This window comes from Dermacentor andersoni, chromosome 3, assembly GCF_023375885.2.
Source record: "Dermacentor andersoni chromosome 3, qqDerAnde1_hic_scaffold, whole genome shotgun sequence".
Taxonomy (NCBI): domain Eukaryota; kingdom Metazoa; phylum Arthropoda; class Arachnida; order Ixodida; family Ixodidae; genus Dermacentor; species Dermacentor andersoni.
Genome location: NC_092816.1, coordinates 79,030,138 through 79,318,495, shown reverse-complemented (window position 1 = coordinate 79,318,495; position 288,358 = coordinate 79,030,138). Strand labels below are relative to the sequence as shown.

General features: G+C 45.0%; 3 protein-coding genes, 5 long non-coding RNA genes and 1 pseudogene across 12 annotated transcripts; 4 read left to right on the top strand and 5 right to left on the bottom strand.

The window, feature by feature from the left end:
* Window positions 1–3,403: 3,403 nt before the first annotated feature.
* LOC126542811 (uncharacterized) lies at window positions 3,404–12,409 on the top strand. The gene is made up of 3 exons (XR_011893013.1): window positions 3,404–3,513; window positions 6,018–6,093; window positions 12,173–12,409. It is a non-coding gene; the product is annotated as an uncharacterized lncRNA (long non-coding RNA).
* A 78,074-nt stretch (window positions 12,410–90,483) lies between these two features.
* LOC129387688 (uncharacterized) lies at window positions 90,484–95,729 on the top strand. The gene is made up of 3 exons (XR_008614870.1): window positions 90,484–90,682; window positions 92,838–92,895; window positions 95,491–95,729. It is a non-coding gene; the product is annotated as an uncharacterized lncRNA (long non-coding RNA).
* Window positions 95,730–98,559: 2,830 nt separating this feature from the next.
* Window positions 98,560–107,150, bottom strand: LOC126542819 (uncharacterized). The gene is made up of 3 exons (XR_007601853.3): window positions 107,020–107,150; window positions 103,167–103,254; window positions 98,560–98,741 (listed from the first exon to the last, which is right to left on the bottom strand). It is a non-coding gene; the product is annotated as an uncharacterized lncRNA (long non-coding RNA).
* A 7,647-nt stretch (window positions 107,151–114,797) lies between these two features.
* Window positions 114,798–156,277, top strand: LOC140216364 (uncharacterized). The gene is made up of 3 exons (XR_011893012.1): window positions 114,798–114,947; window positions 154,159–154,415; window positions 156,042–156,277. It is a non-coding gene; the product is annotated as an uncharacterized lncRNA (long non-coding RNA).
* On the bottom strand, window positions 127,772–136,926 carry LOC126544293 (uncharacterized). Its single transcript, XM_050191558.3, has 4 exons — window positions 136,687–136,926; window positions 132,906–132,976; window positions 131,310–131,399; window positions 127,772–128,708 (listed from the first exon to the last, which is right to left on the bottom strand). Exons 1-4 carry the CDS (start codon window positions 136,727–136,729, stop codon window positions 128,568–128,570), a joined length of 345 nt encoding a protein of 114 aa, XP_050047515.1. The 5' UTR covers window positions 136,730–136,926; the 3' UTR covers window positions 127,772–128,567.
* LOC126543190 (uncharacterized) lies at window positions 150,870–151,736 on the bottom strand (annotated as a pseudogene).
* Window positions 156,278–161,106: 4,829 nt separating the features above from the next.
* On the top strand, window positions 161,107–200,586 carry LOC140216737 (uncharacterized). The gene is made up of 3 exons (XR_011893405.1): window positions 161,107–161,416; window positions 200,096–200,221; window positions 200,341–200,586. It is a non-coding gene; the product is annotated as an uncharacterized lncRNA (long non-coding RNA).
* LOC126544303 (uncharacterized) lies at window positions 176,181–218,423 on the bottom strand. 2 transcript variants are annotated; one of them, XM_050191567.2, is made up of 18 exons: window positions 218,228–218,423; window positions 215,703–215,788; window positions 215,551–215,615; window positions 211,343–211,435; window positions 205,777–205,839; window positions 203,600–203,732; window positions 202,458–202,519; window positions 201,227–201,304; window positions 197,896–197,980; window positions 197,743–197,804; window positions 196,305–196,379; window positions 196,141–196,210; window positions 193,860–193,909; window positions 192,688–192,750; window positions 190,285–190,363; window positions 186,599–186,672; window positions 178,224–178,301; window positions 176,181–176,471 (listed from the first exon to the last, which is right to left on the bottom strand). In XM_050191567.2, the coding sequence occupies exons 2-18, from the start codon at window positions 215,728–215,730 to the stop codon at window positions 176,355–176,357; spliced, it is 1,275 nt and encodes a 424-aa protein (XP_050047524.1). In that variant the 5' UTR covers window positions 215,731–215,788; window positions 218,228–218,423; the 3' UTR covers window positions 176,181–176,354. The 2 variants fall into 2 exon arrangements, with proteins under 2 accessions (XP_050047524.1, XP_054917373.1); XM_055061398.1 differs by having other exon boundaries at window positions 218,254–218,423.
* A 6,137-nt stretch (window positions 218,424–224,560) lies between these two features.
* LOC126542826 (uncharacterized) lies at window positions 224,561–284,648 on the bottom strand. Of its 4 annotated transcripts, none has more exons than XM_050189937.3 (18): window positions 284,504–284,642; window positions 273,401–273,477; window positions 273,178–273,242; window positions 264,845–264,937; window positions 260,866–260,928; window positions 256,692–256,821; window positions 255,818–255,879; window positions 253,670–253,747; window positions 249,439–249,523; window positions 249,281–249,342; window positions 240,411–240,491; window positions 237,868–237,937; window positions 237,658–237,710; window positions 234,867–234,941; window positions 231,555–231,633; window positions 227,844–227,917; window positions 226,441–226,518; window positions 224,561–224,694 (listed from the first exon to the last, which is right to left on the bottom strand). In XM_050189937.3, the coding sequence occupies exons 2-18, from the start codon at window positions 273,426–273,428 to the stop codon at window positions 224,578–224,580; spliced, it is 1,293 nt and encodes a 430-aa protein (XP_050045894.2). In that variant the 5' UTR covers window positions 273,429–273,477; window positions 284,504–284,642; the 3' UTR covers window positions 224,561–224,577. The 4 variants fall into 4 exon arrangements, with proteins under 4 accessions (XP_050045894.2, XP_054917382.1, XP_054917384.1 ...); XM_055061407.1 differs by lacking the exon at window positions 284,504–284,642 and adding an exon at window positions 279,705–279,782; XM_055061409.2 differs by lacking the exon at window positions 226,441–226,518 and having other exon boundaries at window positions 284,504–284,647.
* Window positions 284,649–288,358: the final 3,710 nt, after the last annotated feature.

Here is a 288,358-nt window from a genome sequence, read left to right as displayed (position 1 = left end):
TACTTTTATCATATCGAAAAAATACACTCTAAAGCTTTCTTTGAAAGACTAAAAAATTATGGGGTTTTACGTGCCAAAATTACTTTCTGATTATGAGGCACGCCTTACTGGGGGACTCAGGAAATTTCGACCACCTGGGGTTCTTTAACGTGCACCTAAACCTAAGTACACGGGTGTTTTCGCATTTCGCCCCCATCGAAATGCGGCCGCCGTGATTCTTTGAAAGACTGCTCACATGCAAATTATGCATCCACTTTCGAAGATTTTTAAACAGGCCTTACTAATTTTACCGACAATGATGTGAACACACTTCGGCGTCGTTTGAAATGTATGTGTCATTATTGTATAGATAAGTTTGTGCAGAGCAAACATCAACTAGTTTGTAGACAGACGCAGTGGATGATGTGGGAAATAATCCACCTCAAGCTAAAGATAAGAGGGTTAAAAAACGGCGCATGCATATCGGTCATCTAAATGAGCTGAATGAAAACCTTGTTAATGCGGCACACTCTTTGAAAGAACACTACTTTATTACAGTGCTGCCGAATTTTACCGAACATTTTAGTCTGCTGCGATCTAACCGCTGTGTTGCCAGAGACGCTCCTTTGACAGTCTACATCGACACAGATGTCCTGAGAGCACATATCCGACACCTGACTCGGATTTCTTCCCACCATCTTGCTTGCCTACCAGCAAAAAGGCCACATTCAACTTTTGCCAACAGTATTGTCAGACATCAGTCCTACTCGCCATCATAATTTAGGCCTGCTACACGATTATCCGACCTGTTGTGGTGTCTGCACCGGCCGCAAGTACAGTTGACAATTCCAGGCATCAGAAACAAAGCCTTTGCAATATTTGAAACAAGCAACTTTGGAACACATTCAAAACATGCACAGATTCCGGCAACATGTCTACACAGATGGTTCGGTGAAACTCAACAGCTCTGCTGCTGCAGTCTTCATCCCGGCAAAATCTGAAGAAATCAAATCTAAAACTTCATGTGTGACCACATCGATGGGCGCAGAACTCGCGGCACTCCGTGCTGCACTTGATTTAATTAAGCAGGAACCACTGCAGCAATGGATTATCTTTAGTGACTCGAAAGCAGCCCTTCAGTGCATACAAAGCTCTATGCGCCACGGACCCAATGAACAGCTGGCCGCAGAAATTCGACACATATATCACGACAGCCATGATAAGGGACACAACATAATCTTTCAATGACTTCCAGGACATTGTAACATCAGTAGGAACGACCACGCCAACGAAGCCGCCCGATCAGCGCATGAAAGAGGTCAACCAGTCTTCATTCCGCTTTCGCGAACAGACGCTGCGGCTGGGTTGCGATTGATGTCCCGTGATTGTACTTTGCCCCTGTGGGACTCAAACGTTTTCACTATGTGTCGTTTGCGTTCCTTGTCTCCGGACCTACGGATGCACCTCCCACCTCGGTTACCACGAAGTGAACGGACCATGCTGTATCGTCTGTGCTAGGCGTTGCCTTTACGAACTCATATGCTTTCCTTATTGGAATGGCCAACAGCCCCACGTGCGACACATGCAACAGCGAAGAGAGGCTCACACACATCATCTGTGTCCGCCCGCGATATAGTGCCCAGAGACAAGTGATGTGCAGAGTACTGGACCAGTTTCAGAATAGTCCACTATCAGAACTGAAAGCTTTACGGTTGTGCTTTGAAAGAACATCCGCCTTGAAGGCCCTACTCGCGTTTTTAAGGTTCCTGCGCTCTACGTGGCTTAACGATAGACTTTAAGAACGGCGCCCTCTACCGCTATATAGTGTGCGCGTTTTGTTAGTGCTCGTCTTGCTTTCTCTCTATCTCCCCATTCCACTGCCTTTCTCTTTTTAGCTCCCGTAACCCTTCCCCCCGTGCAGGGTAGCCAACCAGAACTACTTCTGGTTAACCTCCCTGCCTTTATCTGTATTCTCTCTCTCTCTCTCTCTCTCTCTCTCTCTCTCTCTCTCTCCTAACCGCTATCTCGCGTCTCTCTTAAAAAACTTCTGCGACCGCTCGTTTTTAACCCGGCTTTATGGGCACAAGAGCCTGATGCTCTGCATATGAGACCATACACCCATGCCTGGAATACCCGCATTAAACGCTTACAGGTCTCAATCGTGCAAGCGAACGCTTTCAGATGCTTGGCACGAGAGTTGCCTCACATGGCAACAGTTTACTTGTAAAACACAGAAGAAACACTCGTCTAGCTCAAAATAAAATAAATTTGGGCGCCTTCAAATAATCCTGTACAATCGCGCCATTGTTCTTTCGAATTTCCATGGCTGAACCGAAGTTCTAAAGTCCCAGCGGTGAAAAAACAGCTGCGGTTGGGAAGAGGTATCGCGTAGAAGCTCTTTTTTAGCGTCGAATCATGCAAACGCTGTTGTGTATGGTGGCCAGCAGGTCGCCGCAGGCGGCGTTAGGGAGGTCACGCTTGGTGAAGTTTCCTGTTCCGGCGTGTGAAAGTGCGTGAGGTCACCCAATACAAAATACAACAATTGCACTTTGACCGCACTATGACGTCAGTGGCGACTGCACCTAAAGCGGTTACAGAGCCTATCTTGCAGTTAAGGCTTTCCAGCTGCGTTGGCCTTTTTGGTTTCCAAGCCGGAACAACAGAGAACACAGATGTGCAATTAGCAAAGAAGAGGAAGCCATTAAAATCTCCTGATGACTACTATAGATTGTAAAGAAAGGCGCCTTTGATTATACGATTTGTGGCTATATTGCTTGAGTGCTAATCACATTAGAGCCAAAAGTCATCGTGAGATGAGCTCTGTCAATAGCTTTTCACAGCAGGGAGGTTGAGCTTAGTCTGATAAAATGTAGTTTTCTTTCTCCTCGAGGACAGCACTCCCTTGCACGCTGCGTCACTGCTCTTCTGGTGAATTTGAAAATTTGTTCTCGCTTATGCTATTGACATTAGCAATGCGACAAGTCATCTCTGAACTCGGAGCGCTAGAGTTCAAACGTAGACGCTGTGCCTTTTTCACAATAATGAAAGTTCTCCTACTTTGTAAATACCAACTGCATTTGCCGTGTATTTAGTATATCAAATATTCAGAACATTGCTTCCTATCTTTTAATATGTCTGCGTACTTTATCAGAGAGAAGGTGTAGCCGGTGAGCAAAAGGGGCAAAAAATTAATTAAAGGGCACACATCTCAGGTGGTCGGTAGCATTCTTTCTGTGCTCCAATTTTTTAAACTCTACTGAGTTTTTTCAAGGATGTTGAACCCACTGCGCAAATTTCACTGACGCCGATCCAGCTGCGGGTGAAGGACCTTCGCAGCAACCGCAAGTAGCAGCAGCCATAGGTTATAGTGGTCACGTGATTGGCACTCAAGATGCCTCCAGTCGTTCGCTATAAAATAGGACGACTGCCTGGCTCCCATCACACTTCCCAAGGAGACCGGTGGCTTCTGAGCAGAATGACTTTATACAAGGTTCTGCGTTTGGCCGTCTTTGCTCTTGGTGTGCTGCACGCCATGTAAGTACTATCTTCCCAAAATTATATAGCTATGGACCCGTTAAATGCAATATCGAAAAACAAAAATATTTCAAAGAAGCTTTTATGCTAATGAAAAAGCGCTCATCTTTCCAACCCCATAGCATGAAATACCGTTAAATATTTCACAAAGCAAACTGAAATCGCTTGCCTTTAGACAAATACCCCACCATATAATATCATTTCTCTGAACGAAGGAAACATCCTTGTGTTGGACAAACGCTATGCAAGCACCTATGCGTATTTCGTGCACGTGCGCACAACTTGCATGACGTACTGAAACAAAATATTGCTCTCGCTTTTATTAGTTGCTTCATATGTCCACGCACAGCAGGCCACGCTCACCAATATTTAGAACGAAATATCCTTTGTGAGCAACAATACTTTCCTGTCATTATGCTATACCTTGCTCTAGCTACGAGAATGGGACTTGAATGGGAATATAAAGGCAAAGTAACTATTAGTGGAGGAGATATGCCCATCAGTCAGGCGGTGAATATAATCACTTGTGCCGTAATTTGGGGCCGACAGTTTACCTTACAGCGAAGAGAATCCGTCGAGGCAACTTGAGGTTCAAGTATACTGATGCTTTTCTGTGAGTATGAAACTAGGCTCTGTGATCAGCAATAAAAATATGCATTCTTTCGGGCAAACTAAGAAAACCGTGAAATAGTACAGCTTTCTTCCACCCAGCATATAAAATTGAGGCAATAAGCAGTAGTGCCGCAAATTTTTTATATTTGTGCCAACTAAGAATTCCATGACTATTCTGAGACAAAGGCGGTCATCGCTGACATGAGAAACAGAAAAAAGGCCTTTAGGCGAAAGCCTTAGATGGCTGAAGGGTCGAACAAAAATGGGGCTCAATACCTCGAGCTTTGGTGGAAGCCGCCCCCATGATCTTAGGTAAATTAAGGCGCCTTCAATTAGGATGTAGATAATTAAGGCACTCGAATCCGCCACCTCTGGTGTTACTTAAGGTTAAGGTAATTAAGGTGCTACCATGCCATATGAGCGACCATGTGTTGGTGGCACGAAAGATCATGGGTTCAAGTGCCTTGATTTACTCTACCCTAATTAAGGTAGAGTTAATAAGAGCACTCAAATCCACAAGCCTAAGTGTTAATTAAGACGAAGTTAATTAAGCAGCAGTTAATATATAATTAAATAAAGCACTTGAACCAACGACCTTTGGTAGGAGAAGAACCCTCGACTTTTGCTTGGATCTAACCTACGACATTTGCTGCTAATAACAGCAAAATAATTAACGTACACCTAATTTGTATATAGGTAATTAAGGCTCTCAAACTCACGAACTTTGGTGTCACCTAAGGTTAAGTATTTAAGGTGTGATCATCACATGGTGCAACCAACAAAGGTCGGGACTCGAATGCCTTAATTAACTCTTAGTTAATAAGATAGTGTTCATTATAGTGATCGGAAAAAACCACTATGAGTATAATTGAGGCTCAGGTAATTGAGATAACCTTAATTGAGGTACTCTAACTCACAACTTTTGGTGGGAGTCAGACCCTCGACCGTTGGTGGTAGTCGAACCCACAACTTACGGCGTTAATTACGGCGAAGTTAATTAAGGAGCACTTAATCAGGGTAGACTTAAATAAGGCACCCCAACCCACCAGCTTTGGAGGCAGAGAACAAGTAGTAGGAACAATGCGTTCGAACGAGAATGCCAAGGATTTTCATTAATGTCTCGTGAGTACACAGGCTTTCGCCTTCATCCTCTCTAGCGTATGCGAAAATGGCTGTCAACTTCTTGCATTACGTGCACAGCTGTTTACTGTATTGCGTTGCCTCGCCTTTAGCATCGATGCTTTAAATTGATATCGAGTTCATTATTACGCCACACATAAATAAATAACTAAACATGTTACACTCCTGTAACATGTGAAGGCGAAAGCCTGCTGCGAACATGGTAATGCATTAAGTTACACGGTCGTAGGGGTCACTCTTCTAGCAAGGCATAACAAGCCACAGTGTGAAGTAAACGTATGGCGCTATAGGTCGGCCTCCTCAACGCCACATACGAGCACCTAATACACTAACTGACGGTTGTTTCGTTCTTTGTTTCGTTCTCTTTTTCTTAGCGTCTTTATTTCTCTACTTCGTTTCCTCCTTTCTTTTTCTCTTTGTTGTTTTTCTTGGAACTTTCGTTCCATCTTTATTTCATTCGTTCCTTCCTTCGTTCTTCCGTTCGTTCGTTCTTTCTTTCCTTCGCTGCTTCATTCATATTCACCTATCGCATCTTTGCTTGCTTATGCGGGTAGGTGCAATCCCTGATGATGATATTTTTTGCAGCACTGATTTTTTGTGTCGCATAGACATAGGTATGAGCCATTGCAACGACCCACTTGAAGCTTTCTCTTCGATAATTATTTTCGGGTGTAGATGCTACTATATTGTTTCAGGCTCAGCGGTGATAGTTATTCTTTGTTAGATGCTAATAACCATAATATCTTTTTCAGGAATATTTGCGTTTGTAGATCGGCTGAGCAACCCACACCACCTGTGAACATTCAAGTGGAGATGTGTAATGGCACAGTAAGTATCCACACTTTCGGCATTACACCCACAGCTTTCACGCACCTTTAATTCACTTTTGCTCGCTGCCATTATATTCGGCATAAGTCATAACACGCCAGCGCAAACGTTTTCACACGCTGGCGAACATCAACTGTGTTTTGAAACTGTTCTGCCGGCGTGCTACGCACCAAAAAGGATTGTTTACTTTCCTAAGTTCAGCGTTGTAATGTCTCTTCTTTCCGCAGTATTTACGTCTCGATTTTTTTCGCTGGTGTATTGAAGTTTCCGTTAGTTACCCTTGAAGCAGTGCTTCATTATTTAGCATGGCTGCTGCGTTATTATAGAGTAAGTTGTTTTGGGCTCATTCCAAAAGCCGTTTCTGTTGGCTATGGTGTATACCACTGCAGGTGCCCGCTGTCCATAGCAGCTATAGACGGGAATGAGAAAAAAATCTCCGACTCCTGCCCTGATTGAATCGGGGCCCGTATCGTCGGAGTCAGCAAGTCTACGGCTGAGCTACACGAGTGCTTGCTAGAATGCGGCAGCAAAATGCTCTATAAACGCGTCCTAGCGCGCGAGGGGACACGCGATGTAGTATGTGCGCCACGTAGCGTCGATACGTGCACATTTGCATTACAGTCGCACGTTATTCCACCCCGTAAAGCGCCATGTAGCATATGCACAGGTAGCGGTAAAAGGCAGTGAGAGAAGGTTTCAGGAAGGAAAAAAATACGCAGATCCCCCGCACTGTGGGAATCGATGCAAGGGAAGCTTTGTCTCCTGGTTGCGTTCAATTGACGCTATTTGGCGGTGATATATTGACGGTGTATGACAGCCCTGAGGGGATGTTAAATGTCACCTTGGCTGTTCCACTTGTGTTTGTTGTCACTGCTCCACTCGACGCTGTATGCGAGCCTTCGTCTCCTCGGCACTAAGTGCACGCTTCGGCTCCAATACGGGTTGTAGCTTTGTAGCTCACAAAAGTACCTCCTCTCTCTCTCTATTCTCTCGTTAACATATTTCGCACCTCCTCCCTCTACTGTCGTTGCTGTTGCAGGAGAGTACGGAGACAAGCGTGCCAGCTCCTGCACTGCGTTTGTGAAAGTTCACGCCTATTACGGCGTCAAGAAGGCATTGTGCGCATGATATGCGGCGTAAATGCTGCCGCGAGCTTTTCGGGTCGTCTTTCCTTCCTGCCAATCTCCTGTCATGTACTACAGCGATAGCGTTAAGGGCCCCGTGTTGCAGAAAATCTGGTGTCAACGCCGGGGGAGTCGCTTGGCGAATAATCATTCTGAACCACAACCGCGCGGGCCATCCACGTGGCGCATACCTTGCTTAAATTATTTACAAAGTTAGTCCTCGGAATTTTGATAATGACAGCTGATAACCAAATGTCATGAAACAGAAAACCGGCAGCGCATGCCTTTGATGTCTTTGTAACATCGCCACCTCTAGCCACGCCCCAACGCGGGCCGCGTTAGTGGCGTGCGTCTTTACTACGTCCCTAATGGCTGGCGTTATCCGCATGCACTACCACAGCAGCAGCAGCAGCGCAAACTTCAAGAAAGAGGCAAGGAAAGCTTCGGTATCAAAACTCAGTGCCCATCCACTCTGTCAAGAAGCATGAAGCTGTGTATTTGGACCCTTTAATGACATAGTGCACCTCCACCGCAGCTCGGGCCGCGTTTGAATATCAAGTGGATCGGCACACGTATGGGGAACGCTAAACGCCTGTGTCACCTCCGCCGCAGGTCGGCTTGGCATTCCACTATCTTGGGGATTTTTTTCTACACGCGGACAGCATAGTGCGGAATGTAGCCCTTAACATCTACGCTGTAAACGAAGTTTACGGATATGTATACAAAAATTCTAGAAAAAGTACATATTGTGTACATAATCAAATTAAGCTGGCCTCATCGCCATCATTAGCATCTTGCCTTGCGATGTTAGATTCGCTTTGTGTAGCGTCTATACGTGCGCCCTTTTCCGTGTAGTTGCATATTATTAAATCAAGTGGCACGCCCCATAGCAGTGGCATAAGTAGCGGTACAAGGTACATAGAAAAGTCATAAGGAAAAGGTGTTATGGAGATATGTAAATATTGATTTAATTTAGAACATGTATTTAACGCCTGATTAGCTCAAGCAGGCTAGGTGACACTTGCCGCAGTCTCGTTTCAAAGGGAATGCCATTTAATTAACATCATGATCATTAACCTCGTGTCTTGACAGTTGACATTTGATGTGACATCCACGCCGCGTAGCGTTGACACGTACAAACTTTGCATAGCAGTTCTGTTATATTTCCCTACATGTAAGAGTCGCATGTGGCAATCACATTCTGTACGTAGCTGAGCCTAATTAACTCAAGCAGGCTAGGTGGCGTTCACAAATGATTTCGAACAGGATGATCGTAAACCATCGTCCTCATCATACTCAGCAACAACAGCAAAGTGGGGTGTCACGTGTCAAGGGATGTGACATGTGCGCCACATAGTCTGGATACCTCTGTTTACCCTTCGTTACACGTTATGGCGCCTCCTCGCAAGGTACCAACTGCTATTAACAAAACTTGTTACCATAACTAGTTGGTTCATGACTTAAAATCAAATGTTACGGCACTAAGCAGACGAGCACAAAGTGAGACAGAAACATGTGCGGGCGCCCGTACACATGTCGTTTGTTTCTCACTTAATGCTCGTCTGCTAAGCGCCGTAATTTTTGTTTTTAAGTTATCAACAGTGAATTGTAGAGCTACGCTCGCGGATGCAACCAGGCAACATCGGGCTGAGCACGCCGCTGTGCAGAGAGCAATTCTAAGAAGCCACATCATTATCCACCGCTCGCCGTCGATGCCGTGCGCATAGTTCAGAACTTTGGCTTCACGGCGAAGCCAAACGACGAGGCTTCGCCGTGAAGACCCTCTAGTGCGTGGTGCCGACAACAGAGCTCCTATGGAGCCGCTCCTCCAGCTTACGCTCTGTGGTGCGTGTGCCGCGTAGGCCTGTGACTTCTCCTTTATTTGATATTGTTACTGTCCATGTGGGCTGAAGAAGAAACAACTACTGTTTCCTTTTTAAAGGTTATATGTAGTAGCCCGTAATGGTCCTACGCGCTACTTGCACAAACTGCTCGGAAATTCGATGTCTTCTGAGACCGCGTGGTATTTTCATCCTTTGAGATTTGACTGGGCGTAGGTTTCGGTGAAAATTGACAATGTCCTGTTGGTCATAGAGTTATCACTACAACAACCTCCACCCTAATTGTTCCAGTTCATATTTTCTTATATGTATTGTGCTCGAACCAGTTTGACTGTAGCAATTTGTAGTCTGTTCTGTGTCGATAGTGTTTGTAAAACTAGCGGCTGTTGTTCAGATACTTCTTTATTAAAGTGCAGTTGTACTTTATACGTCTTTGAATGAGTCATAGTAACGGGTATTACAGAGTTGGTTAACGACTGTCGAGTATTATTCGTAATAAGGTGTTATAACGAAGTCGCCAGTGTTTATTCAATGTCCTCTCATGTTTGCGGCATCTTGATTCAAGCAAATTGGAAATGCTGAATAGGTTCTACTCATATCTAAGTGAATATTCAAAAAACATGCTTTTTTCTCAGCTCTTCATTAGATTATGCCTTCTAAACGCCGGCTGTTTTGATATCACATATTATATGTTGCTGCTTGCATTTTTTTGGATATCTAAGATTGGCACCATTGCTAGAGAGGAGAGAAGGAGTGCCAGTAGCATCAAACAGATCGAATGACCAGCCGCTTGATGCATCACTAAGATTTCCAGCTTCAACCAGTTTGCATGAATGGACTAATCCTTGATGGAATGTTTATACGCGTGAACCAGAAAAGAGGAAGTTGTACAGCTCCTTTTTATGAAACTGGAGTAGTGCTTCCATTGAGACTCCGCTAATGAATCTTAAAGATAAAATGCATTCCCTTAATACGGAACAGTAACGTTCATCATGTGCTCTACTTCCGGGAAAATTAAGCTCAAGGGTAAAACATGCTGTTTCGAATGCTTTGATTGCCAATATCAGACAATAGGTTAACATATGTGGTTTAGGATCTTTCGCTTACAAAGTTTATATTTCCTCCCAGCCTCTAACTAGAGCTAACAGCTCAGGACGTAATTACAAAACCAAAGAAATTCATGTTGTTATAAAAGAAATTGCGTGGACGCCATCCACAATTTTTGTCAACGCAATCGAATTATCGAACGCTCCAAGGAAGTTCTAACACTTGATAAAGGAATGGTGCGCTTGTCAAGATAAATTTGTTGTGCGGTGTTTAGCTAAAATTGCGGTGTTCTGCTTACCAAACCCAGGATCTGATTATGAGGCACGCCGTATTGAGGGACTATGGAATAATTTTGACAACGTGGGGTTCTTTAACGTTCACCTAAATCTAAGTACACGGATGTTTTCACATTTAATCCTCATCAACATGCGGCTGCCATGGTCCGGGTTTGGTCCCGTGATCACGTGCTTAGTTTAGTAGCCCAACACCATAGCCACTAAGCAACCACGGTGGGTAGTAAGTTTAGTTATGCAGAGGTTGTTTCATCGCGCAGTGCCATAGAGAACCAATCGCTTAACCAGCACGTCTCTTCCGGCGCTTATTTGAACAGCGCATGTATTTCAAAGGGCTCTAAAGGTTGGCGTTTGCCTAAACGTGTTCTTTGCATGCACGTGCCCTTTGCATTGGCGCGTTGGTTACGACAACTAACCATCGACAGGCGAGAAGAGGCAGAGGAGCCAAATAAAGTACAGGCGGGCAGGTATCGCGTTTATTGAATGCGAATCGAATACGAATGGTGTGTAACGATTGTCGAATAGTCAAATACAGAAGCGCTAATGTGTTTCAGGCGGAATACTTATTTCTTGATACGTAGGTACCAAGCGCAAACTGAATTGTGGTAATATACAGCTATCGCAGCCGATGACTCTGGTTTGAACGTAAGATCACTCTTTGTCACTAAAAACACTGCACAAATACCCTCTCAAATTCTTTAGAGATTGGTTGGAAACAAGTTTTCGAAGAAATAATGGCGGCTGTATAGAATGAAGCATGCCAAAAAACTTCATAGATAGTTGCAGAAAATCATCAGAAGTTGTATAATAATGTCTCAAGGACTTGTCTGTCGTAAACACATGTAGAGGGACCGTTACAAGGAAAACATCACCGGCCGTTGCGTAGGATGGCAAAAACGCTATACTACAGGCTACAAGTAAAGCTCACAGGTTGTCATGTAGAATGCTGCGCAAAACAGAACACAAAACTTGCAATATACATACTTTATCTACATGCCTCCCAATATTTTGGTGGTTGCCTCACGTCTCATAATTTGCAATAGCTTGTTTAGCAAACGAAAACCAGCAATGATGCAAAAATACCAAATAGTTATTTTTCGAATGCCAGTAAGAATAGTCAGCATGTAATAGCCAACTGGTATTTCAAACTTCGAATACTCGCCCACCCCCTGAAAAGAAGGTGCTCTCTAAAAATATAGCCATTTTAGGAAAGGAACAACTCCACAGCTGATCGACAACTTTGATATTTTTCTCCAGCATGAGCGCATTGTGCGAGTATTTCTGTGCTGCCAAAGCCAATGTTGCGAACATTAAAAAAGAACAACAGCTATGATATAGGTAGAGAAATGCTAGCCGCTGCTACCAAGGCAGCAATAGAGCCCGTTTTTTCGAGAACCGGCCACTAAGGTTGGCCTGTCAGTTATGCTTGTGGTAACTTTATCAGTTCCCTTTAACCGGAATTCAAAAAAAAATAGTGGCGAAGTTAAGCAACGATTTTCTTTTTGCATTCCTTTTATGCCAAACCAACCAATCATTATTGTGTTGCACAAATTGAGCGACAATACTGCGTAATCAATTGCTGTTTACCGAATGTCTACATTATTTGCAGTCAATATTATTATGCCGCCAAAATTACCATTAAAACCTGATTGCACCGTTCATTTATTCTCGCTAACATCACTTTGACGACAATCACGGGATCTAATGCTAATCGTTGCGAATGATTTGTTTACCGCAGCTTTCACTAAGTGAACGAAATGGTTTGTATTTTCAGTGTGAAGCGTCACGGAACGGCACATGTCCAGGCAACTGCACTTGCGTATGGTTAGCAGGTGAGCCAAAAGGTGTCTGCGTGTATATAGTTGACCCTGAAATATGGTGACTCAATCCTTCCATTGTGGAGACCTAGAAGAGAAATGCCTTGGCACTTCATTATAGAAGAATATTACAATGGAAATTCCCAGCAGCAGAATGACTGTACGAATAAATGTTTCACTACACAAAAAATAAACCTAGCACTGTGCGGGTCTTTTCAATTTATTAGAGGACGGACTCAAGTTACGCACCAACACACCTTGGCACAACAAATCTTTCATAGACAGGCATCCCGGAGACGTACAAAGGTGCTGATAAGCGCTGCGACTTTGTCTCCCTAGTATGCCCGAGTTCATCATCATCACCATCATCATCATTAGCCTGGTTACGCCCACTGCAGGGCAAAGGCCTCTCCCATACTTCTCCAACTACCCCAGTCATGTACTAATTGTGGCCATGTTGTCCCTGAAAACTTCTTAATCTCATCCGCCCACCTGGGTCTCTGGATACCTCCGCCAATCAAGGTCTCTGAATACCTCCTGTAAACACGCTGTGTATAGCATTGGAGAGATCATATCTCCCTGCCTGACGCCTTTCTTTATTGGGATTTTGTTGCTTTCTTTATGGAGGACTACTGTGGCTGTGGAGCCGCTATAAATAGTTCCTCACGGGTACACTAATATTCACACTCGAAGCCACACAAGGAATTTGGCAATCGCTTTCATTTACATCACGTGTTACACCTGCACTCTCGTATAACAGCTGAATTGCACATATCCTTCAACAGGGTACACGCATGCGTCATATCTAACTTCAGCAATGGTTTCAAAAATATGTTGGAGAACTACGGGAGGGCTCTGTTATCGCGAGAAAATCTACCTTTCCGTTGCGAACATAGCTTGTCTACACGCGCAGGTCGCCCATTAAGGCATCCGCCGTCTATCGTTCATAACAAGAGCCGCAAGATGCCTCTAGCAGCGCATCTCTGTGCACGCGAATAATGTTGGCCATGGTAATGAAAGCTTCCACTCCGCTGTGCATTAAGCACGTGTGGCTGGACTGCCTTTTCGAGTGGAGTGAAATGGTTTGCAAGTTCAGCGAAGAGCAAACACGCATGATTACACAAGCAGGAGAAATGCCTCCAGAGCAGTGCGTGTGCTGCAGCAAATTGATGATGGCCTTATCTGGTAAAGAAACGTGATTTTGGAATCATGCGCCGCAGCCGACAGTGGTTAAGGATTTTTAACCTGTTGATGATTATTTCTTTATTTAGGCAAACTTTTCGGCTGCTTGGTTGCACACGTGTATAAATATTGCATGCTTACCAATCAGTTGCTACTTGGAAGTAACCGCTTGTGCCGTCTCCTTTTCGTCACCATGTTACCTCGCACACCATACAGGCTAATTAAGGAACATCAACTAGCTCAGGTAGCGACCGTGCTAAGTTTTCAGCCAGTTCCCTACTGACCAGTGCATAGATAAAGCAGCTGAGCAAGAAAGCTTTAGCATGCTCACAGTGCGTACCCTCACAAGGCTCTAGTGAGCTGCGACAGGCAGATCGCGGTAATTGCTTCGCCTAGCAGTTGATTGAACGGAGGGCGAACGATGCGGGTACTTTGTTTCGTCGTGTCTGCTGCCGCATGCAGCCCGTGTCACTGGAGACCTTCTGAACCTCGCACGAGCGGTGCATGTATCGTCAATCGGAGGGCAATAATCAGTAAAATTTTGCACCCAAAAGAGTGTAAAAAGGCTTATATAGGTGCTTAGACCCTTGCTTACATCCTTTCACACCTTTTCGTCATTGATTTGCAATACTACACCCTTTCGATAAGCTGCTTACATCGTTAGCACCTAGAAATTGTAACCAATTGTGTTTCTTTATGCTTAAGAAGGGTGCAAGTGACATCACATATCCAAGGAAACTGATTTTAGGTTTTATAGAATTTTTAACAATAGCCCGTTGCAGATAACGCACTTCCTTTCCTTGAGATGGCTTCTTCTGGGAGGCAGAGACTACTTACACGAGAAATCAAAATATATGGTCAACTAATTAGGAAAAATCCTCCAGTTCCCTTTCGAATTAGCTATCTTACGCTACATATTGCAATTTAGGTTTGTAGCCGGCGAGCTTGCAAGAGAACAGACTTGTGTGCTAGTTGGCACGGCGTGACTTCAAGCAAGGTAAATCTGATAACGACTGGTCCTCCAGCTGCACACTGCTTGCGTTGTGGCAGTAAACCCTTGTTGGACAAACCATAAGTGATATTAGAAGTCCAGATCTAGTGACTAGGTAGACCATCGGGGATTCCAAATGATTAGGAACGATAACTCTAAGTTGCTCATCTGTCTTGCTGCCAAAAAAAAAGAAATCCTGTTCCTATCGCGGTAGCGGCTTATGGCCAATCATTTTGCCGAAAAGAAATCTATGTTGCAACGGTCGCCTTGTTTTGCTTCCTGTTGTACTACGGTGCATATGGGGTACCCATGCGCAATAAAAGTTCAGTTGTCAGTAGCGTTGTGTCTTCGTTGTCTTCTGTTGTTCTACGTCACATGTTGAGCCTTGGCTGAAGTTATCAAGCATACAAGGCGCATTCACAAGTATGGAATTTCCAGAATGACGCCACTTTGGAGATATGTGCCCCCAAACTTGCCCTAAATATTCAGTGCAGCATTTACTTATCAAAACCACAAAATCAACTGCAATGCCCACGTATTTTGTTCCCCACTTTGGCAAACAATATCTCGAAACTGATGTGATCTTGGAAATTAGTTTCAAGTGGATACGTCTTGGAAGCTCACCCGTTACAATTCCTAAATTACCATATGTGCCGTAACACAATTATTGAGAAGTTCATTGTTAAACATTTGCTAATTATTCGAATAGGCGTTTAAATTTTTCGTACTAGTAAGGTCTGCCTCTTCTAATAATTAGGCTTCAATAATCGAACATGAAATTTTATGTTGGGCCAACATAAAGTTAGGGGTGGGCCAACCTGAGACTTAAGGATGTGCCAATTGAGATATGGTGGTGGGAGAAGTGGAATATTAGGCATAAACAACTTGCATTTGTGGGCCGGCCAACTGGAAATTTTGGAGGGGACCAAACTCAATTTGGGGGTGGGGTGACTGAAATTTGGAAATCGGTCAACTCTAAATAAGTTGGCAGTGCAACTTGGAATATGGGGGTTGGCCAACTTGAAATTTGGGGATGGGATGACCAAAATTTGAGAGTGGGTCAACTTCGAATTTGGGGGCAGGCCAAATTGAATTTTGAGGGTGAACCAACTTAATATTGTCAGTTGGCTGATACAAATTTATGGCTGCATCAACTGATATTTGGCAGTGGGACAACTTGAAATTTGGTGGTGAGTCAGCTTGAAGTATGTGGGTGGGCCAACTTCAAGTTTGGAGGTCGGCCAACTTGAAATTTGGTTGTGGGTGAACGGAAATTTGGAGTGGGCAAACTGAAATTTAGCAATATGATTTTGCATACTCAAACTCCAGTAGAGGTTCTGCATGCTTCATCTCTCAAAATAGAATAAAAATTGTTTTGCTACTTTTGCTCGCCTGTTAATGAACTTCTGTTGAGATATTATGGTTGGTCTTCTAGATCATTTACAATTTACGCAGTTTGGTTCACCCGCCGTGGTTGCTCAGTGGCTATGGTTTTAGGCTGCTGAGCACGAGGTCGTGGGATCGAATGCCGGCCACGGCGGCCGCATTTCAATGGGGGCGAAATGCGAAAACACTCGTGCACTTATATTTAGGTACACGTTAAAAAAACCCAGGTGGTCGAAATTTCCGAAGTCCTCCACTACGGCGTGCCTCATAATCAGAAAGTGGTTTTGGCACGTAAAACCCCATAATTAAATTTTTTTAGTTTCTTTCAAAGAAAAGAGACCCGAAGTTACGTCTGTTTATGGGGCACGCAAATTCATACCGAAACGACGCTAACCAAAACTTGTTTCGCACCTGTCGGCCGCTGCGGAAGGCAATCACTCTGGTATAGTTGTCGCGTGTTCCAGAAAAGTGGAAAACATGCAGCAAGCTTCCTGGAATGGCTGCTATTGCAGCTGCCAATAGGTAAGGAATTACCTTTACCTTGCTTGGCAGCAGCTTTATCCGCAAGCTTTTTTGCTGAATAATTAGGCAAATATCTCTTCCAACTTTTGTAAGGAACAACTCAGAATATCAGGTTTGGTGTTTCTGCCAAACTTCAATAAGCGGAAAGCAGCTGTAACTCCCAAAAATTTGTTTGTATGATCTTTAAAGGAAAGTGCATGTCCCGCCCTGCATAAGCAGATAACACTCGGCTTAGAATGAATGCCGCTCGTAAGTAGCATATGAAACTGTGAGTTTGTTTCCAGCAGCTGCTGCTGCATAAAGCCAGTTTCATTCAGAACAGCAAGCAGTGCATCACCCACGACGCTCACGGCTGCCGACTGCTGTACGCCCTCCCCCACCACCGTGTCCCTCTACGGCCAGATTGTTGATACGCACATTTCATTTCTTCTGCTAAGTGGCATATAATTAGTGTCCTTGCATCTGCAGTTTGAAGCAGGGATCTTACTTGGTAATGTCTAATATGGTATTACAGTGTCCGCGACATAACTGCACCTTCATGACCGGAGTGCGCAAAACGTGGTTTGCGAGTGTCTCTGCGTCGTCTGCTCATGCTGTTCATGTACTCAGAAATCAGTGCTGGCAGCTATTGACTGTGCGAAGGCTCATTTCAATCCAATCCAACCATATTTAGGTCCATAATGCGCAAAAACACGGTCACAACGAGTGGAACATTGCTGGAGCGAATTTCCGGCGTTCGTTTGGTTCAGAAAGCGTACTGGTATGTTCTGCTTGGCATGCTACCTTTGTTACCGGACTGCCCCTCCGTAAGCAAAGTAATCTCGTTGGTGCGTTGTTTGCTACCCGTCCACGTTCTACAGATCTAACGGCCGTACAATATTGACACGTGTACTTGTCTTTTCCGGCTGGCCGCTTTTCACCGCCTAACAAATTTTTTTCGCACAGCGTAGGACGCCCCTGCATGCATCGGAAGTTTCTGGAATGTTAGCGATAGTTACATCCGCTGTCTGTCACCGAACGTTGTGTAATCTGTTTGCATGTATGCGCGACGCGAATAGTGTATAACGTTGTGGAAAACACACGGGTCCCAGCGATTACTCTGCAACATTCGACGACTGATGTACAAAAGCCTAGGTGATCAGACCTAAGTGACCCGCTGATCAGATTTTCGGCGATCGCCGAGCGTGTTCGCCGCTATTGTTGTTCCTTGAGTGGAGCCTGCTTTTGAGGGCACAAGTTTGCCCAATAAAACGCTAGTTTCATTAATCAAAGTTTTGTTGCCTTCTTAATCGTCACTGCTACGTGACATCTGGTGGAGGTGCTTTACATTCATGCACCGGACGCCCTCGACAAGCTGCAATCCAAGCCCGGACCCCAAAGACAACATCAACGTCGTCCCGTAACATCGAGCAAGCCGCCGGCTGCAGCAGCTGCCCCCTGAACACGGGCTTCTACCAGAGACGACCAAAATGATTGTCCAGAGACGACCAAGAAGAAAGCCCCGATGGCAGCCGCAGTGGCCCCAATAGTTCTGCAGCAGCCCAGGGAGCCACCGGCGTTCTGCGGTTCCACATTTAAGGACCCGGAAAGCTGCCTGGAGACGTATGAGAGGGTGGCTACGTTTAACAGCTGGAACAGTGACCTCAAGCTGCGACATGGCTATTTCGATCCCAATGGAAGATGCGGCCAGTATATGGTTCGAGAACCAAGAAGCCACCTTAACGACGTGGGACCTGTTTCAAACCGGCTTCCTGCAAACATTCATAAACGTCGTGCGTAAAGAGCGGGCCCAAGCGCTACTGGAAACCCGAGTACAGCTTCCCCATGAGACCATAGCGATCTTCACGTAGGAGATGGGCCGTCTTTTCTGGCACGCCAACCCAGAAATGTTGGAGGAGGAAAACGTCCGCTTCCTGATGCGGGGCGTGAAGCAAGACCTTTTCGCCGGACTGATTCACAACCCGCCGAAGACCATAGCTGACTTTTCTGCAGAGGCATTGACGATCGAGAAAACTCTGGAAATTCGCCCCCGGCAATATAACCGCCAGGTGCTCACGCCGCAGTACGCCATCAAAGGACTGGGTTCCGAGCACCTTCAAGAGACATCAGAACCATTGTGCGCACAGAGCTGCGCAAGGTATTGCCTTCGTTGCAGCCTCAAGTGGCCTCGATCCCCGACATCGTGAAAGATCAGGTTGAGCGATCGCTTGGAGTTCCTGAGGTGGAACCTCAACTACCGCAACCTCAGCCAGAAGCGATGATCTGCGCCGCCGTTGCACGCCATCAAAGTCGCCGTCCGCGACCGCGCCAGGGCCTTGTAACGCCGCGATTCCGTCCTCCGCCGCCGCCACCACCCTTCGCCCAGTGCACCTACGCGAGGAAGACGGACATTTCGCGAGCCCCCGACCCCCGCCCGCTCTTCTATCACTCCGGAGAAGCCGGCCATGTGTACCGCCGGTACCCATACCGCGACATGGGACTGAGAGGGTTCGCCGTCAACGCGCTGCCTCCATAGCATGGGGAGCGCCCACGTGACATCGACGATTACCTAGGCCCCATTCAGTGCCGCTTTCGACAACCGTCCCGTTCCCCGTCACCAGGCGGCTACCTGTCGCCGCGACGACGACCACACACTGGTCCAGCGCGGCATCCGTCCAGCAGCCCATATCCGGAAAACCAAAAGCAGCAACGGATGGAGGTGCGGATGCTGTTAGTCGAAATGACGAAGATCCTCCGCCGGCGACAAAGACGCCGAAAAGACTATCTCGACGAAATAACAACAATGACACACCGCTGTTCCGACGAAGTCTGGCAGCAAAGAATACGCCGATGAAAGATAACCTGACGACGCGACGTTCCAGTCACAGGTCAACGCGATGCAGCCGCAATCCAATATAAAGACCTAACTGTAACGCAAGACAAAGAAACACCAACCTCGACGTGCTTCTCGACGCCCACGCAGTCACCGCCTTAGTAGACACAGGAGCGGTTTCCTCCGCCATCGTAGCCCAGTTGAATAAATTAAGACTTCATGGGAAGGCCCTCAAATTCGGACAGCTGGAGGACACCTCATAACGCCGACTGGAATCGGCAAGGCAGAAATTACCGTTCATGACCGGAATTACCCTGCCACCTTCGTTATCCACCACCAGTGTTCACGAGACGTCTGTCTCGGCATGGACTTCCTCAACCCACACGGCGCAGTCATCGACCTGAAGTCAACATCGATAACGCTGTCAGAAGATGAAGCGTCACCGCTGCAGAGCTCTCTTGGTCACCAAGCCTTGAGTGCGTTCGAGGACCGAGTGAGCATCCCACTGCGCTCAAGCATTATCATTTCTGTCGGCACCGAAACGCCCGCTCACGTAGAAGGCGCCATAGAGGGGTACCAACATCTGCTACTCGACCGTGAAATTTGTGTGGCAAGAGGGATCACTGCACGGCATGGAGGAAAAAGGAAGGCGTTGCTGACAAATTTCAGCCAGAATTTCAAGCACATCAACAAAGGCACGACAGTCGCGTCATCATCATCCCCATCAGCCTTGTTACGCCCACTGCAGGGCAAAGGCCTCTCCTATACTTCTACAACAACCCCGGTCATGTACTAATCGTGGCCATGTCGTCCCTGCAAACTTCTAAATCTCATCCGCCCACCTAACTTTCTGCCGCCCCCTGCTACGCTTCCCTTCCCTTGGAATGCAGTCCGTAACCATTAATGACCATCGGTTATGTTCCCTCCTCATTACATGTCCTGCCCATGCCCATTTCTTTTTCTTGATTTCAACTAAGATGTCATTAACTCGCGTTTTTTCCCTCACCCAATCTGCTCTTTTGTTATCCCTTACGTTACACCTATCATTATTCTTTCCATAGCTCGTTGCGTCGTCCTCAATTTAAGCAGACCCTTTCCGTAAGCCTCCAGGTTGCTGCCCCGTAGGTGAGCACTGGTAAGACACAGCTATTGTACACTTTTCTCTTGAGGGATAATGGCAACCTGCTGTTTATGATCTTAGAATGCCTGCCAAACGCACACCAGCCCATTCTCATTCTTCTGATTATTTCCGTCTCATGATCCGGATCCGCGGTCACTACCTGCCCTAAGTAGATGTATTCCCTTACCACTTCCAGTGCCTCGTTACCTATTGTAAATTGCTGTTCTCTTCCGAGACTCTTAAATATTACTTTAGTTTTCTGCAGATTAATTTTTAGACCCACTCTTCTCTTTTGCCCCTCCAGGTCAGTAAGCATGCATTGCAATTGGTCCCATGAGTTACTAAGCAAGGTAATATCAGCCAATCGCAAGTTACTAAGGTATTCCCCATTAACTCTTACCCAAGTTCTTCCCAATCCAGGTCTCAGAATACCTCCTGTAAGCACGCTGTGAATAGCATTGCAGAGATCGTATCTCCCTGCCTGACGCCTTCTTTTATTGGGATTTTGTTGCTTTCTTTATGGAGAACTACGGTGGCTGTGGAGCCGCTGTAGATATCTTTCAGTAGTTTTACATACGGCTCGTCTACACCCTGATTACGTAATGCCTCCATGACTGCTGAGGTTTCGACACAGTCAAACGCTTTCTCGTAATCAATGAAAGCTATAAATAAGGGTTGGTTACATTCCGCACATTTCTCTATCACCTGATTGATAGTGTGAATATGGGGCGCTATAACGTAAAACTATTCCAAACTTTTCTATTCCAATTCTGCTATCAGCCCTCCACGATTGGTCAAAAACTTTTTTCGACCACCCCCATTTCACCTGTCTGTCACGCGACGTCACGAATACCGCGATACCTCCCCATTTGATATGATGTGTACACACTGATCATGCATGATTTGACATAAAAAAGAAAAACAGTTATTTCTGATTCGACCCCTTTTCGCCTTTAGCCCTCGGCGATTGGTAAAAAGTTTTCGGGCTGCACCCACTTCATCTGCCTGTCACGTGACGTCACAAAACCGCAAGAACTCACCGCGTCAAAGTGACGTGTGCGCGATAAAGATGCATTAATATGCCGAACAAAACTGAAATTTCTTCTTAATAGCCGCAGGCTGCCCCGTCCGAAAGGAATAGAAGATGGCTACCGTCGATCGCTCAGACGCTGGCTACTCGCACCTGCCGGAGAGCATGGGTGTATTTGCGTAGAATAAAACTTCTTGCGTGGCCGTGTAACGTTTTCGAGCACTTTCGGCACGTTTACCCCCTCATTCTGCCAACTCTTCGTTGCTGAGGGTCCGTTTTAGCGTCATTCTAGAGCTTCCGTTGCATGCCGCCGCGATTTTCGACCAGCCACCGCAAGCTAAGTAAGGGAAAGCCGACCAATCGTAGACGCCGGCACCACCCTCTTCATCCGGTTATCGACTTTCAGTGCAGTGGCTCGGCCCCATCGAATCTCTCTCCACTTGAGCGTTCTCCTCGCCTCTTGTCAGCCAATTAGATACGACAAGCCGCTCAGTGTAGGCAATGTTATTCGTTTTTCAAGCAAACAAAAGTGACCTCCTATGAACGAGGAGAGTGTTTGATTGGTCAGTTCAGACAACCCTGTGGGTGACCGCCCGGTGCTTCCGTTGGTGGTTACGCAAATTTGACGTCAGGAGATTGGAATAGAAACATATTGGAATAGTTTTACGTTATAGGGCCCATGGTCTATTGTTGAGTAGCCTTTATGGAATCCTGCCTGATCCTTTGCTTGACAGAAGTCTAAGGAATACCTTAGACTTCGAATTAGACTTAGAATTTGCGATTACCTTAGTAAATATTTTTTAGGCAATGGACAGTAAGCTGATCGGTCTATAATTTTTCAAGTCTATGGCGTCCCCTTTCTTATGTATTAGGATTATGTTAGCGTTCTTCCAAGATTGCGGTACGCTCGATATCATGAGGCATTGCGTACACAGGGTGGCCAGTTTCTCTCAAACAATCTGCCCACGATCCTTCAACAAATCTGCTGTTACCTGATTCTCCCCAGCTGCCTTCTCCCTTTGCATAGCTCCCAAGGCTTTCTTTACTTCTTCCGGTGTTACTTGTGGGATTTCGAATTCCTCTAGACTATTCTCTCTTCTGTTATCGTTGTGGGTGCCACTGGTACTGTATAAATATCTATAGAACTCTTCAGCCACTTGAACTATCTCATCCATATTAGTAATGATATTGCCGGCTTTGTCTCTTAACGCATACATCTGATTCTTGCCAATTGCTAGTTTCTTTTTCACTGTTTTTAGGCTTCATCCGTTCCTGAGAGCATTTCAATTCTATCCCTATTATACTTCCTTATGTCAGCTGTCTTAGGCTTGTTAAATAACTTCGAAAGTTCTGCCAGTTCTATTCTAGCTGTTGGTTTAGAGGCTTTCATACATTGGCGTTTCTTGATCAGGTCTTTCGTCTCCTGAGATAGCTTACTGGTATCCTGTCTAACGGAGTTATTACCGACTTCTATAGCACACTCCTTAATCATGCCCTCAAGAATGTCGTTCATTGCTTCAACACTAAGGTCCTCTTTCTGAGTTAAAGCCGAATACCTGTTCTGTAGTTTGATCTCGAATTGCTCTATTTTCCCTCTTACCACTAACTCATCGATCGGCTTCTTATGTACCAGTTTCTTCTGTTACCTCCTCAGGTTTAGGCTAATTCGAGTTCTTACCATCCTATGGTCACTGCAGCGCACCTTGCTGAGCACGTCCACATCTTGGATGATGCCAGGGTTAGCGCAGAGTATGAGGTCTATTTCATATCCAGTTTAGCCGTTCGGGCTCCTCCACGTCCACTTTCGGCTATCTCGCTTGCGGAAGAAGGTATTCATTATCGGCATATTGTTCTGTTCCGCAAAGTCTACTAATAGCTCTCCCCTGCTATTCCTAGTGCCTATTCCATATTCCCCCACTGACTTGTCTCCAGCCTGCTTCTTGCCTCCCTTGGCATTGAAGTCACCCATCAGTATAGTGTATTTTGTTTTCGCTTTACCCATCGCCGATTCCACGTCTTCATAGAAGCTTCCGACTTCCTGGTCATCATGACTGGATGTAGGGCCGTACACCTGTACGACCTTCATATTGTACCTCTTATTAAGTTTCACAACAAGACCTGCCACCCTCTCGTTAATGCTATAGAATTGCTGTATGTTACCAGCTAAATTGCTATTAATCAGGAATCCGACTCCTAGTTCTCGTCTCTCCGATAAGCCCCGGTAGCACAGGACGTGCCACTTTTTAGCACGGTATATGCTTCTTTGGGCCTCCTAACTTCACTGAGCCCTATTATATCTCATTTACTGCCCTCTAATTCCTCCAATAGCACTTCTAGATTCGCCTCACTAGATAATGTTCTAGCGTTAAACGTTGCCAGGTTCAAATTCCAATGTCGACCGTCGCGTACATCGAGGAAATTGTAGAAACAAGCAATGCGTTTGTCCTCTCGGATTCTGCCCCATCCACCCTGACGACCATAGTTCCCGAGCCAGACTTCGACATAAATCCGAATCTCCCCATGAGTAAGCAGCAACAGATAAGAAGTCTTCTCTGATGATGCAAAGAGTCTTTTTCGACGGCATCGAAGATTCGACAAACACCAGTCACCAAGCATCGCATCATAAGTGAAGAGTGCGCTCGACCACTTCACCAGAGCCCTTACCGAGTTTCTGCGCAAGAACGTGACGCTATTAGGCAACAAGTCGATGAAATGCTGCGTGGTGACATCATTCAGCCGTCGAAAAGCCCATGGGCATCTGCATCTCCTGTAGTCTTGGTGAATAACAAGGTCGTAACCCTACGTTTCTATTTCGATTATTGTCTACTGAACAAGATCACGAAGAAGGACCTGTACCCCCTCCCACGGATAGCCGACGCATTGGATCGGCTCCTCAACGCTAAATACTTCTGATTGATTGACCTCAAGTCTCGCTACTCGCAAATAGAAGTCAACGAGAGAGATCGCGAAAAGGCCGCGTTCATCACGCCAGACAGCGTCTACGAGTTCATGGTAATGCCATTCGAACTGTGCTCGGCGACTGCAGCGTTTCAGCGCGTCATGGACACGTTGTTAGCAGGATTGAAGTGGCGGCCGTGTCTTAATTACTTGGGTGACGTCTCTTCGCGATAAATTTAGACGATCACCTTAGGCGGCTTGCGACAGTATTACAGGCCATCAAATCATCAGGGCTCACTCTGAAGCCCTAAAAGTGCCATTTCGCGTACGATGAGCTTCTGTTCCTAGGCCACGTGATCAGCAAATCAAGGCTCCGCCCCGACCCGCTGCAAACAGCTTCAATCTTTTAAGCAATTTTGTAGCTATATAAGCTTCATACTCTCTATTCTATTTTTTAAATTAAGTCATACTTAGCTTCCGCAGGTATTTTTCAGGCACTGCTCGTGCACTCCATGTGAGGAGCGCTTTTTTTTCTTTGTTGCGAAAGCAACCTTGCTTGGATTCTACAGGTTATTGCAATAGTGCTGGATAGTGGCCACCTTATCTGCATTCCAAATGTTTGCTGTTAATGCTGAATCACTACGTTATACTTACTTGATTGCTTAAGCATAGCAACCACTTTATTCTGTGCTGCCACAAACCAATAATATGCTTCATGAACAGCAAGCTTTCTTTCTTGTCAATGCAGGACAAAAGGCTTCTGCTCATGCCGTGCATTGTATTCGGGCTACAATCTCGAAGAGACCAAGTTCTCCACCTCTGCATAGACAAAAAGGCTGTTCGTGGTTAAAAAGGCAGATGGAGGAGTCGTGGCAATCATGAGGGCGTTTTTTTTATGTTGAACACAGTGTATGGGCCTAAAACTTGCAACACCAGTGCAATCCCCTTGGAGCGAATAATCAGGATGCCACCAGTACTGAATTCCAACTCCAATACCATTTCCCGAACTTAGCCGAGAAATGCATTGTCGTTTCGGTTACTTCTGTGCCTAAATGCATAAAACGACGTTTTTCGAAGAAAGTAAGTGGAATGACCGCGCCTTTAAACGGCATGTATGACAGCACAGATCTCGTAAATAGTGTCATCCACACAATTTTCTTCTTGAGCATATTTTATTTGACTTGCAGTCTGACACTCTAGAATGTGCACATTAGAATATGTGCCATTAGGTGATTAAATAAATACTTGAGCAATGTACTTTCGCTAATAAGTTCATTATGCAATTCAAATTTTTCTGCATGTCCGCCTGTTTGAGTATACCAGCTCATTGACTAGAATTCTGCTATCTGCAACAGGCAATTCTTAAATATTTTAAAAATATTCGCTGAAACAGCCACTATAATATAGAACAACAAAAATATTCAGTTTCAGTTTCAGTTTATTTCTTCATTAACTGGATACATGCTGACATACGTATAAAAAGGAGGCACCAGAGCATGTGAGCGAAAGGGGACCTCCTGTCAGAGAATATATGCATTTGGGCGAATATACAGCATAAAACAGCAATATAGTAGCGACTAAGTTGAAGATTATGTAAAGCAAATGCACTAAAAACTGCATATAATATGAAGTCCATAACTAGTCGGAGAATTAAAACACTAACGTCAATCGCAACAGAACAAACCAAAAATATTTATAAAGGCTACAAAGGAAAGAACACTAGAAAAAAGGGAAAACGTAAAACAAATGGGCAGAAGCGAAGTCAATAGCTTAGATATGTGCCTTATTTTGGCTATCTAGTAGAAAAGTTGATGTTTTCTTCAAGAAACCTTAAGTCAAAAAGCGCTTGACATCTAATCGGAGGCTGTTCCAAGTAGATAATGCTGGTAAATAAATATGCGGATTGTCTTCCATAATTAGTATGTATTAGTGGCAATGAGAATTTGATGTTAGCTGCTAGTATTGTGTGGTTTAAGTGAACCAAGGTAGCCTCAGAAGATATATTTACTGGGGGAGGATTACGAGTTATGTTAAAAAACATTACGGTTAATTTATGTTTACCAAGATTAGTTGCTGAAAGCATTCTGCGGTTGTAAAGTATATCAGAAGCACTGCAGTAGAATGAGCTGAACGACAATATCCACATGGCTTTCGAGTGCTGTAGTGGTGCAACATGTGTTAGGTATGTGTTACCCCACGCTGTAATACAATAATTGAGATGGCTGTCAATAAAAGAATAATACAAGGTTAGCCATGTTCGGTAAAATAATACCTAGCATTAGGGAAAATTGTAATACCGGGAGAAAGTTTATGCTTCAAATAGCCGATATGCCTTGTAAATTTTGAGTCAAGAACCATACCAAGAAATGAGCATTTAATAACTGCAATGATGTTAAGATAGTTTAGGTAGACAGTGGGAACAAATTCTGGTGTCCTATGATTCGAATGAAAAAGCACAAAATACGTTTTGGTAGGATTCATTCTTAGCGGGTTAAGGGGGCACTACGTTAAAATATTTTTCAGGTCAGTGTTTAGCTTAGTAGTCAGAGAAATTAGAGAATGATCGGTTGCAAGTAGTGTGGTGTTGTCAATGTAAAGGAAGGCCTTATAATACTGCCATCAATTGTAATCTACTGTTGAAAATAATTATTGGGTTTTACGTGCCAAAACCATTTTTTGGTCATGAGGCACACCGTAGTGAAGTACTCCAGTAATTTTGACCACCTGGGGTTCTTTAACGTGCACCTGAATCTAAGTACACAGTTGTTTTCGCCTCCATAAAAGTGCGGCCGCCGTGGCCGGGATCTGATCCCGCAACCTCATGCTGAGCAACCTAATACCATAGCCACTGAGCAACCACGGTGGGTGCAAACTACTGTTTACTGCTTTGGCACTTTGCAAATGAGGTTTGCATTTTATACAAACTGTGATACATAGCGCAAGAATGACACGGGGACGAACAGGAACACGCGCTTGTCCCGTGTTGCTGCTTGTCCCCGTGTCATTCTTGTGCTATGTATCCCAGCTTGTATGTATCCCACCAACACGCCCAAACTTCTTCCCTGCTAAATTGCATTTTAAGTCTCTCCTGGTATGAAATACAATAAAATTTATTCATATTTTGCTTTCAAATCATAAAAAATGTCTCATTTGCATAATTCACAAGCTAGTGACGCTTTGCATATTTGTTTACAAATGCAGCAGTGGTTTTCTTTTGCATGCGTCGGGTGATGCAGAATACATTATAGCTATATATTAAAAACCACATTCTTGGATCCTGACGACCAACAGTGTGATACTTTTATGTGTATGAATGTATACACCGGGTTTCCAGTTTATTGGATTAAGATTTCCAGAAAACCCAAGCGCTCTAGAGAAATTGTAGCTACTGCATAGTAGCCGTAGTCGTGGGTACTTACAACCAGTATTGTTGTCGTCAGGAAATATTCATTAATTAATTGCTTTTATTTAGTGAACTTTTTAAATATTGCTTGAATCGCAGACCTATCAATTACAAGGTTCTAGAGCACCTCAAGTGACCTCCGAATCAAGCATTTGTCTCGTGCTCGCCTTTGCCTCATTTGTTTTTCCCAGAAAAAAACAGAAGCGTGCCACACATCCAAAACACGAAATATATACGTGCTCGCGCGCCGCTACTCAAGCGCTCCCAAGCGATCAGCCTCGCATGCACCGATCAACTCGCGGCCGCAGCACTATACAGGGCTTCACTATATGTCATAGTCGCAGCATCTTGAAAACACGCCACTGACGCATTGGTCAGCGTAGCGGAGCCGTAGGGGGGGGGGGGGGGGGGGGAGCGGGATTTCGAAGCCGGGAAACCGTGACAGCGCAGATGGGACTTATTTTGCGCACTAATATTCTGTAGATAAGGCACACCGTGAACGTATCCTGGCGCTGGTGGCGGCGCACGGCGACAAGAGTAAGGCAGCCAAGCCGTTCTGGATATGGCATTGTGGAGGATGCCGTAGTTAGTGAACAATAGTTAGAACGTACGAAGTGCTTTGAGAGACGGGTAGCTTCACGAGAACGCGACACAGGACTGCGACGGTAGTTCAAGAAGTGGAAACATATGTTCTGACATTATTTGCTGCTAACCCTCATGGTTGTGTGCGCAGCACCAGTGCCGGGGCCGATACTTCAAGGTCATTAGCGTGGAGGATATTAAAAAGAAAGGCCACATGCACGCGTACCATTTACATCTTCATCACAATCTTGAAGACCAACATTTTTAAAACAGACTTCACTTTTGCCAATTGTATTTTCACGAAATGTGAAGAATAACCAGACTTTCTCACTCACGTGCTTGGGGTGGATGAGGCTAATTTCTCCAGAAACGGACAAGTTAATCTTCACAACACGTACTACTGGAGTGATAGCAATCCCTACTGGCTGGCACAAACACGACACCAATACCAGGGGTCGTTTAATGTGTGGTGTGGTATTCTTGGTGGCAACATCATCGGACCCATCTTTTTGACAGCACACTAACGAAGCAACGCTACGTCAACGACATCCCCGAGGACCCCGTGAACTACGTCTGTTAAAACGTTCCACTTGCGAACCTTCAGAACATCTTGTTTCGACACGATGGTGCTCCTACATAGTAATAGTCACTCACGAACGTGGCTCCAAGATTTTTTCTGGGCAGAGGATTGGCCGGCATGCACCTGTGCCCTGGCTTGCAAGGTCGCCGGACATGACACCACTGGACTTCTTCTGTGGAGCTACGGGAAAGATCGCGTGTATAGTAGCGAAACTACCACAATGGACGCCTTAAGGCAAATATAAGCAAACACTGCCGCGTAATTCCAACTTCGATGGTCAATGCTGCAACAGCACAAGTGTTGGAAAGACGCAAGTACTGTATTGCTTCAGATGTTCACCTGTTAGAGCACGAGCTGCAAGTGGCAGTGGAAAATAACCTCTCAAAACTGGTGTAAAGCATGACTGTTTAACGCACCTTCATGATGTCACCCTATCCTAACACGAACAAAGCTCGCGGCAAAAATAGACATAGGCAAGATACTGCTCTGTCTTGCCGCTTTTCCGGAATTCAAGTGACGGAAAGGGTAAATGGCTAAATCATTTACACCTTTGGATGTTTCTTTGTGGGCGGATGAGATGCCTTAAGTACTTTTGGTTTGTTTTTATTGAAATAAACTCCTGAGTAGCTATTTCAGCCCTTCTGAGAGCTGTATTTTTTTTTACTTTTTTTTCGCGCTCTATTGCGCACTGTTTGTTTTAACATCAGTTGAATTTACCAAGACTTATTACCACGAATTACAACGACGCGCTATGCAGTTCTCTATCTTCATAGCGCACTCACTAGGCCATGGACGAGGATCACCTCGAGGGAATCCACGGAGACCCACGAGCCGATAGGGACACATCCTCTAGACCCGACCAGCCTCTCCTGAAGGGCCTGCCACAAGTCCCTTTTAATGGACCTCGACTCCTGGAAGGACGGTGGACTGCGGCGCCTGAATAATTCTGTTTGTTCGGTGGCGCGCGTGACGTATGAAGTGCCATTCAGCGATGGTCATTGTACGGCGTCCGCATAAGTCATTCGGACTGACTGTCGCTCTTGTGGTACCTCGTAGCCTTAGGAGCTAGGATGGCTTGCCAAAGGTCATCCCGCACTGCCTCCGCCACAGAAATTCACGCTCTCGGTGCGTCGACTACCTGCGATTTCTGGAACTTTTCTCTCACCACAGCCCAGATCAATTCGCACAGGTCCTCGAGGTGGTTTCCCAAAGACATGTTAGGGGTGCTGCTCGAAAGTTCCGTCAAGTTGCGGTAGTACATTCGGGCACGCTGTCGAAGGGCCCTTTCCATTGCTGCAGCTTAAGCAAGGAAATTCGCAAGTGTAGTGGGTGGATTCCGAAGAAGCCAGGCGAAGATCTCTTGCTTCACACCTCACATCAGATATAGAACCTACTTGTCTTCGGCCATTGAGGCATCCGAACGTCTAAAGAGCCGAACCATGTCTTCAGTGTGCTTGTTGACGCTCTTTTTCAAAGCCTGGAATCTTGTTTATATTGCCAAATCAGCTCTATCCTTGCTGTCCGTTTTGGAGTATGTGACGCTTAGCTACAGTCAAAATCCTTCCCGCGAAGTTAATGCCCCTTCATGGTTATGAAACCACGTCCTCGCAGCCTTGGAGCATGAAGTACACGTTGCGCAGCTTTCCTTCTTTGTTCCATCTATATCAAGGGACACTAAATCGAAACAATAAATGTGTTTAGAATTATACAGTATAATTTGAAAACTCCGTTGCCGCTAATCTGGTAATGATGGGTAGATTATTAAAAGAGAATATCAAAACCGAAGTATATTTTTCTAAATGTCGCGCAGAGACATACACGCTGTACTTCATTATGGCGTCGCAAATTCCCATATAATTTACGGCCTTTTGTTGGCGTGGGTGCAGTAAGAATTATCAAGACTTACTGTGTTCTGTCTTTATGTTATCTAGAACACAATGTATTTTATCTTTACCGCTAAATACTTTCCTAGGTGGTAGCAGACGCAGTGAAAATCCAACGCTTCACGGCAGACTGCTGCAGGTACTACAACGCGGTGGCGCCATCTGTCTTTCCTTTATACCCCTTTTCTGGCCTGCAAGGCATTGTCTCCCGGAAAGAGTGCTGTCTTTTACATTATGGCAGGTTGACTGACTAATGCAGAAGAAATGGCTATTATATTTAGGGTCCCTGTAAGGGCATCTTCCTCCACGGTCTCTTCAGTTATATAAAACTTCAGTTATAGCACACCCAAGTTCGGCATGTTCGCTTCACTAGAGTCCTCCATCAGCGCAAGCTCAAAATATGTACGAAGCGCAACGAGCTGTCTAGTAATTTTATAACCCATATCAATGTACTTAATTTGAAAAATAATGTTGGTGGTCCCCCTATTGGAGCATTTTTTGATGAGCTTGCATCGCACACGAAGCGCAATTCCTTCCTCTTTCCACTCCATTGCATCCAGAAATGCCTGTAGAACTACACCGTCACATTTCACGTGCTCTTTTGATGCTGACCATATAACCAGACTATTGCAAGCCTAAGCTTCTCTAACTTCCTCTCCTGTAAGCTCACCCTAGCTTGACGGAGATGTTTTCTGACTAATAAAATTATCAAAGTACTATGATAGCACTCATTAAAGGCCCATGGCCTTCAGTGTTAAAACAGAGTGTTAGTAGGTGTGACGTAAAAGTGACCAGAAGTTCGAAGATCGTTAAAGATAATTCAGAGGTGCTGTGCACACCTAAATTTCGCATAACTCTTGTAAGCAAAATAAGGCACAATTCTACGCATCTGTTTCTCACGTTGTTCAAATGCAACAGCTTGATGATATTTCTGTTCTCTTAAAGATTATGCAAAATGCAGGGCTTGAAATTAATATGTGTGAAACCCGCCGTGCAACTACTGTGCGCGACTTCTCCTAACACAGCAACTTCTCAAAACAGAATACAAGCCAGGAACAGGTAGGATCAAAGCTCTCACAAGAACCACAGCCTGCAGCAAAAGTACTTATGCTGAACAAGCAGTACAGCTTATCACCATTGCAGACGATGACTTAGGGTGCGATCTTGCACGCGTTCCACATAGAACCGAGTTCTTTACGTCGCGAAATAGGTGGTCCGGTCCATTGCATTCGTCCGATAGCCGACGACACGGAATGATTGACAGCAGATATCACGGCACAATTGACGTCATGGCATTTTCACGGTTCAAATTGACCAATGGCGTGTGGCTCGGTGGAACGGACCGCCTCCGTTCTATTTTGGAAAGCGTACAAGATCGCACTATCAGCATCCAAAGGTTGGCTGGCTTGTGATAGGACCGTTATTGTGGCTATATCCGCAATGTCATCAACAAGCGCGTGGTCAATGTGTTTGCTAAAGTGGGGTACCAGGACGTGTAAATGATACATACAATTGGGGACGAGTTAATAATTTCATTTCGATGGCTGTGTCTATACAATCAGCTACTTGATACCCAATCAACATTCGCATTGGGAGTTATGTTGAGCTATACAACCAAGGAGCAATTATTGCCCAACACATTCAAGGCACTAGCTAGCTAACTCCAGCTACTGATTGGTGTGCTGATCTACAGAGCACAAACCGTTGACATTGCATAATTTGGTCCATAAATAATGATTGTTGCATGTTGCGTACGAAAGACCCTTTCAGTTGCCATACAGCATTGTTTCTGTGCTTCAAACAATAATAATATTTTCAGCGACTTTCAGTATAGTAACATATCAATAATCAAGCTATTATAGCGCTAGGACTATGTTCTCCTGACTAATATGTTAAATATCCAGCCTAAGTAAGGTTGACACAACATTGAGCTGTAATGTTCCATGAATATTCATAGCGAAGTCATAAGGCAACAGCAACCGTGGCCACCTATAGCCTTCGCCAAAAGCTACAGCTTACCACGACAAGAGTAAAAAGCACAATTTTTGAAGCCCGGCGCAGAGATCTATACTTTCACGCTATGTGCAGTGCTCAGCGATTGAAATGCGATACCCGGAGTAGCGTATGGCTGCCGGCAGTCATTCGCCACCGCTGCGCGCGCACTGAGCTGGTGCATTGCGGTATTGGACAAAATTTGACAGTCATTTCCGTATCCTTGAGTGAGTTGAATGCGAAAGCCACCTTACTCCACCTTAATATACCTTGATCCAAATCGGTTTACCTTTATCCACACTCATTACCTTCATTTCATTTATAATCTGCCTTAATACACGTTAATTCATATTAGTCCACCCTAATCCACCTTAGTCTACTTTATTCCGCATCATTCGATCTTAATCCACATTAAATGGCCTTTCAATACTTTATTCTACTTTAATCTTCTTTATTCTACCTCCATCCACTTTAATCCACCTTAAACCACCCTTAAGTCACTTTCATTCAATTCACTTCACCTTAATTCACTTTATTCAACTATAAGTCACCTCACTTTAATTTGCTCTAAACTTTATCTTGACATACAAATGTACGAGATGCTGTTGGTTTTTCTTTCCACTCGTTGCGGACAACGCCGACTTTTCCGCCTCTTGATTCACAAAATGCGTTCGCATTAAAAGAGAACCTTTGTTATAAATTGAGGCTAAATACGATCCAAAGCAATCACCCAGTGCTCTCCGATAAGGCAAAAGCGCTGAACACCGTCCGTTCCGAGCATTTCATTTCAATTGTTCAGCACTTTACACGCTACAAAGAATGTGACACTCGTAACACTATCAAGACATAAACAAAAAACGCGTCGTGGTTTATCTCTGTCCCAGCCCCGATGCCACATATTCAAGAACATGAAAAGAGCAGAAACTGTTTTCTGAGATAGTACTGGACCAATTTCAATGAAATTGGTTGTACTTGAGGGAAGAAGTTAAATTATAGTTACTGTTGGAAGCGAAATTTTGATTGAAGGCTAGAATTTCTTTTAAACGAATTTTCAAAAATGACTTAGGTTCAAAAAATTACGCGCATGAAGTTTATCAGTTTGTACCTTTGCACCTAGAACAGATATTGCATTTCTGTAAACTGCATCCGGTATATCATCCAGAAGGGTGAAATAGGATATACCCGTATTGATTTAACGTGAATAATAATAACATGATAGTGTCACACATTTTGCAAGAGATTTGCAGAAGTCATATTCACAGATTAATGGTACATTCGGAACCCATGTATAGTACTTAAATTTTGTGTGCTTTAGATGTACCGTTATATGAAATTTTTAGAATTGTGATATAACTTTTCACTGCTGAATTACAGTTGTCAACGAAAGCTTTGTTTTCTGAAAAGTGGCTATATTTAACAAGTTTTATAAAAAAATTTATGGCATAAATTTAAAAGTCCTTAATCGATCGATATCTGGCTAGCAACACTCACTTGATTTTAACCCTTTCTTTAAAATTCGACAAATCTCATTGAACTCGGTGCATTGGTTGCCGAGTGAAACAATTGTTCCTTTCCCTTGTATTTAGATAGGAGCCCCGTGCTAAAGCTTCTTCTTAAAGGGACACCAATCACAAACACTTAGTCAAGCTAAAGTAATAGATTAATGCTCGAGAATCTCAAAGGGGTCTATATCATTGCGAACAGAGCCTTAATAATTGAGAAATCCAGGTAAATGCAGGACATGATTAGAGACACCCCTGGGACATTCAAGCACTTGCCCGATGACGAAAGCACTTTTCAGTTAAGTTTTGTCACTAGTACTCACTTACTCGTTGCAAAAAAACATCCTTCTATTGTATTATAGGATAAAATAAAATGCTACTTGTTCAGTTCCATTTCATGTTTAGAAAAACGAAATTGAAATTACCGTTGACAACGACACGGGTGGTCGAAAAGTTTCGTTTTCAGTCGACTCTGCGCCACCCACGCTTTCGCGTTTCAGTACTTTCCTGATCGCGTAATGCTGCGCTGGTTCTGCTGGCTAGCGAAACTCGCACAAACTGCAAGTGGCAGATAATTCAACATCTCTGTGATGTCGCGCGATGCCCGAATGGTCTACGCTACTTGACCAAAAAGCAGGTGCAGCGGCGAACCCACCGCTCCGTCTTAGCTCACTGCTGCCGTCTGTCGGGCGCCGTTTTACACAGCGATGGAAGCAAAAGGCGGTGATGGCGTATGCAACGTCACCACTCCCCCGGTTGGGTGGCTTGAGATATGAATTTTGAAAAAGGTATTCGGACACTTCCGATGCAATTTTCTCGTAAACTAAGTATTTTCTTGATAGGAAACAAGCATTGCGAGGTTTTTGGAAAGGTATTTAGACACTCCACGTCGACTTAGTATTTGCCTATAAAAGTTATTTCACTCACTCACTTAGTATTTCACTTTAGTGTCCCTTTAAGGCTGGCTTGATACACCGCTACCTAAGCAGGCTACCCGCGACGACTTCCACATTTATAAATCACGTTTTACTGCTACAGTTCACAGATAGTTTGAGAAACAAGACAACGCTTGCCTTGATATCGCTGGTCGATAGGTTCACCTTGTCGCTGATCAGGAGGCGTGTAGAAATTGCCGACTTCAGTGCGCCCAGCGTAACAACTTGTATATTGTATGACCGTTTGACCTGTAGAACGTGCATGAGTACTTAAAGAACGCACCTAAGGCATTACTGCGCTTACGGAGGTTGTAGTCCAGCGACAGGGGCAGCATGCGAAGCCGAACAATGCAGTACGCTCGCTGAACCAAACGTACGCGGGACATTCGTTCCGCCAAAGTTCCACTGCGTTGTGACCATGTTTTTGCGGATCATGTACATAAACAAGATTGGATTGGATTGAAATGAGCCTTCGCGCAATCAATGGCGGCCAGCACTGATTTCTGAGTGCGCGAACAGCATGAGCAGCCGACGCCGAGACACTCGCAAACCACGTTTTGGCCACTCGAGTCCTGAAGGTGCAGTTCTGTCGTGCCTCTGGAATCCCATATACGACCGTGATAAGTAGGAGCACTGCTTGAAACTGCAGATATAAGGACACTCATTATCTGACCCTTAGCAGAAGAAATTAAGAGAATGTATCAACAATGTGGCCATAGAAGAAGACGGTGGTGGGGGAGGGCGTACAGGGGTCGGCAGCCTTAAGCGTCCTGGGTGATACATTGCTTGTGGTTCTGTTATGAAACTTGCTTCATGCTACAGCAGCTAGGGGAAACAAACTCGCAGGTTCTTATGCTACTCTTGAGCGGCGTTCACTCTAAGCCGGTGGTGACCTGTACATGCATCGCGGGACATGCGTTTTTCTTTTACAATCATGGAAAAAAAAGGTTGAGCAGTTTCCGCTGCTTTCCACTTATTGAAATTTTACAGAAAGATTGAGCCTGATATTCCGAGTTTATCATTATAAAAGCTGGGAGTGTTGTTTGCGCAGTTTTTCTGGAAGAAAATTGCGGATAAAGCTGCTCCCAAGCAAGTGCTTGCATAAGCCCGTTTCGCCACCTAACGGCATGCGCGAACGCCGCCTTCCAGGGCGGTTGCTGCATGTTTCCTACTTTTCTGGAACACGCGACAACTCTACCAGAGTGATTGCTTTCCGCAGCGGCCGACAGACTGGCGAAACAGGTTTACCTGTGCGTCGTTTCTGTACAAGTTTGCGTTCCCCATACAAAGAGGTAACATCGGGGCTTCTTCTTTCCAATCAAGCTAATTAACTTTGTAAATTGTTACACTAAACGATCAGGAATGTCAAACGTATTATCTCAAGAGAATTTTATTAACAGACGAGGAACAATAGCAAAATTATTTTTTTTTCGCTATTTTGCGAGAAAAAGCATACAGAAACTCCACTGAAGTTGTTTGAGTATGCGTAAACATACCGCAGAATTTCAGTTTGCCCATTCCAAAATTTCAGTTCACTTACCCCAACTTTCAGTTCGCCCACCCCCAAAATTTAAGTTGGCTGACTTCCAAATTTGATGTTGGCCCACTCAAGTTTTTCAAATTGGCTCACCCCCAAATTTCAGGTTGTCCCACGCCTAAATTTCCGTCGCTCCAACCACAAATTTGGATGGGCCCACCCACAAATTTAAGTTGGCTGACTATAAAAGTTTAATTTGGCCCGCCCCGAAAGTTCAAGTTGACGCATTACCAAGTTTCGCTCAGCCCATCCGCGAATTTCAAGTTGGCCCACTCCCAAATTTCGGGCGGTTGATCCCTAAATTTCAGGCTGGTCGACCCCCAATTTTAGTTTTGCTCATTCTCATATTTCAAGTTACCCAGTCCCCAAATTTAGAGTTGACCGACTTACAAATTTCAGTCAGCCCACCCTCAAATTCAAGTTGGCCCACTCACAAATTTAAGTTGGCAATGCCTAACATTCAAGTTGACCCACCACCGAATTTCAATTGGCACAAACCCAGCTTTCAGGTTCGTCCACCCCTAAATTCAAGTTGACCCACCATAAAACTTCAAGTTGATTATTCAAGCCTAATTATTCGAAGAGGAGGACATTACTAGCATGAGAAATCGAAACACCTTTGCAAATAATTAGCGAAAATTGAGTAATCAACTTCTGAATTAATTGTTTTACGGCACATATTGTACGTAACTTAGGAATTGTAGCGGGTGAGCTTCTAAGACTTAAAATAGTTTTTAGGTCGAAACCAGTTTTGAGATATTATTTGCCAAAGTGTGTAATGAAATACGTGGGCATTGCAGTTACTTTTGTAGTTCAGTGCATAAAGAGCGTTTTGTTACAAAAGTAAGTGGAACAGGTAATATTTAGGGAAAGTTTGAAGGCGAACAACTCCAAAGTGGCGTCATGATGGAAATGCATTACAAATGAATACGCTTCGCATAATTGATAACCTTAGGCAAAGCGCAAAATAGGACGTAGAACAACAGAAGGGAATGGAGACACAACGCTACTGAAAACTGAATTTTTATTGCACATGGGCACCCAATATACACAATAGCACAACAGGAAGCAAAACAAGGCTAATGTCGCAGCATAGATTTCTTTTTGGCAAAATGATGCACCATAGCCGCTACCACGGTAGGAACAAGATCTCTTTTTTTTTTGCAGCGAAACAGATGGACAACTTACAGAGGTATCAGTTCCTATCATTTCGAATGCCCCGATGATCTCACTAGTCACTACATCTGGGTTTCTAGATATCACTTGTGGTTTGTCCAACACGGCACAACGCAATTAGTGTGCAGCTAGACGGCCAGTCGTTGCCAGATTTACCATGCACGAAGTTATGCCGTACCAACTGGCACGCCAGTGTGTTCTCTTGCAAGTTCACCGGCTGTGTGCCGCAAAGCAATTATAGCGAAAAAAATCAGCCGTAAAGTAATTAATTCTAAAGATAATTGGTGAATTTTTGATAATTCGTTGACCATATATTTCGAGTGCACATGTGAGTAATCTCTGCCAGCCAGAACAAGCACGCTCAGGAACTAGAAGTGGGGTATCTGCAAAAGGTTATTTACAAAAATTCCATAAAACTTAAATACGGTCACTCTGGATATGTGATGTCACTTGCACCCTTCTTAAACATAAAGAAACACAATTGGTTGTATTGAAGGTTGCTTACGATGTAAGCAGTTTTTCGAATGGGTGTAGTATTGCAAAATAATGGCGAAAGAGTGTGAAAAGGTGTGAGCAAGGGTATAAGCACCTACATAACACTTTTTCCACTCTTTCGGGTGCAAAGTTTTACTGTGTATTGATTTCCTATCGATGGTAACCGCGCCGTTCGCGCGCGCGTAGATTGAGTGCATGCGGCAGCAAAAACGACGAAACGAAGTACGCGCATCGTGCACCTTCCGCTCAATCAACTTGTAGGCAGGGCAATTACCACGATCTGCCTGCCGCGGCTGACTACAGCGTTGTGAGGGCACGCACTCTAAGCACCCTACAGTTTTCCTGCTCAGCTGCTTTGTGTATGCGCTGGTCTGTACGGAACTGGGTCTGTAGGGACTGTAGGGAGCTTAGCACGGTGGTTGACAGAGCTGGTTGGTGATCCATAGTAAGCCTGTTGAGTGGGAGGTAACACGGCGACGGAAACGAGACGACACAAGCGCTTATTTCCAAGTGACAACTGATTGGTAGGCATGCAGTGTTTATACACCTGTGCAAAAGATCAGACAAAAAGGTTTGCATAAATACAAAAATCGACAGCAGCTTAAAACACCTTATCAGTCACTGTCACTTGCTGCACACGCTTCCCATTTCCAAAAACAAAGTTTCTTTATCAGACGGGGCTACCAACTGTTGGCTGAAACCTGCGCGCTATTCACTCAGCATTTCTGCTGCTTGTGTAAGCACACGTGTTTGCTCTTCGCTGAACTTTCCAACCACTTCACTCCACTCGAAAAGGCAGTGCAGCCACACATTTTGAATGCACAGCGGGATGGAAAGCTTTCTTTCCATAGCGAACATTATCCGCCTGCTCACAGATTCGCTGCTCGATGCATCTTGCGGCTCTTATTATGAGCGATAGACGGCAGACGCCTTAATGGGCGACCCGCGCGTGTACGCAAGTTATGTGCGCAACGGAAAGGAAGCTTTTCTCGGTATCACAGCCCCCCCCCCCCCCCCGTAGTTCTCCAACATATTTTTGAAACCATTGCTGGAGTTAGCAATGACACAAGCATTTACCCTGTCCAATTATATCTGCAATTCAGCAGTTATACGGCACTGCAGGCGTAACCTGTGACGTAAATGACAGCGATGGCCAAATTCCTTATGTGGCCTCGAGTGTGAATGTCAGTGTAAACGTGAGGAACTCAAGCATATTAGGGAGAAAAACTGCACCACTTATCTACACTTTTGGGTAGATAAGTGGTGTATAGATAAATGCTTGGCTACTAAATGAAACGTTTGCTGCGGCAAGGTTCCGTGGTGCATCATTGAGCCCGTCCTGTAATAAAGTGAAAGTACTCACTAAGTTCGTTTTTTTGTGCAGTAAAATGTTTATTCGTAAATTCATTCTGCTGCTGGGAAATTCAATTATAATATTATTTTATCATCAAGTGCGAAGGCATTTCTCTTCTATGGCTACGTAGTGGGCAAAACTGGGACGCTATATTGCACCGTCACCCAAATCCCAACAGGTACCTCTTTTAGCACCAGCCACCGATACGCAGATGCAGTCGCCTGAACACGTGCCGTTCTTTGACGCTTCACACTGAAAACGTAAACCATTTCGTTAAATTTGGTACAGCTGTAGTAAACAAGTCACTCGTAACGGTCAGCTTAGGTCACGTGATTATCGTGAAAGTTTTGTTAGCGACAATAAATGAACTGTGCCTGAGACAACCCAACCATAAATAAACATACCCAAAATAAAACACAAAAACAACAATTCCTTTGTTATGTTTGGCAATCTCATTTTAACGTTCATTTTGGACTGAACAATATTCAGTCAAAGTAATGTAGAACGTCGTTAAACAGCAATTGTTTAAGCAGAAATGCGCTTAGCATGTACAATAACATGATTGGTTGGTTCGTCATAAAGATAATTTCTTTTTCAATTCAGGTTACCGGGAACTGATAAATTTATTACAAGTATAACCGACCGGCCAACCTTAGTGGCATCACGATACGCGTCACTGTTGGTGCCTCTCCTCTCTTTTTGGGTTTTCTGGCCAGTTATGCACGTTCTCGAAGAAAATGGTTTCCCTTGGGGCCTTGGTAGCAGCCACTAGCATTTCTCTACCCTATTCATAGCTGTTGTTCTTTTTTTACGTGTGTGTTCATAGCATTTGTGAGCCGTGACTCTGCGTACCGTTTCTTTGGCAGCACAGAAATGCCCGCACAATGCGCTCACGCTGGAGACAAATATCAAAGTTATAGGTGAGCTGTGGAGTTGCTGCTTTCCTAAAATGGCTATATTTTTTTAGAAAACATCCTTATTTCAGGGGTGGCGAATATCCGAAATTTGGGATACCACTTGGTTATTACAACCTGATTATATGTATTGACATTCGAAAAATCTCTATTCGGTATTTTGGCATCATTACTGTTTTTCGTTTGCTAAACAAGCTATTGCAAATTATGAGACGTGAGACAACGACCAAAACCTTCGAAGGCATGCAGAAGTATGCAGATTGCATGTTTTCCGTTCTGTTTCGCGGTGGTACTCTACATGACAACCTGGGAGCTTTACTGGCAGCCTGTAGTACAGTGTCTTCGCCATCCTACCCTATACGACCAGCGATATTTACCAATCAAAGGGTCCTTTACCACTGTTTACGTCAGACAAGCACTTGAGATTTTATTATACAACTTCAGAGAGTTTTTCTGCAACGATTTATGAAGTGCTTTTTGTCAGGTTTCATTCTATATAGCAGCCATTATTTCTTTGAAAGCTTATTTGCAACCAGGTTCTAAAACTTTTGAGAGGCTATTTGTGCAGTTTTTTAGTGAGAAAGAGGGGTCTTAAATTCAAACCGGAGTCATCGGGTGTCACACCTGCATTTTTGCACTTTTCATTATGCGTTTTGTACCTGTGTATCAAGAAACATATATTCCCGCTGAAATACATTCGCGCTTCTGTATTCGACTGTTATGAAATCGTTACGTACTATTCGTACTCGATTTGCATTCAATAACCGTGATACCCGCCCACCTGAACTTTATTTGGCTCCTGCGCCCATTTTCGCTGTCGATGGTTACTTGTCGTAACCAAGGCGCCTATGCAAAGGGCACGTGCATACACATTAGGGGCAGGTTTTGGCAAAGCCAGCTTTGAAAGCCCTGTGAGACCCACCTGCTCTCTAAATACCTACCGCAGGAGACGTGCTCGTTAAGAGATCAGTTCTCTGCGGGATTAGGCAACGAAACAAACTCTTCCTAATTAAACTTACTACTCACCGTAGTTGCTTAGTGGCTATGGTGTTTGGCTGCTAAGCACGTTATCGCGGGATAAAATGCCGGCCACGGCGGCCGCATTTTGATGAGGGTGAAATGCCAAAGCACCCGTGTACTTAGATTTAGGTGCGCCTTAAAAATCTCAGGTTGTCAAAATAATTCCATAGTCCCACATTACGGCGTTCCTCGTAATCAGATCGTGGTTTCGGCACGCAAAACACGACAATTTTTACTAAACTTACCACAATATCTATATTTTTACGAGCACACCATTCCTTTATTAAACGACAAAACTTCCTTGGAGCGTTCGATAATTCGATTGCATTGACAATAATCGTGTATGGTGTCAAAACAATTTCTTGTACAACAACGTGAATTTCTTTAGGTTTGCAATTACGTCCTGTGCTGCTAGCTCTAGTCAGAGGCTGTGTGTTAATACAAACTTTGTAAGAGAAGGCTTTTTAACCAAACATTTTAGCCTATTGTCTGTTGTTGGTAATAAAGTATCAGAGTTTTCAAACGAGGATATTTTGGACACTTGAATCTAATTTCCCCGGAAATTGAACACATGCTAAGCGATGCTGCTCCGTGTCAAGGGAATCGCTATTATCTTCAATAGTCATTTCCGGACTCTCCATAAAAGTGCTACTTCAGTTTGATAAAAAGAACCTGTACAACTTCCACTTTCTTGCTTCACGCGTCGAATACTCAATCGACGATCACTCCGTGCATGTGAAATGCTTGGAGCTAGAAATCTCAATGAAGCATCAAGCAGCTGGTAATTATATCTGTTTGTTGTTACTGACACTCCTTGTTATCTCCTCCCTAGCAAGAATACCACTCCTAAATATTTTAAAGATGCAAGCATCAATATATAACAATATGTTATATCAGAAAAGCCGATGTTTAGAAAGCACAATCTAATGAAGAGCTTTAGAAAACAGTACATTTACTGAGTATTCACTGAGGTATCAGTAGTATTCAGCATTTGCAATCTGCTTGATTCAAAATGCAACCATCATGAGAGGATGTTGAATAAACAACACTGTTCACTTCTTACGCTGTTTACACATTACTACCAATAATACTCGACAGTCCTTCATCAACTCTGCAATAAGTGTAAATATGAACAATTCTAAGACGCATGAAGTACAACTGTATCTTAATAAAGAAGAATCTGTACAATAACTGCTCTTTCTACAGACGCTGTGGGCTACAACTTGGGACATTCAAACTGGTTCGAGCACAATATCTTTAATAAAATGTTAACGGGACGAATTAGGGGGAATGGTGTATAGTGACGACTTTTCGACCAACGGGACATTGTCAATTTTCTCCGAAGCGTATGTATAGTCAACCTCGAACGATTCGGAACCACGCGGCCTCAGAAGACATTCAAGTTCCGAGCAGTTCGCGCAAGTTGCCCGTAAAACCAAACGTACAATGTAGTGCATAGAACCTCTTAAAGAAACAATATTCGTTACTGCTTCAGGTCACTTGGACAGAAAAAATATAAGACAAAAGAAAAAGTAACAGGCCTGGGCGGCACACGCCGCACAGTCACAGCGTAAGCTGAAGGAGTGGCTCCATAGGAGCTTTGTTTTCGGCACCACGCACTACAGGGTCTTGAAGGCGAAGTCTCATCACGTCGTTTTCACGAGAACGATCTCAAGTTCTGAACTATCCACCGGAGCCGACCGCGAGCTGCTGATTATGCGGCGGCTTCACCTGTGCTCTGCGCAGCGCTCTGCTCAGCCCGATATTTCCTGGTTGCAACCGCGAGCGTAGCTCTACGATCCGCTTCTTCAGCAGCGGTTAATAACTTAAAAACAAAAGTTATGGCACTATGCATACGAGCATTAAGGGAGAAACAAACGACATACACGGGCGCCCGCACATGTCGCTTGTGTCTCACTTTGTCCTCGTCTGCTTAGTGCCGCAACATTTGGTGTTAGGTCATGAACCAACTAGCTATGACAACAAGTTTTGCTAATACCTGTTGGTACCTTGCGAGGAGGCACCATAACGTGTTACGAAGAGTAAACAAAAGTATCCAGACTACGTGGCGCACATGTGTCCTCCCTTGACATATGGCACCCCACGTTGCTGTTGCTGAGTATGATGAGAACAGTGGTTTATGATCATCCCTTTCGAGATGTTTTGTGACAGTCACCTAGCCCGCTAGAGTTAATTAGGCTCCTCTACGTGCAGAATGTGACTGCTACGTGCGACTCTTACATGTAGGGACCCCTGGTGGAATATAACGGGACTGCAATGCAAAGTTTGTACGTGTCAAGGCTACGCGGCGTGGATGTCACATCAAATGTCAACTGTCACGATACGAGGCTAATCATGATGACGTTAATTGAATGGCATTGCCTTTGAAACGGGACGGCGGCAAGTGTCACCTAACCTGCTTTAATTAATCAGGCGTTCCATACAAGTTTTACATTACATCAATATTTACATACTTCCATGACCTCCTTTTCCTCCTGACTTGTCTATCTACCTTGTAGCGCTACCTATGCAACTGCTACAGGGGGTGCCACTTGATTTGATAATATGCAACTACAAGGCAAAGGCGCTTATATGGGCGCTACGCAGAGTGCATCTCACATCGCAATGCAAGTACCACAATACGATGCTAATGATGATGATGAGGCCAGCTTGATTTATTCACGTACACGATATGTATTTCGTCGACAACCCTTGGATATATCTCCTTAAACTTCGTTTGCAGTGAAGCTGTTATGGGTTGCATTCCCCACTATCGTGTCGGCGTGTAGATAAAAATCCCTAAAATGTTGCAGTGCCCGGCCGACCTGTGGAGGAGGTGACGCAGGCGTTAAGCGCTCCCCATACGTCGGCCGATCACGAAGCCAGTAAAATGCAGGGCCGACCCGCGGCGGTGGTGCAGTTCGCCATTGAGGAGCCCACTTACACAGCTTCATCCTTTTTCACAGAGTGGATGGGCACTGAGTTTCTTTTTTCTTTCTGAAACCTTCTTTAACTGCCGTGTAACGCTACCTGTGTATATGCTGCATGGTGTTCAGCATGATGGAATAATATGCAACTGCAATGCCAGATGTGCTCTTATCGACACTACGCGGCGCGCATGCCACATCGCGTGTCTCCTCGCGTGCTATGACGCGTTTATGGGGCATTTTTCCGCCGCATGCTATAAAGCACTGGTGTAGGTCAGTCGTAGACTAGCTGACTCCCGCGCTACGGGCCCGCATTCAATCGCGGTGGGAATTGATATTTCTTTTCTCATTCCAGCCGATAGCTGCTATAGACACCGGACACAGGCGGCGGACGACACCGTCGCCAACTGAAACGGCTTTTGGAATGAGCCCAAAACAACTTACCCTGTAATAACGGAGCAGCAATGAAAAATAATGAAGTACTGCCTCAAAGGTAACTGAAACTTCACAATAACTGCGAAAAAAATGAGGCCTAACACAAGGCAAAGCAGAGATATCACAACGGTGGACTAAGGAAGTGATATAATAGTTTCTTGGAGCGTAACACGCATCCAAAAGAACAATTTCAAACAACAGTTGATGTTCGCCAGTGGCCATCAGTATGAAAAAAATGTACGCTGACCGTTATATGACATACGCGGAATGCAATCGCAGCCAGTAAATTTGAATAAAAGGTGCCTAAAAGCTTTAGGTGTAATGCCGAAAGTGTGAATACTTACTGTTTCTGGACACTCCTTCACTTGAAGGTTGTCATCTTCTCTAGATTGCACAGATGATCTACAGACGCACATGTTTCTGAAAAAAGGTCTTATGGTTACCGACATCAGACAAAGAATAACGATTACTGCTGAGTCTGGAACAATACAGTGGCATCTGCACCCAAAAATAGTTACTAAAGAAAAAGCCTTAAGTGGCTCGTTGCAACAGCTCATACCTCAAAAAAGCGGTGTCTAGTCCATGAGACGAAAAAAAAAATCAGCGACGCAAAAACTATCATCTTCAGCGATGGCTTATACCAGCGTAAGCAGGCAAATATGCAATAGCTGAATATTAATGAACCAACGAAAGGAAGAATGAACGAAGGACAGAATAAAGAGCGATATGACCAAAAAAATAACAAAGAGAGAAAGAATGGAAGAACGAAATAAATAAAGAAGGAAAGACGGAAAGAAAGAGAGAACGAAAGAAAGAACGAAATAACCTTTCGGTAGTGCTTTAGGTGCTCGTATGTGGCGTTCAGGAGGCCGACCTATAGCGCCATACGTTTACTTCACATTGCGGCTCGTTATGCCTTGCTAGAAGAGTGACCACTACCACCGTGTAACTTAATGCATTACTACCACGCGTGCAGAAGTTTTAGCCTTCACGTGTTAAAGGAGTGTGACATATTTAATTAGTTATTTATCTTTGGCGTAATAATTAACTCACTATCAATTTAAAGCACCATTGCTAAAGGCAACACAACTCGTTATATTAAACAGCTGTGCACGTACTGCAAATAGTTGACAGCTACTTTAGTATGCGCTATGCAGGATGAAGGCGAAGCGTGCGCACTCGCGAGACATTAATCAAAATGCTTGTCATTCTCGCTCGAACACATTGTTCCTACTACTTGTTCTCTGCCTCCAAAAGTCGCGTGTTCGGGTGCCCTAATTAAACTGCCCTAATAAGGTGTGTCCTAATTGACTTCGCCGTAATTAACACCGAAGCTGGTCGGTTCCAGTACCTGAATTAACGGTTTTTTATTTACCTGAGCCTTAATTAACACTCATACTCGTGGGTCCGAGCGCGTAAATGAAGTCTATCTTAGTTATGGTAGAGTTTATTAAGGCACTCGAACCCACGAGCTTTGTTTGTGGCACTACACCTGCGCCAACACATGGTGGCACCATGTCGCATGGTGGCACCTTAATTGACTTCACCTTAGGGGACACCAAAAGTCGTGAGCTCGAGAGCCTTAATTAGGGATATTCAAATTACGAGTACGTTAATTATTTTTCTGTAGTTATCAGCAAATGTCTTAGGTCCGGTCCCCCCAAAGGTCCAGGGTTCGACTCCTACCAAAGGTCATGTGTTTGAGGCGTTAATTTATTTCAATATAAACTGCGCCTTCATTAAGTTCGCCCTAATTAGCGCGGAAGCTCGTGGGTTTGAGTGCCCTTATTAACTCTATCTTAATTAAGGTTGAGTAAGCTAAGGCACTCGAACTCACACCAACACATGGTGGCACCATGTGGCATGGTTGCACTTCAGTTAACTTCATCGTACGTAACACCAAAGGTCGCGGATTAGTGTACCCTAATTAACTACATCGTAATTAAAGGTGCCTTAATTTGCCGTAATTAATACCAAGGATCGTAGCTTCGACTTCCACTAAAGCCGTAATTAATACCAAAGATTATACGTTTGACTTGTACCAAAGGTCGGGGTTTCGACCTCCCATTTCTGTTCAACCCATCTGCCATCCAAGGCTTTCACCTAAAGGCCTTTTTTCTGTTTCTCGTATCAGCGATGACCGCGGAGGCCTCGGAGGAGTCATGCGATTCTTTGTTGGCACCAATATAAAAAATTAGCCGCACTACTGCTTATCACCTCAATCTTTTATGCTGGGCGGCAAAAAGCAGCACTATTTCACGCTTCTCTTACCTTGTCCGCAAGAATGCTTAGTTTCATTATTAATCACAATAGAAGCGCATCACTATACTTAAACCGCAAATTTCATTGACTGATTCTTTTCGGTGTAGTCTGTCTCCCCAAATTACAACTCATGTGCTGAAACGCCCCGTCTTAGTGACGGGCCTATCTGCTCCTCTAACAGTTACATTACCTTTACATTCCCATTGAAGCCCCATTCTCGTAGCCATAGCAAGAGATATCACAATGAGAGGAAGGCATTGTTGCTCACAAAGAATATTTCGTTCTAAATATTGGTCAGCTTGGCCATCTTTGTGGGGAGATATGAAGTCACTAACAAAAGCGAGAGCAACATTTAGTTTAACTGCGCCAAGCATGTGCTGCACACACGCACGAAATATCTATAGCTGCTTGCGTAGCACTTGTGCAACACAAGGATTTTTCCTTTGTTTAGTGAAATGATATAACAGTGGGGAATTTGTCTTAGGACAAGTGATTTCAGTTTGTGAAATATTCAACGGTATTTCATCCTACGGCGTTGGAAACATGAGCGCTCTTTCATTAGCATAAGAACTTCTTGGATATATTTTTGTTTTCCGCTATTGTGTTTTACAGGTCCATAGATACAGAATTTTGTGAAGATGGTACTTATACGGCGTGAAGGGCAACAAGAGTAAAGACGGCCAAACGCAGAACCTTGTATGAAGTCATTCTTCTTAGAAGCCACCGGTCTCCTTGGCAAGCGTGATGGGAGCTAGGCAGCCGTTCACTTTTACAGAAAGTGACTGGAGGCATCTCGGGTGCCAACCACGTGACCACTATAGCCTACGTCTGCTGCTACTTCCGGTTGCTGCGAAATTCCTTCATCCGCAGCTGCATCGGCGTCAGTGAAATTCGCGCAGTGGGTTTAAAACCCTTAAATAGCCAAGCAGTGTGTAAATAATTTGAGCTCTCCAACAATGCTACCGGCCTCCTGAGAGATGTGATTTTTAATTTATTTGTTGTCCCTTTTGCTGATAGGCTACCTCTTCTCTCTGATTAATACGTATATATATTAAAGGGTAGGAAGCAATATCCTGAATGTTTGATTTACTAACTACACGGCAAATGTAATTGGCATTTACAGTGCAAGAGAACTTCCGCTATTCTGGAAAAGGCAAATAGTCTAGGCTTGAACTCTGGCGCTCGGAGTTCAGGGGTGACTTGTCGCATTACTAATGTCAATAACGTAAGTGAAAACAAAATGTCAGATTGGTTAGAAGAACTGTGACGCCGCGCGCAAGAGAGCGATGTCCTCGAGGAGACAAAGGAAACGTATTTCGCATGCGCATGGTCTCATTTATGGATTAACTGATAAATTAAAAGATGCCTTAAAGATACAAAAAGACAGCATTGAATTTTAGAGGTTTACCCTGTCCTGTGTAGCCAGCTTTAGGCGCTAGCTCGGCTGAGAATTCTTCCTACACTTAACCGCAAAAACTCGACCTGACCGATGTGAAAAATTATTCATTGAGCGCCTCTAACCGTGACTGTTGACTCTAATGTGATTAGTATTCAAACAATATGGGCACACACTGTAGAGTCAAAGGCGCATTTCTTTACAATCTACAGTAGCAATTAAAAGAGTTTGTTGGCTTCAAGTTTTTACTGATTGCACATAAGTGGTATCTGTTCTTCCGGCTTGGAAGCCGATAACGCCCACGCAGGTGGCAGGCCCCAACTGCAAGGTATGCTCTGTAACCACTTTAGGTGCAGTCGCAACTGACGTCATAGTGGGGTCCAAGTGCAATGGTTGTATATTGTATTAAGTGACCTCGCGCACTTTCACACGCCGAAATAGGAAGCTTGATTGAGAGCAACCTCCCTACCGCCACCTGGGACGTCCTGCTGGCCACCACACACAACAGCGTCGGCACCTTTCGACTCCAAAAAGAGCTTCTACGAAATATATCTTCCCAACTGCATTCGCTTTTCCCTCATCGGGACTTTAGAGTTACGGTTCAGCACATTGAAATTCTAATGAATTTGGGGCGGAATTGCATAGGAATATTTCAGGCGCACAAATTTATTTTAATTATCAGCTAGACGAGTGTTCATGGTTATATTGCGCTCAGTTTTATACGGACGATATTAAGGAAGGACAGGACGTGGACGAACGTACCGCAACAAGAACCTCGACCTGATGGACGGACGTAGCGACCAAGAACCTCGACCATTGTGCTACGTCCGTCCACGTCCTGTCCTTCCTTAATATCGTCCGTGTAAAACTGAGCGCAATATAACCATGAACGTTCACCGACTAGCCCCCTTCATTGCTTTAGACGAGTGTTTTTCTCAGTTTGTCAAGTAAACTGTTGCCGTACGATGCGACCCCCGTACCAAGCATCTGAAGGTGTTGACTTGCACCGTACAAATGTGTAAGCATTTTATGTAGGCATTCCAAACGTAGGGTGCAGCGTCTAGTGGGTAGAGCATCAGGCTTTTCTGCTGAGAAAACCGGGTTCGAAACGAGCCAATGCACAAGTTTTTTAAGAGACACAGGCAATAGCGGCTAGATGGCAGCAGACTAAAATGCGGATAGCAAGCTAAGACTCTTAATAGCAATAAATAATTGCCTACGCCATCAACGAAATAACACGCGTCAATCCGAAACAGGCTTGCGCTGAATCTCAACGCCTGTCCCACCAACGGGTTGCATTAAATGGGCTTTTGCTGGATTATACTTAGTGGTTCGTGAACAGAAAGCGCTTCAGGATTATGGTTCTCAAGCACAAATTCAGCGCAGACAGGTCACAATTCTGAACGAAGTGGCTCACGAAGAAGCATGTGAGAAGGATAATATAGATTCTGCGCGGCAGTTTTTATGACGTAAAACGTAGAGAAGCTCCCATTAACATGCTCTACAAGGTCAGGTTTCATTGGCGCTCGTAATGTTACTTGTAGAATACGGAACGTTAGTTATTCTGTTGTTTATTGTAAATATAAATTCTTACATCTCGTGAATCGAGCAAGCGTGTACCTCAGTAATTTCGTGATTTGCTCCATAATTGGTAGCAAAAGATACATTCCTTATGCGGACAACCTTGGACAAAATAGGGCTTGGTAAGGGCGTCTATGTACCAATGTGTAATAAAATTTACAGGCGTTAACTGCGCTGAAGCTCGCTTTGAGGTCGCGTCTGCAAATGTTATACCTCAATTTTATCTCTATCACTTCACCATATTTGTTTACAAAACTGCTGAGTTGAAAGAGCTGCTTTTGTTTTATGCTCAAAAAGGACAATTACCTGGCAGCACACATGAAGTATGTGCCTTTTACATGTATAATTAGCGAATAAAATTCAGAGGCGCATTTGCGGATCAAGATCGTTTTGACAGAACTAGAGCTACAGTGGCTGATGAACTGATTGTTCTTAAGTATATACTGGAGGTCACTCATTTTTGTCACATCCCCTCTATGTGCCATTAAATATCTGGACTGAATTTTAGTACACACAGACAGCAGGTTGCCCTAGTCAGACAGTTCAATGAACTGCCTTATGCAGCTTCAAATGAGCGCTGGCATTTGTGTACGCCAATTCACGTCGATGTTAGGGATTTCTCTAGGGGCCACTGCTCTTAGGCCCATGGGAAAATAATCCACACAATAAAAAAGGTTCAATAGGCATAGGCACACGTGGCGCTATCGTTCTAATGTACATGTCACACGTATTTGTTTAGGCAAATTGATTACATTATACATTTACATAAGCAACTATCATAGCGTTATCAAGCGATATTTTCTAACACCTCGGAAGGCACTTAACACCCTTTAAGGGGCCTAAGCCTCAGCCACGAGCTACTTGACGGTTGCCGCACGCGTTTTATAGAAGTTGATGTTTGCTTTGCAAGGAAACACCAGTGCAGGATATTCTTTGCAAGCATGATTTTGTTTCCATGCAGTTCATCACACTAAAACACCAACGAAGCGACCATTGTTTCCCTTTCATCATATGTGCACTCACCACTGAAAAAAGTGTTCTACTGCAACATGCGATCATTTTCATTTCTTACTCTGTGGCCACAGTGTTTTTCCTCTGCCCTCAGCAGAGTGGTTTTAGCGCACTTGCTGCAAAAAATTAAGCTGAAGTACTCTGTCGTCCCGTGTATGCCTGGCACAATTAAACAAATCAATGCTTTAATATTACACACACAGAAACGCCCACACAATCCTGAAGGCGGCGACCAAGTCTGCAATCACCAGAGCATCTTCTGCGCTTCTGAAGCTACCCTGACTATGCCTGAAAATTAGCGAATCAGTGTCACGCGAAAAACTTTGGGCAATGCTTTTTCCCAGTATCCTAGATCCCGTTCACATTCGGACCTGCTTGAATCAGTCAAACTAGGTGGTGGTGTAATAATTACACGAACGTTCAAAAGAGGTACTTCTTATTTTTTATTTTTTGAACACTGCAAACCTTGCGCAAGTCCAAGCAGGGTGCGTAATAAGATAATGCAAGCAAATATAAACATAGTTAAGTTTAAAAGTATGAAAGTGTTACGTAAGGCAATAATGAATCCTTCCAACCAGTTAGAGTACGAGGGAAAAATGTAAACTTGAATAAACCTGCTGCTGCAAAATACGGTGTCAGTGAATTAGGATGATGTTGGCGAGTATGTTTTGACGTTGAAAACGATAGATAGGGTGATAGGTTAATTGCTAGGACCAGATTCTAAAACAAGAAAATAAATCGCAAACGTGGTGTTTTCGTTATTTGTTCGAGACATGGAATGCCATTGGCCTGCATCATTTCAGAAGGGGAGTCATACGGAGAACAGTGCGAGCAAATCAACCTTATAGTTTATCTCTGTACCTTTTCTAGATGGGTAATATTGTGTTTAGTTAGCGGGTGTCAGACGACGCATGCATACTCAAGCTTCGGTCTAATTATTGTGTTGCATGCAAGTAATTTTACACTCAGCGGTGAATTTTTATGCTTATGACTTAAAGATATAGTTTACGTATAAAAGGCAGAACAGCAAATGTTATCTGTATGTAAATTGAAGGATCAGGTATTATTAAGTGTAACACCTAAGTTCTTGTATTGAGTCTTTTCCAGCAGTGGTGACCAACCTAGCTAGTCCGTAAAAGAGAGTGGAGTTTCTTGGCGAGAGAAGTGCAGAAAGACGATGTTATCAGTATTAAGCAGCATATCCCAAGTTTCACCCAATTCAAAAATGTTTGCAAGAGCGGAGTTAAGATGGTTCTGGTCGTTAGTTGAAGTCATTTCTTGAAAAACCACGAAATCATCTTCAAACAACCTGATTTGCACGTTAGGATCAACTGCAGTGTTATTATACCGTAAAACCAATGATGGTCCTAGCAGACAACATTGAGGGACACCGAAGCCGAGCGGATTACAGCCTGACTAGCGCTCAATAACTGCTACAAATCAGTAGTGATTCGCTGAATATTTAGCTATGTCCGTGATCAAAATTTCCTAAAGTCCAACATATCTGAGGTTTTGTATTAGTGTGTTAGGTGGAATTCTACCAAAAGCTTTGCTGAAATCTAGAAGTATGGCGTCAGTCTGGCCGCTCTTATGAAGGCATGAAGCGCGACAGTAACTATTCGTGTAACTATGGAGTATAACCCATGTTGGGATTTATAGATGACTGAGTGTTCATGTATAAATTCATTTATCTTATTGACAATAACATGCTCTAGTAGTTTACAGCATGATGATATCAGCGATAAAGGATGGCTATATTGTAATATGGCCCGATACCTTTTTTGTGTGCAGGCGCATGTCTGGATGTCTTCGAGTCATCCGGTAATGTTACATTAAATAATGAAATACGATAACTAATAACAATAAACTATGAAATGAACTCCCCTTGTCACTTCAGATATGCGTTAGGAATGTTGTCCCAAAAACATGATAATTTAGTCCTTATATCTAGTGGCGTAGAAACTATGCCAGGGTATGAAATAAAATTCACATCAAAAGGATGAAGTATTCTTTTACTTGATCGACGAATGCCAGAGTTAGAAAACACGCTGTGAAAGTATTCATTGAAATGACATGCAGTATCACCATGATCGATGGCTATAGAACCATTATTAGAAATTTGTCACACAGGTTTCTTTTTTTTCTCTTACATATTTTCAAAACTCTTTCCGCTCCACTGAAATGAAATTCGACAGCACTGCAATAAATTAATGTTCTTTCGAAGAGTGTACCGCATGTACAAGGTTTTCTTTTAGTTCATTTAGATCAGCGATCTGCATGCGCCATTCCTATAACCTTTTTATGTTTCACTTCAGGTGGATTATTTGATGCGTCATCCACGGCGTCTAACTACAAACGAGTTTGCTCGGCGCAAACTTATCTATGCAATGATGACACCTATATTTTGAACGACGCCAAAGTGTGTTCATACCATTGTCTGTAAAATCAGTAAGGCCTGTTTCCAAATTTTCTATAACGGATGCATCATTTGTACGTGAGCAGTATTTGAAAAAAAACTTTACAGGGTTTTTTCTATTTGATAAAACTAGAGCAACGGATAAGCATACTCTGACAAGCAAATGATGAGAAATCCCTTGCACAACTTTAATAGTGTATCGAAATAGTACCCTAGGTAAAAATACGAAAGCCACTATAGATTTGGAATTTCCTTGCACTGCTGTTGGTTTCTGAGCTATTTGGACAAGTTCATAGGTTAACATTATGTTAAATGTAGTGTTTATATGATTGATGTTGTGGGGAAGGGATTCAAAGCACTCCCAATTAGCCCCTGGCAAGTTAAGGCCCCGTATTAGTAGCACTTTCTTTCTGTGCAATTCACACATGTGCTTTTCAAACTTGACTAAATACTCAGAATCGCCATTAGGAGGTCTGTAAATGGCACACAGTAAAAGGTTATGGCCCCAGCACGGGATTTTTGTACATAAACATTCAAGGCCGGGAATGTCTGTCAGGAGAATAGCATCTGTGTGGTCTTTAACAGGGACTGCCACGCCACCTCCCCTGAAAGGCCGATCCTTACGGAAAACGTGACAACGGTGTGGGAAACCATCCTCGCCGCCTATTTCAGTGCGCAGCCACGTCTCAGTTATGATGACTATGTGTAGGTCGTTTTCTAGAAGAGAAACTTCAAGAGGTTCTGCTGTGTCGATTACGCCACGAGCATTTAAGTTGAATACACGCAAGCTCTTGTCACATTCTTTGGAAGGGTGTCATGTCTCAAGGGTGTCATGTCTCAAGCTCCTGGGAGTGTTGGTTCACCATCTTGACGTGCATGTTTTTTGCCTCATCCCAGAACAAATACATTTATCAGCCTTTAGTTTGTCATGACGTAAGTGCACTTTCTTAGCCTGGAGTTTCTCGGCTTTAGCATTCTCCCTCAGAGCTTCCGCTTTTTCAGCGTTGCGTGCGAGTAGTCATAGTTAAGAGTCATGCCTTATCCTTTAAGCTTGCTGCATTTTGCGAATCTGAGCTTCTCGTTAAAATTTGGCAGATAGATGATAACCGGGCGCTTGTTGCCTTGACGGCTAAGCCTGTGAATGCGGCCGATATATTCGCACAGTACATGCGATTTATCCTACATTAATTTTGTAAGAGCCTATCCCATGACAAGCAATTCTGTGTTTTGGGGGGGGCATTCAGCAATACCAGGAATAATTAAGTTTGATCGCCTAATTCTTTCCTGCAAACAAAGTGTCCTTGTTACGATGCCAATAACCTGCTGTATACACTTTAGGGTAGTTTGAACCTTATCATCTTGGGCCAAAGAAGGCCTAGACAGCCTTTTGTCAATTTGAGTGAGCATCTGTTGAAGGACACTTATCAATGTTTTGACGTTATATAGTTCGACTTTCATTCCTGAAATATCGTTGCGGATTACAGTTTCACTCTTAAGCAACTGTTCAAACATTCGTTTATGTATGGGACCTGGATTGGTCGTCGGAGACTCGGCTGTTCTGTCGGCGCGGTGGTGAAGCGGAGGGGCTTTTATACCTGCATGGTGACGTCACGACTTATATCCGCGTCTGCGCGTGCGCGGCCTCCGTACTTCACGGCGAGGCAAAGCTACGGTGAAGTGGTGCCGGCGCTCGCGACGACGTCGTCGCTCCGCGAGGTCTTGCTGCGCACCTCCGCCGGCCTGACCACCAGCCTAAAGAACATAGTTGTTAAAATGAAGCGCTTCCCCGATATTTTCATATATTTGAAGGTCATCATTACTCCGAAGGCTTCCGCTAAGTGGCCGCCATGCGATTAGGTATAGTTTCCTCTTGTTTTCAGTTTTCTTTATATTTCCTTAAATTTATCTTACATGAAATCAGTAGAAAAATTCAGATCAGTTTCAGTTTATGTACTTCTTTAATAAGTAGATATACATGCTTGCACAAGTATACAGAAGGAGGTCGAAGAGCATGCGGCTGAAAGGGGACCTCCTGTCGGAAAGTATATACATTAGAGCAAATACGCAGCATAAAACAGGGAATGTTCTACCACATGAATTCTTTAAAACGGTATAATAGTAGCCGAAATAGAAGCAAAGAATATGTGGTATGAGGAGGGGATCTACTCTTCCTGCATAGGGGCACTTCTGCTTTGCACGGCCAGCACACGATGGACCTATCTCTCTTGCCTACTCCCATATAGGGGACGCGGGCTCACCTCTTCCTCTTTTGCCAAACACCGGCCACACCTCTCTTCTTTTTTTATGTCAGGACAATGACTTAATGCACTTTCAGCGTCGCCATTTGTTGGGCGTGTTGGTAAACTGACTTGGAAAGCATATTCGGTGCCAGCGAACAAGGACAGAAGTGAGACGACACCGCAATGCGCTAGCTTCAACAACTTTATTATCAGGAAACAACCACCTGTTTGACCTATGCACCGTAGCGCCACATCATCCAAATTTTAACTATCCAAAAAAGCCGTCTTCTTATCTAACAAGTGCACCGAAGTGGCACTAACACACGTATCGCTATTCCAACAGACAGGATAAGCCTCAATAATCTCTCGCACATCTTTATCTTTGTGCTTCGGAAGAACATGGCAGGACCCATACACCGGCGCAGAGGCGCATTCCTGACGGGGAATTCCTGACAGGATGTTTCACATCCAACGCGAAGGTTTGTGAGTGGTAGCGCTGGCTAACACTCCTAGGGTTAGTTCTAGTACTAACACATAAATACCTCAGAAAGTGGATGGGAAGACAGCGTCGCCGTAGCTCAATTGATAGAGCATCGCAAGCGTAATGCGAAGACGTGGGATCGTTCCCCACCTGCGTAAAATTGTTTTTCATCCGCTTTCAATTCCATTAATCTATTATTTCTTTATTTCGATTAGTAAGCACAAGTAATTTCCGCTGTGTTGTCCTTGGTTTCTTTGTTGGCTCGTTATGATCTGATTAATAAAAATCGGGCCCCCTCTGTTAACCCCCTTTCTTCTCGTTCATTACATAACTAGGTTCTCGAATCCGGCAACATTGTTGCATTCAGGTAGCACGTGTCGGTTTATTCACCAATTGACTTCACCCAAAAAGATCACGTACTCGGGACGCGTGCGGCAGAAAGGATGTTCCACATCCGCCGCGAAGGTTTGTGAGTGGTGGCACTGGCTAACACTCCTAGGGTGAGTTCTAGTAGAAACACATAAATACCTCACAAAGTAGATGGGAAGACGGCGTGGCAGTAGCTCAATTGGTGGAGCATCGCACGCGTAATGCGAAGACGTGGATCGTTCCCCACCTGCGCCAAGGTGTTTTTTCGCCTACTTTCAATTCCATTATTATAACTTTTCTTCCAATTAGTAAGTACAAGTAACTTACCCTATGTTGTCCTTGGTGTCATTGTTTGTTGGCTCCTAATGATATGATTAATAAACATCGGGCCCCTAAGTTAACCACCTTTCTTCACGGCCAAAAAAGCACACATACACACACACAGAGTTGCTTCACATTCATAAGTATGAAAGATTGTGTGCTCTGGCTCAAGACTGAGCCACTGGAAAAATCTGCGTAATAGCGACATTCCAATGAATAGCTATCGTGGCCAGTACTTCAACAATGCCAGAGACATGGCTAGAGCATACTAAACTATAAACATGGCAGGGAAATATAAGGGCCTGTAGGTGCACATATAGAACTCACTGGCCATGCATGCACAATGCTGCGATCACTCCTTCAACCAAGTAGATGCTTGGAGTGTAGATTGTTGTGTGCAGGCACTCAAATTTTTTAGACCTTGTTAGAAGTTGCATGTGTTCTCTTCCGCGTCACCAAATCCCTGAAACTAGTTCTGGAACTGCTTCGAACAACACAGAAAGCCTTGTTTTCCTAAACGTTTGCCCAATACAAGTTTATTTCTACATAATGACTCGTGAACAGAAATGGTTTCGAACTTCGGGCACATAGACGATTACAAAATGGTGCATTCTAGGCTCATTGGCATTCAATTTTAAGAACGGTACAAGCGCAGGGATAACAAGACCAAAAGAATGCACAAACGCACGTGTGCTTGGCATTTATAAGTATGAAGATAATCCTTGCACCCCGGCTCAAGACTGAGACACTGTCAAAACCTGTGTCGGGGCACAATCAATCTCAATAGAGCTGCCAATCCTGAATATTTTTTTTCGTGGTAGCTTTGTTGAGTAATGTTTACGAGCTGTTTCCAAGACCATGCAGTGTTGCTTCAGAAACCTGGTCCAGGCCTTTCCACAGTTCTTGCCTTCCTTAACACATCATACACCTACTCGGCTCTCTCCGCCCAAACCACAAAATTCTTGAGCATAGGTCAAAGCCATGGAGTCTCCATGAGCGCTATCCCCCCTTTATGAGAAATTCTTTTTTGTCGGCTCTCAAGGAGACCTCTTGACTAAAGTGCAGAGCTCATCGACAGGCCAGAGACTTATCCGAAATGTACAAAGTTGAACTTTTCTCGACATCTTCTGCTTGGGTCACAGACCTATGCGAGATAGTAATCTGGGTTCGTCTAGCCACGTCACGGCAGTCGTAATTTAAACAAGCCTGTCATTGGTGGCTGCAGCCATTCCACATTACATCACTTAGCTACATTCCAAAAAGGAAATAACTACGATTGTTTCCTGATGGACAGTGTCTATGGCATGGCTAAAATGTGGAGTTTGTTGCTTCATCTTTAAAAATCACCCCCGACCTTACTTTCAAAGAATGCTAGAATCACATCTATTTTCAAAGCATTTCAACGGACCTTGAATCCCTTTTCCATGTTCAAAGGTTTTAAATGTTTTTCTAGATGGTCAGCGAATCATGATTTGAGGCTGCAGTGCACATGTAATGTTCTTAGCGTGCACACGGTATTCTTGTTTGTAATGGACATGCGAAAGACAGCTCGAAAAAGATGCAATATTGGGGGCGTGCGAATAGGGGCTTTTGAGAGACATCGAATACATTTCGAACAGTTTTCGAACGATGAATAACCGTTATCGCAATTATTCTAAATTTATGTTCCCATCCCAGCATTTTTAGGTTTGGCAAGTTTCTCTCATAGGAAGTTATGAAGCTTTGTTTATTTATAGCACAAGCGGAGTCTTAGGAGCGAACAAGTAGTTTCTTTGCATGCACAGTGGTCTTCGCAGAGTGCAAATGATCGCTATACAGCCTCTAAAGTACAAGAACCTAAGTGACGCACCCTGCTACACTACGCAAATTCTCACGTTTTATGTCTATATTAGGCCCGCTTATATGAAACATTACCGTACGTTTGCTGCAATGTTACGTGTATGTGCGTGAATTTACGTTTTTAAATATAGGAAAGGTATTAAAAGAACTTTCGCAGTTACTAATAATGACCACAGAATTGAATAGGGAACTATTTCATTCCTTATTCAAAACTTTCAAGTATACGCACGTCCCTATGCAACATTGCGAGATCCAAATATTGGTTTCGACACTTGCATACACACAACGTGCTCCGCCTGCCAACAGAATATAACATATTTACCACGCCATCTTCTGGCAAATCTTTATACTTTGTTTCGTGTATATGGCTTTTTTCTCAGAAGAGGCAAATTTGTCAAGAAGCAAAAGGAAGCATCTAGTTTTCACACATAACATGCTCATCAATTCGTGCCAATGGTGTCGATTGGAATGCACAGAGTATTCGGGGACACCAGCAAGAAACAAGCGATTTAAGTCCTTGAGTATGCATGGCGTTCACATCTCCCAATATGCATCGAGAAAAGCGCCTCAAGATTTTCGATGTTCATATCAATTTCCACTGGATAAAGAGAAAGAGTGCCCGAAATTTGCGTGCACTTCAACGGCGCTATAAGCGTGTCCACATATAACTTTTAAGCTCTTCTTCGTGTTCCCTCGCCGATAAGAAATATCTTCATAGTGCAGAAATAACTTCTGAATCTATATATATATATATATAGGTAAATGAGGCCGAAAGGGCCGGAACCAAAACTTCACCGGCAGCGCTTATACGCGGCTCACTTCCGAGCACACGCAAATTGCACGTACACATGACAGTACACGTACACTTTGTAAAAGCAAGAACCCTGTGCCTCAAATGGTTTGCAGGTTTTCGCCGTCATCAAGGCGCATCGTAGGCCCCAAAATAGCTCCCACGAAGCAAGAGACAAATAGCAGATGACGAATAACATCGATGGCACAAAATAAAGCTCATCGTTACAGATCGTATCATCTCTTCCTAAACACAAGCCAGCTCTGCACAACGCACAAACATATACATACAAACATACACTCCAATATCAGGAGCTGAAATGTCTCGCAACAACCGCAAGACGTACACAATAAACGGGCCGCAGGTCCTTGTCTGTATAAACGTTCGCACACGTTCACACAGCCAGCCTTTACCTTGAGCAGTTGCGCTCTAGCGCGACTAGGCAAGCCTCGACCGCGAACACGGGGCGGGAACGTTCCATTTGCGACGCTCTGGTCATGCTGATGCTTGAGAAGGCGGCTACGAATCAGCAGACGAGCGTCATCGATCTTACACATAAACTCAAAGCGCACACTGTTGTTATGAGCACAAGTGGAAGCCAGTCGATCAGCTTCCTCCTTTCGTGTGAAGGCATCCACTGAATAAAAATTTAGAGCGCTAAAAATACACAGTAAGTAGCGAAAGAAACACACGCCACACGTGCTTTAAGTGTTTATTGGGACGCATTACCAACTATTCCAACTATACACCCTTTTGCAAGGTATCCATTGAGCAACGATAGATACCTCACGTGATAAAATTTTGTGTGAGAAGTCACTAATGCTACGCCCAACTGGACAGTAAATCTTACTGCGTTGTATAATCGGCTAAGGGCAGCGCGCCAGTCCGTAAAGATGGCAATCTTCGATGCGGTTAGCTTATCTTGCACGTATTTCGCTGCTAGCTCCGCAGTTTTTGGGGGGGCTGGATAGGGCATATGAAGCATACGTCATACTTGAGTCGGAGGGCAGAGAAAGGCTGCAGAGGCGCCTTGACCGTCGCTGTGTACAGATGCATCTGTATATACTAGAAGACAATCTGGAAACTTTTCGAACATGTGCGACTGAAAAAATTGGAATGTTGCCGAAACAGGTATATCATTGTAAACAGGTATATAAAACAGGTATATCATGCATTATGGTCCACATCATTCCGGAGAGTACAGATGACTGGTACACCTTGAGAGCCGTTGTTTTGTCGCAGCCAGCACCTCTAGCAGTCGAGGCAGCTAAATACTTAAGGAGGGCTTGCGATTTGTGTCGTACGTATTGAACAGCAGGACGCCTAGAGATGCCATCACCCACAATTAAGCCTAAATAACGGTGTAGTTGCACCCAGCTTATTGGAGTTTTTACAAGGTAAAGTCGGCTCACTGTTAGACGAGCGCAGTGTTTAAGGTGATATACAATTGCAGCTGACTTAGTAGGTGATATATTCAGACCAAGTTCACGCAACCACTCTGTAGCCACTTGGAAGTGCGGCAAGTATCGTTTTAAAAAGAAGCCACGATAAAACGATGCCCTGTGGGACCCCGCACTTTACACTGAAACACGCACAGCTGTAGTGATTTATTTTCATTCATTTGCGCTGTGCAACGAACTCAGGTCTTTCTCCTTTTGGTAAATACAATCGGTTCCCTTCTTCTTGGCGACCTCATTTGCAAGCCTAGAGCCACAGTAAATATATTTTCCTTGAGGGATGTATAATCTGGCTAATATTTTCTATGTTATCTTGCAAAATAAATGACTTTTTTTACTGTTGTAGGAGAACGTTGTATCGTACATGAAACACAATCTACTACTCAGGATACATTGTAATTATTTAGACCAAATTTATGTAAAGTACTACTCCTTATGGTTTAGTGCACTTCAACCGTTCCAAAGATAGGCAATCCATTACGTACTTTAAGAATGCAAATGGCACTCAGAATAAAACTTGTAAGTCCTATTAAAGGCCAACTACAACAAATTTTTTTTTTTGGCTAAGTGGCCTATAAATAAGTAGTATACAGGGTGTTCAAGCAAGTTTTCGCCGAGCTTGTGGATATACATTATGAAATATACGAGAACTCTACGAATGGCATTCTGTCAGGAATGACGTACTGCACAAGGAGGGCACTTTTTCACCGTTGAACTAGCGATAATCAAACAAGAAAAATTCACGAACTTCCAGATTACTAAATTTAGGGAGCGAGGGATAATTGTGTTCTGAAACGCTCAATGCAGTTGTTCGTAGTGTGCTATGTCTCGCGTAATTATTTTACAGCGCAGCAGCTAAGTACTGGTTCCCCCAGGATCCTGTCCTTGTGTAGACACAAAACTCCCCCTGCCTGGGCTGATTCTGAAGATTGTGCAATCCAGGGCCGACCCGCGGCGCAGGTCAAAAAGGCGTTAAGCCCTCTCCATACGTACGCCGATCCCGAAGCTAATGCAATGCCGGCCCGACCCGCGGCGAAGGTGCAGTTTCCCATTAGGGGGCCCATATACACAGTCTCGCTCGTCATCCTTCTTCACAGAGCGGAAGGGCACTGTGTTTTTCTTGCATTGTAAAGAAAACATGCGAAATATGCAAATAGCCGCAAGACTGCGCGTCCGCGCGCCTCGGCACCAGCGAGCGGTACCAGGCGTTACTCGGAGGAAAGAACCTTTGCGATCGTTTCGTCGCGTATTCGCTCTTATTTCAAAACTTCAACGTTGGCGCGGAGGTTACGGTATATATACATTACCTAAAACCAGTCCTTTTTACGAGGCTGGAAATTGTATTGCAGTTGCCCTTTAAGTATTCTATTCTCACGTCTTCCATGATTGAGCCACAACTTCATTCGTATTTCCCTGTATGAGGACGATGCTAATGTGCATCTTTTACAGGGATGAGACTAACGCTATTGGGTTGTATTGGGCACGGCGGACTCAGCTTAGCCATGACGCTAACCAGGACTCTGTTCTGGGCACTGCAGGGCATTTTCGACTTCGGCGCATCAACAGCAACGAGCAGCTACACGTGCTGGGAAAATTATGGTATTGTCAGCGTTTACCAACTTCGTCCGGACTGCTCCACCGGCCAGAATCCACAATGGTCACACCCTGGTGACCTGGCTCTGCTAGCGATGCCACTTGGCAATGGCGGCGTGACGTCATCTGCGAACACCGCTATTAAAGAAGCACTTCACCGATTAGTCTTCTGTCGGCACGGCGGACGCGGCTTGGCCATAGCGCTAACCAGGTCTCTGTTGTGCGTACTGCCACTCAGTTCTCACAGTAGTTCATTACGAAACGACCGTCGTGCATTATGGTCCTGCCGTGCCCAAGGAAGTGCCTTGACCTCGCCTATGAATGTCTTCTTTTCTGCAAGTTGCTTCTCTGGGGTGACATTAAAATAAATCTAGGTTCCACACAGAAAGAAATGTTTGAAGAGTAGTTTGAGGGTCAAACTGTAATCCGTATGGATGTTTCAGAAATAGAAGTCCAACGATATAACGTCAAAACACTGATAAGTGTCCTTCAACAGATGTTCACTCAAGCTGTGAAAGGCTTCTGGGCCTTCTCTGGCTGAAGATAAAGTTCAAGCTGCCCTAAAGTCGAACACGTTATTGGCTTCTAAACAAGGTAACTTACTGATCTGGAAGAGAGAGGTTGTCAAACTTAATTAATCATGGTATTTCTGAAGGCCTCGAGGATACAGAAGCGCTTCTCAAGGGAAAGGTTCTGACAGAATTAATGTACGATAAATTGCGTGTACTGCGCGAATCTATCGGCCGCATCGATAGGCTTGGCCGTCAAGCCAACAAACATCCGGTCATCATCTATCTGCCAAATTAATAACGAGAAGAAGCTCAGATTCCAAAACTACAGCCAGCTTAAAGGATCAGACATGTCTATTCGATATGACTACTCGCACGCGACGCTGACGAAACGGAAGCTTTCGTGGGAAAATGCGAACCGAGAAACTGCAGGGTAAGAAAGTACACTTAATAAATGGTGGATAAAGATATTTCTTCTGGGATGGCAGCAAAAACATGCCCGTCCACGTAGTGGACCAACGCTCCCAGGAGCGTCAGGCATCACATTGTCCCAACGAATGTGACAAGCTCTTCCGTATAATGTTGATTACGCTCGTAGTGTAATCAACAAAACAAAACCTTTTCATATTTCCTTACCAGAAAAAGACCCACACATAGCCATCACAACTGAGACGTGGTTGCGGACTGAAATGGGCGATGAGGATGTCTTCCCACACTGCTATCAAGTTTTTCGTAAGCATCGTCCTCCCTGGGGACGTGGCGTGGAAGTCCTTATTAAAGACCACATAGATGCTGTTCTCTTGAAAGGTAATCCCGGCCTCGAATGTTTATGCATAAAAATCACTTGCTGGTGCCATACCCTTTTACTGTTTCTCATTTACAGCCCTCCTAATGCCGATTCTGAATATTTAGTCAAGCTGAAAAAGAATATGTCCATATTCCAGAGAAAGAAACTGCTACTAATAGGGGACCTTATCTTGACAGGGGGTAATTGACAGCGCGTTGAAACACTTCCTCACAAAAGCAATCCCTTAAACAGTATTCCTAACACAATGTTAACGCATGACCTAATCCAAATAGTTCAGGGACCAACACTAGTGCAAGTAAATTCCCAATCTATACGATATTTCGTATTTTTACCTAGGGTATTGCTTGTATACACTATTCAAGTTGCGGAAGGGAATTCTGATCACTTGCTTGTCAGGGTTTGCTTCTCCGTTGCTACTTTTATCAAATCGAAAAACCCTGTAAAGCGTTCTTTAAAAAAGTGCTCACGTGCAAATTATGCATTTATTATAGAACACTTGGAAACAGGCCTTAGTGATTTAAAAGACAATGATGTGAACACTCTTCAGAGTCGTTTCAAATATATGTGTCATTATTGTATAGATAAGTTTGTGCCGAGCAAATGTAAACTAGTTTGTTGACAGACGCGATGGATGATGCGTGAAATAATCCGGCTGAAGCGAAAGATAAAAGCTGTAAAGAAATGGCGCATGCATATCGGTTATCTAAACGAACTAAACGAAAACATTGCACATGCGGTACACTCTTCGAAAGAACACTACTTCATTATAGTGCTGCCGAATTTCATTCTGGAGGAGCCAAAAGGGTTTTGGAATTATGTAAGCCAAAGAAAGAAACCAGTGTCGCAAATTCCGATTAATGGATCTAAGGTTACCGATCATGCATTGCATGTAATTGGAATCACTACTTTCACAGCGTGTTTTCTAACTACGGTATTTATCCGTCTAGTGACAGAGTACTTCATTCTTTGGATGCGAATTTTATTTTTTACGCTGGCGAAGTTTCTGTGCTACTAAATTTAAAGACTAAATCATCATGTGGTCCTGGCAACATTCCTAACGTGTTTCTGAAGCGATATGCGGAGTTCATTTCATAGTTTATTATTATTTATCGCATTTTATTGCTTCATGAAAAATCACCGGATGACTGGAAGACACCCAGAGTTGTGCCTGTACATAAGAAAGGAGATCGAGCTATTTTACAAAATTACCGTTCCATATCGCTTACACCATCATGTTGTAAAGTAATCAAGCATATCATTGCCATTCAGATAAATTAATTTACAAATGAATACTCAGTCCTCTCCAAATACCAACATTGGTTTAGAAAGGGCTACTCAACAATTACAGATTGAGTTACTCTAATACTCACTTGCTTCATGCCTTGATAAGAGCGACCAGATTGCCGTAATAAATCAGACATATTGGACTTACAGAAATCTTGATAACATGGATAACAAACCATTTAACAAATCACTACCAATTCGTAGCAGGTTATGAACCCTAGTCAGGCTGTCTTCCAGTCGGCTCCGGGTTCCCTCAAGGGAGTGTGCCAGGACCATCATTGTATTTACTGTGTAATAACGATATAATCACTGTTTTCATCCTAACGTCCAGATCAGGTTGTTTGCAGATGATTGCGTGATTTTTCATGAACTTATATCAACTAGCTATCAGAACCATCTTAACTCCGCTCGTGCTGACATTTTTGAATTGTGGGAAACAAGGCATATGCTGCCTAATATTGATAAAACCGTCTTTCTTTGCTCCTCTCGCCAAAAATCTCCGCTCTCTTTTACGTACTGGCCAGCTTCATCACCACTGCAGGAAGTGACTCAACACAAGTACTTAAGTGTTACACTTACTAATACTTTTTCTTGCAATTTACATATAGATAACATTTAAATGAGACACCCACGCAAACGTAGCTAAGTGCTACAAAGGAAACCCATACGGGTTCGTCGAAAGAAAAACTTCGCAGTTGGAGAAAAATTCGCCCTGGTCCGGGACCCGAACCCGGGACCACCGCCTTTCGGGGCAGCCGCTTTACCATCTGAGCTAACCAGGCGGCTAGCAGATCACTGCCATTACCTTACCTTACCTGAAGGTAAGGTAAGTGGCTCCTGGAGAAATCCCTAACATCGACCTGAATTCGTCTGCACGAATGTCAGCCCCCTTCTTAAGCTGCATAACGCAGTTAGTTTCATTGAACCGTCTATATACGGCTACCCTCTCTCTGTGGATACTAAGATTTAGTCCAGTTCCCTTCAATTACCTCAAAAGTAGAAGATATTTAACGACACAGAGAGTGGATGTGACAAAAATGAGTGAAAACGAACTTGATACGCAAATGTGACCATGGATTTTATTCGCTGATAATTTATACAAAAGGCGCATATTTCATGTGGTGCTGCCAAATAATTGTCGCCCTTTTTAGGCATATAACAAAAGCAGCTCTTTCAGTTCACCTGTTATGCAAAAAATATGGTGAAGTGACAGAGCTACAACTGAGGTACGATATTTCCTTAAGCGATCTAAAAGCGAGCTTCAGCACGGTTAACGCTTGTATTGTTTATCACATATTTGTACATAAAGCGCACTTATCAAGCCATATTTCGTCCAAGGTTTCCGCGGAAGTAATGTATCTTCTCTTACAAATTGTGGAGCAAATCACGAAATTACAGAAACAGACACCTGCTTCAATCACGGAATGTACCATTTTATAATTACAATAAACAACAGAACAACTAACACTCCGTATTCCAAAAATATAAAACTACGAGCCACATTGAATCTTGATGTTGAACAGCACATTAATGACAGCTGCCCTACCCTTTACGTCATAAATATTGCCGCGCAGAAACTATACTAACCATCTCACATGCTTCTCCATGACCCACTTCGTGCAGAATTTCGACCCATGGTTGTGCTGAATACATGCACTTAGGCAACAAGAAAAGGAAAACCAAATAATGTCAATTTAAAGGCAATACGTGCGAAACCCACAAACTTGTATATGACGAAAACCGTTGCTGGAGGCTCCTGATTCATTTTGACTATCTGAGCTTCTTGGGCGTGCAACCTACATCGAGGTACATGAGTATTCTTGGATTTCGCGCCCATCTATATGTGGCTACCGCCGCCGGGGTCGAACTCACAACCACGATTTCAGCATCGCAACACCAAAGCAACGCAATTGCTGTGGTGTACTCAAATTCTAAACGACCCAGTGGTTAACGGCACGTTATACAAGTTTCCATATAAAGGGTAAGTAGGGCATTCGAGGAGATGAACAAGTTCTTCAGACAAAAGAACAAAACTTTAGCTAAAGAGGCACTTCAAGAAATTGTATTGTTAGATGAACGAAGGCGAAAAATTTCGCGTATGCCCTGAAAATAATAAAGACAGTTGCCCAGTAATAGCCTCACACATATACTTTCGTCCAAATAGCTCGATGGTGCAGAGCAGAAAAAAGGCGTTATTGATTTTGACCTCAGGTAGGTAATTCACATATAGCTTCAAATATACATAACTTACCGATGGTGGATTTAAACAAAATACTTGTGAAGAAACGCTGCAGCGTATATCAGGTGCTTAGGTTCTGCCACAATAATAAAAAGAAAACTTGGGCGAGTTCGTGGTGTTTCAGGTTGTTAGCTTAAATATTTGTCCGTTTGCCATTGTTACTTTTCAAATCCTGCCGTAATACAGGATGCTGCGAAGCCCGATACGTCATCGTTACTCAGGAGCCGCATTATCCATGAGGAAAGGCGTGCGGTGACAATATGATTGAACTCTGCACGCTAAACTTATCAGATAAACCATACTGACTAAACATTTACCTAAGCATGCATGCTGCACACACGTGAAATTTGAGTCCATCTTTGAGCAAGGATTTAGGAGCAAATTAACGATAATATATTTATGCGACACTCTTTTAGCCTGACTCGTTACTCGTGAAAATGACATGGGCCGTAAACGATTTCGAAATATCGTCCAGAAGCAGTTGTCGTTACTTCGAGAACCTTAGTTCGCAAGCGCTTTCTGTTCACGAATCACTAAGTATAATCAATCACCAGGCGATTTAATGAAAACGCGTGGTTGGACTGGCTCTGAGATTCACCACAGCCGTGCTTCGAAGCGACGCGTCTTATTTGGTTGATGTTGTAGGCGATTATTTATTGCCATTAGGAGTCTTAGCTTGCTACCCACATTTTCGTCTGCTGCGATCTAACCACTATTCCGCGTCTCTCTTAAAAAACGTGTGCGATCGCTCGTTTCGAACCCGGCTTTCTCAGCACAAGAGCCTGATGCTCTACCCATTAGACCATGCACCCACGTCTGGAATAGCCACATAAAACACTTACAGGTTCAAATCGTTCAAGCGAACGCTTTCATTTGCTTGGCACGAGAGTAGCGTCGCATGGCAACAGTTTGCTTGTAAAACATAGAAGAAAAACTGGTCTAGCTAAAAATACAATAAATTTGGGCGCCTTAAAAATAATCCTCTGCAATTACGCCATTGTTTTTTCGAATTTCCATGTGCTGAACCGAAATTCTAAAGTCCAAGCTGGGGAAGAACGGCTGCGGCTGGGAAGAGGTATTTAGTAGAAGCTCTTTTTTTTGGCGTCGAAACATGCAGACGCTGTTCTGTATGGTGGCCAGCAGGTCGTCGTAGGCGGCGTTAGGGAGGTTACGCTTAGTGAAGCTTTCTGTTTCGGCGTGTGAAAGTGCGTGAGGTCACACAGCACAAAAAAAAACAATAATTGCACTTTGACCACACTATAACGACAGTTGCGACTGCACCGAAAGCGGTTAGAGAGCCTATCTTGCAGTTAGGGCTTGCCCCCTGCGTGCGCCTTCTTGGTTTCCAAGTCGGAAGAACGGGCACCGCATATGTACAATTAGCAAAGAAGTTGAAGCCATTAAAATCTCTTGATGACTACTATAGGTTGTAAAGAAACGTGCCTTTGATTCTACCGTGTGTGGCCATATTGCTTGAGTGCTAAGCCCAATATAGTCAACAGCCGTCGTGAGATGGGCTATATCGGTACTTTTTCACAGCAGTGAGGTTGAGCTTAGTGTGCTAAAATGTAGACGGACTTCTTAGCTGAGCTAGTACCTAAAGCTGCTACACGACATGGGTTAAACCTATTAAATTCAATGCTGTCCTTTTAGATTTTTTAAGGTATCTTTTAAAGATTTTCCAGTTAATACATGACAGAGACCATGGCGATGCGAAAATGGTAATTAAACTGTCTTCTCGAGTACACGTTTTTTTGTTCTCCTCGAGGACAGCGCGTTGTTTTGTTTTCACTTACGTTGTTGACATTACTAAGGCGACAATTTATCCCTGAACTCGGAGCGCTGGAGTTCAAACGTAGGCTCTCTGTCTTTCCCGCAATAGCGGAAGTTCTCAAGCACTGTAAATGCCAATTGCATTTGCCGTGTATTTAGTAAATCAAGCCTTCAGGATAATGCTTCCTACCTTTTAATGTATATGCGTACTTTATCAGAGAGAAAGGGTAGCCCGTGAGGGAAAGGGACAAAAATAAATTAAAAAGCACACCTCTCATGTGGCCGGTGGAATAGTTACAGAACGCAATTTGTTTAAATGCTGCTTCGTTTGCTTAAGGTTTTTGAACCCACTGCGTAAACTTCACTGACATCGATGCAGCTGCCGATGAAGGAGCTTCGAAGCAACCGGAAGTAGCAGCAGCCGTAGGTTATAGTGGTCAGGTGATTGGCACCGAGCTGCCTCCAGTCACGGGCTATAAAACAGGACGGCTGCCTGGCTCCCATCACGCTTCCCAAGGATACCGGTGGCTTCTGAGAAGAATGACTTCACACAAGGCTCTGCGTTTGGCCTTCTTTGCTCTTCTTGTGCTGCATGCCATGTAAGTACCACCTTCTCAAAATTCTACAGATATGTACCCGTGAATTACAAAAGCGCAAAACAAAAATATTTCGAAGAAGTATTTATGCTAATGAAAGAGCGCTTCTGTTTCCAATTCCGTAGAATGAAATACCGTTCAATATGTCACAAAGCAAACTGAAATCACTTGTCCTAAAACAAGTGCCCCACGGTAATATCATTTCCCTAAACGAAGGAGATATCCTTGTGTTGAACAAGCGCGACGCTCACAGCAATGCATATTTCGTGAGCGTGCGCACAACTTGCATGGCATATTTAAACTAAATATTGCTCTCGCTTTTGTTAGGGACTTCATATGTCCACACGCAGCTGGCCAAGGTGACCAATATTTAAAATGAAATATCCTTTGTGAGCAACAACACCTTACTCTCATTATGCTATTTCTTGCTCTAGCTACGGCAATGGGGCTTGAATGGAATATAAAGGTAAAGTAACTGTTAGAGGAGGATATACGCCCGTCCCTCAGGCGGGGCGTTTCACCGCTGGTGCCGTAATTTGGGGCAGACAGCTTACCTTGCACTGAAGGAAATCAGCTGAAGAAACTTAACGTTTAAGTATACTGATGCTTTTCGGTGAGTCCTAAACTGGTCTCTGTGATAAATAAAGAAGATATGCATCTTTTCAGACAAAGTAAGAAAAGGGTGAAATAATACTGCTTTCTGCCACCCAGCATATACAATTGAGGCGATAAGCAGTAGTGCGGTTAATTTTTATTATTTGTGCCAACTAAGAATCGCATGACTTTCCAGAGACCACCGTGGTCGTCGCTTACATGAGAAACAGAAAAAAGGCCTTTACGCGAAAGCCTTAGATGGCTCATGGGTCGAAAATTTGACTGCCCAGAAAATTTAGTGGCTCCAAAATTCTATAACACAAAAATTGGGAGTCTAACCCACGAGGTCTGGTGGGAATCGAATCCAAGATCTTTGGTGTTAATTACGCCAAATTAAGGCACTTTCAATTACCATGTAGGTAATTAAGGCACACGAATCCACGACCTTTGGTGTTACTTAAGGTGAATTTAGGGTGCCACCATGCCATATAGTGCCACAATGTGTTGGCGCCACCACAGTGCCACCAAGAAAGGTCGTGGGACCTAGTGCCCTAATTTACTCCGCCTTAATTAAGAGATATCTAATAAGGGCACTCTAACCCACGAGTTTTGGTGTTAAGGCGAAGTTAACTAAGGCGCAGTGAAGACAGCATTAAAGAAGGCATTCCAACTCACAACCTTTGGTAGGAGTCGAACATTCGACCCATGGTGAGATCGAACCTACAAAATTTGCTGCTAATTACTGCAAAATAACTAACATAGAGCTACTGTCAATATTGTTATATAAAGCTCTCAAACCCAGGATCTTTAGTGTTATCTAAGGTGCAGTTAATTAAGGTGCCCCCTTGCCACATGATGCCACTATGTAATGCCACTATGTGATGGTGCACTACAGTGGCACCAACAAAGTTCGTGGGTTTGAGTGCCCTAATAAAAACTTCCTTAATTAGGATAGAGTTAATTAACGTACTGGGTCTCACACCTATGGACGTTAATTAGGGCACAGGCAACTAAGATAACGTCTACTCAGGTACTCGAATTCACGACCATTGCTGGGAGTCAAATCCTCAACCCTTCATGGTAGTCCAACACACGACCTTTGGTGTTAATTAGGGCGAAGTTAAATAAAGCACACTTAATTGTGGTGTACTTATTTAGGCACCCGAACCAACGACCTTTGGATGCAGAGAATAAATAGTAGGAAATAACAACGCGTTGTTATTTGTTAATCAATGCCCAGCAATTTGATTAATCTCTCGATAGTGCGCAGGCTTTTGCCTTCATCCTCTTTAGCGTATGCTAAAGTGATAGTGAACTTCTTGCAGTACGTGTACAGCTGTTTACTATAGCGTGTTGTCTTGCCTTTAACATAGATGCTTTAAACTGGTACCGATTTCATTATAACGCCACAGATAAACAAATAATGAAGCATGGTATACTCCTGCTGCACACGTCGTAATGCATTAGGTTACATGATCGGAGGGGTCACTATTCTTGCAAGGCTTAATGAACTGCAGTGTAAAGTAAACGTATGGCGCTATAGGTCCGCTGCCTTAATGCCACATTAGAACACCTAATGCACTACCTGAATGTTCTTTCGTTCTTTCTTTCGTTCTCTCTTTCATTCCGCCTTTCGTTCCTTATTTCGTTTTTTTCTCTCTGTGTTCTTTTTCTTGGTTCTTACGTTGGTTGTTTATTTCTTTGGTTCTTTATTCTTTATTTGGATCTTTCCTTCTTTCGATGGATGGATGAAAAACTTTATTATCCTTCTTTCGATGCTTGATTAATATTAAGCTATTGCATTTTTGTTTGCTCACGCGGGCATGAGTCATTCCTGATGGTGGTATTTTTTTCATCACTTATCTTTTGTGTCACATGAAATAAACACCGCTTTTTTCAGGTATGAGTCATTGCAACGAGCCACTTATTTATTTATTTATTTATTTATTTATTTATTTATTTATTTATACAATACTGCGGACAAGTCCAAAGTCCAAGAATTCCACTTAAGGCTTTCTCCTTAATAAATATTTTTAGGCGTATATGCCACTGAATTCGTTGAGACTCAGCAGTGACCGGTATTCTTTGTGTGATGTCGGTAACCATAAGACCTTTTTTCAGAAACATGTGCGTCTGTAGATCGGCTTTGCAATCTAGAAAAGATGACAACCTTCAAGTGAAGGAATGCCCAGAAACAGTAAGTATTTACACTTTCGGCATTACACCTGCAGGTTTTATGCAACTTTTATTCACATTTACTGGCTGCGATTGCATCCCGCATATGTCATAGCAGAGTCAGTACAAGTTTTTTTCATACTGATGGCCACTGGTGAACATCAACTGTTGTTTGAAACTGTTTTTCTGCATGCGTATTACACGCCAAAAAGGATTATTTCATTTGCTTAGTCCAGCGTTGTGATATCTCTGCTTTGCCTAATGTTCACGTTTCAATTTTTGTGCTGGTTTTCTGAAGTTTCAATTCTTTATCTTTGAGGCAGTACTTCATTATTTTTCATGGCTGCTGCGTTATACAGGGTAAGTTGTTTTGGGCTCATTCCAAAAGCCGTTTCAGTTGGTGATTGTGCCCGCCGTCGACGTTCTCCGGTGTCCATAGCATCTATCGGCGGGAATCAGAAAAAATATATCCAATTCCCACCGTGTTTAAATCCGGGCCCGTAGCACGGGAGGCAGTTAGTCTACGACTGAGCTACACCAGTCCTTGGTAGCATGCGGCGGAAAAGTGCCCTATAAACGCGTCTTTGCGTGCGAGGAGACACGCGATGTGGCATGCACGCCGCATAGGGTAGATACGTGTACATTTTGCATTGCAACCGCATACTATTCCACCACGTTGAACGCCGTGTAGCATATGCACAGTTGGTAGCAAAAGGCCGTTAGAGAAGCTTTACGGAAGAAAAAACTCAGTGCCCTTCCGCTCAGTGAAGAAGGGGGAAGCTGTGTATGTGGGCCCCTTAATGGCGAACAGCACCTCCTACGCGGGTCGGCCCGGCATTTCACTATCTTCGGGATCGGCCCCCGTGCTTAACGCCTGCTCCACCTCGGCCGCGGGTCGGCCCGTTATTGCACTATTTTCGGGATTTTTTCTACACGCGTACTCCACAGCAGGGAAGTAGCCCTTAACACCTTTTCTGTAAACGAAGTTTAAGGATGCGTATGCAGTAATGCTTGAAAAATACATATTGTTTAGATGAATAAATCAAGCTGGTCTCATCATCATCATTTGCATCGTATCGTGGCACTTGCACTGCGATGTGAGATGGACTCCGCGTGGCGTCCATACGAGCGCCGTTTGCCTTGTAGTTGCACATTATTAAACCTATCGGCACGCCCCGCAGCAGTGGTATAGGTAGTGGCACAAGGCACATAGACAAGTCTTCAGGAAAAAGAGGTTAGAGAGGTGTGTAAATATTACTGTAATGTAAAATATGTATGGAACACTTGATTAGCTCAACTAGAATAAGTGACTCTTGTGGCTGTTGCATTTCAAATACAATGCCATTAATTAGCCTCGTATAATGCCAGGTGATATGTGATGTGACATACGCGCAGCGTAGCCTCGACACGTACAAATTTTGCATTGCGGTTCCGTTACATTTCACCAGGCGTCCCAGCATGTAGCAGTCGCATGGCGCAGTCGCATGGAGCATTTGCATACTACACGAAATTAACTCAATCAGGTTACGTGAATGTTTGTCACCATCCCATTCCGAATGGAATGATCATGCCCATCGTTATCGCCATTATCGACAACAGCAACGTGCCGTAGCACGAGTCAAGGGATGTGAAATGTGCGCCACGTAGTATGGATACGTCTGTTTATTCTTCGGTACATGTTATGGCAACTCCTCGCAAGGTAGAAATCACTTCTAACAAAACTTGTTACTATAGCTAGTTGGTTCATGACCTAAAATCAACAGTTATGGCGGTAATCAGACGAGGACAAAGGGAGACACAAACAACATGTGCGGGCGCCGGTATTGGTGATTCTTTTCTCACTTAATGCTCGTATGCTTAGTGCAGTGACTTTTGTTTATATGTTATCAGCCGCTGCTGAAGAAGCGAATCGTAGAGCTAAGCGCGCTGCTGCAACCAGGCAACATCGGGCAGAGCAAGCCACTCTGCAGAGAGCAGGACAAGCCGCAGCATAATCCGCAGCTCGCGGTCGACGCCATGTCTACGGTTCAGAACTTCAAATCGCTCTCGTGAAAACGACGGGACGAGATTTCACCGTGAAGACCCTGTAGTGCGTGGTGCCGAAAACAGAGCTCCTATGGAGCCGCTACTTCAGCTTACGCTGTGACTGTGCTGCGTGTGCCGCACAGGCCTGGGACTTTTTCTTTTACGTGATAATTTTACTTTCCAAATGTTCTAAAGTAGTAACAGATACTGTTTTTTCATGTACTACAGTATACGTTTGGTTTTACGGGCTACTTGTACAAACTGCTCGGAAATTGTGTCTTCGGAGACCACGTGGATCCTAATCTTTAGAGGTTCACTGTACATAAGCTTCGGTCGAAATTGACAATGTCCTGATCGTCAAATGGTCCTCACTGTAATTCCCTCATCTTAATTCATCCTGCTCACATTTTATTAAAGATATGTACTGCTCGAACCAGTTTGAATGTATCAAATTGTTGTCCGTTCAGTGTCCATAGTGTCTGTAAATAGAGCGGCTGTTGTATGAATTCTTATTTATTAAGGTGCAGTTGTACTTCATGCGTCGTAGAATGAGTCATAGTAACACTCACTGCAGAGTTCATGAACGGCGGTCGAGTATTACTGGTAGTAAGGTGTTATAACGAAGTCAACAATGTTGTTTATTCAACATCCTCTCATGATGGCTGCATATTGAATCAAGCACAGTGCAAATGCTGAATACTACTGGTACCTCAGTGAATATTCAATAAACGCAGTTTTTTGAGAAGCTCTTCATTAGATTGTGCTTTCTAAACATCGGTTGTTCTGATATCACATATTATTATATATTGCTGCTTGCATTTTGGTGACAATGCTAGAGAGGGAGTGTCAGTACCATCAAACAGATCGAAAGACCAGCCACTTGATGCTCCACTAAGATTTTCAGCTTAACCATTTCCCATGCACGGACTGATCGTGGGTGGAATGTTCGTAGGCACGAACCAGAAAAACGGAAAATGTACAGGCTCCTTTTATTAAAGTGAAGTAGCACTTCCATCGAGAGTCCAGCAATGAATATTAAAGATAAAGTGAATTCCCTTAAAACGGAACAGTAATCTTTATGATGTGCTCGATTTCCGTGGAAATTAAGCTCAAGGGTACAAAATATGCTCTTTTCAAAACTCTGATACTTTATTACCAACAACAGACAATAGATTAACATGTCTGGTTAAAAAAGCTTTCTCTTACAAAGTTTATATTTGCACGCAGGTTCTGACTAGAGCTAGCAGCACAGGACGTAATTGAAAAGCAAAAGAATTTCATGTCGTTTTAAAATAAACTGTACTGACACCATCCACGATTATTCTCAAAGCAATCGAATTATCGAATGCACGAAGGCAGTTCTATCGGTTAATAAAGGAATGGTGCGCTTGTCAAGGTACATTTGTTGCGATAAGTTCAGTTAAAATTGGGGGGTTTTACGTCGCACGTGCCCTTTGCATTGGCGCCTTTTACTACCATTAAACACCGACTGCGAGAACGGGCGAAGGAGGCAAATAAAGTACAGGTGGGCGCGTATCAAGTTTATTGAATGTGAATCGGATACGAATAGTACGTATCGATTGCCGAACAATCAAATACAGAAGCGCAAACGTACTTCAGCCGACATAATTATTTCTTGATACTTAGCTACCAAGCGCATAATGAATAGTGCAAAAATGCAGCTGTCACACCCGATGATTTCTGTTTGAATGAAAAATCCCTCTTTGTCACTGAAAAAACTGCCCAAATAACCTCTAAAATTCTTTAGAACCTGGTTGCAAACAAGGTTTCCAACAAATAATAGGTGCTGTATTGAATGGAGCCCGACAAAAAGAAACTTCATAAATACTTGCAGAAGAACACTCAGAAGTATAATAAAATCTCAAGCACTTGTCTGTCGTAAACACAGGCAAAGGGCACGTTGCTAGGAAAACATCGTCGGTCGTAGCGTAAGATGGCAAACACACTATATTACAGGCTGCAAGTAAAGCTCACAGGTTGTCACGTAGACTAGCGCCGCGAAAGGGAACAGAAAACTTGCAATCTACATACTTTTTCGGCATACCTTCGAAAATTTTGCCCATTGCCTCACTTCTCGTAATTTCCAACAGCTTGATTAGCAAACGAAAGACAGTAATGATGTCAAAATACCGAATAGTTGTCTTTCGAATGTCAGTACGAATAGCCAGCATGTAATACCCGCTGGTATTTCAAACTTCGATCATTCGCCCACCCCTGAAATAAAGGTGTCAACTAAAAAATATTGCCATTTTAGGAAAGTGACAACTCCACAGATCATCGACAACTTTGATATTTGTCTCGAGCGCGAGCGCATTGTGCGGGTATTTCTGAGCTTCCAAAGAAACGATCAGCGAAGTCACAGCTGACCAATGCTGTCAACACACACAAAAAAGGACAGCCAAGACTAGGGTAGAGAAATGCTAGCTGCTAACCTAGATGCTAGATGCTAACCAAGGCACCAACAAAGCCCGCTTTTTCGACAACGTGCAGAACTGGCGAAAAAACCCCAAAAGAGAGGAGAGGCGCCAGCAGTGATGCGTATCTTGATGCCACTAAGGCTGGCTGGTCAGTTATGCTTGTGGCAACTTTATCAGTTATATTTAACCGAAAGTAAAAAAAAAAACATAGTGACTAACTTCAGCAGCAATTTTTTTTTGCATTCTCTTTATACTAAACCAATCAATCAATATCAATCAATGCTGCTGTCCATGTTGAGCGACATTTCTGCTTAAACAAATGCTGTTTACCGACGTTCTACATTATTTGGACTGAATATTGTTATGCCGCCAAAATGAACGTTAAAACGAGATTGCAAAACATAACGAAGGAATTTCTTTTATTGTGTTATCTAGGGCATGGTTGGAATGCCTCAGGCACAGTTCATTTATTCTCGCTAACAATACTTTCGCGATAATCACGTGACCTAATACTGACCGTTACGAGTGACTTGTTTACCACAGCTGCAACAAATTTGACGAAATGGTTTACGTTTTCAGTGTGAAGCGTCAAAGAACGGCACATGTTCAGGCGACTGCATCTGCGTATGGGTGGATGGTGCTGAAAGAGGTACCTGCTGGGATTTGGGCGACGGTGTAATCTAGCGTCTCAGTTATGCCCACTCCGGAGCCACAGAAGCGAAAGGCCTTCGTACTTCATGATAAAACAATATTATAATTGAATTCCCTAGCAGCAGAATGAATTTACGAATAAACATTTTACTGCATAGAACAACCAACTTAGCACTGTGCAAGTCTGTCTTCACTTTATTACAGGACGGGCTCAATTATGCACCACGGAATCTTGCCGCAGCAAGCTTTTCATTTCGTAGACAAGCATTCCGGAGACGTACAAAGGTGTAGATAAGCGCGGCGTTATTTCTCCCTAATATGCCCGAGTTCCTCACGTTTACACTAATATTCACACTCGAAGCCACATTTGGCAATCGGTATCATTTACGTCACGGGTTACGCCTGCAGTGACGTACAACTGCTGAATTGCATATATCATTGGACAGGGCACACGCTTGTGTCATAGCTGACTTCAGCAATGATTTCAGACGGCAGACGCGCATTAAGGTGTTTGCCCTCCATCGTTCATAACAAGAGCCGCAAGATTCCTTAATTAGAGCATGCGTGAGCACGCGAATAATGTTCGCTATAGAAATAAAGGTTTCGATCCCGCTCCTCATTTCAGCACGTGTGGCTGTACTGGCTTTTCGAGTGGAGCGAAGTGGTTTGCAAGCTCAGCGAATAGCAAACACGCGTGATTACACAAGCAGCACAAATGGCTGGAGAGCAATGCGTGTTTATCAGCAAAGTGATGGTTGCCTTCCCTGATAAAGAAACGTGATTTTTCTAAGAGGGAAGCATGCGCACCAGGCAACAGTGATTGATAAGGTGTTTTCAAGCTGCTGTTGATTGTTTTTATGCGTTGCATATTGCAATCACTCAATCACCTTTAGCGCAACCACGTGACGTGACGTCATGACAGCCGGAGGAAAAGCTGGGCCCCAACTCGCGCGGCCGCACGTGGCCGCAGCCACCACCTGACTCCCGCTCCTCCCGCTAGGGGCGCTGCGCTATGATTGACGTCACGGCATATGTATAAAAGAGCTGCGCTCCTTCGCCGGGACAGTCTTACGGCCAGATGCCGCCCGCGGGTAAAGCAGTTCGACAGAGCGCAAAGCGAAAGCTTCAGCAGGCCACGGAGACAGAAGAAGAACGGGAACAGCACTTCTCGCCTCACTACTGGTACTTGCACACAGAATGACCAAGAATTAAAATAGCTAAACCAAGTATTACCGAGTAAATCCAAGTATAACCAAGTATTGCCGAGAAAATCGAGTGCCGCCAAGCAATACCTTGCCCTCAAAAAAAAAGACCGCGCAATATGCAACGCATTCTTGGCTTAACCAAGCTAAGCCTGGCCATTTTTTGTTTATGTAAACCATTTCGTTTGGTCTGTTGCACACGTGTATAAATATGGCATGCGTACCAATCAGTTGTCACTTGGAAGTCACAGCTTATGTCGTCTCGTTTTCGTCACCGTATTGCCGGTCACACTGTACGGGCTCATTACGGATCACCAGGTTTCTCGGCCAGCCAGCTTGTGATGTTTACTCCCAGTCCCGCTCAGACCAGCGCATGCATAAAGCAGCTCAGCAGGAATGCTACAGGGTGCGTACAGTTCGTGGCCGCAGAACGCTCGTGTCTGCAGCGACAGGCAGATGGCGGTAACGGCCTGCCTACGACTTGATTGAGCCAGGAGTGGATCATGCGCGTACTTCGTTTCGTCGTTTTCGCATTCGGATGCACTGCGTGACTCTGGAGACCTTCTAAATATACGCGCCCGCGAGCGGCACTTGTGTACCGTCGATAGCACGCCAATACGATGGCGCCAAGGGCGGGATTGGGCATCGATCGCCCGTATTATTGATATTGCAGTAATTATAACTAAGATTGACGTCACGCAAGGAGACGCAATATCTCGTTTGCTATTGGCTGCATTGTTAGCAATAGCAAGTTCGTTTCTTTAGGCCAAGCAGTCATAAGACACCGGGACTGTTTCAACAGGATGTGCCTGCATCTACGATGTGTGCTGCAAATCATTAGCCGAGCTACAGCAGACCGGTTTATACCAGTTGTTCATTCATGATGATAACAATTTTTACAAATCACTTGGTGGCAGGCAGCTTCACTCTAGTCCTCGAGCTGGTTTATCGGAATAGGTGGACATTCATTTCATCCGCAACCGAAATGAATTACAAAAAAAAATACAATTCAATTATTAAGCTATAATAGTAATATTTTTCGCTCTACTTGCAACTTTGGCAGTGTAGCCGGTGTTCGCAAAATCTATCCATATTGAACAAATTTTGAGAATGACGCCAGTTTTAAGATATTCACTCTCAGACAACAGTACAAATGGAGCCAAGGGGCTCAGTTTTGTTAATCACGATTATATAAAGCCAACAGTCATTGTATATGATATGGAGGGCTGTGCTAACATGTGCCAAACATTATTTGTTCTTTTGTGTTACGTCATAGGCAAGCAGGCTATATATATAGTTTGTTGTCTCTGAAATAAAGGTTGTTGTGCGTTTGCTCTTGGGTCGTCTCCGTCACTCTGTCAGCCGCTACAACAGTATCAAGGAAAGCATTGTTGAAATAGTGGAGGTATGGGTTATTCCCTAAATCCCCATTTCCCATGTACTTTTCTTGGCTTCAATGGCTGTTACCTCTATAGCATCTTGGTTAACAAAATCGAGCCCCTCGGTTCCCTTTCTTCTTTCGTTCATTCATAAGGAGGATCCGAATCTAGCAGCCTCAATGTCATTAGGTAGCTTACCAGGGTTTATTAGCCACGTACCTACTCTCCAAAGTTTACTTGTTACATGACGCCATGGTGCAAAAAAAAAGCATGTTCCACATCCAGCCATCTTGGCTCTGAGTGGCACTGGCCATTACTCCTAGGACTATCTCTAGTAAAAACAAATACCCAGTTATGTGGACTGTTTGACAGCCGTCACCGTAGCACAATTAGTAGTGCAACACCAGCTTAATGTGGAGCTTGTGAATTCGGTCTGCACCGGCGACAAGTTATCTCTTCGTCCTCCCCCCATTTTCATTTCCATCTGCTTTATAATTTTTTACATTTCAATTTCAGTCACGGCTAACTACTAATGCATTAGTAGGATTCAATGACTGTTGCCTTGATATGATCACTCTCCAACAGTGCGACGAAAGATATTAGCGTTCCATTTACTTTTGTGCTTGGATGCATAAAACGGCGTAAGTTTGATCGAAAGACTGACGCCTCATAGCTCGAAACTGGTGTCACGACCAGTATTAATTCGTTCCAACAGGATATCATTTGAAATCTGTATATATTTAAGTGTCGTGTTTGTTGACCGCCCGCTAGAATTTACCTGCGTGTGAGTGGGCAAAATAAGCCTCCTTTGTAACTTCTACCTATCACCCCAGGCTAGTAGCACCGGCTTGGCTGATCTAACTTTCACTCTCAACAAACTATTACTGCGCTTATATTCCTTCCTTCTATTCGGTGATTTTAATAACTTATATACTGACTGGTAATTCAGCCACCCAGTAAAAACTCAACTGAGGGTTCTAGTTTCCTCAACGTCTATATCGACTTCAAGTATATAGGGTTCGTCGAACTGCTGACTCGTTCCTCAGCCCATGTACCGACATCTTAAAATTCATTTTGACCATTTCTTCTGATCTCCTTTGTATCAGCCTGCCCAAAATGAGCACTGTCGTATTTGGAGCATCAATCCCACTACGAGTGAAAAATATTTTTCAGTTTATTACAACTACCACGAAAACTTGTTTTGCATCATCTAATAATAAATGGGGAAGCTTTCCGTTTGGCCAGATAGCAAGCTTTTTTCGCCTATCTTCATGAAAATTCGTCGTCTACAAAGTCACTTAAGTGATGAATAAAGAGTGTTTTCTATAATTCTGTCCCCTGTGGTTCATTTACCGCCTCAGCCACCTTCACAGCAAAAATAAACGATTTATTTTTTTCTGCGAAAGCAGTCTTGTCGGCTGAGAACTGGTCCACTTCTTTATGCTGACTGTGAGTTCATCAACGCTATTGTGCACGTTAAAGACAAGTTTTTCCGCAACATTTTGCCTCTCTGTAGAAGACAACCGGCCACAATATTGGTGGTAGAATGCGATACAATATTAGGTCGCGCGATGAGAATAGTATGCCCCTTTCCCAACAAGAAATAGTGCAACATCCTGAACAATGGTCTTGCTTTGTAGTTCTCAGTTACCACTTCTACTCAATGCCCTGGTATAGCAAACTGCCATTTCCCTGTATGGGAAGGATACTTGTGAATGCTGCGGGGGTCGCTCGGCTGACAAACAATCTGTAAGCTGCTTTTCTGCCGATGTGGGTTAAATCAACGCAAAATGTTTGTAAAATAACATGGCCTATTCTTCTGGGGCAGATTGGGTTAATAATTCTTCAATCCCTCACTCACTCTATCTATTTACTGCTGAAATCGCTTCGCAGTGATTCTAGAGATATGCTCTGGTATTCGAATGGAAACTACACAAGGTATTGCCTTTTCACAAGACAGGACAAGTCAGGTAACCTTCATGACTATCTCAAGACCAGTTTTGCCGATATGTGTATCGTGTAATGCGGTTGAACAAGTCGTACAATATTATTTAGTAACCTTCACGAGTCAAATGAGCAGTCTCACTCAAAATATGCTGCAATAACAGTATACGTAAGCTTGCAAATTTTTTTTTTTACGCGAACATACTAATTTCTTCGTGTGGCGAGATACTAGCTTCCATTACCGGAATGTATTCCCGAAATATCATCAGAAGGTGACTGATTGTATTTGTAGTCTCAATATGATGAAAACTATCGCAACTTCAAATGGTACAAAAGCTATTTCCCTCACAAGAACTAAAAATAACAAGGCAAGGTATTGGTATATAAGGATAAGAAACCGACATATACTTTTTTTTAATTTCCTAATATACAACAGGCTGAGTTAGACGCGCGAAATCTCAACGCGAAAAATATAACGCCCATTTAACCACCGTTTAATTTGGTGTTCCAATTTTTATTCCTTTGGAAACAAGCATGTAACTGAAACCAACGCGCGTGTCTGCCTCTTCATCTAACATACTAGACCTGATTCTCACTACGAACCCAGACGCAGTTTCCCCATTTCTTTACTTAAAAGGATTCAGTGGTCACCTTACACTCACTTTTCATATCAACACACGGGTTTCCTTTAAGAAAACTACGACGGTCAGCCGCGATTACAGCAAAGCCGACTTGGCTTCCATTACCGCTGAAATGGAAAATTTCCCAGCTTGTTACATCGCTAATTGCAATCAGCGCTGTATTGGAGAAAGCTGGTGCGTTTTCAAAAATAAATTGTTGTCACTCATCGAACGTTTCGTACCGACCGCTTCAATCCTTCTTCCTGGCCTGACTTGTAAACCTAGAGCCTATGTAAAAATAGTTTCCTATAGGGATGTATATGGAGGCTTAAAATTGCTGTATTGTCTTGTAACATAAATGACTTTTTGGGCTGTTTTAGGATGAATTTGTGTGATGCGCGAAACGCAACCTACTAATCATCATACCTTGCATTTATTTATTCATAATTGATCAAAGTACTACTCCCAGGGTATCCTGCGCTTGAATCATCCCGAAGATAGCCAAGCCATCATGTAATTTAAGATTGGAAATGGCGCATAAAATTGTATTTTTAAGTCCTATTCAAGGAAAACTGCAACGAAATTTTCCTTTGGGTATGTTGGCTATAAATAAGTAGCATACAGAGTATCCCAGCTAACACTAGCCAAGCTCCTAAACATGAAATATAGATTACACCTGGACGCAACCAATGGTATTCTTTCCGGAGTGACACAATGCACCAGGAAGATGTTTTTCATAATACAACTATCCCTAATTAGATTATATTAGTTAGTGAACTTTTTAATTACTGAATTGAGGGCACGAGTTCTGATAGAAAAGCATTCATTGTGTTTTGTTGAAACACCCGATGCAGCTGTTTTCTGTGTGTTATGTCGCGCTTAATTATTTTTTCGGCGTTATAAAGAAAACGCTTGAAACTTCAAAATAGCCGCAAGGTTGCGCGTCCACATGCAGCGACACCAGTGGTCCCAGGCGTTATTTCAAAGAATTAACTCTGCCCAGTGCTTTGTACTCCTCCTCAATGCAGCTGCGAACTGTATTGGCTTCGTGCTTCATACGGAAAAGGCAGGTTGCAGTTCGCGGTGACCAACGCCAATACCGATGCTTCGCCACTTTCACTTTGCCGCCCAATGAGGCATTGAGCAGAGGTAATTCTTCTTCCTAATAAAGTCTGGGTGTTTTTCTCAGTTTCCGTACCGGTAACGTCAAATTTTGCGATCGTTTCGTCACGTAGTCACTCCTATTTCAATACATCAACGTTGGCAACGAGGTTGCTGTATATATACACTACCGGAAACCACGCTTATTAAGCGGCCTGAAATTTTATTGCAGTTGCACTTTAAGTATCCCATTCTTGAGATTCACGACTGAGCTTTGACTTCATTCTGCTTCGTATCTATAAGCAACGGCACCGGTGCGCATTTTTTGCAATGATGAAGCAATTTGTCATGCGGTTTCATTCGTCAGAGAGTAGTTCTTTTCAACATTGGGGGTAAGCACGTCGCACCTGAACGGCATGTAGTAATCTCTGGAAAAGGCTTGCCCAAAGTTTTCCGGGTGCCACTTATATTATTGGCTAATCTTCAGACATAAACTGGCTAGCTTCAGAGGCACGGAATATGATCTGGTTATTGCTGATTTAGTGGCTACCTTCGTAACATTGCGTGCCACTCTCTGTGTGCAAAAATGAGGGAGTTCGTTAGCTTGTGCCAAGACTACAAAGAACCGCAGAATACTTTCACTTAATTTTTTGCAAGAAATCCTCTTTGCCAACTCAGGGGAGGGCAAAGCAGTAACGCTGATGCCACAGCAGTAAGAACTGAAAATTACCGTATCTTGTGGTCATCCGCTTTTTTCAGTGGAGATAACACATATAATGAAACTGAAACAAAAGTTGATTTGTTGATGTTATAAGCTGGGGAGCTGAATAGAAACAAATACATGCTTAGTTGACGGAAGAATTTCCTACACTGGTATTTTCGTGTAGAGCAAACATGAATTTCTAAACACTTGTGCGGCCATCATCAAAAAGCTCATGCGTGAGCCTTAGGCCAATTACAGGGTGTCAAGTGCCTTCCAAGGTGTGGTAAACATTCGCTTAGACGCGCTTTCATGGTTCATTATGTAAATGTACGCGATAATCATCTTTATGCCAGAAAACAGGTGAGACATTTTCCTTAGAACGTTAGCGCCACGTTTGCCTGTGCCAATTTACACTTTTTTTATTGGATGGGTTATTTTTCCTCAACACAAGAGCAGTGGTTCCTAAAGAGAGCCCTAACATAGACATGAATTCGTCTACACAAATGCCATTGGTCTTCTTAAGCTAGATAACGCAGCTGGTTACATTGAACTGCCTGACTAGGGCACGCGGCTCTCTGGGGGGGACTAGAATAAAGCCCAGTTCCTCTAAATTAACTGAAAAGTTGGAGAAATGTACGTGCACACTGAGTGGATGTCGCAAAACGTCTATCCTGCGGTAAATTGTTCAGAACAGACGGTTAGTCACCCAATAGCTATAGTTCAATCAAAACGAACTTGATTTCAAGTACACCCACACATTTTGTTCATTGAGGATACATATAAAGGGTGCATACTTAATCTGTACAGCCACATAATTGTCTCCCTTTTTTAAGCATAAAACAAAAGCAGCTCTTTCATTGACCCTGCATTGGCAACAAAGCGGGTAAACCGATATAGCTACAATTGAGGTCTGACATTTGCTTATGTGATCTAAAAGCGAGCTGCAGCGCAAATAAGGTTTGCGATGTTTATCACATATTTGTGTACAAGGTGCACTTACCAAGCCATATTTTGTTCCTGGTGGTCGGCATAAGGAATGCATATTTTTTACAAAATACTTATGCAGCAAATAATGAAATTACTGAAGTACAGGGTTGCCCGATTGAGACGATTTAACATTTTATTACTACCATAAACAGAATAACTAACGATCTTTATTCCACACATTGAAACCACGAGCCCCTTTCAACCTTTATGTTGCAGAGCATGTTAATGAAAGCGGCACTACCTTTTACGTCGTAAACACTGCTGCGAAGAAACTATATTATCCATCTCACATGCTTCTTCATGAGCCCCCTTGTGCAAAATTATGACTCATGTCTCTGTTGAATACGTCAATTTAGGCACAAAAGAAGGAAAGCATATTAATTTGTATTCAATTGCAATAAATTCGACAACCACGATTTATAGATGAGACAAACTGACGGGTAACGCCAGAATAATTTTGAACATCTGAGGTTCGTTAAGGTCCATCTACATCGAAGTACGAGAGCGTTCTTGCGTTTTTCACTCATGGAAAGTTGCCCGCCGCAGCTGAGGTCGAACCCACGACCTCGCGTTCCCCAGCGCAATGCTAAAGCCACTAAACTACCGCGGTCTATTTGTATTGCAAACGGCCGAGGGCTTAAGGACACGCTGCATAAAGGGTTACAGTACAAGCGGTAACTGGGTTTTGGAGCACATACAGAGCACAGACAGAACATTAAACTTATTGCTAAAATGGCACTTTAAAGAAACTGTAAAGTGAGGTTAACTAATTCGGAAAATGTTTTGTATGTTCATTAAGAAAAGAAAGACAGTTTTGACACTAATAGCCTGACATACATACTTTTCTCCAAATAGCCTGGTTTTGCGTAGCCGAAATGAAGCGTTAAGTTTAATCATCAGGTAGGTAATTCATATGACGCTTCCAGTATGCATTACTTAACGATGGTGCATTTAAAACAAAATACTTCTGAAGAAATACTGCACCGTATGTCAGGTGTTTACGTTCTGCATAATACTAGAAGGGAAACATCGGCGAGTTCGCGGTTATTCACGTTGTTAGCCTAACTCCTTGTCGGTTTAGCGCTGTTGCTTGTCGAATCCTGCCATGATACAGGATATCGTGAAGTCCGATATGCCACCGTTACTCAATCACGAACAGCGTTATGGATGAAGAAAGGCCTGCGGCGACAATAGGATTGAGCTTTCTGCAGGCTAGATGTATCAAATAAGCCGTACTGACTGAATATTTTACTAAGCATACTGGCTACACAGACGTGGCATTTGAGTCCATGTTTGAGCAATGTTTTAGAAGTGAATAGCGAGAATATATTTATGCGATTCTCTTTCAGCCCGACTCGTTGCTCCTCAATATGACATTGGCCGCAAACGACTTCCAAATAACGTCAAGAAGCTGCTGTCATTACTATGAGAACCACAGTATCAAGCGCTTTCTGTTCATGAATCACTAAGTATAATCCATCACCAGCCGATTTAATGCAAACGCGTAGTGGGACTGGCGTTGAGATTGAGCACATCACAACCGTGCTTCGGAGTGACGCGCCTTATTTCGTTGATGGTGTAGGCGATTATTTATTACTATTAGCAGCCTTAGCTTGTTTCCCATATTTTAGTCTACTGCGATCGAGCCGCTATTGCATGTGTGTCATAAAAAATAGCTTTTGCGATGGCTCGTTTCGTCTCCGGTTTTCTCAGCACAAAAGCCCGATGCCCTACCCGTTAGACCATGCACCCACGCCTGGAATACCCAGATAAAGCGCTTACTCGTTTCGATCGTGCAAGCGAACGCTTTCAGATGCTTGGCTCGTGAGTCGCGTCGCATGGCAACAGTTTATTTGTAAAACTAAGAATAAAGGCTCGTCCAGCTGATAATTAAAATAAAGTTGTGCATATTAAAAAAATGCCAGTGCGCCGTAGGTCACTCGAATTACGATCTGCTGAACCGCAATTCTAAAGTTCCAGTGGGGGAAAAACGACTGCGGTTGGGAAGAGGTATTTCGTAGAAGCTCTTTTGCGGCGTCGAGAGGCGCAGACGCTGTTATCTGAGGTGGCCAGCAGGACGTCTCAGGTGGTGGTAGGGAGGTCGCGCTTAAGGAAACATCCTGTTTCGGCGTGTGAAAGTGCGCGAGATCACCCAATACAATATACAACCTTTGTGCTTTCACTCCACTAAGACGTCAGTTCAGGCGACACATAAACCGGTTGCAGAGCCTATGTAACAGTTCGAACATGCCACCTGACTGGGCCTTCTCGGCTTCCAAGCTGGAAGAACCGACACCACATATATGCAATTAGTAACTAACCTGAAGCCATGAAACTGTCCTAATGACTACTGTAGATATTAAATAAAGGTACCTTTGACTCTACCATGTATGGCTATGTTGCTTGAGTGCTAATCACATTAAGGGCGACAGACATAATGAGGCGGGTTCTATCGGTATTTTTTTCAGCTGTGGGGTCAAATTTTATATGTTAAAATATCGGAGGAATTCTAAGCCGAGCTAGCGCCTAAAACGGTATACACAGCACGCGTTAAACCTTTAAATTGAATGATGTGCTTCTAGTTTCTTTAAAGGGATACTCAACAAAACTTTTGCCGACGAGATTTTCAGCCCAAATGAAAGCTTGGGTGCAGAAATTGGTTGACACAACCTTATTTTCAGGCACAAGCTAGCGGGAAATAACTAATTTCATGCATTTTTTTCACAAAATCTCGCGTCTAGCGGCCGCGCCGTGAACTAGAGGAACTGACGTTTCCGTCAAGTTGTCTGGGCTGGATACAGGCGACCAAGCCATCGCGCGCGTCTCTCCACCCCCATGGGCAGCAGTGAACGACGTCTCAACAGCGCAGTTGCTTTCGGCCGCACACTCGTTTTCACAGGCGGAGCTTGTACCCGAGTCTTCGACATTACCCTTCATGTTGTGTGCTGCTTTGTTATGGGATTAGTCAAGCACCTGGCACAACGCAGGAGAATGCCTCTACGCTGCTGCGCGCAAGGATATGGCCAAAGCACCGTTGGGTGAGACAAGCCGTGTCATACACCTTTCCGGCAGAGAAGAAGCTTCGAAGGATACGGATTCACGCTGCGCGCTCATCGCAGCCATCATGGGTGCCGTGAAAGCGTGACTTTCGGTTCTCCGAACACATGGTGTACAGTGACTATCTACGAGCCCTGCTTCGCTGCAGAGCTGCGGCATGTCAGAGAAAGGGCTGTGCCTAAAACCTGGCGCTGTCCGCCCCACCCCCCCACCCATTTTCTCCAGAAAGTGGATAGTAGGAAAGAACGGAGCAAGCGCAGGTGCATTCCAGAAAAAAAGACGATATAGTTTTGGTTGTTTTGTTCTTTATTGCACAAAGGAAAAACGAAGACAAGGTTGGCGGACGATGTGCAAAGGTATCGTGCCCTCATTGAGGTAACAACAACAACAACTTCGCACTGCTGCTCTCTCGAGCGGCGTTCACTGTGACATCTAGCAGGGTCCTCCAATACTTTTCATCTGGTCATGAAGTAACGTTATGGGAGAGTTTCACATAGCATCCACTGTGGACGCAATATAGCGGTGGCGCAAGTATAAGCTCGACTGGGGTAGACGGCTGAACATACACCACGGGCGTTCCATGCGTACTCTCGCTATTGTGCAATTGTCGACTGCCTTTTTCGGCGTGTGAGTATTGTCGATACAACGTGCGAATCACCTGCCTGGTTCTGTACAGTGTTCCGCAACTTAAGCGCAAACAATTTCGAAATACTTACGACGCCTTGTTTCATTTCCAGCTTCAACTACTTTCAACTGCGTTTGTGTACTTTTAACATCCTTAATATTATGCCTAAGGGCAAGCTTTCGAATTAAAAAAAAAAACTGCGTTCCGAACAGCGGCCTAATTCATTATTCGAATTGTGCACCTGGACTATTCCATCGTTAAAAACCGACTACAGAGCAAGTGGACGTCGCACGTTTACGTAATTGTGCCACTCGTGCACTAGCTTTCACTAGCACCTTGCATAGTTGCGCGCTCACGAAACAATGAGAGACGGACGTCAGGCTGACCACCTCTGTTGCAGCTGCTTCTGCGAGTCGGTACGCATGACGTCACGGTGGTGGGCGTGCAGCTGCCGCGCGCTCACAATCGTCCAAAATACAGCCATCCCTTAACATATCCGTAACATAAACACTGCGTATCGGAGCAGTAACGTCTGCCAAGTCGAACTTTTTCATATATTTTTGTTCAGTGTCCGTTTAAGGGATTTGTTAAAAATTTATGAGTCCCTGCAGGTGCAAGGCCAGGTGATACCGAAATTATAATCAAAGCTGTCTGCTCGAGACCACCATTTCTTTGTCTCCTCGAGGCCAACGCTGCGTTGCGCGCCGCGTCGCTGGCGAATCTATCAATTTGTTTTTGCTTACGCTATTGACATTAGTAAGGCGACAAGGTGGAAACTCCGAACTCGAAGCGTGAGCGTTCAAGCCGAGGCTCTGCGCCTTTTCCACCAATAACAGAAATTCTTCTACATTGTGAACAACGATAGCATTTGTCATCTCTTCCATAAATTCAACATTCAGGATATTCCTTCATCCGTCTTCAAGTGGATCCGCACTTTATCAGAGAGAAAGGGTAGCCAGTGAGCGAAAGGGACGAAAAGTAAAGAAAAAAAGGCGCTATACAGGTGGCCTGTGGCATTGTTACAAAGCTCAAGTTGCTTTAACGCTAGTTAGTTTGAATGAGGATTTTTAACCCAAACCGCGAATTTCAGTGACGCAAATGCAGCTGGGGTTGAAAGAATTTCACAGCAACCTGCAGTAGGAGCAGACGTCAGATATAGAGGTCACGTGGTTGGCACTCGAGATGCGGCCAGTCACGGGCTATAAAACAGGCTGGCTGCCTAGGCCGCATAAATCTGCCTAAGGCGATTGGTGCATTCTCAGAAGAATGGCTTCATACAATGCTCTGCGTTTGGCCATCTTTGCTCTTGTTGTGTTGCTAGCCATGTGAGTACCATCTACCCAAAATTCGGTATCTATGGACCCGTGAAATACAATGGCGGAAAACAAAGATATTTCAAAGAAGTCTTTATGCTAATGAAAGAGCGCTCATGTTTCCTATTCTGTATATATAGGATGAAATACCGTTAAATATTTCACAAGGAAAACTGAGATCGCTCGCCCTTAAACAAATGCCCCGCTGTAATATGATTTCCCTAAACTAAGGAAACATTCATGTCTTTGAGAAACACTACGCAAGCAGCTGTACTAATTTCGTCCAGATATGCGCAACCTTAATTGAGTTCTTACACTAAATAGTGCTGTCACATTTAATTCGGGATTTCATATGCCCACGCACAGCTGGCCAGGCTGGACGACATTTCCAACGAAATATCGTTTGTGAGCAACGCCACCTTCTTGCCATTATGTTATCTGTCGCTTGAGCTATGAGGTCAGGCCTTGATTGGAAATGTAAATGCAATGTACCTGTTTGGCAGGAGATGCGGCCATCACTTAGGACTGGCGTGTTACGATTTGTGCCGTAATTTCGGGCCGCCTGAATATTCATCCCGAGGTTTAAGAATACGATTTGCTTCAGTGAGTCCTCAACTGGACTGCGTGATCATTAATTAATATCTGCATTCTAGCGGGCAAACTAAGATAAAAGCTGAATTATCGCTGCCATATAGAGCCCAGCAATTTAAAGTGGGGCGATAAGCACCAAATGGGCATGCCTGTCAGTAAGTCAAGTGACTAAATTCTGGCAAAGTTACCTACCTTGACTTCCATGTCCGCTCAAGAATAAAAGAAGGCCTTCGGCATTCACAAAAACATCATAAACCGTCCAGTTTTCTTTATTATTATGGACAAGTATTATTTGCCTCAGGTCGGCACTGTGTGGGTGTCTGCTTAACTTGCTATCTCTTTAACATCCAAAACGCGCAAAGCTGCGAAACAACTCTGCGCTGTAGCTGCCGCAGTGCGTCTGCAAAGTGATAGGTGAGCCACACGATGCCATCGGTGATTTCCCGTACCCCTGTGTAGAGTGGGAGTAAAAGAGCTGGTGCAGTCACATTGATGCCATAATTCTGCTGTTCCGTCTCAACACGGCCAAGGGCATCAATTATACGTGTGCCACTAGCAACCTGCCTACCCCATTCATCAGCGCCTATCCAGAATTCGACGCAGCGATGACGCCGACTGTTGACGGGTCAACAAAAGACATATCTACCTGAAACTGACAACCGGAATCAGCGACGAAAAGTACCAGCGTCGAATGCTACCGTGGTAGCGGCTTGGACCTCGGATTCCCAAACTGCTTCGCGCTTGCGCCATATGCGGTGGCGAAAGTGCAACATAGTAGACTGAGTACGGCGGAACGGTGCGATATAATGGGCGGCATTTCGCGACTGATTCGACGATTCTGAGTGGCTGCAATAGTCATCAGAGTTGCTAGTCTTGTCGCCAAGGGAAGAGGACGGTTTTAAAAGCAAATCTAGTTGAGTACGTTAGCAAGTGTACGGATTGTGTGGCCCGGTTAAAAGAGACGACAATTCTAGAAAACAGCAGTGACAAGACCGCCTACATCAGTTCAGAAGCCTGCCCGAATAGGAAATTCGGTAGCAAGTGCTTTAGCACTCCTTCCCTTGCTCTCTTGGATGCTGAATATGATCTCCTGGATGCAGCTATGGGCGGTTCTGATTGCAAAAAAAAGAAAAAGGGAAAATAATTGTTTGCGGTTTGTTACGCTTGGTTACGTGTATTGTGCTTAGGTTGTTGGCACGCTATCACCCTTAACAAGTTTTTCACCTTCATTTTTCTTGCTTCACTCTGGCGTCTATGAAGTGTGCTATCCTTGCCAATAAAACCAGTTGTTAGCTAGCGCTTGTGTGTACGTATGTCCCTTCTTGTGGCTGTTACCCATATGTTTCAAGATGAACCAACTCGCCCGAAAAGAAGCATTGACCTTTACTACAGCAGCGTTCTTTTGTATTCAGCATTGATGCTTTTCACTGATAGCATGTTCATAATCACGTCACAGATCATCAAATAAATATTTTATGTCGAATATGTTCCGAAATTGTGGCACAATGTGCGGTGATGGTCATTCGTTGTCCGGTGTCAATAATACGATCCCTTTCACAAATATGTGTGCCTGTAGATCGGCTGTGCAATCGAGAATAAATGGCAACGCTGAAGTGGAGGAGTGTCCGCAGAAAGTAAGTATTGGCCTTTTCTACATTACACCTGCAGGGGGGCTTTTACGCGCTTTTTATGCACTTTAACTGGCTGTGGTCGCCTTCGGCATTATGTCGTAGTACGGTCACTGCACATTGTTTCCCACTAATAAACCGCAAGGCTACTGGCGATCAACTCGTTTTTCCAAATGTTTTCCTCTATGCGTCTTACTCCCTGAAAACAATTATTAACCCTCGAGGCCGTAGTTATCATTTGTCGTGGCTGCTGCATTATTGGTTTTGTTAGTTGATTTTTTTTTTTTTTTTTTGCTGTCCAAATGGCATGAAGCACTAACGCATACCACTTTTATAAAATTTATGCACCACAGAATTCACACGGTTTTACCGGATGCTGGAACAGACTGCTCGGAAATTAAGTGTTTTATAAGATCACGTACGTGGTTCGAAATTTTTTGCGATTGATTTTACATATGCTTCGGGGAAAATTGAGCAAGCCTTGTATGTCACTACAACCCCCTCCCTACTCATTCGTCCAGTTCACCATTTTGCTGAAGATTTTGTGCTTGAACCACTTTGCATGCACAAATTTTTAGTCCGGGGAATGTTCTCAGTGTCTGTAAGAAGATTGGTGGGTATTCAGGTTCTTCTTCATTACGGTGCAGCTTTACTCTGGTTGTCTTTCAGTGAGCCATACTAACACTTATTGCAGAGTTTATTTACTATTGTCCAGTCTTATCGGTAGTAAAGTGTTCTTACAAGGACAACAATCTCGTATATTGAGCATCCTCTCGTGATGGCTGCATTCTGAATTGGGCACAATTCAAGTGATGAGTAGTTCTGATATATCCATGAATATTCAATAAACGTATTTTTCCATGAGCCATTCATTACATTCCGCTCTCTAAACATAGGCGTGTTTATATCACTTACTATTATATATTATTGCTTTGATTTTTCAGGTATAATAGAGTGGTCCCACTGCTAGAGAGTGGATGACAAGACGTGTCAGTAATATGAAACAGATCAAATGACTAACATAAGCTCCTGCTTCGCTAAATTTTCCAGGTTCAACCAGTTCACACACACCGATTGATGGTCGGCGGAATTTTCACACGCGTGAACAAGAAAATTGACAGTTGCACAGTTTTTCCTTATTAGAGTGCAGTAGTACTTCCATCGAGAGTCCTGAAATGACTCTTCAAGATACAATGAACTCTCGCAAATGAAACAACGACGAACAAAGGAAATAAGTTCCATTTATCAGGTGCTCAATTTCCCGCGAGATTGAGCTCAAGGGTATAAAATAAGCTGTCTTGAAAAGGGCTGACGTTGTATTGCCAACCGCTAGCACATAATAGGTTTGTCAGATTTGATGACAAAGCTCTCTCTTACGAAGTTTATATTTGCAGGCGGCTTCTGACTAGAGACAGCAGCACAAGACCTAATTACGAAAAAAAAAATTTTTTATGAAAATAAATTGTGCTGAAATCATCGACGATGATCTGGAATGCAAACTAATAGTCGCTTCCTTCAAGAAAGCTTTTCACCTTATTAAAGGAATGGTGCAGCTGACAATATCTATTTGTCGCTATAAGTTTGTCTATGTAGAGGTTGTTTCATTGCGTGATTCCGTAGAAAACCGATCATCTAACTAGCCCATCTCTCGGGACAGTAAAAGTGGACGGCACGTGGGTCTCAAAGAGCTCTCAAAGTTGGCGTTCACCACAACGTGCCATACAACGCGAATGCGGGTGCGCTTTCCATTGGCGCTTTTGTTTCTACCACCAAGCACCGAAACGGCGCCTCTTCCCCGTCACAATCACAAACTTTCTCCCTGACCGACCGCGAAAGCGGGCGAAAGAGCCAAAAAGCAGAGGTGGGTGAATGGGATACGAATCGAATATGAATCGAAAGAAACAAATATTGAATAGCCAGACGCATAGCACATACGTATTTCCAGCAGGGTATTCATTTCTATATTATTAGGCTTGTACTAAGTAGTGCAAGAAACGCTAACTCACAGCTCACCAAGGCTGCCAACATAAAAAAACAAACCGCACCAGCCGTGATTAAGGTAGAGAAATGCTAGCCATTGCTACCAAGAGGCCAATAAAACCAGCTTTGTCAACAACTTGCGGAACTGGCGAGAAAAACCGAAACAGGCGGAGAGGCGCCAACATTAAGGCGTATCATGATGGCAATGAAGTTGGCCACTCTGCTGAGCTTTGCGTAAAATTATTAGTTTTCATCATCCACAATTAGGACAAAATGGGCTTCTACTTGAGGACATTTTTTTTTTTTTTTGCATTGCCTTAGTGCAAGAAATACCAACCATAAGACTATCATTCCATTTAGGCGGCAGTTCTGTTAAAATAATTTCTGTTTAGACATGTCCTAGATTATCTGGATACTATAACATTATGCCGTCATATTAACAATAAAATGAGATCGCAAAACGTACCAAAAGGTTGTTTCTTATTGTAACAGCTAGTACATAGGTAACTTATTTTTACCTAACATAACTTTGACCATAATTATGCCATGTTTTAAATATTAGGAATTATTTGTTTAGCACAGCTGTGATTACGAAGTAAACGAAATGGTTTGCATTTTCAGTGTGAAGCGTCATCGAACGGCTCATGTACAGACGGCTGCATATGCGTATGGACGCCCGGTGCACCAAATGGTCTCTGCTTGAAGTTTGGCGACGAAGTAATATAGGGTCTAAATTTGCCAATAATGAGCCCTAGAAGAGAGAATGTCTTCGCAACTCAAATAAGAAGATATTTAGATTGAAATTTACAACAGCAGAATCTCTTGACCAATAAATATTTTACTACAGATGACAACCTAAACCTGGCACTGGAGTTTGTCTCTTTATTGCAGGGCATACTTACATTACGCACCACCGAAACTTGCTGCAGGATATATTTCATTTCATAAACAAGCATTCAGGAGACGTACAAAGATGTAGATGAACGCTGTAATTTCTTGTTTCGTTTTTTTTTTTTTTTGCTTTAAGTGTACATGAGTTTTCTTTTTTCCTAAGGTTCACACGTGGCGTAACGTCTTATGAAACTAAATATAAGCATGCCTAATTTTCTTTGTCCCAGGGCACGTCGATAAAAGAGGGCGGGAATTCGCTGCAGAAATAGCAGCAGTGCCTTTTGGACACTGGACGACGTATTCGTACGGTTTGCCCCTAGCACTAGTGATGGCTGGTGTAAGGGTAGCGCCGGCCTGAAGTCTCCGGTGACAGAACTCCTCAACCGAAGAAAGATTGTGGGGAAGGAAGCAGGTACGCAAGTCTTATGGGCATGGGTGCCACGCCGGAGGAGGAATTTTTGCGCAATGAAAATAGAGGGGTGGTCTGAGGGTTTGGAACTAGGAGGAGTTAAGGGTGTCGAGAAAAAGTGAGCAATGCGGTCCGCAAGGTCGTTATTGTGGTCGCGACCATACGCCTGCACCCAATGGACAGTAATGTTCGCGAATGTAGTATTATGCCAGAGTTCATCACATTTACACTTACATTCAGACTCGAAGACGCCTGAGGAATTCCGCAACCGCTGTCACTTACGTCACGTGGTATGCCCAGGGGGCTGCCTTAGTGCTTAACTGCATATACCATTCAACAGGGTGCACGCGTCATAACTTCATCAAAGGTTTCAAAAATATGCTGGAGAACTAGCGGAGGGCCCTGCAAGAACGAGAAAGCTTTCCTTGCCGTTGCGCACCTAATTTGCGCACTCGCGCAGGCGCGCTTTAAGGCATCTAAATTGTCGCTCATAACAAGAGGCGCAAGACGACTTGATGAGCGCGTGCCTAAGCACGAAAACAATATGCGATGGAAAGAAACGGTTTCGATTCGTCCTTTCCTATGCAGAGGTAGATTCTCACTCTACATTGCATACGTGTGGCTGTACCACCTCTTTCACCAGAGCGAAGTGATTTGCAAGTATAGGAACGAGCAGACGTGCGTGCATTGAGAAGCAGCACCAATGGCCAGAGAACGCGCACGTGTCAGCAAACAGTTGGTAGCCCTATCGGATAAAAAATTAAGATTTTGTTTGAATAAGGAGGCATGCGCAGAGGGCGACAATAGTTGATAAGAAACATTTAGCTGTTGTCAGATGCTTTCTTTTTGTATGTAAACGTTTTCGCCTGAAGCAATATTTATACTGGCGTACATACACGTCTATATAAGTAATACATATGTAGCACTAAATTACCACTTGAAAGTCAGCGCTTGTCCCATCTCGTTTTATTCTTCGTGTTTACGCTTACGTTTTCGTTTACGTTTACGTTTACGTGGTCTTGCCTCTCACACTCCACAGGCTCTTTATGCATGACCAACTCGCCCACTCAGCCAACTTTACTGCCAGTTCCGCTCAGACCAGTACGTACATTAAACAGCTCAGCAGGAACGCTAGTTTGCTTACAAAGTACGCACAACGCTCATGCTAGCAGCGCAAGGCAGATCGTGGTAGAGCTTCAGGTTGTGCGGTATTCGGGTAAACGTAAGCGGACTGGGCGTTTTACTGGATGAGCGGAGGCGCAAACGTGAACGACCTGCACGGTGCAGCAACCGCGTGGCGCAGAGCTCAATCGGACGCACCGCTGGGCAGTATCGAAGATAAACATACCTTAGCTAGTATCTTAGATACCTTTAGGCTATCTCGTATCTGTGTCATGATACGTCTTTCAAGAGGTGTATCAATATCTGCATTTCCGATACATGAAAGAATATATCGTGCAGCTAAAGATACAAGATACTGCTATTGCGGCATCACCGTGCGGAACTGTAAACGTTCACTGAACTCCGCTTCTCAAGCTGATGCTGCTGCCACTAAGACACCTGAATTTCCACAGGCACTGACTGAATTTTCTATTGTCTGATCTAACAGGTAAGCTGACAATACTTCATGCTTAAATCTAATAGCTATAACTGGTGCCGCCTGTATCGTGCTTGTATGTTTGTACGTATTCGCTGTGATTGTATGTACGGAACGGCCTTTCTATTTAACTTAGATATATATTTTTCTTTTTTTAATCTCACCCTTAAATTTCCTTCTGTTTCAAATCATCAGATAATGGGAGCTATAGGTGGCAGTAGTGTGAATAGCGGCGATATCCTGTGACGATTTATGCCACTACAATACGTGTGAAACGTTTTTGGATTGCACAAGTTATCTCGTAGAAGAAAAACCGTAAAATGGCACATTAATGAATATGTTGCTAACGAAAGCTTTACGCAGTCAGACAAGTAGAATATCAAACGTCATTGCAACTTTATGTGCGGTCTGTATTTATGATGCATAAAAAATATCACTGCCAGCGTTCTTGCTGCTGTGCACCTGTGCGGTGATCAGGTATTGCGTAAAAGGGAATACGTTTACCGACAAGATAAAACACAGTAGTATTTGCGTCATAGTGCAGAGGTTTCTTATTGAAGTTCTTATAGTTAGATGGCAACCCTCTAGCTGTTCTGCAAGCAGAACAGCGACTCCCATCAATTAGAAAGCGACAAGCAAAAACCACCGACAGTTTGTAGGATCGACGATTTTGAAAGATTGCAACTGCTCAGTTGTCTTCGCTTCCTACGAAGCAGCTATAGTATTTATGCGTATGTCATACGCATTAGGAGGTTGCTTTTGTGATGACAAATAAATGGACTTGAAACGCACGTACAGAAATCAAACAGACAGGCAAAGCATTTATTTTCCCGTAACGCACTGCGCTGTCACTCTCGCTGGTGTAATATTACCGTGGTATCAATAAGGATCGTCGTAGGAGAGGCAGATGCCAGAACTTTTGGTTCCTACAAACCCACAGAAACAGCCATCAGGACATTTTTTTTCCCGCGTGCACTGAAATCACAAAAGAACAACGGGAAAGGCAAACTTGTGTTGGTTACAGAGTGAGCCAAAACACAGAAAGAGAGTAAACATTCTATGAGGCACTCGGAAATCATCTTCACTTCAGTGGATGCTGCACGGTTGCACCGTTTCAGGCAGCAAATCGTGCTTTTCATGCAACAGTCTGAAGTGTTCAGCATTTTTATCTTGTTTTACCACAGACGCCACAAGATAAATCTTCCTATCCACAGCAAGGAAACGCCCATATCCTAAAATTTTACAGGTTCTACTGATCACTGAAAAAATACACCCTACAGCAGCGAAAGCTCGTAAGCGGCGCTACACAGGCGACGTTTCAAGACAGGTTCTTGTGTAGACATCGCACACGCAAGGGAAAATCTTGGGGCGAATAAAAGACAAAGCCGTTTGTACACATCACACTATCTCTGGACACCGCACACTCATGAAAGGGAATAAGGTGTCAGTACGACTCAGGAGATCTCGAACAATGACATGGCCATAGAAACGAAAATGCGGGACGCGATCACAGTCACAAAGCTGCGCAAGTATTTCACTGCTACGCCTCATCACGACACAAGTCAGAGAGTCCCAGTGACTGCGCGAGCACAAATTCACCGGGAGAGTTTGGACGGCCAAGGCGACGGGGGAGCTACCGAGAAACGCGGCTTTGGACAGTGCATTGGCCCGTTGTCGACGTTGTCCTCAACGCCAAGCTTAGTTGCTGTGACCAGGACGCTTATACAGTGCCGAGCAGCACTAATTCGGGGGACTTGGGATAAAGAATTACGAAGCGCCAAACGTGTGTTGGCGCTGTCACCTGAAAAGCTGCACGTAGGATGCATGAAAGCGCAGCCGCCGGTGTAGAGCTGGGGTAGCCTGCGGTATGCCCCTTATTTAAGACTTTCGAGCGAGCTTGCATGCTCGTTCTGTTACGTACACATGATATACGTATCGATTTCCATGGGCAAAATTCCACGACGGTGTCACACGCGTTTGAATATTGAGGTTCACGTCTCGTCCGGGGAGAAAAGTAGAAATACCAGCGCCGCGCGATTTCTTGACAGAACTTGTATTCGGTGCATTGTGTAGGATCCACTGCGTTTGCATTTCACTCACCCTCTGTTATTTGCGGTACACTTGCCAGACTGATTCCACAAGACAGGTGAGGTAATATGAGGGCTGCAAATAGCAACCATTTCAGTAAATGCAACGTTGTTGCGTTTCCCACTTCTTGGCTTACAGTCGAGATATCCGGTCGCTTCTTCTGTTCAGTGGGAATTAGTCCAAAATATTGCGAGGGACCACACCATCAATGGCATCATGCAGCTTAGAGGGTGACCAGAATGCAATGTAGCTATGGCTGGGGGCTGGTGTCAAAAGTTTCGCGGCTGCGTTCTCTCTATAAAGCATGACGTACTCCCCGGCCGTGAATAATTAGAGGCCTGTGCTGGGTAGTATCGTAGATAGGTGTATCTTAGATGCTATCTTACATGCTCTTTGGGTATCTTGTATCTGCATCATGATAGGTCTGGCAAGACGTGTATCAGTACCTGTATTTGCGATACATGACAGAATGCATCGATTATCTTAAGAATCAAGAAACTGCTATCGCAACATCACCGTGCGAAACTATAAACTTTGGCTGAACTCCGTTTCTCGAGCTGCTGCTGCTGCTACTAACCCACCTGAATGAATGAATAATTCGCTAACAAATGCTTTACACCAGCAGGTGAGTCGAATATAAGAAAGGTCATTGTAGCTTTATGTGCTCTCTGTATACGCGATGCGACACAAGGAATGTCGCCTCCAGCGTTGTTGCTGCTGTACAACTTCTTCGTCATCTTCTCTTCTTCGTCGTCGTCGTTATCGCCAGGACGACTCTGTTCCGACTTTTCAATGAACGCGCTTATCAATATAGACAACTTGGGTATTTTGGTATGTGATGCCTTTTGTTTTGCCGAGTAGACAACATCCGGCATTGGGTAGGTGCCCCGAATAGGCAAATTGCTGTAGCTGCTGTATGACCAATTGTAGAGAAGTTGCGCCGCTGAGTATGTCCCACTGGCTATGCGCCCATTCTAGGCCACGCACACCGAATGGAGATGCCACTTTTACAGAAGGGTTATGAAGCATGAAACAATCCGAAAATACAATCGGAACATTTTCAAGAAAGCAAAAATGCCATACGTAACATTTTTCGTCGGGACTGCTTTTAATACAGTGGCACACATTTCAGACCGACTCGAGATGCAAATTTGGCAAAGCTAGGCTCAATTCTCTTTTTATTTCTTTTTTTATAAACGTTTCAGCCTCTCTTATTTAGCGAATGGCTGCCCTCTGCCACACTGCAGGAAAGACGAGACTGGGGATTGCGTTGCAGGCTATTGATTCCTATTTAATAACTGCATCGTTTACGGGGTCCTCAGCCTACCCTCGGGCTTGGTGAAAAAGCATAGTCCGCAGACAACATGTGCTGCTGTGAAAATTTCAACCAAATATTGCAGTCGTGCGCGGTGCGTGTAGCTCTCAAGCAGAGCGTGAAGTCGCTTTTTTATACGAAACACTCTCTTTTCAAGCGAAGCCTTTTCTACACCAGCTCCGAAGCTGCCGGCGGCTTGCATATGCCAGAATATGGAAGATTCCCATTAACGGCTGATATTGGCCGATAAGTAACATCAATCAAGGGGGATTGTAAATCCCAGATAGAGCGCGAAAAATGCACATACACATAAAGAAGACACGACAGACGTGGACGAGCGCTACTACCAACTGTTTATTCCAATCGACTCACCCTCCGCTTTTATAAAGTGAGCCGCGCACAAATGTCACGCCCCTTTAGCAATGCTAAGGTAGTAAAAAACAAAACCTAAAAGGTGAATAATACTGCTGCCTGCTTCAGATAGGAGAACTTAAGAAATACAGTTTGGCTCTTTGCGAAACAATGGATGCTTCGCCTACACAGATAGGCGGATTCCTGTGGATATGGAGTTCTTCTAAAGCAACTCGAGCCGTGTGGTTTGAAGACTTGCCTAAGATAGTGGTCTCAGAAAAAAGCGCCTCGCAAGCACGCGATGATATGCGCAGCCAATTGTGCATATTTGTCCTCTTCTTTCTCAACTTTTAGCGCATGCTCCCTGAGCCGGTCTTTGATTCACCATTTGGTTTGGCCGATGTACACATTTACACACTTCAAGGGAACTGAATATACCCCTCCTGTCACGTACACCATGTGGCGGTATTCATGTCTGGGTTTGCAACCTCACTTGCTGTCAACGCAAATCCGAGGACAGAGCCCGGAGAGCTTACACGAAATCACCACTGCTTACCACCTCCGGACAAACGGCCTTACCGAATGCCCGAACAGAACACTTTCCGTCATGTCTTCTTATGCACGTTTCCCCCTTAGCTTCGCGACCGGGATGTCGTTCTGCTGTATGTCGATTTTGCTACTAACTCTTGCCACCATGGCACCCTCGTGGCATCCTTTTTCCGCTCTTGGCCCTGTACTACCCTACGCACCACAGTCGCCCAGTGCTTATGCTTGCGTTGAAATTTCTCTGGCTGCCCAGGCCATCAGACTGCACGTGACCCCCCGCAGCCTATCGGGCTCAATAAATCCTTTTATGACAGGCGCCACAGGGACATTGAAATTTCACTGGTTCCCTAGCGCTCCGGTGGCAATCACCTCGTCGTGCTGGCCTATCAGACAGATTCTGGCACAACATGTGTCGCAATGACTCTCGACGTTAATTTTGTTAACATTGAAAAAGTATAGCCCCACATCATATTGCCACTGCCAAAACGCGTCATATATGAGACCTGTATGTAGCCCGGCTCCTCATTAAAACGCACATTGCAATTTGCGAATTTTGCTCAGTGAGTGAGTGAGTGCTTGGAATGTATTAATTTCGAACGAATTCTTAATGTGGCACAAGTTTATAGGTAACAATCCTCCTAGTTCACGACGATATATTTGGCAGTCCAGTTACATTCGTGACACAATGGCTAAAACGATGTTACGTACATGGAACAACACTGTATTTATCCCGCCATTTCGACGGTGCGTATCTCAAAAGCGGAGCCATCATTAGAATTTGTTCTAACTGGATATCACTTGCTAACTCAACGGCTAAAATTCGTGAACTGCAATATGTACCTTAATGTAGTAATCGGCGATCTTTTCTGTTGATGAGTCACCTATTCATTTCGATTTCATGCGGCAGAATTTTCCACCTCTTTGGGCAATCCAGTTTAAGGATTAGGCCTGTGCTATCCTCCACATAACATCTTTCTAAATTTTGCATATTCTAAAGGGGAAAAGTGTGATTTAATGTGTCGGCAGCAATGGCAATGTTCCAGTGCGTTCGCAAGTTTACATGCTTCAGGTTTAGGCCGTGATTCCAAAGATTCACTTACCACTTGCCCGCATTTATATGGAGGCGCTGTGGTCTCGCTTCCATTAAAATTGGTGGGAAAAGCGGTTGGTTTGCCAAAGCATATAAACCTAGGAGTGTAAAAAAGAACCGTTGTGATATCGTAGAAATATTTACTGAAGCCTAAACTGTATTTTGCGATTACAGTTTTAACCAACTAGGCATTTAACAAAGTCACGCTACACATTGTATTCTCCGCTAGGTCATGGAGAGACACACTTTGGCGGAAGCTGAGAAATGACTATTGCAGCGAATCGATCTAGTCCTTACCCGCCGTGGTTTCTTAGTGGCTATGGTGTTGGGCTGCTAAGCACAAGATCGCGGGGTGGAATCTCGGCTACGGCGGCCGCATTTCGATGGGGGCGAAAACACCCGTGTACTTAGATTTAGGTCCACTTTAAAGAAGGCGAGGTGGTCCAAATTTCCGGAGTCCCCCCCTACGGCGCGCCTCATAATCAGATCATGGTTTTTTCACGTAAAACCCCATGATTTGTTTTTTTCTTGATCTCGTCGTTGTCATCGAATGCAAAGTCTACACAGGGGGTTCGCGTAACTTGAACGAAGGATTTACAAAAAAGTGGTTAACCGCAATTGAATGAAACCAACGGCATAAGTTTGCTGTCATAAAGCGCTCCTTAGAGTATTTTTATAATTGCCTCTTAATCAGTTGATTAACTAAGATCAATTATGACAATTTTTTTAATATTCACTTGCGGGTCAAGTGCGTTCCGTTAGGTTGTAGAGGGTATTCAGGAACCACCGATCAAATTTTTTATGGCAACGTACATGCTGGGCGGTGATTTTTTTTTTCTGCGTTTAGAGAAAGCCCGCTCAATATGAAATAAAACCACGGGACTGTCCTCATGCGCTATCATATTGCAGCGCTCTCAACCTTGTTTCGTTGAGAGCGCTTCCCAAAGGTACATATCTAGACACCCAAGCTGGCGTCAAAGAGGTGCATTGAAGAGGGGCACGCGCCTACTCGCGCAATTCCAGTTACCCAAGTGAACATCAGATCGGTTTGTGGAGACCACCACATACACAGTCCTCCAAGTAGGCGTCAAAGGGTTTCCTTAAACAAAGCTACCTTCACAGTCTCGCATCTACAGTCACCATGTCGATCGGCGTGAAAAAGTTTGTTAAAGTGCCGCCCATCTGTGCAAATTCCCACATAAAAGGCACCTAGGTTGGTCCGACTGTTGTATTCGAGCTCTGTTCCCACAGCACAACAGCTGGATACACTACACACTTGACCACAGACTACTCAGTGACCGAAGTTAGGCAGAAAAACGGTTAGGTACTGTAGGAACAACACGCCAGGATGACACGTCTGCCGAAATGCCGAAATCTCCGTACAGAGTCGTTGTCTCCACTCTGTACGGAGATTTCGCCTGCAGTGTCCAAATAATTCTTATCGCGATGAAAAATTTCACCGGCCTTCCATTACTGTCAAAAGGGGTGCAAGCGAAGCTCGGGATCCGCGGCTATTTGTTGTCGTAACGCCTCGGCTTCGCGCTTCCTCACGCCGACGTCGGCACGTCGACGACGAGCCCTTTCTCCAGCGAGTTCCAACGGCATTCATGAAAGGCCTCCAATCTTTCGGCCGAAAGCACGACGCGCGGCCACTCCCACTGCCGTTCCTTTAACGCAGCCTGCTCTTCGGCAGAGCTGCAGCCATGGCGTAGAGGTAGAGCATCCGCTTCGCGTGCAAGAGGACCGTCGTTCAAATCCCGGTGCGGCGCAATTTTCCAAAGGATAAAAAAAATCCGCGTGTTGATAAAATTTCATAAACATGCCTGAAGTGCGGCCTGATCCCGGTGACCAGAATCGGTAACGCACTCCCTCACCAGAGCAGGATTGGCCCGTACTTGGCCACAACCTCCTATATGAATACAACAATCAAACCCGGGCCCTCAGTCTCCAGCAGCTGTGAAGCAACTGACCATGACGGCGGTCAGACCTGTGACGCAACAGAGGGTGCTAAGAATCTCTGGATCCGAACAGGCCGCAATTGGAATCTGAACCTGGCACCGTTTAACGTTAGGCAGTGCTATTGGAGGAATTAGCGGGCAGCCAATGGGATGTCATCATCACCAGCCTGGTTACGTCCACTGCAGGGCAAAGGCCTCTCCCATACTTCTCCAGCTACCCGGTCATGTACTCATTGTGGCCATGTTGTCTCTTCAAACTTCTTACTCTTATCCGCCCACCAAACTTTCTGCCGCCCCTTGCTACGCTTCCCTTCCCTTGGAATCCAGTCCGTAACCCTTAATGACCATCGGTTATCCTCCCTCCGCATTATATGTCCTGCCCATGCCCATTTCTTTTTCTTGATTTGAACTAAGATGTCATTAACTCGCGGTTGTTCCCTAACCCAATCTGCTTCTTTCTTATCCCTTAATGTTACATCTATCATTCTTCTTTCCATAGCTCGTTATCAGATAGCTCGGATATTCATTCCATAGCTCGGATATAATAGGGGTCAGTTAAGTTAGGAGGACAAAAGAAGCATACACAGTGCTAAAAAGCGGGCAGGTCCTGCGCTACCGGGGCTTAGCGGAGAGACGACAACTAGGAGTCGTATTCCTGATTAATAAGGATATATAGCTGGAAACATACAGGAATTCTATATCATTAACGAAAGGGTGGCAGGTCTTGTCATGAAACTAATAAGAGGTACAAATTGAAGGTCATGCAGATCTACGCGCCTACATCCAGTTATGATGACCAGCAAGTCGAAAGCTTCTATGAAGACGTGGAATCGGCGATGGGTAAAGTCAAAACAAAATACACCATACTGATGAGCGACTTCAATGCCAGGGTAGGCAAGAAGCAGGCTGGAAACAAGTCAGTGGGGGAATATGCCATAGGTTATAGGAATAGCAGGGGCGAACTATTAGTAGAGGTTACAGAAGGGAATAATTTGCGGATAATGAATACCTTCTTCCGCAAGCGGGATAGCCGAAAGTGTACGTGGAGGAGCCCGAATGGTGAGGCTAGAAATGAAATAGACTTCCTACTCTGCGCTAACCCTGGCATCATACGAGATGTGAATATGGTCGGCAAGGTGTTCTGCCGTGACCATAGGATGGCATAATCTCGAATCAGTGTAGACTTGAGGAGGGAACGGCAGAAACTGGTACATCAGGAGCCGATTCATGAGTTAGCAGTAAGACGGAAAATTGAGGAATTCCAGTTCAAGCTACATATCAGGCATTCGGCTTTAACTCAGGAGGAGGACCTTAGTGTTGAAGCAATGAACGACAATTTTAGGAGCATAATTAAGCAGTTTTGCAATAGAAGTCGGTGGTAAATTCGTTAGACAGGATACCGGTAACCTATCGCAGGAGACGAAAGATCTGATTAAGAAACGCCAATGTATGAAAGCCTCTAACCCTACAGCTAGAATAGAACTGGCAGAACTTTCCAAGTTAATCAACAAGCGTAAGGTAACTGACATAAGGAAGTATAATATGGATAGAATTGAGCATGCCCTCAGAGACGGAGGAAACCTAAAAGCAGTGAATAAGAAACTAGGAATAAGCAAGAATCAGATGCATGCGTTAAGAGACAAAGCCGGCAATATCATTAGTAATATGGATAAGATAGTTCAAGAGGTAAGGGAATACATCTACTTAGGGTAGGTAGTGACCGCGGATCCGGATCATGAGACTGAAATAATCAGAAGAATAAGAACAGGCTATAAGTACCCTGCACATTTTCCTTTGAAACTTGAAGCACGAAACAGGCCTTATTTGCTTTGGGCATCGTATATAAAGTCGCCAGTAAACAGTCTTGGGTCTCCGAACGTATGACGAGTTGCGGCGACTACTTACATTCCCTGCAGAGTTATCGTGCCTATCAGAACATATCGGGCGCTGTATAACGCAGACATCTAACACAACTACTTTTTAAGTGTAGTCTCCTTTTCGACGCAACCTAAGAAAGTCGGTGAAGTTATATAGCTGGGAACGAGCAAAGGCTCCGTCAAATATGAAAAATGCATTCATCGGCAGCGCTGCAGGTGGTCTCCAGCACTTGATGGTTCACGAAGCATACGCGTGCAAGTGCTCACAATATTGCGTAAAAATGTATTTCGTCTTTCTTTCAGTTCCCAGTCATTATGCTTACAGGCTGATATTAAAGTCACTCGAGGTTTAGCGTCCAAGTGCTGGTTTGGCAAACAATGACATTGAGGAAACGCCACTTTATTTACAAGCCACCTGCACCCAGCTAGCACAAAAGCGATAGAGTTCTGTTTCCATACCGATTCGCCAAGACGAAATGAAGGTCTGAAAGACGCGCTATAAAATCCATCCAGTCCGTTTGGAATGTGATAAACATCAGTATAGCTTTGCTAATGTCCGGAGGATATGACTATTTCAAGAAGTTCTAGAATCCTGGTTAAAGTAGGCTAGAAAAATCCTCTCTTGAAAAGCGGATTTCGCAAGACTATTACAAGCTTTTAAATATGCGGATAGAATCCCACTACAATGGATTTTGATAGCCGTTTCCTTTTTTGTTTGTTTCCCTCCCCCTGTATTCTTTCCTTCCTTACGCTGTTCCCTGCGGCGTTTCGCCAGCCGACGGCCTGCAGGTTAGCGCACTACACGAAACACATAAAACAACAAGACTTTTTTTATTACATAAAAAACGACCACTGCACAAGAAGGGTAGTGATACGGGTTTGTTGGTGCATTTTGTATGTGAAGTTCACAGCGTGCTAAAATTAATCACAGATGCACGGGATCTGGTGGGTGTTGCATGCACGTGAACCTACAGGAAGCCAGACAATAAGCATAAACAGCTGTATTTCATAAGACACTTGGAAACCATCTTTGCAATCTAGTAAACAGTGTCAAAGGAAGGTACTCATCAGTTAATTAAAATGCACAAATAGTTTACAATTCACTAAGTAGTACAAAACACTTCAGCAAATAAATTAAAATGTGAAAATAAAAATTACATAAAGAAAAAATACACACGTGTTGCTTACGAATAAGTTGACATTTCGAACACAAGAACATTATTGCACAGAGCAGTTCGAAATCGGGTACTAATATAAGCAAGAAATGACCAATAAAATAAACGTGGGCAAAAAGCACTCACCTACTAGTAATATAATTAAACGGCACCCATAAGCAATTAACACACCAAAACAAAAATTAATACGGCGCTACCCGTCTCGTGCAAAGGACATCAAAGCTTGCCTTCACTCTGGCACGAAAACACAAGTGAAAGTTTACACAACATTTCAAGATTCGTTACAAGGAAATAACTCGGAAGGAAATCTGGCACAGCTATAGACAAGACGAAGTGAAGACGACAGGCAGACCGCGTGTCTTCCGTAGCACTGCTCCATTTCCTTGTAAGCATGCAACAACTAGCCCAGTTCAGCACAATGTTGAACCAATAGCTGCAACAATTAAAATAAAGCTTATTTACAACTAAAATCCAAACACAAATCTGTTCTGCCACGAAAAGGCTTGAGATAATGATTCAAACTGCCATAACAGTATAAACAAGCAAGAGGAGGTTAACAGATTTCATTGTTTCTAGGTGCAAGCTCATCAAAAACAAAAACAAAAACAAAGGCGCTCATGCCTTAAGTAGTCCCGAGAGGAGACCAGTCTCAGAAATGGTCACCACCATTCACTGCATTCAACATGCGACAGCTTTCTCAGGTTAATGGTGCTCATCAGTGAGTTTTTTATGTGGAAGCATACTTTACTGAAAAATTGCACAGGACGTTAGTTTTCTCAGTTACTTGAGGCACGGCATGCAGAAGTTGAGGCTCTGTCCACTTGAGTGCCTTGCACTGTAGTCTTCCATGAATGCAGATGTCCACTTGAACAAAAACCAAAAAATACCCCCTCCCCGCACACACACAAGCAGATGTTGGTTCACTGTGGTGGTAGTGCGAAGAACATGCAAAGCGAATAAGGCTTAACTTCTTTAGCAGGCTTGAATTCTTCAAATGCTCTCGAAGCTCTTTCTCTCCGCAATACCGAATAGATTTCGGCCTCCCTCAATTTCAAATTTCACCTTAGCTTTTTGGTGCACTGAAAGCACTAAAAAAGATGGGCTGGGGCTTAGCTAAGGGTAAGCCTGGATATCTCGAAGCGAAAAGGTTCGGTGATGCTTATGGTTTAGCTTATGGTTATGCTTTATGATTTAGCCTATGGTTATGCTTACTGTTGAGCTTATGGTTATGCTTTATGATTTAGCCAATGGATATGCTTACGGTTTAACTTATGGATACGCTTATGGCTTAAGTTATGGATATGCTTACGGTTTAGCTTATGGTTATGCTTTATGATTTAGCCTGTGGTTATGCTTACGGTTTCACTTATGGATATGCTTTGGTTAGCTTATGGTTATGCTAAACATGTGCCTTGTGAAGTTATGCAAATTGCTTATCAATGATATATACCATAAGTTATGCAGGATTATTAAACTTCTCTATTCATCATTGTTGGGCACACTGTCTTGCGATTTCTGTACAGCCATAAACACTGCTCTCTGTATCGGTAGTATCACCCTCTTCTCCTTCCATGTTGAATGCGCACGCCTATTCTCTGGCAAGCGGTTATATAGTCGGCCTCCGCGATAAACACGCGCTTGCGGCGAACGTCAAATGATGACTCATAGCGCGCGGCAGTGGCCACCTGTGCCGACTCCGAACACGCTTACGGAGCCAATTCCGATATACCCCGGCTCGCGCGAAGCGCGGTGTTGACTAGCGTAGTGAAACTTTTCGCTTCAAGATCTTGTGGAGTACTTGTGTACGAAAACAGGCTGCTGAGCCAGCTCCTTCAACAGGTCCTCTTAGTGTACGTAGGCATGTGGAAAGCGCATGTGAATTGAAGCAAACTTTTCTTAGTGAACGTTTGGGTATTTCAATATAACTTGGTAATGAGCACTGCAATATACCTTGGCAATACGCAGTGGGATAATCTATTGGTCCCAGCGCAAAATAATCAAGCATTTCACTTTGATTACCATGGTTCTACCATTGACAGGTCACAAGGGAAATTCTTCTCTCCATTTTTCTTGAAGACACACTTTCAATCAAACTGCAGATGTTGCATGTGCTAATCACCAACCAGTGTAAGTGTCGCCAATTTTACAAATTTCGTGGAGGCAGTTGTCTTGACTAGTTGGCAATGGGTCAATGACATCAGCCTCCTAAAAATTTACAAACTACGTACCCCTAAGCACTAAGAGAAAGGAATGCAGAATGTATTTCAGGTAAAGCTGTACCTGGAATTAGATAATTGTGACATTGGAAAGGGGCGCAGCTGCCATGACATGGCATTGTTACGCTACCCAATTTTATATTCTATGGTAAATTGAAAGCTCCATTCACTACACAGATGACATAATTATTTTAGAAATTGTGAAGGTTTGAGCATATACGTGCAACACCAGTCCATGTATAAGATCTTGAACACTTCGCAATGTCAATAAAAACACTGCACATTTCCGACTTAAGCAAATCCTTCGCAATTCCTTAAAAAGTCTACAGCAAAGTGCAGCCTTGAGGAATCGCAATAATTTGCAGCGAAGCTGTTTCAAGCAGTTACACTAACATTAAAATGTCACGCGCCATGAGTTGCCTGTTTGAAACCTTGCGTGCATTTACAGTTTCAAGCAGTTGCAAAGAAATTGCGTCATCTTGCAATAAAAGCTTCTAGAAGATAACAGGAGTTTATAGAATTCTAGATATCTACAGCTGTGTTACAAACTTGCTTAAATCATATCATGAGAAGCCAACAAACAGACACCAAGAAAAACATAGCGGAAGTTACTTGTACTTACGAAATGAATTAAAGAAATGATAAATTAATGGCAATGAAAGTGGGTCAAAAAACAACTTGCCGCCGGTGTGGAACTATCCCACGTCTTCGCATTACGCGTGTGAAACTTGTTTAGAGGTTCAGTACTTCACATCAATGTGCGATATTTATTTAGGCAAAAAAAATGCAAGGGGTAAATGAGCCACGCAGTGCAGTCTTTGACATATTGGTATTTCGAGAACAAACAGGGAAACTGCTTTGAGCTGCATAGAATTTTGAGCGTGCACTGTCGCTGAACTTACTTGGCTGGATAAAAAACAGTATTTAAGACCATCACATATCAACATGTTAAATTATACAGAGGCCGTGCGAAAAACCGTTCCTGAATATGCGTGTATGATCCAATACTCTGATTTCACATTGTGAGATTCATTGTTTGTTATATGTACACATGCCGGAAATTTTATGCAATGACATTAATATTAAATAGCAGTTACCTGGGATTTGCGCGTTCTGTAGTTTCATTTTAATGGCCTTTCGGGTGACAGCGTTTCCCTTTGCAACTGCAGGGGGCACATGGCCTGTGTGTTCACTCTCGCATGTCTTCTCCCTTGCACGCATGTGCCCTCTCTGTCTCTCTCTCTCTCTCTCTCACCAAAAATAGACGTAGCTCTGTTCCGCTAGGTGCTCTATGTTTCGCATAGGCCTCTACTTCCAGGTGCAACAATGGATCCTCGAAAATAATTGTCGAAAGAAGAGTGCAAGAGTGTTAAGGCTCTGCAGAAACTACGGCGGTATGCGATACGCCCCGAAGCGGCGAGGCAGGCGACGAAATGACGGACCGAGGCGAGATACGCGCGACCGTGGAGCGTGAGCAAGAAGGTAAAGCTAAGCGCGGTCGAAGGACAAAGGCACGCTGCGAGAACAACCGCTGAGCAGACCACCGAGACCAAGCGGTGCCGATCGCAGGAACACCACTTGCGGGACGCAGACGCGTATTTTCAAAAGCGCTTTGTCGACGATGCATTTGGTGCGGCATGAAACGCCCGCGATCACCTCTGGTTCCCATCGTGTGCCGTCAGGGTGTCGCGGCCTGCTCATGTGGCGGTACTCGCGCGTTCATTTCCGCGTGAGGACGTGAGCTTTTTCGGGCTTTGCGACACGTGCAAGGGAGATATGCTTGGCATAATTTGGGCAATAATCAACGATGGCTTCTGCATAATTTCTGACCCATTAAATAAGGTTGCGGTGGTCGTTCATGCCACATATTTAGGCCGTCATGCTCGGGTATGTGCGGTGTTTATGCGATTTAGTAATGCTTCGCAAGGTCTTTTCCAGCAGTACTGGAGACAACTGTCGGTGTTGGAAGACTCGATGCACTGAATTATATATGATGTGCGTTCTCTGTTGCGCAGCTGTCCCATTTCAGGACAGCAATGTCTAAATGCAGCCACTTTTGCTCTTCCATGGAAGTAGCATTTTTCACTTTGCATTGACAAACAGTCAGTGATGAAAAACACTATGTAAATGAAAGCGCGCAAGAATACGTGCCGGAGAATACATCAGAAGAAAGCGTGAAAATCACAGGCGTAGGCAGCACTGCTAATACCATGAACTTCAATATCACTAAAACAGCTCTTCTAGAAGTCACCTTCCAAAAAGTATACGACAACATAAATTATTTTCCAGCTTGGTAACTCAATGAGAGAGATTTCCAATAAAGACGTTTACATGTTTGATTGTTCCTTGCTCGCACATCTTCAGTGAGGCTTTGTTGGGCCCACAGAATCCACTCCTGGGTACATAGAGGCAAATAAGCAGATTGAACAGGCATAGCTGGGGTTGTACAAGCAATCATCCGTTTTCAAGCCAAGACTACGCCACTGTCAGTGGTTTTCTTTATTGCCTGTTAGGTACCGTAAACAATTATAACAACACCACCGTGATCAAACTTATGGCAGCACACAAACCCTATCGAATAGTATTTCTAGCATCTTGCGAAGCTCTCGATTGTACACGATACTCTCTGTAAAATTCCGGCAGAATACGTCGCGCAATGTCTGTCTAAGCTATTGCGATTGGTATTCAAGCAAATTAATCCTACACCGTATTGTTGAAGGCACGTTTATTTAGAATCAGTATTGAATTCCCTTACTTTGACTATCCGCGACATACATTGCCTCAGGTATCGGCCCACATTTTTTTCATTATTATCAAACGAAAGGAAATGTTGGCAGCATTACTGGCTCCGGCTGGTCTTTTTCACAGGGGAAGCAAAACAAAGGCGCAAAACAACCTACATGCACTGGCGACAATCAATTAGTTCTAACATTTGCAAAGTTCTGTAAACGAGCGAAGGTTCACAAAACAGTCTGAGAACACAAACATAAGGTATGTTCATATGTGCACAACGAGACACATAACAACATATAATAACGCCAGACATGAGTACGCACATACGACAAACTATACAACTTCTTGTATTAAAGAAATACAATAGGGCGGTCAACCACGATACATTTAGTATGAACCTAACATGTGTAGGATGTTGAAACCAACACGAAGACATCGCGACCGCTAGAGCAATCTTTGTGGCCCAAGCTGCTGGACGACTTGCGCCACAGTGTTGGCGTACAAGGCGTGATGATGACGGCATGACAAGAGTTCGATGACCATGCCGCAAGGGCGATAATGAAGTAAACACGACGGCACCACGACCTTGAGCACATACGGAATGGCCCAAGCTAGTAGACATAATGGGCCACTGGGTCGGCGTAAAAGGGTATATATATATATATATATATATATGTATGTATACACAATGTGTGCGGATAAATAGGTTTAGAGGTAGAGTCAAAGTGCGTTAAGTAGGCAAATAATGCTAATTACCCTACTACATACTGGGGGTTCGCACTAATATTTGTCTGCCGAACAGGCCAACATAGTATACACGCAAACACGAGAAGGAAGGAAGGAAGGAATTCAACTTTATACAGGTCCTGCAGGCCACGAGAGCTTTGGACTCTCATGGAGTGGGCGTCTCCGACGACGGAACCGGGAGGTTGAGTTTCCTGGTGGCGTCGTGGACCTGCTGGACGGCCCAGAGTTGGGGAGCGAGTTCTTCGCTCCGGATTGCTTTTTCAAACTTGCGCTTGTCCGGTTCGGAGTTTATGTGAGCTTGCGAGCACGGCCAGAGTAAATGATATACGTTGAGGGATGTATTGCAACTGGTGCAATAAGACTTGTCGTAGAGCTCAGGCATGTAATGGTGTAATCTGTTTTGCGTGGGGTATGTGTCTGTTTGTAGCATTCTGAGTGTAACCGCTTGAGCTCGAGTGAGCGTGCGGTGTGGCGTGCTATACTGTCTGCGTTGTAGGTAGTAGTGGCTTGTGTTATTGTGACGCGCATTCGCCGTGCGAGCCTTCCCGCGCTGTCTGAAAAACGAATTCACGCAGGAAGACCTCTAGGAGTTCTCTAAGTATGCGTAAGCATTGTACCACTTTCCCACCTTCACGCAACCCGTTGTCATAATCAATATTATGAAACTTGATACGACCGATATAGACGACAGCCCTGCAGCAACACGAACTGCAGTGGACGGCGGCGTGAGGTGAATTCATGAGACAAGCAAACTACCGCAACTTGCGGCTCCAGCTGCGCTGACGGCGTTCCGATTATTGTAAGCTGGTATCGCTCTTAGCGCCTCGTCCATCCGCGCCGAACCATTACGGCCATTACGCCCCACGCGAACCATATCTTGAACGCCATCTGCGATGCAGACAGCATGTGCCGACTGCTCATAGCTTCGCGCGCTCTGTTCTCGCCGCTTCGCGTTGAACAGAGACGTGCGGGCTCTTATCTTGAAGGCGAACTGCGAAAGGGGCAGGGTGCGGCGTGTGCTCAGAGGTTTGTGAGCGCTGTGTTCGCGCCGTTTCGTCCGCGTGGAAGCGACAGGCAACACGAAGGTAAGGCCGCTCGCTGCTGCATGCTCTATCTATACTGTATGCGTGATTCCGAAGAATATATGCACTTTTTCGCTTCACTTTGCTAAGTGCTCGAGGCGTGTTTCTCCTCCACCGTGGATCGGCCCTACATTGCACTGTATCCGGGATCGGCCCGCATTTTTGTCCTACGTCAGACAGACTGTTTTCCTCGTTGGAAAAGCACAGAAATGCTTACGCATTTAAAAGCAATCACTAGTGGCTTTGCATAGAAAAGACAGCCTGCCCAGCATGTTTCCTCGGGTGGGCATTCGTCTTACTGCACCAAACCAAGTGATGGTGGGCGTCCTGCCTTCTTACGCTGCGGGCTTAGGATAACACTAGCGTTACGCCTTTTGGGTGGGTTTATTTTCGGTCTGCTCGGATGAATTTCCAGACAGGAATAGACAGTTCCCGAAACTGCGGTTGAGACACTAAAGAAATGCGGGCAAAGATTCGATGGAACGCGCGTGTCGACTTCGCAGCTTCACCAGCAATCGTTTCGTAACGGCACGTGTGACAAGACTCCAAAGAGCTTGACAGTTCTCGTGTCCGATGTTTTTTTTTTTTTTTGGTGCGCCTTAACGAACTGCATTCGAGTACTAGGAAAGGCGAAAAAAATAAAAGCAGCATATGCCTAGCATGCACTGAAACAAGGCAGCGCACGCGTGAATGCCTCACTTGATTAATCTTTTTTCTGTCGCGCAATGCTGGAGTACTGGAATTGCTATAATGGTGCTATGCTCACATTCACAGGCGAAGCATGTTCCGTTGCCAACGACACTGATTGCCCCTTCAGCGAAGTCGTACATTGTATAGACAAATTATTGTGTGTTGTTGTGTCTATTAACTGGAGGGGAAAAGGAACAAAGTGCCTATCACTAGAGCCCACGCGATTAGGACGTTATGCGGGCGTCTTTCTCGTGCATACTGCACTGGGCCGCTAATTATTTACGTTCCTGAGTGTGTTGGTTGTCAGTGTGAATAAAGACCATGTTGTGCATGCTTCCTTCGTGTCTAAAGGCGTGTGTATAGACCGACGTAACATGTGTGCGCGCGCAGACACACGCTACGTCCTGCTTCGTGCTGCAATGTAACCCGCGTATACGGCGTGGCATATACATATACTTAAATATATACGGCAAGTTTCGCTCATGTGGATGCCGGTGCCGAATGCGGACACCATATTTTCTGCGACACGGTGCCCTTAACGGTATCGCGTTAAAAGCCGAGTTGTTTGAACGCGTGTGCGCAGACGTTATCGATATGTGCATGCCACTTCAACGATTTTGTTATTTCACACCAAGTTATTTAACGGAGGCAACTCGTTCCACTGACATATTTAGTAATTTATACATGAAATGAATGGGTTCGGTTTCACGTGTTACAGTCATGCACGTAGTTTTCTTTCTGCTATCGTGGGACAATTTATAAACAGCATGTCTGACCTTATTGCCAAACATGCCGGACTTCAACACTTGCGTGCGGAAATTTGTTAGAGCTTCCTAAATTTTACCTTACATCGACATTCATTAAGTTGGATGACAGCTACCTTTTCCAAAAGACGGACGTGTGCATAGGATGATGTATTGCACCTGTACTGAGTATCTATTCTTATCACACCTAAATAGAACACTCGCCGCCGAACTACTAACAACAAAACAAAGGTGTGCAAAGGTTTTAGATATGTCGCCGATTTTTTGTTTGTTTTTGAACGCTACCCATCAGATTTTAACCGAGAAGTCGCAAAAGTTCTGTCAATCCCAGAAAAATATCTGAAGCCCCTACAAATGACGCACGAATGGCCCAACAACGAAACCATCCGGTTCTTAGACACGAGGTTCATTTTTAATGATGATCATTTGTGTTGAAGCTACGAGCCACGACCTAACAAACCCATCGTCCCATTTAGCTCCGCACACTGGAAGCTAATTAAAAGAGCGATTATAAATCTCCACCTCAAGAATACTTTCGAAAAATCATGCATCCACTTAATGCATACCAGTTTGAGCCAACAGTGCACTCGTCTCTTACAGGCAGGGTGCGCAAGACAGATGTTAATTTCTGTAGCCGAAAAAAATTCTCAAGAAAATAAGGACTACCAGTAATTTACGTCCAGCCCACAAAGAAAAAGAAAAGATTAAGGTAATCCCTTATATTCATCTGGTATCGCACAATTTAAACAAGGTAGCCGGACGCGTTGATGTGAAAGTGTTGTTCTCTGCCCCCGATAAGCTGGCAAAATTGTGCAAAATGGCGGACACAAAATACAGGGGAAAAAATTGTGCAACACGCAACGTCGCACCAATTATGTAGCGTGTAAGGAAGGCATAGTCTACCACATACCGCTGTCGTGTAAACACTTTTACGCAGGACAGTCATGTCGGTGCATTCTTAACAGACTGCTTGAGCATGCGATAATGTTAAACATAAGAGAGGTGGCAGCTTAGCCATTCCCTGCAGAGATTGAAGATGCAAACCTAGGCTCGACAACTGCGCAATAATAGGAAGAAAACAAAAATGAAATGACTCTTTAGTTAATAGAAGCACATAACATTTCTAAATTAGGAAATAGGTGCATCAGTGAGGCGTCAGTTGCACTGTGAGCGAAAGAGATACAATTATTCAAGTCTGATAAACCAGTGCCTTGAACCGTAGATCAAATTGGAGCGAAAGAAGAGTTTGCGTGCAGATATCGTTGTGCTTTGAGTGTGTTTTTTTTTTTCAACTCAAGCTCGCCTAATAGTTGGATTCGAGACACCCTTTTAGAGCTGCCTTGTTCTTCACATCACTACACGTGAAATTATAAAGGGTGTTCAACGTAACTTGAGCCAAGCATTAAAAATATGCAAATGCTCGTCTCTGTTTCTTTCTATCTCCTCCTTCTCTATATTTCATTCCACCTAATTAAGTAACAAATGTTAATTAATTAATCAACTTCTGTTCTCTAAAATTAAAATTAGATGAAATGTGTCAATCAGACATTTGTAGTTTATATATATATATATATATATATATATATATATATATATATATGTATATATATATATATATATATATATATATATATATATATATATATATATATATATGCGTGTGTGCATGTACTAGACGCCCTCCTGAGCTCCCATCTCTCTTCCTCAATACCAAGTGCCCTGACACACTTCATACATGTGCGTTTTCCCCTTTGATGCTCGTAATGCTAACTCATCCATGGCAGAAAAGAGATCAGGAAAAATAATGTACGAAAAATGATGAAGAGGTAGCGAGAGTGAGCACATTCGCAGAGGAATGACCGCTAACAGTCACAAGTGTTCACAGAGTACAGTCGCTTTCAGGAAGCACAGTTGGTCTTTTGTGGCCTTGCGTATAGGGAAAGCTTCCAGGATATATTCCTCCAAGAGCGGTCTAGCGTCGAAGCGGCTAATAGTAGCTCACGGAGCAGAGCATTGAGCGTAGAAGTGGCACAGAAAGCGCTCTACTGTCTAGTCACCCTATCGCAGGCCGCGCTTTTGGCCATTCCTAAGAAATTGTAAATGCAACGCCCATCCATAGGCAACACAGCAACACCGTTTTGCGATGGGAGAGTTCAGCTGAGAGAGAGGCTGTTCATGGAGGTAAAGAGGCGCTATTCTTTGCAGCAATAAAGTTATTAATTAATTAAGTAAGTAAATAAATAAATACGTAGAAAAAGATACTACCGAACATCGCTGGAAGCACGTCTCAGCACATTGGGAAAGGGGCGGCGGACATAAAGAGAAAGAAAGAGAAGAGCACAGGTGACAGGCGAAGTCGCAATTAAAGGTCTAGAGAATGCAAGCGGGCGTAATTCCAATATAGATGCGTGATATGGCCAGCAAACGATTGGAGTCACCCCCCAGCATCCGTTCTTTGAGGTGCTGTAGGCAGCCGCAGTTCAATGTAATAAACGCTTCCTGAATACCACTTTCTACAGTTAGTTCATCATCGGCCATACCTCGTTCCGGATTTAGTGGCAGGCGCTCTGAATCACAACTCCGCTGTCGTGACAAGAACTTACAACTTGTGGTATCTTCAAGCGGTCGCCTCCATCCCTCGATTCAGAGTCGGGCAGATCCGGCGTTCCTCTAACTCGGAGGTAAAGGACAAGCGCGCAAGCCGAACGTGCGACTCGCTCTCGGAGGACGAAATGGCAGACGTGAAACCACGTGACTACTGCCAATGTCTGATGTTTCGCCCGCGGTTTCGCCTATCCAAGCTCCCAGCGCTGCCGGTAAAAACCGGCGGATTCTCCGGTGGGACAAGCCTTCGTTCAGGCGCCAGCATGCAATGTCCTAGGTTGCCTAGGTTAGCTGTTATGACGTTGTGGGAAACGCTCTCGATCTCGACGAACTGCTCCGACGACAGGGCTCGGAGCTCCTCAAAGCACTCGAAGGGGGAGGAGAGCGCTGGAGGAGAACCAACCAACCGAACCAAAGGCGCGCACCCCCTATCAACCAGCCGAGCACAACGCCGCTGACAAGAGCGGTCTAGAGCGCTCCGAAACGGCAAGCCGATGACGCTATTAGAGAACAAGACATACTTCTGGCTCTTACGATTGTGGGAATACTAGAAACATGGGTTTACCGAAACGTTGTTCCAAGCAGACAATTCCGAATAGCGTTTCTCGCCTTAAATGCGCTAAACGCAAGAAACTCTGCAGCATGTTGCGGTGCGCGTCCCTTGAGGACTGCGCTTATTGTACGATAACGCCAGCATAATAAGACGTTAGAAGAGACGGGTGCTGTCTTGTGTCTCGTCACAAACATATCCAAGCCAACACACTGCATTAGCAACCTTTCTGTCGTTTCTCGGAGGACGCATCTTGTTAGATCTATGAAGACCGGACACTCAACGCCTGACGCTCCGCGCTCTGCTCCACGAGCTTGCTATTAGCCGCTTGTATGGCAGACTGCGCTCGGAGGAAAGTGTCCTGGGAACTTTTCCTAAGTGCTAATAGATGCTCACGGCCACAAAGACCAACTGCGCTTCTCGAAATCGACTGCACACTATATAGGAACCATTGCGACTGTCAGCTGTCATTACTCTTAGAGTGGGTCCACTCTGGCTTTCCCTTCACTATTCTTTTCTTTCTGTTCACTTATCTTTTCGTTTTTTTTTTCCTCTATTTGGCATCAGCGTGCAAAAGAGGAAGTCAAATGACTCGTTTTGAAGTGGACACACTTTTCTGCCGTCCGCTGAAACCTGAATAATAACCCGCCGTGGTTGCTCAGTGGCTATGGTGTTGAGCTGTTGAGCACGAGGTCGCGGGGTCGAATCCCGACCACGGCGGCCGCATTTCGATGAGGCCGAAATGCGAAAACACCCGTGTACTTAGATTTAGGTGCACGTTAAAGAACCCCAGGTGGTCGAAATTTCCGGAGTCTTCCACTACGGCGTGCCTCATAATCAGAAAGTGGTTTTGGCACGTGAAACCCCATTATTTAATTTTTTTTTTAACCTGAATAATAAGCAAAAGAACTGTTTTCTTCGAAGACGTCCTGCGAATATCCAAGGTCCTTTATCTTGCAATCTGTTAGAGGATAAATTGCGTTGTGAATTATAGAATGTAGGAAGAGTAAACCAGCGGAATTAAAGTTTACATTTCATTTAGCCGTATCCACTCAATGGAGATGTAGCAAGTCTTTACCGTAGGTGGTGAAGAACTAAGGCAATTCCAAAATTATGATTCGCGAATGTAGCTCCATACATCCTGCATTTGGCCCTGAAAAAGAAGTAACGTTCAACGCACAATGATAGTGGCACGCATTGTAACCCGTCATCAGAACGTGATCGGCAGGTCAAGGCGTTGCTTAATCGGACATTAATCATCGTAAATTCCGGCGCAATCTCTGGAGCTCGCGTTTCATCGGGAATGTACGCGAGTGTTCGCATGCTGGGTAAATAACACTCTTTCGCTGTAAGGTATGCGACAACATTCTGTAAATATCGTATACATGCCGGCGCGTCGTACGCCAAACGATAAAATTGTAACAGTGGTTAGAAGCTGAAGAAAGGGGCCTAAAAAAGCGAAAAGGAAATGTATAACAGTAGCCTTAAATATCACCTGAAACATGTTCGAAGAAGCCCCAACACCACATTGGAGTACCGACATAAAAGAGCTCTACACTGCTCCGATTACTGGTAAATAAAAAATGTAGACAGCATGATACACTCCCGTAACACATGAAGGCGAAAGCCTGCTGCACACGTGGTAATGCATGAAGTTATTCGATTGGAGGGGTCACACTTGCAAGCTTGACAGAACATAGTTATAACGGCGCGTTTTGAGGACAGGACACAGAAAGAATGCACACAGGACAGCCGCCGAAGTCCATTCATATAGTCTTCTCCGCCCCTGAGAAACTGACGTATATATGTTACGTGCTGTGCACTGAGCACCCACTTCGAAAAAGTGGGCGAAAAAAGCACGTTGCGCCCCTTGTAAGCCGCCAAAAGGAGGTGGTATAGCACATTCCACTCTATTGTGGCAAATGCTACGTCGGCCAGACTGGTGGATGTGTTAATGACCGTTTGAGTGAGCATCGTGCAAATATGCAGGCTTTCGTATCGGGGTGTCACTTGTCCTACCATAGCAAAAGGTGCCCGTGTACTCCAGTGTTCAGAGACGCTTGTATACTCGGAAGTTTCAAGGCTCAAAAAGAAAGTGAATTGCTTGAGGCATTTCGTATAAGAAAGAGAAGGAGAAGGTTGCATTAGCACCGCGTCACTTAATTTATCGAGAAATGAAGAGATGTATTTGCACAATAAGTATGGAAGTCCCCGGATGTGAAGAGCGTTAAGTATGTTCCAGCGTGGTTAGAAATTTGTCTTTAATCCTGCGCAGATCAGGACTTTCAGTAGTGAAGCGCGACATTATGATACGCCTTTGTGCTGACAAAGTGCGCTGTGGCAATGTTTTTTCTAATATTTATGCGCAGCAGCTCCTGCTCGTGTAACGTTTCCGCAGTAAAGCTCAGTTGAAGTTTCTGCTGTAACTGTCCTGTCTGCATTCTTTCTGTGTCCGGTCCACAAAACGCGCCGTTAAAACCATGTTCCTTCAAGCCTGCAACCAACTAGCCCATCTAAGTTTCTTAATTGCTTCTTGCAAGGTGTAACGAGCCTCAGTGCGAAGTAAACGTATTGCAGTGTAGGTGTACATCCTCAACGATGAATGCGAGCACCTAACGCACTACCTAATTGGTACTTCCTTCTTTCTTTGGCTCTCGTTCCGTCTTTTCCTCTTTCTTTCGTTCTTCCTTCCTTTCTTTCTTTCTGTGTTCTTTCTCGCGTTCTTTTGTTCTTTCTTTCCTTCGTTATTTCTTTCTTTCGTTTCTTCATTGTTGTTCAGCCATTGCATCTTTGCTTGTTTACGGCGGTATGAGCCATTCCTGATTACGTTATTTTTTTCTCGGGTATGAACCATTGCTGCTGATATTTTTTGCGCCGCTCGTCTAGTTCTCTTGTATCACTCTTCTACTTTTTTGTATCACAGACTAGACGCCGCTTTATTAAGGTATGAGCCCTTGCAACGAGCTGCTCAAGGCTTTCACCTTAATAAAATATTACCTCGTGTGCCAATGTAGCCATACCGTTTGGGGCTACTTCCACCATGGGAACTATGTCGGACCTCGTGTTTCACTTGACTGTACACGTATGTCAGCCCTAATTTTCATAAATTGCCGTGTTTTCTTCTTTATGTGTTAACAATAAAAAGCCAAAATATATTCCGCAAAGCAGACATCCGAATACTTCAGTACTTTTCGTTCTAACGCTCATGTCCGCGCTGCTCCATCTGTTACAAAGTGCCGAAAAAATTATCGAATGCTTGTTCCCAGGCAGCTGTTTTTATTCCTTGTAACGCCAGGAAACCGAGCCTGATGCCACCAACGCTCAGAAATCTAATCGGGTGGGCATACAATGTTTACGCACACCTTGCGTGATGTACCATAGCCCTGAGGAGCTTCTTGTATAATGTAGGAGTGTCCATTGTAAAGGCATAAGTGCACGGTTGGTCACATGCGCTTCAAGTTCTTGAGCTTGAAATACGCCAAGACAACCTGTCCAACCATTCGTACCTGCTTTATCAGAAGCATACGGCACCATGAATATCCCGGCAGTATTTTTTAACGGCACCACATTTTAAGAAATAGACCAATGTAAATCTTGCTGACATTATCGTTATCCTTCGAGTGTGGACATTGGTAACCTCTAGATACGGAGCATCAACAGCAGCAACAATAGCCATCGCGCATGACCACCCCATCAATTCGTACATTCATGTCGACTTCGCCCGACTTCCATCGCATCATCTCGCCTCCCTTCCTGCCGCTCGACCTCGTTCAGCGTTTAGCAGAATTATTGCCACCAACCATGGAAGTTTACTGTCAAACTTCACACCTGCAGCACGACCATCTCTAGCGCTGTGGTGCCTGCATCCACTCCAGGCCCTTCTTGTCATTCTCGGCATCAAAAATAAAACGGAGATGTCATCTTTTGCCCTCAAACAAACCGTGCTCACATTCTTATATGTGACAAACACAACGAACGCACCCACATTTACACGGATGGTTCTGTCTCCTCTAAAAGTTCAGCTGGAGCAGTGGTACTTCCCGCTCAATCTGCAACCATCAAATTCAAGACGTCTCGCGTTACCTCATAGACGGCTGCAGAACTCGCAACTATCCGTGCTCTGGAGTTTATTGGTCCCAAATCACCACATTCATGGTCCATATTTTGTGATTCAAAGACAGCTCTCCAGTGCCTGCTGTCCCCTTTCAACCACAGACCTAATGTGCAATTAGTCGCAGTCATCGACTACTCCACCAATACGCAATCAACAAGGGACGCAACATCATCTACCAGTGGATACCGGGTCACTGCGGAATTTCGGAAAATCACAGTGCGGATGACGCTGCCCGGTCGGCCCACGATGGTGCCCAGATTATACCCACACCGCTGTCAAGAACAGATGCAGCCACAAGTCTTCGCTCCCTCGCACGCGAGCTTACGCAAGCTCTGTGGAACACCAGTGATTTCACGAACGCACGTCTTGACAGATTGGATCCAAGTTTGCAACTCCGTCTTCCACCAGGGTTGCCACGAGTGGAAGCAACACTTCTGTGCCTCCTATGGCTCGGCGTGGCATTCACGAACTCCTATTCCGTCCGCATTGGAATTTCCGACAGCCCTGCTTGCAACACCTGCGGCTGCGAGGACACGGTCGCGCACCTCCTCTGTGACTGTCCACGTTACAATGTGCCAAGAAACGTGCTTGTGACCGCGCTCGAAAAACTGGACAATCGCCCCTTCACAGAAGAAAAAGTTCTAGAACACTTGTCCAAACGAATTTTGGCACTCAAGGCCTTAAGGGCTTTGCTGAAGTTTTTAAGGGCCTGTGAATTGTGCGACCGCCTTTGACTATTGCTGCGCGTAAAATCGCTTTACTGCGTGAATTTTCTTGTTTTTTTTTCTCTCTTCTTTCTCCTTTTATTCCCTTTACCTCTTTCCCCAGCACAGGGTAGCCAGCCGGTTTTTACACTGGCTAACCTCCCTGTCTTTCCTTCCCTTTTGTCTCTCTATCTCTCTCTAGATACGGAGTAAGTTTAGCAGTTGTTTGCGTAATGAACAAAGCTACGCGGTAATTAAGTTTTCAATAATTGATCTTCGGCGGCGCACACAACTTAGTTTTGAGTCAGTCCTCTAGATTATTTAGCTGAGCGAAGAAATTTTCATTAGACATGCTTCAGTAAAAGCCACGCGAAGCAATGTTTTGCAAATAATCTCTGAAAGCTTGGGCCCTATGATGTAAAACTATCCCAATATGTTTTTACTCCACTTTCCTGACGTCAAATTTACGTAACCGCCGACGCAAGCACAGGGCGGTGACCCGCAGCGTTGTCTGAACAGCCCAATCAAGCGTTTTCCTCGTTCTCCTAGCCTACATTGAGCGCTTTTGGCCTACATTGAGGCGAGGAGGACGCTCAAGTGCAGAGGATACCGATAGTGCTGGGCCATTTCACTGAAAATAGATAACCGGAGGGAGAGGGAGTTGCCGTCGTCTGCGACTGGTCCGCTTTCCCTTACTTAGCTTGCAGTGGGTTAACTAAAATTGCGGCACCGTGCCGACAGTTACTGCGCTGCCCTTTACCCCAACTTTTCACCTTTCCATCATAAGAATCTCCTTGTGCGACGTGCAACAGACTCCTTAAAATGACGCTAAAACGGATCCTCATCAAAGAAGAGTTGGCAGAACGATGTCGTATACGTGCTGAAAGGGGTCAATAACGTTATACGGCCACGCAAAAAGTTTTGTTAGACGCAAATAACCCATGATCTCCGGCAGGGGCGAGTAGCCGATGCCAGAGCGATCGGCGGCAGCCATCTTCTATTCCTTTCGGAATAAAACAGCCTCCGGCTATTCAGGCAAAAATGTAGTTTTGTTCGCATACTAATGCATCTTTAACGCTTACACGTTACTTTGACGGAACGAGTTTTCGCGGTTTTGTGACGTAGAGTGACAGACAGGTGATGTGGTTGCAGCCTAAAACCTTTTGACCAATAGCAGATAACCAGAAATAATTATTTTCTTTTTGTTCGGTCGAATCATGCATAATCAGTGTGTTCATGTTCATGTCATGTTGAATTGGGAGCTATCGCGGTATTCGTGACGTCGCTTGGCAGACAGGCGAAGTGGGGTAGGGTCCAAGAAAATCTTTGACCAATCGCTGAGGGCTGATTGCAGGATTGGAATGAAAATTTTGGAATACCTTAACGTTTTGCGCCCCATAACTGACGCAGTAAAGGAACGTCTGTATGGGTGACCTGACCGGACCGAGCCTTTCGTGACATTTTCAACATGGTATCGCGCAGTCAGCATGTTCCGTGCCGCCAATCCGCTTTCGATACATATTTACGTTGTTCAAAGGCAAGCAGTTTAAGGTTTTAATGTCATTACGGCAACGAACGTGTGCCGCCCGAAATTTGCATGTTCGCAGAAAGGATGCACGACGCAATGATGGTACCGATTTAACATGTCATTGCTCCGAAGACATTGCGCTGCCGTCGAGGCAAGGAAGATAACGTAGGCGAAACGCTTAGCGGCTCCTCGGGGGCCATGCCGATGGCGGTGGTGTCACTGAGACGAAATACAAATAGGCAATATTAACGTCACAGGCGCTTTTCTAGCCAAGATGTACACCTCGGTTCCGCAATGCATTTGTCGCCTCCGTGAGCAAAAAATGCGGGCCGGTGACGGCGAACGTGCAGTATGGGACCTTCCTGTGGCGGCGGCGAAGCAGGCTTCAAGTACTCCGCCCTTAATAATAATGATAGTAATAATAATAATAATAATAATAATAAAACAGGGTGCATTGTTTCAAGTCGATGGGTACGTTGTAATCGTTTGTGAATGGCATATAAACTCGCGAGCAGGAGGCATTGCCATAGATGCCGAGGAGAAAATGAATGTACAGCCTTGACTTGCAAGAGAACAGTGTCGCCGACTGTGGGGATACCTGTGCCGTGCAAACGAAAGACGGAATTGTAATATCTACTGTGTATATATCCGCACACCCAAGTGTGATATTGAGAAGTTCATTACCCCACACTTTGCATGGTTAGCCGTGATGACACTACCCCAGTGATCACCATTGGAAACTTCGATGTGGGCATTTCAAAACCAGACAAGAAATGGTTCCCTGAACTTTGTGCAAGAGTTTGGTTTGAAGTGCCACACCAATCCAAGCCAGTCAACTGAGCAACAACAGTCGTGCACAAATTTAACTATGGCCAAGATTCTGTCTAAGGTTGTGACCAAACCAACCCCTGTGTATCGCAGTAATCACAAAACTATCGTAACTACAATTCTGAAATGATGAGAATAAATATAGGTCATCTTGCTTAACCCTGTGTGATGTGCTATAGCTTAGCTGTTCATCTACGTTGACAGAGTGGAATGACTCCTAATTGTTGTTGTTGTTGTTGTTTTTGATTTTTTGCGTCGGCTTCGCTTTCAGAAAGCGTTATTGCTATAACGGCAGTGTCATTCGTTCTTGTCTCTGTGGATGTAAATAAGGCTTAAAATAAACTCTATACCCGCGCCGTGGTGGCTTAGTGGCTCTGGTGTTTGGCTGCTAAGTACGAGGTCGCGAGATCAAATTCCGGCCACGGTGACCGCATTTCGATGGGGCAGAATGCGAAAACACCCGAGTAGTCAGATTTAGGTGTACGTTAAAGAACCCCAGATGGTCGAAGTTATTCCGGAGCCCGCCACTACGGCACGCCACATAATCATATCGTGGTTTTTGCATGCAAAAACCACATACTTTTCAACTTTGCATTCCATTTGTCTGCGAGAGTAGGTGAAAGCAAGTCAATGCTGTCTAGCTCATACGCACGTATATACACAAAATCACATACACCACTCTCTCTCTCACACACACACAGATACAGAGACGCACAGATAGCACACATGCTCGCCCCCACACACATTTACACACGCCCATGCATGGGCACTCGCACAAAAAATCTACGCAGACACGCACACGGAAATGCAGGCATACACAAACGCCCGTATGCTCGCAGCAGCACTAGTAGACACGCAGACCCACGTCATCAACGCTCCTCAAACACTACTGCGGCTGTTTTCTTGGCTATCATTGGGAAATGGGGTACATCGTGAACACAAGAGTAAACCAGAGACCACAAAAACAAGCCCTGTGCTGAGACAGGGGCCTTCATAGCAGTCCGATGTTGCCAAGTATGCAGGGCTTTCAAAGAATCAAAAAGCATCTTCTTGCAGCGTCGTAAAGTTTATTTTCTGCCGAAGGAAAGCAGTATGCATGACCTAAAATTTAGAAAGTTGTGGATCGCAAAGTGATCTCTAGCTCCGAAAAGTTCGAAAGAAATGTATCGAAAATGTATAATTTGTGATGGCGATTCCCTTCACAGCACTGCTGATTTTCTTTTATCATGACATTTTTCGAGAGAGAGAGAGAGAGAAATGCGAAAGGATAGTGACAGGGTAAAATGCAAGAAGAGTCATGTTCTCAGAGATCAGTTTGTGAGCAAACACCAATTAAGCTAGACAAAAAAAAAAAGAACGAGAGCACCTGTCCTTCATTAGGAGTCGCCTGAGCCTGTTTTTTCGCTAAGTATACTGGTGACCTTAATGCTCTCGCAGCGTCACAAGAAGCAGCGACAAACAGCAAATCCTTATTACTAGTACCCTAAGACGCATCTCAAGGTCATGTTTAGTGTTTCCCCGCGAAAAAAAAATTTAATATTCCTAATTTTTTGCGCCCAGCAAAATGCCATACTTTTATTTTCCACTATTTTGTTATCAATTCTACATTTACGAACTGACCAATGAACGCCGTAAGTAGCAGCACCAACTAATAGCCGCCGCAAGGTGGATATTATTTACAGAGTTATCACAGGCGCGAGCGGCGCCTTAAATATGCATGACCTCGATCAGTGCCGCTCGGGTCTAACGCATCGTTGGTCCTAATTACATAAACAAAAAACTAGAAAGTGTCCGTTCTGGCGAAAGCGCTTGTGACGGTTATAACACTCGCGCACGTTGAATCACTTGGTGTTCTCGTCGACCTTGGGCGTCACGGCACCGCCCTCCTTCGCGTCTCCACCGTCGTCTTTCGTAGGGCGATCTTTTCTGGGTTTGTCCAAGAGGCACAGACCGTTCTTGCACACGCCTTCGTGCACGAAGAACTGCAAAACAAGGAGTTGATTTCAGATACGGCAGGGACAAGCACCTCTAACGCGTGCGTCATAAGAGAGATTCGATGTCGCTACTCACTCACGCCGTATGCATGCATGCAGAAACAGAAACGTGAAGCTTGATTATACAGTGGCAGTGGCAAGGAAGGTGTGGAAGCAGAAATGATCTTGGGAACACTCTGTGAGGTATTTTGGTTCTGTTTGCGACCTTACAGTGAACACTTAGGAGCTACTGTGACGTCGTACTGCTTATCGTGGTGCGCAGGTTTTGTGCTAGAATACAGTTGGCGCGTATTTCTTTAATCATTTTTTTCGATGGATTGCAAAAACAAAGCGCTTAACCGATATTTTCATGTATTTTTGGTCATCACAACTCCGTAGCCTTCCGCTAAGTCGCCCCTGCATGCTTAGGTATGGGTTTGCTTTTGTCTGTTCTTTTATTTTCTTAAATTTTTTGCATGAAGCCACTAGGACAGTGTAAACCAGCCCATGGTATGTTCCAAACGCTATAGCTGTTGCAAGGGAGTGCTATTACCGAACAAGCATAAAATTTACTTGCATTATTTTTTGTGTACTACAACGTCACAGTGAAATTAGTTAAATACAATGCATGTAATAAAAAACAAATTATTCAAACAACTGAAACACCGTGCCATCATCACGTTTCAGGAAAAAAAAACCAGGCCACCATCGCTTTGCCCGTAGTGCTAAGACTACACTTCGCTTAAAGGGATACTGAAGAGTAAAATTATTGGAGCTGTATCAGTAAATTACCCTTCGACAATACCGGATAAGTTACGCTTACTGTGAGAGCACACTTGGTAAGCAAGAAAAGACGCATAAAACGAAGGTCGAGTGGGGATGCCTCCTTGAGGTTTCCGAACTGGCTGTCGGTGACGTCATAACTTCTGGCGGCGTCTGCGCGGGCCTAGTTAACTTTTTATTGCTAAAAATGGACTACATTGTTTTCTGAAAAAAGAAACGAAGGAGTGCATTTTGGAAGTCTTAGGAAGTTTTACTGAGCCACAGAATTGCGTAATTATAGGCCCACTAGCTTTTCTTTCAATATATTATGAAATATTCACGAAGATAATTTCCAATGGAATCAAGGCAACAATTGACTTCATTCAACCAAGAGAACAGGCTGGCTTCTGGAAGGGATATTCTGCAATGAATGACATCCATGTCATCAATCAGCGCGTTGAGAAATCTGCTGAGCGCAGTCAACCTCTCAATACTGCTTTCATTGATTATGAAAAGGCATTTGATTCAGTAGAGATACCAGCAACCATGAAAGCATTGTGTAATCAAGGAGTACAGGAGGCACACGTGAATATCTTTGGAAATAGCTGCAAAGATTCCACAGCTGGCTTGGTTTAGAGCAAAAATTGCCTAAATTGAAAGGGGTCAGGCAAGGAGCCGCAACATTTCCAAGGCTATTCACTGCACGCTTAGTATTCAAGCTATTACACTGGCAAGGCTTATGAGTGAGGACCAACGGCGAATATCTCAGCAACTTTCGGTTTGGAGAAGTTGTCCTGTTCGGGAACACTGTAGATGAATTGCAACAAATGACTGAGGACTGCAATTGAAGAAGTGAAAAAGCACGGTTCTAGAATAATATGCAGAACACAAAGGTAATGTTTAACAGCCTGGCAAGAAAACAAGAATTCAGATCGCCAGTCAGCCTCTAGAGTCGGTACAGGAGTACCTTTATCTACGCTAATTACTCACAGGCGACCCTGAGGAAATTTACACAAGAATAAAAATGAGTCGGAGTGCATACAGCAGGCAACCCCAAGTTTTTAGTAGGAGCTTACCACGGTCGTTGGAAAGGAAAGAGTACAATAACAGCGTTCTACCAGTGCTAACATAGTGGGCAAAAACTTGGAGCTTAACAAAGAAGCTCATAGAACGAAAGAAGTTGGGCGTAACGTTTATAGACAGCAACAGAGCGGTGTGGATCAGAGAGCAAACGGGGGTAGCCGATATTTTAGTTGACATTAAGAAAGACATTGTAGCTGGGCAGGCCATGTATTGTGTAGGGTAGATAACCAGTGAACCATAAGAGTTACAGGATAGGTGCGCAGGGTAGGAAAGGGCAGTCGATGACGGCCGAAAATTAAGAGGAGTGACGAAATTAGGAAATCAGAAGGTGCAAGCTGGAATTAGCTAGCGCAATACAGGGGATTAGTTGTATGTCGCTAGTAGAGGCCTTCGTCCTGCAGTGGACATAAAGAATGGGTTGATAATTGTGATCACCGAGCCACAACGGAGAAATCACGGGAAATTGCTCTGAAATCCGGGATGCCACAATGACCTACATGTGCTGTTTTTCTTTGGACGCTGAATTGAAGAAATTCAAATTTGACCCTAATTTATCTATAATGATGAATATATTACCACGAAATACATGAAAATTGACTTCTTTATAAAAAACATTCACCAGCCTCAGTTAACTTAGAGTTTCGGGTTACTTTTTCCTTGAGTGCCAACGAGACGTGGTGCGTGTACCGCTTGCTAGACAAAAATGCTTTCTGTAATGATGACGTAAATTCTGAGGGAGTGAGAAAAACTCGCCGCGTCTCTTACCCTGCAAGGGGTGCCGTCCTCCTCCATGCCCATCTTGATGTAGCCTTCGGGCATGTGGCACAGGTAGACGCAGTACGAGCGCACTTTTTCCTGCGTGGATGCGTGGAAGCACACGTGAACTCGCTGCATTCGTGTGACTCAGTTGCGTGTCTCAGCTAGTGGCTTTTCCGAGACCGCGTAGCATTATCGGCAAGCATGTATAGGGAGGGAGTTCCAACGAAGTAAACACTCAGGGGCCCGATAAAGGGCCATTAACGTTCGCGTGCTTAGTCGTGTTAAAGGAACGGGTGGGTGGAAGGCGTGGCGAGAAGGCTGACGTGTAAGCATGTCGTGTGGCTTGTGGAAAAGTTTAGCTGGTTATTAAGCACACTACATATTATGATGTAATCTGCATTACTCAATTGCGGGCGTAGAAGGCCAGTCAGTACCTGAATATCACTAATGAACGAATTAAGTAACTACAGTTGAAGCATTCCTATGTAACTTGCTCAAGGATATCGTTGCATGCACGATCGGTAAATTCAAACTACCTAGCAAGCGATGGTTTCCCTCAAATCTCGTGCCCAGCTCCCGTTTGGTCAAAGCATTGTTTCGCAGCGCCGAAAAATGACAATGTGCGCCAGTTTCCTCTCTCTCGCTCTCTCTCTCTCCCCCCTCTCTCTCTCTGTGCGTGTGTGTGTGCGTTTGTATGTATGCACGCGTAATGTAGCGGGGGGTCTGCTCATGTTACTTTTGCGTGTAGCGACCAGTTCGGTCATAATCGGAGTTCGTGATTCGTCTGTTACATCAATGTTTGCTTCTTTTCTTTTTTTTTTACTTTTGATTCTTTCGTGACGTCTGCTCGTGCGTGGTTCGCTCTTCGCGAATGACTGGAAAAGGCCACACGTGACAGGCTCCTTGTGCCCGGCGGTAAATAAGAACGTTATGCTTGGCTTGGCTCGGCATGGCGTGATACTTGCCATTTCTACATGGCGGTGTGTAAGCATTGTTCAATGTTACGTTGAATTTCGTGTCCCTCGTCGAAATCACGTTGCTCTCAGATCTTTTTTTTTTCTAGCTCTCTCGCCTGTGGAAACCACTGAGGAAACATTCGTGTCGAGGCAAATGTATTGCTGCGTTCTGGTGCCAAATTAATATTTGTATTTTTGATGCACTTCTACCTGACGTTACGGAAAGCGATAATTAGCTTTCTTTCTCTGTTGTTTTTACTAAGTACAAGCGTTATTGGTATAAAATAGGAAGTCATACTTTTACAGCGTAGGGAACCTTGCTCGCTGAATATGCATTGAAAGAACGTCGCTGAATGGCACGATTGGCTTTTAGAATAGCAGCCCATTTCGCTTATGAAGGGATTGCAGAATTTCAGCAGCACGTCTGCTTAGAGGTAAGAGTAGTTTTACCCTCACAACTGTTGTGCCATCTGAAACAGCATAGGTACCCTGGAATCGTTATATTGAGTTTGGCTCTAAAATTATTGCGCAGCAATTTCCAGCTTGAGTTCGCAGAGGCATTGAGCTGTTCTGCCAAAGTACACCTCAGAAACTAAGCCGGGACAAAATGAGTTAAGTGCTGTGTGTCCCGCCGTATCGCACTCACCACTTTCGTTCGCAGTCTGTGGCACTCTGGGTCCGTTGTCAATGCAGCCCCGCTCATCTCTGCAAGCATGCCTGCATCGCAGCGATTGCACATGAATCTTCAAGTTTAACTCTCGCAACGTTTGCAACAAGAAAGACAAACGTTGAAGCATTTCTTGAGTGATGTATGCTGTGTCTGTCCTTCTCTTGATCTGCGTATCCGTGCAAGTTTATCTCAAATGCGTTTGCATTCTCGGGCTGCATTACTTTTGCTATATCTACTAGCGCTGACGAAAGGTGCACGCTCATGGCTTACGTCGAACACGTTCCGTAAAACAGAACCTAACACGAATAACTCCATAGGCATGCAACGCTATTCGTACTGACCACATATCTTAAGCGTCGCGTTAAAAAGTGCGAAATGCACCGCGCATTTGCTGCGTGGCTTCGTGGGCGTCATCTATATACTCTGTCTCATGATAGCCTTGTTCTCTTTCTTCATTTAATTCTTATTTATTTATTTATTTATTTATTTATTTATTTATTTATTTATTTATTTATTTATACCAGAGAAAAGTCGAAAAGCGGAGATATTTTTACTTCGATAAGTACGGAACAAGCCATTTACAATGGAATGCAGCAGTTGTGCAAGCGAACGTGCAGCTCTCCAGAATCAGTGAAAAAGAGAAAGGAAAGACGGATCGCTGAGTCTATTTGATTAGTAAAGCCCAAACACCATAGATACCTTGAAGTTCTGCAGTGTTATAACTAAATAATCACCGACGAGAAAAAAATAGAAGGGCATTTGTTCTCAAACTCATTTGCGCATGCTTTCTGCAGCAGTCTCTCCTCGTAAGCATTCCGAATGTAGAGCATTGCAGTTCACGTATTGCGCTGTAGTTAAAGCAGCAACGGCTCGAGATTGGTGTTACCGAGCTGTAGATCTATTACGGTTTCAGTGCAACCTAAATATTTCTCTTGGGTTTGTCTCACTAGAGCTGCGTTTTCGTTAGTACTGAGACGCGCTTCGCTTACCGATCCTTATTGTGACAATCCTGATGCTGTATACGCGATCCCAATTATACTTCTATGTACGTTTCATTATACAAGGTGATAACTTCTAAGTTTTATGGAATCTTTAGATATCGCCTGTGGCTGATGGCATAATTCTTATCCTTGAGCTGCATTATTCGAAGTGGCGGACACTGCTAGCGCGGAAAATCGATACACACATTCAGCTCAATAAGAAAAATTCAATACTTAATTTCTTCATTAATTACTTTACAGCGCAAATTGCAATTTGCGGATTGCAGCTGGTGAGTTTCCAAGACGTATCCACTTAAAATGAATTTCCAGGATGGCACTACTTTCGAGATATATTTCCCAATGTGTGGAACGAAAAACTTGGGCGTTCCAGTTACTTTTGTGCTTCAATGCAGAAAAGATCGTTTTTCTAAACAAACAAGTGCAACAACAGTACTCTATTGGGGCAAGTCTTATGGCGCGTGTCTCCAAACTGGCGTCATTCTGGATATTCATTCAATGTGGATGCGCCTTGCAAACTAACCGGCTACAATCCATAAATTACATGTTCCGTATACGTATTAAAATATAGTTAGTGGATTGTTGTTTATTAGTTGAATATGCGGTTCGATTTCTCGGGCAACTAATGTCCGCCTCTCTGAATACTCCAGCTGAAAAACTACAATTACGTTATCTGCAACAGACTATTCTATAAATTACATAAAACTTAAAAATGATCACCTCGTATGTAAATGCAATTGTACACAAATGCTATATACACGTTATCGCGACTGTGGCGATAAAGGAAACCCGTTGCCTGAAATAAAAAGCGCCTTCTTTCCTGCGTGATTATCGTAGCGGCTTTCTTTTCCCTTCATTTTATTTATTTATTGCTTTAGAGCCTAATTATATAACCTAGAGCTTCGGGTGGAGGCCATACAGAGAGTTATAAACACCGGAAAATTTCAGGACTGAAAATATCATAGAAGTATGCGTTTATTACAGCTATGACAACTGAGAAAATATACAAAATTTTCAACAAACGTATACGGACATTGAAGAAAAGGAGATAGAGTAAAACAGCATATGATGGCAGAAATTAGAGAGGAAAAAAGTTCCCGCCAGGTCCCGAAATATTAGGGAAAATGAAAAAAAAAAAATAAACAGGAATGGACCGAATGGGCATGCTTACAAAATATGTGTGACGTATCTATTCAGTAATGGTGGAGCCATGCGACGGCGTATAGATAGCTTTTAGCGGAATTTCAAGGGATTGATAGATGAGACTATGTGTTCGTGCAGGGCGATTCAAAAGACTGTTGCACTGGGGCGACGCGGATTGGTTCAAAGATGCCGTGCTAGCATTTATTTAAACGAACTAGAGTCTGGCCGTGGTAAATGCGGGGACATACTCCACCATAGTGCTTTTAACTGCTCACGGAGTCATTCTGGGTGTTAGTCAAATGAACGACGGAGGCAAAGGCGCAAGATGCCACGTCGTCACGCGAACGAAGGGAGGCCAAGTTTTAGTGACGGAACGCGACGTTAGACGAGTATTGAGAGATGAAGAAGCGAGCGGCTTGATTCTCGGTCCAGTATAGACGTGCGGTGAGATAAACCTGTGAGAAATACCAAAGTGAAGACGTGAATTCTAGTTTTATGCAGGCGCATGTTACAGGTAATTTTTTTTTTATCCTCAGCAGATGCCGCACTTAACTTTCCCCGCAGAGAGACCAATGTTCGTGAAGCATTGCAAAGGACTGTCTCAGTATGTGTAATCCATATTAGCGATGGTGTCGTGAGAACTTTAAGGTACGATGATGTGGCGTTAATCATGGCAGTGTTTATACCGCAGGCGTTGCCAATAATGGTGTACTTACAAATAAAGGTCATTAATTTACACATATTAAGGTTGAGGATAATGTGCAAGACGGTTGAGGGTAATACGAAGCGTTTGCAATGCACTTGATTGAACTGTAAATTACACAATCATTGCAAGAATACGTAGTTTCGGGGTAATGCCAGTCGTTAGGTCAATTAAACATATAAATAACAATTGTGATAGGTCAGCTCCCTGAGAAACGCCTTATATTCAAGAAGTAGTAGTTCAAGGAGCAGTAGACTATTTTTGGCGCGATGAAACGGCCTTTGAGAAATCTAAGAAAGAGACGTGTACTTGTAGGACAAGATTTGTGTAGCGCAGGAGAACACGTGCGAATTCAGCTAGCTGACGTTTGCGTCACAAAACTTTCCGAAATCAGTGTTGATGGGAGTAGAACAAGTTAACTGAATCAATGTATATTCATTGCAGTAACTTCCAGAAGCTTAGGTGCAATGTTGGTTAGAGCAACCAGTGTGCAGCCGAAGGGCCCTGAACTAGGAAACAAGTGGTTTCATATTTGCCATTCGTGTTACAGCGGCTATATTTTAGTTTTCGTCTGCACTACCTCTCGCCAGTTCTGAGCTGTGCTGCGAAGGCTCGTGCCTGCCAATGACCAAAGAGAGCCACCTCGGGGCTCCTGGGCTTCATTTCAGTGTAAGCAGGCATCAGAGACAGACAACGGTGCAGCCCTTCCTGTCATGTCTGGCCGGTTCACGCAAGCTGTATAGCCTTCGCCGCGCTACACCGAGTTGGTGAGACGAAAATGTAGTTTCAAGATGAAAGATGCATAACGTGCGTCGAAGCATAGAGTTCTCAGGCATAATGCATTTAAAGTACGGTCGCTCGATGCATCCACCACCAATGTGACAGTACAAAACATGACTCAGCTATCACTTACCGAAAACAGTGAGCAGAGCGACGCAGGCTGCTGTCGTCTTCATGTCTATACCGTTAGCTGTGTCGTAAGGGTGCGAGCAGTGCAAACGTCAGCTGGTCTAGCAAACTGCAGTGCGCATGCAATGCTCCTGGCAGATGGTCTACGCCTAGATCCAAGCCTACAGTGTGAGCAAGCCGGCTTCAGCGCGAGAATATATAGGTCTGACTGAACTTCCTCCCCTGCTTGCCGAGACGCCCGTTGATATCGCGAGAGAGAAGCTTCAAACGCAATTGTATATAAGCGTCAAACGAGGGAGCGACAGCTCCAAGTGGGTTGGGATTTCCTCGAAGGTTGTCGTGACAGGCGCGAGGGGCGTTTGGAGGGGGGGCGACCTTGAGAAAGGGGGGGGGGGGGGGTGTTATGACGCCACCTCGAGCATCGCCCTCTCAACGTGTCGACTACGATGCGTCATGTCGGGAGAGGAGATATCAAAAAGTAATAAATATACCAGGAAATGTAAGGAAATCGTAGCACGCAAACGAAGGGGCTCCGCCTTCGGGTGTTTTGTTTGGTACCCGTCGCAAAAACAAAGAAGAAATGCAAGTGAAAGACGCTATGTCTCTTTACAGACATCACGCTTATCTTCCTAAATTGCTATTTTCCTCTTTCTGGCCACCTGGGTTTGTTTCTAGTGGTTGCTATCTCTTTGTCCATCGCTTCTCGGTGCTCTTTTCTATACACTCTGGGAGACAATGGGATGAAAGGAAACGAAAAAGAAAAAAATGGCAGGCTTTTAACTACCGTCTTCCGTCTCGGTCGCTTCCACGACGAGGAAAGAGAGAAGGTGGCGCGTGTCACCTTCGGCTTCTCTTGCGGTCGGTTGTATTTCTCTGTGTGAGATGATGCGCCGAGGCATCAATTAGGGGCGCGTGGCTTCTGTCAGTATTACCTACGCCAGTAAAGCGCACGCTCACTCATCAGGCCAAGTCATCACCACAAGAAATTCTTCGCTGTGGTAGACAGTGCCAGCAGAGTCGCGCTCTCTCTCTTTTTCGCCCTCTCCGCTACTGAGTCACCACTGATACAGACACACTGTGATGTTTCACCATTAAACCTGTGGGCATGGTACATTCTGCCAGCCTAGGCTCACGCTGCTCTGACTGTGCTTCGGTTAACGATTGACAGGGCGTGCCCTGGTGTCGTTTTCTTTTCGTTTATATAAAGTAACACAGCACCATTGTAGGAATATGTACCTGCATCCTGTATTGACGCAGTCGCCGGCGTTTCTGTCTCCTCTTCGCAGTTTGTGTAACAGCCCATCGAATAACTTCAAACAAGCAGCATTTCATATTGCGCACAGGGCAGAAAGTACTTGCGCAGGCGCACTGGTAGGTTATGAAAGAGACACATTATGAACAAGGTAAAATCCACAAAGAAATTTCCTCAATACAGTTACAGAAAAGAACTCATTACAACAAACGTGAAGCTCGTATAGTTGACCTTATTAGCGTGCGTAGTAAAGATTTCTTTTGACGTCATAAGACGTCATTTCAAAGTGTCCCTTCACAATATTTTCGTATATTGATGTAAAATAGGCGAGAGAAGGAAACGGCGGTATATCAACTATGTGCTGAGAACCCGCATCTGCATCGTCTTCTTTTCCTTCTTCCGCGTCCTCCTTATAATCTTTTCCTCCTTTCACAGCGATAGCCTCAACTGTGCATGAACACTGCCCGACCATCTGAGGCCATTTCCTCAACATATGCCACGTGAAATCTCACTTGAACGTTTTATCACCAGTATTTCAAGCAGCCTTTGGTTTCATGCTAGCGACACTCGGTTGCATCGTAGTTGCGGCTACAAATATCACAATTGCGTAGGTCGCATCCCTTGGTTTCACGCTAGCGACACTCGGTTGCATCGTAGTTGCAGCTATCAGTATCGCTGTTACGATTCATTGTGATGTGCTTAACCATGTCGTGATTGACAACAGGCTACATATGCCAATATGTTGATAAAGGAATGGAGATGGCACCATACGGAACCAGTTATGACAAGGTGACATTGCGCTATAATACCAAACAGCAGCAGCTGCTGCTGTTGCCGCCGCCACCGCCACCGCCGCCACAAGACCGCGTCGTAGGTGTGGTGGCGGTGACCCTGGCGTCGGTGACCCACTTAAGCCTCTTGACAGTTGCGACTGCCCGTGACCCCCCCCCCCCCCCCCCTGCCCCAATGAAAAGTATTGCAGAAATTGCAGCGCTTACATTTTTACTGACGCGCAAGTGCAGAGGGAACCTAGATAGAATGGTAGAGAGCAGGGGGGAGGAGGTAAACAATGGGTAGAACTGACGCAGTCGGAAACTAGTGAAACGAGTGAACTGCCTCTTACAACTCATTCCTCGCACGAGGATAGGGAAAAGGTGACGTGAGAAGGATGGAAACGCTACTGCTATTGACACGACAGTGGTTGCGGGAAAACGGGACAAACTTAAGTTCAATATACGGTACGGCACGTTGCTTCTATTTATGACAAATAAACGGCATGCAGATATCTCAAGCGGGCAACTTACGCTAGGTTGTGCAGATGTAGAGCTGCATTAAAGCGCACGGCAGGGTCTAGGCGACACTACGGAAGCGCTAACGCGTTCAATCAACACTTCCGCACCCGCCACGGTAGCTTTGTGGCCGTGGCATTGCTTGAGGTCGAGGTCACGGATTTGATCCCAAACGCGGTAGTTGCATTTCGACAGGTGCGAAATCAAAACCATCACCCGTGCACTTAGATTTAGCGACACGTTAAAAGAACACGCTGGCGCCGAAAATAATCCAAAGTCCGCCACTACGGCGTGCCTCGTGATCCGATTATGGTTTTCGCACGTACGGCCCCATAGCTCAACTAAGGTTTAATGCTTCTGCCACTATGCGATGTGTAACGTGAGGCCATGACAGTGTTCGACCTTGTCAGAGGTTATGAAATATGTCGGAAAACAATGCCTCAAGCAAACACCTCTCTCTGTGTGTTCTGTGTACTACGCAAACAGCAGCGGTGCACGCACGGCGACGTTTAACATCAACTCACCACTCTTGCGTTGGACTAAACGTGGAAGAAATTGAACTTTCACCGTCAACATCACCGCTAGTTATCGTCGATCAAAACAACCAGAATCGAAAGCTTCGCTTACATCGATTCCTGCAGCGCGTGGGAGCCACATAATTTATTATCATTATTATTATTATTATTATTATTATTATTATTATTATTATTATTATTATTAGTCGCACAAGTCCTCGTGGACTTAGGCCCGTTTCTTTGTTTTGCTTTTGGATGTGTGTCAATAAATATTATTATTATTACTATTATTATTATAGTCGCAGCTACAAATATCACCATTGCAATAGGTCACCTGCAAAACATTGCTTAGCCAACATGCCTTTTTCATTAGTGAACTACCGGACTTCAGTTCATTTAAAACAGAATTTCCGTGCAGTCCTGATAAAGATTTTACCGCTGTCAGAGTTATTATTCGAAGTTTACGTAAATACTGGGGCGAATTTAAATTTCTGCCTAAACTGGCAGCTAGCTTTGTGGACGTTATTGTGATAACAGAAATCGATGTTTCCCAGGCTTGCCTTGGTACGTTTACCTTGCAGGGCTTTTCCACACATTGCAGGGCTTTTCCGCACTTTTCCGCACTTACCAGGTATTGCGCTCTTTGTAAACGACAACTGTGAAGTTTCTTCTGATGATGTATCTTTTGTACATGCTGAATCTAGGATGGTCAAACTTTGTAAGGGGTCACTTTCTTTCCATATCTTATTGCTTTATAGACCACCCTCATGCAGCTCAGTGGACCAATTCTGCTTGATCGGAGGCTTGAATATCAATATTTTATGCGCTGAAAAAGTGACTGTTTGCGATTATTTATCTACGTTGTCCGCTTATGGTCTGGAATGTACAATTAGCGCTCCTACGTACTAGAGCGGCATTATTTAATAATAGCCTAGTGCAATCCTCTTTAGGTCACATAGCTGTCAGAGCTCCCAGCTGTTTATTTTCGTCGTGTACTATTCTACAAAGGTTCGCCGACCACTACTTTCTAGCATGCCGTCTTGTATTACCGGTCGCGTACGGAACACCGTTGGTCGAAACTGCATCTGGCGGGCGCAAATGCCTTGTCCCTATTGTTAATCAATCCAAGATTGATAATCGTATCGGTTCGTTTGACTGGGCATCTTTACCAAAGAAGATCCGTTGGGCAAAGTGTATGAAAGGTTCTGTACGCAACTGAAAAATCGTTACTTACGTTGGACATGGCTGATAGCTAAGGCGTTAAGAAAGGGTCACTGCTGGATGAACACGGAAATTTCTGCTTGCGTTTCGTATCCAGACTGTTGACCAGAGACGCCGTGAAGTCAAGTAGTATTTATTCGGACAGCAACATGAACAAAACAGACAGCAACGATTCAGTGGCTTCGCCTTATAAAGGGAGCATGGATGCAGTCGAGGCATGCGATTGGCTGACGATACAACAGCACATGTGAACAATGACCGCGTGCATCAGATACGCGGCGCACAGTGACAAGGGAATACGCGTGATAAACGTTGCACAGATACAACACTTCCCCTTGTTACGTTTCGCCTACAACGCGCGGTAATGCCGGCGCGGATGCAACGGACGCCGGGGCTTTGTTCAAAGCGGCGGACATTTTGGCCCGTTCAACGCCGCCGCAACGCTTCCCCGCCAAGCGTGTCCAGGCGTGTTTCAGTGCCACGTGTCTTCGTGTGTGCGTGTGTGTGTGTGTGCCCTCGCTTGTCAAAGCGCGGCAGCCGGGGAGCGGAGTTCCCCGAATGAGGAGCCTGGAGGTCTCTCGGCTCAACCGTTCGCGCCGTCGTGTGGGCGGGTTGGCGATGCGTCACTGCACTCGGTTCAGCAGGTCTCTCGGCTCGACCGTGCGCGCCGTCGTGGGCTCATGCTCCGCCGTCCCGTGACCTTCATCCCGTGACCTTCCCTTTTGGACCGCGACGCCGAGAGTATAAGAGCAGCTGCCCCCGGACGCCAGGAGAGAGGCTCCGATTTGTACTGTTGAGTTACGTGCTCTCCCGTCTCTCCACTTCGGTCGAACTGACCGGCCGCTCTTTTGCTATGTTAGAATAAACAAGTTGTTCTGTTACCAGTCTTCTCATGCTTTGCCGGGACCTTCGGATGCTTCCAGTGCCCCAGGCCGCCAGGCCAACGCTACCCTTGGGGCTTGCGACCCATAGGCAATAACGGGCGTCAACACCGAGACCCCAACAAATCGTGCCAGCGGTGCGATTCTATCAACTGATTGCCAGCGGTGAGATCGCGACAACGGAGGCCAGCAGCGAAGAGATGCGGTTGACTGTATGCTGAGCAGCACAACGACCATCCGGGAGCAGTGCAACGAGCCCTGTGTGATGACTGGTTGCCTGCAGTGGAACGACTGCGCTGAAGTCTTGGCTGCAAGGTTTGGTGAGTGCGGGACTTTCTTCTTCTGAGTTTTGCCAGGCTTTTGTTAGTGTTAGAAACAGAGCTGGTAATTGTGGTTGTCGTTGCTACCGGGTTAGTTTGCGGCAAGACAATAGTAGGCAGTAGAGAAAGCAGCATTCAGAGCAGCCATGGATTTGAAGTCGTTGCGCAAACCGAAATTGCTGGAGCTTGCAAGAGAGTTGGGTCTGGATGTCTCAGACAAACTCAGAAAACCAGAACTGCTAAGGGCTATTCTTGAGTTAGAAGCTGAGGATGACGAGCTGTCGGAATGCCTTGAGACCATTGAGGAGAGGGAGCGTGAACTTAAAGAACAGAAAGAGAAAGATGAGCGTGAACTTAAAGAGCAAAAAGAGAAACAGGAGCGCGAACTAAAAGAACAAAAAGAGAAAGAAAAAGAAGAGCGCGACCGTCAACACGCTTTGGAAATGAAGCGTCTCGAGTTAGAGATGGAACGCGCTCGTAATGGAAGTCAGGCACACGGTGCAGGAGAACGAGTATTGTTCAAAATGACTGACCTGATGCGGCCGTTTAAGCTTGGAGAGGACATTGGTTTGTTCCTGGTTAACTTTGAGCGAACGTGCGAGAAGCAGGGGTTCTCTCGGGAAACGTGGCCACAGCGCTTGCTCACTTTGCTACCCGGCGAGGCGGCCGACGTAGTCGCTCGCTTGGAGAGAGAGGAGGCAGAGGATTTCGACAAAGTGAAATCGAGTCTGCTAAAAAAGTACCGGCTGTCAGCGGAGGCGTTCCGTCGGAAGTTTCGGGAAAATGAGAAAGGCAAAAGTGAGTCATATACAGAGTTTGCCTACAGGCTTATGTCAAACATGCAGGAGTGGCTCAAAGAAGAGAAAGCGTTTGGTGACCACGAGAAAGTTCTGCAGTGTTTCGGGCTAGAACAGTTTTATAGTCGGTTACCTGAGAACGTGCGGTACTGGGTCTTGGATAGGCCAGACGTTAGTACGGTGGCTAGAGCCGCTGAGTTAGCCGAGGAGTTTGTGACGCGTCGGGCTCGCGGAGCTAAGGACGGTCAAAAGGGTGAATTCGGCTCCAAGTTTGAGAGGCCGAAGTTCACACCCATGAGAGCAAAGGGGGATACACGTAGTGCGGAGGCGAGTGAAAGCAGTCCGACCGAACGTAAGGAGACGGCGGCAACCGAAGCCGAACGCAGAAAGCGGTTCGAGACGAGGCAAGCGCGCGTTTGTTATACGTGCCAGAAGCCGGGTCACTTTTCGGCGCAGTGTCCAGAAACAAAAACAAAAGTCGTGTTTTTGTCTTTATGCAGCACTGACGAGAACATGAAGCTTCTCGAGCCTTACATGCGAGACCTCCTCGTGAACGGGAAAGAGTGCCGAGTGCTTCGCGATTCCGCAGCTACAATGGATGTAGTTCACCCCTCTTACGTAGAACCCGATATGTTCACGGGCGAGTGCGCATGGATCAAGCAAGCAGTGGAAGCTCATAGCGTGTGTCTGCCGGTAGCAAAAGTGCTTATTGAAGGACCTTTCGGAGCACTTGAGACGGAGGCCGCAGTGTCATCTATGCTGCCCCCCCAGTACCCGTACCTATTTTCGAACAGGTCCGATCACCTCCTGCGCGAGAAGGGGCTTTTGTTTGGTGAGGCTAGCGTTCAGGCCTTAACCAGATCGAAGGTTCGGGAGCTCGCTGCAAAGGCGGTAGTTGCGGGGCCGACGTTGTTGAACGATGAAAAAGGGTCAGAGGCGCAGCAAGCTGGTATTCAGAGCACGCCCGAACTGAATAAAATTGAGCCTGTAGCGTTAAAGGCACCAGATACTGGAGAGGAAAATCCCGACACGGGAAAGTCAGAAGAGCTGTCTCCAGATTTGCTCATCGCGCCTACGTCAGACGGACTTAACAGGTTGCTAAAAGTCAACCGGTCGGCTTTGATAGCCGAGCAAAGGAAGGATGGCAGCCTAGAAAACATACGCTGCATTATCAAGGAAGGTATCGCCAAGAAAAATGCTCGCTTTGTGGAAAGAGGTGGGGTCCTGTACCGGAAGTATCTAGACCGCAGGGGAGTGGAGTTCGATCAGCTGATCGTGCCTCAATGCTATCGTCAGGATCTGTTGCGCTTGTCGCATGGGGGTTCGTGGTCCGGACACCTAGGAGTTAAGAAAACTAAGGACCGTCTCTTGCAAGAGTACTATTGGCCAGGGTGTTTTCGGGACGCAGACCACTTTGTGAAGACATGCGACACCTGTCAGCGGGTGGGCAAGCCAGGGGACAAATCGAGGGCGCCGTTGAAGTTGGTACCTATCATTACGGAGCCTTTTAGACGGCTCGTTATTGATACAGTGGGACCTCTGCCGGTAACAGCCACGGGGTACCGACACATTTTGACTGTGATCTGCCCAGCGACAAAGTTCCCTGAAGCAGTGCCGCTTAAAGAACTCAGCTCAGTTGAGATAGTCAATGCACTGCTGTCCATATTTGCGCGAGTTGGTTTTCCTGCAGAAATCCAGTCAGATCAGGGTAAAGTGTTTACTAGCGCTTTGACGACAGCCTTTCTCGAAAGGTGCGGGGTAAGGCTGTTACACAGCTCAGTGCACCACCCCCAGTCGAATTCCGTTGAGAAGCTCCACTCCGTCATGAAGCGCGTGTTGAGAGCATTGTGTTTTGAACATCAAACTGACTGGGAGCTGTGTCTGCCTGGAGTGATGTTTGCATTAAGAACCGCGCCGCATGCGGCTACGGGGTTTTCGCCAGCTGAGCGGGTGTACGGTCGCTCGCTGCGATCTCCGCTTCGCATGCTTCGAGAATCATGGGAAGGCAGGGGCGACGACCCAGTCGTGGTAGAGTACGTGCTTAAGCTCCTCGAACGCTTAAGAAGGGCACAGGAGTTGTCAGGTGAAGCAATGGCAGAGGCCCAGCAGAGGGCCAAGGTTTATTATGATCGGACAGCCAGGGCCCGTCGTTTTGAGGTGGGCGATGAGGTCATGATATTGCGCACATCGCTAAAGAACAAACTCGACGTGCAGTGGGAGGGCCCAGCACGGATTGTTCAAAAACTGTCGGACGTTAACTACGTGGTGAGTCTGCCAGGAAAGCGGAAAGCACAGCAAGTTTACCACTGTAATCTGCTCAAACCCTATAAGCAACGGGAAGCAGTGGTGTGCATGATGGTAAACGTGCCCGAAGAGCTTCCGGTCGAGCTTCCGGGACTAGGCTCAGTGACGAACAGGAAAGACACCGATCAAGTCATTAGTGACTTAATAAGTAAAGCATCGCTGTCGCCTGAGCAGAAAACCGAACTACACCAGCTCTTACAAGAGTTTCAAGGTCTGTTCTCTGAGAGGCCTGGTAGGACTTCTGTCCTTACTCATGACATAGAACTTACCTCCCCAGAGCCAGTACGATCCAAGGCGTACCGGGTGTCACCCCGCCAGAGCGATATTATGGAGGCTGAGGTAACGAAAATGCTACAGCTCGGTGTTATTGAAGCGGGTGAGAGTGATTATACCTCCCCTTTGATTTTAGTTGAGGTACCGGGCAAGGAACCTCGTCCTTGCGTCGACTACCGCAGGCTTAATTCCATCACTAAGGATCAAATTTATCCGATCCCTAACATCGAGGAGCGCCTTGAGAGAGTGAGTAGCGCTCAGTTTATTTCCACCCTAGATCTTGTCAGGGGTTATTGGCAGGTTCCACTTACAGAAGAGGCTAGTAGGTATGCGGCGTTCATTTCACCAATGGGGACATTCCGTCCTAAAGTTTTGAGTTTTGGTTTGAAGAACGCGCCATACTGCTTTTCAAGCCTCATGGATAAAGTGTTGCGGGGACAGCAAGAATTCGCTTTACCGTATCTAGACGACGTAGCGATATTCTCCGCATCCTGGCCTGAGCATATGGCGCACTTGCGGGCAGTGCTAACCCGCCTGCGCGATGCGGGCTTGACAGTCAAGGCTCCCAAGTGCCAGTTAGCACAGGCCGAGGTTGTCTACCTCGGACACGTGATTGGTCGGGGTCGTCGCCGCCCCTCTGAAATAAAGGTGGCCGCTGTGCGAGACTTCCCGCAACCGCGCACGAAGACCGATATTCGGTCGTTCTTAGGTGTCGCCGGCTACTATCAGAGGTACATCCCCAGGTACTCTGATATCGCGGCTCCCTTGACGGATGCTCTAAGAAAGACAGAGCCGCAAACAGTCGTCTGGGATGAGATAAAGGAAAGAGCTTTTAGCGCCCTAAAGAGCGCCCTAACAAGCCAGCCTGTGCTACGATCGCCCGACTACACAAAAGGGTTCGTTGTTCAGTGTGATGCTAGTGAGCGAGGCATGGGCGTTGTACTGTGCCAACGGGAAAATGGAGAAGTAGAACACCCCGTCCTGTATGCTAGTCGTAAGCTGACGAGTCGTGAGCAGGCGTATAGCGCCACCGAGAAAGAGTGTGCGTGTATCGTGTGGGCCGTTCAGAAATTGTCATGTTACCTAGCCGGCTCGAGGTTTATCATTGAAACGGATCACTGCCCTCTCCAATGGCTGCAGACCATCTCTCCCAAAAATGGCCGCCTCCTGCGCTGGAGCCTCGCTTTGCAACAATATTCCTTTGAGGTGCGTTACAAAAAGGGGAGTCTCAACGGTAACGCCGATGGCTTAAGTCGAAGCCCCTAACGTGGGAATCAGCCTCAAAATTGCTTGTTACTGATGTTTTTCTTCCTGAGGCAGGATTTTTTTTAACCTATTGCTTTTGTATAGTGTTTCAAAGTGATGATGTGCTTTCTAGTGCAATTTTCCGATTTGTGGACGCGTTCTGAGTGCTGCTAAACTACTGTAAGGAACTAGGCAGCAGTATAAAAGGGGAAAGAGCCTGGCAGGGCTTAGTGAGGTTTGTGCCGTGCTTGCTGACTGAGCGGTTGACTTTCAGGCGTAGTTCTAACGCTTGCCGGAAACGAGAACAAAAATGTCAACTCTCCCGAAGTCACTTTGCAGTGTCCTGTGTGCACCTGAACGTGAGAACGAGGCCTTCTCGGTGCGCTGCGCTCAAGAAACGCCAAAGGACGCCCGACTTCGGTTATGAGCATCATTGAGCGACATCCCTCCGGACAGCGGATGCAGTCCCCTGACCATCGGGATCTCCTTCCCCCGGCGGGGCGGTCTGTTACGTTTCGCCTACAACGCGCGGTAATGCCGGCGCGGATGCAACGGACGCCGGGGCTTTGTTCAAAGCGGCGGACATTTTGGCCCGTTCAACGCCGCCGCAACGCTTCCCCGCCAAGCGTGTCCAGGCGTGTTTCAGTGCCACGTGTCTTCGTGTGTGCGTGTGTGTGTGTGTGTGCCCTCGCTTGTCAAAGCGCGGCAGCCGGGGAGCGGAGTTCCCCGAATGAGGAGCCTGGAGGTCTCTCGGCTCAACCGTTCGCGCCGTCGTGTGGGCGGGTTGGCGATGCGTCACTGCACTCGGTTCAGCAGGTCTCTCGGCTCGACCGTGCGCGCCGTCGTGGGCTCATGCTCCGCCGTCCCGTGACCTTCATCCCGTGACCTTCCCTTTTGGACCGCGACGCCGAGAGTATAAGAGCAGCTGCCCCCGGACGCCAGGAGAGAGGCTCCGATTTGTACTGTTGAGTTACGTGCTCTCCCGTCTCTCCACTTCGGTCGAACTGACCGGCCGCTCTTTTGCTATGTTAGAATAAACAAGTTGTTCTGTTACCAGTCTTCTCATGCTTTGCCGGGACCTTCGGATGCTTCCAGTGCCCCAGGCCGCCAGGCCAACGCTACCCTTGGGGCTTGCGACCCATAGGCAATAACGGGCGTCAACACCGAGACCCCAACAAATCGTGCCAGCGGTGCGATTCTATCACCCTCCAACAAGGTCAGAATCTGTCATACGATCCGGCTTCCGCTTATCACGAGCACTGTGCCTGGGTAGCACAGGTGAACCGGCATCGTTCTGTTCTGACGTTGATGCACTTTGGGCTCCACGTGAGAGTGGGCCACCATCACTCCGATCCAACACTGGCCGGTTTGAGGCGGATGCAAGGACACTTTCACTTTCAAGCAGTTCACTTGCATGTGGCAGAGGTACATCATTTTCTTTCACAACACTACCAGGCTTTACACAAGAATGTCGCAAATGGTCCGCGTGCACAAACCGCGTCTGTCCATCCACAACCACAAGGTATGTCATTGCCGATTTCACATCCACAATTTTGCCTGGACGCCATTTCACCTCTTCCCCACGTACTGAACGCACAAACACTCTATCCCCAACAGAAAACACTGGGTGAACTCCTCCTCTTGTTTGCACTACGTACATTATCAGATTTGGCATTTATTGCATCCTGCAGATCTGGTTTCAATAACGACAACCTTGTGCGCAACTTCCTCCTCACAAAGAGTTCAGCTGGTGTTTGGCCGGTGAATGTATGCGGCGTTGTTCTATAAGCGAACAGAAAATTATCAATTCTGTGCTGCAGTGACCTGTAACTTTTATTCCTCTGGTCTTCCAGCAATTGCTTCAACAGCGACTGCTTTACTGTTTGAACAGCACGTTCGGCCGAACCGTTGGACTGAGGATGATATGGCGGAGTAAGCGTGTGCCTAACCCCGTTTGACAATAGGAAGTCCTTAAACTCTTGCACGAAACTGCGGCCCGTTATCAGTGACTACCTCTTTCGGTAGGCCATGACTTGCGAACAACGAGCGCACTGTTTCGATCGTGCATTGCGCGGTCGTTGACGTCGCGACTTATTTCCAACCATTTGGAATAGGAATCTACAGCTAAAAGGAACATCTTTTTTTCTTTTCCAGCAAAGTCTAGATGTATCCTCTCCCAACTGTTTGTGCACCACTTCCAAGATGAAAGCGGCGCTAGTGGCACCACAGATTTTGTGCTTTGACAAATTTCACACTGCTTTGCAGTTTGTTCCAAGCAGTTGTCCATCTTTGGCCACCGAACCATTGACGTTGCAAGAGCTTTCATCTTTGTAATGCCAATGTGTTGCTCATGCAACAAACACATAACTTCACTTTGAAGCGAATGTGGTATCACGACTCTGTTGTTCCACACCACACAACCACAATCCACTGAAAGTTCAAATCGCCTCACGAAGAAAGGCTGATAATGAGCGTCCACAGCACGCGGCCATCCGTGCCATACCATTTCACGAACAGCGCTCAGAACTGGATCTTTCACAGTTTCACGCTCGATATCTTTCGCAGTTATGGGGAGTTTATTGAAAGGCGAAAAATAAAAGATTTCTTCTGCCTCGTCACCGGCGTCCGGCAGTGGAAGGAGTGATAAACCATCTGCATTGGCTATCTTTGTTCCTGGTCTGTGCAAAATACGAAAGCTGTAGTTAGCAAGAAAAATTCCCCAGCGGTGCACTCGAGCTGCAGCTACTGCATTTGTGTGGTGCTTAGCCTCAAATATGACTGTTAGCGACTGGTGATCAGTGATTACACTGAAAGTACGCCCGTACAGATATTTATGAAATTTCTTCACTCCAAAAACAACTGCAAGCGCTTCTTTTTCCACTTGCGCGTAGTTACGCTCAGCAGGAGTCATCGTCCGCGATGCAAACGCGATCGGTCGCTCTACGCCCTCAACCACGTGCGACAGCACTGCGCCTAAGCCGTAAGCAGAAGCGTCACATGTCAGCTGTATTTCCTTCGTTACATCATACAGTTCCGAAACCATGTCATCACTGATCAAATTCTTACAGCGACTGAAACATGCGTCACATTGGCTTGACCATTTCCATGTGCTGCCCTTGCGCAACAGTTGGTGGAGAGGTTCTAGCACATTTGCTAGGTCAGGCAAAAATTTGGCGTAGTAGTTTACTAGGCCCAAAAATGCCTTTAGCTGAGTCACATTACTTGGTTTTGGCGCTTCTCGAATCGCCTTTACTTTTTCTGCTGCTGGGTGTACGCCATGCTTGTCTAGCTCGTGCCCCAAGTAACAAACATTTTCTTGGAAAAATTTGCATTTCCCGGCGTTTACACGAATGCCGTGCTTACTAAGCGCTTGTAGCACTTGCTGGGAACGGTCATAGCACTCTCCACGTGTTCGCGCAAAGCATATGGTACTGGTCTCGCCTTACAAAAAGTTGGATGCACATCGGTTTTCATTCGTATACTACCAGTGAATCCTTTGATAGAACCATAGCCTGGCTCAAACACATCACCGTACAACTGTTTCAACTTCTTTTCAGCTTCCGCTGCTACCATCTGCCTGCCCTCCTGTACGTTATCCACGTCACGTTGCAACTGCTGAACAGCATTTTGCAAGTCAACTTTTAGTGTAGTCATCCAATCGCGACCTAAAAGCGTCGGCATACGGCTTCATTTTCTTGCTTCGCAACTATCAGAGGCAGATTGTAGCTTCGGTTCCGATAAGATACATTGACGTTTGCTACGCCTTTCACTTTGAGTGCAGTGCCATTATACACTCCTAGACGCACGTCGTCTTTGGAACATGGATAGTTTGGAAAATTTTCATCAAAGTCTCTTTCAGACATCATGGTCACAGCTGCTCCCGTGTCTAGTTCCATCGGAATCTCCTTGCAGTTTACTTTTACTTTAAGCACAATAGGCGGAGAGCTATGAACTTGGTTAGTCGTACTAACAGTAAGCAAGTCTGTTGACAGCAAGGTCTCAACTTCGTGCACGACCTTTGTTTTGCACATTTTCGCTACATGCCCTGGCTTCGAGCATTTGAAGCAGGTACTTTTGAGAAAAGGACAACTCACTGGCGCGTGCAGTCCGCCGCACTTATAACAGGCGCGAACAATGCCTTTCCCACTTTGCTTCCTTGGACCGTTTTGGGAGCACGCTGCTCGTTGCTAGCGGTCTTCGTCGCATGTCGCCTGCCTTGCGTGGTGGGCTCCCGATGCCAGTAAACGTCCGCAGGACTGGCGGTTGACCCCTCCGGTAGCATTTCTCGGGTGTCTTTCTGGGCCGTTTCCAAGGCGGTGGCAATTTTGCATACTCGCTCCCAGGCGACTTCGTCGTCTTACAGGGCAAGAAGACGGCATCGAATCGAATCCGTCCCGATTCCAGCAATCAGCCGATCCCGGAGCGCTTCTTCCAAAAAGCTTCCAAACGAGCACGTTGCAGCCAGTCTTTTCAGCTCAACGATGAACTGTTTTAGGCTTTCATCCGGCTCTTGCTTTCGCTGGTAAAAGTGATACCGTTCGGTAACCACTGACCGTTTTGGAGCATAGTGCTTTCGGAGAGCTTCTGTAGCTTCTTCGTACTTGACTTCCGTTGGTTTCTTCGGCAGCAGCAGGCTACGCAGAGTCACGTAAGCCTTTTCACCCAGGATTGTTAAGAAGACTTGCAACTTCTTACTTGCGTCTATTCCATTGGCGGTTGCATACAGGTCGAACCTTACCAGGTAGACTTCGATATTGCCAGAGTCTGGGCAGAACTCGGCCAAGGATCCCAGGGTGGTGGTCATCACTGATGTCCTCGCTTGCCGTGGCGTCGTTGCAGTTTCCTCAGGCTTGGTCATTGCCTCTGCCCGAATGATCCCATCCTCGTCGCCATGTTGACCAGAGACGCCGTGAAGTCAAGTAGTATTTATTCGGACAGCAACATGAACAAAACAGACAGCAACGATTCAGTGGCTTCGCCTTATAAAGGGAGCATGGATGCAGTCGAGGCATGCGATTGGCTGACGATACAACAGCACATGTGAACAATGACCGCATGCATCAGATAAGCGGCGCACATTTACAAGGGAATACGCGTGATAAACGTTGCACAGATACAACAGAGACACTTTGTGGAAATGCTGCAGAAGAAATCCCACAAACCAAGCACTGCGCTTAGAATAAAAGTCTGCAAGAAATAGAGTTGTTGCTCTTCTGCGTGGTGCCAAACGCTGTTACTTTCTCTATACATTCCAACAATCTTCAAATAATGTAAGCAAAACTTGGCCTTTGGTAAATCATCTCAGAGGAGTGAGTTCCAGAAAGCGGTCAGTTTTTGGTGCTTTTCAGCAATCTCCCACAGCAGTGGCTGTTGCTTTCAACAGGCACTTTGTTAAAGCGTCCTAAAGAGCGGTCTATCCATCCACTAACACTTGGTCGTTAGGGCAATGCGTATCTGCGTCAGCTTTTATTCCGAGAATTTGGAGGGTGATCTGAAAGAAACTGTTTACAGTTTCCATCCTAACAATTCCACTGGATATGATAGAATACCTTTACGCACCATCAGAAGATATTTCAATTTGCTGTCAGATATTATCTTGCATATGCTGAATGCTTTTTTGGAAAGTGATGAAATCACAGTGTGCCTAAAAACTGCAGGTGTTTTACCACTACATAAGTCAGGGAAAAAAGATAGTCTTGAAAACTATTGGCCAATTTCTATATTGCCGGTTATTGCTCCGGTCTTAGAAAAACTTCTTTTTTACACTATGTCTTCTTTTCTTAAAAAATTTTCCATCCTAACTGATCGACAGTTTGGCTTTGTTTCAGGGCACGGTACTGTGGCACTGCTTGAGGAATTTTCAGATGAACTGTTCTCGGCATTCGATCAGAATCTTTTCACGTGTGCGCTGTTCTTAGATGTAGCTAAAGCATTTGAATCCCTGAACCATCAAATCTTGTTGAGTAAACCGGATTTTTCAGGATTACGTGGGCCTTTTTATAAAATTTTCAAGACTTACTTGAGCAACAGACTTCAAGTGGTCGCTACCGATGATAAGGGCGTTATTAGTTCTAAGATGGCGTTGAAATCTGGAGTTCCTCAAGGGTCCATATTAGCGCCATTGTTGTTTAATATCTTTGTCAATGACTTTCCTTTGGCAATTTCCAAATGTTCCGTGTTCCAGTATGCGGACAACACTGTGTTACTGGCAAAACACCTTTTTTACAAAATGACCACTGAAATGTTGCTAAATGACGTGTACAAGCAATGCTTTGGTTCACTAATAATAGAATTGTTGTTAATACCCAAAAAACACTACTTGTTTGTTTTCGCTCTCCACTCAAGACTGCGGTAATTAACATGCCTCTGTACTTCCATAAGAAAGACTGTTTCTTGTAAATGTGCGCCTACCCCATACGTGGATTGTGTGAAATATCTCGGAATCTATTTCGATAGTAACCTATCGTGGCAACATCACTTATCACATGTTTGTTCTAAACTGAGGTCAGTAGCTTGGCGGTTGTTTAATATCAAAAGTTTTGCACCCTTGTCTGTAAAAAAGATTATTGTACATGCACTGGGTTACAGTGTGTTGGGATACGGTATCACAGTCTTCGGATTCTGTTCGAATCCACGGAGATGCAGGGCTGACAGGACAATAACAGCTCCAAATATCTTCCGTGAACTTGGTCTAGCAGACTTTCATTCGTTCCTTATAGAAACTGTTGTCCTCAAACATCTTTGCGATTCCCCATTCAAACAAAAAAGTGTCGCCACAAGAGAACATAGAAAACACGTCCGGTATTTAGTTCTTCGTTCAGCCTCAAGGTATGGGGCCGCCAGATGCTGTGCATATGTGCCGGACACATTTAACAAATCACCAGATGAAATTTTTCATGCGACATCAAAAAGTACGCTGAAAGATATTAAGGCAGCGTTGGTAAAATTAACCTCCAGAACGTTTTTTGCATCATAATATCTACTTCAACTTCCTTCGTTTTAAGTAGTGTAAACAAGTGCTATCTTGTTCTTCTCCATCTTTTTCTTTCATTTTTTATTCTGCACGTCTCATCAATTTATGTATATTTTTTTTTCTTTTGCGCCATGTGTATCATTTTCATAGGCACGGTCCTACAAGCCAACTGAGGCTTAGACCTGCCTGTTTGTTGTTTGCTGTTTTTGATGGCAATAAACATTATTATTATTATTATTATTATTATTAGTAGTAGTAGTAGTAGTAGTAGTAGTAGTAGTAGTAGTAGTAGTAGTAGTAGTAGTAGTAGTAGTAGTAGAAGTAGTAGTAGTGGTAGTAGTAGTAGTATTGCAGTCGGCGGCGAACTCTTGCTGACCACTTAGGAGAATTGCTTTCTTTTAAACAGGTGCAGGATTGTATCGCCACCGATCTGCTAAGAGCAGTATGAGGGCCCCAGGATCAATCGGTCGGCGATGTGCGAAAGCTGCCCCTGACTACAAGGACGCGTCATTCATTGAATTAACTGCTGTCTGTGAATCCAACCGAAGCGTGGCGCCTGGGATCGTCCGTTCAAGGATAAAAGACGCCCCCTTAGCATATGTGTTCCGCTGTCGGCGGCAAACTCTTGCTCGAGACTTACCAGAACTGCTTTGTTTTAAACAGGTGAGCTTTTGTTCCCTAGAGCGTATATGTTCACCGCTGGCGCTGACTGCGGCCATGATTGATGCTAATCACTGATAATTGTTTTTTGCCTCGCCATGACATCGATCTGTCCAGTGTGTTCAAATCGGCTTCCAAATGATGGCAGAATCTTGTGTGGAATGCGGGAATTGCCTTCACATGGGGAAAGCAGGCTCGGGTGTTCCTAAAAGTACATTTTGATCAGTGCGATCCTCAAAAGGGGAGATTTGGAAATGCAGGTACTGTAGAGCCTCTACGGGCGACCCTAGTTTGGGGCCACTTCGCAACTCGAATACATCTGCAGAAGCCGATGACCGTGGTTCTCAATTAGGTTCTTTTCGGGAACAATTACAGGGACTCTTTTGCCCCTTAAAGAAAATATAGAAGAGTCATTTGCACTAAAGACGAGAATTGGTGAGGTGCTAGCGTTGAAGGAAACTGTACTTCAGATGGAAAGCTCTGTGCAGTGCCTGGCAACAGGGTATGACACTGTCTTTAATCAGACTAAAGAATCGGATGCAGCCATAAACGGTCTTGAAATCCAAGTAAGCTCACTAATAGAAACCTTAAGAAGGCAATCTGATGAAATAGTTTATTTCGTGCTGAGCGCAACAAGGACGAGCAGAACTGCAGACTTTCGAATTTCGAACTCTATGGACTTCCTTCCATCTTCCTCAGGGGAAACCCAGCGTGCTGTCATAGTAGGATTTGCAGAGAAGCTAGCCTTGGCAGAATGCAACACTCAGGATGTTGTTGCGGCTAAGGAACTACCATGCAGAAAGGATAAAGTACCATCTTTACTAATTCGGTTCTCTCACCCGTTAGTACGGGATACTTGACTGGCAGCACGTCGCAAACTGCGTTACTTGCAACAGAAAAAACCGCGCCTCATGATGTACCAAAACGAAAATTTAACTGAGACTAGCAAAGAATTATTCCGGAGAGCTCGTTCCAAAGGCAAAGAAAGCTTCTATAAGTATGTGTGGGTTAAGAATGGTAAGATTTCTGCTCGAAAAGTCGCTGACATTGATAATATGGCTTACAATATGACAGTAAACTTTCACTACCTCCCAGATTTTTGTTCTCTTCCAACAGTCATTGACGTCACTGATAACCCGTCCTTTTCAGTCGTCCATGCTAACTGAGAAGTATAAGGAAACATTGGAATCAGTTTCTTGTCGATGCCACTAATATTTAGAGCTTTGTAGGTGCTTTCGTGCTTACAGAAATTAACACTCAAGATGATATGCTGTTCCAATTCCGCCTACCCAACTTTGAAGAGTATTTATAACCAGAACAAGTAGACTAGGCGGGGGAATAGCAGTCTTCATTAAGACTCGGCTGCCAGGTCTCTTCTCCTAGCACTTATGCAGTCAAAACCAAGGAGGCCCAATATTTAGAAATATTTTATTACGTTACATCTGTCAGACTTGTCGCCCGATATGACTGGGACACACTCTGAGCACATAGTGGTTCGACCAATGCGTATAAAAGAGTTTTTAGATGCTTTCACCGAGCTGAAGCAAGGGTGTAAAAGATCCGCTTTGGTTCGCAATTGAAAAGCACACGTACAATGGGTAAATAATCGAATATTCAATGCTATTCCAGAGAAAGACGTACTTGGAAAGCGATGTCGAAAGCACCCTGAAGACGAAGCTTTGAGGAGTCTTTACCGGAGCGTACGAAACAAAGTTACAGCAGGTATGCGCAGTTCCAAAAGAAACTACCTTGGCGGACAATTTTTTTACTCGTAATAAACCAGCAAAGATGTGGTCTCTAGTGAATGAGCTTAAGGGAACCATGTCGAGCTGATATTTAGATCCGATATTGAATGCTTCTGGCACTCCGTCGCAAGCGGTGGCTAATTGTTTCAACGATTCATTTTCTTCAGTGGCGACAGATATGGTGACGCCCTTAATATGCAGAGCCTTATCGCAGCTAGTAGTTCGGTATCAGATTCGGCACTTCTGCCCTCGATGGCGGAAGACGCCTTGTTTCGATTGCTGTGTCGGCCACGAAAGAGCCGTGCTAAAGGTTTAGATGGAATATCAGCTGAACATATAATACGTAGTATCAGCGTGTTAGCAGGGCCGATTCTTTTTTATTTTAACAGCATTCTAGACATGGGTGTTTTACGCGGTGAAATGCAGAGAGTACGTGTTATTCTGATATTTAAGAGCGGATATGCGTCAAAACCTGAATAACCTGACTACTACCGCCCTATATCCGCACTTTATTTCCTATAAAAACTGTCGAAAATGCATATGCTTGAAGCCATGAACAGCTTTGTTCTTAAACATAACATACCAGCTTCCCAGTACAGCTTTGTTCTTAAGCATAACATAACAGCTTCCCAGTACAGCTTTGTTGAAGGCAGCGGTACACAGAAACGTTTTGAAACTTTATCAGATTTTTGCACGAAACTTTTGAACGAAACCACGTCGCCTTTGGACTCTTTTTGGATATAGCAAAGGCATTTGACTCAGTTAAGCACCGTATTTTATGCACCAAGCTTTACCCCTATGGCTTTCGGGGACATTTTCAGTTATATTTTATACGGTCTCAAATTGGGGGGTTTGTCTGAATGATGTATGCAACACTCTTCGGTACCTCACAGCAGGAGGGCCGCAAGGTTCAGTGGTCACCGCTTTTGTTCAACTTATATGTGTGTGAGATGGGACAGGTGATTGACACAGGCACCGTTTTTTGAATATCTGGATGACACGTTGCTTGTTTCAGGACACGTGGAATATGATAGCGCTGTTGCTCTGCTTCAAATTGACGCAGCAAACGTCATAGACTGGTGTAAAAGTCACCAAGTTAATGCCCTAAAAACGCAATTAGTCTGCTTTAGAAATCCTCGAAAAGCTCTTCATGACACTCTGCCTGTCCTATTGCTTGGTTCTGATTGTTTGAATTACGACTGCACACCGACTGAATATGTCATCATCATCATCATCATCATCATCATCAGCCTAGTTACGCCCACTGCAGGGCAAAGGCCTCTCCCATACTTCTCCAACTACCCCGGTCATGTACTAATTGTGGCCATGTTGTCCCTGCAAACGTCCTAATGTCATCCGCCCACCTAACTTTCTGCCGCCCCCTACTACGCTTCCCTTCCCTTGGAATCCAGTCCGTAACCCTTAACGACCATCGGTTATCTTCCCTCCTCATTACATGTCAGGCCCATGCCCATTTCTTTTTCTTGATTTCAACTAAGATGTCATTTACCCGCGTTTGTTCCCTCACCCAATCTGCTCTTTTCTTATCCCTTAACGTTACACCTATCATTCTTCTTTCCATGGCTCGTTGCCTCGTCCTCAATTTCAGCAGAACCCTTTTCGTAAGCCTCCAGGTTTCTGCCCCGTAGGTGAGTACTGGTAAGACACAGCTGTTATACACTTTCCTCTTGAGGGATAGTGGCAACCTGCTGTTCATGATTTGAGAATGCCTGCCAAACGCACCCCAGCCCATTCTTATTCTTCTGGTTATTTCAGTCTCATGATCCGGATCCGTGGTCACTACCTGCCCTAAGTAGATGTATTCCCTTACCACTTTCAGTGCCTCGCTACCTATCGTAAACTGCTGTTCTCTTCCGAGACTGTTAAACATTACTTTAGTTTTCTGTAGATTAATTTTCAGACCCACCCTTCTGCTTTGCCTCTCCAGGTCAGTGAGCATGCATTGCAATTGGTCTCCTGAGTTACTAAGCAAGGCAATATCATCAGCGAATCGCAAGTTGCTAAGGTATTCTCCATCAACTTTTATCCCCAATTCTTCCCACTCCAGGTCTCTGAATACCTGCTGTAAACATGCTGTGAATAGCATTGGAGATATCGTATCTCCCTGTCTGACGCCTTTCTTTATTGGGATTTTGTTGCTTTCTTTGTGGAGGATTATGGTGGCTGTGGAACCGCTATAGATAGCTTCCAGTATCTTTACATATGGCTTATCTACACCCTGATTCCGTAGTGCCTCCATGACTGCTGAGGTTTCGACTGAATCAAATGCTTTTTCGTAATCAATGAAGGCTATATATAAGGGTTGGTTATATTCCGCACATTTCTCTATCACCTGATTGATAGTGTGAATATGGTCTATTGTTGAGTAGCCTTTACGGAATCCTGCCTGGTCCTTTGGTTGACAGAAGTCTAAGGTATTCCTGATACTATTTGCGATTACCTTAGTAAATACTTTGTAGGCAACGGACAGTAAGCTGATCGGTCTATAATTTTTCAAGTCTTTGGCGTCCCCTTTCTTTTGGATTAGGATTATGTTAGCGTTCTTCCAAGATTCCGGCACGTTCGAGGTCATGAGGCATTGTGTATATAGGGCGGCCAGCCTTTCTAGGACAGTGTTCCCACCATCCTTCAACAAATCTGCTGTTACCTGATCCTCCCCAGCTGCCTTCCCCCTTTGCATAGCTCCCAAGGTGTTCTTTACCTCTTCCGGTGTTACTTGTGGGATTTCAAGTTCCTCTAGACTATTCTCTCTCACCTTATCGTCGTGGGTGTTACTGGTACTGTATAAATCTCTATAAAACTCTTCAGCCACTTGAGCTATCTCATCCATATTAGTAACGATATTGCCGGCTTTGTCTCTTTACGCACACATCTGATTCTTGCCTATTCCTAGTTTCTTCTTTACTGCTTTTAGGCTTCCTCCGTTCCTGAGAGCCTGTTCAATTCTATCCATATTATAGTTCCTTATGTCCGCTGTCTTACGCTTGTTGATTAACTTAGAAAGTTCTGCCAGTTCTATTCTAGCTGTAGGGTTAGAGGCTTTCATACATTGGCGTTTCTTGATCAGATCTTTCGTCTCCTGCGATAGCTTACTGGTTTCCTGTTTAACGGCGTTACCACCGACTTCTATTGCGCACTCCTTAATGATGCCCATAAGATTGAAGTTCATTGCTTCAACACTATGGTCCTCTTCCTGGGTTAAAGCCGAATACCTGTTCTGTAGCTTGATCCGGAATTCCTCTAGTTTCCCTCTTACCGCTAACTCATTGATTGGTTTCTTATGTACCAGTTTCTTCCGTTCCCTCCTCAAGTCAAGGCTAATTCGAGTTCTTACCATCCTATGGTCACTGCAGCGCACCTTGCCGAGCACGTCTACATCTTGTATGATGCAGGGTTCGCGCAGAGTATAAAGTCGATTTCATTTCTAATCTCACCATTCAGGCTCCTCCACGTCCACTTTCGGCTAACCCGCTTGCGGAAAAAGGTATTCATTATCCGCATATTATTCTGTTCTGCAAACTCTACTAATAACTCTCCTCTGCTATTCCTAGAGCCTATGCCATATTCCCCCACTGACTTGTCTCCGGCCTGCTTCTTGCCTACCCTGGCATTGAAATCGCCCCTCAGTATACTGTATTTTGTTTTGACTTTACCCATCGCCGATTCCACGTCTTCATAGAAGCTTTCGACTTCCTGGTCATCATGACTAGATGTAGGGGCGTAGACCTGTACAACCTTCATTTTGTACCTCTTATTAAGTTTCACAACAAGACATGCCACCCTCTCGTTAATGCTATAGAATTCCTGTATGTTACCGGCTATGTTCTTATTAATCAGGAATCCGACTCCTAGTTCTCGTCTCTCTGCTAAGCCCCGGTAGCACAGGACGTGCCCGCTTTTTAACACTGTATATGCTTCTTTTGTCCTCCTAACTTCACTGAGCCCTATTATATCCCATTTACTGCCCTCTAATTCCTCCAATAGCACTGCTAGACTAGACAGTTTTAAATATCTAGGAGTGCACTTTGACAATGGTTTATCATGGAACGTTTATATGGCTTCCATTTGTGCTAAACTTCGACGAGCTACATGATTACTTTACCACGCTCGGAGTTGTACTCCTACTAAAATAAAGAAAATGATCGTGTATGCCTTAGCATATTCACATATAAGATAGGCCATCTGCCCTTTTTTTTAATTGCAGCCGCTTGTGGAAATCCAAAGTAAACAGTTTATGCAGAATATTTTAAAAAGTGTAGCCTACAACGCAAACATTGTTATATATAAGCCATTTAGGTCTCTATAAATGTCAAACTTCGATTCAGTGTTTCTCTCTGCTGTTGTGCGGCGATATTTATAGAACGTATATTATATTCCTAATTTGTTTAATACTCTCCCCGGCTCAATACTTGAACAGCGAAGTTTATCTGGCTTAAAGAATGCCCTAAAAGAAGGGATATGAAGAAAAGTCACTTGTATGAAGCTGACTTTGATTTGTGCGCATGTGAGCATTGCGAATGGTTTTAACATGGTACTTGTATCCATTTCGTGGCTTTCCTTTAGAAGATTGGCCAATTCAGTGCATATTCTTGTAATAGTGTGACCAGTTTTGTATTTAGGTGACATGTAGCACCTTTGTCGCTGTAATTTTTGCGCTTCTAGGCAATTAGTTTTCTATGTTCTCTTGAAAATGAAGAGATTTAGTTTATATTTTTGAACATTAGTTATGCTTGAGACCCTGTCAATGTGAGTCTACCGTGACAGCCAGGTGCCTGCCATACAAGCCCTCCGAAGGCTTCCGCAGACCCGACAAGAAATACATGTATATAATATCTCGCAATAAAGACTATTATTATTATTATTATTATTATTATTATTATTATTATTATTATTATTATTATTATTATTATTATTATTATTTTGCAGTCGGCGGGAATTCTTTGCCGCAGCGTGAGGTTTGTCCATGCCAAGGCACCACAAGCAAATGCGGACAAGGCGCATGCGTTGTCCAGCCCGGCTCGAACAGTGATCGTCTGTCAGCATCTAATATCGATAAACGCAAGACTTTCACAAGGCGGCTTCGAGCCTGCGCAAACTAGACAACCTCCCGATGGACTAGTCAGGGCACCAGAGGGTTGCTGTTCATCTCAGTTCTGCCTTTAAAAGACCGGACTGATTCCCAACCTTCTGCAATCGGCGGCAATTCTTTGACACAGCCTGACGATTGTCTCTACCCAGGTGAGCTAAGGGTCTTCCTTCCACTGTTCGCTTTGTACTTGCTGCCGACTGCCCTAGAAGTTTTCCTATTTTGTGTATTAGGGTTTGGGTATCTTCTTATGGCTGTGCTTTGCCATTGTCATCCTGTGCAGATTGCTCTAATCATATTCCTGATTCATGTGCTGCAAAGAACGTAAAAAAAACCATTTCATTTGAGCACATCGCGGTCTGGAATTTCAGAATCAACATTTATCTCGATGGGTTCGACTAAACGTGACGTATGGAAGTGTTGTCATTGTTGTCAACAAAAAAAAAAAAAACGGCCCGCCGCTCCAGACTCATTTGCTACAAATGAAACAAGCTCTGCAAAGCTAGATAGTAGCTATAAACAAAAAAACTGGATGATCTCTCTTCCCTTAGATTTGATCTCATTTCTCTTCTACCGCTCCCTGCTAAAATCGATCAACTTTTGAGGTTGACGTCAACTATCGACAAGCTCCAGTCTTCCGCGAGCGAGATACAAAATTCTATTACATTTAGGTCTTCTACATATGACGAATTTCTCGTTAGGATAGAAAGAAGCGAAAAAAAATCAAACAAGCCACCTCGGAGGCTTCGCCTGTCATGCTCAAAGTGCAGGAACAGGAGACTGAAATCGAAGCTTTGAAAGCTGAAATGAAAAAAAAACAGAAGCAGTACAGTCACCGTCGAAGCCTAGAAATGTACTGTTTTTCTACTGCATGTGATGAGAACTTGCGCGCTGTTTCGGCGAATCTTGCTAAAAAACTGAACATCAAAGACTTCGATACCGCAAACATTCTTGCCGTCCACCGATTACCCAGCAAAAAAGACAAAAGTCCAGGCATTCTGATTAAGTTTGCCTCTGTGTCCATGAAGGAAACGTGGATGGCTGGCCGTCATGAACTGAAGAACTTGTACAACTCAGATAATGATACCAGGCTTTCTTTTTTTCAATGATACCCTAACAGCAGAAAATATGGAGCTGTTCTGGCCGGCCAGGAAAATTGGAAAGGAAAAGAATTATAAGTATGTTTGGATCAAAGACAGAAACGTGTTGCCAAAGAAGGAACAGGGTGCTTCTTTGATCCGTGTGAACCACGTCAATGATCTTGTGTGCTCAAGTAACCGTTCATAGTGCCGTATCATTCATTGTCGAGATCAGTTTTCAAAGCTACCCCGTAGCCTTCTGCGAAAGTTTGGTTCACTTTCAAGCGTTTGATAGTCAATTTTTCCTTTCCACCGGCAGTTACCACAAGTCGTGTTAATATCCGCAGTTTATGAAATTATTGGAACACCTTTTGCTCTCACGTTGACAGCATTTTGCACAAAGTGCTCGTTTTGTTCCTACCGAAATAAATATATCTTCAGTTGAGACTGACCTGTTCACTCTTCCAGCGTTCCTTTCCATTTGGTTCAGTCGAGGCAGTCAAAGAGGCGGGGGGACTGCTGTCTTTGTACAAGATATTGGAGCTTGCAGCAGGTGGCGACTAATTTTTCTAGCCCTCAATCTTTGGCAGTGAAGATTTTAAACCAGCTTAGTCATATTTAACAGTTAAGAATATATAGAACACCATTAAGTAACTTGACCTGGTTTCTTAAAGAACTGGAGGCCTTTTTACGGAGGACGACGTTGGATCCTAACGTACGTTTGGTTGCCGATTCTAATGTAGATATTCTTAATCCGACAGTACCCTCGGCATGTGAATATTTGGATATCGTTGCAAAATATTACCTTGAAGTTATTGTTCACATTCTGACTACGGGAGAATTACTTCTTGATAATCGAGTAAAATCTTGCATTGATCACTTCGACATCCGCGCGGAGGTTGCTTCACTCTACACTGCAGTGTTTCAGCTAAAAGTGGCTAACCATTACTTTATAGCTTGTCAATGGTGCTTCCCTTCCCCGTCATTGTCAGGTTCTAGACCCGACACTTGCCATCCTGTTATTGATGTTGGTACTTTGGATAAACAGCTTGCCTTGTTCGACTGCTCGGGTCTGCTATAAAACAGCGATAGGGGAGAGCTATACATTCAATTCTTGCGTTCAATGCACATATTTACAAATCCAGTAAAATGAAAGTTTACGTTCGCCAGTGCCGTTCGAATCAACCTTCGATGAACAATGTGATATCGTGTGCCATCAAAGAAAAATATATACAATGGCAGTGCTGCAGACGAACGCCCACTGACAGCGTTCTGCGTTGACAGTTCAAAATTTATCTGAATAAAGTAAATGCCTTTACTCGTGCGATCCAATATTCGTGCAACAGAAGCCGCTATTATCAATCGCGCAATAATGACCAAGAAAACGTGGTATCTGATGAACGAAATAAGAGGTTATGTTTAAATGTGGCTAATAATATTCAGAATAATTTTTCATTTGGATTTATCAATAGCCGTTAACAACTTGAACCAAATGTTCACCCAGTTTTCTGCAGTGTCTAAGCAATCGTGCTGCACTGCAAGCACTACTACTCCAGTAATCGAATCCCCGCTTTCCTTCCCACTGTCACGGAACAAGTGCTTTGCCATTTACTAGGCAGCTTCGATCGGCCGGCATCGATCACCCGGAATCGATATAATTCGCATGATTGGTCTCTTCAGGAACTTCGCAGTTCTGAAGAACATCTTGTTAGAAATCCTAAACGGGATAATTACAATCGAAAGCATTCTAACTCGATTAAAAACAAAAGTAGCTCGGCCGCTTCTTAAAGGTGGCGACGCTCAAAGTGTGCATAATTATCGCCCGCTTTTCATTTTGTCTAATTTATTAAAAGTTCTAGAAAAACATATTCTTACCAATAAACAACTTCATTTTTAAACAAGGGTGGCTTCCTGAATGTCAATGCAGTTTTTATTGAAGAAAGGGGCACTCGTGCAATAATTAAAAGAAATCTGTGACCATTTATTTTTCTTCACTTGAAAGAAATCTTGTATCTTGTGTGCTTTTTTTTTAGATCATGCGAAAGCGTTTCGCACGGTGTGCCATGCTATATTGCAAGACAAACTCTACACTCTAGGCTTTCGTGGTTCATTCTTATGTTTTTCTAGGGCGGGGGGGGTGGGGTGGAGTGCGCACTTATTTTACAGATAGTTCCCAGGTTGTTTCGGTTTCAAACATTTGCAGCTCTCGCGTTTATCTGCAGGCCGGTGTGCCACAAGGTTCCTTATTGTCTCCCTTACTTTTTAATGTGTACTTTGAGAACGTGTACAATGCGCTATCCACTCGTAAGTTATTTCAACACGCAAATGATACACTTGTACACACACACGTGAATCTTTTCAAATTCATACTTAATTATTCAAAATCACGTTATAAAAATAATGGATTGATTTGATATAGATGTGATTTACATTAATCATACTAAATTAAGGTTGGTCTGCTTCCGCAACCCACTCAAGAGTGTCTCACTTTCTTCCTATATTTGCACCCGTCTCGGTGTGTCAATTGCACTTGTCCTCCAATACATTTTTTAGAGCGATAGTTCTACTACTCGGGGCACAAACCCAGAAAACGCCTGGTTCTGTAAATCTGACCTCTAAGCTAACCCAAGGTCAAACTGGTACTTAGCCTGCCACTACCGGTGGCTGCTGCATGCGCCGCGTGGGTGTCCACATCTCGAAAGCGATCTGCGAAGTGTACAAAGTGCGCCGAGTGCCAGTAGCTTCGTGTGTGCCGTGCTTTCAACGCTTCACTCGCGTTGAAGCGAGACGCAGCATGAAGATGAATTCACTCGCTGCTAGTGCCGCGCCGAGCATCATATGTGCGTTGTCTTCTGGTGCAATTGTATATGCAGTACTTGCTGACGGTGCCGAGCAGCGTACGTGTCCTTTCCCGAAGCAAGCGATACCGTAGTATCGCTCGACAAACTTGGTTTAACCACGTTCAACAACCGCAACTTCCTTTTCTGATTCAGTGAAGCATTTGGGCATATGGTTCGATTCCGGTCTTCTTTCTTCGATTCACTTACCTTACATACGCGCCAGACTCCGTAAAATCGTCTGTTTTTTGTATCACTTAAAAGTGTTTTTCACTTCTGTCTCTCCGAAAACTTCTGGTTCACTCGTTAGCCTAAAGTGTGCTTAGGTGTGGAACGACAACATTTGTTCATTGTTCTGGTAGTTGGAATCAACGTGCAAATATGTTATTAAAATGTATTTTAAAAAGTGTTACTTGTGACCAATACAGCCCACTAGATGTGAACCTATTTAGACGCTAAAAGTGCCGAATTTGCGACCACATTTTGGTCAAATAATGGTGCTCGAATATTTCTGGACCGACGCATATGAGTACCCACTGTGTTTTGCCGTCCTTTCCATGATACATCCGGTTTTTCAGTTCCTGGCACAGGTACCAGATTTTGTAGATACACTCGAGTCTATTATGCTCCCGACATATTCGATGCTTTTCTCTACGAAATTACTTCTTGTGCAAACTATATGCGACATTCGCAAAAAACCTAAAGGAATTATACGGGGAATGATTACGGGCGTCAGGTTTCCCTATATTTTCGTGTCTTCTGTTTCTACCTTTTTATTTGAGCCTTGTATTTCATCGTCCACAAATGTTTCAGTGTCACTCTTGCTCTCTTTTTTTTCTAAAGTAGACAGTCTTGTTGCAGACTGTCGGATTTGGCGTGGCAAGCCATCATGATGGCTAGGCGAGCCTGATTTCCGTAATTGTGCTTGCAAGGTTTGTAAATAAAGTCATTATTATTATTATTATTATTATCATTATTATTATTATTATTATTATTATTATTATTATTTGGGTAGTAAAAAGATTGTTGACAACAGGAAATATATTACAGCTTATGTTCCCCAGGCATCCGTGTTATCACCTCTGTTATTCTATACATTTATGAACGGCTTTCTCATGATAATCAGAAAAGCTACGGTGTACCAATATGCAGACTATACGCTCCTACTAACATGTCACATACGTTATGAGGATGCTGTTAACACTCTAAAGAATGCAGTTCATAAGGTCGATCATGTAATGGTTGGAAGAAAACTGTGTATTTATCAATGTAAAACAAAGCAAAGTCATGTACTTTCAAATTACACTGAAAAGCTCAAAAATAAACTCGCCTATATTTTTTACACGATCAACATCGTATTTCGTGCAGATGTACCGCTATAGTATATCTGAAGACATTCAAGTACCTGGGTTATAACGTTCCACAGCGGCATGTCCCGGCAAGAGCACATGGCATTTTTATGTTGCAAACTAACGAGTATTGCATATCTACTTTTCAAGATAAAGGGATTAGCACCTCTACCAGTGAAGAAAAGGATAGTTCACGCACTAGCGTACAGTGTGCTGTGGTATGGCATAACGACCTTCGACTTTTGTCAAAGCGCTGAAAAAAATGTGATTGATAAATTACTAAAAAATATATTTAAGATGTCGCTTATGGTACTGCACTAAATTCCAAGAATATTTTTCATAAATTGTGGTTTTTCACTTTCGACGATTTGTTTACTATGATGATTATTATTCGGTATAATTGGAGATTCATCCGTTGCTCCTAGATTGTTAAGCGACAAAAAGCGTATTCGATTGTTGAGCGGCAAAAAGCACATTAAAGTACCCTATTCTGCTACTAAGTATATAGAAGCGAGAAGTGAATACATCCCAAAAATATTTAACGATTTATCTGCTGAATTCTTTTCTGCAACATTAAAAAAAAAGCTGTTGAAGAAATTAATCACGAATGCGGAATTATTGTTCGCATTCGTTATTTATACTCCTTGTTTGGTATGTCTTCGTCTGATAACGGGTCATACTACGAACTACTCGTCTGAAAGCTGGTAAAAAAAATATGTTATAAGGTAAACTTGTAACCACATTGCTGTACCGACTCTGCCGCACAAGTTACACAAGTCTTCATAGACTTAGACAGGCCCGTCTCTTCGATTGGTTTTGGATGTCTATAAGTAAATTATTATTATTATTATTATTATTATTATTATTATTATTATTATTATTATTATTATTATTATACGCTGTCTATATGTATCGGACATATTTAACAAGTTACCGGGTGAAATCTTTAACGCGACTTCGAAAAGCACGCTGTAGGGCTTATTGAAGGAGCTATGGTGAAATTAGTTACCTTCCAAAGCATCTTGGCTTCCTAATATTTACTTCTTCAATTTCTTTTCTTTTAAGTAGAATAACATAATGTTATCTTCTCCTTCTTTTCCATCTCTTCACATTCATTTTTATCATTGTTCTACATGTCTGATCAGTTTGTGTATTTCTTTCACCATGCCTATTCTGTTCATAGGCACGGTCCTAAAGACCTCTGAGGCTTAGACCGGCCTCTTCATATTGTTTTGCATTTCTGGGGGGCAATAAATTGTATTATTATTATTATTATTATTATTATTATTATTATTACCGGACTTCAGTTCATTTAAAAAGAATTTTCATGCAGTTCTGATGAAGATTTTACCATTTTGAGCGTTAATATTCGAAGTCTGCGTAAATACTGGGACGAATTTAAATTTCTGGCTGAATCGGCAGCTAACAATGTAGACGTATTTGTGATTACAGAAATCAATGCTTCATAACCTTACAGGGCTTTTCCGCACATTTTGTCACACGAAGCGGGCGTCGTGGAGCAGGCATTGCTCTCTATGTAAACGACAACTGTGAAGTTTCTTCTGTTGATGCATCTTTTGTACATACCGAATCTATGATGGTCAAAGTTTGTAAGAGGTCATTTTCTGTCCATATCTTATCGATTTATCGACCACCCTCATGCAGCCTTTCACGGTTTCTTGTTGCGCTTGAAAGAAGCTCTGCGGCAGTGGAGCTCAGTGGACCAATTTTGCTCGATCGGAGACTTCAATATCAATGTTTTATGCCCTGAAAAAGTGACTGTTTGTGATTACTTATCTACGTTGTCCGCTTATGGTCTGGAATGTACAATTGCCGCTTCTACTAGAGCGGAATTAGTTAATAATAGCCTAATGCAATCTTGTTTAGATCACATAGCGGTCAGAGCTCCCAGCTGTTCATTTAGGTCATGTACTATTCTACAACGGATGGCGGACCACTATTTTGTAACATGCCGTCTTGTTTTACCAGACGCGTCTGGAACGTCATCGGTGGAAACTGGATCTGGGCAGCCTAAATGCCTTGTCCCTACTGTTAATCAATCCAAGCTTGATAACCTTATCGTTTCCTTTGACTGGGCATCCTTAACCAAAGAAGATTCTTCGGGCAACGTATATGAATGGTTCTGTATGCAAATGAAAAATTTTGAATTACGTTGCACACGGCTGATAGCTAAGCCGATAAGAAAGGGTCACTGCTGGATGAACACGGAAATTCTTGCTTCCATTTCGTATCGAGACAACTTGTGGAAACGCTGCAAAAGCTGTTGCTCTTCTGCGTACCGTGAAATGCCGTTACTTTTTTTGTAAATTCCAACAATCTTCAAATAATGTTAACAAAACTTGGCCTTTGGTAAATCATCTCAGAGGAGTGAATTCCAATAACCGGTCTATTTTCGGTGCTTTTCAACAACCTCCCACAGAAGTGGCTGATGCTTTCAACAGGCACTTTGTTAAAGTGTCCCAAAGGGCCGTCTCTCCATATACAAGCACTCCGCCGTTAGGGCATTCCATGTCTGCGTCGGCTTTTCTTCCGAAAATTTTGAGGGGTGATCTGGAAGAAATTATTTTCAGTTTCCGTCCTAACAAGCCCACTGGATATGATGGAATTTCTTTACACACCACCAGAAGGAATTTCAATGCGCTGTCAGATATTAGGCGATGAAATTCCAGAATGCTTAAATACTGCAGTTGTTGTACCACTACATAAGTCAGGGAAGAAAGATAGTATTGAAAACTATCGGCCAATTTCTATATTGCCGATTATTGCTCAGGTCTTAGCAAAATTTCTTTTTCACACTGTCTTCTTTTCTTAACAAATTGTCTATCCTGACCAATCGACAGTTTGGCTTTATTTCAGGGCGTGGTACTGTGGCACTGCTTGAGGAATTTTCAGATGAACTGTTCTCGGCATTCGATCTTTTCTCATGTGCACTATTTTTAGATGTAGCGAAAGCGTTTGACACCCTGAATCATCAAATCTTGTTAAGTAAACTGCATTTTTGGGGATTTCGTGGGTCTTTTTACAAGGTTCTTGAAAACTACCTGAGCAACAGATTTCAGGTGGTCTCTACCGATGATAAGGGCGTATTTAGTTCTAAGCTGCCGGTAAAAGCTGGAGTTCCTCAGGGGTCCATTTTGTCGCCATTGCTGTTTAATATCTTCGTTAACGACTTCCCTTTGGCAATTTCGAAATGTTCAACATTCCAGTATGCTGACGACACTGTGTTAGTAGCGAAACACCTTTCTTATAAAACGTCCACTAAAATGTTGCAAAATGACGTGTACAAAGCAATGCATTGGTTTTCTAATAATGGAATTGTTGTAAATGCCCAAAAAACAAAACTTGTTTGTTTTCGCTCCCCACTTAAGACTACAGTTATTAACATGCATCTCTACTTGCATGAGTCAGACTGTGTTCATTGTAAATGTGCGCCTATTCCATACGTGGATTGTGTTAAATATCTCGGAATCTATTTCAATTGTAATTTATCGTGGCAACATCACTTATCCCTTATTTGTTCTAAACTGAGGTCAGTAGCGTGGCTGCTGTTTATTATCAAAAGTATTGCGCCCTATTCTGTAAAATATATTACAGCACATGCCCTAGGTTACAGTGTGTTGAGGTACGGCATTAGTCTTTGGCTTTTGTTCTGATCGTTGGAGATGCAGGGTAGACCTGATTATAAAAAAAAACGTTCTTAAAAATGTTGCATACAATTCCCCAATAGTAACATCTGCAAATATCTTCCGTGAACTTGGTCTACCGAACTTCCATTCATTACTTATAGAAACAGTTGTCATTAAACATTTCTGGAATTCCGCTTTCAAACAAAAAAGTGCCGCCGCAAGGAGAACAGAAAACATGTCCGTTATGTAGTTCCGCGTTCACCCACAAGGTATGGCGCGGCCAGACGCTGTGCTATGTGCCTGTCATATTTAACAAATTGCCCGAAGAAATTTTTAACGCGACATCAAAAAGCACGCTCAAACACTTCTTAAAGCAACTACAGTAAAATGAACCTCTTCTACATTTTTTCTTTTGCATCGCAATATTTACCTCTTCAACTTTTGTTATATGTAGATAGCCAAATGGTATCTTGTTCTTTTCAATTTTTTGCCATTCGTCTTATTTTTTTTTATTTTTTTTCCTTCATGTCTCGTCAATTTATGTATATTTTTTTGCCTTGTCTATCATATTCGTTGGCACGGTCCTACAAGCCAACTAAGGCTTAGACCGGCCTGCTTGTGTTGTTTTGTATATTTTGTGGCAATAAATATTATTATTATAATTGCTGTTATTAATATTATTATTATTATTACTTCCATAAAATACTGATTTTAGTCTTTATCATGCTCATCTTCGTGATTTTGATATTCCTCACAACTCACCTCATTGTCCTTTCCCGAGCTTCGCGTTGTATTTCAATACTTTCACACATTGTTCAATTGCTTTTATCTACCATTCTTTTACTTCCGTTTGGTTGTATGTGCAGTCTTCATTTCACGACTTCGTTTTCTTTTCTTCATTGTGTTGATTTTCTCGTATTGTGCCTAGTGCTGTTTTAAAGAGTTTCTCTTTTCTTTTTAATCAGCCTACCACGCTCACGACACACGAGGTGGTAAAGAGAACCGACTTGAAACGCGCGTTAGAACAGTGTACATTTGCCAGCGCCTAGTAGATTGTTGTGGATTGCCACAGTAGGGCTATGCCTAATTGTGAGCAAACGAAATGCGTGCTCTCGACTACCTCAACTTTCCTGCTAGGCCACTCAAGCCAAATCCTATGGCTTTGGCAGGCCCACATTTCTGTGTGATGAATTTTCCAGAATAGAGAGGTAATGTATTTGATGGAAGGCAGGTAAGTCGGCATGAGCTGGCATGCCCTAGCTTTCTACACAGCACTGGGAGAGGGGGGGTGGCAACCGGGGATGCAAAGGTGCGATGAGAGATGAAGGGGACATATAAGAAGGTCGCGCGACATTTCAGCATTGCTGATGATCATCAACATGTTAAAAATGACATTCAGAAATGTCATCGAAGAAGCTACATAGTTCCGTATCTTCGCCTAGGTCGTTAGTTCGAATTAAATTTCCCGAAAACGCGCAAGGAGGAGGCTGATGCCTAGGCCCCTGCGTGAGCAGCCCAGGTGCCAAGAAAAGTCCTTGCAGTTTGTAAACAGCTGTGATAAGCGGCTCCAGTAGGGTGAGCACCTGGCACGGTGCGTTTAGGGGCGAAAGTCTGGAGACAACATGAGAATCACACCCATTGAGTCTAGCAGAGATCTGCTTCAGCATTTCCTCAACGCCAACGTTCGCTTTGTTTCCATATCCTTGCTTGCTAATAGTTTCACAGGCTTTATTGACCCTACACGTATAGAGGACTACTACACATGGTGTCATGCGCGTGGGTCTAGAGGCCCGCAGAAGCGATTCCAAGTCTGTGACAGGCGTGGGCGACGAATATTCGCCCTGTGCTCTCATCGACCTTAAAGTCGCCGGTTATTGCCCTCGATGCAGACACATGCGGCTGTATAGTCGTAACGCTTGTGCCCCGCTATTGAGATCAGAAGCGGCCAGGTAGGGAGCGCTTCTTTCGCGAACTTTGTTTACTCTGGTGGACAGATTGAGCAGCTTCTTCACGGGAACATTTGTTTTTCTCGGCATTTTTCGAAGAATACGAACTTCCTCTTGCATCTTCGGCCAATCCTTCGGCGTCGCTTCGTGAGAGTCGCGGCAGTTGGGACATTTGAACGAACACGCTTTACAGTCAGCAGTGTCACGTTTTCCACCGCAGCACTGGCGTGTAACTTCATTTCTCCACTCAGCACTCACGTGATCGGCCTTGAGGCATGTTGAGCACTGCAGAGACCTCGGTGCGAATGGTTGGACGCGGTTTAACACGTGCCCCACTTTCACAGGTGCTGTGAAGTCGTAGAAGCAAATACTAACTTGATGCAGCGGGAGTTCTCCAAGCGATGAATCTCAAGAAATGCGCGCCAGTCAACTGAAAAGATTTCTGAGGCACACATACTTGATTTCAAAGTCCAACTCAGAAATCACGCCAATCTTTGACTGCTTCCCGTAAGTAATAAAAGAACGGACGGGGATGGCGCCCAATGTCGGAATGGTTTTTAACTTCTGCAGTAGATATGGCTGAATTTTGCATATCCAAAGTCACGATGTTCTTTCGAACATTGATCCAGGTTTCCTTGATTTCCTCGCAGGCCAAACTTTTCAAATATTCTGTTAGAAATCACCTGCTCAGGCAGTTAAGGTAGTGTGGTGCCGTGCGCGGCACATAAAGAAATATTGAAGGATTGCTGCTCGCTCTGATTAGAAGTTAGCACACTCGACATTCAGGGCATATCTTTCTACGTACGGTGGCCCATGACAATGGTGTACTCTGTGTCTGCTTCCCCGGCTCCCGGCATTGAGCGCTTCCAGGAATAGAGCCGATCCGGGATTCCAAATGCACGTCGTCCAAAAACAAGTGATGAAGTAGATGCTTGGCCTTCTTCAGTTGTTCGCGCGAGCGTCTTCTTGCATATCCTCGTTTAAGGTGCCTTGAGAAAATAGCAAGAACCGTTTAAAAAATGTAGAAGCCCGAGGGTCCTAGAGCTCTGTCACTGAGCTGCTTCGAGTCAAAGGAATCTAAAGCTGCAAGCGTGTCTTACGGAGGAATCGGAGAGAGGGAGAGAGCAACTCCTGAAAGGAGGTTGCCAGAGATCAAGACAGGCGTCATCTAAAATCAAAAAGAAATGCAAATGAATCTGGCCCGTCATTTGAGGGGAGAAGAAAGATCAGCTACTCTTTAGAACATTAAAAATAAATGCTTAGTATAGAAAACTGCGGTCTGTCAAGCAGTACCAACTCCTAAGCTCCAACGCTCAGTCGCAGCTATTGGCGGCAGCCGGCTTTGTAGTCGCCTTCGTGAACGACATTGTGCATGTGCTCTGTTGACAAGTCTAAACTGGATCTAGACATAAAATGACAGGTTCGAATCAAATTCACGTGATTTTATTATTATTATTATTATTATTATTATTAGTCGCTGGTGCAACAATATGGACTTGCAGTGATATGGTGTCTACAGAAAGTATTTTTTATCAGCCTTTCTTTCTTTGCTGCTTTTGCAATGCACTACTCCATTCTTTCACGGACACGAGGCCCTCATATAACTTCGTGCCCTGGGTCCTTCTCCTGCATGTACCAGTACAAATGTACACCCGTGAGTTACCTGAATAAACCAACCGCCGCGTTATCCCCGTGGCTAAGGCATGGCGCTGCTGAGCTTCAGGTCGCGGGTTCGATTCCGCCGTGGTCACATTCCAATCGAGGTGGAACACAAGAACCCATCGTGCCCCGGCAATCGGATGGACGTTATGAAAAACCAAGGTGGTCAAAAGCAATCCTGAGCCCCACCCCCTTCCCCCTACGGCATGCCTGATAATCAGATCACATACTTGGCTCGCACGTAAAACCCCATTATTCAATTAAACTTGATTAAAGTCAAAACTGTAATTATATGTTCTATTGTGTAAGCTATCTGTTTAGAGGACAGTCCTCTTCTCTGAAACACTGCCAAATTTTGTGCGTGAGCCCTGACTCTCTTACGAGGTTTCGCTCGTTTACGGACGCGCCTGGGGCAATGGGTGTTCCATTTGCTCCATTCTTGGCGTCCTTCTTTCTCGTTCGGTGAAGTTCCGCGCAAATGTTCAGGATATATATTTAACTGTTTTGAGCGTCTTTTCGTGCTTTTAGTCGTGTTCGCCTGGCGAAGCCACCACCGATAAATCGTGCCAACCGCGCCTTCCGTTTTATGTCAATAACAAAAGAGGAAATCGAGGGAGGAAATACGGTAACATTTCCATATATTCATGGTGTTTCCCATAAACCAAAGAAAGCTGCCGGATGCGCCGGCATTAAGGCAGTTCTTGCCTCCAAAACAAAACCACCTGATAAGCCCTCTGGTAGAAGTCAAACTGAGCGCTTCGTTCACTGTTAGATGTCTTTATATAGGCTGTGGAGTCCAGCTTTCTTGGCGCCTTTCTCACACAGGACACGATGGACCCTGTATCGACGATTTACGGCGATATAGCTGGGGAATTCGCGTTTCCCGGACGCATTACAAGCAACGCGGTGATAAAACCTTCGGTTCTTGTGCGTACCATCGCAAGTAACACTCCTGTAAACCCTAACATACGTGTGCCTGACTGAGAGAGAAATGTAACACCTTTGCTGTATCAGTCCATTTGCCATGCCCTATGCTATCTCGAAACCTTGGCAGCTACAATGTACAGGTATTCGAGACGTTTCTGTTACACTTCTGCAATCAGCCTTTCACGATTGGTCAAACATTTTTCGAGTCACGCCCACTTTGCTTTCTCTCACGCGACATAACGAAAACCGCAGGGACTCCCCATCTGATATGACTTGCACACGCTGACTATGCATGGTTACACCAAACAAAATAAAAGTAGTCATGCGCGATCAACGGCCTTTTTTTCGCCATTAGCACACCATCTTTGGTCAAAATATTTTTGGGCTACGCCCACTTCTGTCTGTCACGCGATGTCGCAAAACCTGAAAAACTTACCCCGTCAAAGTGACGTAAATGGCAATAATATGCCCAACAAAACAGATTTTTTTTACATAGCCGGAGGCTGCCCCGTCCCGAAAGGAATAGAAGATGGCTTCCCGCCGATCGCTCTAGCACTGGCTACTCGGAGCTGCCGGGGATAATGATTTATTTGCGCGTATATAAAACAAATTGTATTGTGGTATAACGTCGTCGCGCCCTTTCAGCCACGTATACGACATCGCAACTGCCAACTCATAATCGCCGAAGACCCGCATTAGCGATATTTTTCACCTACCGTTGCACGCCGCCGTTATTTTTGACCAGCCAGAGCAAGCCAAACAAGGGGAAGAGGAGCAATGAGGACACCTGCACTACCACCCTCATCCGGTTATCTACTTTCACTGCGCCAGGTCGGTCCCACAGAAACGTTCTACACTTCTTCCTGCTCCTCGCCTCCTCTCAGCCAATTAGATAAGAAACATCAGCCAAGGTAGCCAATTCTATTCGCTTTAGAAGCAAACAAAAGCGACCTCCTATAAACACGGACAGCGTTTGATTGGGCTGTCGAAACAACGGTGCTGATCCCCGCCCGATGCTTGCGTTGGCGGTTACGTAAACTTGACGTCAGAAGATTGGAATAAAAGCAGATGGGAATAGTTTTGCGTTATAGGGCCATAACGTCCCTTGTTAATTTCAAGTTTGACATTTGCGAGTCGGTGACCTTTTCTTTTCGCACTTTTATAGTAGCTTATGGAACATATTCGCTGGCGTAAGTTGAAACCGGTTAGCGCAACACAGCGTTAATTGGAGATCGGAGGGAAAGGCCTTCATCCTGCATTGGACTTAAAGTAGGTTCGTGATGATGATGATGCTGATGATGATGATAATGGAAAATATTTTGTGGTCTATAAACCAGCTTCTGTAGTTTACAAACAATGCTCCGCAAAGTCAATCTTTGACTCGGTAGTCAGCGCAGGGTCTTTTGTCATCTTTCATGTCCCGTCTTCATAGTTGTTGGCGCTTATTTCTGCATGCAGTAATGAACCCTTCAGAAGTTTTTTTATGTATTTTATTTCCCTTTTGTTACTGTTTCGTGCATACCAGAAACTGGTTTGGTTGCAGGGGTCACGCTCAGCCGTTCAATGTGCAGTCAAGTGATTTTATCTTACTCGTGTACTCCCTCATTCTTGTTTTGAGATACACATGCGGGGCACAGTTGCCATGCTCAAAGCTTGATATAGAAGCTGTTTTTGGAGTACCGGCATTGGCCGCCGTCGCATTCACCGATGTGGTACGTTCTCCTGTTTTGAAAGTAACTGAATGAGCCCCGCGTGTAGCGCAGCTGTGAGGAAATAAAAGGATAAAGCTGATTAGCATAGGGCCATATTACAACATAAATATATTCAAATATTTGTGTGGTATAGAACTATGTGCGCATCTTTGATGCGATGATGTTCAAAAATTTGTCACATTCTTTTGAAATATACGCGTTAAATTTTTAGAAGACTTGCCTTCACATTACTAAATTCCGGTCATCGTTTATTACAGGGTGTCTCTACAAAGACCTTAGGTAATATTTAAAAATAGCTGTTTTAAAATAAAAGGACCCTTCCTTCGGAGACATGCCGTCAGTGGTGGTGACAATGGGGCGACGGATGGTGGGGCAAGCACCCAGTCAAGCTGCAGCTTAGCAACATTTTATGCTTGTCCTAGCATTCTTCTGTTTTTGTACAAAATAAATGATGAAATAGATTGACTTCACATGTTACTTAGTGCTCATTAACAAATATCTATTGATTACATTTAAGACATTTAGTTTCAGCGGGCTCCTCGTAATCGAGAATGGTAATGAGCTCTCCGTGCAAATCATTTCCGCTTTTGGATCAAGAAAAAAGTCACTTTCGCCCGAAAAGCGAGGCATCGATTTCAATAGCAAATTAGCAGATAGCTACCTGAAGTAAGGATAGTAGCTTTATCGGTCGCATAGTTTTGTAAATATTCGCTCACTAACCAAATTAATAAACACGGTGTCGCGTGCGCACTGGTAAACATGTACACATCTCGCTCGATGACCGCGGAAACTGCCTGTGAAAACGCCACTGGTAAACATGTACACATCTCGCTCGATGACCGCGGAAACTGCCTGTGAAAACGCCACTGGTAAACATGTACACATCTCGCTCGATGACCGCGGAAACTGCCTGTGAAAACGCCACTGGTAAACATGTACACATCTCGCTCGATGACCGCGGAAACTGCCTGTGAAAACGCCACTGGTAAACATGTACACATCTCGCTCGATGACCGCGGAAACTGCCTGTGAAAACGCCACTGGTAAACATGTACACATCTCGCTCGATGACCGCGGAAACTGCCTGTGAAAACGCCACTGGTAAACATGTACACATCTCGCTCGATGACCGCGGAAACTGCCTGTGAAAACGCCACTGGTAAACATGTACACATCTCGCTCGATGACCGCGGAAACTGCCTGTGAAAACGCCACTGGTAAACATGTACACATCTCGCTCGATGACCGCGGAAACTGCCTGTGAAAACGCCACTGGTAAACATGTACACATCTCGCTCGATGACCGCGGAAACTGCCTGTGAAAACGCTCGACTAAGGAATCACGGCCGCGGCAACGAGCGAATTTACCTTCCTGCATGTCTCGCTTCAACGCGAATGAAACGTCGAAAGCGCAGCAAATGCGCAGCTACCAGCTCTATGCGCAGTCTGCAAATATCGCAGATAGCGTTGAAGATGAGGACCGCGCGGGCGCGCACTTTGGCCACGTCGCAGATCGCTTTCAAGATACGGCGCCCGCACGGCCGCACCGTAAGCAGCAGCCACCAAAGCAGCAGCATTATTTTTAACTTCTCAGAAGTCTTACTTTACTATAACTCTTTGGCTGCGGTTGCTCTGGATATGTACGAATCGCTGCTTTCAACATGAATCCCAAGCTCGAAGAAAGTTCTTTCCATTCTCCAAAGCGCTGCCCAATCACAACGGCACTTCTCACCACAAAAGTAGATGCCTTAGTATTTCTGTATTTTTTAAACCTGTTAAAATCCTTGTAGCAGTGGTACTTACGAAGCACAGTGTCCCATTGGGGCGGTCTTCGGTCTCGTAGCGTCGGCATGTGGCGCGGCAGCCAGCAGCCACCGTCAGCTGAAATAAATTTGTAGGTTGGTGTTATGGCTGAAAGGTTTTCCAGAAAAAATGAGTGAACATCTGTACATAATGGTTTTCAACCCTCCGAATTCGGATATCGTATCGAAATTGAGCGAAAGAAAGCGCAAATATATTTTATTTCGACGAAAAGTGCAGCAGCGGACACGCCCAGCTCGCGCGTCTCGTTTCCGCCTGTGATTGGTCGGGCGCCTCGTGACGTCAACACTAGTAACCGACTGTTGCCGCTACACATGAAGCGCGGTGCCAGGTAGTTTGGTGCTGTTTTTCTGAGACGGTAATGGAAAATTTAGAGAGACTGCGTTTTTCTGAGGAGTTCGGCGTTACTCCCTACATGTACGAGCCGATTGCGAAGAGCCGGCCTCTCGAAGAAGCAAACGATGCTGGTGCGAGCAGTGCTTTCGACGCGAACGAAAGCAAAGTCTTGGGATCTCCTCGTGTTGGAAATGCTCTTTGGTGAGTATGTTTTTTGCAAAGCGATCTAGTGATCTCGCCGATCTTTCGCCGATCTAGTGAGCTCGTTCCCGGTCAAACAACTGTAGTGTTGTGTTCCTGCATGCCTCCTCGTGGAACGTAAGCGGGGATGCGATCGTCGGCATTTGTGCGCTGTCCAAAGCTGTCTGCAATCTACAAAGACGGTTTAAACGCGTGAAAAGCTTCCCGGTTCATGCAGTACGTGTAGTGACCTTCATCTTTTGACTACCACGTTGACTACCACTCACGTTGATTACCACTCACGTTGATTACCACTCACGTTGATTACCACTCACGTTGACTACCACGCACGTTGACTACCACTCTACATAGACGCAGACGCACCAACAAAGGAATGCAGGGTCGATCGAAGCAGATTACGATGGCACGCACGCAGAAACAAGCGCGGTCAGGCACGGTCGCGGACACTGCGAAGGAACGAAACACTAGAGTTGACGTCACAACACCGCTGTTCCCGGTCTCCGCTCGCATCGTCAGCGTCAGCAGCAGCGCGCGGCATTCGACGGGGGGCGGAGCTACAGCGCAATTTCAACCGACGATTACGTCGCTCCTAATTGAAAAAAAAAACCTAATTTTACCTACATGGTTTATAAGGTTCCCGCATCCGTATATGAGCGTCTTATTGAATTCGACAGACTCTTCAGCTTCCCTTTAAGACCAACGCGTTGTCGCTGGCTGAACTGCAGCACGGCTCGATCTCCTCTCCCTCACATGAAAGGATTAAAGCATCTACAGTCATGAGCAATCTGAGCGGGGCCACCGAGTTTGTTTTGAAGGAACTGTTACTCGTGATGAATGGATTCGTACCTGATATCTTAATATGTAGCAGTATAGTTTCCCAAATGATAATTTAGTCTAAGTGAACGCTTGTACTCAAAGTACGTGTACCTATAGTCTCTGCTGAGACAGTACGATCAGACAACCTGCTAACGGCAATATGAATGTTCTCTTTCATATTGCTCGACAGACTACTTATACAGAGGGTATGTCTTTGCTGGAACCATACAAGCCCTTACATCACGTTATATCAAACAACCGAATATGCACGGCACGTAATTGTCGTGATTACATGTAAAGTGACCCCTACTGAAGCGCAAGCTACTGCAATTCTAATTATTCACCTGTACAAACATTTTCATCAGGCGAGGAGGAAAGGACGCGTGGCGAGCCTTTCCTCCTCTCCTGCTTGTGCGAGCCGGCGCGGCGTTGGTCGAATGCATTGCCGTCGCGCGCTGCTGAACGACCCGAGGTGGTTTTTGGTCGTTCTCCGAGAAACTTACGCGATGTCAGTTCATACGAAGTAGTCAGGAAACACCTTTCAGCGCAGCGCTAACTACAGTACGCGCAAATATCTCTTGGCTGCGAAAACATAAAATGTGCATCATCAGCCGCGGTCTGTGTGCGTGTTGTGAACTATTTTGGCTGTATCGGTTTTCGCTCGACGTAGACATTGCCAGCGTGAATTGGAAAACCTTCTCACTATCTGATCGCTTGGCATGAAAGTTAAAATGTAACAGTACATGTTTGTGCACGGCCGACCTAATTCAGTACCGAAACATCTAAGGGTCAGTCGTTATTAAATAAAATGCGCAAACCACCGCCATCGTTTTCACTTATTTCATGTCTAGTAGAACTGAAATCACCATACTACGCCAGCATCAGCCTTCTGTGTGAGGCCCATGGCGTTGCTCAACACAGCGATCACTGCGGTTGGTAAACGAGCATGACACATATATGCTAGCTTGTGCTTCGGCGTTGCCTTTTTGCCTTCGTAGGCAGTAATCCGCCAGGGGCATCGCATAAAAAGAATGCGATGGCTATTTGTGAGGACTCAGTTTCCTAAAATGGTTTAGCTTTGAGTATGGCACAAACAATAATGAAAACAAAAACGTTTTCCACCATCTTCTCTCGCAAAAAAAAAAAAAGCAGACGGAAAACACTGGCTTATGTCACAATAAGCCAGCGCATGGTCCATCCGGGTATTTGGACAATGCGCTGTATATAATTAGCATATCTACAACCCAGCATCTACCACTGCCTCAGACGCTTGCCCAGTGTGCAGCTCGACTACTCGAGAAGTGTGATTCACACTGTGCGGTATACTGCTATTACTAACCAAAAGAATTTTATTCGTGGGCGCAAACCTCGTCCTACAGACAAGGTAGTCGCGCAATGTACCTACAGATAACAACTTGAGCACTTCTCAAAAGTAGACAAAACAACTTACTCCGCAGCAGAACGCTACCAACCCTGTGAGGATCGCCATATGTTTCGTAACTACTCTTTGGTGTTAAACCACTTCTTTAGAATTACAGTAAGAAGGCTGCAGTAAGGTCACGTTAGGGAAAACAAATTTCAGAATTACACAATTGATCTGCGAGGCTGATTGCAGGCTCAAACACGCGCGCACACGTCAAGGTGGGTTCTCTGCACGCCAGCAGAAGCTCCGGTCATGCTGACTTAAGTTACTTCAGTACGCCTTCCAGGACCATTCCCCACGTAGAAGACACCATGTGCTATTAAGACCACGTAATCGTAAAATAAAGAAAAACCACCAGAAACTGCCGCCGAGCGTATACCATGGCACGCAAGACTGATCGCTTGCCTAAGCCAGCATTCCGACTGCTTACGCAATATGACGGCGCCCATTACAAATTGGTCTGTACTAAATTTCTTACGTCGAAACCAATGATGATGTGACAAAATTATGATAGCGTTGGCCGATCGTTCTTTCGTCTAAATGAATACAAGTGCTCTCTTATTGTAGTCGGAAGAAAGACACCAAGTTCCACACAAGAATAAGACACGCCAGCTCTCATTTGGTTAATGTTTATATTGTGAGGCAGATATAGTGCTGTTCGTAGCTGTACGTAGGTGTTATATATACAGGGTGTTTCAGCGAGCACCTTGAAAAATCTTTAAAAGTTGCCTGTGGCAGATATCACAGTTCTAGTTCATGAGCTGGGGGTCTACTCGAAGCGACAGACAATACTTGCAAAAAAAAAAATTAGCTGCAAAATCGACTAATTAACAAGTATTCAACCATTAACTTTGTAGCTCATTATCTTATGACCCATATTGCAATTTACAAATTCTAGCAGTGGACATCGCAAGGCGGATCCACTTGGAACGAATTCCCAGGACGACACCAGTTTGGAGATATAAATTCCCGAAGTTTGTGGAGAAATGCATTGGCATTTCAGTTACTTGTATGCTTCAGTGCATGAAACGACGTTTTGTTAACAAATTAACTGGAAAGGAATGACCAGCGAATCTATGTATGTGGGCCCCTTAATGGGTAACTGCACCTTCGCCGCGGGTGAGCCCGGCATTGCACTATCTTCGGAATCTTTGCTACCCGTGGACACGATAGTGGGGGAAGTAGCCCATAACAGCTTCGGTGTAAAAATTCCAGGACGTCGGCGTATAGGGATGATAACCATGCTGCACGAGTAAGTTTCATTCACGATTTCGATACTGCTGCAACCGCTAAGGCTGAAAGTGATTCTGTCAATATATCAATGACTTCGTAAAATGAATTGCTTGTTGTCAACTTGACCAAGCAGGTCATGTGGAAAAGTGAAATTTTTGTCCAGTCGGCAATGAATCTTTTTTGGGGTACTTAAACACCATAAGTCACAATAAGGTCTAGGAACAAAACGGTAGACGTCTCAGACCTGAAGCGCGTGTACTTTTGTTCTAGCCCAGAGGCGCTCGTCTTATTGCCATCCTTAGAAACTACGAGTTAAGCGGTAGAGAAAGAATAGCCCTCTGACTCTCGGCAAATGGTGATAAATTTCGTATTTACATGAGAAAGTGGCTCAATGCCGAAGGCTCGCAGCTCTCCTTGACTCTGCAATTCACAAAACGAAATCTTCGAATAGAGTTTAGGCATGGAACTCGTTGCTGGCTTTTATATTCCCGCTATGTCCTTCTCTACTACCGACTAGAAATCTAGACGTGCCATCGATTCCTCACGGATAAATTTGGCAGCCGTATATAAACACTTGCTGCTGTATAAGCTCGCCTATCGTTTGTGATAACGAGTTGACTGGCATAAGCCTTTCAATTGTTCGGTGTTTGTCGTGTAATGCACTCATATCTTCTTTGCGCATTCTTTGTGTGTTCGTTGCTCCACGTTGACATGCCGTTCTTGCTCCACGTTTAAAAGAAGAAACAAGTGGATACGACAAAATGTTTAAAAGTGCTTCAAGGTCGGATCACTTGTCTTTATCGTCCGTAAATGAAGCTCAATGCAATATAAGCTGTGTGTTGTGCGTACAGCCCCCATCACGGCTTTCTAAAGCGAGAGAGAGTTGCCCTGCTGACAGCCCTTCTTGAGGAAGGCGGAAAGATAAAATTTCTTCTGAGCATGTGCTGTCAGGTGGACAGGGCATCGCTACTAGAGGTCATAGCCGCGTGCCTTGCACAACTCCCCTTACTGTTGATTTTGCCCCGAATGCGCGAGCGTATGCTTTGTTGTCGCCGCGCCGTCAAGAGTTTCGATAGCATACCGCTTCCTCGCTTAGTACACGGCCTATAGAGGCGCTACTGATGGCCACATGGCGGGCGCTTTCGAAATCAGGCTCGGGATTAAGTAGCAGACGAGAACACCTTGAAGCAAAAAGGTTTGAAATTCGTAGCTGCGATATTCCTTTCTTATTTCTTTTTTTTTGGGGGGGGGTGCTAGAGCGCTATTTCAGCAGTGACAGCTGCAGCATAGGTGCGGGCCTCTATGAGAGCTGAAATGTGCACGATGTTACCGGAGTTTAGGACAACCCCGGAGTTTACCGGAGTTCAGGGCGCGCCGCAGACAAGCACAACGAAGCTCAGTTATACGAAGTGGAGCTCGCGTTAAGTAGTCGCTTCGTTTTCTTGAATAAATGCGATGCCTGGATCATTTTTCTTTAATGCCACCTTTACTGTAATTCTTTTTCTGTGCCTTGATATTAGGCACTCGTCGCTGGTGGAGACTTATATCTTACCCACCGTGGTTGCTCAGTGGCTATGGTGTTAGGCTGCTGAGCACGAGGTCGCGGGATCGAATCCCGGTCACGGCGGCCGCATTTCGATGGGGGCGAAATGCGAAAACACCCCTGTACTTAGATTAAGATGCACGTTAAAGAACCCCAGGTGGTCGAAATTTCCGGAGTCCTCCACTACGGCGTGCCTCATAATCAGAAAGTGGTTTTGGCACGTAAAATTTAAAACAAAAACAAACAAAAAAAAAGACATATATCTCAACTGACTCCACACGGTGAGATAGCTGCACACATTGCAGTGATCTTGCTACCCGTGAATACACGTGACATCGGTGAATAAGTGCCCTCAAAGTCGTCTCAAGAACACTCATTCTGATTTTTTTTTATGAAAGTGTGTACACCAGGAAAGAAAGTCACCAAACGCCGAGCACAATAAGAACGCGTGTTAGACCTGCGCTGCTGATGCAATAGGGCAGCGTACGTCGACGGACTGCCTTAAGCGCTGCAGTTCTCGCTGTTTCATATTCCCTATAGCCAACTGCTTGGAAACCTACAAAGCTAAAGACCTTCCAGATTCTTCTTTCTTTAATGTTAAAGAAGAGAGAAGCGTCACGATAGATTTAAATGTGGAGCAGCGCCAGCAACGCAGATTGGCGTTGGCGGCAAGCTCAGCTTTAGCCCTTTTCGGTGTAGACATTGCACTCCTACATCCCAAAAGATAATAAATACTATTCATTTAAGTAGAAAATGAAGTACACACGCAAAACGGCTCTTAGAAAACAAACCACTCTGCGTGGTAAGTTACCTCAGACAGTACAAAAGTGTTAAGACTTCACAAACATGATGCGAATTTTTGAGTGATAATCGAACAGAAATATCATATGCAAGCAGCTAACGGCAATCTTCGCCCTGTGCTACCTTTATTCTAACATATTTCTCAAGCTACCACACTATCGAAGGTGTCCTCGAGTGAAAAGACTAAAGATGTTATAAAAGCAGTTGCCTGTAACCATTCCCACAGAACACAACGGGATGTAGACCCCTTACAAAGGAGGCGAGGCGAGAGCCTCGTACTGAATGAAGCAAGTACCAAAAGTTCAAGCTGCGCGAAGTCACGCATAAAATAGATTTTGAAAAACCGACTGCGTCACAGGTGGTGCGACGATTTAACAGGCCGCATAAAATCAACAAAAGCAATCCTTGAAAATAACAGCAGCTTTAAAAAACAACAGGATGCACTCGTACAGTCATGCACCCTAGCTAAAGCAACATGGTTCAAAAGCGGCACGTGGTAGCAGCACCAAGCGGCAGTCAGAGCCTGAGGATGCTGACTATATTTCGCATGCTGCACTGCGGAGAAATCCAACCAAAACATAGGTAGGCCATTCTCAATGTCGTCGTTTACCCGTGTACACAAAACGTCATACATTTATTACAGGGAACTGTGGTGCTACTGTCTACGGGAGCTACAAGCAGGCCAGTCAAGCCAGCATGGCAATGATGGGTAGCACATGGATTTGATTACACTTCGTCTTTCTGGCTATAAAATCGCTTTGTGACTTTGGAAAGTCATCATTATCGAGAAAGTACTGCGGCGTTATAAAAATATAAAAAAAAATACTTATTGAAGTGCTCGGATGGTGGCATTCGTACACAGGACCTCTAGAACAGAAACGCAATATTGAAACATTACGCCATGGACGCATAGACAAGCTCAACTACTGCATTTGGCAGCGATTATGCGTGCTTGCAGAGTCTTATTGCCATTTGTTTACAAAAGAGTACAAACTGCTTTGAAATTTAGGCCAATTTTCCCCCAGATAAAGTGAAGTCAACGAAGGCACATAACATCTGAAGCCCTAAGCACGAAGATTAGTCAAATATCTGTACTACCCATCAATCTGATGGAGGCTTAACGATCGTAGTGCCAGAGTTCCATCTAGTAATTGTAGGAAACTATGCCCGTGTACACATGATCGAGTTTAACGAACACCGAGATAACAAAATAAATTATGAGAACAATACATTTCCCAGCGAACGACGATCAATCGCTGCCGTCCTGCCGCTGAGCCGTTGCTTCCGCTCATGAAGCCTAGCGGGCACTGATTAAAACCGTGTCGCTGGCAAATTTTTGCAGGTATTTGAGCTCCCCACCACGCAACAACTGTTCTTTGACATACCTTGAAGCTTTGGCCGCCACACACATGCGACGTGTGTTGCTTGTTTCGCTCCAAAGCCGTGAACGAAACAGAGCAACGTGAGCAGTCACGCAGAAACTTATACGGAGGCCGGCTGCCTTCCTTCCCGGGTTCACTTAGGAAAGCCGCCACCAGTGGCACGTCCGTCGGCGCGCATTATGCATATATTCAGCCGTGATGAGGGCTGTGTGTTTTGCATCTCCTATTTTTTTTTTTCGTGTACTCTGTTTATGTATGGTATCTAAATGTGTTACGTAAATAAATTCAGATGTGTCCATTTAGCACAGTTGTGCTTCTGAAGATACCACAGCAGCCATTTCTCAATAATTATGAGCCCGTATTCACAAAACGTTTTAACGTCAGTAAAGTTCACAAGAACAAAATCCGCGCAATAGTTGCAGCGAACATATTATTAGCGAAGGCCATCTTCCAGCCAGAAAACGTTCTTTCGAACAAAAACCTGTGTGAATTCGGTCGCTGATTTTTTTTCTCAAGGAAATAGACAGGTACGACGTCTTCCTCGCACTGATGAATTTTCACCGCCAGCTTACAAATATTCCTGCCGTGATAGAAGAATTCGTCGATCAATGCTGATACTCACCTCAGGAGTCACCTGCACGTCCTTAGTCTTGCACTCCTTTCTCTTAAATGTATGTTTAGGGGGCCTCTCTGGTGCTGCACGGTCAGAAAAATGAAAACACCATAGTAAAGTGTCTGAAGAATATATCCGGTTTTGCTTTATCACAAGTTAATATTGAGTCTGATAATAGTCCGTTGGACATTTCGGAACATATATGCTGCTAACTCTGTCAAGAAAGTAAATTCTGCGATTTTGCCTGCCAAAACCGCAATCTGATTATAAGGTGTGCCGTAGTCGGGGGCACCGGATCATGCTGCTGTAATCGGCCTTAAAAAAAAAAAAGCCGGTGTGCAGTGCGCATCTGCGTTCGCGTATTACTTGTCGGCATGAGAGATCGCTCTTTCTGACGCGCGCGCGTAATCGCGTCGCGAATTCTACGGGAATTCACGACGCGATTACACTTGGCCGCTGCCTGCCAAGTGTAGCTCAGCAGGGGCTCGCATGGAAAAGGCTCGCATTCAAGGCTCCTGGAAGGAGCGATCGCTCATGCCAACGAATAATACGCCAACGCAGATGCGCACTGCACACCGGAATCGGCGTCACGCGAGCTTTAGCGGCACGGTGCCAAGCTGCGTTGGCGTGCGGTTAAAATCCCGCTCGCGGAGGTGCATTACGTTTGCTCACCTCTGTACATAAAAATTAAATTATGGGGTTTTACGTGCCAAAACCACTTTCTGATTATGAGGCACGCCGTAGTGGAGGACCCGGGAAATTTCGACCACCTGGGGTTCTTCAACGTGCACCTCTAAATCTAAGTACACGGGTGTTTTCGCATTTCTGCACCTCTGTACATTGGGCTCGGTGCCATATAGCTTAATAACTATAATTCCGTCACTCATCACAGTGTTCGCAATCCGTGCAGGTAAGTCACGATTAATGTTGGTAAGGCACGAATTGGTGCAAGTAGTGCTCGAAAACCACGGACGACAGATTACCAGAGGCACATGTAGCTACGTTTTTCCTCGTTTTTCACGAGCTACATTCATCGAGGGATTTTAGCTGTAGCATTTGGTTGGTTTGGTTAAATTACATATTTCGATATGGTGCTTATTCTGCGTCACAAAACTGTCCTAGAGAGGAGGCAAGTTTATCGTAGTTATGCATACGAATTTTCTCAATTGCGATAAATCATTCGACGATCAACCCATTGGTCCTGAAGTATACAGTAACAGGTTACCGTGCACTATGTCGGATGTACAGATCAGGAGAAGCAGCGTGTCTGAAGGTTTAACTGTTCTGCAAACACGATTTCTTGTCTAGATGCAATGCTGCAGCCCTGCTTGAAGGGATGAATAAAACTACTCGCTATAGCGTAAAAAAAAAAGGTCACAGTTTCGCCAGAAAGGCGAAGCACCTATTGCGATAGCAAGTTAGTAGACGAAGTAGGAATAGTAGTTTTATCGGCTGCATAAACTTACAAATGTTTGCGTACTAACTAAATTAAGAAGCATGGTGTCACGGGCGCACAAGCAAGCATTAACTGATGTCGTTCGATGGCCGCGGGAACTCGCTGTCAAAACGCTGTAGTGAGGAAGCGCGGCGGCAGCAGCGAGTGGACTGGCCTTCGTGCTGCCTCTCATTACAAGGCGAACTAAGCGTTGAGTACACCTTGCGCACGAAGTTTTGAGCCCTGCGCGCACCTTGACTCTACTCAACGCAGTTCGTTTTGAAGATGGCGCCCGCGTGGCCGCGCCATGCACAGCAGCCGACGGCATAGAACGCGTCCCCTCCTCTCTCCTTACCCCGGTTCCTTGCGCGCGACGAAAGACGACACGCTTCCACGCCGCCCTTCTCCCTTGCGTGCGCGAGATCGAGTCACCATCGACGGCACAGCCGCGCAAGCATTCACTCGCACATAGAGCATACGGCGCGCAGCACCGATGTTATTGACTTGACACGAAACATCACGGCGACACCGACGGTGGTGACGCCGGCAGAAATGCGCCTGGAGGGTTCATATGTTTGCTTATGCAATAACACTGAAATCGTTCAGCTCGCAGGGCATGAAAGCGCAATTTTAGAACGTGAACGGAAATACAAGGGCAGTTCCACAGTGAAACTGCATATAGCTACCCTGCGGCGGTGGTCGATGTCCGTCCGTCTATGCGTCGCGTCCACACGAAAAAATGTTTGCCACCAGTTTCTGCCGAATGCTCTATAGCTCTCAATCTAATGTAAGTATCTTGGAAAAAATTACAATGAAATTGGCCCTTAAGACGACTCTATGATTACGCTGAATTTAACTTGCTTGTCTTAATTAGTTCGTTCACAGTTAAATTGTAAATGTTAAAGAACTTCTGTCTGTTGTCAATACATGCCCGTCTACGGAGGAAGCAAGGCTACAAAAAACGGCTGTAACTCTTGTTTTACCGAAACTATCCTTAAACAATTTAACTGACAATTAGCCGCTAGGAGGACTCTAACATTACGCTGAGTTTCATTTACTTTTCTTAATAAGGTAGTCCATAGTGACGTTGTAAATATTGAGGACTTCCAATATGCTGCCAATACATGGGGTTCTACGGGAGGGAAACCGACAGCCCCGTGTCTGTCCGCTAGAATAAAACTCTGTTTGGTGCAAGTTTCAATCAGCTAATTAACTAGGAGGTATGTGCAATCGCAAATTACAAACAAACGTGTTTTGTTTCGTGCACGCTTTTGAATGCACCCCGGTCAACGCATGTCGTCACTTGCTTCAAGGCTTGGTTCAACGGCAACCTGCGTACTATAGATACTGTTACCACCAGTGGACGTTGTGCGGTGCTGTTACGTCATAGTCACCTGGGTGAGTTTATGATAATAATAATAATAATAATAATAGCTCTATATACACAGATGCGTCGATTGAGATAAAAGCAGCACAGCTTCGCTACTCGCCCTTCTTCACAAAGTGGAAGGGCTGGGTTTTTCTTTAAGAAAACGACGAAGTGTCCCTTTGTTTGCCTTTATCTGGTTGGAACATTGGAGATAGTAGGTCTCGTAACGCAGATTAGTCGATCAGAACAATTGATATGGTATCTTCGGATGCTCGTTTAGGAGTGCTCAAGACCACTCACGCGAGCAGCGTCGTCTTCGACTGGTCGGAAGACAGCGCACGCGTTGCGTTCGGCTAGTTCTTTTTCATCGCTCTCCTCCTGCTGCGTCCAGCGATCTCAGGCGCTCCTACCCCTGGCGTCCGAGCAGTTGTCGAGACTGTGAGAGCATATCCCACTACCTTATGCTAACCGCTGTTCACGGCAGTCCGTCGTAGCCACTGCCTGCTAGCTAGGCGTCTCAACGGATAGTTTCCCCACCTGCGTGTCCACGCCTTCCCGGCGGGCGCATCGGTGGGAACACTGGGATCTTTCGTAGGGCAAAATCAGGTAGTTGCTGTAGCAACGTGACTTCGCCTCTGTCATGTCCTCCACTGAGAGCGTCACGCGTTCGGCTTGCGTGCTTGTCCTCTGCGACCGAGTTCGAGGAACGCCGGATATGCCCGACCCTGATTCGGAAGACGGAGGCGACCAGTCGAAGACACCCGTAATAGATACTAAAAGCGGGTGAAGTAAGTTGCAGTAAATTTAACTGAAATATATTTCCTGCCGTTTCGATTTTCGATTCTCTTCTTGCTTTCTAAAGCACACCACGCAATATAAAACTGTCCTTACGCCGTTCTTGACATGTGCCGCCCATGCAGACTCCGACTTTCTGCAACATGTAGCCTTCGAAACCAAAGGAATAGGCCAACTGAAAAAGAAAGCGACAAAGTAGTGAAATAACCGTAACATACATTGGTTGATTTATTTATTGATTACCTGAATGATCGCGTATTGATCCATCGAGCTTAATATCCCAAATCAGCACCTCGGCTACCCGTAGCGGCAGGCTTCGAATGACCTTTAACTAAGTGACGAACATAAATTCAAGCACGTTAGCTTACTTTCGCGTCAGCGCACCATCGCAATGCGGCCGCATTCGTTTGAAATCAAACCAGCAGTAGTCGGGCTTAGTATATAGCAGCACGCTGCAACCCCTGAGACGAGCCTGGTGCTTATTTGAAACTATAATTATCCTGAATGCTCAAGCAGTTTATTTATTTATTTATTTATTTATTTATTTATTTATTTATTTATTTGAGATGCTGTCAAGGCCCGACCAATTACAGAGAGGAGTGGGGAATGAGACTACATATATTTGCAGTATATGTTAACAAGAAAACTGATGTATAGCAGTGCTTAATTAATTGAAATCTGGGGTTAGAGCGATGGATGGGCAGGAAGGCGGTTACGCTCAACGCTTGTTCTAGGTGTGGATGATTGACTGAAAGGATTCGTACGTCACTGTTGTACGCCAACACTGAGGATGTGCTCTAACAGGGTTAAAATGTAATTAGGTTGATTAGGAAGAATGTCTTTCAAAGAAAACTTTTAATGATGTATTTTCTGTAAGAGACATCGACAGGAACACTTTCGGCATGCAGACAAGTCAGGCATGTATAATATTCCTTTGATAGCTCCGACACAAGCCTCGCTCGAATAATCACATAGAATACAAGAACCAGCACGATCCTGTATGTTTTCAAGTGCATAATTTAGGGATGTCTGACTGGCATTTCTAGTGGTGGAAGCGTACCCTCACTCGAAGAGACAAGAGTTTTAAGAAGTGCTAATCTCAGTGAATCAAGTGCAGAGCGTTTCGTTGCAAGTGGCCATCTCTATAGAGATGAGCTGCATAGCAGTTAAGAATCGTAAACCGCTGGATACATTCCCTCGCCTGTGCAGGCGCCGAAGCAGTGTCGACGCTTCGACGCTTTGCCACCCGCTGAAGCTGCAAAAAGCTATTTGTATTTCACTATTTGCCACAACTCGTCTTCAATAAATCTACATATGTACCCCGTTTGTACGTCCAGTTTCCGTTTGTACTCCCGATCAGACATTTGTGCAAACAAATTACGTCATTATCACCCAGAGATTTTATAAATGAATGTTCTGTTATATAAAGCGTCTGTTGCTTTCACTCGGTGCAGCGATTTCATACATTGCAGACGCAATCGTTGTCTACGCACCACGTTTATCTCTTTGCAATGAAAAAAAAAAAAAGTCTGCCTAGGGACCCTTTAATGTCAACATGAACATCATCAACACTCATTTGCTCCCTAGTTTCTACAGATGTCTGCTTATCTTTAAATCTTATGCTGAGCAATTTTAAATTTATACGCTCGCTGCTTGCTCCTGAAATTTTTCGCAAGCTTTATTCTTATCCTCCAAATTTCGGCCTTGTATGTGAGCACTGTTGAAAAGAAATAATTGTAAACTTTTCGAGGATATTGGTATAAGGTGCCGCTCATGAGTTGAGATGGGCTGGCGCATCAATATAATTTGGAGCGCAAGGCCAGATAATCAACGATGACGTGTCTCGGCAAGAATCTCCGCGGATCTCAGGGGCGTCGCCTACGACGAGCCGAACCTTATAAGGAGTGTCCAAAATATGGCGGTCATATCCGACTACTGGAATAACGTACGGAGCTTACAGTAAAGAACAGCACGGGCTCCGAGATTGAGTTTTGTTACTCCAAGAGAGCTTACGCCTACGTCTGATTTCGGCATCCAATAATGGGGAACCGCGACGTCACAACTACATCTTGAGCTGACAGTTCAGGGTTAAGCTACGGAATTACATCGCGAATGCGAAGAAAGAGCGAACCAACTAGAAAATACACAGAGGCACTAATCATTCGAAAAAAACATTATTCAAGCAACAAGGCACAAATGCTTACCGCATACGCAAGCTACTTGAACACATAATATTTCATCGTCAACATAATAATATTTCATCGTTTTGCCGTCAACAATTAAAATACATCTTGGCAGTGAACCGCGATGTCGATGTGTCGCTCACGCAGGCATCTCTACACTCCTTAATCAGGCTCACGTGGAAGCCATGAAGCAGCGGCGTCAGTAAAAAGCTGACCATCAGAACTCTTTCAGAACCTTGCCGACAACGAAGCAGACATAGCAAAAACACGCCCCGTGTTAAATATTTTCATGCACACTATAAATAGGAAAACTTACAGAACACATTGTTCCATTAGCCACCGGCTTACCGTGACACAGACAATTCTTCGATACTCGTTGCTGCAAAAAAGAACAAGTGTGTTAGTTGCGTGCCTCAAAAATGCGAGTCCTGTAGACGTTTAATCGTTACAACGAAAACTGCACTAACTCAGTCCTGTAATTGTGCATGTCGAGTGTATCGCGAGTCGGCTAAGTCAGAAAGGTTCTTTGATCAAACCAGAATCATTTTAGGGCTAACCTCTCGGCCTTTCCCGGCCAGTTTGTCTCTCTCTCCCACTCATTTCTTTGATCATCGCCACCTCTGGCTTTCCTCAAATTTTACCGGTCGAGTTGTACCAGTCCTAAGTCATAATCATGACAGCACTAGTTATTTCGCAATGTTATTTCGCATCGGAGATAGTTTTTTTTAACAAACCAGATGAAAACGTGTCTCGCTACTTGATTGTTATCTATAATGTCCCATTAACAATGATTAATATAATGTCCCATTAACAATCACTTCAATTCTGCAATGCCGCGGTGGCACTTCGAACTTTGTAAACTAGCCATCATGCATATAATCCTTGTTTCTATTTTGCATAAATAGACATTATTCATAACGATTGTGCCTTTATAGTACAAAGTTATCATTTTTCTCTGTCATTGTAAGATCTCCATTAACGAATCTCTGAATATCAGCTATCGTCTGTTATATCCGACACTTCGCTACCTTAGTATTCAACTGCAACCTATAATCTTTAGGTGCTAATACAATTGACATTCCTCTGTCTAGAAGAGGTCTAGCATAACAATAATCGCAATATATTTGATTGATTGGTCGAATGATCGCTTGATTTGAACGTTCCAAAACAACTCTGGGCTATCAGATACGTTGTAGTGGAAGGCAGCGGAATAAGTTTTACTTACTGGGGTTCCTAACGTGCACCTAGATCATCCAAATACGAGAGTGTCGTGTAATTTTTGCTCTTACGAATGCGGTCGCTGCGGCCGCGATTCGAACCCTCCACCACGGGCTCACGCGCAGCCACATTGCCATAGTGGTGGCCATTATTTACGTGAAAGTGAAAGGGAACTTGTCATTTCCAGGTAAATAAAGAATGCGAGAAAATTAACCCACTGACGATAATAGACGCTAACAGAATCTAATTAACTCAAATAAGGACTCTTACCGGAACAGTTTGTGCATTATAATGCTTCATTGCGCACGGATCGTCCTCACCTGTTATGAAAGTACGTGCAATGGTAAGCACAAAATGTAGTTCGCCACAACTGCAGACAGACAGTTGATGATAGAACTGCCAACAAGTTTCGCAGCAAGCATTATCTGCCCATTCAGAATTTGTAGAAGAGAAACGCCGTACAAATGTTGCATTGCCCAAGGAGCAACTTATGGATGCGTTTTTCAATGCAAATAAGGGTGTTATTTTGCGGTTAACAGGAAATATGTGCGAGGGTACTGAAGACGCGCATGTCGTATAAGAGAGAGTGTTTTTCAAAGCATACAGATTTTTTTTTACAAAATGTTCCGGAATTGAAGCCAAGGCTGCGTTTATACAAAAGAGCCCCTAGGTGAGGTTGCCATACTTTTCAGCTAATAAAGTGAGCTTCAGAAGACGAATTAAAAAGAATTATTCATTAACTTCGTATTAGCACCTCGGGAGCATTGTTTGAGTGGGAAATTTACAGGCAGACACATATTAATACACACTTATTTTTAAAAACATCTTGGCAATCGCACATGTATCGAGATGTTCATCACTGAATTTCAGCGGTAGATCCGCTCTACAATGGCAAATATCTGAACTTTTAAACAACCAATAGTACATCAAATATTCCACAAGAGCGCGCTTCGTAAAAAAGGGGATGTTTTCCTTACCTTACAAGCTCTTTTGACTCCCAAAGAATTTTGACTCCGAAAGGATCCTTAACATGACCCCAATGCATGGGACACTGCCGGTTTTTTCTTTTTTTTTTTTTTTTTTCATTCCACCTTCCTTAGAAGTGCCGCTGCTGCGGCCGGGATTTGATCCCGCGACGCCGCACTTCACAGCGCAACGCCATAGCCGCTAATCCACCGCGGCGGGTGTTATTGTGTAAACGTGGCCACTCAAAAATCGAAACAATTTTGTTCACTCAAGGCCGGGAGGCTCTAAATTTATTATGTGTTCGTATATGTCAGCTTTCGCTTGACTGTTAAGCGAAATTGACGGATAAATTTATTAAATAATTTATTTATTTATTTATTTATTTATTTATTTATTTATTTATTTACTTATGTGTTTGTTTGTTTGTTTGTTTGTTTGTTTGTTTGTTTGTTTGTTTGTTTGTTTATTTACTTTACTTTTACATACTGCAACTCTTCTAGGGCTATGGCAGGATCGCGGAAGTATAGAAGTGTATAGCATGCAGAAAGTACAAATATAAGCAGCACGAGAGAGAAAGTGATAAGCAACGTCAACAATTTTTAAAAAAATAGATCAATAACATCCACGTTTAAGCAAGAAATCGTCCCGCCGAAGAGAGCAAATGGCACCAGGCAACGAGTTCCAATATTCAACGGTTAAGAGGAAAGAATTATAATTAAACGTATCAGTTCGTTACCCATGGGGCGCAATATTAGGATGCCGATACCTCCTAGATGAGGAAGGTTCCGCAAATTTTACGTATGTACTAAGGTAAGAAGTGTTCGATGCATTAAGCAATGAGTGCATGAGCTTTAGGGATTCGATGTTGCGACGGGTGCTGAGAGTAGTTATATTTTACTCTGAAAACATAGAAGACGGGAAAAAGTTGCTATCATAACGACGATAGATGAAGCAGATAGCTATTAATAATGTTGATAATATCATATGTTACGTCGACATCTATTTGATCAGTAAAGTTGGCAGCATTCATTAGTTTTGTATATCTGCATTTATTACTATACTACATGAAAGGGCAAGAACGCGGACAAATGAGGTTTAACTCCGTATTCATCAATGTTTTCTCCGCATGCAAAAATTTGGATTTATTAAGTTTCAGCCCAATACGAAGGACCCTAAATTTGAAAGCTTACTTGTGTGGGGGCGCGAAGAGGGGGTGTACAACGTTATTCAACAGCGACATATGTATAGCATCTGAGCCCGTACTCACGAAAAGCTATGACGCTAGGTTTATACATGAGAGTAACTTCCAGCCAATCTTTATGCTGGATATATTATAAGGGAAGATGGCCGACCAGTGTACTAATGAATAAAAAGCTTTGCAGTAAGTGACTCGCTCATTCAACATAGCAAAACAAGAGTTCTCAGGAGGGCGGAACAGTCGAAGTATTGAACAGTGGCCTAACGGAAGATGCCTCAAGCACCAACCCAAGGCATCCCTTGTTCGGGACCTGCTGGTTCATTGTAGTTAGGTTTTATATTGGACTAAAAATGACGAAAACTGCGGTGAAGCAGGTGGCATACTTACGAATTTCGGCGCAGGATCCGCCATTGCAGACGCCGACCACGTTTCGATTTGTAAACCTCGTCTTACTAATCTATAAACAAGCAAACAAACAAAACCTCGTGGGGCTGTTTCTGCATTTTAAGCACCCCCTCCAGCATTGGTGTTTCACCTCCAGGCGAACTTACCAAGCACGTCAGTCCGTAGGGGCGATATCGTTTAGTATCGTCCGGGCACTTATACGTACATCCTTCCACAATTTCCTGCGACAATGAAAAAAATAAAATGTTCACATCCAGTTTTTCTTCTTCATTTTGCTTTGAGGTACTGCTGTCAACACAATGTTTTGACATAGCACGAAGGCTTCCCGTTATCACTACAAAACTAATCACCTGCAGCTGCTTTGCCTGCTACTGAACACGCTTGGAAACTTCAAGGAGCATGAGCCGCGCGGATTATTTAGCGAAGGCGAACCTACCATGTTGCCTGGGTGGTGATGGTTCAGTTAAGTGGTACCGCTCTGCCAAAGCGTTTTGTTGGCGATGCAGTATACTGCGCACGGCATTGCAACACTGTGAGTCCGTCATCTTCATTATAATCATGGTCGTCATCGCCAACCGGTTCGTGTCAACTGGGGCGCTATAAAGGCGTCTCACAGTCCCGTCAGTTATCCACTGTCTTGCGTGAAATAATTTCGTGCCCCGGATGTAAATAATAATTTTTTCGCGAAACCCTATATACGACAGTACACATTTGAGCCACTATTCGGCTGGCTTTTGCTAAGTATTTAAGCAGTACCTCGCATCCTCTCAGTTGCATGTTGCACTTACCATGACTAAAATTAAAATATATGAGACGCTCCATAGATCCTACTGTGCAAGTCTCTACGCAGAGAAGTTAGTTATTGAAAATTTTTAGCGTTAGCACGTTCTCGCATTTTTCCTCGCAGTTATTGGCTCACATGCAAACGTGCAGTTTTTACAGTCATTACAGCTTTCTTTTTATTCTTCAAACTTCTTCATTACCGCGTGTTATGCGTTCTGTCGCCTTCCTGTCCTTGTCACCTTTTGTAGAAGAACCACCCATAAAATATGTTTCTGTGAGGTCTAAGAAAAACATATATGCAGATGCATTCCAAGATACCAGCACCATATTTTGATGGTTGATTTTTTTGTTTACGCTACTGGTAATTCAACCGTGTCATAAATGTCATCGAGTGCGTTTCACCTGCCCTTGATGTGTACTTAATGAAAGCAAAGAACAGTGAGACTACGATGCTTAAATAAGGGAAGAGGGCAGGAGTAGTAAGGAAGAGAACATATATGCGGGCATGGTGCAGAAAGAGGAACAGAGAAGTTCTCTATATGTATTTCAATTAGGCTCCCATGACCTGTACGCATCTCTCCAACATATAACATGTACGTTACGCAGCATCTGCGCCACGTTTCTAAGTATGGCATAACAAGATCTAGCTGAAGTATAGAAACAGTAGATTGTATGGGTTTCAATGATATGGCCATAGCAGATACATAAACAAATTCAAGCGCAGTTTGCAACTGCTATGTATCGGCACCTTACACCTTGATATTATCGCTAAACTTTCTGCAAGGTAAAGTGACTTCTTACGCCGTACTTCCTGTAACGATCGCTGTCATGGCACAAGCCTTCCGAGGGTTTCCAGCTGGAATCTGCGAAAAGAAGTTGCCTTATGTCATGCAATACAGTTCATGAAGCAATCATACAACGCAACGACTGCGAAATGCGGCGCGTGCCACGTACCATTATAACGGCATATTCCTTTAGAGCAAGCCCCAGTAAGTGTTACTACTGGCTCTCCTGTTATGCTAGCTGGATACCACTCCATCTGCAAACATATAAGACATGTGCGATTCAATTTCATGCCCTGCTCGCGGATAATTTTCGTGAATTCTGTATACATTGAAGTAGGTGATTTTATGTGACAACATCCACCGACTGATTGAGCGACCGACCCCCCGATGGATGGCCACGAATCCTTATTGTGAAAACTGTGGTGCGTTAAAAGCTCTCGAACACATTTCGTTGGGATGTACGGGTTGCAAACATGAAAGGGCACGTTTTCTTCTTTTTAGTGAATAGAGACTGCTTCCCAAGAATCACTTAGTCAACGGAGCTTGCTAGATTTCTTCCTTTCCCCTTCAGAGCAGCGTCACGTTTTAAAGTATGTTAGTTTGGCCATGTTGCCAGTCCATATTTGCCTTCTAACGCACATAACACGTAGGGACAGTTCTTTACGCCTGTCGCTCTGGCCCTGTGTCACTTAAATCACTTGAAGCATTTTTTAGTCTTTCTTTTCCCTGATGACAAACTTTAAGGCTTGCTTGCTTTTTTTGTGTGGGCCAAGTTAGATCCATGTGGGATTCAGGAGATCTTGGTTTCTGGCTTCCACTTTCTGACCACTTTGGTCAAAATAAGGAGGTGTCATCTACAGAGCAGCAATAATGCGTAATTAGAGTGAGAAGGCCGAAATAAAACTCAGATGCCCTTTAGTAAACTGCGCGCGCCTAGAACCGGAAAGGGAAGCGGGACATTACTCAACAAAAAAATACTTCCGATCCCGGAGACAGCGCAGTCTAAATATGTGGGCTGATCCCGAAGATATATTGGTAATCCGAACGCCCCATGAATCTGTCTCGGCTGCGTGTAGTGATATGTTCAAAACCACGTTGCCGCCGGTTACCCTACCCGTTATCCCAATGGGCACTGGTCTGCCCCGGCCCAACACTCGGCTTTCTTTAGAGGCCTATCGCCCTGGGCAAGGGTATTGGGCCATGAAAATCCCGTTGAACGCTTTAGGCACAGTCAGGCTTTGAAAAGGGGGTCTGAACTACTCCCACGAGCAGCCATTTCTGATTTGCCATCCCCAAGCACCTATTTTGTGGCCCTGAAGTTAGGGAGAAATACGCCTTTCCCAACGTTCAGTTTCCGTGATTAACGAGCACCAGGCCCCGAGCGCGCTTGTACCTATTTTACCAATAGTTACCCGATGGCAGCTCTCCCCTGCCTCCCACAGCCATGGCGGATGCTTTACAACAAGGTCATCCGTGGCTGTAAAAAGGATGCATGTCTGTCCCACGGCGGCAATTTCCCGAAAGGTTGGTGTCCTTCCGAAGCGTTGAGGTCCCAAGTGTTGAGGAAATGGCCGAACGCCAGGCCGGGGTGCGCGATTGCTCCTGTTTTACCCGTAGATGAGATAGCTACTTGGACCTGTTGGTTTTCGATAAGTATGTGCGGTGTTGCGCGCAAAGAGCACGGACACAAGAAAGAATGATGGGACACACGGAAAGAAAATAGCCCAACGTGTTGACGTAAAAGTGTTGTTCTCTGCCCCCGATAAACTGGTAGAGTTATGTGAAAATGAGGGACACAGAGAAACAGGGAAAATAAATTCTCCAACAAGCAACACCGCAACGAGTATGCAGCGTGTAATGAAGGCATAGTCCACCGCTTGCCGCTGTCATGTAAACGCTTTTACGTAGGACAAGTAGGTCGTTGCGTTAATGACAGGCTGCGTGAGCGTGGGAGAAATGTTAAAAAAAAAGACAGGTGGCTGGTTAGCCATTCATTTCAGAGATTGCGGGTGCAAACCAAGGCTTGACCAGTGCACAATAATAGCAAGAAGCAAAAATGAAATCACTCGTTTGATAATACAAGCACATAATATCTCTAAATTAGAAGATGGCTGCATCATTGAGGCGTCAATTGCACTGTCAGCAAAAGAGGGAGGTTTTTTGAGTGGACGCACGCGTGTGTAAATATACATCTCGGGACATGAGCTGTGTTCTCACAATTGTGTAAAAATAGGGCCACCTTCTTCCCGAAATGAAATTGTGGTAAGTTCATGCCTTGTGTGTCCTATCGCTATTTCTTGTGTACGTTTCTCTTATGCGCAGAATTGTACGTACTTACCGTTACGTGCCTGGCGACACCTTCATTACAGAACGTCTCCGACAGCAGCTGCCGACAGACCACGGGATTGGTCCTATGGTGGGTGTTCTTCCCATGAGAGGAGGTCCCATTCATTCGCCGAGCACCGTGTATGATAGCGCCACTACTTATTTTACCGGTAGGTACCCGCGGCGGTAGCACTAGTCTGCCTCCCACGCCATAGCGGCAGAGGCTCCACTTTTTAAGTATTGCTGGGGAAGGACACGGGGAATTCAGATGCCTTTCAACTCTCTACAGCGCCATCTTTCGAGATGAGAAACGTTTATGAAAAGCGCCGAGCGCTCGACTGGCGGACGTCTGCACCAACTAGAAAAAACCGGTAAGTTCCAGGCGGCACAAAGCTGCAGTCGGAGTACTTCCAGTTTACGAGGTGGACGCTCAGTTATTTTGCCGCTGTTGTGGTGGTGGTACCAAACCAAACCACATGGTACAGTAATGCGCATAACGTACAAACATGGTACAAATCAGATGGCATGCGCATGGTACAATACACATCTTGTGCGCATTATAATCTTAATCACATGGTACACTAATGCGTCGAAGAAGACCTTGCCTTTCTGCAATGTCAACCGCATTTGGCGGGCCTTTTTCCTTCCTTCGCGGCATTGACTTAATTGACAATCTCTAAAAGTTGCATTAATACCATCCCATCACCTTTCTCTCACCTGTACACAGGGCGAGTATATATTTTCTTGCTATGTCGTTCCCTCGCCCTCCTTTCTGTACCCCACCATCTTCCTTATCTAGAGAAGCATGTAGTTACTTGCATATATACGGGATGAATTTTTGCACGTTATTAAAGAGCCGTTGTCATTTCACTCTTGACAGAGTAGCAACCGATCGACGAGGAAATATTGACGACTTCTTCAATTTCATTATTTGACGCTGATAATTCTCCACATTCATAACTAAACGAATCAGTCGCAGCACTGTTCTCTCACTGCTGCCCATCCATCAAACTCCGGTTCACAGAGGATTGTTAACCTGACTAAGCATCGAGATCCATCGTAGCTACAGTGAATATTTAACATTTCTCATTCTAACTAAGCATTTCTTCGGTGCTGTTACGGATAAACTTGTCTAGAAAGGGGGAATTGTTTCTCGCACTTCTGGCATTACTTACAACGCAAGGTCTTCCGTCGTCGATGTCTTTGTTACGCCTTTGATAACAGAAGTACTCGCAGCCTGCCGCAGCCGACAGCTGCAAAAAAATGCCAGAATGATAGTCATAAGTTACCATACACAATAGATAACAGTATCTTTTGAGATATGAGCAACGAGGGCTTCATGAAAGATTCCTGGGAATTATTAGCGTATGCACTGAAATTCATGTATGCGAAGTCAAAGCGCACGTCTGTACACATCATGATGCAGTTATACGGAGGTTTATTTCTGGAAACATTACACAGCATCGTGCTAGCGTTGTCCAAAGCACGCAAGTTCAAAGTTCAACATTCGCTGAATGAAGCGCTTAAAGAGCCGGGCACTGCGCCACTATCTTGGACTAGCTCGAAGAGATTCAAATTGTGCAACAATGGTGTTTGCCAGAAATCATCCAATCCCAACCCAAGTCGCTGCTCATTGTTTCAGGAAGCAGGTTCGGAACCTTTCCGGCATGACGATCCCTAAATGGCCCTCTTGCCTTCGCAATTACTTCGAGCCAATTTTTCAGAAGCTATCACCACTCATCAAGGCTGTCTTCCCCAAGGTATATTATATCCCTTGTGCTGTCGGCGACAAGCACAGGTATACCTTACTGTTGCGGGGATAACTGAGAAGAGCCATCATTCTTGAATAGTTATAAAACAGACATTACTGTGACTATCCTGTGGTTACTGGACTGTACTTTTCGTGCTGCATGGTGCCCTTAGACAATACAATCTTTATTCGCTTGTTTTCGTGCGTGTATCTGAGATTTTAGGAAAGCCGGCTCTGACGTAGCTTACCTTCTCATGATCCTACACCTAAAAAATAAATCAATTTTAATGTTACTAAATGAGGCATATGGTGACCAGACGGACCGCTATGCCAATGGGCTTGTCTCTCCCGCCATCTCAACACCTGCCGTTGTCATTGTGGCTGCGCTAATTGCGGCTAAATTTACACGGTCGCATATAGCGACATCGGCGGCGCCGGAACTCTATTTTATCGTTTACTACGTCATAAAACTGCGTCCTGAAATCACCTGATAATATCCGGCATGAAGTGTTTCATCTTTTTTTCCGTCTATCTCATCCACGCTTCTCTGGCGCATATTTAAGACCTTTGCACCCAATTGGCAAATGATCATTTGCACACAAATTAGGGAGCGGCAGTAGCGCCTTCAGCGAAAGTAATCTTTTGCGTCAACTCACCTCGGGCGAAACGTCAACAGTGGGGACAATGCACGGAGGCCGTCGAAATGGTTTCAGGCGTTCTGAAAGAGGATCTTGATCAAAATTAGTGCGCAGATTTCTACTTAGGCTGCAGAAGCGTACGCTCCGCGAGGGCTGCCCGCTCTAATGTAATGTGGCATCTGCCTTGCCTGCACTAAATGTATAACATTCGATACGCAAAGCGTGTGACTCGAGTTTCGGGTGCCTTGCCTGAATACCGACGGACGCGTGGTAGAGCGCAATACGTACGATACTTAAATAGGCACCCTGTGCATGTGACTGCGCAGTTTTCTGCACCAACTAGAACGGATGAAAAGAAGGGGTGCGTGAGCCTATGATATGTTGCCAACATTGACAAAATTATAGTCGAATTATTTAATCAAAAAACGTCGGTGCAGATACCGCTCTTATTTTGTGTGGTTTAGCTGAAGTAATAGATTTACACTTTGTTCCATAGAACATGACAGGATTTAGTAGTATCTCAAATAGTATGGGCCTGCAAATAGTGGTTTTTCAAACTGAATCGAATACGAATCGAATAGTGCCAGAACTGAATCGAATCGAATCGAATCGAATCGAATATGGGATGTTTTTTTTTTTCAATATAGGTATCCAATAATTAACGTGTCATTTCAACATGACTGTACACCGATGTTCCCATCCTAGTATTCCCAGCGTTAGAAAGTTTCTGTTATTACGTTGTACGTTGTGAAGCGTTCTCCTTTAGGTCTATAGGTAGAAACAAATAAGCAGTTCGTTCGCATTCTAGTGACTTTTCGGAGTATGCAGAAAGTCATGGCCAAGTCGGAAAATTCGGGTTTTCCGAGCCACATTGTTCTGTACGATTACCGAACTACTCGCATTTTATTTCTATTATGGCCACTGGAGTAAAATTTGTTTCGCATTTCTTGCTTTAATTTTATTTTTGGTTGCACACAGCGCACAATTTTAAATGTTCGAAATCCCTTTGAAAACTATTTTTTATGGGCGCATAATGACTATTCGATTCGTGGACCCACTTGAATAGGACAATATGCAATTGGTATTCGAAAGGTTCGTACATTCGCTGACCCCCAGTAAATACAATTCTAGTGTCGCGAAGATAACGGTTTTTATCCTACCTGCAACATCTTGATTCCTCATGTCCACTTCCCAGTACGCTTCAATATCCTTGATGTCACACCATGCTTTGGCATTGCATAATCCGAGGGTTACATTTACTGTATTGTCATCTTTCGTGAAACCAATGCTCTGCTGCATTGCAAAATAAAAGCGCAGCAAGACGCGGTATTACAAAGTTTATTAGCAAATGAAAACATTTACGTGCAACAATATCTCAACACTGAGGCCCATGACCCATCATCGTGCCGTTAAACGTAATGCACAATATCCCTTTCTTTTTGTCTTTTTTCTTAAATATGTTTGTTACTTAAAGTTCTGAATCCTGCTTTCATTTCAATATCACACACCATAGGTGACGACAAATTTCGAGCAAGTTCCTAGGCTACCTTATTAGCCACGTCAGCAGACGAGAGTAAACCGCGTTGCAATTACTTTCGTTCACACTGGTTCCCCACTCTGTGCTGCTTTGCCCTGCTTGTTGCAGTCTCGGTCCTGGTCGATTCGTCATTCCACGGCGCGTCTCGCTAAAGGCGTCCGCCTTCTGAGTGTGCTTCTTTCTCAGTACGCATTCCACGCTTTTACACCCTTTAAGCATCATGGGAAGTAGCGTGATGAAACTACACGCAAGAACGAAGGGACGCACATAAATCGCTTGTGCTCCGGTTGGTCGCGTTTTACATGCATCGTGTTCAATGTAAATGAACCTGCCGAATTTCCCGTTCTATTAAGTTTCATTATCTCCCCCTGTGTTTATTTTATTTTCATAATTTCTTTCTACGCTTCTTCTTTTTTTTTCGCTTTCTCTCATTTTTTCGAGTTGAAGTTTCCCGTATGAAAAAAAAAGGAAGAAAAGAATAGCCTTTGCAGTCACTGTTCACCGCTTGCGTTGTCCACTCTCTTGTCACTCTCTTGTCGTTGTCCACTCTCGTGTCTGGCACTGTTCGCAGTATCAACCATGACCGGCTAGAAGCACTCAGCGTTATTCTGAGCCTATAATATTCTCTGTCAATAAGCCTATAGGGCCGCAGATTGGCTTAGTCTCTATTTCATTCTTGTTGCAGAGGTGTGTAGCGTTTCCATATGTATTTTGTCGTCCCTGTCTTCGTTTCTCGCTGCACATCTTAGCCTTAAGTGTGGCTGCAAATGTGGACTTTCTATTTAGAGGCGAGCATTTATGTAGCGCTTGCAAAGTAAGCATGAAAACTGGCCGTCAATTACATACATTTCAACCCCGTTTATGTCCGGACGTCGCCTACACAACTCGTTTTCTTGCATCGCGCTAGAAAGAAGTCAACAACCAACTGCCCTGCGGTGGCACCCCAGACGCTTCAGTAGAGAACTTTCTTACGAACTGTCCGTAATCTGATCTTCAGAGTCCACATTCGTGATAACTTGAGTCACCGGATAAACGCGGCTTCTTGTGACCAAAATATTTGTTAAATGGTCATGTTTCGCTAAATAGAGATGCGCTTTGACAGCTGTAAGGTATCGCGACTCGGATTCTGACTAGATTCTGTCAACGTGTTCTACTTACACTACTCTACTTCGTTCTGTCACGTCTGCTTTTGGAACTGCTGGAACAATTGCGACATTTCCTTCTGTTACCTGCTTTTCTTTTCTTGTTTTTTTTTTCTTCTTTTTTGTCTTGCTCTTTTTCTCGCTCTTCGTCGTTTTTACAACCCCTACATCCCCCGTCCCGGCGCAAGGTAGCAAACCGGAAACTCGCCTCTGGTTAACCTCCCTGCCATTCCCTCTCTCTCTCGCTCTATCTCTCTCTCTTATTTGGCCGCCTATAATAGTGTTTTCGTTGCACGGTATGCATGAGCGTCCATTAACGCAAGTTCATATATGACGTTCCTTCTGGTGATCTTTTTCTATTGTTAATCCTTACGTTTTCTTTTCTCTCCCCCTCTCTCTTCTTAGACTATATAACGTGCAGCTGTATTTGTGGTATTTGTGTGCGTATAATGTGGGAAGAAAGGGTAGCTTCAAATTTTAACTACTTAAGGAAAGCAGCGAAAACAAAACGAAAGTTATTTTTGCTCTAAACTGAGCCTGAACAGGACACATGGCGGACAAAATTCCATGCAAAGGAACCAAACTTTCACTGAACTCGGACATCTATATCGCCGGAAAAAGGAAAATAGATGGCGATATACACCGCTCCTCGTCATACCACGCAGTATTGTTTGCGCGTTGGAGCGCTCTCAGGCTTGCACGTGCAGTTGGTCGTTACTTTCTGAAACAAATAAAAACACATAATGCAACCAATGACCCTCTTGAAGTTTGGAACAGCACCAACAGTACTTCGTAATTATCAGCATGAAGCCGAGCGACATACGTGTGCCCTTTGGTTAACCATGCGGGGCAACTGAAAGAGATTTCTACTCACACCACTGAATAAAGCGTAAGCAGTACAAAGAAAGAATTGTATTAGACACCATTCGTTTCTCACGCATTTCTTTCCTGCTTAGGCAACTCATGTACCCAAACAATGTCCGATTCCTCTGGCTGGGCTGATGAATAAGTAAGCAATGTTCGACTCGGCCTGATGACGCAGGCTGTTCTACTACGTGCCAGTGTGCTCTGCCTAGGTAGTGCTGTGAAATATTGGTCATTAATTGTCATCTATATTGAAGCAGTAATTTTGGTTTCGCGTAATGTTAAGGTGCCACAATAATAATTACAACATAATTAATTAAACAGCTTCGGGAGAAGTCACCTTTGGAGGCCTGGTGGTTCTTACTTCGCCACATATTGCTCGTGCACTGATTGTGCATTGCACCATTCAAGAATAAGCCAGAGAAAGCGCCGGCTTCTTTATCAAACAACACAAACTCATGACACAGGTTTTGAGCCCGCCATATGCTTGTACTGACGGGACCCTTTTCACTCGGCTTAGATAAAAGCCACTGTGTCCACTTCATTTCTAAACTGAGTGTTCTTTCTTATATTTTTTGCATCGAATATGTCGAGCCTTAATCTCCTAACACGTGCCCGTAACCTGGTTCCCTATTCCATCAATTTAATGCGCACTCACTGACTGTTACATGCTTCAATTTAGTTTAAGAACATTGAAGATGTTTACCAAGGCCATCGCTCATGGAAGCTCTGCGTTCACTAGTGATAGTGAACATGTCACTAAATTTTGGTGGCAGAAAGGAGGAGCTATGCATTTGTAGAAATTACAGCGAAAAAGAGTCGCAGGTTCACCCAAAAGGCGAAGCATCGCTTCCGATAGCAAATGAGCAAATAGCCATACATGAAGTGAGGATAGTACTTTTATCGGCCGCATCAACTTGTAAACACTCGCTTGCCAACTAATTTAATAAGCACAGTGTCAGCGCACACACCAAACATGAACACATTACACTCGATCACTGCATACACTCGCTGTCAAAACGCTGCCGTGAGGAAACGTTGCAGCAGCAGCGAGCGAAATAAATGACATTGTTGCTTCGACGAAAAGTGAGCGCCGAGGACACACAGCACGTGCAAAGGTACGAGCCGCCAACGAGCCTATACTCTGCCGCCAACTCAGATCGCGCTCGATATAAGGCCGCGCGACCGCGCGCCGCCACCACGTGCGCAGATGCAGCCGGAGAGAACGCCGCCCCCCTCCCTCCCCTCCCACCGGCGCCTCGCAACGCGAGAGAAGACGACGCGCTTCGTCTTCAAATTCGGCCCTTTCGCCCGGGCGAGATTGAGCCGCGATCATCGGCTCCCCTCGCACGCTTTCACTCGCACAAACAGCGGAGGGCGCGCTTCGGACAGTGTTATCGCCCTTGGACTTTATAATGAACCTCGCGGCAACGCGTATGACAGAAATGCGCTTGGAGAGCCCAGATAATTGCTATCGCTATAAAATCGTAAAAGAATCACAAACGATTACAATACTCTCTAGTGCAAAATTTGAGCACAGCTCTATACCTGCTTTCATTTAGCGATATATTGACGCATGTCGCAGGCATCGTTCCTGCATAGCCCGTCTTGCGTGGCACTTTCCTCCTCGCGCTCTGTTCGCTAGCGCCATCTTCCATTCCCCGCTGCGCTCCGCGTTCGCTCTTTCATCCTTCGCTGTGCTCGTTCACGCGGTTACGAAGGACGCCGACGCTCGCCGCCGCAACGGGAGCCTAAAGCCCAGACTGTACGTACGCTTGCGAACGCGCGCAACCTCGCGTCCGCATGCCCATGCATGCGCGGACGGTGCGGCACGGCTCTTAAGCGTCGAAACACTGCGCGATCTTAGTGAACAGTTCCTTTCTGTTATCGCGCGCCAAGGCTGCCTCGCGTCGGCGCGCCTGGCTACGCAGCTACGGTGCGGTACACTCAGCCCTCAGGGAAGTAGACTTATATCGTGCAGGAAACTGCTCCTTCTGTTATTTTTGCGCGGATCTAACAGCTCTAAACATATAACGATAGCGTTTATAGATGCCGAAGCGGTTTGAAACACTGTCAATAACAAAATACGAAGCGGCGTCTGTCAAGGCGTCTATGAGTGAGCCCATTCTATACAGTTGCTTTGAGCGCGCGCTGTCGTGTGTCTTTGTGGGTGCAAGCCGCCATACCTCGTGAGGCGCGCCAGGTGGAAGATCCATGGAAGCGACCTATGTACTATCTACTACTAACCTATCTATCTACTACTAACCAAGCTATCTACTATCTACCACTAACTAACTATCGCCAATGAAATCGCCGATGTCATTTCATCCTTCCGCAATGACCCGCCTGCCGCTCCTTAGGACCGGCTCAAGAAGGTTCTCACAGATAGCACGGCATCATCAGAGCGCTGCAGACTCCAGCAAGTGATATCTACTGAGCGATCGTCGGCCCAGCCAGCACCTGCTTCGACTGGCACAGCTTCTGGGTTCCCAAGCGTGAAACTCGGATGACTCCCTGCTGTGAGATCGTTTTCCACAGTGTTTGCCAGCCAATGTGCAGATGATTCTCGCCACCCCCGCACGACGAGTATGTCCGACGTCACTGCACTGACTTAATAGGTGATTGAGGCCGCGCTTTCTATCTCGCACGTTGCACGTGTCGCATCGACCCCGACAACGTAAAGTACCTGTGAGCTTGTGGAGCTTATTCTCATTGTATCTACTTTAGAAAACGGGAAAACGTGATATTATCGGCTGCTGAGATTGTCACATGCAGCACGCGCTGCTTTGAGAGCGCGGTTATTTCCAATGACCACAGTGACCTTTGAGTCATTGTAAGACGCTGCTATGCCCTACCTGAACTGCGCGACAGGAAATTCGCACTACGTCTGCGGCAAGTTTTTTACAGCATACACTGCCCAGTGTGATGTAAGCTATGGGGAGCTGCCTTGGTTTGTAAGAGAACTACCGATGCGCTTTTTCCGGATTAAAATGGGAGAGCTACGCACGCGGCTTTGAGCTGAGTGGTGCTCATGCTTTGCTTGGAATTCAATCTCAATAAATTTTTGTAGCTGATTGTTGCAGCTACTCAGTTACACTGGGTGAGCCACTTCATTACCGTAGACACGCTGGCGGACGGTGTAAACTTGGTGAAAAGCAACTCTTTCAGAGTTTCCGATGACGCTCACTAGTCGTTCCAGTTGTCCGGAATGCTGAAGCATACGGAATGGAAATGCACTTATAACGGTAACAGGGACGTCGGTGTTGCGGTGCGGTAATAGAATGGTGACCCAATTGGCCAATGCTGGGTAATACCAATTCAAACAACCCTCGTACTCTCGAGAGTCCAAGCTTTACAAGGACGTGTTTCGACCCTGCTGTACTACACCTTCCCAACTTCATGTATACAGTAAGCAGGGAAAGCTCGTTTCTGCTCATAATGAATGTTCAGACCACGCAAAAAGGCCAGCAAAGATATGCCAGAGCACCAGCGCTCACTGAGAAGTGAAAGCTCATTGCGAATGGCCTGTCATATATACTCATGTCCTAAACTAACGCGGCAAATAGCTGATACAACATAACCTGTAATATAAAACTAGCGCTTAGACAAGTACATTCACGAGTGACCAGACAATGTACGTGTCGACATGCATGCATCCATAAAAGCCACTGTCGTCATAGCCCGCGGCGACTCGATTTCAGTACGCACTAGAGGCGCAAGATGTCGTACGAATGCCTGTTCTGTTCGCCATCTTGCCTTCTAAGCAAAACTTTCATTCATAGTCCTGCTGCACACCGAGCCATGTTGAAATGGTTGCGGGCGAAATTCAATTCAATAGAACTATATTCCATCAAAAAGACAGAGGAAATTCCGCGTAAAGGTAATAACTTGTGCAAATTAGATTTAGGGAACAATAAAGAAGCCCGACATGGTGAAGATTATTCTGAAGCCATCTGCTACGGCGCCCTCACAAAGCAAGGTGCACATTAGGTAGGTCGGACCCGATAGTTTCGTTTAATTTATTTTCTTGTTTGCGTTGTGCGGTTCTCGCAAGGCGAATGCTCCGAAATTTGAGAGTATGGCTGCAACATATAATAACATGACTAATGTTTCTGCAAGTAATAACTTCTTTGCGAGTGCTCTACAGTTCTATCTGGTGTCATTAAGTTTCACTGTGTGTAAATTGATGCATACCTTGGAAGCGAAGTACAGGAAAGCTACAGTGGGCCATCCTCGCCAGCTCTTTCTAGTGGGTCAATCTCTCTAGAGCGTTTCTCGGGGAACGCCCTTCCAGCTGGGAGCCCGTGCCCCGTTCTGACGGTCGGCCCAAACGCTGGTGACTAATAAACGCCTTTACAAGTGGTTTAGAGTGCTTCCGCCTACATTGTCCATTCTGGAACTTCGATCCCCAACCCTACGCTTCACCATGCCTGAAGACGCATTCAAGCAAACACCGCAACATACGTGCCAGCAAAATATGCAGTGAAGGGAAGACTCGGCGCTGGTGATGTTTCTACAGATCACTCATGAAAGCGCTATAATCGCGGCGCATTGGGGCGCACAGAGCGCGCTGTCACGTGGTATCTTTTAAACTCCGTGGACTTGCGTTTTCCCCGAATAAAAACGGCCACACTAAGTCTGTCTCGTTGGAAGTGCCTGGGTTGAGCAATATTTGTGGAGCTCCACAACTGTCCTACTGACAGCTGAATGTTTCAAGCTATATTTAAAGAGTTAGCTTATCTCGGCTAATTACTCAAAAAAGAAAGACGAGCAAAAGAATGGTACTGTGTGTTTACATAAACCCTAACAATATCCACGCGATTTCTGTTCTGATGAAGGCATTCGTTTCTTCAAAATCTTGGTCCAAGTTAGCTGGGACACCCTGTATATATATATATATATATATATATATATATATATACACGAAAGAGACAACGAACCTTTTGGAAGCAAGCCGTGTATAAATTCCTACACGTCTTACTTCGAAAAGGTTCGTCGTCTCTTTCCTGCATATGTTACGTTGGGTCCTGCGTGCTGAACTCTGAAGAAAACCCCTATATATATACATATATATGTATATATAAATGTATATATATATATATATATATATATATATATATATATATATATATATATATATATATATATATATATATAATTGGTAATAATACCTTCTCACTGCTAGACAAATTCTAGACCTTGAACTGGCCTATTCGTCCGCTTTATCGTGATGCGGATCCTATGAAATCTGTCGCGTAGCTGTCTGCTTGCTTAAACCGCAGCCTCATATGCGCTGAAATAAAAGAATGAATGAATGAAGTAAAGGTGATTTAACATGCGATGCCAAGAAGGTGCCTTACCAAAGTAGGCATGCATTTATTTCCATTGGGCCCATCCACGATGAAGTTGTGGTCTGGCGCTGAAGCAGTGTGAGGAATGCATGTGCTGTTTTCCTGCAGCGAAAGGTTTACAAGTGCTTTAAAGATAGCTAGTAAGACGCACGCTGCATAAAAGGAGTAAAGACGTAGTAATAAAAAACTGTGAAGTCGAGTTAACTTGTGAGATCGATTTATGTGGACACACAGACATCGTCTACAGCATATCAACGGCGAATACAGCTTAGAACCGATTTAAATTTTGAAGTGCGTACCCGGACACAACCGCGAAACGCGGCAGCTCGCGACATTGACATCAAGCAAGAAAGGTTGTAAACAAGCTAGAAAACGCTACGCCACGAGTTTGCGCTGCCGTCGAGGCGGGGCCGGCGAGCGAGCAAGTCTCGCCGGTCCGATCGTCCGGGTGCTTTTTTTTTCCCTCTCCCTGGCCGAGACGTTGGCATCTTTCGCCGCGGACGGTGGCACAAGAACCGGCTAAAATTTATTTCATACTTGAAATGACTCGTAGAGTAAAGTGAGCTAGAAACTCTGCATGTTATAAAACGTTGCGCGAAATCGTAAATCGTTGGCTTGATTTTGATGCGCAAGCGGCCAGCGCAGCCGCCGCCGCAGAAATCATCTCTGCGAAGCGGCTCACCCGGCTAACCTGTTTTCTCATTGCTACCAACGGAATCGGTGGAATTAACTCTATTGTCCCTTATGAGCGACCTAATGTGCAGAAGTTTAGTGTGTTGATGAACATAGGTGCTTTATTACGAGCTGCGGACTGATCGCAAAGGCCGTCGGCCCCAGATCGGACGGTCAGCCAGTGAGCTAGACCTATATGCCGCTTCCCAGCGATCGCCAGCTCGCCTGGCTTGCTCGTTCTCTACCGTCGGCGTCGATAAGCGGAAGAAGTGGCCCGAGTTCGTGCGCGCCGCTGGACGCTGAGAATGCATCCCGCTGAAGAGCAGCCAGATTTGCTCGTTTCATTTCGAGCGAGCCTGGTACAAACAAAACCCGCTGAGCTTAGAGCAGTCCGATGATCTCCCACAAAGGCTACGTACCCCCAAGCCTGATGCCTTACTGATGCTGTGCCGACTTTTACCCCGCCTTGTGTCCTACTCCGGAATATGCTTCATTCCCAAAGCGCCCTCGATGAATGGTTTGTACTACTTGTAACGGTCGTACGCGTATTGATAGCTGGCTGCACTTTCCGAGTCGCTGCTTTGGAGTGGATCCAATCAAATGTGGTTAGCCACGTCTAATGCGACGGCGGCTCCCGCCTGCAGGAAATCGTCGCCGCTGGAGGACGAGAACGAGGACAACGATGATGGCGAGGACATCGCAAAGCACGTGCAGGAGCTGCAGACGAACTATAGCAACACGAAGCCCCCGCGCTGGCGCATCAAAGGTTATGGGGTTCCACGAGGTCCGGCACCTGCAACTGTCCCGACAGAGGCACCCCTCAGGGAGCTATACTTTCTCCACTGCTATTTAATGTGGGGATGAGAAAGCTAGCCCTGGAGCTAGATAAACACCCGAATGTCGGCTGCGCGATATATGCCATGACATCACGTTCTGGGCTCACCAGGGGTCCTATTGGGACAAGCAAGGAACTCTTCAAGAGTCTATAGACGCAGTCGTGGAATACGCGAGGGAGGCGGACACTGCATGCGCACCCGAAAAATCGGAAGAAATTCGGGTGCGTGCGAAATACCCAAGGAAGAAGGACTGGGTGCCAATCACTCTGACTCTCAACGGGGTGCCAATTAGTGAAGTGGAGACAGTCAGAATATTGCGGATGTGGATACAGCAGAACGCTGTAACATCCCACACCCTTCAAACACTAAAGGGGGTCACAAGAAACGTGGCCAGAATGATGCGGAGAGTAGGCACGAAGCACTGAGGGAGAGACCATCAGCCTGGTCCACGCATTCGTAATTAGCTGAATCACATACACCCTTCCGTATCAGGCCTTGACAAACCATGAGCTCATACAGGCAAACACAATAATAAGAACAGCCTTCAAGTCCGCCCTTGGTCTTCAAGGATGCGTCCAGGTGGGAGGCTGCACTTCGCAGCCCGGAACTGGATGAACAATTCTGGGCTGTCCAGCAGGCCCACGACGTGGCCGTGAGGCTTGGCCTTCCTGTCCCGACATGGGAGCGGCCCACTTAGTGGTTAATTATCACTACTTCCAGGACCAAATAAAGTTTTCCTTCCTTCCTTCCTTCCTTCCTTCCTTCCTTCCTTCCTTCCTTCCTTCCTTCCTTCCTTCCTTCCCGAATGCGCTAGCACAGGGAGATTCGAGGGACTGGGTCTGCACAATACCTTTGGCGAGTACGCAGTCGCGACGTTTTATGCTCAGAGAGAACGACTTTGTTCTTCTACTCAGGGCAGAGAACTATTGGCGAGGTAAGGCTTTCCCTGAGACCCCAGTATTGCGGAGAGGAAACGGCACAGATAGACCGCAACGTTGGATGGCACATCGCGGTGGCCCCAAATCCCCAAAACACGCATCCCAAGTACCATCCCGGACGACGCAGATCAAGGGTAAAGACTCTTCACAACCGTTGTGGCATGGGACCGGGAGTATATTATACAGATGCCGGTCGAACCAGCTCATCTTCACCATAGTCTCTACATGTAAGAACAACATAACAACGAAATCCTTCAAAACCACCTCGGCATGCGTGGCAGAGGCTGCAGCCATCGCCTTGGCCAGGTAGGTAGGTAGGTAGGTAACGTGGCGTTTGACGTGGGGCATGTGGGTAGCGACCTCAGATATTTTTTTTTTCCTTCTTGAAATGCTTGCGGCCAATAAATAACTTGTTCGTGTAAGCCGAGTGGGTGATTCAATCCTATTTGTGAAGAGATATAGCATGACTGCCTTTACAATATTCGAATGTTCAGTTACTCTGTAATTATGATTACTCATCATAAAATGCCCGAAGAGTCATTCTACCACCTTGATTTGCTTTCAATGTAGTCTCGAGCACTCTGGCATAAACTTATGTATGTTTGACACATATACCGACAGTCGGTCGATATTCCTGACCGAAGGGGTTAGGAGTGATTTCTTGAAGTGGCCAGATGGGCGTCAAGCGATGTATATTGGCGACTGTTTCAGCTCGTTCTATGACCTGGAGTTTGGTGTCCACGCTAGAATTGAGAAGCACCGTCTCACAACGCCGCTGAGCGGTTCTTGGAATTATGAGCGCCTCGCGGGCAAGCGAGCGCGTTGAGACGCTTGGCGCGTTTTGATTCGGCCATCTCGAGGCGCAGTTAAAACGCAGGCGAGAGCTTGCGCTGACAAGAAACGCGTGGATAACGCAGGCTTCCGAGCGCGAGAGCGAGAGCGAGGGGTACGTGACTTTTAGGAAACTCTATGCTTTCACTCGCTCTGCTTCGTCGAGGCACGCTTGTGACATGGCGTCACAATCAATGGAAATTAACCTGCCGTTTCGCTGCTACAGGTGACAGACGCCGGCTTTTTCACTCAATGAGCCATTTGAAGGTTAAGCATCATATTGCCATTTGAGGAAATGTCACCAGAATCATTTCCCTCATAGCTACGTTCCACTGAATATCATGATGCACTCTGAAAGGGTCTGCTAACCATCCCGTGAGTCGAAAATACGAAAATTCGTTTGATTAGGTTATGTCATGAAAGGGAAAAATTGTCAACCATACGAATGTAGCGCGAAATTACAAAGGACACCTGTACGGGTTTTCTGTGGAGTTTCGTGCTACATTTGGGTGGATGACAATTTTTCCCCTTTAATGATACTTCCCCCACTTTGTGAGATTGCGCAGAATTGTTTTGCTAATTTCTGTCATTGTGGTTTGCACATAGACATTTTGTTCCTCCTGCTTTTTTGATGTTCTTTTTTCATGTCAAACGTGCTAACCGCTAAGAAATTTGGAAGTTTGCGCATTCTCGTGTGACACACTCTAAACTCATAAATTGGTGGCCCTGATTGTCGATGCATGAGTGACACGTGGTTATTAGTCGCCTACTCGAGCAAAACATCCGTTTTACAGACTTAAGTCCCTTTTGGGTGGTTAACGAGCGCTCGTTGAATGATTTGGGAGCGGAAGATTGCAACTAAATTCAGTAATAAGCTAGTATTTTATTTACCGGCAAGGGGAACAAGTAAGGCTGGCGACGAGGTTATATCTTCACTTACCATGGCAGTAATCTTCATAACATATTGGTCACATGAATCTTGAGCTCCCACCACCGCGGCAAGCACTGCGCCAGACACAGTAGTTTCCATTTTAAATTTCGTTACCAAGCACAAAGCACTCATTCTTGAAAAGGGTACAGTGGTACTCTTACCAAGAACGGGAATAGTTACCCACTTCATCTGACTTGCGCTTGGTGATTTCGCTTATTTCTATTAGATCTTCGTCCTTTTCTGCAATCTACGAAAAGGTAATTTTTGTGACACACTGTATATAAAAAGCTGAACTAAAATACCACATGTCACAAGAAATTTTATAGCTCCAAAAATATGTCTAGATGCCTCTCTGCTAAATTTTGCAGTCAAAAACAATATTGAATCACTGTAATGTGGCAGTACTTATAACATTCTATTGTGTACTGTATAAAATTGTCTTGGCCTCAAAATTGATGACGTTGTTTAACGCAATCTCTATATCACTTTTTATTGTCTTTTTTGCCTTTCTGTGACATGATTTGGACTTACTTGAATCTAGAAAGGAATTCTATGTTCCCTTCATCATAAAACACAGTAATATTAAAACATTCCCATCGCTCCAGCACGAACGTGTAATCCGTGCCACTGGCATTTTCAGAGCAGTTTAAAACCAAGATAATATTAAATTGGAACACAGCTAAGTCAATGTAAGAGTGTGTTTTCTCGTTTCGCGAAGTTCTTTAGAGCGAGCCACATTGGCATAATTCAGGCTGCAATGCAGAGTATTGTGGCAAGACTATGTTTGTCTAAGAAGAGCACGAGACAGTATCAGCAGAAGCATCTCCTTACCCTCATACTTTAGTGAAACTCCATTCCAAGCGCATCCTACACGTAATTATTAAATTTTGAGTAGTATCTTTCTTTCTCATGGGAATACCTGCTTGTATCAGCTGCTTTGATAAAAGGGCAGCAGTGATCATTGTTGCCCACATTAGTATTATCGTGTAGTTTAGAGTTTCTGACGACGCTTGCCTTACTGCTATTGTTGTCCCTTGCATTGGCTGCGTTTATGCAGGAAACATTTTTTTTTGTTCTTAAACCAGACCACTCCGGCTCACTGGTTGATACGTTTGTCTCACATCTTAAAACGCATCAGCTCTGTAATGGTGTGCGGATATATTTCATGTAATTGTGCGTAAAATTGTCACGCCGTACAGCAATGAGGTTTGTGTTTAATTTACTCTCTCCGACACAAGTCGGTACTCCTCTGTAGCACCTGTGCCATGTGTAAACACCTGTGACGTGTCTCTTGCCTTTCTTTTGTTGCTCTGTCGTTGCGCTATATTATCATTTCTAACTCTCCTCTGAACTCAAAACTCTTTCGGTGGCCGTCTAAAGCGCTTAGCCACCGCTGACTTATTATTTGAGTTATTTCTTTTTCACTACAGGCGCAGGAAGCTCCACAAGCTTGCATATTCACCTACGCTGTAAACTTTTGGAAACTTGCTGGCCTAAAAATGTGATTAATGGAATGCGTACAGATTGTTTACTGTAAACAAATGCAGAACCCCTAAGCTGTGTATACCCACTTTTAATCTTTCTTTCCGGCTAGTCAAGCTAGTTAAGTTGCACATAACAGCTTTCTTTCAGTCCTGACTTACGGTAAAAAAATTTCAGCAGGTACTAAACTACATCTACAGGTACTACTACTACTAACATTAGGCAACACCTTCTTCACAAATTAAGAGATTGACAATTTATATACACATCCACGGTATATATCTTTTTTTTTTTTTGCTTTCTTTTTTTGTGCTCCAAACTCCCCATATCGCAATGAACTGGCGTGGTTTCTAGTGTTGAGGGCTCTAACACGACCACGAACTTGCACTGTCTGAGTTACGGCAAGCTTCACCTACTTCTCCTACATTTCGGCAACGATTGTGCTAATAAGTGATGGCGAAATACTGCACTTTCGCACCGGCTTTCAGCTTTCGTCCGCCTAACGCGATGATTACTCACGTCCAATATATTCGCCCTCGTCTACGTAAATAACTGAAGCTGCCAGCCCCGTCGTGTCATGCACATTTGATCGCTAAAATTTTTGCGATGAGAGTGAATTCAACGTTTTCACTGTGGTGCGCTACAGTGATCCTGTGCTCAGCTACTCAAACGCGGCTCTATGTGCCCATGGTTGCCGGAGCTTGTTGGGCCACCGGTAGTCGCGGGAAAACTGAGATGATGCATTGTGGCATACGACGATGGCTAAAGCGTTTTGATACATGGTGGCGGTATTAGCGCCCGCTCCCCCATCCCCCTCCCACCCTTCCGCGCCCACCCACAGCTCACTAGTAGCGCAACAAGCATCAGCCACCACGTACGTAGCTCAAGCATCGCGTTTCAATCGACGTGCACTGTACGTACAACTGTCATCCTCTGCCACCAGTGTGGGCATAACCCAGCCTACTGTTTTTCCAGCAAGATTCCTACTCCGCACGACGTTGTCGAAAACATCTCTATGCGATTCAAAATTTCCTATAACCAATTTACATGAACAGAGAGGCATCGCACGCCGCGGCTATGACAATGGTAAACTGTCCACGCCTTCGCGCGCGAGTTCAACCTAGACAACGCATATATGACAATTAGTTGCTTCTGTCCACGTAACTAAACACACCACGAAAAGTACGTTAGGTGTCCTACCTACCTTCTAAACTATATATTCGCACTCACTTGGCGCTCAACGGCAGCTCTCCTGCTTTTTCCCACTTCCCGCAGCTCTTTTTCTCTGAAGATTGCGCAAGTTCTCAAATATTTCCGAAAAACGGACACGCATATAAGGCTCGTAGCTCCCACTTGCAGAGGAGTTTATCGCCGCCACAGGCGTCACAAGGACCCTAGCCCGAGTCATAAAAAGAAAATGTAATGACGCACGCCGAATCGACAATGGAAGCAACGCACGTGTGGATTGCATTGTGGCGGTGCAGCTGAGACATCTTCGCACTCAAAGCATTCGAGCGAGAGCTGACTCTTTCAGGGATGCACTGTGGAAACAAAGCAACGCTGCCAGTGCAGTCGCGTCTGGCCTGTTGGGATTAGTGTTAGGAACCGCGTTTGCAGCGCTCAAAACTGCAACTTACTCATTCCTATAACAAAGAGGTTCACCGTGCTTGTTCATGTTGTTCATCATGCGAGAACAAAGTGAGAAAATCTTTTGTGTGTTCGTTCCTCATAAAGGGGCAGTAATCTTACTCATACATGCAGCCATTGCCGAAAATTCCACCCCAACACGCCTTCTTTTGTCAGTAATTCCTGAGCGTACACTATACACAATGCATGGAAATGGTAGACGGCTTATAAAAGAAAAAAGAAATCCCGTATCACAGCAATACAGAATGCAGTATTCGCATATGGTGTCTGTCGCGATATGTTCATACTATTTTCATACAAAATATTATCGCCAGAAGAAATAGAACAATTTGAGCCCAGAGTACCATCTCACGTTTATGATATGTGCGCAGTGAAGTGTTCGTTCTTTGTTTCATAAACGTATTCGTTGTGGTCATTGCCATCGTGCCATCACTGTCATTGCCTTGACGCTGTGTCATCGTTATAGCTAGTGCGTTTTCGTGCTACAGTAGGAGCATTTCTGTGAATGATCCTTATAGCGCTTTGTGGGCGTGTTTTGGCAGATTTCAAATTCCCATTAAAGACGCCATTAGCGTTCGGCCCGAGTAATATTTTAGCGCCTCTAGATATGGCTAAATAAACTCGCTTGATTAACTTCGTTACTATGTATCGTCGATATGTTCAATGACCGATCAAAGAAATAAACTGGCTTGGTTAACTTCGTTACTATATATCGTCGATATGTTGAATGACCGATCAATGTCTACACGAATCTTTTAAAACGTTATTTAATGCCCTTCTTTGTTACTTTAACCACTCTTAAAACTTAAAATAATTATATGCTGGGTTCTTGCATGCCAGAACCATGATCTCATTATGAGGCATGAAGTAGTTGGAGGCTCCGGATAATTCATGAGCATCTGATGTCTTTTTTGTTTTTTGTTTTTTTTTACCTATGCTGGATGCCACGTACGCGAGTGTTTTATTGCCGATATCAGTTATATAGACGCTCCAGGCTAATTTTTGCCGTCATCGTCACCGCAGCGTCGCCGTGATATTGCGCATAAAGACCAAGTGCGATAAAATCGGGGCCGCGGGCCGTATGCTTTGAGTACAAGTGAAAGCGAGCGAGGGTGAGCCGAGGATGGTTGCTCGATCTGGTGCGCGCAAGAGCCGAAGGCGGCGAGGAAGCGCGCCGTCCATTCCATTCCATTCCAGAAACCTCGTGCCAAGAAAAGACTTATTTGACGAGAAAATTGCATATGAAGTGTCCGAATACCTTTTCCTAAATTCAAATCTCCCAACGTCCAACCCGGGGAACAGTGACGTCGCATACCCCATCACCGCCATTCGCTGCCGTCGGTGAGTAAAACGGCGCCCGACAGACGGCGGCACCGAACCAAGACAGAGCGGCGGATTCGCCACTACAGCTGCTTTTTGGTCAAGTGGCGTAGGCCGTTCGCGCATCCCGCGATATCACATGGAGGTTGAATTCTTTGCTACTTGCAGCAGGCCCCGCACGCTCTCAAGTTCAACAAATGGCCACAGAGGGCGAAAAATCAATTGAGGCGCGTTTCAGCGTAAGCGCGCAAGTGGAGCTACTGTAATTTGGTCGAATACTTTAATTTGTGCTTTCTCTGCTAGGGGCGCTGAACATGCTGAATTTTTTAATTTACACAAACCATTGACATGAACAATCGAGGTGTCTAAGGATGCTTTTTTACCTCAGGCAAATAGGCAGTTGATTCTTTTTTAATTTGATTGTTGAAGCTGCTTTTTAGTCATAGAGTCAAGGTTTTTGTGCTCGATTAACCACCGACAGCCGACAGCCTATTGGTATCGATGTGTTTCCTGGCCGTTGGCGTTCGAATACTACGGCGGTAAAACATTTTCGAAAGCATGCTGGTTTTGTCTGCGAGTCATTACATAGACTTGCTGTAAAAAGGTCTACTCTTGGCAAAGAATAGTGCCTCATTTTGTTTAGGCGTTCATTATCATAATGAATGCGGCGGAGGTTGAGGGAGTACGCTTGAAGGTACGTTTTTATGCCGTTGATCTCCATAACACCGTAAGTACGCAAACCGATGTCACAGAACATCCGATGCATCATTGTGTGTTCTCCGTCATCGCTTGTTTGCTGTATGCCTACTAATTCTCCATTTCTTCAAGTGTTGTATCCTCCTTTTGTCCTTGCTCTCTTGTGCTTCACTTACAGTATGTCGTTCCGTCAGCTGTAATGCGCATTTGCAAAACCAATACGTTTGATAAGACGCAGTGGTTATCATAATTTCATTACACGTGTATTAAGCTGGCACATATGGTTCAGATACAGATACCTGTATGCGAACTTGCACGACGTTGATGCGGAGATTAGGATAATTATGACACCCGTAAGGAAGAGGCAGCTGACGGCCGTATAAGCTGTTGCGTTCTTTCCGCCAAACTACCCGGCCTGGTAGTGCTGTAAAGATGATGTATAAAAGTGACACGCGGTGACAGGGAAATTATTATGCTTAGCAGCCGACCGTACGTTTTGTAGCTTAGGTCTTCTTTCTTGTGCGTTTGTGCTACCCTTATTAATGAGCCATTTCTTGACTATGTTCTTGACTATGTAACCGCGTTTGTGTGGATGCGTAGACGTGTGCTTTTTGTTGTACTTGTAAAATGCAAATAAAATATTTTCAGGCTTACTCAATCTTTGGTGTCGTGTGCGTTTATTCCAGTCGAGGCCATCGTGCCACCTGGAAACCGCATTCTGTCAGTAGCCCTACACGAAATGCAACAGCTGGAGCGCGGCGGCACAATTTAACTCAGGGTAACGGCGGCGTAATAAACGAAAAACCGCTCGGGATGCCCTTAAAAGTCAGTTAAGAGTGTGCCTTAACTCGATATGACTCAGCGCTACATGTATTCTGCTGCGCCTCGATCGTGCTCCCGCCAGTTTGGTTGCTGTGTGGCAAACGTAGCGCTTACATAAATATGTAGGCGCTACGTTTGCTACACAGCAACCAAACTGGCGGGAGCACGATCAAGGCGCAGCAGCCAGAAACCCAGTAAAGCCACAGAACACCTGGTAAAGCGTGTGCAAAACCCCGTTTCCGTTTCCTGTTGTACAGCGCCACCTGTGGTCGCATACTTTAGTTCACGACGTCACCACTACGCTTATTTGCGTAGCACTGTGGAAGGTACAGTTTCCCTTCTCTAAGTTTGTATGGGTGTTCTGTGCTTGCAGTTTGTGCGAGTTTCGTGAGCCAGCGAAACCACTCCAGCACTACGCGATCAGGAAAGTACTGAAACGTGAAAGCGTGGGCGGCGCAAAGTCGAGTGAAAACGAAACCTTTCCACCGCCCGCGTCGTTGTCAACGGCCATTTCAATGAGTTATTTTTCCTAAACGTGAAATGCAACTGGACAAGTAGCATTTTATTCGATCTTATAATACAATACGACGATTTTCATTGCAACGAGTAGTTGAGTAGTAGTAACAGAATTCAACTGAGGAGCGCTTTCGTCATCGGGCAAGTGCTTGAATGCCCCAGGGGAGTCTCTAATCATGTCCTGCATTGACCTCGATTTCTCGATTATTAAGGCTCTGTTCGCGATAACATTGACGCCTTAGAGAGATTCTCGAGCACAAATCTATTACTTTAGCTTTACCTATTATTTGCCTTTCGCGTCCCTTTAAGAACGGAAAGTGTGGGCCATGGTGAAGTTCTAGTCTACCAAATAATATTTCCTTTACTTCGAACTCAATTTCCCACGTTTAGGTCCTCGTGGTTCTAATTTGTATCCGTTCCACACTGCTTTGTCCATATTTTAGTTTTTTATTCAATGTAAGTCTGATCCTCTACAAAATTAGGCACGAATGGCGAAACAACAGTTACGCTTACAGAGTACATTGCGTTGTAATATTAACACCATAGCAGCTTTATGACGCCAAACATCTTCATAATTGGTCAGAAGGGCTCGCTTGCTAAAACTTCATGTAACGAAAACATCTTGTAGTATTATTGTCTATATCTGTGCAACCGTACTAACCACGTGCCTCAATTTGATGTAGTTGTGTAGAGCAAAAGAGCTATTACTCTATACTGCATGTATTGCCTGCGCAGATGGCGGCGTTTTTGTACCACGCAGGCCGCAATCGCAGATAAATATTGTCTCGCCCTCGGTGCTAATATATTCGTGTCCCGGCAGCCCGTTTTTCCATCCGGAGCAGAAATGGTCCCGTTTCAGAGAGCTCTCTAAACCGCAGTAGGCATAATTTATCAAACAAACTGGCACTCATAAGGCCTACAAGTGTGCATTTTGTTGCAGAAATTTCACGCTTGCTATGCTGTGGCCCCTTTGTGTTCGACACGTATGGCCCAGAAATGACGGGAGGAGACTCTGGCAGCAAGTAAGAGAGAAATCCAAAACTAATGCTATGTGAAACGGGTTCGTCTTCATAGGGAACGGAAATGCAGAATATTCAGGCAAGTGCAGGATTTTGCAAGTTTTTGCAGGTATATGAGCACCCCACCGTGCAACAGTTGTCCATGACTTGAAGGTTCGACCACCACACAAGAGCGGCGAGTGTTTCTTGTTTTGCTCCGAATGCGTGGACCAAACACAGAAGCACGAGTAACGACGCAGAAAATATACGCCGAACGGCTGCCTCCTTTCCCGAGTGCACTTAGCAAGCCCGCCGTCACGTGGCACGTCCATCGGCGCCCACTAAGCCTATAGCAATGCAGCGGTGTGGAAATAGAGAGACAAGGACGGAGCGCCACCATATTTGCATCTCTGTCTGTGTCAGCGTCACTAAAGCGTTGGGGCCCTAGTATCAGTAGAAGACGAATTAGCCGAAAACTCTTTAAGCCTGTAATGTACCGACTTTCTTTCCGCAGGGGCGGTTTCTAATCTACATCGTCATACTCGCACTCCTATACAGCTTATTATTTCAGCAAAAAGTCATTCCTTTAGTTCCTCCCTATCCTCAGTTGCTAATTGCATTCTGACGCATTTTCCAGTGGTGTGATAGCCTTGGGTATGTACTGTCGTTATATCATGGCAGCATCAGGTAAACTAGAGCAAGCTTGAAAGTGTAGGCTGCGAAATATGAACTCGCTAAGTACTTGTGCCATTCGTTAATGCAGAAATCAGGCGCATTATTTAGTAAGCAAGCAGGCAGCACGGTCATGGACGCGTCAGACTCGCCAATACAATATATGCGTGCTCTGAGCAGCCGAGTTGTGGGGCGCGTTCATTGCCAACCATAAGTATGTCAGATTGAAAAACAAAAAAACCTCCCGCGCTAACGTAGTTCTCATGAACTAGAGAGCTTTATGTAAGGGCTTTCCAACCATAAAAAGAATATCTCGTCAAACTTCAATAAACACCCAGCGCTACTTCGGAAGTCGTGAAGGTAGGCAAATGGGGCGACATTGCGAAAGTAAAACTTTGTTTCGTTGAACACTTCGTGACGATAATCTACGTGTGAGCGAATAGGCAGGCTTCTGGACACGCACTGTTGCGAAGGTGCTTTGGGGTTTCTGCTTATTTTGATGGGACGATGGCGCGCTCAGAAAAGGTTTGCCTCCTCTCCCGCCGACCCTCTCCTCCTCTAGAGGCTGCAGTACTCAGAGGGCTATGTCACCGTTACAGATTTACTGGTTAACGGATCTGTTTTTTACAGAATTATCCAACGAAAAAACAAGCGCTACCTAAATGTCCTCACAACAACGTGCACATACGCCTTCAATCGCATCATTCGTTTGACAAATCTTGTATCTTTCTAAAAAGAACATTCGACTATTTTCTTAGCATGACTGGTGGCAGTCATCGTCGACATTGTTTTCTGGAGAATCGTTCCAGAATTGCCTACTGCATGTGCATGCACAAGAAAGGCGATGTGTGTAAACACTGCAAAAAGAAAAGTAAAAAAAAAATTATAGTTTAATGTCCCAACTGTTTATGGTTCGGAGGCATTTGCCAGAAAAGCACACGCCAATACTGTATGTCTTCTTCGTTGGTCCTACGAACTTTTCTTCGCGCCTGTATTCCAGCTGTAAGAGAAAAGGGTCGTACATTGTAAGCCAAACTGCACAAGGCACTATCTACAGATTTCTTAATTTACCCATAAATTGAAGTTGACATGTTCATTACTTCTTCGAATGGGTGTATCGTGGCTCCTCTAGGTAGTGTACAGTTCAGTAAAGAAGTCTTCCACTGCTTTTACTGTACCTTCTAGATTGCTGATGATATTACCCTGCTTATCTTTGAGTGCATACATCTTGGTTTACCCTATGCCAAGTTTCCCTCTCACTGATTTCAGGCTGCGTCCGTTTCTAACTGTTTCTTCAATCTTTCACGCGTTATAATTTCGAATATCCCTTACTTTCTGCTTGTTGATTAGTTTTGACAGTTCCGCCAATTCTATCTTGTTTCTTTATTAGGTCCTTATTATTTATTAGGTGCTTTGTTACTTGGGAGAGCTAGCCTACTGGTTGTCTTGATGCCTTACCTCGCACTTTAATTGCTGCATCTGAAGCCAGCCTAGTTATGGTTTCATTCGTTACCTCAATGTCATTTTCATCTCTCTGATCTAAGGCTGTATATTTGTTTGCAAGTAGCACCCTGAATTGGCCTGTTTTTACCTTTACTGCGTCTTGGTTGGCCTGCTTCTCCCTGACCAATTTTTGCTCTATCTCTCTTGAAACTGAGGTGAATCCTACACCTAAGCAAATTGTGATCACTGCACCTTACTCTACCTAACACTTAAGCATCCTTCACTATGCTGGGAGCGGCAGGAGGTATGAAGTCAATTTCATTTCTTGTTTCACCATTACGGCTTTTCCAGGTCCACTTTCTGTTGCTGCGCTACATGAAGAAGGTGTTCATTATACGCAGCTTATTCCTTTTTGTGAATTCTAGCAGCATCTCTCCTCCAGCGTTCTTAGAATCGGTGCCGTAGTTGTCAGTCGCTTGCTCACCAGCCTGCTTTCCCCCCACTTTTTCATTCAAGTCACCCGTTACTTCAGTATACTGAGTTTGCACTTTCCTCATCACTAATTCAGCTTCTTCATAAAACTGATCTACTTCATCATCATCATGACTGGATGTTGGAGCGTAGGCTTTTCCTACCTTTCATCTATACCACTTATTAAGTTTGATTACAACTACTGCTACCCTCTCACTATTGCTGTGAAATTCGTCAATGTTGCCCGCTATGTACTTATGGACTAAGAATCCTACCCCGTATTGCTTCTTATCTGGGAGACCTCTAAGCACAGGACATGGCTGTTAGCCAGCACTGTACAAGCCTCACCAGTTCTTCTAAACTAACGCCAATGAGATCCCGAACAGTGTCTCATAGTTATATATATATATATATATATATATATATATATATATATATATATATATATATACTTTTCAACTGCTCGTAAGGTTGGACGCCGGCCAATAGTGCTGTTGTACTTATTAACCCCGGTAAACGTCCAATGGCACACAGTTCTCACAAACAAAAAATTTTCGCGAATTTGGCCCCGAAGCAATCGAAACGGTGCTGAAATAAGTTAATATCTGCCAACTGCGTTCTTGCATTGCTGCCGAATCTCTGAAGACAGGCATAAACATTTTGCGTAATTTAACTTATTTTGTCAATTTTCTACATCTTGTATCGATAACCACAAAGCAGTGGTTCCACTCGGAATGTACGCAAGATTATCTTTGTAGATGACTTCGTGGAGCTTTATTCCACACAGCACAGACAAAAATAAAAAGGCATAATTTGATTTGCGTTCACTTACGAGGCATAGTGTACCATTGGGACGATGTTCCGTCTCAAAACGCCTGCACGTAGCCGTACAAGATGCTCCGACAATAAGCTGAAAGCAAATTCATGGTGTTATATTGTTGTTGCAGTTCACAGCCACAAGTGTTTATAAAGGAATCGCTGTCAGCTACCAACGGGCCGTTGGACGTTTTGTAAAAGCCATAAGTTGAAAGGTTCTCGTTGTAATGATAAAAATTGTAGCAAAGGGGAGCATCTGCGCACCATATTTAAATACAGTTGTAGGAAATGGAATAAACCCTGTTTTTTACAGTATACAATGATATGAAAATGATACAATTAAACTTATCTTTATTAATATTTACAACAAGCTGAGAAAATTATGACTGTGTGTCCCATGCAACTAGTTCTACAAAAAGCGTTTGCGTAATCTCAGACTTAAAGACTTACGCGAAAAAGAAATGGGAAACTTGAAATGTCAGTGCTTGTGGTTTGACCACGGGCACTTGGCCACAAGATATCATTCGCAAAGACCATAATTAAAAAGAAAACGGCGGATCCCACGCATTGTGGGAATCGATTGAAGGGGAAGTTTTGTATGCTGTTTGCTCTGAATGACAACAATTAGTGGCGAATGTGCAATTTCTTCAGCGTTTAGTGCAATACGAGATGGTGAGTTCAAGTTCAAGGTGTTCAAGTTTAATTGAATCATGGGTCTCTACGTAATTCAATTAGTATTATAAAATAATATGTATGCACTGTATAGGTACATTCACGGTCAGCACCACGTTTAACTGCGTAGGTGCCCCTGTACGGCGCGACGCTTCTTTCGGGCCCGAGTGTCTTGCACGCTGAGTGGACGCTTTGGAGCCATTTTGCTAGCGCTTGTTTGAGTGCTCCTCCTGCATACGTGACCTGCGCGCTGTTGATACGCCAGCTCCAAGCGCTCTCTTGAGGTGACGGACGATTCTAATGTTTACACTACCACAGCTCAGGCCCCGGCCTCCACGGCCCAGCACCTGCATTTTCGTCGCCTAGCAATGTAAGCACAGCACGTGACTTACGCACAAACTCTGCAACGCTGCCGCCGCGGGGCCCAGCGCGGCTGCGGCAAGGCAGGCCATCGCAGCAGCGCCCGGAAAGTCGGGAGAAGAGGCAAAGAAAGTTTCGCTTTAATAAAAAAAAATCACTGATATTCTAACGGTTCTCCTGTCAGTTCCTCACCATTCTCTTAGTTAGCTAGAATTGTCAGAACGTGGGTCAACAAAAAGTTTCTCCCTCGAGCTCTCTGCTGTCTGATATCACCAGTCCGAATATTCTCCTTCATTGCAGCTGTTTTTCGCACTGCACGAATTAATGTCAATGACTTCAACAAAAAAAAAAACAATTCCGCGCCCGTCAGAACATGCATGGACAAACCTCCGGAGAGACTTGCACGTTGCTGACTTTGCACTCTTTCTTCTTAAACTGGTGATCGATCGGTTGGTCAGGCGCTGTAACAAAGAATAAAACGGTAACTACCTAGCACTGTGACGCTGAAAAACAGCTGGAAAGAACTGGACATGAAAAAGCAGATACGATGGGTGTCTCCGTCAACCCTGCTATAGCACGTTTGAGTTGCCTTTGCACATGCCGTTTATTAAACACTGAGGTGTGTGAACAAAATAAAAGTTTCAGTGCTATCACATGACAAAAGGTTTCAAGCAGAAATAGGGCCCTTTTCTTTATTTTCACGCATCCAAAGCTAAACTGAAGCCAACAGTGACGTATGTCGGCGTTCCTTCTTGCAGGTTCTCGCTCTCCCATTTTTTATCTTTCCTTTTGCGGGTTGCATTTGTGATCAGCGAAGTATAGCTTATTGCCCTTCACGACTGTTGCGATTACTAAAAGCGAGCATTACCTAAAATTTGCACTTTAGTACAAAAACCGCGAGCAAGAATAAAAGTATTTGCCTGCTACCCAAACAAATTGTACATTTATAGTGTGCAATCTGTGGGTATGTTTGTTCACACAAAAACAATCAAAACAGACACTCACATCCGGAAACCGCCTGTTTCCCGCTGCCTCTTGTTTTTTCAGTGCTTCTTCTTTTGCACTCACAAGAGTTTAGACGGGAATTTAGGCCACAGGCTGCTTTCCCAAGCCTATCACCCCTGAGGAAAGCCGAACGCCAGGCCGTGGTACACGTATTCCCATTTGAGAACCAGTGGGTGCCCGGATGCGGTGGGACTCGAACCCACAAGCTCCCGCATCCGCGGCGGGCGCTTCGCAACTAGGTCATCTAATGCCTCCTTGGGACCGTCTCATTAGACTGAGTTGACGATAGCCCTGGCCGTAATTTGTGGTAACCTAGAGACCACGCAGTCGCATGGGCGAGAAAGTGCTACTGCCTTCGTGTGTGGGAACGCAGTTACCTTGTGATCACTTTGATCAGGCTCACTGACCGCCCACGGTGGCTGGGCGGGTAAGAAACGCAGAGGTCGGGGATTATGTGCGCTAACGTTTACTTGCACCAGGCGCTGCACTACGACATCTTGGTGAGCTTCTGGTGCACTTCTGTGAGCGTTATTTGTCAAGCTTTTAAATAGAAACCCAACAGGGAAGCCTGGCTAACAATCCTCCCGCCACTTCAACTTCTTCAACTATCCCAAGTATCTTCCGTATCATTGTGATCTCTTCAATTCTGTTTTATGTTTATGTATTTTTTCACGTTACTCGCTACATCATCTGCAAACTGCGACATCCACAGGCTATTACGTCATGCTGTTGCGCCTTCGTGCTAAGCTAAGTTCCTCACTTTAGTTATTTTTGTTTAAGTGAAAGCCTCATTCCTTTGGGTCTCCTGTGCCTGTCTAGTCACTTGAGTCTGTCTACGGTGCACTCGAAACATGTTTTCTCATATATAAATGGTAGAGTTGTGGGAGCAAGCTCGCACATAAGACTGTCGAATTCTGCTGGTCTGTTGCAGCGAGAACCCCAGTTGACTGCCCGACTTCGAATGACAATATCCGAAGTCGAGCTGCGGTGTTCACCAAGCTCTAATGGGAGGTGTACCTGAACCAGACGTGACATCCCCTCAACCACAGTCGAGAAAAAAGCGCGATGGAAAGAAATGACGCTGTAATATTCGGTGACCTGCAAGTGTGCCATAAGAGTGCTAGTTCACGCTCGTCCTGTCCGCGTTTTCTTGCGCTCGCTGTGTTTGTATGCACGATCAGTTATTCCAACAGGACTATGGTGTTTTTCCGGGGTGTTTCTAATTAGGGTAATGCACCATATAATTTTCTTGCGAAATAATGTTAGTATCAACTAAGCAAAAATAATTGGCTTCACATGCTGTCGTTATGCCGAAAAGGCAACGGTTATGCATAAGACACGCAAATTGGAGAATTATTTTCTTTTAATCTATCTGTAAGCTATCTGTAAGCACTATCAATTGACATTTCCTGTACATGCCTAATAAAACCTCAACTTCAGGTAGGTACTTACATGTTTTTCACATACCTTGAGAAAAGCACTATTTTTAATAAACATTAATCTTCATGGCAACCGACTTACGATTGCAATGGGTGTAAGTGTACTTCTCAAGGAACGCTAATCTGTACTATCTTCAATTACATGCGTCATCTCTACTGTTTCCGTACTGCTGCACATTCCTGTGGTCACCGTCGTCGGCAAAACCCGCTTAGAAGTTCTAAAAATGAGTATGGCGTACTTGTTTTCTTTGGTGTGCGTGCGTGCGTGCGTGCTTGCGGGCGCGTGTGTGTAGGTGTGTGTGTGTGTGTGTTCTTGTGTGAGCGTGTGTTTGTGAGTGTGCGTGCGTGCGTGCGTGCGTGTGTGTGCGTGTGCGTGTGCGTGTGCGTGTGCGTGTGTGTGTGTGTGTGTGTGTGTGTGTGTGTGTGTGTGTGTGTGTGTGTGTGTGTGTGGGCAGTTTTCGGCTCGATGAGAGTGAAAACTGAACCTTACACGTGCGTCTTATACCCTCGTTACACGAGCAAGCTTAACCGCGGTTAAACTTAACCGTGGTTAACGCGAACCGTAGTCCGCCACAGTTACATGGGCTATCCCAATCACGGTTAATGGTCTGCTGACGCATCACGTCATCTCTTGCGTACAGGCTTCATTTTGAATAATTTTTCTTCGATATTTGATTACAGTGCTATAAAGATTTTATTTTTCAGCAAAACAATTGTCATATTTGAGAGTTTTAACGTGTAAGACTGCTTCTTGCCTGCGTAGGTTATTTATTTTCGTTACTCCTGCTCTCAGTTGTGAACATGCCTGATGGGCATACAACTATATAGAAAGTCCGAATTAAGGGTCACAAATGGGTAAATGTGAAATAAGATTAAGTGCGCTGAACGAAAAGGCAAAAAAAGATTCTTAATTACAAATGAATATTTCAACTAACAAACATTGGTTACATAATTACAGGGAGTACAACTTTACGCGAATGCACTTTGGAACTATACGCTTGCATTTACAAAAAAAGAATAAAAAAGGAAGAAAACGCAGTGCTTTCAGGTGTTAATGTATGTACACTGCGATTTCACATTGCACAAATTATCACAAAAACGTACGTGTTAAAAATACTGAAGTTATAAGCTTAAAAGCAGTACCATCAAACTGGACAAGAAAGTGAGACGCACAAAAACACATAGCGTTTGTGTATGTCTCATTTGTCCAGTTTGATTACGCTGTTGTTATATTTTGAAATTTGGGCGTAGCCGTCATCTCTGTGTAGAGGCACGCGTTTTGACCGCTTGAGCACAGAGCGGCCGGATTATCTTCCCAAATGCGTATCAATGCCTCAGTTCTCGCGTCCGGCCAAATGATGCGCTTTTTGGAAAATATCTGGCAAGCGCAAGCGCTGCACTCGGCAGAAGTACCGTCCACCGTTTTTCCCGTCTGCGACACGTCGGTTACACTAAACCGAGGTAAGGAAGATCGGTTTGCGGTCAACCGCGGTTAGCGGCTTAACCGCAGTTTCGCCTGCCGTGTAACCGCACTAACGGCCTTTAGCGATAACCGCGGTTACGTTAACCGCGGTTAAGGTCGCCCGTGTAACAGGGGTATTAGTCGCAGAACAACAATTGCTCACGGAAAGATTGAAAAAAAAACAGGCCTTACGTCGGGCTACACAATGGCCTTCTGTGCACACTCCGACTTCTTGCAGCTTCATGCCGGTCCAGCTTACGGCACGCCTAAGCTGAAAAGAATCGAAACAAAGGCGATCATAAGGAGAGATGCCAAATGTCTCGGACGCAGCCTGTAAGCAGAATAAAGAAGAAACAGGTAGAAAGAGCGCTAACTAGCAAATAATTTAACGCGAAGCTTCCTTTGCAAACCCTGCCGGATTTTTTTGACTCCGACTGTTGTGTGTTGCTATCTTGGCGAGTAACACGGGCATTTAAGAAATTTAATTGCGCACCCGACGGTCGCATTGAACGTCGGTCCCTCAGCACAGTGGCCCGATTCTTTATCCATTAAGCTACAATCGCTGCTTTTCTTGCATTTCTTTCATGGTGCTTATTACAAATGTAAAAAAAGCGTACGTGATTACGTTGTACCATAGTGGCCAAAACAGTCATAGCCGCGTCTGCAAGCACAAAACAAGTACTTCACCTTACAATGGATAAAGTAAAACATTTCTTAACAGTCGATACCAATCCGGTTGGAAATCTCTGATAATAAATGTCTCTCAGCTTTTAGACCGTCTGAATGCAACGCCACTGCGCAGGTGCAATTGGTTGTGCATTCTGCATCTAACATACGAGTTTACCATAAACATCGGGACGCCATGCACTTTACGTGACATGAAGGTATATCGTATAGTAACAGGATGTACACCGAGATCGTTCTTTTGTACATCCTTCAGGGAAACGCGCCAAAATAAGATGGCGTCCTTAATTGCAGCTAATAAAGCCGGGTTCCAATGCTTTCTGTACATCACCACAATCGCATGCATACTTCCATCTGGGCCAACTGCAACCAACTCTGGCACCCAGTCACGTGCGCCAGGTTGCTTAGCACGGGTGCGCGAGAGAGAGAGAGAGAGAAAGAGAGAGAGAGAGCAAATGCGCACGCAGCGAGTTCCTTTGCGCCCAAGACAGGAATGAAGCGGACAAAGTTATAGCGCTCGCTGAACCTCTTCGCGAAAATTTCGCTTCACAGACATTCCGAGATGTGCGTTGAATCTGCATTCCTTTTTTTTTTTTCGTGAAAACGCACGCATACGCGAACTGTCTGATTTATCGTCTCTCTGATGTGCACATACAAGGAGACTAAAAAAAATTAAAGAAAAAAAAACGAAAGCCAACAAGATCACACAGCCGTATCTACAAGTCCAAACCCACTCGCATGTAATGATACCGAGGGAACGCTCATAAAGGTGTCGCCGTTCGCCTTAATGTTATATGCTTCCATATTTTCTGGTGGCATGGCATCGCGGCTTCTTCGAACAATACAAATAATACTAATGCCATGGTACAAAATATTGCGAGACAGTTTAGCGCTAAGTAGCCCGACATCGCGATTTGATAAAGATACACAAGCGCCACAAGTGTGCAGCTCATTCGATGGAAGGCTGCATTGCTTTTCTTTTAGTTGTTTGAGGTGTGCTTTCTGGGACGCCTGAAATGCTCCAAGTCTATGGAGATTGTTACAAAGTCTGAAGCAGGGTCGGCTCGAGCGAAAGTACGGTTTCAACTCGGGGATAACTACGAAGGGTCTTAGACATCCCAGTCTCCACTGAGGTGGCTTAATTGTGGAGTGTGTTTCACTGTACGCCTTTTAAAGAATGGTATACATCGGCGCTTGTTCACTTGTTTCGTTAGAGTTGGGGAAAGCCACCGAACCATTCCCGGTATTTTTTTTTAATCCGCCTCATGCAAGTTAGGTTCGGTCATACCAATGAATAGTTGCCGTCGCCACGCTTTTGAGAGCTTTATTCGCGCAGTACACCTTTTGTTTGCTGGTTTCTTTGTGGGTGCTGAAAGCGAGCTCGGGGCAAGGTGATTACCATGTAGCGCTCTCTTTCCATTTATTTATTTATTTATTTATTTATTTATTTTATTGCACATTACTCCTAGCGTTTGCGCGTTACAGAGGGAAGGGGCATATTACAGGACGAAGATTGGAAGCATAAACGAATAACGAAGAAGACTTCAAACGTAAACAGTTACGGAAAAGAGTTACCGGTACCGTAAAGAGCGCGAATGACATAATCAACCATATAACGGCGTAAAAGCAATAGCGAAAAAACAAACAGAAAAATACAAGCACAAAAAAGAAATATGCTCCAAATAAGCCTTGCAGTTCTGCGCACATCATTATGCACTCAAAATGCATTGCGATTTGCATCGTCGTCTGCTTATTTGTTGTTGATGCCGCTTACTCTTTATTCTGTGACAGAAACTACACTGTCAATTCCGGCGAACACGGATGTGCTACTCGCTCAACACACTGCAGCGTATACGGGGGAACTTGTCAGCATTATCCTCTTTTTTTTTATTTTACTCCTTGCCGTCCGAGTCTTTGTGTCGACCTATATAACCTGTAGCTACTTCTCAATCCAACCCTAGACTAGTGGAAAGCAGCACTGCCCAGCTCGAGCTGGCAAGCACCGTTACGCGGTTGGCGGAGCGGGGACGACGGGCGATGACTGCTGCTGGGTTTCTCGACTGGGGAGTCTAATCGCCGGCGGGTAAAGAAGCAAGACCAGCTTTCTGCACCGGATCACTTACCCTTTAAGGCTGCAATTAAAGTTTCATGCTGGCTACTACTACTACTACTACTACTACTACTACTACTACTACTACTACTACTACTACTACTACTACTACTACTACCACTACTACTACTACTTCCAGTACAACTACCACTACTACTAACATCATCATCACCACCACCACCACTACTACTACTGCTAGCAGTAGTAAGTACTACTAAGCACTCCTAATTTGGTACTGAATGTCGCCGTTAGTCAAGCGACACTAAAATACAAACCACGTCCATTTGTCCTATAACGTAAAACTATTACAATGTTTTCTTATTCCAAATCGGCCCTTAGCCATGCCTGATCGGTCAGAATTGTTTAGATCCTGGCCGTATGCGCGGGCGCCACACCCATGTGGGCAGAGCCCGAGCCATTTCGACCTATCACGGAGGGCTAAAAACCAATTGGAATAGATTTACCTTATACCGGCCCATGCTTGGATAGAATCACAGCCGGTACAAGTTTTCACGCGCGCAACAGAACATCGCTCCCTTCTCAAAACACACTTAAAAGCAAGGTCTAAAAACACTAAGAACGTTTAAAGATAGCGCCCCACGACATCTCTCCCCGCCTTCAACAAACAGCCAAACTCTGCCTTGCTTACTTCGGAATTAATTCTGGCAGTGAACTGAAAAAAAAAAGATGTTTTCACTTTTCGAACTTACTGCACACAGTGTTCCATCCCGCAACAGTATTGTTCCTGCTCTTCTCGAACATTCACATTTCTTAGCGACTGGAATCTGTGGGAATACGTAATAACATATCATGTAGCGCGCACAATGTTCAGATCAGCCGCAACGTTTGTATGACCAAGCTTGCAACTGCTGCGTGTACCGACGCACTGCAGCTTAGAATGTTGGATCACTCTTGTTTGCATGGCAGTAGCTTCCATACGAATACAAAAGAGTTCTATGTAGTCATAGAACACTTTTCAATTCCTCAATATGTCTTAAACATGGGCGTCTGGTTACATACACTGCAGTAATATGAATGAGTTCCTTGAGCTCTTTATTGTCCCATCTCCTGCGTCAAACCAGCCTAGTCTTTAGACACAATTTTCCTAAGCTCATCATTACACTTAATTCTCTCCAATAATCTGTCGAGTTACCATCGTCGCTTCTCACATAGGGGTTTCCAGCTTGGCCTCAACTGTATATTGTAGCGTTGAGATGTCTACAAAATTTTTACAAAAGAAAAATAAAGCTGTAACCCCCCCCTCCCCCCCCCCTTAAGCAAGCGCGGAGTTGCGTGCTAACCGAAAAACAGCACTTGCACTGATTTAGAAACATTGAACAATATTGGAGCGCTGTCTAACTTTTCGAAAGCGGCGACCTTATGCAAATTAACATACTCTTTTCATGCCTACGCACGATGCACTATCAGCGTAAATTCAAACGACAATCCGGAAAAAAAGCTACTCGACTTCGCTGTTCCGTTTCCAGCTTCGCCTGCAATAATAACAGTTGCTTAATTCAGGGCGCTAAAACGTAAAGCTATTCCAAACTTTTCTATTCCAATTCTGCAATCAGCCCTGCAGAATTGGTCAAAAAATTATCGAGCCACCACCTACTGCGCCTATTTGTCAGGGACGTCACGAAAACTGCTAAAACGGCCCATCTCATATGATATGTGCCCACCGATTATGCATGCTTAAACCAAACTAAAGAAGAAGAAGAATTTCTTATTCGACGCCTTCTTCGCCATTAGCGAAAAAGGCGTCGCTTGTCCAATTGCTGTTGTTCCAATGTTCTCGGGCTGCGCCCACTTTGCCTCTATGTAACGCGACGTCACAAAACCGCGAGTACTGACCGCGTGAAAATAAAGTGTACGCGTTGAGGAGGCATTATTATGCCGAACGAAACTTCTTTCAATTGCTGGAGAATAGCGGAAAAGAATAGAAGATGGCTGCCCGCCGATCGCTGTGGCACTGGCTGATCGGAGCAGTCGGGGAGCATGAATTTATTTGCATACAGTAAAAAATATGTTGCGATATAATGTTATCGAGACCTTTCGGCACGTGTACGACATCGCTCTGGCAAATCTTTTATGCTAAGGATCCGTTTTAGCAGCATTTTCAACCTGCCGTTGCTCGCCGCCGAGATTTTCAACCAGCCACCTCATACTGAGGGGAAGCGGACCAATGGTAGACGGTGGCACCACCCTCTTCATTCGGTTATCTAGTTTCGCTGCACCGGCTCCGCCCCATCGAAACTGTCTCCACTTGAGCGTGCTACTTGCCTCTTCTCAGCTAATTAGATGTGAAAAACTACTCAATGGAGGCAATGCTATTCGCTTTGAGAGCAAGAGAAAGTGGCCTCCTATAAACAAGAAGCGCGTTTGATTGGGCTTTTCAAACAACGTTCCGGGTTACCTCCTGATGCTTACGTCGGTGGTTACATAAATTTCACGTCTGGAGATTGGAATAGATTGGAATAGTTTTACGTTATAATGCCCTGGGGTCCTATAGCTGGAAAATTGAGTGCTATTTGTCCGGTGGTCGAAAGGCGAGCAAGTGGAGCTGAATGTAATTCTAATGTACGGTCCGAAGTGAATCATGTAAATGATTATGTAGGCTGCAGTACTAGTGTGGTGGGTGCTCTTTCCCGCTCAGGTGTTCGAGTGTGCATAGGAGAAATGGGCCGGAGCAACAATGTAAGACTTAGGGAGCATGAATTGTCCTGGTACAAGAATGATTAGACACATGTGTCTGCGCATGGCCGACAATGCAAGGTGTTAGCCTCAGCTCAAGGAGCCAACAATTTTGTTCAAGCATACAGATGTATCCACTAGATGAGTCGCGGAGGCAGCCCACATGGAGCGGAAGCGCACGTGATGCATTAGCCAGCCTTCAATCGGTAACAAATGCCACCTATCCACGTGTCCTGTTTGTGCTTTCCTCGTTTTGCCATGTAATTGCCTGTGTCGCTAATATTCCTTGATGTGCGTTTCAGTAAACTTAGTTGTGACCCAGCGCTCGTCCTGTGTTCTGCCACCCCTCCCGACGTTTTGTTCACGCTGTTAGCATTATGAATGCAGACCGTCTCGCCCACCTTTCCACTTTAGTACGCAACTTAAGTGCGCAGTTTCGCAGTTAGGGCGCCGTTTCAAGAGAGCTGCGAAATAATTTGCGGCAGCTCGGCGTTCTCGAGCCAGCAGCGAAATCCTAATAGACGATCACATTCATGTGCCACCCCCCGTTGTAGCTCCGTTGCGTTTTTTCTTCGTGTCAAATATATAATGATCTTCCTTTGTGTTGTGTTTCCTCCTATAACGCTCAGTAAGACACAGAATATTGCAATCTGGCAAAATATATGGGACACTAGTTTAGTATTCAATACGCGTAGGGCACTAGCACAAGGGAAATACAATGAAGACAGCAAACAGCCAAAAATAAAAGCCTCACACAACATTCTGTGGTTAGTATTCTTGAAACATGCAGTGAATATGTGTGCTTACCGGTGACTGTGTCCTGTATTGGTCATAGATCATATCGCACCCTTCGACTAGACCTGTCGTTGGAAGTATATCAATAAATTCGTAATAGATTATTAACAAAACTAAGAAAAATAAAAGGCACATTATTTGGTACTTAGGTTGCATCTGATACACGCCATTCTTGCACGTTGAAGTAATGATTGATGAAATTAGTGATGTTGCTATACTCACGAACTTTTGAGCAGGTACCTCCATGACAGACGCCTACAACATCCCTGCTCAAGAAGTTTGTCTTCTGAAACTGAAAGAGAAATGAGCTCTCTTCAGTGCCCCGATAGTGCGTTAGAATATTTCAGTGGTAAGCTATACTACAGTTTTGCAGCATGTATATCTAATTAGCCGTGAAACCGACGCAGCATCACCTAAAGCTCGCAGCCATCCTGCGCATGATGCCGCACCGGACTTCCCAGCGCATGACGCAACGCCCTGACATGAATCTGCCTAACGTTACCAATCACAAAATGTCTGCATCGCTTATTGCCTACGGACATAATATTTGCGACTCTTCGTTTTCTTTTTTCTTGCGTTGGTGAACGTCTCAGAAAAAATACTGAAAAGCCTCGAAGCCCTAAAAATTAATTGTAATAGCCTTTCTGCCACCATATTCGGTTTCGTTTCCCGAGAAGAGTATGTATCCTGCTGTCATGATACAATAGGTGGTGACGTCGGAGGAGGACATAGGAATTTTTTCGCAATCATTCGAGCGCGCTCGGTCCCCTCGCTATGCTGGTACCTCGGGTCGCACAATGAGTTGAAACATGGCATGTGACCGTAGAGCTTTGACAGTGCTGATGTTACGGCACAAAAAAAAAGTCGAAAATGTATGTCAGTAATCCTTTATAAACTCCAGGACGAGTCGGCACACCATCCTATTGAACGTTCAGTGCCCCCGCGGAAGTAGCAGACCAGAGACACATTCCCCCTGCCAACCTCTCAGCTTTCCCTCTCAAAAACCTTCTTCTTGTTGACGTTCTTCTTCTTACTATTATTATTATTATTATCTATCTCCAAAACACCGGGAACAGAGACGTTGTACGTTATCGAGCTCGAAGAGTGCCCTCCCTGAAAACGCAATGTTCCTACTGGGGCTGTGCTCAGAACAATTATTTGATTTCAAATAAAAACATCTGTCACATCGCGTAACAGTGCGTGGTGCCTCAATTACCTAAAGATTTGGTAGTAAAACGCTTGCCGGCTGTTGCATAAACATCTGACGCATGCGAATGGTACTTTAAGTGCCGTGGATGACTCTTACTCGTTTACAATATTTTTGGCAAAAGTGCCAAGGGCGAGTTTGTCTCACCCACGCATTTGGGCGCTCTTTCGAAGTACCGGTAACGGGCCGGGCTCCATCAATCCATTTTGACATTCGGTCGATTTACTTTTGTGATCACTAGAAAGCCTACGGACTCCGCTCGCCCGGCTGTGATATCGAGTGTTACCCCAGTGTTACAGTAACAGCGGGGTTCCTCAAGGCGAAGTCCCAAGCCCAACGCTTTTTACATCCTATGTTGTTATGGGTTCAATCCAATAGCCGCTTCGGTTGGTGAATTGAATTGTGCTTTGAACGTTATGATATTCTCTGAGCAGGATATACATAAGCAAGAAAATGGTACAAAGATTCTGAGAATTTCCTACGAATGCGCATTCGTAGATGATCGATAGATGTTCATAAGCTAGCTAAATGAGCGTCATGCTCCGGCAGCCGCTGCGCATATTGCGACTGGGAGCAAGGGGAACTGACGATCGCAGCTCTATCTCGTGCGCCACACATGGAGGAAAGCGGGAAGACAGCGCGGGAGGGAGGGGAGGGAGGGGAGGGGGGCTTCCACGGCGCCAACAAGCGCATACTTTGCACATCCCCATCTAGAAAGAGATCTGCAGCCGGCTCATGCCTTTTCGCGTGCTGTTTTCTCGCCGCTCTTGCGTTGAAGCGATATACCGCACGAAGGTCACTTCGCTCGCTACTGCTGCCGCGCTCGCTCATACCAGCATTTTGACAGCGCGCGTCCGCGCTCATCGACTGTGATTTGTTCATGTTTGCTTGTGCGCGCTGACACAATCCTTGTGAATTCAGCTATCAAGCCAATGTTTCCAAGTTTATACGGCCGATAGAACTACTATACTATCCTTACTTCGTATAGTTGTCTACTAATTTGCTACCGCAAACGATGCTTCACATTCCCTGCGACAATGTGACTTTTTTTTCTAACGCTACCAATAACCCATTATTACACTATTATAACGACTACATGTCTTAACTTGACAAATTATCCACTTATTTTGCAGATTTAAGCCAAAGAATCATTGGTGCATTAAAGTATGCCTAATGTTACGATTAGGCTACAGAGCCCTAGCGTCGACGCAAGTAACAAGTTGATATCCTGCGGGAGCGTTATTTTTTTTCTAACGCTACCCATCACCATCTACTGCACTATTACACCGATTACATATGTTAAATTGACCAATTATGCATTTATTTCGCAGTTATAAGGCAACACAAGAGAGACAGATTTTGCTTGAGTACTCGCCAAAGAATGCTTACGCATTAAAGATACCAAGTTCACGCCGGGATCGAAACCTGGCCCTCTACGCGGGAGTCTGCTACCCTTTCTTTTTTTTTATATTTAACACTTAATTGTGAATGATTATTATCAATTTTCAAGTAAACTATGATTTCAAAGATGGCAGTCTACCTTGAACGTGGAACTTACCAGGCATGCGAGCCCATAAGGACGCTGCTTATGAATTACACGATTTCCATGACAGTTGTAGTGGCATTGGTGGACAATTTTCTGCAGAACAAAAGGGCTCATTACTTGTTTATAACATAAATATTTACCTATAGCTCTAGAAAACTTAACAGCTCCCAAACCCCTTGGTTACAGAGGCTTACATCGCATAGTCAAAAACGACGTCGATTTCCCAATGACGTCACATACTTGTTGCTTTCTTTACATGGTAGCTCTTGGCAATCACTGCCACCAAGTACCCGATATAGCAGCACTACAAATGTACAGGGGACAAAAAAACTTTGCTCAGATATTGCAGGTGACACTGCGTTATTTAGGTTGTGACATCAGCTTAGAAGTATTGGTCTCCTAGTTAGATAATCCGCTGTTGGAACCTTCAAAATGACTAACCAAGCTAGAAAAGCAAGAAGCATTTTAACACAGCCACGGCCTCCCCATCCGTTTCGCCTTTACCTTACACAAACACTGAACTTCAAAAGTGGGGTAAATAAACTTGATAGTTAAAGGTAATCTCAAAAGGCACGCTGCTGACATGTCGGGAAAGTAGGTTCTTGGTCGTTGTTCTGCTAAACAGTGGAAATAGAACATGCGAACGTTTTAGCCAACTTCGTGAAATTAATCGCACTTATCGCAAAGCAACATTACCATGACAACACACAAAATGTGCGAAAATGAACGTGATGTAACGAGATTCGCTGAAACAAACATTTTCATTTCATCAAATGTTGGACCGGCTCGTTCAAAAGAAAAGTTGACATAGGCCTTCTGCCAAACATCTTCGAACATATTCTTCCATAAACCTAGAAATGTGAACTAGACATAGTCTAGTCTATGGTTAGACATTGATAGACGGAGTGCGAAAATATATCTATTTATTTTGTAATCAACAAAAAAGGGTGGAGGGAGGGTGGAATTACTATACCGTACAGAAAGCAAGTCACCTACTATGATAAAGAAGATAAGGTGAGGACATATTTAGTGAACAACACTTTTGTTGTTTCATTATCACAGCATTTATATAGTTCATGTTGCAATGCCTAATATACCTGATTGTTTTTATTTCTTATGTAACATTGATGGTTTATTCTTCGACAGAAGCTCCCATTCTCAACCAACTACAGTATGACCAATGGCTACTTGTACATATTTCAGTAGTGCTTGAGCATAATGATATGACGAAACAGCAGAATAGCGACAGCCAGATGGCGCATATATATGGAACGTGCCACCTCTTTTCGAAGTGTGAGAGCGCCTACAGATTGTTAGACTACCTCTACCCGAAATATTCAAAGCAGCTCTCTTATAATTTATTCGATGGTATATCACAAGATAATTTATTGAGTTCACCAATAACGCTGCCAATGTGACAGACGCCCCAGAGAGCAAAGAAAAATCTGGTATTGGCATTTGCTCCATGGCTATTCACTGGTCAGTCTCCATAAGGATACCGGACTTTCTATTTCTAGCTGAATCTCTAGCGCTAATATTGGCCCTACGTTAAGAAAATTAATCGTACTTGCTTATGCGCTCGCACGTTACTAAAATCACAGACACGAAACATGCTAGCGCATAAGCAAGTATGAAGACACACCAACTAGCACTACTCCTGAACCTAAATTCAATAATATTGAGAGTTGTCATAATTATCCATTATTTATCCTAATGCTCATCGTTCACAGCAAATAGCTGCACCCTTCTTTTACGTACATTCCATTTGCTAGTGGCTGCTCACATAAGGAAATTAGATTGGTTTAGGTGCCGGGTCGTGAGGACCTATTTATGAACGAGATGACCGACAGCCTGGCGAGAGCAGCTCTCAGATGCCCTGTTCTATCAATACTAAAGGCCACAAATTGTATAACCACTGGCTGGTTCCGGAGCCGTGCGGTTACACAAGAATTCTTATACCCAGATATAGCGAATTTCTCATATTATCGACACGTCATATTTCATTTCAGAAAATACTGAAGTAATTTTCACCCGATTAAGATGTTGTCTAAGCGCCTTAAACATTTAACGGGGCTGGCCTGGTAAGGCGCCCTCCCCCGTGTCGCTAATACGTGATGACGATGAGACGATCGAGCATTGTAATGCGATTAACATTCTTAGGGTACTTCAAGGGTTCTCCGGAGTCTGTCTGTCTGTCTGTTTGTCCGTCCGTCCTCCCTCTCACCTGGGTCACTGTGCAGTCCATGGTCAAATGCTTAGACCATCGAGTTGCCGTGCTCAGGGGACAGGTTTTGAAACCCATTATGGCACCAGTGCCAACTCGCCATTGCTGCAAGCAGGTTGTAACTCGTCGGTCACAGCAAGCGGCTAAAATCCAAGGAAGGGAAGGAGACAAAGGGGAGGAAAGACAGGGAGGTTAGCCAGTGTAAGCACCGGCTGGCTACCCTGTGCTGGCGAAAGGGGTAAAGGGAATAAAAGGAGAAAGAAGAAGAAGAGGAAAAAAAATGGAAACCAGAAAATTCACACAGTAACGCGATACTACGCGCTACAACATTCAAAGGCGGTCGCACAATACTCATGCCCTTCAAAACTTCAGCAAAGCCCTTAAGGCCTTGAGGGCCGAAGCCCGTCTGGACCAGTGTCCTAGAGCTTTTTCCGCTGTAAAGGGATGATTGTCCAGTTTTTCGAGCGGGGTCACGGGCACTTTTCTTGGCACTTTGTAACGGGGACAGTCACAAAGGAGGTGCTCAATCGTCTCCTCGCAGCCGCAGGTGTCACAAGTAGGGCTGTCGGCCATTCCAATGCGGAATGAGTAGGAGTTCGTGAATGCCACACCGAGCCACAGGTGGCACAGAAGTGTTGCTTCCGCTCGTAGCAACCCTGGTGGTAGACGGAGTTGCAGACGTGGATCCAATCGCTGATGTGCGTCCGTGAATTCACTGGTGTTCCACAGATTCTGCGTAAGCTCGCGGGCGAGAGAGCGAAGACTTGTGACTGCATCTGTTGGTGACAGTGGTATTGATATAACATGGACACCATCATGGGCCGATCGGGCGGCCTCATCCCCACTGTAATTTCCTGAAATTCCGCAGTGACCCGGTATCCAGTGGTAGATTATGTTGTGCCCATTGTTGATTGCGTAATGGTGGAGTAGTCGGATGTCTGCAACTAGTTGCACATTTGGTCCGTGGTTGAAAGGGGACATCAGACCGTGGAGAGCTGCCTTTGAGTCACATAAGATGGACCATGAATGTGATGATTTGTGAACAATAAACTCCAGAGCAGCACGGATAACTGCGAGTTCTGCAGCCGTCGATGATGTAATGTGAGATGTCTTGAACTTGAGGGTGACACACTCCGCGGGAATCACCACTGCTCCAGCTGAACTTTTAGAGGAGACAGAACCGTCCGTGTAAACGTGGATGCGTCCTTTGTGCTTGTCATGTAGGAATGAAAGCACGGTTTGTTTGAGGGCGAAAGTTGATATCTCCGTTTTCTTTTTGATACTGCTAATAACAAGAAGAGCCTGGAGTGGATGGAGGCACCGCAGCGGTAGAGATGGTCGTGCTGCAGGTGTGAAGTTTGACGGTAAAGTTCCATGGTTGGCGGCAATAATCTTGCTAAACGCTGAACGAGGTCGATCAGCAGGAAGGGAGGCGAGATTATGCGATGGAAGTCGAGCGAAGTACCTGATATGCATCCTTAAAGCGTCGACTTGAAGATACGTATTGATGGGGTGGTCATGCGCGATGGCTATTGTTGCTGCCGTGGATGCACATCTGGGAAGACCAAGGCAAATTCGCAGAGCTTGAGCTTGTACAGACTGGAGGGCACGGAGGTTGGTCTTACCGGTCCCACCCAGTACAGGTAAGCTTTAGCGCAGCAGACCCAGGAACAGTGCGTTATAGAGTTGGAGCATCGCACTCACAGACGTACCCCGTGACTTTCCCGCAAGAAATGTGAGCACGTGGGTTATCATGACTAATTTCTTTTTTAGGTAGGGGATATGAGGACCCCAGGAAAGGTCTCGATCTATTATCACTCCTAGAAAGCGGTGTGTATTCTCGTAGGCAATCGGCTGTCCATTAATTCCGATAACGTACGGTTTCATTGCTTTGCGCGTGAAAGCGACTATAGAGCACTTCTCTGAGGACCCCTCCAGACCTCGCGCTCGAAGTTAACCTGATGTTAGTGTGGCCGCTTTTTGAAGTCTGGCGCCCACCTGGGGACGCGTCGCTCTTGATGACCAAATGCATATATCGTCTGCATAGATCGACATATGGACAGATTGCGGAAGGGTATGAACTAGGTCGATAAGCACGAGATTAAATAGAGTGGGGCTCAAGACTCCGCCTTGTGCTACGCCACGCTAGTTGTTGTATTGTGATGACGCACCATCCTCTGTTTGCACAAAGAATGACCTGTCCTTCAAGAAGCTGGATATCCATCGAAAAACAAGGCCGCCTAGGCCGACATCGCCCAAGGCGTCCAGGATGGCTTGATGGGTCACGTTGTCATAAGCGCCTTTAACATCCAGGAACATCGCCGCTGACAGCCTCCTGAGGCTTTTTTCGTGCTGAACAGACGAGACAAGGTCTATGACGTTGCCTACAGAAAAGCTTCCACGTCGAAAGCCTGCCATAGCGTCAGGGTATAACTTGTAGTGTTCTAGATACCACTCTACACGCGTCAGCACCATCCTCTCCATCACCTTTCCTAGATAACTGGCCAGAGCAATGGGACGATAAAACGCCCCGTCTAGGGGTGATTTACCTGGTTTGAGCAGAGGCACAAGGCGGCTGGACTTCCATACAGCAGGAACTACTCCTTCACGCCATGAATTATTGTACACGTCTAGAAGTCAATGCCGGGCTGTTTGACCGAGGTTTCCAAGAGAGGCGTATGTCACCGGGTCAGGCCCAGGCGATGAGGAACGTCTGCACGCTGCCAACGCCGCCTGCAACTCCTCCATGGAAAACAGATTTTCCATACGAGAATCCCGTGAGATTGTAACATCACGGGGATCGCGTGTAGCGAACGATGGCGGTAGACCAGCACCCTTGAAACAGAAGTCCTCCGCTACGTCTATCTCTCTGCGAGCTTGGTAGAGAGCCAGGTACTTGAAGGGGTGGCGTTGTTGCGGTGATGTTCGAAGACCACGCACAGTTCTTCATATTTGTGACAGGGGTTTATGCGGATCAAGGGAATCACAGAAGGTTTTCCATTTTAGAGATTGCAAGGAGTTGATGCAACGCTGGATCTTCTTCTGCATGCGTCTCGCCTCCCTTAAGTCGTAAATGGACTTGGTGCGCCTTTACCTTCGTTCCGCGCGACGGCGGATTGCTCGAAGCCACTCCAATTCTGCTTCGAATTCAGAAAACTTAGGAATAGGCCTGAAATCTCTAGTGGCTTCTTGAGCAGCGGCGTTAATTAGCTCCTCGATGCTGCCAGGTAGACAGTCCTGGATCTCTCGGCAATTCTTCTCCATGAGCAACGTGTATTTAGGAGCGGATGATGCGCATTGAAATCGCCGGTAATAATCCAAGGTCCAGGTGTCGCTGTTAAAATTCCACTTGCGTTGTCAAATCGACTCGAAGGTAAAATCTAGGCACCTACGAGCGTGAGTGCGACGTTCTTGCATTTTATGATAAAACATACCTACTGATTGTCGTCATCAGGTGCCACTGCGTGTAAAACATACGTGAAATCGCATCTGATATAAATGATGACTTTGCTGCGGTCGCTACAGGTGGCAGACATGAAAGCTTCATATACTGATAGGCGGATGGCGCTCTCAATGTTTGGTTCACAAATGACGATTATTGCAAATTTGTTCTCATCACATCACATCACTTTATTTTCCTTAAAGATCCCTTTTGGGGTGTTACATAAGGAGTGGGGTTTACAAGGTGCAGGCGTTTATAGAAGTCGAAAATGTGGATGGACAGGTTATGGCAGCGATATGGTGGGGAAGGCCGTCCCAGTCAGTTGTCGTTCGTGAAAAAAATTAGTTCATCAAGGTAGTAGTACGGGCTCGTGGACGCAAAACTTGAAGAGGGTGACAGATGCGATGGGATCTACGTGGTAGGGGTGCGCAGATGTATCGTACTTGTCTTAGGGGCGAATAAAAAAACTTGTGATACAAAACAAGGCTGGCAGTGCGACGGTGAGCAGAAAGATCACACAAACCTGATCGTAAATTTAGAGATGATATGCTAACGTCGTATGAGTAGGAGACTGCAGGTTGTTCTTAAAAACAAACGGACGAAAGTCCGAAATGCGGGATTTAATGCCGCTGACATTCCATTGGAAGATAGACGCTTCCTTGGCCTCTTTAAGGAACGAATGTAGAGGAGCAGCCATGGTGCTTCTCAAGACCGGACAGTACCGGATTCAGGGCATCCAGTATTTGAAGTGCGCCTCGAGCCGCCGGAGTGTGTATGGAGGTCAGTATTACTCGTAGCGTGTTCATAAGGGCCCGTATCATGGTGACGACTTATTTGTCGTCGTCTTGGTTGCTGCCAGAAGGTGAAGCATAATTTGGCGAGCGTGCTACATCTTGTCGCTCCGCTGGTGGATCTAGCCGTCGTAATGATGGCCACTCCTCGCATGAGGCAATGATATTGGAGACCTTCTGCTGAGGAACCTCATTGCTACTATTGCTAGTTAAATGCGGAAGTTTGTGGACTGTCAGCGGACGTGGTGCATCCTTAGCAATAGCAGTGGGTTTCCTAGATCTCCGGCGACGTGAACGTCAACGTCGCACCTTAGCGGCAGCCTCCCTGTGCGAGGAACCGTCCCTGACCATTTGCCTCAAGACTTTCGCCTCATTTTTCACATGTGGGAAATTCTTTGAAGTTGCATCGTGAGAGCCTTGACAATTGGCGCACTTTTGGTTTTCGGCACGACTGGCATCGGAGCTGTGCGACCTAGAGCATCGTGAGCACAGGGCAGCATTTGTGCAAACCGCACTAATGTACCCTATCCTTTGACACTTCCTGCACTGAAGCGGCTTTGGCACAAAAGGCCGTACAATGTGTCAGAAGTGACCGACGTTGACATATGGCGGTAGGCTGTCTCCTTTGACAGTTAACTTGACACACTGCGAGTTTCCCAGGAGACGGGCTTGCAATGTGGCAATTCCCTCTATCGCCGGCTTGATGAGTATATGCAGGTCAGCATCGCTTATGGAATTATCTACGTCATACACAACGCCAGCCGTAGAGTCATGATAGTCTAGTTTATAGCAGCGTACGTTGATGCTATCCAGCACCTTAACGTTGCTCAGAATGTCTAGCGCATTACGGTTTGTGACATCTATAGCAAGGATGTTCTAACGGGCGTTGATCCTTACATCTTTGATCTGACCCGGAACAAGTGCCTCTAGTGACACAGATATGGCTTGGCGGTTGATCCGGTTTAGATTGTCGCTAGCAGCCACAGGCACAAATAAAATGTTGATGTCTGATGGTTTTCGCGTCGGGATCACAGTTGCCTTACTTGTGGAAGGATATGTCCTGACGAGTCTTCTCTTTGCTTTGTGCTTCGCTACGGGCACGAAGTCGCTGTCATTCGAGGTTTCATCACTGGTCCCTGAGTAGATGACAGTGTCCTCGCTGTCGGTGTCACTCGGGCGACAAGACCGCTTTCTCGGTGCGGCCGCTGTTAACGTAGAAGGACCAGGAACCCCTCCAGGTGACTGCACGTCCATCGCCATAGTTAAGGGAGCGGCGTCTCCCACAAAGTAGCTTCAAATTCGCACTGACAAAAAGGCAGGATTCCACACAGGACACTTCGTCGTCGTCCTTCTCTAAAATCGAAGTGCGCCAGTGGCGCCCCCTATACAAGAAAGTTCTCATACGGCATTCCGTGATCGAATCCGTCACGCTACGTCTATCGCTCCACGTTGACGATATGTCAGGGCGCACCATTGTCGGAGATGTCTGTACGGGTCACGCAACGCATATTGAACAAAATTTTCACCGTCGCTGTCGCCGCCACCTACGTCACTCCCGTGGCCACCGAGGATATAGCGCACTGATTCATATCACTCTCCATAACAGCTCACACCAAGACTGCCTTCCTAACTTGCTACGACAACGTTCGCGAACGAGACATGTCGCGCGCCCTCTGCAGCGACTTCAACGTCGACCTCTGAGAGCTCGAAAGCGCGTGGTTTCCGTGCTACGTGAGAGAGACGTTTGGTGCCGAGTGGGCTTCCCTCGACATGCTACCGAAGGCGAGGACCGGCGCTGTTCTCGACCATATCTTTGTCCTCGGAATCAGATAATTTAGTCCTCACACGTATGCACCGTACTTCTCTATCCATCGCACCGCCATCAGCGAAAGGCGAGGGCGATGCGCTGCTGTCTACCAGAGCTGCCGTACCGGTTGACATTTCCACTCAAACTGTACAGATGTATAGAGCATACATGTCGTCGGTACATATTCAAAGGTACAGTACTGTATTTAAAATATATATAGAAGTAAAGCTAAGGCAACATCAGAATAAATTAACATATAACAATTAAATATACCACACATCCCGGTCTCTGTTTCCTTAATTTCATCATCACGTGCATCAATCACGTATAATCACTTATTACACACCTCTCGCAAGGGACAACGCTAATTCCATTACCGTCGTCAATCATCTCGATGGAACGAATGCCCCGCCAAATTCGTTCTTATTCTGTCGCCGTTTTTGTCTTCCTTTTGTCTTCGCGCTGTTTTTCATCATGACCTGTTGCCAACCGGGTAGGCTTTTCACCTGGCTGCCTCTGTTCACGCACATCTTGAGGCGTTCTCGCGGTGTTTAAATTAGGTAATCACAGAAAGAAAGAAAAAAAGATCCTATTTTGAGCTCTATAAGAATTACTTACCGAATTGCTCTTGTAGCGATCATAATCGTGGCATGCACCTACTAGACGTGTCGAGAATGGTTCTGAAAGAGATTAAGTTTTATGCTTTGATGAAAAGTCGCACGACGTAGCGTTACCGTTATCTGCGAATATTTTATGTGCGCGTACGTCAAAATTACCTGCAGGCCTGCAGATTCCGTTCCAGCATGACCCCGTCAGCGTAACAACTGGTTTACCTGTTATACGTTTTTCGTACCACTCTAACTGCGAGGACGAAAAGAACAAAGAAATATTACGCAAATCCAACGCAGATGTTTGAATATACAGGGTGTTTCAGCGAACACTTTCAAAAGTCTTTAAATGTTGCCTGTGGCAGATATCACAACTTTAGTTGATGAGCTAGTCTACTCAAAGCGGCGGAAAATACTTCCACAAAAATTGAGATGCAAAATCGACTAATTAATAAAAATACACTAATTAGGTTTTAATTAATTGCGTTGTGGCCCATATTGCAATTTACAAATTCTAGCCGTGGAGTTCGCAAGGCGGATACACTTGGAACGAATTTTCAGTATGACACCAGTTTTGAGATATAAATTCCCGGACTTTGCGGAGAAATTAATTGGAATTCCAGTTAATTTGTTAAAGAAACGTCGTGTCATGTACTGAAGCACACAATTAAGTAACTGGAACGGCAATGCATTTCTCCGCAAAGTTCGGGAATTTATGTCTCGATACTGGTGTCGTTCTGAGAATTCGTTCCAAGTGGATCCACCTTGCGAAGTCCCCTGATAGAATTTGTAAATTGCAATATGGGTCATAAGATAACTGGCTAAAATTAATTAATTAATTCTTGTTAATTAGTCGATTTTGCATTTCAAATTTTCGTGCAAGTAGTGTCCGCCACTTTGAGTAGACCGGCTCATTGACTAGAATTGAGCTATCTGCCACTGGCAACCTTTAAAAAATTTTGAAAGTGTTCACTGAAACACCCTGTATGTCAAGCAAAACTATCGGGAAGCTTTAAATGGTATAAAGAACTTAGCGCAATGCATGGTTTGTATTTATTTTCATTTTGCCTAAAGGGTAATCTTGTACAATGTTTAGGCATCGCACAGGTCACAATGTTTACTTTCATGCAATATTTTTTTATTGGCACTACACTGTTCACAAACTCTGCCGCAATGCAACCTTTAGTTCAGGTAGAGGCACGACGGGACACGTTGGAGATGTTCGATCCTTGTTGAGGGAGGAATGGTGTGGAGAGGTGTATGCAGACCGAAAAACACATTATGTGTATGTGTAGCCATCATGTACACATGAACCTTATGTACACGTACACACTATGTTCCCCTTATGTCACAGTAAAGATATGCAACTACGTTTAAGGCTTGTATGTCCCCTGTGTAACTGTGGTATGTATCTGTTCAATTAAAAATTCTTTGTGGTTGCACTGCCTGCGATTACCATTTCGAAGCACGCAGCACTGTAAAAATCCTAACTCTCGTGTATGACAGTCTTTCTCGCACTCGTGCGATATTATCTGCATATGTTAACAACGAAATTTCTGCAAACACCTTGCTGAACTGCGCTTACTGTTCAAGCACCGCAATTGTTCTTTTCTTGGGAGAGTAAATCACTTATTTCTTTTCGTGTGTGCCACTGTTGCTAGGCACAGAGCGTGAACCAGCGCACACATTGTTTTACCTCTGGAGCTCCATTTTCATGTAGGACGAACAAAGGAGCGAGCGTTTCGGCAGCAGGACTTCTCTTCGTCAGGCGCGTTTGTTGATCACTTCGAGCTTCCATTTTCCTGCGACCCCTTCGTCTTGCGTATTTGTGCTGTGTCACGCCAGCTTGTTCAGAAGGCGATACGTAGCCGCCTGCTGTGAAACTCGAGTGTATATTTTCAACCACACATGCTTTCACCGATGTCTTAGTGTGGCCAATAACCAAGCCACTTCGTTTTCGACGTGCTGTCAGAAATACAGCCGTACGCGAAGCAACACAAATAAATTACAAGTACCGCTAATGCCTGAGCTCTTTCCGATTTCAAATTTAGATGGCCTTAACTGTATGGCTAACTCGAAGAAAAGATCTCCGAGAGAGAAATATTCTCTTTCACCTAAGAGTAGCATGAACCAACAGAGGAAACACGTACGCCCTTCTCTTACGGGTAATCTCTGTACCTTCGCGCTACTTCCTCCATCTTGCGGGTTTCCGCAGAACTGATTTCGCTTATTTAAGCTACCTTTGTTTACCATGTAACACTTTCAGTAATGTTTAAAATACGCCCCCCTTCTCGCACTGGGAAAAACATTTCTGTGATGCATCTTCACAGCTTTTTTTCCTGACCGAAACACTGCAAGAACTTCAAGGAGTACTGGCACGAGAAAATTCGATCTTGCTTTTTCCGCTGCAGTAAGTAGCTAATGGCCCAGTAATCACGACACGAAGCATCATTTGCTTCAGAGCGCAACACGTAATTATTTGGAGTCTTGTTTGTAGTGACCAGTCCAAGTTTCGGTTTCAGAGGGCAACGCGATGGGCCAGAGAAGGAATATAAACGCAGCTTGGCACGTGATCGCAGAAAACCGTGACGTACGCACGCTGGCGCGGGGGCTTCGTGTTGCTATAGTTCGTCTGCTGCACCTGCATGGGCTCTGCGACGTCCTCGCCATCATCGCCATCCTCGTTTTCGTCCTCCAGCAGCGACTAGTTCCTGCAGGCGGGAGCCGCCGCCGTATTAGACGCGGCCAACCACTTTTGATCGCATCCACTGCAAAGCAGCGACTCGGAAAGTGCGGCCAGCTACAGTTATCAATACGCCTACGCACCGCTACAAGTAGTACTAACCATTCGTCGAGGACGCTTTGGGAATGAAGCATATTCCGGAGCAGGACACAAGGCGCGGTTAAGGTCGGCACAGCATCAGGCTTGGAGGCACGTAGTTCTGGTGAAAGATCATCGGACTGCTCCGAGCTCGGCGGATTTTGTTTTGTACTATGCATGCTCGAAATGAAACGAGCAAATCTGGCTGCTATTCAGCGGAGTCCAAGCGTCTAGTGGCGCGTGCGAACTCGGATCACTTCTGCCGCTCATCGACGCCGACGGTAGCGAACGAGCAAGCTAGGCGAGCTGGCGATCGCTGGAGAACGGTATAGGCCTAGTTCGTTGGCCATCAGATCCGAGGCCGGCTGCCCTTGCGAATGCTCCCCAGCTCGTAATAAAGCACCTTTATTCGTCAACACAATCAACGTCTGCACATTTATGTCGCTTATAAGCGACAATGCAATTAGTTTAGTTTACCCGCCGCCGTTGGTGGCGATGAGAAAACACCTTAGTCAGGCGAGCCGCTTCTAGAGACAATTGCAGCGTAGGCTGCGCTGAACGCGTGCAAGTGGAAATCACGTTAACTATTTGTTATTTCGCTCAACGTTTTATAACATGCACACTTTTGAGGTCACTTTATGAGTTATATTGTGCCGGAAACAAATTTTAGCTGATTTTCTTGCGCTGCCCGTCGGCAGCGAAAAAACAAGAAACACCGGGGCTATGGGCGAAACTTGCTCACAGGGCCTGCCACGATGGCGACGCAAACTCGTGACGCAGCGTTTTCTCGGTTGTTTGCATTGTTTCCTTGATGTCGATGTCGCGAGGTGCTACATATTGCGGTTGGCTGCGCGCACGCATACTTTAAGATTGATTTTAAATATGTTGTATGCTATATACACCGCTTATATTTTGCAGACAATTTGTGTGTGCCCACATAAATTGATCTCACACATTAACTCAACTTCGAATTTTTGTGTCAGTACTCCTTTAACTGAAAAACAGTGGTGACCGCCATGGTCGCCGCTGTTGTGAACCGAAACGCAGTCAACAATCTTAAGGCAGGTTTTACTTGATGTAAATAAACCCTAATATGTCACGTGCCAGTGGGCGTTTCATATACGAATGCGTATTCGTCGTACATTAGGAATGACGGCAGTGCCAATCATAATATACGGGGTACAGAAGAAACTCAGAGACAACCGTTTTGATTGCCCATGGTATACGAAGATCCGAAGCTTCCCCTTCGGACTGCTTTAGATGAATTAGATGACACGCATTTTGCGGCAGAGAAGATCGTGGGACCGCGGCACCTTGCGTCTGGGATGTGGAAAGCCCAAAAAGCGCTTCAGTGCTTCTTGAGACGGACACCCTTATGACCGCTCGTGACGAACTTAGCGATAAACGCTTCATTTGGTATGTGAGCGTGCATACAGTGGGCTTCCCTTTTCACCTTTCAGTTTTGATTGTCCCTTCTCCAGCACAGGACAGCTAACCTGGCTCCGCTTGGTTCACCCTGCCTTTCCCCTTTCACTTCTGTCTCTGTTCCAAAGAAGGATGTTATAACAAATCACTCACCACGCACGGCCGTCCGTCATTGATGTCTTTGTTCTCCCGTTTGTAGCAAAAGAACTCGCATCCAGCCACTGCAGTGAGCTAAAAAGGCGCGAGTTATTAGCATGTTTACAAAATGTTAGGGCGCGCGACAGAGACAATTGAGACAACTGGGGTCCTGTAACGTTAAACTATTCCAATCTGTTTTTATTCCAATCTCCTGACGTCAAATTCACGTAATCACTGACGCAAGCATTGGGCGGTAACCCACCGCGTTGTTTGAAAAGCCCAGTCAAACTTGCTTCTCTTTTATACGATGGCTCTTTCTTTTGCTTTCAAGGCTAATAAAATTGCCTTCATTGAGCCATTTTTCTAATCTAACGGGCTCAGAAGAGGCGAGGAGCATGCTGAAGTGGAAAGACTTGCGACTGGTCCGAGCGAGCACAGTGAAAGCAGATAACCAGATGAGGAGAGTGGTCTGCGATTGGTCCGCTTCACCTTACTTGGTATAGCGATGGCTGGTCTAAAATTACGACGGCGTGCAAAGGAAGGTTAAAAATGATGCTAAAACGCATACTCAGCAAAGTGGAGCTGGCAGAGCAATGTCGTATGCGTGCTGAAAGGTCTCGGTGACGTTATAAGGCCTCGCAAAATCTTATATTATATGCAAATAAATCCATGCTTCCCGCCAGCTCTGAATATACAGGGCCACAGCGATCGGTGGGCAGCCTTTTCTATTACTATCCGGACGGGGCAGTGCCGGCTATTCAGAAAAAACTTTCAATGTTGTTCGGTATATTGATGTGTCTTTAACGCATACACGTCACTTTGACGCGGTGAGTTTTCGTGGTTTTGCCTGTCTTTGTTTTCGCGCTTTGCCTGTCTGACGCGTGACAGACAGGCAAAGTGGGCGCAGCCCGAAAAAAATAGACCAATAGCAAATGGTCAAACAAGGCCTTCTTCGCTAATGGCGAGAAAGGCGTCTAATCAGAAATTATTCTTCTTCTTTCAGTCTATCTAATCATGCATCATCAGCGTGCACATATCAAAATTTTTTCGCCAATCGTAGAGGGCTGATTGCAGAATTTGAATAGAAAGAGTTTGGACTAGCTTTACGTTATAATGCCCCAGAACTTTTGTTTGCGTTGAGCCCTGTGGTCATAAGCAATGGGAAACTGTACAGAAAAGTATGATCCTTGTGCCTGCGCTTTGCCACGAGAACATTACCAAAAATGTTTTCACCCAATTATTTAGTTGATGATTGAGTCGCGTCCGAGACATAATTAGAAAGTACATGTAATGTCTACAGCTCGATCATATCAAGTGCTTACCCTCGTTTGTGCGACAGCGGCTACCATTGTCAAACAAAACATGCAGAAAGCAATCATGTACCGTACTGGCTAGGCTAACACTCTACCCTTCAGAACAGCCATACTAAACTGCAGAATTTTCAAAAATGTTTACTCAAATGCCTCTTGTGGCATGGTTTAAGCAATCACAGCCTGCATTATTTTACTCGAATTCCCGAACCTCTCGAACCCTTGATCACGGCCAATTCAGTCGGCAAGTATTATCACCCATGCACGCGTGTGTTGGTGATACTTATTGCTCTCAGATCTTACATGGAAATCGGAATACGCTAAGTGTATGGATTCCCCAAACAAAACGTCAATAGAAACGCGGTTCTCCTGTATCTGCGCTTTGACCGAGCAGTAGGTCTCTCGCGTGACTGTTTTTTTCCAAAGTCAGTCAAGAAACTATGCAGTTTTGCGCTTGCACGTACCTGACTTTTTTCGTAGCGTTCATTTTTTTTAAGGTGGTCGTTTCTATTGTTTGTCAACCCAGCCTGACAATCTGCGTTGTCGTCAAACTGCTTCAAATAGTAACTGCGGCTGCGAGCTCCTCGGACCATAATTTCCTGCTCCTTCCTAGCTCTCCTTCCAGCGCTATCGCAAGAAAAGTGTGTGGCTAACGCGAAAAGATGAACTTCACTGTCAACAAACACAATTTCCGCTTGACAATACTTAGGAATTGAATATACTTGTGGATTTGTTCCCTGTTTTATGCCTATATATTGATTTGTGAACAATCGCGATATATACCCCTTTTGGATATTTCCTCAAGGGAACTCGAGTTATTCCTTATATAAATGAATATCGCAACGCAGCTCACCTGTGGGGTGACGCTCATGTTGGCAGCGACGCAAGGAGGCTTCGGAAACTCCTTCAGAATATCTGCGAGGAAACCATTATTCGCGCTGGCATCAATAGACGACTACGAATCAGCCAGGAAAGAATTTAACTTCAGTGATTATTTCATTGCCCTTAACTCAGGTAATGCGAGCATTCTATTTGAGCGACCGCTTTACGCTTGAAACCTCAGGCATATTGAGCAACGTGCTAAACATAGGACGCGACACGCGACTTGAGCTGCGGGACGCCCTCCTATTTTGAAGTGCAACCCGACTAAGGTGTATATGGCAATCCTGCGTCATGCACCCGTCAATGAGACTCTGCGTATAACTTCTGTGTTGATGCATTTCGCGCAGGTGTGCATCTGCTATTAGTGCGGGCGCTCTTTCTTTCTCTCGCTTATTTCTTTTTTTCGCTCCTCGCCATCTTATTCGGAGTAGCATGCCAAGCTTTTTGCTAGGATAAACTGATATTATAGTATTTCCATTATGTATGTACCTCTCATGAACACACGACTTATTACGTTTAAAAAGTTGTTGTTGTTGTTGTTGTTGTTGTTGTTGTTTTGCAAAAGTGTATTTTGCTCTATTTACACAGGAGTATTTTATATTTTTCTTTAGTTTAAAGAAATTGAAACGAAAGTAATGATATATGCTGAACCGTCGTACTTTCTCAAGAACATCATTCAATGTATTCGGCAAAAGAAAAGAGGTGACCATGCGTCAATGCACTAAACCATGGGCGCTATCTTTTTTTTCATCAACGGGGCCCGAGAAAGAAAGAGAGAGAATTAGAGAAATAGCACAATCTCAAAAACAAATGAACACGTGCTAAGCCTCGAAAATAGTGCTTACGAGCCAGTTGCATGTCCCTCAAATCCACTTCGAAGTTTGCACGGAACTCCCGAAGAGTGCAGCTTTCATAGCCACAAATTCCGAGAGTAATGTTTGCTGTGTTGTCGTCTTCTGTTCTCGTGATGTTTTTCTGTGTAAATCAAAATGGTAATGATTTTTACGCCATCACAAGCGAGAAAAGTAAATCAACAAAAGCTGCCCAATGGATTCAACAATTGCAAGTGAACACGTCAAGCACAGTGAATAAACGGATAAAAGAGTCGCATTTGCCAGGTTATTCAAAGTGCCGGTCTTGAACATGCAGTCGCGCAAGCGCACACACATACAAACATAAACGAACCTCCATAGCTTCGTCCACGTCTGGTAATTATCTCGGTGTCATCTTCCTTCCTAGATGGAAACACCACTCGCACAAATCTCTTTAACAAACGTGCTCAGTAGCTTCCACCAAACATTTTTGACGTCCAGAATCTCGACTTACTGTGGAATTACCGCCCCTGCATAACTCGACCGATATCGACCAGGTTTTCTTTCTTTTGTAATATCCCGATTTATCCATAAAAAGCTTTCCACGTGTATTACTCCGCCTGCGCCTCGCGTTGAGAAGTGAGATTCATTTCGCTTTACGCCTCTGCCATTGGGAGGCCTAATGCTCCGACCACAGTGGCTGTGGATATGAACGAGCTCGAACTCCTGCCTCCGATACATCCTGGACTTCGTCGTGCTGCCACCTCTCACTCCCTCCCATTTTCCCCTATATAGGCCTGTGGGCCCTTACTGACAGAGATGAACAACATGGTCCCTGTGATGACCTTCTGCTCGTACGTAGATGATTGCGCCGCCATTCTCAAACTGCTGCCATTCCAAGTGTTCAACCTTAATCACGTGACGCACCCGCCGTGGTTGCGGTGACACAGAAGAACGTGCTCTGCCGCGAGTGACCTTTGCTCTACTATCTTAGTCATATGCAGGACCCACAAACATCTATATGTTCGTGGGTCAAGGGCCACATTTGCTGATCGGTCAGTCGGAATGTCGCTACGCTAAAAAAAAAGAAGCTTTTGCTTTGACACCTACCCGCTATTTTCGTTCGCTCCGCAGAGCTGTCACGTCACGTGAAAAAAATGTATATGCTCCTTCGGTGGCGGCGGCAGCGGAAGCTCACAGACGTGCTGCAGCCTGCCAAGCTACGTGACCTTGACGCGCATCGTCGCTTAAGGCGGTGCTACCTTTGACGCACACGCTTATCTATATGACTGGGCTCTAATTAGGTGAGCTGGATACATCAGGCTATATTTAGCGGATGATAGGAATTATAGCGGTCCGGCAATAAGTTATCCAACAAGAACCAGGTGCCTGCCATAAGTGACGCGTTGGAATTATTGATCATTGGCTGCAAAATAGCTTTGACGTAAATTTTGCGCATATAAGATTATGAGACAGCGCATGCAAGAACTGAGGGCCTAATGCGACGTTATCCCTCTCTTTTTTTTTCAGTCGGGCACCGTCTGCAAACACTTTCCCTATTATTGAGCACCGCAGAAAAAATACGTTCCATTCCCCTTAACGCGGGAGCCACGAAAAGTTGTTCTCGCGACGCCAACGCAAGATTCAGAGCTTGCATGTTACGCAGTCCGACCCGTCCACGTTTATGTGGGACTCGCTTGTAGCGGGTCCAGATGCCAAGTGCACATAATTGCGATTCGACGGCGCATTGCCGAAGCGCCCGAGCGACGTGCTCGGTGCTCTGAAGGGCCTCACGATGGCGAATTGCATACTTGCGGACGACTTCCCGCGGCAATGCAGAGAAAGCCGAAACGGCAAAGCGGACACAACAGCGCTCCTTCAAATACCGTATGTGCGCGTAAATAACGCGGCCACAAACATGAAGCGAGCTAGGGGAGGTTTCGGTCTCTCCGCACAGACGCACTCTCTCTTGTCCCCACACTTCCAACACTACATACAAGGTTTGCCTGGTAAACCTGCTTGCATGGCATGCGGCGGCTTCCCGGATAATGCACACATTCTGTGGGATTGTGCGGGGAGCCGTCTCGCTATTCAGGCTAGCCTTGCCAAACTCTCACCTACCCGTAGACCTACGCCACTTGAGGAGTGGCTGGCGGACTCCTCCTCCGACTACGTACGTGCCATGATCGAGCTCATCACGACGCTCGGCTTGGCAGAAAACTAGAACAAAGCGGGCGAACCCGGACTGAGGTTCTTGAATAAAGTTTATTCTCTCTCTCTCTGAAAAAGAAACAAAACTGTACGTTTTGCGCTTATACACGTGTCTCGAACCCGAACATAACGCGAAGTGCGTTCGGAGGCTGAAAATGTCGAGAACAAAAAAAAAAAACAAGACGCTCCCGTCATATTCGTGCCGATACGGCAACTCCAAAGCCACGTTCACGTTAGTTTAAGCTCGAAAACAGAAAATGTAAACACCCCGATTTACTTCACACGAATGTTGCTAATTAACTTTTAAAGTATTTACTTTACGTCACATATTGAAATTAAGTTACTGGATGCGGTCAGTTCGCCATTAAGGCGTATCAACTTGGAATGACTTTTCAGGGTGGCACCAATTCCTATATATGAATTCCCCAAGTTGGCGAGGAAACGCATGGGCGTCTCAGGTAATTTTGTGTTTCAATGCATAAAACGGTGGTTTGTTAGAAAAGCAAGTGGAACCGCTAGTTTGACGGCGTATGTCTTGAAACGCGTGCCATCCTAAGAATTCCCTTTAAGTGTATATGCCTTCCAAACTCACCACCGCAATTCTGAAATTTCAATATATGCCGCAAAGTAATTGATTTAATAGTTAATTCATAAATATTTGTTGATTTGTCAATTATGCCTTTCGATTGCTCGTGTCATTAATGTGCACCACTTCGGGTAATCCAGCTCAAGGGCGCTGTCTGCCACAGGAAACAAAAATTCTGTATGATCGAAAAAAAAATGCACTACGTATAGGAACACAAAGGGGAACACCGCTTACGCTTTCCGGATTTTACACATCTCTCGCGCAGATGTAGCATGAGGTTCCTACGCATTTGCTTTAAAACGAATAGCTCTATTTCGCTCTTTCGCGTTTTGTCGTGGTCAATGGTTGGTGACGGTTGGAATTTCCCCACCAATACAACGGTGCCGATGCAAAGGCCATGTGCTCTCGCACAACCGAGTTTGGGTTTGCAATCGACGCCGAGTGCAAAGTATACAATATAGCTCCTCGAAGCGCACGTGACCAAGAGCGAGAGCTGGGCGCCGTCTGAAGGTTTAGATGCTTTGACGGAGCATCCCGGAAACACAGCCCCCTCATGTTCTCCCCGCCACCTTCTCTCTCCACACCTGTGCCAACAGCGGGAGAAGATAGAGAGAAATAGAAGGCAGGAAATGCAGGGAGCTTGAATAGACGCACGTTTGGTTTGCTACCCTGCACTGGGGGAAGGAGGTATGGGGACGAAGAGAGAGAGAGAGAGAAAGAGAAAAGGCTCCGGCGACGGGGAAAGGATGTGGCTAGTCGCCTATCACTCCAGCGCTCGCGCCGCGGTGGCCTTCGCAAACATTATGAGTCGGCTACAGTCACCCATAGTTCCACTACAAATCAGCTCTTTAACTACTCTTTTCTCTACGCAAATACGCGCAATGAAGCTGACCCTGCCTGAATGTCCTCGCAACAAACGCACGCCTTCAATGGGACCGTTCTTTTACCAAAGCGAACAGCTTTCTAAGAAGCGTTCGGCTATTCGCTTACGCCAACCATCATCATTGATGGTTTCTGTACGTTCTTTTTTCTTGTTGGTTATCTTATCGCCCCTTTCTAGCGCATGCGTTTTCATACCGGGAACGAGCATGCCTCAGTGTCATTTGTACCGGCTGACGGGGGACCGAAGAAATGCCCGAAAGGGGGCACGGTAATCGTTATATTCGGAATTGCAATAGTGAAGATGGTTATATGATGGCGGTCGTAGGGTGCATGGCTCTGAATCATTTTTCCCTTTCTTTATTTTTCAGCTACAGCAGGAAATGGAAGCTCGTAGAGCTTGTTCGCCGGCTCTTTACCTTTTTTTATTTTTCTTTCTTCTATTGGGGAGCTTAAAACGGGAGTCCCTGCCGCGCAGTGAGAACCTTGTTTCTGCTAATAGAGCGTACAGAGATACCACACTTAACGTACAACGCAATATTGCCGGCCTGGCGTGGTGCCGCCGAAGTCGCAGTTGCAGTTCAGCAGAACTTCCTGCAATAGAGAAGAAATGGGCGAGTTTAATTAGTACTCTGATAGGGTACACTACATGCATCACCCCCATCTTTGTGCGGAACCCGATGTTCGCCGTTCGAGTAATATTTGTTCAATGCCATGAACTCGGTACCTGGTTCGGTGGAGTAGTGGAATCCGAGAAACCAATAGTCAAGGAGACGCAAACAGTATTTGAATGTTTGCGTTATCCTTATTCCGGCGGACCTATCTATCGATTCATTCACAAACGTTTTACTAATTTGGTATGGCCATGTAGCCCTTCCCAGATCCAATTTATCACTATAAGCCAATGTTGGTGGTCCTCGGGTGCGGCAGTCACACCTACCTATGACACTGGGTCCGGAGTTGGAACCACGACGTCGGACTGCACCGCATAAATCTTCTTCAGCTACAAAAATAATAATCTTATAAAACTTGGTGACATTTCTGACAAAACACGAACGCACTAAACCGCGACCAACGCTCTTAGTTTATACTGTGTCTATGGCGGTGTTTCTTCTTTTTTTTTTTTTTTTTGTCATTCGATTAGCTACCGCGGCGCAAGTTGCAACGGTTCGTCGCCCTCCACGCTCGCCTGGAAAATTTAGCAGCGTGCGCCACCTTGCGGAAGACAATGCAAAAGCGTTGTGCGTTACACGACTCCCGAGAACGCAAGCACAAGCCCCAAGGATCTTATGTAATACGTATACTGCAGGAAGACTTGTTTTTGGGCGAGTTCTTGCTTCTTCAACGACATAAAGTAGCGCAAGAGCACAACGACAAACTAAGCGCATATTTCCATATGTATTTCCTGTGGTTGTGCTGCCCTTGCCCTAGAGGTTACGTCTTTAGGTTATGACGGGAGATTGGTACAGTTGGTTCGACGTGCGCGAAAATAGACACGAAGTTGCGGTGCTCATTGTTGAAGCCAAAAGAACAATGTCATATGGTGACAAGTTCGTAAGCCCGTCATCCATCGTCCTTTCCTATATAGACTGTTCGTTCATGGACAGTGTATAAGATAAATAGATTTCAACTGCTAGCTTTAACAATATTAACCGATAATCGGCCCCTAATGTCGAGGCTTCTTACAGCGGAGCTGTCTTAGGCTAGTATCTAGCGTTTCCTTATGTGCGTAGGCAAAAACGATGACGGCGTCTACAGAGCTAAAAATAGCTTCAGCACATGGCAAAATCGTATCGGCGTATGTGTCCCAGCTGCGTTTGAGTCGAGATGTGTCAAAACCGGTGATGGTCGATGGATGATGGTTTGGTGCACTGCGATCTGCGCAAACAATGACAGCGCGGCTGTTGCGCCGTATGCCTTACCGGCGACGGGCGAGAGCCTTGCCGTGGAATGTACCGACGCGCAGGCCGTGCAGACTGCGGACGGAATCGTTGTCGCCACCGTGTACCTTCATCCCGGAACCTCAAAGAGAGACCTTGAAGACTTCATCATCGACACGTTTGAGTGGATCCTCCTGGTGGACCCCAGTCCCATCGTCATTGTGGGTGACTTTAACGTCGATGTTTCTCATCCCGACGGAAAGTGATACCTGGAGTTTCTCTTGAAGAGGTTCGGCCTTGGATGTTACACCGGGACGAATGTCTCCACAATGCACCATAGGTAGAGCATGCAAGTAACATTCGCTGTGAACATCTCCAGTGGCGTCACAAAGCCCGTGGCCGTCTATCGTAGCCACCATAAAGCCATAGTTAATGTGGCCACAATATAAACGTAAGTACAAATAAACATAACAACCTGTATATGTGTGTTATATTGTCTTGTTGTTCTGTTTTATTTTATTTGTAGTTATATAGAGCTCCGCTGGTCATCCACCTTCTCAGAGTGGAATCGCCCTGAATTTTTCCCCCTCTTCGGTTCATTTGTGCCATGGTATGGGCAGGACATGTAAGCAACAAAGTGATGTAGATAGCGCCTCCGTCGTCCATGTCTTCTGTGCTACTTTACGAGGCTTAAAAGAGAGAGATCAGTCATAAGGGAAAGGTAGGGAGGTTAAAGAAGCTGCGCGCGGTAGGCTACCGTGCTCTTAGGAAGCGGGAAAAGGGATTGAAAGAGGAGGAGGAAGAAAGAAGGTCACAGTCTCCACTGCTACGCACACAAGCCTGCCCCACTGAGTCAGTCACAGGTGGTCACACAGGCTTAAAGTTCGAAAGCCATGCTATGCGGGATCTTTCTTCGTTATTTGCCGTTGTTTGCCCTAAAGGCCAACTACAATGACATTTCACTTTGGCGAGATCTATTGTAAATGAAGAGCATAGCTACAACCGAAGCGATCGTGGCGAAGCCGCAGGGCTGGTAATGGTATTTCTTTCTCGTTGGCTAGTAGCCTTCCACAGCCCCTAAACGGAAGACGGGTGCGCCTGGTGGTTGTCGCCAGTGACGTAAGTACCAGCGCGCCACCTTTGAGATTTTTTCGCGCTCCGCAAGCACTCGCGGGCGCCGCGCGCTTGGGCTGGCTCGCCGTCGCCATGCCTGGATAACCACGGACACCAATCAGAGCACGTGATTGCCTGACCGTACCGACAGCGAGAGAGATAATCGTCGCGGCCTTTCACGGTGGCATCGGTATCACTACGCAGCAGCGTGGCATCTAATTCCCAATAGAAACGTTCAGTACGGCATTCCAATAATTTCATATATGAGGAAACAATGCTGTGCCGCTTACGCTTGGGCGTCGCATTCACCAATGCATATACGTTGTTGATTGGAGTGGCTGATAGCGCCGAGTGCAATGCCTGCGGTGTCGAGGAAACTATAGAACATCTACTGTGCTACTGCCCATCTTTTTAAAATGAAAGACATGACCTATGCACAGCTCTCAAACAGTTAGACAGAAAAGCGTTCGCTTTGAACAAGATCTTGGGACCATGGCGTCGCATATCGCAGCTGCAAAAGGCCACAAAACCGCTGCTGCGACATTTGAAAACTACCGGATTTAGTCAGCGTCTGTGATCCGTACTGAGCGACCGAACGATATCCCCAGTCGACTTTCTCTCCTTCTTTTAATCTTTCCGTCCCCTTTTCCCTTTCCCCAGTCTAGGGTAGCCAACCGGACTCGGTCCTGGTTAACCTCCCTACCCTTCACGTATCATTTGCTCTCTCTCTCTCTCTCTCTCTCTCTCTCTCTCTCTCTCTCTCTCTCTCTCTCTCTCTCTATCTATCTATCTATCTATCTATCTATCTATCTATCTATCTATCTATCTATCTATCTATCTATCTATCTATCTATCTATCTCTCTCTCTCCTATGTTTGCGTATAATTCTTACGAAGACTATGTGGATTTCGTAAAAATTCCGTAACTTGTCCGTAAGAATCGTACGGAACATGTACGGAATTGGAATGCATGCAGAACGTTTGAATAGAGAAGTTGGTACGGACGTGCGTTTGCAATCTCGGATGCCATGAGCAGCAATCGAAGCAACGCGCAGCTGTACACGGCCGGGTTGGAGCACCCACCCGCGATCAGAGTGGCCGTGTCACGTGACGTGGACCGCCTTTGTCGTGCGCCAGGTTGGCCGACGGAGAGAGGCCAAATCATCATTGGGCATGTTATAGCGCTACCAATAGCAAACGTATGTGTGGTGAGGAATTATCCTTGGCGTCATGGTGGGGGGCCGTGCCACCAGTGTGCGTCACTTCCGGCCGCTGGTAATGGCGCTGTTCCTTTCTTTTTTTTTTCTCTCTCTCTCATTCGGAATGTCAAAGACGGCTACTTTTGTAAGCTTTTTCGTGACGCTTCCTCGCCTATTTCAAATGTTAAATTTTGCCTGGAGGCTTCTCGTTATCTGCACTGTCTTACACTAGTCTCTTCACCCAGTCCGACACTTATTTGCAGTCGACCTTTCAATGCTAGGGTCACCGTATAAAGTAATATTTTAGAAATGAACTTACCACCGTGGACGTGCAATTTTCCCCGGGAATAGGATCCAAGCTGACGCCGTCAAGTACTCCCCTGTAGTACTTCGAAATACATGTGCTGTTGTCCTGCGGTTGTTAGTGAAATAATTTTAGCTGCGTCTTTTAGTCCCCTTAAAGGAACACTGAAGAGAGAAATTATATGTTGTGCCTCAGTAAAGTACCCTTCCACAATACCAGTAAGGGTACCCTTATTGTGATAAGAGGCTTGGTAAGCAAGAGAGCGTGCAAAAACAGAAGACCAGTGGGGGTACCGCTTACAATTTCCTGCACCAGCTTGCCATAATGACATGAATGCTCATGGTTTTCGCATGAGCCTAGGTAAACGCTTATCGACAAATATAAACCGCAATCTGTTCTAAAGGAGCCAAAGTCTTAACAGTACTACGTTCAAGAATGATTACTTAGCTGCTAGTCCCAATATTTAAAAAAAAATTGTTTGAAATTTATGACGTCAGGGTGACATGCCAGTGCTGGGGTTTCACTGCGATATTTATAGAATATGACTTTGTCCTTAATTTTCTCTTTGGTGAGCAACTGCGGTATCAACGAAAACAGAATTTCTAAATAACGCTTTATCAGCGTTAACTGTAAATTCATTTTTTTTTCTTTGGTGTCCCGTTATATGCCAGCGTGTAGGGTTATCATATGTACATCTATTATTACACATGTACGTGTCTTATCGCGTGCGTTATCAATTTATATGTGGTAACCCTATATAGTCAAGCTCTTGTAGTTCTTATCATCGACTCCATCATCCTTGTGGTGAAATTAATCGAATCAATTATTCAGTCATTCAGTTAATCGATCACTCAACCCGCTCCAAAGCAATGCACCCTTGAAAAGCCGCACGCCCCAGCGGTGTCCTGCATTTACGCGTGTTATGAGGCGGTGGGCGTCCGGCGGTGGGATTCGAACCCCGCAGCTTTCCGGCTTCTGAGCAGGGCAATCCTACCCGTTCACTGGATCACAACTCATCAAAACTGCAGTCATGTTCGGCTGAAAAAAAGCCCGTGTTTAATTGCGGTTGCCTCTGAGTTTTATGTGCCTTGAATTATACTTGTGGCAAGGTATCCTGCTGATTGGGAATGCGGCAGAAAATAGGGTGAAATAAATCACGCCATGTTTTTTTTTTTTTTTTTTTTTTTTTTTTTATAAGCGAGAACTCTTTTAAGAACCCCGGACTGCGTTATTGTTCCAAATTATATGTAATGCATCTTTAAATGAATTATCCGGCAGTGCGGTGATTTTAGAAAATCTATTCTGGGTAAGTGCGCAGGCATGAGCTAGTCTCAATAAACGTATTACATTCTTAGTCATTTCACTGGCACTACAGATGAAGTAAATTACACTTTGCGCCAGGATCTTCTGAAGTATTAAGCAAGTCTAAACAAACATTGAAAGCCTTGCAGAATGCACTGCTTATAATAACATTTCTCGTTTGGTTAGGCGTTGATCTTGGAGATGAGGGTTCAGAAAAAAAAGAACTTCTGAGTTTATTATCCCTCTGCGTCACACCAAATATAGGTCGGCTCGGTAGCTTCGTCTGACAACTCAGGTATATCAAGACTAGAGGGTTATGCGCGTAAGATAAAGCAGCCCGAAACGTGAATAAATGAAGTCCTTGCAATGAGCTTCGCGAGCAGTGCGTGCAGCAAAGTGTGTGCTTTAATTAAAGGCTATATACATTTTAAACACGATGGCAACAAAAAAAAAACAGCTCTGCTTTTGCCTCTTTATTCTTCGTCAGTCTTGTTCACAGTTCGACGGCAGTATATGTAGTCTACTCCGCGTCTGATCGCGCACTGCAAATGTTTGAACTGAAAATGTTTGAAATGAAAAGTCGTGTTTTCATTTAAAAAAAGAACAGTAAACAAATTACCTTATGGCTACCATTGCTCTCAAGACATTGTTTAGCAGCGGCTGCTGTAAACAAGTTGTTTGCAAACATTTATAGCCAATTTGGTATTGCACCAGCAACAGTTGTTACAATGTTGCCATCAGTCGGGGGTACAATTTTTTCCAGGAAATGTTGGCCAATAAATTCCCTTTGTGCATTCTGAACTATGTTGGGTGTTCGAATAGTGAGATAACTTAATCGAATCAAATAGGAATACTTGAGGTAAGCGACCTTTGAATATCCAAGCGAATTTGAAGTATTTTGTGACTCATAAACGAAGAGAAGTATAAAACATTCGCAGAGTCCCTTCAGTGAAGAAGGAGCTTCGCTTACATTATTCGGTACACGCATCCAATTGAGTTGAATTGAATTGCCGTTCACAACTGGATGTCCGGCCAACTGAACCAACTTGTAAATGAGAGCCAAGTGACTTCACTCATCCTGTCCGCCGCGACAATTGTAAAGCAAATGAATGACGCGTCACGAGGTGAACATCGCAGCGTCGTTTTCTCTGAAGGAGACAAGTGTGTGATGGGACAGCTAGTAATGCTGCAACCGGGGACTAGTCGGGGAAACATCGTGGCTGGGCGCCCAGCTTAAGGAGTAACAAAGGACAGATTAGGGGGCTACGTCCTGGCGCTCCACTTTCTCTGTCTTCTTGTCATTTCTTAACCTGCCCTTTGTTACGCCTTGCGCGGCGCCTCTGTGGCCCTGACGCTAGAGCACCGCACGTTGTCTCGATGGCACGCAAACATTACGACACTGGCCGGATAAGAAATTCTTTTTGCTAAAATTGAGAAGACAAATTAGCATACGGGCTGCGCAAAGGCCAGGCGTTGCTACCGAAAGTCAAGAAATTATTCAGCACAAATTATGGGCACTATAACGTAAAACTATTCCAAACTTTTCTATTCCAATTCTGCTATCAGCCCTCCACGATTGGTCAAAAACTTTTTTCGACCACCCCCACTTCACCTGTCTGTCACGCGACGTCACGAAAACCGCGATACCTCCCCATCTGATATGATGTGTACACACTGATTATGCATGATTTGACAGAAAAAAGAAAAACAGATATTTCTGATTCGACCCCTTTCCGCCATTAGCCCTCGGCTATTGGTAAAATGTTTTCGGCCGCACCCACTTCACCTGCCTGTCACGCGACATCACAAAACCGCAAGAACTCACCGCGTCAAAGTGACGTGTACGTGATAAAGATGCATTAATATGCCGAACAAAACTGAATTTTCTTCGGAATAGCCGCAGGCTGCCCCGTTCCGAAAGGAATAGAAGAAGGCTGCCGCCGATCGCTCAGACGCTGGCTACTCGCACCTGCCGGAGAGCATGGGTGTATTTGCGTATAATAAAGCTTTTTGCGTGGCCGTGTAACGTTTTCGAGCACTTTCGGCATGTTTACGCCCTCATTCTGCTAACTCTTCTTTGCTGAGGGTCCGTTTTAGCGTCATTCCTGAGCTTCCGTTGTATGCCGCCGCGATTTTCGACCAGCCACCGCAAGCTAAGTAAGGGAAAGCCGACCAATCGTAGACGCCGGCACCACCCTCTTCGTCCGGTTATCGACTTTCAGTGCAGTGGCTCGGCCCCATCGAATCCCTCTCCACTTGAGCGTTCTCCTCGCCTCTTGTCAACCAATTAGATACGACAAGCCGCTCAGTGTAGGCAATCTTATTCGTTTTTCAAGCAAACAAAAGTGACCTCCTATGAACGAGGAGAGCGTTTGATTGGTCTGTTCTGACAACCCTGCGGGTGACCGCCCGGTGTTTGCGTTGGCGGTTACGCAAATTTGACGTCACGAGATTGGAATAGAAATATATTGGAATAGTTTTACGTTATAGGGCCCTATATCTGCCGCGTGGGTGCGTTCAGGAACAGTCGCCTCAGTACAGTAACCGTGCCTCTCCTCCGTCGGAGTCATTCGGAGTATCGCAAGAGTCCTCCGTTGCGTCGATCGCTCCCCCATCCTTGAGACTCATTATCGGCGTTGTTATCTCTTATATTCGAACAGAAACGAATATCTGAAAATTTCGAACAGCACGTTCTCTAATCTTATGTGAACCTAGCAGTCAAGGCTATTTGATACGTATTCGAAATTTCGAATACTCACACCCTCGTAACTTTAGCCCAATTTTTCAGGTGTGTGAGTGCCGCCGAGAAAAAAGAAAGTGTCGTTTGTGGGCAATGTGGGCTAAAGTGTTGCCCAGTGTGGCCTCGTCCCTGATGGCGTTTGCAGTGCGAGACACGCTTTAAGGACCGGCCGTGTTGCTCCGCGAAGCATGAGGCATACGAATGAAATTAAACGAACCGCATGTGTAACCCAATCTATCCTATGAAGAAATTCCTTTTTACGCCAAGGCATTTCGATATTGTGCATTAATGTAAGAGATCTTCCTTGTCTATATTATGTACTGCACTTGTGCTGCGCCATCCCTGCTGAGTTCGTGAGAGCTACGTTCTTTTCTGTTGTTATTGTCGCTGTTGCAGACGTTGTCATCGTCGTCGTCGTCGTCGTCGTCGTCGTCGTTGTTGTTGTTGTTGTTGTTGTTGTTTGTTTGTTTTCTCGCACAAGCCAAGGTGTGGGCAAGCTCCGTTGTTCTATGCGGTCACGCATGCGAGAGAAGCCCCATCAGATTTCCGCTAAAGGAATGATGACAACGTTCACTTTTGCCAAAGTAGCGCCCGCGTGTTTTGGTAAGAGAAAAATAAAATGTCAGCATGCCACTGAGGGCGTCCTGGGCTTTCTTCAGCGCCGCACTACGCAGTGGATGAGAATTAGTAATAGAGGTCAGAGCTATATACGTAAACGCAGAAGCGCGCTTTCGCATGGATAGCAATGTCGGGATCGGCTTGCTGTCGTCATCAGCTGGCTTGTTTTCTTCTTTTCTGCTTTTTAAACAGGGGCTCCGGCTGTAAATATCGGCTGACATTTCAAAGAGCAGGGTACGCCAACACCGATAGAAAAGTATTGACCAACGACAGCCTTCAACGATATTTTTTTTAACCGAAGTAAAAGGTTTTGAAGTCTGAAAACCAAGGAAACGCCCTTTCGCAAAGCAGCCACGCCGGCAATGGCTGCACCATCACCCGCTTCGTCTGAACTCGTACATCTCGTCATTTTTTCCGTATCTGCAACTGCATGACGCTGTCGTTGATCGGCGCTGGCACAATCTCGCAAGACAATCTGCAAGGGCAGGCATGTACTACTATTCCGAGCGTGGTTACAGTTGGTTCTGTTCTTCAACTGAGAAACGCAAGAGTGCCGCTGTTTCTTTTATCGATTTCTCTTTTTTCTTTCTATGCCGCTCTCAGAGCGTCAAATACATGTTGTCCTAACAACTGTTTTCCTCTGACGTTCACACTCCTCGGCATAAGCATTCGAGCTGATGACCACCGAGTCTGCTCGCAAGAAATACCGCTTATATACTCCTTAAGCTAAGCGATAATTATGTCTTCAGAGTACAGTATTACCGGCGAAATCAACGCGTAATTTATTTTGTCCCAGCGGTGAGCAATAATTGCTGACTCTGCGCACGAGCTAAAGCTGACATACGTATAGGAGTTCCAAAGGGCTGAACGGGCGTTGCTGTGCACCTCGGAAAAGTATAGCCAATACCGCGATCAACTTTAAAAGCTGGAGAATTTCGTTTTCACTGCACTGGCTGAAACACAGCAGATAGGCTTTGTGGTCCCGTTAGCTTACATTGACAGGGCACGTCGAAATCATCCAAATCTAACTCGGCAATCTAACTCAAAACATTCATCGAAATATGAGGCACGCCATACTTGGCCGGACTCCCGGTTAATTTTGGCGGCGCGGGGCTCCTTAACATGCCCTTATGTTCATGCTCTTTTCTTGCACGACTTACATTTAAACCTAGATCGTAACATCCCAACTGACACAATATTTTTAGATTTCGAAAAAGCATTCGATAAGGTCCCTCACGGTCGTCTCTTAATAAAGTTATCGCGTCTTAACATTCATCCTTGTGTTCTAAGCTGGATTCGAGGGTTTTTAACTAACCGTGAGCAATTCGTATACGCTAACTCACAGTCTTCATCCTTAACACCCGTGCTTTCAGGCGTACCTCAAGGTACCGTTCTTGGTCCCCTCCTTTTCTTAATATACATCAATGACCTACCTTGTAATATTTCTTCTTATATCCGACTCTTCGCTGATGATTGTGTGATTTACCGAGCAGTTACTAACCCCAGCGACCATTTGGCGTTACAAAATGACCTATCGCTCATACAAAACTGGTGTACCACTTGGCTCATGTCATTAAATGTAGCTAAAACCGTGTTAATGTCTATTCATCGTCGTCGTAATTACGATATCCCTAATTATAGCATCAATAACACGCAGATTGCAACAACGGATTCATTCAAATATCTTGGTGTGTACATCTCGCGTGACTTAACTTGGACCTGTCATGTTAACCACATAATAAACTCTGCTAATCGTACTCTAGGTTATCTACGCCGTAACCTTTACCTCGCTCCTCCCTCTATTAAACAACTTGCTTTTCTAACCTTTGTGCGGCCCAAGCTTGAGTATGCCGAAGCTATTTTTGACCCCCACCACAATAACCTTATTAATGCCCTCGAGTCGGTTCAGAACCGCGCGACACGATTTATCCTGTCAACTTATTCATATAATTCAAGTATCTCGGCACTAAAAGCCCAAATAAACCTACCCTCTCTAGCCTCACGCCGTAGAGAGAGAGAGAATCAACTTTTGAACTGAGCGCTTAGTGGCGGTTGGTGCGCGCTGGCACCAGATGGGGTGGAACCTTATTCGCAGGTCCCATATGCGTCCAGCAGTTCCTGGCCCCTAGCCGCCAGCGCGAGCTGGGTCGGTAGGTCGGGGCTGGACAACAAGGTCTCCCATCGCTCGGGGGGGTTGGGGCTGGGGAGGGTGGGGGGTAGGGATGTGGAATAGCCCGTCTTAGGCTTTTTCATAAATTATTTCATTCCTTGCCTTTTGACAACCCGTACATAAAAAGAGCACATCGCATTGCCCGCACCAGTCACTCTAATACAGTATATCCCCCACAAGCCCATACCGTTACTTTTCAGCAATCATTTTTTCTGCGCACAACACGAGACTGGAATGGCCTGCCTGCCGAAGTTGCCACTATCATCGACCCACTTGCATTCAAGCGACTCATCGAAAATATCCCTTTGTAATTTGTAGTATCTACCTTTGTCACTAACTCCCCACTCCCTCATGTAATGTCTCAACAGAGACCTTTGAGGAAATGAATAAATAAATAAATAAATAAATATGTAAGTTCAATATTTTCACTCCCCCTCCTATTCCACCTCCTCCTCCTCCTCCCTCCTCCCCCCTCGAAATGCGGCCGCCGCAGTCGTGATCGACGCTGTGACCTCGAACTCAGAGCAGCGCGAAGCCATAGCCACTATGCTACGACGACTGACGGTCTGTCCTTTCCGAGCAGTACCGCCACTTCTTGAATATTCCAGACACGTTGTCAGTGTGCATCTGAAGCGTCGCCGTCAAATAAATGGGAGCTGTAAACGAAATGAGTTCGTCGCAGCAGCTGGACAGCGGGCGCTGTGGCTGTTGCATCCAAGCAGCTTTCGTGTTTCTTCCGCTCCGTCTCATTAAACAAACTTACGCGCGGTACGTTTACGTCATGGAAATATTGACGAAGTACTGTGTTAAGCACACCAGCTGTTTGACATTCAGAACAACAAAATAACGTGCCCCCGCGTTGTTGCTAGGGCCTCGAAAACCTTCCAAGAAACTCAATATCGTGGGTGGAATATTCTTTGCAGAGCCCGTACAGTGCAGCGATTCATTTTCGCCGATTCTGTTTCTTTCTTATCACCAGACGGGGGAATGATCCGGGTGTAGACGTAGCCGTAGCGACACTGGGGAATGCTGGCAGAGCGCGAAAGGAAGAAGGGAATTGGAATAGAATTGTTGCGCTCTTACGGCGAGCATTACGGCGCATTCGTTACGAAGAAACTGCTCATCTACTGCAACAGAGAACGGAAACAAAAGCACCATTCATTTTAGTTTTCGTATCCCAAACTGTGGTGTGGTGTATGTCCGTGTGCGTGAGTGTGTGTATTCGTGTGCGTGCGTGCGTGCGTGCGTGCGTGTGCGTGTGCGTGCGTGCGTGCGTGCGTGCGTGCGTGCGTGCGTGCGCGCGCGCGCGCGCGCGCGTGTGTGTGTGTGTGTGTGTGTGTGTGTGTGTGTGTGTGTGTGTGTGTGTGTGTGTGTGTGTGTGTGTGTGTGTGTGTGTGTGTGTGTGTGTGTGTGTGTGTGTGGGTGTGTGTGTGTGGGTGCGTGCGTGCGTGCGTGCGTGCGCGCGTGCGTGCGTGCGTGCGTGCGTGCCACAAAAAAGAAGGAATGCTCTTGTCTTACCATAGCCGTAATCGTTGTCCGGTATTGATTACAATCTTGATAAGCCGCCAACGCAACAGAGAACGCTGCGAAAAAAAAATCGATAATGTGAAAAAATTAGAACGCTTCTTCGGAAAATTGCTTCCTCGTAAGCGATCCTGTCACGCCTTATTCTGTGCTTACAGAGAAACTGGAAAAATTACGTTCAAGCTTTCAAAATTGACATTTCTCGTCACTCGCTTACCAAACAACGTCACTGTCGTGCGCTTCATCCAGTGTCCGTTCTTCTTGCTTGCGTTTCACCGCTTGCTGTCTGCCCTCCTTTGTGATAAAAAGAAAAACTGTGAAGGATATCGCAAGATTAAAGGAAGGGGAGTAATGGGAAACTGGAAATGTTAGCCTAACGAGTTTTACTTGCCAATATTATGACCTGATTTCGAAGCAGCCGCAAAGAGGGGTCTCCGGAATAATTTGGGCCACCTGGGGATCTCTAACGTGCACCAGCTTAACCGATGGTGTAGCGGGCTATTAGGGGCACTGATTGAGAAATTTAGTGCACACATACACGCACGCATACACACGCACACACACGCGCACACACACTCACGCACGCACATGCGGCCATGAACATGAACCGTGGAGTACATTAGCAATTCAATAAAAGTTATACGCTCTCGCGGATCCAAAGTGAGAGACGTGATCACAAAGATATAAAGAAAGTTGACGTCATCCGCTCTTGTCGAGAGAGAGCGAGAGAGAGACAACTTCATGTAGTCGCCTGCAGAACGACACCATGACTAAATAGCGCCGTGACGCGGGCCCTGACGTCTTCTCAGCGGGTGGTCTCTACTCAACTCCAGCGCGTGTTACTCCCGCGGTCGGTCGCCCTGAGGGGCAACGTTCCGTCGGTTTCGCTCGGCCTTTGTCTTTCAAGAGCCGACGAGACCTGCTGGCTGGCCCAGGTTTGGCTTTCGTGGTCGTAGCATTCCGCCGCAGCCGCGAGTTGCGGCGGAATCGTTGTACTTGTCGAAGCCTCATTGGGGAACTTGGTGCAATCCCATAGGATGTGCGTCAGGGTGGCCCTCTCCCGCTCGCACACGCGGCACACATCACTCACATATAAATTAGGGTATAGATGAGTCATTAACACTGGGGTGGGTAAAGAACCAGTTTGCAATTGTCTGAACAGCACCGCCTACGCTCGGCTCAGCCCCGGGTGCGGGGGTGGGAAAGTCCTTCGAGCCAGGCGGTGGAACTGTGTAAGTTCGTTGAACGTCGTCATGCGATCCTTGGCACTACACCGCGTTGGAAGGTCGGTTGCAGCGGCGCGGTTGGTTAGCGCTCGCGCCACTGCGTGTGCCGTCTCGTTGTGGTTATCGTGCTTCTCGGACGCATCGTTGCCCGCGTGTGCCGGGAACCACTTGATTCTAACATACCGATTCTGTCGTTGCAGGTCAGCCGAGCACAGAAAGCGCACAGCCTCACCACACACTTTTCCCTTTGCATAATTCCGCACTGCACTTCGCGAATCGCGCAACACCGTCTGGCACCCGGGGTCGGCAATGGCCACCTCGTCCGCCTGACACGCCTCGCGGACCCGTAAGCTCGCCGCTGCCCTCGTCGCGCCGGACGACGCCTCGATGACGGTAGCTACGAACGCCGCGCAGTCTCCCTGGTATTCTGCCGCATCCACGAACCTTGCGTGCTCGTCCTTGGCGTGAAAGTCGATGAGGGCCTTGGCCCTCGCCACTCTTCTCTCCTTGTTATACTCCGGGTTCATGTTTCTCGGGATGAGGTCCACCCGAATCCGGCGCCGGGTTCCGTCCGGGACAGAAACGTCGCTACTCGCCGCTTTCGCTCCGGGCGTGAAGCCCAAGTATTGAAGCATGCGCCTGCCGGCTTCGGTCATAGAGAGCAGCTCCAGCTGGGCGGTCCGTTGCGCTTCCGCAATTTCCTCGAGGGTATTGTGTACCCCCAGGCTCAGGAGCTTGTTGGTGTTCGTACACTCGAATAGTCCGAGCGCCGCCTTGTAAGCTCGGCGTATCAGGGCGTTGATTTTATTCCTTTCACATTGCATCCAGTTGTGGAAGGCTGCAACGTAGATGACGTGGCTGATTACGAAGGAGTGCACAAGCCGAATCAAGCTTTCCTCCTTCATCCCGGCCTTGCGGTTGGCAACCCGTCTGATGAGACGTATTGCGTTGGTAATCTTGGCTGTAAGGCGGGAAATAGTCTCGCCGTTGCCCCGTCGCTTGTCTATAATCATGCCGAGCACCCGGATTTTGTCGACCTCCGGGATCACGTCGCTCTTGTCGAGCATTCTCGGGTTTCGCGAGGGAGGCCATATACCAGACAGACACCCATTACGGAAAACTCAGTGGAACTCGTCAAGTGCGCTTCGCATTAAAGGCATATTGATGAATTGTTATAATTGACTAGTAGCAATGGTAAGATCACTGCATCGCAATTACCCTTTTATCCTATCATGAACGTTTTCTTTCTTTTTTTTTTTTGCAGGCTTACATGATTGTTGCCGGCTCCAATAATCCAATTTGTCTATATTTCGGGAACAAATAGAAGATGCCTGCTGGGAAGATATATATACAAATTCAACGAAGCAAATGGGGCCTATGAAAAATGTCTTCACATTGTCAAATCGATATATGAATCTAGCTTTCCCTCAGTGCGCGTTAAGCCAAGCAAAAAAATTTGGAAACCATGGATTAGCTCTCAGCTTCTCAGACGACTCGCGCATAAACATATTCTCTATGGCAAGTTTACTTCAACTAAAGATATTGAATTATTCCGCCAATTTAAAGTGTGCCGTAATCGCCTAGATAAAGACATAAAAAAAGCGAGGGGATAATATTTTGCAAATTTCTTTGCAACTGCATCTGGATGCTCTGAGATTATGTGGAAAATAGGGCTCAACTCTGTATTAAGGCATCATCCGCCTATCAGAAAAGTTCTTAAATTAGATATTATTGCCATAGAATTATCTGGGAAGCGGCTTGCAGATACATTTAATACATATTTCGCAAGTGCAGGTAATACGCCTATGCTACCAAATGACCTTTGTAATATTCCGGTTAGCAGCAACACTATTTTCCCTAAACCTGTGGATGAAAACGAAGTAAGCCACATAATTAAAGCTCTAAACACCAGCAGTGCGAAATATATTGACGGGTTACAGATAAAACCTTTAAAATACGTTGTTTATATTCTGGTTCCATGCATTGCACATATTTTCAACCTTTGTCTTAGTCAGGCTATTTTTTGCAGTAAAATGCAAGAAGCTCGCATTCGTGTCCTATATAAAAAAGGTGATAAAAATGACATGATCAACTATCGTCCAATATCAATCCTCCCTATGTTCTGGAAGGTACTTGAAAAAGTAATTTAAATCGGTTTATCGATTTTGGCTTTCGCAAAGGGCTCAACACGGAGTGTGCCTTACTTGCTCAGAAAGAGTTAATTTCAAGGGCAATTGATGAGGGACAGCTGGTTCTAGGGTTGTATGTAGATTTTACAAAAGCATTTGATTGTGTCAATCATTCACTTCTTATTAGGGTACTCCTACGTTATGGCTACCGCGGGAAGGCTGCATCCCTCATCACATGTTATCTAGAACACCGCAAGCAAAGGGTCGGTATTAATGATGAACTCTCTAGTCCACTGCCCGTTTCTTGTGGCGTGCCACAAGGCAATATTTTGGGCCCTTTCCTCTTTAATTTATATATTAATGATATCATTAGTATCAGTATCAGGGCAAACTATATAATTTACGCCGATGATACGTACAAGCATATTCCTGATAAGAAGGTCGGCGAATGAACAAGTTGAGGAAGCAAACTTAATTCTTCTAAGATTACATGGATGGACACGTAAAAATAGTCTTAAAATAAACACAAACAAAACAAAAGCAATAGTATTCCGGAGCAAAAATAAAAACGTAATAATTAGTACGCCTATATTGCTAAATTTAACGCCTATCAAAGTTGTTCTGTGCTTTAAAACTTAAGGCGTTATCTTCCAAGAAAACTTATCATGGGATATGCATGTAAATTCCTTGGCGACAAAATTATCTCAAACAATCGGGCTTGCTTACCATAACCGTCATATACTGCGAACAAAAATAACGATGCTGATTTTCAACACACTGCTTCTTTCTAGTCTAAACTACTGTCACTTAGTTTCGGCTACTACCACACAGGGAAATTTCGAAAAACTTTATATACTACAAAAAAAATTCTTACAAGTCATAGAAAGCGTTCCAAAATATGTTCATACAAGTGAATTTTTTATAATATACAATATAATGCCAATTGCCAGTATGTACGATTAACGACTCTGTAGTGCATACAAACAAGAAATAAAGAATGGAGTCAGCTTTCTAAGAAGACTAGCAGACGTAAAAATCAACATTACAACATATACGATCAGGACCGGACAGTTTTGGAAAGTAGATGCCGCTAGAATAACATACGGACAACAAGCTCTTCGTAACAACCTGCCAAGGCTACTGAACAAATTACACAACTAAACCAATGGAATGGAAAATACCTCTTTTAAAGCTCTGTATAGTTATTTCTACCTGCACTAGATTGTTTCCCGGGCTTTCACAAATTTTTCCTTATCGAATCTAATTAATTCCATTGTAGAGATTATATTCTTAGTTTTTCGTTTGTTTAGTTTGTATGAAAAATGTTATTGTTACGGCTTGCGTTTTGATTACATCTTTTTCGCCTTCGTGTTTTTCGAACAGTTGCGATACCGTTATGCCTATCGTTGCTTTTTTGTCCTTATTGTCTGGAGATGTTGTTTACTATGCCCTGTTGTTAGAGCACATTCTTTTTCTTCACTTGCTTCGCATAATTCGCGATGCTCACTTTTGTGCAAACGGCATTTGTAAACAACGATGTACTTGCTAACGCCGTGCAAACGCCTGCGGCTTCGTCAAGTTGTCCATGTGGCAGCTTTTTCTGCATGCCCCTCGCGTCATATACTGATGTACTGATGCAAATAAAAATCGTTGTCATTGTCATTGTCAACCCACAGTTACTGTTACGCTAAAAGTCTCTTTGTTTTGTTTTTCTACTGGACACGCCAGGTGAATTTCCACCGGTCGGCGTGATGTTCCGTATAAAGTCCATATAAAGTATGCAGAAAGTATAAAGCTGCAGGTGTGAGTTAGAGCCGAGAAGGTTGGCGGCTTGGTGCGGCGGGGTCTTGAGCACCACCGGGATGTGGATTGGGTCAATGCGCACTAGTGCGCCAAGGGGGAGCGGGGAGATGAGCGCGCGATAGAGGTGGCGGGGTGGGGGGGTAAGAAGAGGAGGAGGAGGTGGTGGTGGTTTGCGCGTTTCCTCTAGTACAGGGGCGGCTGCGGATTGGGCGGCTGAACACAACCGCGTGCGCCCTATCTTGGAGGTAACCTGCTGTGGGTACAAAGGCTATGGTCTCCGAGGGCTGATGGCTTCGCGGGCGCTGTGCTCTCCCGCGCCAAGTTTGCGTTAAAGTGGGAGGCAGCCCGAAGGGCAATTCGCTCGCTGCTACTGCGACTCTTCATCGTGCCGGTGTTGTCATAGCGAGTGTTCGCGGTCATCGAGTGAGATCTGCTCGTGTTTGCCGTGCACCCGTGACACCATGTTTGGTAACCTAACTAGTAAGCGAATGTCCACAGCAATTTATGCGACCAATGAAACTGAGCCTTGCTTCGTGTAGTTGTATAAAACATTGCTATCTCAATCAATTATTCGCGTTTCGGGTGAAACTGAGACTTCTTTTTTTAATTCTCAACAACAATTACATCCAACGACGTAATAGCTAAAGATCATGCATGGTACAGACCATAGCGGATATCTCAACAGGGGAAAGGGGGCTGATCTAGGACTTGTACTTGCACGCAATGTATTTCTGCACGTGATGCTGAAAATGTTTCAAGTTGACTGAATTAAGATAAAGCGAATTTTTCTGCAGCGTACTTGCTGAGTTGTGTTGCGAGCGTGATCAGAGCTGTTAGGATAAGGACTCGTGGAAGATCAGTGTAATTCACCTCCCATTGGGATAACAAATGTGTCTGAACTGGTGGCAACATCAAGTTCACAATAAATGGTTGTCAATGGTGTATTGTGCACCGACTGGTTTCATTATGCAGCGCTAACAATCACCCTAAAGTACGGTAAGAAAAAATATTTGCCATGTTATGTCGTGCTCACCCTGCACGACAAAGCGACGTTGGATATTTGCGCTCGGTTGCAATTACTTGACCACGTCTTTTACTTTCATGATGCGCAGAAGACGAACACCATGCGATTCTCTCTGCAATGTAATGTCTTTTCTTATGTAAATTGTGATCGAAAGTTATCCACTGGTAAGTCCTACATAATTTGAAAAGGCAGGCTCAAAATAAGTCACGGAAGAGGAACGAGAAGTAAACGGAAACGGCATTTGTTTCATTTAATCTTTTCGTTGTCCTTTGGTCCATGTCTTAGTATGCCTAGTTTTACAGCGAGGGCAATTATGCTGACGCTCGAACCTTAACTTACGCCGTCGGCGCCGGCGTTCTCTCTGGTTGTCAATGGTGCATATGTGGCTCGGGCGACTAGGGTTGGAGGACTTGGAAAGGTGCGGGCGTCTTTCGCTGCTAAAAAAGTTCACCAAGATTTACAATACTCCCTAATTCAAAATTTTGAGCGCAGCTGTATACGTGCTTGAAATTGGCGCAGACAATCTCTCTCGTTCGGCGCGTTGCAAACGGCACGATGTGTGGTGCGACTGCCTCGCTAATCAGGAAATCGCTAGAGGCTCCTAGAGCCCAGAGCCACTAGGTAACGCGTGGGTGTGATTCACAGGAACCGCAGCGGACAGACCTCCACTCATGCAACGTTTTATTTCCATACAAACTGCGCGCGCTACTCTGACGCCATCTCGTAGCCATCGTCGCCGCGAAGCCCATCTTGCGCTGCACTGCGCTTCTCTTGTCACACTTTCGCCATACCTTCCTCCTCCGCTTTCCGCCTAATGGTTCCGCTGCACCCTCTTCCCCTGCTTTCCTCCTCGCGCTGGCTTGGCTATCGCACCTTTAGTGTCCCGCTGCGCTCCGCGTTCGCTTTCATCCTTCGCTGTGTCTGTTCGTTCGTTTACGAGGGATAACGCCGACGCTCGCTGCAGGAACGGGCGCCTAGCTGAGTGCGCTCTAAACCGACAAAGCGAAGTGAACGCGCATTCAACGTTCCGCTCAGTCGGCTCGATATGCATATGTGGTGGAGCCAGGGGCAGCGTTCTGCTTTCCACTGCTGGCATGAGCATTGCACGCACGCGCAGTGTAAGCGTTCTACCGCCCCTGTTGTGCTCCTGCGTGTACGCGAAATGGACAATGTATACATCCAGCAACCCATGCCTAATCTTTCATTACCGGGGTGCGATGCCTGCAGCAACACTGGCGGCGCTCCTTATGGAGCCTGCGTCGTGAGACGCCTGGTGACTGCTAGGGTGCTGTTCCTTCTGACCAGCAGCAGTTGCTTCGCATGAGGTGTCGCGCCTACATATCGTGCCCGCGTATAAATAGAGCCAACGCGAAGGCAACTTCAGTGTAACACTAATCCTCGGTATCGCTGCCAATGCTTCGCCCTTCGGGCCCGAAACAAAGAGAAATGTTTTAAAACATACTCGCCCAGTATGCCACCGTCGTAAGTATTACTTCCAAATGTCGAGCTATTCATGCAACAACCCGTCAGTGTCAGTCTGTACAACCTAAGCCGACATCACTGTCATGCTTATGTTCGCACTAACGATTGTAAACGTTATCCTAGCTTTTTCTTATTATTTGTGGAATTTGTTTCCTTTCTTTTCTGTTTTTCTTGCTCTGAAACCAATGCAAGTCTATGTCGGTTTTGTCAATGCAGAGCTCCACTTAAGAAGTCCATGCAGCGCAGGGAAGTTTTATTTCATCGAAGTAGTAGCGTGGGCCAGGTTATATTGTTGCGGAAAAGAGGGACAGCTAGCCCACGCTGTGCCCTTCAGTGAACGTGAAGCTTTCTTTAGGCGCAAAGGGCGATTAGAGGACTACAATCAAGGAGCCCATTGTTTGATTCTCATTTCTGGTTACATGATGCAAAACATCGATTTCGCTTCAGTGCAAGCAGTCTGTGAGACGGGTTATATACACTCTGAAAAAAAAAACAAGGAATGACTCTTGCTGCGTTAAGGGACAAACGGTGATGTCCCCTATGTTCGTCTTTAAATGGAGCAAATTTCCTCCCTCGTGCATGAGAGCAATGGTTCCTCCCTCTACAAAACAAGCATGGCTGACTCCTGGCAAGCGAAGCGGTGGATGCGACTAGGCCTACGAACTTGCTAGTTCGCAGCTGGAAAATAACGTACGCGTAATAAGCATAGTATACGTTACCAATATTTGCAAAAAAGAAAAAAAAACGCAATCTCGCTAAGCGTTCTTTGATGCATACAAGGAACCAGGCGCAAGTACGACACGATTTTGTAGCGATGCCTTCTGCTCGACTGCTACACTTGTCACCCACCGTTGACGGCCGGCTGATCAAGTTAATAACGCGGGCGTAGCGTCGCTCTAACCATTGTCGAAGCGCGAAAAGGAATGGCATCGCTAGAACATCGTGGCGTTGAACTTACGTAAACATAGGGATATCTATACATCAATCCATCGCACATATACACGCATGCTTATGTAAACGCGCTTAGCACCACCTGGAGAGGTCTTCAAATTACCAAACCATTCAGTTACTGCGCGGCCCGATAGATGGTTCTAAAATCTGAAGAAAAAAAAAAAAACACTACTCAATTTTGCACTTTCTGTTCTGCAATGTCCCGACAGACCCACACACAATACTTTCACAGACATACCTTGAACAGAGCAACACGGTGCAGTATGACACGTACTGTACAGAACAGAGCAACCACAACACACAACACATGGCATACAGACAAACACTGCTCGAGGTGCCTACATCCATATGCCTTGAAACCTTCTTATATAGCCATGATGTTTCGGCCTGCACTGTAGTGGCAGTGAGTGACTCTGTTATACGTAATTCAGCAATAAATTTCCATAGAGTACTTGTTTGGGTATAGTCACCTGATAAGTACGGCAAATACACACATACCTCTTAATACGAAACCGCACTATAATGAATGCTTTTGACTAACGACTTTCAATTATCAACACGGTGGCGACCGTGATCTAAGCATTTCACTTCGAAACCGTAGCGGATGGCGCTTCAAGAACCGCTGACGTTTACAAAATACATTCTGTTGAGGTCGCTTCAATGTTTTCTCTCCTAATTTCATACAGAAATGGCGAACAATCTGCTATCCGCGGCATCCGTACGCCGCTGCAAAGTGGGTACGTGCGAGCCGGCGGCCGGACTTGAGGCCGTGCGTGTAGTGTAGGGATGAATCTGACCGGGACGCTGAAGCCACCGCTTTCGAGCAAGCCTTCGAAATCATGCTTTGCCTTCCTGTCCACAGACTAAAGGTATTCGACTACGTCGAGGACGTCGTTCGCTGCTACAAGGTGAGCAGCTGCGTGCAATTTGTAAGGATATTGGAGGAGAGCGGCCGTAAATACTAGCATAGCATCCAAGGAGGCTATGATTCAAGTTACTCGCCGTGATGTCAGGGTATACTACATACGAGAACCAAAGATTACTCACCGCGGTTGGCATGACTGGCCCCGCACACCATTGACCATATCAGACGGCTGACTGCTGGTGTCCGTTGTGTTCTATCTATCTCCGGGAGAGTCGCGGTAACGAATATTGTTGCGATACAGTCAACTAGGCTACAACTGCTATAACCATAGCGCGAGTATAGTGGCGGAAGCTTAACCGTGGCGACAAGTTACCGGGAAGGATAGCTCCCACTTTGGAGTATGCCGTCTCTCTCCGAGCGCCTCTACTGCAAAGCTTTGTCTGCGCCGTGCTAGCCGTGCTTTCTGCAAGAGACAGGGTGGTTTCGCTTCGTACCGACGTTCGAGTTCGACAGTGCCCTGCAGCTTTCTAGAATTCCCGCACTCGACACAGTGCACCAAGCTGCCGTACTCCTGTGGGTCCCATTAGCTTGGTCTCCCGTTCACGTCTCGGCATATCCGTTTGCCCCGTACCCTTGAGCGTTTCATCGGGCTTTTCATACCTTTGTGTTTCAATTGTCCTTCACATGTTATCTTTGTTCACAATTTTTGTTTGTACGTTTGCTTGTACCCCGCCTTTTACGAAATACATCCTCTATTGTGGATCGATGCTTCCTGTCTCTGTAGTGACGTTCGCGCTACACGATGCATCCCGGAGGAGCCGCCGCTGGCGGGCGGAGGCGCAGGCGAACCGGCACGCAAGTGACGCTTGATAGACAGCTGCATATCTGGTTGCATTGGGCGCTCCAGCGCCTCCTTGCTCTGGTGGCAGGGTTTGTGTTACAACTGTGGATTTGGCTGCGTCGCTTGCGGCGGTGATGCGCTCACACCGCCCAGCTACTTGCCGACGGCGCCAGCAAACGTATTCTGCCTTCGCTTAGAAGCCGTCGCGGATGGCGCTTCAAAACGGCCACAGATGCATACACTTCAGGTAACCTTCTCCTCTTCCTAATTTCACGCATGACAACGAGAAAGGCTGGCTGACATGTGCGGTGTCTAGGCCGAGATGCCTGAGTGCGCGCTTGTTGTCGCTGTGCGTCAGCAGCCGAGCGCGGGTCTGAGTTGAACTATTCTCGTATCGCAACTGCCGTTGGAGCTAAAGGTTTGACACTGGTGGTCGATTGTCATGAAAGGGTTAGACCTCAGGTTTTGCTACTTAGCACTGCGTTCCGTCGAAAAGGACTTATTGTAGCCCATGCTCGCGTCACCGGCGGCGGCGACGCAAGATACGCACGCAAGGGGAAACATTCCTACCCTTTTGATTGCCACATGAGGGCGCGACATGTGAAGTGCGTGTGATGGAGGAACTCACCGGCCTGAAGGGGGAAAACGGCTAGTTCCTCCTTTCTCGCTCCGCTGTTTTCTAAGAGTGTATTGTCCAAGTTAATCTCGGCAACCCCCGATCTACTTGAGTATCATACTCGTAGAAAGTATCCTCTGATTATCATTGTTTCTGTTTCAATTTTTTTCTTACTTTTCAGTCTTTTGGCATGCATACAGGTTGAACACTGCGCACGTGTTTATAACGAATCTTATAAACTGATACTATACAGAGAAGGCTACTCTGATAGCACTATGCTGATAAACTGATAAACTGATAGCCCTATACAGAGAAGGCTACTACTTCGTTATAAAAACAGCTACGTGAAAGACAAAGTAAAGTAGAACAGCTGCAACACTCACCCTTCAAATCCCAACGCTTATAGACGGCGTGTATGATGAAATTCTGGAGGAACGAGTCACCGCCGGCTTCGCCGCCTCGCTCCTTCGAACGCTCCCGTACGTTCGAGCTGGCTGTCTAACACGAGTCAAAGAGCAACTTCTTGTATGGCGTATGGGTGCGATGACACATCTTCTCAACGCCTTTTCATATCACAGAAGAGCAGCGGCTTCTTAAGAACAATGGCTTGCTAAGCTTTGAAATTTATACGGCACCTGTGGAAAAGTGAAAGTGATCTAAATGGCAGATGTCGGAAGCCAAGCACGCGAGCGCTGCTAGACCGCGCCTTCGTAAAAGGAGACGCTCCACTTTCGTGGCAACAAGAGAAATTATGGAAAAGCTTTAGGGTCTTTGCTTCTTGATAGGTCCCTCGTTCTCTACCGTACACAACAGATTACGTCTTCAGCAGTTGATCTCGATGATGGCCTTAAAGGAGCAGCAATGACATACTATCGAAGTTATAGCAACGCGACCCGACGGTTCCCGCACGTGAAAGAATGTCACTTATGTAGGTAGAAAAACATTTGCAACATATTTTAGTTGATGCTGAGATTACCTCCAAATACCGTGCCTCGCATCCTCGACATTACCGGGCCGTCGTAACAAAGAGCGAACTTGGCTAACTTCCTCTAGCAGTCAGGTTAAATGTGATGTTGTTGCTGATAAAAAAAGCTCCTTCCCAAATGTACGCCAATCTGAATAGATCATGCATAAAAGACAGCGAAGCTGTGTAAGTGAATTATTACAGCTTTGAGAAGTATGACGATGTATTTTATGGCTATACCCCCGTACTAAGAACTGCATTTAACTTGAAGCACTGGCTTAACTTGATCTAAATGACGCCTGTTATGAAAGCGCCGAAGAAAACGCTATGAGCATTTCGAACACGTTCACGTCAGGAGTCATTTACATAAAATCAAGCGTGGGCTTCAAGTTAAGATGCATTTCTGAATACGGGCGTCAGCAGCGATGGTTCTCACGAAGTCTGCGTTGCAGCAGAACGCGGACGGCTCGCACCCGTCGCAGCCGCACAACCTCCTCGCCACCCGCCAACGTGCGACGGGTGCAAGGCAACCCGAGAAACAAATATTACGGATTACTGACTGCAATGAACCGCGCGAAGAAGTCGTTTCATATTTACGATAAAAATGCGCAAGGTAACTCTTCTTTTATAAGGGATAATTAAGTTTCAACACCAAACTCGGGCTTCCGACACACTCTGCGTGGCACTTAGTATACACTTGCCTCGCAGTAGCTTTAACGTGGCGCTGCTAAGCCGGAGGGCGCTGGATCAAATCCCGGCCATGCCAGCAGGCATTTCGATGGGGCAAAATGCAAAAGCGCCCGAGGTGCATTGGTGGGCACGTTAAGGAACCCCGCGGGCTCGAAATTAGGCCGAAGCCCCGAACTGTATATAACGCGCCTCATAATCGTATCCTGATTGAAGCGAACAAAACAACAAAATTTATTTTAGTTTATTTTGAGTGCAGGCCTGTGACAGTCGCACCGATCATAGGAACGAAGCGAGCGAGCGTTTCGTGACGTCACGACGGTGGTGCGCGCCCGCGAAGGGTCTTTTGTTTGTTCCCATTGGGCCGGTGTGCCTTGCGTAGTGTTCGAAGTGGTGTTATGTGTCATACAAAAACGTGGCCTTGGGAAGGCTTACGCGTCAGCTCGACAATCGTGCATTGTAAGACCGGATCAACCGGGTGCTTAGAGGGTATACGCGTCACCCTGCACCTCATGGCCCCTTAGCGAGTCCCAACTGAGGAAATTGTAGCGTTGTAGTAGGCATACACTGAAACGGCAAAACGTTTCGTTGCATCCATTGTGCGCGGATAATGTTTCGCATTAAAACAATAAAATAAGTTCCAGCAATGTCTGCTATCTCTGTAACATACATATATATATATATATATATATATATATATATATATATATATATATATATATACAAAGAAGTCTTCAGCATGAAAAAAGCGTCAAAATTCATCTTGATGAGCGATCTTCAACAGCATCGATATCTTCCAGTGTTATGCGCAGTTTATGTGGTAAGAAGAGCCGCATGCAAAAAAAAAAAGAAGGCTCGTGCATAGTGCATTGAGTGCACGTTACAGATGCACATTCCATCAAAATTATTCCGGAGTGCCGCACTATGGCATGCCTAATAGTCAGATTGTGGTTCCGGCACGCAAAACGCCATAATAAAAAAAAAGGATACGAAGCGCCATCTTTCTTATTTACTGCTGCGGTGTCACAGCCGCGGGCATTCTAAGCCCGCTAGAACTGCCACTTCGTGCGGAGAAATATGGTCGATATCTCCGTACTCGCAAGCTGGGGCAAACCACACGGGTGATTACCACTGACGTCATCGTAGCTACCATCCCTGTAACACTAGTACGTCGAGAAGCGGCGGTGTAAACGACAAATGTGACACCTCGACGGCGGGATGATATAGGACTCGTCTCGCGCCGAGCCCCAAATCGCCAATAGGGATAATCACGGGGGAAAACGCGTCAACGTCGAAAAAGCAAAACGATGCACACGCAATGCTATATGGTTCACTGACATCATCGTCGCCTCCATGTTTGGGTACCAGCAGGGTGAGAAGGCTGCGTCCGTGATGTCACGTGACAACTATATCGATTTCTTTTCCTCTATATAACACACACGGACTGCTGCAAAACGTGCAAAGGACGCCATCATAGTCGCCAGCGGAACAGTGTGCGAGTTGTCGCAGCGATCGCTGTCATTCGTTGGCAAAAGCAGTAAAGGCAAATCTCACTGCAGCAGAGTTAAGCAACGCGCATTACCAGCGATCACGGCAGTCACACTCCGGCATGACAGCCCTGACAGCACTGGACGAGAACAGCGGGCGTTACGCTTTTGCGTGAGTGACGTTTCTTCGATTCTTGTCATCGTCGTCGTCGTCTCCTTTGCTCAGTGTCGCAACAGGGATGTTAGCTGTCATCGCAACCTTCTACTGTGCGGATTTCGACCGTTCGATCCTTCTTTTCTAATAGCATTTCGCGTTGCTTCTGCCGCGCGATTCCCTTTTGTCGTCAAGGTCCTAAAATTTGGCCTCTGATGAGCCGAAACTATCGAAATCGGCACTAAATCGGTGAAACCGGAGCGTACGCTTGTGCTTCTGACTGTTCATTTCACTGCGACAGCTATACTTAATCTTTTACACCTTGGTCTCGTGACTATAAGTAATATATGCATTAGAATACTATCAGGAAAGTGACAGTGTTTATTCCTACTTAATTTGCACTGCATGACACGACGGCGATAAAACGAAAAAGAGCTCATGTTTATGTTTATGCTCAGTCTTTGAAACATGGCCCGCATGCACGTGTGGAGCTAGCACACAGCGACAAATTAATGAGACTGCGAACCAGTGCCGAAAGTTCCAAAAACAAACAACGCCGCAAAGGAAGTAATCGAGAATTGCGTAAATATTGAAAATTGCCAATAAGGAAAGTAAAAGGCAACAAAAGAATAAATAAAATACTGTGGCTTAACGTGCCAATACCACGATCTGATTGTGAGGCACGCCGTATTCGGAAACTCCCGAATAATTTCGACCACCTGAAGTTCTTTAACACGCACCCACTGCAGGGGTACGCGGCCGGTAACGTAAGGCGACGCGAGATAAACACGCTTCTACATGAAAAATGCGGCAAGGTATGAACGATAGTTAACACCACATTGCTAACTGCTCCGTGTCTTGACCCGAAATAGAAAAAAAAATGATTGAAAAAAGAAATGGCCCGCCGACAACAACCATACCCAATTTTTCTACGAAGACGCTTAGC

What these genes read in the sequence shown, in the direction of transcription:
- LOC126544293 (XM_050191558.3), bottom strand. Translation starts at nt 136,729, where the DNA reads ATGAAGACGACAGCAGCCTGCGTCGCTCTGCTCACTGTTTTCG. An exon ending in ACAGACTGCGAACGAAAGTG is followed by an intron (nt 131,400 to 132,905) that starts GTGAGTGCGATA and finishes GCATCCACGCAG; the next exon opens with GAAAAAGTGCGCTCGTACTG. An exon ending in AGGACGGCACCCCTTGCAGG is followed by an intron (nt 128,709 to 131,309) that starts GTAAGAGACGCG and finishes CTTGTTTTGCAG; the next exon opens with TTCTTCGTGCACGAAGGCGT.
- LOC126544303 (XM_050191567.2), bottom strand. Translation starts at nt 215,730, where the DNA reads ATGAAGTGGGTAACTATTCCCGTTCTTG. An exon ending in TTATGAAGATTACTGCCATG is followed by an intron (nt 211,436 to 215,550) that starts GTAAGTGAAGAT and finishes CTTTCGCTGCAG; the next exon opens with GAAAACAGCACATGCATTCC. An exon ending in CGCGCAAACAATACTGCGTG is followed by an intron (nt 203,733 to 205,776) that starts GTATGACGAGGA and finishes TTTGCAATGCAG; the next exon opens with CAGAGCATTGGTTTCACGAA.
- LOC126542826 (XM_050189937.3), bottom strand. Translation starts at nt 273,428, where the DNA reads ATGAAGCGCACGACAGTGACGTTGTTTG. An exon ending in ATGACGGACGGCCGTGCGTG is followed by an intron (nt 249,524 to 253,669) that starts GTGAGTGATTTG and finishes TCGTCCTCGCAG; the next exon opens with TTAGAGTGGTACGAAAAACG. An exon ending in ACGTGCAAGTCTCTCCGGAG is followed by an intron (nt 226,519 to 227,843) that starts GTTTGTCCATGC and finishes ATTTGCTTTCAG; the next exon opens with CTTATTGTCGGAGCATCTTG.